This window comes from Mytilus galloprovincialis, chromosome 6 (genome assembly GCF_965363235.1).
Source record: "Mytilus galloprovincialis chromosome 6, xbMytGall1.hap1.1, whole genome shotgun sequence".
In the NCBI taxonomy this organism is placed as follows: Eukaryota; Metazoa; Mollusca; class Bivalvia; order Mytilida; family Mytilidae; genus Mytilus; species Mytilus galloprovincialis.
In genome coordinates, this window is record NC_134843.1 from 10,988,829 (window position 1) to 11,277,186 (window position 288,358).

A 288,358-nucleotide genomic window follows, 5' to 3' on the forward strand; every position below is an offset into this window, starting at 1 on the left:
TATGGTTACAGTAACAGGATAGACAATTATAGACAAAAACGTCGTTAATTTTTTTATCTTAACATGTAGGTGGAAAACGAATGAAATATTTCATTGTTTGAACCCATCCTAAGGTTATAACGTCTTAATCTTCCCAATTAAGCGTTTGCAGGTGCAATACTGATATCGGTAACAGGATAGACAAAAAGGTAACAGGATAGACTTTTATATAGTGATATATCAGAAACGTACGTTCCTGTTACCAACGAAATAAAGAGAAAAGTAAGTTAACTTATGAGGGATTTACTTGATGTTGGGTTTATTTGAAAGGGTGAAAAAAGGCCGAACAATATAAATTGCTATCGTAGACTTGCATTACTGGTGGTAATTTTTTCAACCTTTGAAAACCAATTTTTAGAGCCATTTTTCAGTACAACCTAGAAAATTGGCAAATAATCTATTATTTTACAGAATGAATATATATAGAAGTTTATTCTCTTGAAAACCATCTAATTGGTAGCGTAAAACAAGCTTAACATTTTATCTAAACCTTTTCTTAATAACCCAAAATTTCTTTTGAAAATGGTAACAGGATAGACAAAATATTGTACCACCGATCAAAAAATGTTTCAAGATATTCTTGTATGACATCATTAAGATTGCATCTTTTAATATGTTGTTCTTAAAGTACTGTTCATACCCGTAGCCAGGGGGGGTTCGGGGGGTTCGGACGAACCCCCCCTTGAAAACTATTAAGCACTGTTAAAGTCGATGTTCTGTTCGAATTGTGACTGTTAAAGTCGAGTTTGTGAGTCAAACGAACCCCCCTTTGGAAATTCCTGGCTACGGGCCTGCTGTTTGTTTTGATTTGCTTATGTAGAGGATTGTTTGAATAAGTAACTTTTAATAAATTTTTCAATTTCAAAATTCAACATTTTTTGAAAATGACCCATATTTGTTTTACGTCGTTATCATCAGCGTCGTCCTAAGACGGATGGTTTCCGGATAATAACTTTAGTATAAGTCAATAGAAATCAATCTTTTAACACAAGGTTTATAACCACAAAAAGAAGGTTGGAATTGATTTTGGGGTTTAATATGGTCCTAGCAGTTTAGGAATAAGGGGTCGAAAAGAGGCTTAAAAAAGGCATGTTCCTATTTTCCAGACAAAGTTAACTTGAAAACGAGTTCATGGACCCCTCTTTTTTTAAAATGCCATTTGGTTGTGCAATTTTTTTTTAATTTGATAAATATACAGCAACAAATTATGTTTTTTTTCTACATTCGTAAACATTTGATAAATATGAGTTATTTGAAAAAACAAATTGCACAAATTTAAAGGACGATTATATAAATCAGAATTTACAAATAATTAAACAAAACACAGCTTGTGTTTATCTTTTAAAACAAAAAAAATATGTGTTTCTGTCGAAAAGAAAAATACGTCAACAAATCTGAATTTTGAGCAAATATATAAAAATTTCGACCGCATTTTACTCAAAAAGTAGCACATGAAGGTATATTTTTTATTTCACATTTGATTTAATCAGGCAAAAAATAGCCTATATCCAAATTTTCAGCAAAATTTCAATATAGGATCAAAACTGTATCGTATGCCCTTAAGTGTAGGGATCTCTCTGAAATAATATCACAAGTTTCCATACCACAAGGGGATGGTTAGAATTGGCTTCGGGCTTTTTTGCTCGTACCTTTTTGGAATTGAGTGAGGAAAAAAAGCGGGGAAAACAAAGGCTTCTTGGTTAATTAAAGCAGTGTAAGGGAGGTAATCTAATTACAAAATGATACCTTAAGTACAATGTTGGATTACCTCCCTTACACCGCTTTTAAATTATGTATTGAGAAATGATGATTGTCTTGAAATGATTAGCTGTCAATTTATTTTTAGTATTTATTATTAATGAATATTAATTTTAGCCATGACTATGTATGTCATTCTATATTTTAAAACTTTTATGATGTATTTAAATGGGTATTTATGGTTGCAAACTTCATTAGAAATTTGAATTGAGATACTAACCATATCTTGAGGGAAATAATTTGTTTTGGGGAATGTGGGAAAGGGGGAGCTGCAAAAAAATGAAAAAAAAAATTTCTTTAAATAGTTTTTTTTTTTTTTTTTTTTGGGGGGGGGGGGGGGGGGTGATATTCAACAGCTTAGTGTATTGCACAAAAGCAAAATTCCGGGGTGAAATATTTTCTTTTTTTTGGGGGGTGGGGGGTGGGGGGTAATTCGCAACAGCATAGTGTATTGCACAAAAGCAAAAAAAATGAATATAAATTCAAATCAAATAAACAATTTGAAGTTCTTTGACTACAGTTATTCTATGTCAGAAACCTGTCTGTGTCAAAAATTTAGTTACAATCCAAATTCAGACCTGTATCAAGCGTGAATTTTGTGTCCATTTTGGCCTCAACTTTTTAGGGTTGGACATCTGCGGTCGTATCCAGCTGCGCTTAGAGAAGCAATTTTTTTGGTTTTAGAACATTTCATTCAAGCAGTAAGACAAATATGCTTTGTTTAGGAATAATTCGGGGGGTGGGATTCGATTTAGGTAAAAAAAAAACGAAAAAAAACCGACAAGTATATGTAATCGAAATATCATAGTAAGGCTATTGTCTATACACCACAATGTTTGACCTGATCAGAGCCATGAAATATACTATATCATACATAGATATTTATGTTTCTGATCTGATTTGATTTCTGAAGGTCTGAATTATGTCGACCCTTTTTTTAACACTATCATAATACAACTGTTTGACTTAAATTTGTCAGAAAAAAGACATTTAGTTGTATACGTTTTTTTACGACAATGATGGGGAATAAAGCAGATGTTACAAGTCCCTGTTCCATGATAAACAATATATCAATGAAATGTACGTGTATATGTGTTTCAATAACCTGAATCATGTTATTTGTTTAAGGCGATTGATATTTATAGTGCTTCAGGTTATTGTGTTTACAGGTCAGGAGGAGCTAATAAATCTTTATACTTTAACTTGTTCTCGACGTTTATACAATGTGAATCTATGTATTGCATATTTCCCAAATATATTTAGAAAATTCACAACTTGAAGTGTCTTCCATGAATGAAAAAAAAAGTACTGACGCAATAGCGAGAATTTGTACTATTCTGATATTAAAAGTTTTTTTTTAGCATAACTCTTTTCTGAGTTTAGGTTTTTCTAATTTAATGTACATATTTGTATTTAAATCTATTATATCATGTATATTGTGGTCATTCGGCTAATCGGCTTCCAAACCCAACTCGAGCACCAAAATCACGGTTCACGTCCTTCCCATGCCGATTTTGCCCTGCACGGTAATGGTTGACTGGTGTTCTTTAATCTGTAGTTTTATGTATATCGTTTTGTAGACTGTCAAAAGTGCTATAATTGTGTTATCTGTAGGTTTTCGAATGATTTTTTTTTGTCTTCCATACGATATTTTCCTACCTTCATCACGGATGCACTCCTAGCATGGTTATCAAATGGCAAACTATTTTATCTACTGTGCGGGTCATCCGAATATTGCCTATGTGTTGATCCGATTCGGCTGCACTGTTACTGATATACTCTCACAGAACTTTTCATTGTTACCCAACAAGTAATGTTGCTCATTATATTATGGTATATAGGAGCCATTTACTTTAAAAACCAACATTTAATGAAACCGAGGGGGTGATTCAATGTATGTTTTTCTGCATTTCTTAACTGCTATCCTGAATGAGAGGATCCCGCCGTTCCTCTCTACCTTAGGAAAAAATAAATCCAATGCACGACTTAAACTGTATTATATAAGAGATCTTTTATTTGGCTATCACGACCAGAGTTGCGGACTCCAACGTTGTCTTAACAAACTAATTTCCTCTGTATTAGATGGAAATTACAAAAACAAAACTTTAAAAATTAAAGCAAGTTATTGATTTTTAGCACAGGCAAAACAGTTTTTTTAAAACATATTTTTTTAATAACAAAAAATCATTATGGGAAGATAAAAATCGTAAATATGCCTCAGATGATCTCTTAACAGCTATAGCTGACCGTACGGCCTCTAACAATGAGCAAAGTCATGATACCGCACAGTTAGCTAAAAAAAGGCCCTCTTTTTCTGTTAAAGATAGATTTAATAACTTCCAAGAGGTACCACTGAAAACCTGTTTTTTTAGTCTAATTAAACCTGTTTTGACATAAGGTAGTGAACTATGGTTATCAGATTATAACATAAATTTAAATCAGTAATTTTGACAATCTACTAATTGATAAATTACAACACAAGATGTTGAAATCTATCCTTGGGGTCAAAAGACAGTCATCACATATGAGAATAAGTGCCGGATTCCGTCTCTGGGATCATTTCTTCTGGACTGGATTATTTAAAAGAATGTTATAAGCCCACTAATATAAACTAATTAACAGGTCCATTTATATATGTTTTACGTATTGACTGACGGAAAGTCCTTAACGGGCTTATATTTTATAAATATGTATGTATGTAAAAAGTGTGAGTTTGAAAATTATATTAACTCCATTTTTCTTTTTTTGAAATTGATATTGACTCGCACTATTTTTAGTAACATGGAGTTAATTTCATTTCTAAAAATCATGATTAACGTCACGTCCAAATGCCAAGTTAAAATAGTGAAAATTACAAAATATATAATTGGAAAATATGTGACTCATTAATGAGAAATAAGGAAATAATCTATTAATTTATATAAATATTATATATGTTGTTTTTTTTTTACAGACAATTTAGTTTTCTGTGCTTTTTATTACGCATGCAGCAATAGTGCTATATAGTGATACATTCTGGTTTCGTGACTGTTTACGACAATTTGAAAACAGGATTGTTGTATTTGATACTATATAACTTCATTTCCTCTATTATAGAGATTTGGTGTACATGAAAATATATGAATCAGAAAATTACAAAAAACAAAGAATCAAAGTCACTGTTTAAAGTTAATATGAGAAAGAAAAAAAAAAAAATTAGCACTGTCTATAATATTGATAACGGACACATCTTCTATCGATTGTAGAAATCTCTGCAGATCTTTTCAACGTGACGAACACAAGTCTTAGAGAAAAAAGTTAATTCATCATTTTCTAATTCATATGACGTATTGCAAGAGAGAATTGTTGTTGTGAATTCATGTGCCGAAAGACTGTCCATAAAAACACTGAACTGAATGGGATTAATGTTAATAATGTCTTGCCATAGATCATCTCTTTTGTCTTGTATAAAATCACAGGATACCAGTAAGTGTTCAACGATATTCAAGAAGAACTTTCCACATTTGTCGCAAAGTAAATGTTCATCTTCATAACGTACTATAGAACATAAGTCAATAACATACTTGGCGGAGACACGAAGTTCGGGAAACTGTTTCGCAATTGTCCATGCTTTATGCGGTTTTATTGCAGGATGAATATGTCTAAACATATAAAAGTCATTATCGCATGAAATTCGGTAAGACCACCATGTTTCTTCACTTGCATTTATATTCTGACTTACAATAACTGACCAAAGTTTTTTTGATGGGAAAGAACCAGTATTTGCAAAATTAACAATATAATCTGTAATGTTATATTTTTCGGCTGCTTTATAGATGTCAGGTATAAAACCAAGTTGTTCTGGGACACATTTATGTTTGAATTCCATAAGTCTGCTTATCATTATTCGTTTTGGTAACGCAGAAGACTTTAACCTACATAGTCTACCAAAAAATAAAAGTTTACATCTGTTGATAATGCTTTCAACTGAAAACCAACCTAGAAGACTAGTACACTTGTCAGAACGGGTTCGTTTTGGAAGCCCTTGAATAATTTTACACACAAATCTGTGAGATCTTTCTAACATCGTAAGTTCTGTTTGAGTCAAATTGTTCCATAACTCACAACCATATAGAGCTTTGCTGTAACATATTTGAAGTATTATCTTGGAACACGTCAAAGGGTTTAAAATTGATGGATGAATTCCAGAATTTAGAATAGAAAGAGCAGTTGATCGCAACACTCTACAAGCATTCAACTTCTGGTCCATTGATCTAAATTTACAGTTCAGAAGAATACCGACATGTTTGGCAGACGTCACGAGTGGTATGATGTCATCATACAAAGTAAGATTGCTTGTAACATTCTTGTTCTTCTTTGAATAACGTAAAACGTTGCTTTTAGTCGGAGAAAACTTGAATGCCCACTTCTCGCTATATGTCTGACAAATGTTAATAAGGTGTTGCATTCCTTTTTCTGTTGTTGAGAGTAACGCAGTGTCGTCGGCTTGGACAGAGCTGCTTACACTGATATCTAGAAGAACGCATCCCAATTTAGAGTCTTTAATGTCGCACAAAAGATCGTTTATGTATACTAAATATAACAGAGCTGATAAGATGCCACCTTGGCGAACGCCTCGTTTCAGTTCAAACCAACGAGATAGCCTACCATTGAACAGTACAGAACTGCGCATGTCACTGTATATTTCATCTATGAGCAGCCATAAATCACCGGTTACTCCATATTTATGCAGTTTGTATAACAATGCATCATGCCATACGGTGTCGAAAGCTTTCGTGCTATCTAAAAGCACAACAATAACATCACTGTTACGTTCAATATAATGACGAATCGGTTCTTGTAAGTTAAATGAAGCGTGAATACTTGATAATTCCTTTTGGTATGCCATCTGAGATTGATGTGGAAACTTTATGTGCAAGGAGTCGAATCGAGGATAAAGAGACTTTTCGAATATCTTGGCGATACAACTTGTTAACGATATACCGCGGTACGAATTGGGATCAGTTTTGTTTTTATTTCCACCTTTGAATAACGGTATAATTACACTTGTTTTCCAATCTAGAGGAGTATAACGTGTTTGTATTATTAGGTTGAATAGATTGCATAAGTGTTTTTGCAATGTTTTACCACCATATTTTATATGCTCATATGAAGCGTTGTCTAAACCTGTAGATTTGTTGTTACATAAACTTTTACAAATGTTTGAAATTTCTTCAAACTCAAATGGGTTGATTGGAGCTTTGATTTCCTTCTGCGTTAGTTGTATTTTATTCACTTCATGTTTTACCAAATTTATGTTTGCTGAATTTGTTAACTTGCTATCAAACTGAAAAATGGATTCAAAATGGTCCGCCCATGCTTCGCATATTTCACTTTCGTTTGTATGAGTTATTCCATTTAAATTTAGTTCACGACAAAAAGTTTTCAGTTTACGTCTGCTTTTTAAGACCGACCATACATATCTTTGATCATTGTCGATAGACTCTTCCATTCTGTTGGCAATGTTCATAATATGTTCGTTGTAAGCTTTATCCATTTCATTTCTGAAAGTCCGTTTTGCATGTTTGTAATCAGCAAAGAACTGATCGCTTCTACCGTGAACTTTTCCGTTCAGTATCCATAAACTGCGCTTATTTAGCATTGTTTTGTGTGATAGATCTACGACTTTCGTCCAATAAGGCTTTATATGTTTCACAAATTGCTTATGTGGGAGTGTTTCCTTGTCAGCTTTTTGAACAGCAACTATAATAGTCTTATAGTAGAGCTCGATATCTTCTTTGGTCGCTGGTAGTGACGGCATTTGAACAGACCATAAAAATTGTGAGACTGCAAATGAATAGTCATTAACTGAATTCATTTCTAACGCTTTGGTCCACGATACTTTGTCAGCCATAACACTTTCGTATAAGTTGTCACTATCAGCATGACATTGTTCAATTAGTAAAGTACACGCGATAGGCTTGTGATCAGAAACGTTAAATATGCTTTCGTCTGGGACAAACACATTGTAAATATCACGCGTATTTTCGTTATTTGTGAAATAATATCACAAGTTTCCATACCACAAGGGGATGGTTAGAATTGGCTTCGGGCTTTTTTGCTCGTACCTTTTTGGAATTGAGGGAGAAAAAAAGCGGGGAAAACAAAGGCTTCTTGGTTAATTAAAGCAGTGTAAGGGAGGTAATCTATTTACAAAATGATACCTTAAGTACAATGTTGGATTACCTCCCTTACACCGCTTTTAAATTATGTATTGAGAAATGATGATTGTCTTGAAATGATTAGCTGTCAATTTATTTTTAGTATTTATTATTAATGAATATTAATTTTAGCCATGACTATGTATGTCATTCTATATTTTAAAACTTTTATGATGTATTTAAATGGGTATTTATGGTTGCAAACTTCATTAGAAATTTGAATTGAGATACTAACCATATCTTGAGGGAAATAATTTGTTTTGGGGAATGTGGGAAAGGGGGAGCTGCAAAAAAATGAAAAAAAAGAAAATTTCTTTAAATAGTTTTTTTTTGTGGGGGGGGGGGGAGAGAGGGGGGGTGATATTCAACAGCTTAGTGTATTACACAAAAGCAAAATTCCGGGGTGAAATATTTTCTTTTTTTTGGGGGGTGGGGGGTGGGGGGTAATTCGCAACAGCATAGTGTATTGCGCAAAAGCAAAAAAATGAATATAAATTCAAATCATATAAACAATTTGAAGTTCTTTGACTACAGTTATTCTATGTCAGAAACCTGTCTGTGACAAAAATTTAGTTACAATCCAAATTCAGACCTGTATCAAGCGTGAATTTTGTGTCCATTTTGGCCTCAACTTTTTAGGGTTGGACATCTGCGGTCGTATCCAGCTGCGCTTAGAGAAGCAATTTTTTTGGTTTTAGAACATTTCATTCAAGCAGTAAGACAAATATGTTTTGTTTAGGAATAATTCGGGGGGGGGGGGATTCGATTTAGGTAAAAAAAAAAACGAAAAGAACCGACAAGTATATGTAATCGAAATATCATAGTAAGGCTATTGTCTATACACCACAATGTTTGACCTGATCAGAGCCATGAAATATACTATATCATACATAGATATTTATGTTTCTGATCTGATTTGATTTCTGAAGGTCTGAATTATGTCGACCCTTTTTTTAACACTATCATAATACAACTGTTTGACTTAAATTTGTCAGAAAAAAAGACATTTAGTTGTATACGTTTTTTTACGACAATGATGGGGAATAAAGCAGATGTTACAAGTCCCTGTTCCATGAAAAACAATATATCAATGAAATGTACGTGTATATGTGTTTCAGTAACCTGAATCATGTTATTTGTTTAAGGCGATTGATATTTATAGTGCTTCAGGTTATTGTGTTTACAGGTCAGGAGGAGCTAATAAATCTTCATACTTTAACTTGTTCTCGACGTTTATACAATGTGAATCTATGTATTGCATATTTCCCAAATATATTTAGAAAATTCACAACTTGAAGTGTCTTCCATGAATGAAAAAAAGTACTGACGCAATAGCGAGAATTTGTACTATTCTGATATTAAAAGTTTTTTTTTTAGCATAACTTTTCTGAGTTTAGGTTTTTCTAATTTAATGTACATATTTGTATTTAAATCTATTATATCATGTATATTGTGGTCATTCGGCTAATCGGCTTCCAAACCCAACTCGAGCACCAAATTCACGGTTCACGTCCTTCCCATGCCGATTTTGCCCTGCACGGTAATGGTTGGCTGGTGTTCTTTAATCTGTAGTTTCATGTATATCGTTTTGTAGACTGTCAAAAGTGCTATAATTGTGTTATCTGTAGGTTATCGAATGATTTTTTTTTTTGTCTTCCATACGATATTTTCCTACCTTCATCACGGATGCACTCCTAGCATGGTTATCAAATGGCAAACTATTTTATCTACTGTGCGGGTCATCCGAATATTGCCTATGTGTTGATCCGATTCGGCTGCACTGTTACTGATATACTCTCACAGAACTTTTCATTGTTACCCAACAAGTAATGTTGCTCATTATATATGGTATATAGGAGCCATTTACTTTAAAAACCAGCATTTAATGAAACCGAGGGGGTGATTCAATGTATGTTTTTCTGCATTTCTTAACTGCTATCCTGAATGAGAGGATCCCGCCGTTCCTCTCTACCTTAGGAAAAAATAAATCCAATGCACGACTTAAACTGTATTATATAAGAGATCTTTTATTTGGCTATCACGACCAGAGTTACGGACTCCAACGTTGTCTTAACAAACTAATTTCCTCTGTATTAGATGGAAATTACAAAAACAAAACTTTAAAAATTAAAGCAAGTTATTGATTTTTAGCACAGGCAAAACAGTTTTTTTAAAACATATTTTTTTAATAACAAAAAATCATTATGGGAAGATAAAAATCGTAAATATGCCTCAGATGATCTCTTAACAGCTATAGCTGACCGTACGGCCTCTAACAATGAGCAAAGTCATGATACCGCACAGTTAGCTAAAAAAAAGGCCCTCTTTTTCTGTTAAAGATAGATTTAATAACTTCCAAGAGGTACCACTGAAAACCTGTTTTTTTAGTCTAATTAAACCTGTTTTGACATAAGGTAGTGAACTATGGTTATCAGATTATAACATAAATTTAAATCAGTAATTTTGACAATCTACTAATTGATAAATTACAACACAAGATGTTGAAATCTATCCTTGGGGTCAAAAGACAGTCATCACATATGAGAATAAGTGCCGGATTCCGTCTCTGGGATCATTTCTTCTGGACTGGATTCTTTAAAAGAATGTTATAAGCCCACTAATATAAACTAATTAACAGGTCCATTTATATATGTTTTACGTATTGACTGACGGAAAGTCCTTAACGGGCTTATATTTTATAAATATGTATGTATGTAAAAAGTGTGAGTTTGAAAATTATATTAACTCCATTTTTCTTTTTTTGAAACTGATATTGACTCGCACTATTTTTAGTAACATGGAGTCAATTTCATTGCTAAAAATCATGATTAACGTCGAGTCCAAATGCCAAGTTAAAATAGTGAAAATTACAAAATATATAATTGGAAAATATGTGACTCATTAATGAGAAATAAGGAAATAATCTATTAATTTATATAAATATTATATATGTTGTTTTTTTTTACAGACAATTTAGTTTTCTGTGCTTTTTATTACGCATGCAGCAATAGTGCTATATAGTGATACATTCTGGTTTCGCCCGGTGACTGTTTACGACAATTTGAAAACAGGATTGTTGTATTTGATAATGATGTCACCAGATTGATTCATAAATGGGTCATTCGTTTACCTGTTTAAACAATTACCTGTGTAGATCACGTGACCAAATAAGCGACATTTTGAACCAAAGAGTGTTTACCTGTGGCACGAAATAGGAAATAAGTTGATTGAAATTTACTGAATTTAATGTGATCGAAAAGTTTATTAGAAATGATAAATGTGTTAACTACCGTCGTTCTTTCGTCAATATTTTGCTCAGGTTAGTTTTTCAAATACATTTTTCAAATTCCTGAAACAGCGTGACGATACCAAAAGTGTCCAAATTAAGAACAAAACAGAAGAGATCTCTCTCACCCAAAAGTCCTATATCCATATGGTTTATAACCTAAATCTGTGATCAGTATATCTATAAATATATATGTTTCTGTTTGGACCAATAAAATATTCATGTAATTAGTCCCCTATTATGTAACAACTATTTTTTTTTTATAGTCACGAAACATGCCATTATAAATAATGTTTTATATGGATGTATTAAGTAATTAAAGGCATATTTTCTCATTTTTTTGGGGGGAATTCATTTCGAGTACACAATTTGATCTTCAAATAGATTCTAATTAACTGTCTATTATCAGTTACTTTGTCCGTCTTTTTTTCTTTGTTTGGTTACATGTATATTCAGTTTCATGGGAAAACCGATGTTTATTTATCGAATAATCAGGATAAAAGGTTGAATTTGGAATAGGAAATATTAAGAAAACCAGAAAAAAATGTTTCCTGCATGGGTTGGTCTCACAAAACTAATGAATTTCAGGTTTTGTAAAACAAAAACAGTTGTATAAGTATTTTCTTTAGAACAATAAGGGGAGATAATTCAAACCTTGAAAAGAAAATAAAAGGTCTGCATGTCCAGTTGCAAATATTTCATGTATAATTTAGATACAAGAGGGGGGGGGGGGGATTTAGTAAGTGTTAAATAAATGTTGGATATTGTTTTTATGTTTCTACTTTTACCACTAAGTGACCACCATCACTTAGGTTGACTCTCCTGTCATTGTTTGGTGTGCGCTTGCTACTGCATACTTCACAAGTCCAAAATGATTTATACAGAAATGAAAAATGTGTGCTGTACTCACCATATATGCATGTACATTGTGCAAATAAAAACATGGGACTTGAAATTTAATGTGTAATTTTTGTGTATGTAGTAGTCTCAAAAATGAGTCAGGACTTTCTGCAGCATTTACCTAAGGCAGATGATGGAAGTTTTTAACGACCTCGACTGGCTATACAATCTCTTATGGTCATTGATTAGAAGGACTTTTCCTGTTGCAGGTCTTGCAAGATGGTATTTTAAAAGAGTGGACATTTCAATATGTCTTGATATAAATCTGTCTGGTGGAATCAATTTGGTCGCCAGCATCAATCTTTACCCTCATTCGAAACTTTGTAAAAGAGGTTTACATGTAGTCAAGCGGTCTTTCTTCTCGCCTCTTCTGTTGGTCATTGTAGTTTTTGTAGCATATACGTTACATAATGTACTGCCTATGCATTAAAAATATACATGCCATAACATGTTTAACCCCTCCGCATTATTTAAGTATGTGCCTGTCCCAAGTCAGGAGCCTGTAATTCAGTGGTTGTCGTTTGTTTATGTGTTACATATTTGTTTTTCATTTATTTTTTTATATAAATAAGGCCGTTAGTTTTCTCGTTTGAATTGTTTTACATTGTCTTATCGGGGCCTTGAATAGCTGACTATGCAGTATGGGCTTTGCTCATTGTTGAAGGCCGTACGGTGACCTATAGTTGTTAATGTCTGTGTCATTTTGGTCTCTTGTGGACAGTTGTCTCATTGGCAATCATACCACATCTTCTGTTTTTATATATGATGACATTAATGTACTTAATTAGATCATACCATTGATTTATATTTTTCAGTTTTTGCTGCAAGACCAGAAATAGTAGATGATATTTTACCAGAGGTTAAAAAACAAGGTCAAACAGCATACCTGAATTGTTCTGTCATAAATTTACAGTCTCCTGCACAGGTACAAATATATATATATAATCTCCTAGCAAGAGGACAAAACTTATCACAAAATAAAAATGGGGTTTCTGTTTAGATGCTGATCTTTGTTTTGGTCAGTTGGTAGACAAATAACTAAAAAAACGAAGCTTTTACAAGGTTACAACAACAGTGAAAACTGTCTGTCCTTTTGTCATGTTTGTAGTGCTTGTTTAAAATGACAAAAATATAAAGGAAGGACATTCTGATGTAGGTTTGGTATTGTAATACATGTATTTTTTAGTTCTTTACTATACAGGTTGTATTTATCTCAATGTTCAAGACATTGACCTGTAATCGTCTTTGTCCTTTGGTCATTCATGAATACTAATTATCTTATTTGCAATCATTTTATGTAACCACATTTCCTTATTTAATATAAAAATGAGGACATGTGGTATGAGTGCAAATTTAAACGAGACAGCCTTTAACAATGAGAAAAATACATACTGTATGAAGGAATGTAAAAGGCCCCACTATTAGAAATATGAAACAATTGATTTGAGAAAGCTAAATTTAGCCGAACAATTTATGAAAAACAGAAATATCAGACATGAACCAACCACTGACTGAACAACAGCTAGGCTCTTGACAAGCATACATTGTAACCAGCCTAATCTGACACCTGAGTATTCAAACAACCTGCTTTAACGGACACATGCAATCATCCTAATCTGACACCTGAGTATTCAAACAACCTGCTTTAACCGACATATGCAATCATCCTAATCTGACACCTGAGTATTCAAACAACCTGCTTTAACTGACACCTGCAATCATCCTAATCTGACACCTGAGTATTCAAGCAACCTGCTTTAACGGACACATGCGATCATCCTAATCTGACACCTGAGTATTCAAACAACCTGCTTTAATGGACACATGTAACCAGCCTAATCTGACACCTGAGTATTCAAACAACCTGCTTTAACGGACACATGCGATCATCCTAATCTGACACCTGAGTATTCAAACAACCTGCTTTAACGGACACATGCAATCATCCTAATCTGACACCTGAGTATTCAAACAACCTGCTTTAACGGACACATGCGATCATCCTAATCTGACACCTGAGTATTCAAACAACCTGCTTGAACGGACACATGTAACCAGCCTTATCTGACACCTGAGTATTCAAACAACCTGCTTTAACGGACACATGCGATCAGCCTAATCTGACACCTGAGTATTCAAACAACCTGCTTTAACGGACACATGCAATCATCCTACTCTGACACATGAGTATTCAAACAACCTGCTTTAACGGACACATGCGATCATCCTAATCTGACACCTGAGTATTCAAACAACCTGCTTTAACGGACACATGCGATCAGCCTAATCTGACACCTGAGTATTCAAACAACCTGCTTTAACGGACACATGTAACCAGCCTAATCTGACACCTGAGTATTCAAACAACCTGCTTTAACAGACACATTCAATCATCCTAATCTGACACCTGAGTATTCAAACAACCTGCTTTAACGGACACATGCAATCAGCCTAATCTGACACCTGAGTATTCAAACAACCTGCTTTAACGGACACATGTAACCAGCCTAAACTGACACCTGAGTATTCAAACAACCTGCTTTAACGGACACATGCAATCATCCTAATCTGACACCTGAGTATTCAAACAACCTGCTTTAACGGACACATGTAACCAGCTTAATCTGACACCTGAGTATTCAAACAACCTGCTTTAACAGACACATGCAATCATCCTAATCTGACACCTGAGTATTCAAACAACCTGCTTTAAGGGACACATGCAATCAGCCTAATCTGACACCTGAGTATTCAAACAACCTGCTTTAACGGACACATGTAACCAGCCTAATCTGACACCTGAGTATTCAAACAACCTGCTTTAACGGACACATGCGATCAGCCTAATCTGACACCTGAGTATTCAAACAACCTGCTTTAACGGACACATGTAACCAGCCTAATCTGACACCTGAGCATTCAAACAACCTGCTTTAACGGACACATGCAATCATCCTAATCTGACACCTGAGTATTCAAACAACCTGCTTTAATGGACACATGCGATCATCCTAATCTGACACCTGAGTATTTAAACAACCTGCTTTAACGGACACATGCAATCATCCTAATCTGACACCTGAGTATTCAAACAACCTGCTTTAACGGACACATGTAACCAGCCTAATCTGACACCTGAGTATTCAAACAACCTGCTTTAACTGACACCTGCAATCATCCTAATCTGACACCTGAGTATTCAAACAACCTGCTTTAACGGACACATGCGATCATCCTAATCTGACACCTGAGTATTCAAACAACCTGCTTTAACGGACACATGCGATCAGCCTAATCTGACACCTGAGTATTCAAACAACCTGCTTTAACGGACACATGTAACCAGCCTAATCTGACACCTGAGTATTCAAACAACCTGCTTTAACCGACACATGCAATCAGCCTATTATAAGGGCCTAAATATTATTGTTGGAGAGATTGATCATTTAATTTAAAACTACTGAATAATTTTGATATTGACATTAAAATGCATTTTAATTGATTTTACCTTATGTTTTAAAAGTATTGCTTTATGTTTTAACAGTTACAATGGATTAAAAAGACCACACCAACTGGTGACCCTTTACACATTTCCTCAGATGAAACTGTTCGTATTAACGATTTTGTTGAAGGAAGAAGGAAATATGATGTGGTGAAATATGGAAATACCAATCGTTTAATGTACCAACTGATTGTCCGATCATTAACAGAGACAGATGCAGGGAATTATACATGTCAGATCTATCTACCAAATCAGAATTACAAAGAGTGGCCACAAAAGTTGGGTGTTTTAACTGTGCAAAGTAAGCTATTACAAGTGTTCAAGGTTTATCATGACATTGTTTTACATAATTTTAACACATATAGTGATACATTATGACATACACACATACACTTTGTAGACTAAACAATTGTAATTTTTTTGTCAGTTATGTTATACATGTACCGGTAATGTATGAAGATTTGGTGCAGGTATGATTGGCAATGAGGCAACTGTATAATAGAGTCCAATTGAAGTAAATTCAATGTTTTTATAATAGAAAAATAATAGAAAATTGTCTAGGGACGTACCATACATATTATATACAAAATGTATGTACTATTTCTCAAAAAATAAATGAGAATATTGAACATATTTTCCAGTTGCTCCTACTATAAAAGCTGATAGTGCTGCCAGTATAACTGTACAGGAAAATCAAAATATCACGCTGACATGTGAAGCTAATGGTAATCCTGCACCGAATATTACATGGAAAAGAGGAGATGGATTCCCCCTCCCTAATGGTGGATTCCAGCAAAGGGTAAGGCAAAATAAAAACATGATTGCTTCTCAAGCCAACTGCTTTTACTCTTATCCATTTGTATGTCCATCTGTCCATTCATACCTCCCAAAATTAGTTTCTGTTTGCCTCAACCAAATGTTATGAAACTTATACACAATGTTCATTACCACATAACACAGGTCAAGTTTGAATTTTTTGGGATCACCTTTACCATTCTAGAGTTATGTCCCTTTACAAATGGAAAATTGCTGATTTTTTTGTTTCTGTTCTCTTACTCTTGTTTATCTCAACCAAATTATATGAAACTTATACACAATGCTCATTACCACAAAGCACAGATCAAGTTTGAATTTTGGTGGTGTCACGTTAACTATTTTAGAGTTATGCCCCTTTACAAATGGAAAAAATGCTGAATTTTCATTTCTGTTCTCCAAATGTAACTTGCTTCACCCAAATGTTATGAAACTTGTACACAATGCGTTACCACAAATAAAGATAGAGTTTGAATATTAGTGGCGTCACTTTTACAGTTCAAGAGTTATGCCCCTTTTCAAAAGGAGAAATTGCTCAATTTTTGTTTCTGTTCTCTAACTTTAGTTTCTTTAGTTTGCCTCAACCAAATACAATGTATTGTGAAACTTATACACAATGCTTATTACCACAAAACACAAATCAAGTATGAATTTTAGTAGCATCATTTTGTAGGTAAAGATTGCATGAAATGCAATCAAAACTGTATGATATTGACTTGATATTAAATCTTCCAACTCTGAAGGCTTATCACTACCTTTTTGATAGACAAAATATAATGCATGGATCATAACATTCTATATATCCTATCTGAACTTTTCCAGAAATTTATCAATTTAATATATGCTCAGATGTTCTAGTCATAAAATAATGTTATACTTGTCAAGAGAATAACATAACTTTTGCAATCTGTTCTGAAAATATGAATGATGTCATTGTTAAAGTCATCTTATAGAAATGGACTTATCTTCCTTTGTCCAAAATTAAAGTTGAATTAGCTACAAAAAACAATGCTTTATACATATTTAATTTTACTTCCCACTGATAAATTATAAGCGAAAGCCCCAATGGGTGACTAAATGATTTATTTAGGGGGGGAGGATTTAAAATGAATAACTTGGCCTTGTAAAAACTTTGCACAAAACGGTATGATAATGAGTATTCTGCAACACAAAGAGCAGGATATACCAATGTGTACAACATTGCAAATAAATTTTTGTAAGAAACGAATGAAAATAGATGACCAATCTAGAAACTGTTAATGAATGCATCAAACTAACATTATAAATGTATTACAGGGTGGTGTTTACAAGGTTTACCAAATCAATGCCACAGATCGTGGACAGTTTATTTGTATTGCTGATAACAATGTTAAACCACCAGCATCTTATACAGTACAGCTTGAAGTCAGGTTTGCTCCCTACTGTACGGCTGTTCAGGATACCGTAGGTCAAGCACAAAATCGGAGGTTTCATGCAAAGTTGGAGTGCTTAGTAGCAGGTAAGCTTTTAGAAGTTAATCTGCTGTAGCTATTCATTTGACTAATTTTAATAGTAGGGACAATTATTTATTTTAAGTTTTCTTTTGAGAGACCAGAAACCAGAAGTTGACAATTATCTCCCTTATTTCAGTCAAAAATATATAGAAACATTGATTTATTGAATCAGTATGAAGAAACCTATGCTTGGACACCAAAGTAGCTTCTCATCAATAATTTATAAAATTGATGACGAAAGACCTTGTTTTCTGAACAATTGATTTTTATTCCACAGCGACAATTTAATTATAACCATTAAAGGAAGGTTGGGATTGACTTTGTGGGTTCCAACAGTTTAGATATTACATGTAGGGTCCAAAAAGGGGCACAAATAAGCATTTTTCTTGATTTTCGCACAATAACTTTAGTATAAATAAATAGAAATCTATGAAATTTCAACAAAAGGATTATGACCACAAAAGGAAGGTTGGGATTGATTTTGGGAGTTTTGGTCCCAAAAGTTTAGGAATAGGGGCAAAAAGGGTCAAACTTTTTTTGATTTTGTCAAAAATTGAATTATCATGGTTCTTTAATATGCTGAATCTAACTATGGATTTAGATTCTTAATTTTTGGTCCCGTTTTCCAATGGGTATACATTAAGGTCCAAAGGGTCCAAAATTAAACTTAGTTTGATTTGAACAAAAAATGAATTCTTGGGGTTCCTTGATATGCTGAATCTAAACATGTTCTTAGATTTTTTATTATGGGCCCAGTTTTCAAGTTGGTCCAAATCGGGGTTCAAGATTTAACTTTGTTTGATTTCAACAAACATTAAATATATGGGGTTCTTTGTTATGTTGAATCTAACCATGCATCTAGGTTTTTGATATTTGGGCCCCTTTATTGGTCCACTTTGAGTTTTATAGGGTCAAAAATTTTTTTTTTTAATTTCATCTAAAATTGAATACTTGGGGTTCTTTGATATGCTGAATCTAACCATGTATTTAGATATGGATATTTGACCATAATAGGTAATTGTCCAACTTACATTTTTTGATTTCTTAGACCACATTCATTCTGTGTCAACTATTTAATCACAATCCAAATTCTGAGCTGTATCAAGCTTGAATTTTGTGTACATACTAGCCTCAACTGTTCAGGGTTCAACCTCTGCAGTCGTATCAAGCTGCGCCCTGTGGAGCATCTGGTTGATTTTTAATTGAATTTCTACATACTGTGATCAGGTATTTGAAGGATAATATGTAATTATGATTAATGTATGTGTATTTTGTTTTACTCAGCTAATCCTAGAGCAGAAGTTATATGGTATAAAGAAAACAAAGCAACACAAGAAAAAGAACAAATTCAGGACAATGACAAATACAAATTAGAACAACAAGATGATCAGAGATTGAAAGCTGATGAAAAATGGTACACTCTTGAAATAAAAAATGTACAAGGAAATGATTATGGAGATTATTATTGTACAGGGAAAAATGAACACGGAGAAAATCAAGCTAAATTCCAACTTTTTGGTATGTATATTTATGTATCATAAGCTGTCATGTTGTCATAGTTCTGCTCTAGGTCATTACCTAGGAAATATTGAGTGTGTGTGCTGTGTGCATCATAGATATTTGTTATGCATAATATTAAATATGAAAATAGTGTAGAGGACAGTATTCTATTAAGGCAATGTTTATCAAATTATCCTTGCGTTGAATTTTGGAGAGTAAAGAAATTTATATATGTTAATTTAGAAATGTCCTTATGCAATGATATCTTCCTATGTTGATAGCTACATTTTAAGGCCCTAACATGATAAAAACACCCTAAAGTATGACAAAACAATACATGAAAAACAAGAAGGAAAACCACTTAATTACAAACTCCTGTCTTGGGATAAGCAGAAAAAGAATGTGGCTGAATTAATCATGATTTTGAGCACCCAATCCTTCTCTAACCCTGGACATTAGTGTGACAATACAACAGTAAGATAAAAATGCATGAACTGTCTAAATCATTTGAAAATAGCTCTAATTCAGTTTATTTATGATACTTCTATATGTTGTAAGTTGTTTGTTAGCTATATTTGGTACATGCAATCTGCTTATAAGGTGTATATGTCCGTCAGATATAGTATGATATCATCTGACCATAAGGTGTATATGTCCGTCTGATATATTATGATATCATCTGACCATGACCTTATTTTAGCTGCTCATTGATAAGTGATTACGTTTTTATTCAGAAACTTCAAGTCATAGGATAGCTGTATTCTGTGTATTCAACTTTGATTATTAAGTTCATTATGTCTGTCTGCAAGAATTTTCTTGATCTTGACCTCACTTTAATGTTTCAGTTGTCTTTGATGGAAATATTGTATATTTGGCATTATTTGCATCTAAACTACCTCTATTTATTTTCATCATCAGCTCTTATGAATTATTTATAACTTGAAATTGTAAACATCAAGTTGTCAGTTATACAACAAAATATGGAGAAAAATGTTTCTTTAATGAGGACTTGTGATTTCTTTCATCCTTAAATAAAGTCAATTTGTTTTGGTGATGTTTGTCAATGAGTTGTTGTTGTGGTAAGAGTAATATGACTAAGTTATCTACAATGTATGTTGTGTTTACAAAGGCTGTTTGAAATCTGTCTTTTTTTTACAATCGTTAGTAAGTCTTCATATTTTTTTGTGCAAGAAACTTATAACTAGCCCATCATGACGACAAATTGTATCTCTATTGATCTATTCATTTAATTTGAATTAACTTTGTATAAAGAGGAGCACACATCTTGCAAATTTTGATGTGTCACATTTATTTATTTGATATTAAAATTATTTTGATACAGCTTTGAACTTGTTTTTAAATTTACATTATAGAAACTATGGAATGTCAAGGACAGAACTGTCCATCTGTTGGAGCAGGGAAGGCGCCATCAACTTACCAAGTTTCCATGGTTACATTTATGATTGGACTCATCATTAGCTTCAGTATCAATAAGTGCTTACAAAGGTGAAATTTTGTTGGAGACATACTTCATTAAACATTCTATGTAAAATGAAAAAAAAACCAAGTGTGATAATTACCCAATGTTAAAAAGCAATTAAATTTTCTTGTAAATAATAACATTGAAGTATATTTACACATGTATATATTCATCAAGTTTGTGCCATATATTATTTTTGCAGTTATCTCCCTTTGATTATTGATTAATCTTTAAAGAACCAGTACTATTTTTTGACAACATAATCAATAAAGCCCAAAATTTATGAAAGATATTTGTAAAACACCTTTGGTAAAATTTGACTCTTTCTTTCAGACTTCATAAACACCATAAAATAAGTATTTTTGGGAGTTTTTCTCACTATGTAAAGTAATGCCCATTTGCACTTGCTGCAGCAGTTTCCATTTCTTTAAAATAGGAGTTTTTAATTGGCTGCTATGTTAAAATACAAACTGGTAGATGTTTATTATTTGACTAACCAAATTAGCACATCATAAGTTCAAGCTGATGGAAGATTTGAATGAATTAAACCAAACTTCTAAGTCATTTGGTCTATGGTTGAGAGTTGTCTCATTGGCAATCAAACCACATCTTCTTATTTTCATATTAAACAAATGAAAACAATATTTGTTAGTCTACCAGTCTATAAAACAAGATTTATGAAAAAATGTTTACACATTACTCTCTAAAATGGTTACCAAGGGAAATAACTTTAAATTACAACAATAATGAAAGATTATCATGATAATGGATGTTTGTCCACTAGAAATTAAAACTCGCATTAATACAAAAAGTGGGAAAATATATATAGGTCTTTGTTCTTATTTAAGATATAAATGCATTTGATACACAAACTGTTGAAAACAGAAGCTCCATGTTGCTCCTAAGAAATTTATTAAAATCAATGAAGTATTTTTCCAAAAAAGATGGAAGAAATAACAAAAATTAAGGGCATACTATTGTGATGCAATGGTTCTAAAAAAATCTGAGATGTTTAACATATTGTCAATGAAATTTTTCTATCCTTGAATATTTAAAAAAAAAATGCATTATATGTATGAAAATGTTTTATATTCATAATTTAATGAATTACGTTTGTACTACATTTTATTGATTAATTTGTTATCATATACATTTTTATACTTTTCATGTAATATTTTTGTATATTTGTATACTATGTAATATATGTACAGATTTACTGTAATCATTTTATATTTATTATTATGTATTTGTAATTATTGTGAAGACACAAACTTCTGAAATAATATTTTGAATCTCTAAGCTCTACTTGTTCTATCAGTCTTACATATATATATATATATATTTGAATTTTGAAATTAATGTATTTGTGTCTTTTTCATGTGTTACTTTTTATAAATTTACTGAACGCATAATATACAGTTTTCCAATTGAGATTTGTTTAATAATAGACCCTTTATCCTGTATCTCTACATGTTTTAATGAAATATTACCTGACATGATTTGAAATATCCTTTATTTTGAGGGAAATAATATTCAAAAGAAAGACTAAATATCTCATATATAGTTTATAAAAAGTTTGCCCACCCTGTTTCTTGTTATATGATAATTGTGTTTATTTCAAGTTACCCTTATTGAGTATCAATTCCACTAGGTCAGTTATGTATAAAGTGTAGGTTAGATGTCGTTTTAATATATATAGTCGACTCTGGTAATGTTGAATCACTTGGGAGTAGACAATCATTGTACTATATAGTCAACTCTCGTAATATTGAATCACTTTGGACCAGAGAAAAAAATTTGAATCAAGCAAAAATTAGATTTATAAAGTAGTAGATATGTATACTTATTACTTTTTGGTCCAAACACTCTGTTCGAGTAACCAGAATTTTGACTTAAATGTGTTTGTAATACACTTGATTGACTATATCCCTTATCTGTTTTTGTTTTTAACTGATCATTTCTAACAACTCATGTTCTTGTGCAACTTGCGTCATATACTTGATGAACAGGTTGGCATTTGTTTTGTGCCACCCTTTTACCTTTCTGTATGCTATAATGTTTCTGGTACTATTCAAGAGGGAAAAATCTTATTTGAACAATATTTTAAAGAGAAAGTGAGGTTTTGAAAATGATTTCATTAGGTAGAATATTTGTAAATATTATTGATTTTTGGAGTTTCCAACATAAATAGGGACTTTGCATGATTTCTTTTCAGAAAAAAAGTGAGAATTACAAACATGTTAAAACTCACAACATCTATGAAAATGTGTTTGTTGTTACAAAAAAACTTAAACATAAACTTGTGATCAAGATTTTTACATTTATATTTTGTTTGTAAAACAATTAGAAGATGGGAATTTAAATTTCTAATGTTACTTTTGATTTTTAAGTGTATCCAAGACTTCTAGCAGATATTCTGATTCATGTTTATTTATTTAGAACCTACACAATATTATATTGTTACATGAAAAAGAGTATTTTTATTTCTTTAATTTTGTTTATGTTCACTTTATTCAATGTTAAACTTTTTCACAATTATACTCAAGGAGTGAAAGAACTTCATATCGTTTGAACCTGAATACAAGGGATATGTTTTTTTGATAATGAAAAATTTTATGGTCAGATTTTGAGAAAATATATGAGTGTTATGATTTGGATTGTATTTCATAATCCTAAAACAAGAGATGTTGTATTATAAATCATTTTGGCATTATCTGACATAGAAATAGACAGCAGATAACTAAAATCCTACTTTAGATTTAATTCATTAACCAATTGTTTACTGTCAATAAAATAGATATTAATACTTTTTATTATTTTTTCCACACACTATGAACACCTGCTAACCTTATAACTAAATGAATTCAAGCACTGTTGATGGCATTTAATAATACATATCTTTGCGTTATTTTTAAGCAGTTTCGTCTACAGATATTTTTTGTTGTTTTTACTGGCTCTAATTTAAGTATTTTTGTATTCAATTGGAATTAGTTTAACTAGAGTTGTATTACACAAGCCAGGTTTACAATTAGGTATTGTAGATATAAGCTTTCTTGTTCTTGTTGATTGATTATGACATTACGAATCTGACAGTAAGCTATTGTTGCCTTGAATTATGTCTATGCATTTTGCCCATCTTAATCTAAAGTTGTGATTTTTTTGTCTTCAGGAAACACATATTTTTATAGATTTGAACCATTATTATTCTCAATCTTCTTAAGGATGCCTAGTTAAAAAAGTTTTTAAATTTTTTCTTAAGAATTTTTGTTTCAAAGTTTGTAAAGGAATACCTTTGTGATTTTATAACCAGTAAGAATAATTTTCATAACCTTCACCACTATTTAACATAACCAACACTGTAAATAAGGAAAAAATACTAAATATCTTGCAGCATCCATAAAGGTCTTAAACTATGAATTTGTAATATCTTGAAATACTGGTTGATAATAGAAATAAACAGAAAGCATGAACAGTCTGAAATTAGAATACTTAACATTGTTACTTTTCTATAGATCTTGAGCAAAGCAGGTTCATTTGAATGTCTACTTTATTCTAAAATACTCATTATCTGAGATTTTGTTGTATCAGTCAATTCTCAATTAGACTATTTAGAAATTATGAATGAGATTGTTTCAATTTATATGCAATCGGTTAATATTATGAAATAAAATTTGTATAAATTGAATTGTTTTGTTTATCAATTTAAATTAAATACTTTGATAAAAAGAAGTAATTGAATGCAAAATGGATGAAAAGGAACTAAGTATGTATAAGGTAATGTACAGGTACAGGTTCACCTACATAAGCTCTAAAAAGACATTTGATTATCTATAGCACTAGTTAAAAAGTCATATGCTAGCATAAATATCCGGTTCAATTAGTAAAATTGACCACCAACTTATCGATAGGTTGTGTTGCATCTGCTACCAGACAAGATTATTGTACAGTATGTATATTCTCCTTCCTCAAGCCTGCTCCACCTAACACAAACACTTTGGCATTTCAATCAAAAGGAAACAACTGATATGGCTAACTCACTGCCTGTTAGAAAGAAAGTAAATCCGCAAATACAACGAACTCCAATGAAAATTCAAAATGGAAATTCTCTTAACAAATGGCAAAATCAGAAGCTTAAACACATCAAATGAATGGAAAACAACTCGTATTCCTAGTATAGCCATTTCCTATTGTAGAAAATGTTGGATTAAACCTGGCTTTATAGCTAACTATAAACCTCTCACTTATATGACAGTCACATCAAATTCAATTGTATTGTCAATGATATATGAACAATAGTTATCAAAGGTACCAGGATTATAATTTAGTACACCAGAACAGGGACGTATATAGAGGGATAGGTAACTTCTTAACAATCCTTGTTGCGATAAAAAAAATATATGTAGAGAATCATTGGAGAAACCACACTGTACACCTTAAAACTTTAAAAGTTGTTGATGGATTTTAATGAAATAAAGATTTTCTTAAACTTAAATGATTCCTACATTGATAGAGTTAATTTGGTTAATAATGTTCATGTCCTTCATATAATTTGAATTATTTAAGAAAGGAGAGTAATTATTTTTGGGGCGTTATTCTACATTTGGGTGAAAAACACAGTAGAACGTAGTTCAACCGTTGATCTAAAAACTTAAAAAGTTCTTGATTGATTTTGATGAAATTTATTTCGTCTGAAGTCTTAGTGTTTTTTACATGTACAGAAGAATTTTCATGGTTATCAATAAGGTATAAGATTAAATATAAGCAATTTAAAAATGATAGAAGATATGTTCAAATCCAACGATTCTCTACATATTTTCCAAAAATTATGAGATTCGTATCCTTCTATATAAGTCCTTGACCAGAAACAAACATACATGATAGGCAAAAATGTCTTAATCTTAATCACTATAAAAACAAACACATTTGTCATCAAAGAAAAATCAAAATACCTCATATACAAAAGCACATAAGCAAAAATGAATGACAAGAAGACGAAAAATGACCACAGCACAACATCACAATGGCGGGATGCATATGTATCGAGCCACACCTCTTAAAAGATATAACCAAACATTGACTGAACAGTAAAAGTCAATAACTTTCCAATAAAAATATAAAAACACTTTAATTGTCCGCATCACACTAGCCCAAGAAGATCCCACTTTCATATAGAATCGCAGTGATTGCGGTATGGTTGTCTAGAATATTCACTATTTGTATCGCTTGATAGAGTTAAAAAAACTGAGACATAGATATGGTGTTTTAGGCGGCGGGGACGTCAACAATGTATTAGTTTGTGGTTAGGTATAATTTGTGGTGAACCACAAGTTGTAGGTCAATCATATTTGGTATGCAGTTGTATAAGCATTGGCACATCTCATTTCCATGGAGATACTTTGGCCTTGCTCCCTCACTCAAGGTCTATTATTTTTATTTATTTTACAATAGTAGTTTGTGAATACTGTGGATTCAGAATTATTCGTTGGATACCAATTTTTGTGGGTTCGTGAATACAGGTGAACATCGAATTCAAATTTTCAAAAAATTAGAGAGACATATTTCTGTGATAACAGTTTATTCATATTTGTCAAATGCCACGACTTTGCCATGATCCTGATAATATGCTGCCACCTTTTGGCTACGACAGTAATACGTTCTAGTTACAATTACGCTGTTGCCAAGGTGGGAGAAATTGATAATTTCAAAATTAAAATCGTCTCGTTTGTCATAGGGTGCCACATTTGGAGCAGGATCTGCTTACCCTTCCGGAGCACCTGAGATCACCCCTAGTTTTTGGTGGGGTTCGTGTTGTTTATTAAAGTACACCAAATCAAAATCAAAGTAAATCAAAAACAAACTGACAACGCCATGGCTAAAAATGAAAAAGACAAACAGAAAAACAATAGTACACATGACACAACATAGAAAACTAAAGAATAAACAACACGAACCCCACCAAAAACTAGGGGTGATCTCAGGTGCTCCGGAAGGGTAAGCAGATCCTGCTCCACATGCGGCACCCATCGTGTTGCTTATGTGATTACAAATCCGGTAAATAGTCTAATTCGGTAGGTCAAATTCATGAAAGGGAAGGGGATTGTAGTTACGACGTAAGGAACATATCCGATATCATTTGTGAAACGGTTATTCCATAACGGTCAACCAACTCGTGATGGCGTCCGTAAAATTTACGAAGGGATGATTTCAACTTCACCATTTGGAACTCTTGGTTTAATAGCTTCCTTGTGAGCAGTAACCCTCTATCAAGAAAATCATAATAGGAAATGCAAGCACGGGAATATCGTATCAATTGGGAGATATATACCCCGTATGCAGGTGCTGCTGGAATGTTGCTACTTAGAAATGGAAAGTTCACAATTGGAAAGCTGAAATCATCTCTTTTGTCGTAAAGTTTTGTCTTCAACCGACCCTCATTGTCAATTTCTAGATGTAAGTCAAGATATGAAGCCGACTTAACTGTATCTGTAGTATCCTTTATCTCCAATTCGATGGGATAAATGCGATGCACATAGTCACCAAATTTTGAATTGTTTAGTGAAAGAACGTCATCTATATAGCGGAAAGTAGAGTTAAAGGATATTGCTAACTTCTTATCTTTTTTCCTAAGAAGTTCCTGCATGAAGTCAGCCTCATAATAATAAAGAAACAAGTCAGCAAGTAGAGGGGCACAGTTTGTTCCCATTGGGATGCCGACAGTCTGTTGAAAAACACGTCCTCCGAACGTAACAAATATGTTGTCAATCAAGAAATCAAGCATCTTGATAATATCGGTTTCAGAGAATTTTTTGTTTGAATCAGAATGATTCTTTACAAAGTATGATTTATCCCTCCCTAAGACAAGATACTTGTATCTACGTTGGCCATTCTTTTTTATGAAGCAAAGAAATACCAACTCTTTTAATTTGTCTTTTAGTTTGGAATGTGGAATACTTGTGTAAAGAGTAGAAAAGTCAAATGTTTTAATACTGTTACACGATGAAAGAGAGTTAGATTGTATGTACTTTAAAAGATCTTTGGAATTTTTAAGTATCCACATCTGATTTAGAAAGGGGTTTCGTGGAGCACTTGGAAGACCCAGCAATATACCGTTGTTCGTAAGGACACTTATGTAGTTTAGGTATCCAATACAGTGATGGAAGATCCAGTTCTTCATCTTTGGTTGAAATACCAAAGGAACAAAGAACAGACCTATGATTATCCAGGATTTCCTCTTTGGTAAGTGTCGTGAGGGTATATGTTGGGTTTCCAAGTGAATTGTCTATACCTAATTCGTTTATCAAGCAATTAATGTAATGACTTTTACAGATAAAAACGATGTTATTTGGGGCTTTGTCTGCGGGGACAACAACATATTCATCATGGAGGTCAGATAGGTGTTTAGCAACATTTGGATCTTTGAAGATTGACGTAGCATGGGCATTGATGGACCCATTCAGTTTCTTAATTCTGATTTGTATTAACGACCTCACTACCTTAATCCATTCGGATAGAGTGTCTACGTCTTCCTTCTCGCGCTTAGCCCATTGCCTGGCATAATCCTCGACTGAATCCATCAACATTTTAAAGTTGTGTTTCCAATTGATGGATTTAGGCTCACGATATTTCGGACCTTTCGATAACAAGTTTCGTAGAGAAGTGTTATTAACAATGTTAAGGTCACCGGTAATAACGTGGCCAGCAGGATTATATGTGAATTAGCACAAGTGCAATCAGGAGGTTTAGACTTGAAGTCGTCAATATCGAGATCCTGCAAAACGCGTTTGTAATTGAAAATTTTAGTTGCAATAGGTTTGGTATAGGTATAAGAAATTATTGGTACAGACTGGTCTTTGAAATAAGGAGGCATTTTCGATTGAACTAATTTATGATGAAGGATATTGCCTAGGTTGACGCCATCGAGACCTTTGTTGGCAAAGGAAAGATTTAGAAAAGATCTTTTCTCTTTTTCATCTTTTCCAATGCTAACTGGCTTGAAAAGTCTGTGACTAGCAATATCCGTAATTATAGCTTGTAGTTTGTATTGGTTTGAATGAGGGTTTGTAACAGTGGATTCCAAACATAAATTGAACAGAGAATGAAGTTTTGAAAGGGGTAATGAATAAAGTTTCGTGCGAATGTGATGAATACCTAACGGTTTTTGTATGCATGGCAGCAAGTCGTTAATAGAGACATCATGCAGAGAGGGTGATGTATAATGACGATGGCCATGACTACGTCTACGTCGAGGAGTCGAGTTGAAAATATTCATCACATTCACCGAGTTACACGAAGGACTAGATAGAATACTATACCATCAATTTTGTCATTGCAGCCATACGGTGTTGCAGTTCCCAATTGTCTAATCCAGTAGTCTTCTTTTTGTCTACGGAGAGTCGTTGAAAGATTAGGATTGTTCAAGCTATGGTATATTTTTTCAATAATTCGAACTGTCATAGAAACGATGGAATGATCGGGCTGATTGAAATGCTGGTATAGAATGTCGTTAGCATTGAGGTTAATGTCTGATCTATGACCGCACATACGTTTGTTTAGCCTTCCTTTCGTTTCACCGACGTATACCAAGCCGCAAAGGTTGCACTCTAATCCGTAGACGACATTTATCGATTTACAATTCAGATCATCGTAACTTCTGGTAAAATATGACTTCTTGGTCAAATTGCTAGTGAATTCAGCATCTGTAATTAAAATAGCACAAAGAGGGACAAAAGATACCAAAGAGACAGTCAAACTCGTAAATCTAAAACAAACTGACTACGCCATGGCTTAAAATGAAAAAGACAAACAGAAAAACAATAGTACACATGACACAACATAGAAAACTAAAGAATAAACAACACGAACCCCACTAAAAACTAGGGGTGATCTCAGGTGCTCCGGAAGGGTAAGCAGATCCTGCTCCAATTGCGGCACCCGTCGTGTTGCTTATGTGATTACAAATCCGGTAAATAGTCTAATTCGGTAGGTCAAATTCATAAAAGGGAAGGGGATTGTAGTTACGACGTAAGGAACATATCATTTCCAACTTATTTGGTATGGTCATCAATGACGTCATTTTTTTTAATCATTTTTTACAATTTCAAATATGACGTCACTTGACGTTGAGGTTTGAACTTATTCGAATGTGTCTACTTTTTGTGTTGCAAATGTCTGGTTATGTAATGGATTTCAGTTGTTTCCTGTAATTAGTTAAAATACTTCAGTCTTATCATGTACATCTTTTGTATACTAGTAGTCATTTTATAAAATTTACTGTTTGCAAAAGTATAAATCATTCTAAATAATAGGGATGTTCTGGTATCTAACAGAAAACCCTTGACTTTTTTGGCACAACTTTTTTGATCTTTTGGTCCTCGATGCTGTTCAACTTTGTACTTGTTTCAGCTTTCAAACTTTTGTATCTGGGTGTCACTAGTAGGTCTTGTGTAGACAAAATGCTCTTCTGGCGTATTAGAATTTTGAATTGTTGCCTTTTGTTGGCTGTTGTTCGTGTGTTTCTTTGTCAATTGTGTTCTCCAATTTATTTATATTGTAGTCCTGTGGTGTTGTGTTGTCATTTTGATGTTACATTTCACATGGCCATAAAAGAGGGAGGTTTGGCATGCCGCAAAACCAGGTTCAACCCACCATTTTTTCCTTTAAAAATGTCCTGTACCAAGTCAGGAATATGGCCATTGTTATATTATAGTTCGTTTCTGTGTGTATCAGCGGTATACTACTGTTGCCTTTATTTGTTGATATCTACTTTACGTTACTCTAGTGAGAAGTTGTCAGTCTGTGTCAATATTGAGAAAAAGATCAAAGTATGAAACAGTCCTTCGTTGTTTATATAATTTTAATTCGATGCGACTGTCATACAAATGAGAGGTTTAGCGCTATGTCACCTGGTTCAAGCCACCATTTTCTATATTTGAAAATGCATGTACCAAGTCAGGAATATGACAGTTGTTGTCCATTCGGTTGATGTGTTTTATCATTTAAATTTGCCATTTGATTAGGGACTTTCCGTTTTTAATTTTCCTCGGAGTTCAGTATTTTTGTGAATTTACTTCTTTCTAGTATATTTTTTGATTCACTGAGATGTACGTATTGACTTAAATATTGGCTATTCAGTGTAATGACATCATCAATATATCTGAAGGTAAAATTAAAGAATTTCTCAAGGGTTCTTTTACATTTACAGACAAACAATAGTACACATGACACTACATAGAAAACTATAGAATAAACGACACGAGCCTTTAATGAAATGCGTCTAGAGAAATTTGTTGTTATAACGATTATAAATATTAGACCGATGGTCATTCATTCTAAATTTTTTTTCTCGAGTTTTCCCGTCAGATATCAGTGCACAGAGTGCTTATGCAATACCGTACACAATATTGAAAGCAGTACAATTCAAATGGTGGTCTGTGTGTATTGTAATTTTTGGTGGTCAAGTTACTCTGAAAGCAGTTTTCAGATATTTGTATATCACATGTTCTTCAATTTGTACGGTTAAATTTTGAAATGGAGCAATAAGGTTAGTTAAATCTAAAATATCTTATCAGAGCAGAGCCGAATATAAACAAAGTTGTCTGAATTTTCCTAGGATATTAAGGAATCAGAATGTGTTGTTTTCATTACATTTTTTAAGATGATTCTTGAAACACCTGATATGATCGGTGTTGTAGTGTAATTAACAAATTCCGATCGACATCTTTTTATGTTGGGTGACGTATACTCATGCTGTTTATAGGCTACAAGAATCATTGGGGACAGTACTGAAAAGGAGTAGGGGGCATACAAACCCGGTTTTGACCCAAGAACAAATAAAATGCTAGATAACTGTTGCAAAGTGGCACATAATGTTTGGGAATAAATAGGGTCAAGAAATATAAATGAAAAACATAAATATATTTATCTGATGACATCACAATCAAGTCATTATAAGTACCCTTTTCATAAAGAAAGGCAACAGTAGTATACCGCGGTTCAAAACTCATAAATCTATGGACAAAAAACACAATGGGGGTAACATTCTGAAACTGAAAGGAACGCATTAGATATAAAAGGAGAACAACGACACAACAATAAAATGTAACACTCACAGAAACGGACTAAGCATTAGATAAAATCCTATGAGAACAACAATATAACACCAAAACCAAATACACGAATTAGGGATAGATAAGAACAATGACACGTCTTATAGTAATGTGAATTCACACTCAAAAATAAGAGAAAAAACCCGCAGAATTGATGCAGTTATTCAGCGTTATTTACAGTGTGGAAACATCCTGCGCAGCCACGAAACAACAAAATAATTTCAGGGAAGCTTTATCATAACTATTGACATACTATTACCATATATAAAGTTGTTTCTCTGGTGTGCACATACGTGAATTTGATGAAAAACATGGAAAATCAAGATTTTTTTCAAAATTTGGAAATTTAGTCATGGTTTGTTGCCATGGTAACTTGTTCAATGTGAAATTTGTTTTTAATTTCTGAATACCTTGTACCTTAGTCTAGTTTGGACAAAATTATGAATATGTGTGAAATTTTATTTATTTCGGTAACGTATGGGCCAAATATTTAATTTTTCCGTATTTTACTGATAGATAAACCTATTCTTTATTACTTTTTATTGAAGTAATACACAGTCTTAGATTCAAGTTTAGATTTAGGAAGAATTGGTGTTAGTCCCAATGAGACAACTCTTCATCCAAACAATTTAAAAAAGGTAAACCATTATAGGTCAATGTACGGCCTTCAACACGGAGCCTCGGCTCACACCGAACAACTAGCCATAAAGGGCCCCAATAATTACTAGTTTAAAACCATTTAAACGGGAAAACCAACGGTCTAATCTATATATAAAAAAACGATGAAACGAGAAACACGTATAATTTACATAAACGACAACTACTGTACATCAGATTGTATGTTATAGTTTATATTTTTGTTTACAGTAAACATTTACAGACAGTCTTGGTTTACTCCCCATTTTACCATGCTAAATGTGTTAACAGTCTTAAATAGTATTGAAACATACACAAATGGTAAATCTGGAAGACAAATAAATATATGTAGCAACTTAAGATTTTTTAAAAGATTCTTTTAATTCAATACTATACTTTAACACTGACATCAGTAATCGCAGGCGAGACAAAGGGTTCAGCAGAACCCCTTTCGAATTTCTTCTCTTGTTTTAGTACAACATCTTTTATATAAAAGTATGGATTTCCATAAAATTATACTACAAAGTTCTATACCTGAAAAGGAAGGTTGGATTGGTTTTGGAAGTCATGGCTCAAACCGTTTAGAATAGGGACCAGCAAAATTGTTCGTCCTACTATTTTGAGTCCTTTGTTGACGAAACGTGCAAATGGTATACTTACAACTATGAACCTGGTATCTTTGACAACTTTTCCCCGTTTTAAATGAAATTAAAAAAATAAAATAAAAAGAATAATAATGATGATGATCATCCGATAATATGGTTACTGGCATATCTTAATATTTCTTAAAATCCTAGGATACATTTAAACAGAAAGGGTCTAAATAATATCCAAAAAACTTTTAAATAATTTGTCAAAATGTAGTTATTGTCCTATTTTTTGAAAAATATTAATAAAAAGAGTAAACGTGCTTTTTTGCACTCTACAGATTGTGTTAAATTGTCAGATTTTGTATAGATTATGGACGGAAAACCAAATTTTGTGTAATAAGCAGAAAATTGCACCATTTAATATTTTAAGATACAATCAGGTACGGTAGCTCTTGTAATATGCAACATGAAAAAGTGAAATACAACACATTCTATAAAACAGTAAATTTATCTTAGTTATCCTCCGTTAAATCTGAGTTATCTAGCTAACCTTATGTGACAAAAATGAAAAAAATATGTGAATTAGATAAAGTTGTTAAATACAACAGTAAAGATAATAACACATATATTTTTCTATATCAACAAGAAAATTCTTACCCGATTCAGTGTTATCTGATCTGTCAAAATCCAAGATGGAGGAAGACACCCAGCTGCCTTAAACATGTCCCTGTTCCATGATATTAAAGGTCTTATTTTTTTTTAAAAGTTTTTAGAGTTTGCGGGTTCTAAAACATTATTGAATTTTGTCAAAGTACAGAATGCCACTTTCAATATTGGTTCTGGCTTTCAAATAAAAAAGACATGTTATTAGGAATAGAAATTTCGAACAAACTGATGTTAGCAATAGTTCTAAATATATTATTTCAACTGAACTTGTTTGTCATCATCAGACATTACTGGTGTAAATGTTGGGATTCCATGTGCATTTATGATAGAAATGAGATATACATTGTTTATGTGTTTGCCGTTCATTTTCTTGAACATAAATAAGTCCGTTAGTTTTCTTGTTTGAATTGTTTTACATTGTCATTTCGGGGCCTTTTATAGCTGACTAAACGGTTTGGGCTAAGCTCATTGTTGAAGGCCGTACGATAACTTGTAGTTGTTAATTTCTGTGTCATTTTGGTCTCTTGTGAAGGGTCGTCTGATTGCCAACCATACCACAACTTCTTATTTTCAGATACAGAAGCATTTTTATTTTACCGTTAATGCTATTTCTACCACACAGTACGTGTGCTCGTGTACTTTTATCAGAGATGTTTAGTAACCTATATAGCTGATATATTTTGTAATGGCTGTATCGTTAGGGGAAGATAATATCAGAAAGATTACCGGATGTACGCAGAAAATTGACGAAATGAATTTGAAAATTACAACATAATAATGTGTGAAAATTGAATGTATAACATTTAATGGAGACATAAAGTTTAAAAACTAATATACTGTAAAAAGATAAATAAATAAAAAACTTAGAATATAAGGCAGCAACCATTTGCTTTTTGGGGTGAGGGGCAAGTTTTGCGACAAGTTGAAAACGATTTATCTTTCAATTTTAGCATCACATATAGTGGCAGCTGAGGGTGAAACAAACATTTTTTTCTTCTCAGAATCAAAAACAAATTATTTTTTTTCTCCAAAAAAAAAGGTATAATAAGTATCATGCACTCTGATGATAAATTGCAAATACTGCAATAATTAATGTGAGTAAAATATTCTCAATGTTATTACAGAAACCATAATTGAAAAATGTCTCGTTTATAGCAATGCATTTGATAATTATGAGAAATAAGTTTTGTAGGAGAAGATTTTTATCACTGTAACGGCCGTAACAGGTATATGAGAAAAGTATGCTCTTTTAAAACAATTCATGCGTTAATTAGGTCAAAGTATGGCGACAAAAAAAAAGATAGTATAACGAGGAAAACAACCGTCATGGTTAAATGTATGTAGGATCAAGGTGATTTATACCAATCTTCCATTACTTTCGAAACTTGATAAACTTATAGGTCCTTTGAGGGTACACTGGCAGACGTCTTAGGAAATCGGATCCAAGAAGACAAATTTTGTTAGTAAAGTGCCGCTAATATAATAAACAGTATTCTGGTATTTGTTCACTGTGAAGAGTTATCAATTGGTTTTCATTAGTTAATTAAGTACAAGATATTTTACCAGAGATAAAAAACCAAACGAGACCAGAAAGCAAACATGAAGTGTTCCGTTATAGATTTTCAGATACATAGTTATTCTATTCATTATAACGGGGAGTATCAATTTATGTTTATAACTAGGCTCAACACCGATCAACACAACCTTTTGTTTTCATTATATGGTAGAGATAATATATTTTGGTCAAATATTGCTTAATATCAAAATTCAAGGATTCCTCCAACAATTTCTCCATGTTTGTGCTAAAAATGAGACTTGTATGACTGTCAACTCCCCATTTCATATTGCAATATTCAAACAGCTTTTTTTCGAGGATTAGACACACCAGCAAGCTATCCCAAATTTCATTTCAAATGATGTCCCCTGGAACCTTTCTACGTACTACCCATACCAGAGGGCCTTATGAAGGCACAATTCCATGAAAAAAGGTCTCCAGTTAATCAACAACTCCAAGACATCTTTTTACATCAATAGAAGGTGAACAATTATGATTTTCGATGTATAAGATCATTCTTGTATTGTTCCGGCTTGCTTTCTTTTATTTAACAATTTTATCATTCCTCCAACACTAAATCTATATAGAAGTGGTTTGCTGTCCTTCTGTGGTAAAGCTTACACTAGAGGTTTTATGCATGTAAAACATGAAAAATTTAATGTCTCCAAAGTGAGCTTTGGTTGGTTTAATGAAGATCCTATTTTTTTTTTAAACAAGGGCAATTATGCTGTAAAAATAAAAAAAAAGTAATATTGGATTAAAAACTCATTAAAATATCAAATTTATAATTTGCATTTAATCTTACATTTTGTCTACACAATAATCATGTAGGGTAGATATCATCATTAGAGTGTTCAAGCACTACCGTTTGTACTTTTGAAATCATGTGACTTGCATCGTTCATAAGTGGCTTATATTGACCTGGATAACTGAAACACATCACCAATAGGAAAAGACCAAATGTTGTTTACCTGTTACATCATGTACATGGAGCAGTATTTAAACTGGGATCTAGGCTTGTAACTGAACAGATGATTAAAGATGGTGAATGTGTTATATTTTGTCTTTCTTTCATCACTGCTTTATATAGGTAAGTATATTCTTATTTTCTTACAATTTTTCAAATTATTAGAATCATGGGATAATGTCAAAAGAGTCAAATCTTCATAAACCTAGGAGAAACATTTATGTATGAAAACAAAAAGAGAACGACAGTTTTTTTTTTATCATACATTAAACCCTAAACTTAAATTACTAATCCAATATATAGGATGGAAAGGAACTATATTGTGTATTCCGCCTAGGCTCATTGATATTTAATTGATTGCAAAATGTTTAAGGTCGTATAAATATATGACTTCGTCTTTTTCTGCGTCGTTCTCGTCGTCGTCTTCAGAAAGCATCAAGATTCTAGACAATAACTTGAGGATAAGTGTCTTGATCTTTATGAAATTGAACTTTTAGGTTGGAATTAAATTTAGGGGTTATTGTTTTAATTTTTAAGGAATTAGGGGCCGAAACATGCATTTTCGAAAAAGCAAGACGAAGCGATCTGTGTCAGCGGTGTTAATATCTCGATTCAGTCTGTGATTTGAGTTATTCAGTCATCAATAACTTCGAATATCCTTCATGGAATTTTATGAAATTTCGACAGACGCTTGTCTATGGACAACATATAGCATGCATAGTATCAAGAATAAAATTTTGAAAAATGTATATTTTCATTTTTTGGTATTTAACTGATAAATGGACTTTTTATCACAGGTTAAAAGAATTGTGAGTGTTTTTTCATACGCCAACGACTTTAACAAACGTTCGTACTTGCAGAATTCTTGGTAACGTTTGCATATGCTTTTTATGATTAGGAAATCATGTTTGAAGCAAAATTTTGAATATATATATATATATATATATTTGTTCATTTTGCAGTATTTGTCTGAAATTTGGACTAAGTTTTGTTCATAGTTTAAAGTTTTACAGAAAATCTGGGTATTAAATTTATTGCTCATGGTAAATTTGTAAACCGTCTTGAATTGTTTTGAAACTTACCAGGTTTAATTCACCATTTTCTACATAAGAAGTTCCTGTACCAAGGCAGGAATTTGACAGTTGTTTTTCATTCGTTTCATTTGAGCTTATGATTTTGCCATTTGATTAGGGACTTTCCTTTTTTTGAATTTTCCAAGGAGTTCAGTATTTTTTGTAATTTTACATTTGTAACAGACGCTAAATCTTCAAGACATAAAATAGCATTTAACGATTTTTTTTTATAATTCTGTGTTTTACTTTAGAATGATTTTAATATTTTCAGTCGTTAAGAAAATAACATCAATAATGTGGTGCACACTGAATAACTGTCGTAGCGTGTTATTTTAAAGTGTGCACAACGTGGGTTTTTGTTATTTCATTTTGAATAGACAAAATATATGACAGTCATTTCTTTAATTTCTAAATTCCATTTTAAACCGGAGTAAACCATAAAAAACGCCGATGACGTCAGAGTTACATGACAAAATTATGTCTTTGGGCTGATAAAGATAAAAACGTCAGCCAATCAGAAGAAGCGTTACTTCCAAAATTTATTTATCTATAAAAGTACCCAACATTAAAATCCCCATTAAACTTGAACACTAAAATCATTGATCGCAGACGAAGCACATGGTTTAGCGGAAGCCCTTACGAATTTTCGTTCTTGTTTTTAGTCAATAGCTTATATACAGGAGTATGGATCTCCACTTACATTTACTACAAAGTTCTTTACCTCCAAATGAAGCTTGGATGGCATTTTTCCGACGTAGTCGGTATAGTTTCGGTTTGTGCACTTTGAACGTAAGGACGCTTCACTATGGCAACAGACTACACTACGCATGCTCGAAAATCCTTTCAATGATTGGACAAAATGCTGTCATGGTGGGTGATTTGGTTGTGTTTGAAAAAAACGTCTCGAAATGTATATTGTGATGAAAAGCAACTGAAAAACTACAAAGATTTATATTTCTATCAAAATAATTGTTTCTCCTACGATAGCTTTTTGCATCCACGACAGCTGTTTATTCGGGACAATTATATAATTTTTAATGTAAACTTTGTTGTACGAACGTACATGACTTTTAGAACGCACCTACGCATGTGAGATTTCCGCAGGGTTTTGGTGAATGTAAACAGAAAGATACTACTTATACTTTCAATAGTTTCTAGCTTTGTTAACCATGAATTAAGTTTAAAGTAAACAGTAGTAAATGTATATTTGTTTCTTTTTATTTGCACTATATTTTTTGACAAATAAAAATTTTAGTTGTCATCACAATATTCTTATATATTATTGCCTTAATATAACCAGACTTAGTAAAGAATTACCTGTAGTTACATTCAGATGGAGATTTCATTAAAGAGGTCCTGCATCATTAAGCCATTGTGCTTCTGAAGGTTATCGAAATGATAGTTTGAAACATATACTCAAATTTTAATACGTCGGATATCTTTTTTTAAAGATAGTTCTTGTTTGGGCTATGGCTCAGCTAGTTTAGCTAGCTATAAAACCAGGTTCAATCCACAATTTTCTAAATACGAAAATGCATGTACCAAGTCAGGAATATGACAGTTGTTATCCATTCGTTTGATGTGTTTGAACGTTTGATTTTGCCATTTGATTGGGGACTTTCATTTTTAAATTTTCCTCGGAGTTCATTTTTTTTTATTTTACTTTTTTCAAACCGTTTAGAATAGTGAACAATAAGTTCATTCGTCCTTCTGTTTTTTTTTCTTTCGTGCACCGCACCAGAATCAGTCCGTTGTGTTGATGATGCGTGAATATGATGTACTTTATTGTCTTTATTCTAAACCTGGTATCTTTGACAACTTTTTACACGTTTTTGAACGAAATTCAAAAGATGAAACACATAGAAAGCATAACGATGAAGCCTCCGTTAAAATGTTTAATTGCATATATGAATATGTTTTAAATAAGAATAGACATAAAGGTGGATAAGGGGAGGGCATGTTTCTTAATTCAAATCTTTAAAACATTTTAATATTTTGTCAAACTGTAGTTACTGACATACTTTTAAAGAAATATAGATAAAACGTATGGGTTTCCCGGCTTTTTGCAATCTACAGGTTTTTGCAAAATTGTAAAATTTTGTATATATTATGGTGAACAACTATGAAGTTTAAATCATCCCTCCATCGCGAGTTGGTTGACCGTTATAGATTAACCATTTCATAGATGATATCGGATATATTCCTTATATCGTGACTACAATCCTCTTTCTTTTTCACGAATGTGACCTGCTAAATGAGACTATTTACCGGGTTTGGAAAACATGAGCAAAATAAAGGATGCCACATGTCGAGTAGGATCTGGTTACCCTTATGGAATACCCTTATGGATCACTTCCAGTTTATGATGGGGTTTGTGCTATTTATTCTTCAGTTTTCTAAGTTGTATTTTGTGTCTTTTTTCGATTCGTGTGTTTGACTGTTCCTATGGTATCTTTCGCTCATCTTTTATGCTGGGAAAAATTTTGTGTGATAAAAATAAAACTGCACCAAAGAATTTTTAGCTTGTCTTTGAATATTTTTTGGGGTCATAAAAGGTATAATTTCGTCCATATTCATAATGCTACTTCATAAATTGGCTCTGGCTTTTAACGTTAAAGAATTGTTATCAGGGACAGCAAACTCGCACATGTTGGGATTCCGCGTACATTTATTATAAGTGAATATGTAAATTATAATATCGCAATGTGTGAAAATAAGATATATAACAATAAATGGAGATGTGAAGATTTTATCAGAAAGACAACCGGATGTATTTAATAAAATGACTATACCAATATGTAAATAACATCATAGCAACTTGCAGCAATCAGATGTATTAAATGGAGACATGAAATTTAAATAGAAAATTTAAGTTGAAATTGGTTAAGTATAGGTATAAGAAATAATAGGTACAACCTTTAAAATAGGGAGGTTTTTCGATTGAACTGATTTTTTATGAAGGATATTGTCCAAGTTGAAAGCATCTATAGCATTCGTGTGCGATTGAAAGTTTTAGAAAGAATGTATTTTTCCTTTTGCAAGATTCCAATGCAAACCGTTTTGAAGGAACTGTAATTTGCGATATCTGCGATGTTAACTGTAAACTTGTATTATCTGTAGGGAGCTTCTAAAGGTGGTCCCCAATCATGAGTTGTATAGTGTATGAAGTTTTTTAAGGGGTTATGAATTTAGCTTCTTGCGAATGTGGTAAACATCTAAAGGCTGTGTATGGATAGTAGCAGGTGGTGGATAGAACCATCATGGAGAGTATGTGATGTACAAAGAGGAACGAAAGATACAAGAGGGATAGTCAAACTCAGAAAACAAACTGACAAATAAAGCCAACAGTAGTATACCGCTGTTCAAAACTCATAAATCCATGGACAGAAAACCAAAGATTTCGCAACACGAACCCCACCAAAACTGGGAGTGATCTCAGGTGTTCCGAAAGGGTAAGCAGATCCTGCTCCTCATGTGACAATGGTGAAACCCATGACTACATATAGTCCATGTCTGCCTTGAATTGCCGTCATTGATCCAGGGGCAGTAAAAAAAAATCTGTCTATTCTTCTGGTCTGCCTGCATTTGAAAATTTTCTATTGTTACAGTATTGAATTAAATTGAGAATGGAAATTCGGAACATGTCTATAAAAACAACAACCCGACCATAGGGCAAATAGCAGCCGAACTTCACCAATGTAACTGGAAAATCCTGCACCGGAAGTGGTCCTAAGCTAGTCCCTAAATAAAAATGTGTACTAGTCTAGTAAAAATGGAAGTCATATTAAACTTCAAAACAATTATATCAATTTACTTAAAAACAAACAAAAATTACAAAGGCAAGAGACTAGTGACTTAAGATAGGCACAATAATGCGGCTTGGTTAAACATGTTATGTGAGATTTTGGTTTTGTTCTAATCCTGAATTTCATGAAATACATTCAACGTTAAGCAAGCAACAAACAAACAAACAATTATAATATTCTATTTTATTCTTGTGTGAGTTATTCCAAACACTTGTGTTTTCCTTAAGTCATGTATGGAATTATGGTCTCGGAGAGTAAGGAAAGTTTGTTTTTCAATTAAAAAAAACCACAGAATGTTAAAAAAAATCATCTTCAACTTTTTTTGCAAATACAGTATTTTTTTTATTAGTAAATTCCGTCGTCGCTCTTGTTCAACATTTGAATTACCAAAACCAGAGACATACATTATACACATTATAGTAGTTGTCTCTACATTTATTTAGTGGTAAATCAAAGTAAATGTTTTTTTTTGAGTCAAGTACCTGTGCTTGTTCTAGTTTTCTATGATAATTTTACAATTTAGAAAAAAAAAGGATTGATGTATTGGTAATTATACCAATAGGCGGATCCTTGTTTTTTTTTAGTAATTACTAATTGTACTTATCAAAGGTAGTAGCATTTTTTTAGTTGTCTCTTCGGTGTTCATGTGACTTATGTTTGTCTAACAATATCTATTACAGTTGATTACACCATTCTATTGCATCAGCCGAGGAAAGGAAATTCAATGAGGATATATAGTATTTATTAAAATGATTTCCCCTAAGAACCATTGTTTAATATTTTTCAGTTTTTGCTGAAAGACCAGAAATCGTGGATGATATTTTACCACAGGTGATAATACAAGATGAAACTGCATACCTGAATTGTTCTGTCATAAATTTACAGTCACCAAGCCAGGTAAATAATCTCGAAGGCAAAACTGATATTTTTACCTAGACATTTTATAGCTTTAGCAACTGTTATGGGTCAATTGGTTTGCGAATAGTTGTTAAAATGAAAATTTTACCTAGTTACAACAAAGAGTCTGTCTATAACAATGCATGTTAAAAAGGACAAGATATATATGGGGAAGTGCTAATCTTAGGAGAGATTTGTAGTGTTATACATATATTCTTTCAAAGCTTTAACCTCACAAGATGATTTTGCATCATTGTTGTTTGATGGTTGAGAAAAAAGTAAAATCACAAAAATACTAAACTCAGAGGAAAATCAAATCGTAAAGTTCTTACTCACATGGCAAAATCAAATGACAAAACTCATAAAAAACAAATAGACAACAACTCTCATATTCCAGACTTGTGACAGGCATTTTTAAATGCAAAAAAAATGGTGGATTAAACCTGGTTTTAATGCGCCAAATCTCTTACTTTGTACGACAGTCTCATAAAAGGAGAATATAACTTTATTATGACAAAAAATACTTAAGATTTTTTTAGTTTTGATATGAACTTTTATATAAGCACCATTTCAACAGAACCTGTATATTTTGTAAACTTCACCCTATATATTTATTTTCCTATTTCATATTGGAATTTATAGTTACAAAGGTTGCTGCTTGTTTCATTTTTTGCTTATCAAGCTAGATGTTTAAACTAAAAAAATAAGATAGTGTAATTTCAACAAAACTTTTCAAATTATGGCAACATGAAATTTTATGGGAGAGATTTGTCATTTACATAGATTTTTTTAAAGGTTTTTAATATTGATGTTTACATTTATCTTTATCGATTTTAACAGTATTATTTTATATTAAAACCGCTGCTTTGGTTTAAACAGACGGAATCAGTTGATTTCCAATTCCTTTCCTCAGGTGAAACTGTTTATACTGATGTTGAATATAATCCAGTAGAGTTAAGAGAAAAATATGATGTGGCGAAGTACATATCAAATAATCGTGAAATTTACCAACTGATTATTCGATCCTTAGGGCAGTATGATACAGGGAATTATACATGCCTAATCTCTCTACCAAATAAGAGTATAAAGGAATGGCCTCAGACGTCGGGGAGTTTAACTGTGCTAAGTAAGTTATAACACGGGATTTAAGTTTTTCATGACTTTGAGTACATCATTTCAAGAACATACATACATACATACATACATACATACATACATACATACATACATACATACATACATACATACATACATACATTCATACATACATACATACATACATACATACATACATACATACAAAAACGTATCCTTCGTAAACTGAACAATTATAATTATCTTTTACGAATTGCATGTAATATTTAAAATGATATTAAAGAAAATGGGGTACACGGATGATTGACTAGAAGACAACTATATAACAGAGCCCAAATAATGTGGATTTAAGCAAATCATTATGTTCTTATGATATAGTTAGCAAAGGTACCAGGACTATAGTTCAGTACGCCAGACGCGCGTTTTTTCTAAGGTAATCTATACATAAAATTACTTTAAAAGTGACAGAAAATTGTGCAACTCCCAATTTTATGATTAAGAATGATACAATTTGTTCTAACTTATTTTCAAATTTCTCCATTAATTGAAGTAAAAATGGATTACTGAACTGAGCAATTAGCTGTCAGTCCTGTAATGTAGACATAAATGAAAATGAATTCTATTTAACTGTTTACAAAATATATATATATATATGTTGAAAAGGAGTTGGTCCGGTTAGGACCGATTTTGGCCTCAAATTTCAGGTTTATCTGACGCAAGATTTTTACCACTTTTTAAACACTTTAGTGTATATTTTATTTCATTCAAATAGTTTTTGTGAAAGATTTTAACTGATTAAGTAATTACAAACGACCCGATTCAAGCTCAAATTTGAAAAATCTACCAAATATGCCGAAAAATGTAACTTTTCAGATGGTTTTTGTCAAAAATGAAAGTGGTCGCTTCCGTGTTCATCCTCAACCTTTACAAATGTTATGTATTATCATCAAATACAACTTACATTTCAATATCAAGGATAAACACGAATGTGACCGCTTTCGTTTTACACGGAAACCGTCAAAAATTTAACTAAAATGCTAGAATTGTGAAGATTTCAGTAATTTAGCACGACTTAATGGTGCTAGTTCCCGATATATGTGGATATAATTATCAAAAAACAGCTCATATTTATGTAGCAGTAGCATTCCACTGTCCAATCAATAACTAATAGTTTACATTTTAACAACTTTGTAAAACTGCTATATGTTGGGGCCAAAAAGGGGTCTTACTGAACCTATTCCTTTGTTTGTTTAACTTGAAAAAAGTAAATCACAAAAAAAAAGAACGGTTTACATAGAAACTTCAGACGACACATTCTTTTTACTGTAAAACAAAAACTGTACGGAACATAATTTCAATTTTAATTTATATCTTATTTAACACATTTTACAGCCGCTCCTGTTGTATGGCCTTTCATCGACCAATATGAAGATCCCCAAGAAGGAAAAAATGTCACACTGTTGTGTGAGGCTGACGGAAATCCAGCACCAAATATTACATGGAAAAGAAGAGATGGATCACCACTGGCTAATAGTAGATTCAAACAACGGGTAACACAAAACAAAAAAAAATATATTTGCTTCTCATGAAAGCTACTCTTAATGTTTTTGGCAAGGTTAGATAAAGTAAAAACAACAACTATTTGTATCGTGACGTCAGATAAAAATGATTTACTTTTGACACATTTTCCATTTCTATTCTCAATTTCATTTTTGAGCCTAATTAACAAACAAAGGTATCAGTTTAATGTTATCTTCAGTTTTGGATACTGTTGTGTGTTTTTAAAAGTTTTTCATGTTGATGATGTTTTTTTTAATGATTTTACTCTTTATATCTCCTACTTCTATACTAAAGTATCTGCTACAACTATTACAAGTCGAAATAATGGCAAAGTTTACAATAAATTATGTGAATGTTCAAGACCTTACAAGGATTTGACCTAATAATTTTACTTATATAATTTAGTTCGAATAGGACCAGATATGTATTTAGATTATATGGGCTATTTAAGAAAACATTTGTCACAATCTTTTATTTGGATTTTCAAATTAATATAATAACAGCGATATGAATAAAGTGGATAAATGAACATTATTCCATTGAAATTGAATATTTACCTGTATTATCTATCTGAATCATATTTTGGCACTCTCATCTAGGGTGATGTTTGCTGCCACAAGGAACGTTCATGTTTTGTTCATGTATATCTTGCTACCATTAGAAAAGCTTGCTTGTTTTGCAACAGCCGATCTTATGAAAATCCTTCTGGTTTCCATTGTGAAAGTTCAATAAGGGTCAAAAGTTCTATGTAACAAATACTATAGCAATTGTTTAATATGTATAATTCACACATAATTGCACAAATTTGCATCTTTACCAATTATATCACCAATCCTACATATTATTCGATGAAGATCCTATCAGCAACTGATATTCTAACAGTAAAAAAAGCTGCATTCTCCTATCTTTCGTTGGTTTTGGACGTTTTTCTTATATTTTCTTCGACGGATTTTGAAGTCAAGTTCCTAAATATTCCCCCCAAAAATTTCCCCAACATTATGTTATTTCGATTTCAGTGAGCATACTTGAATAACTCGGGTGTGTTCATTTTTTGTGTTAGATTTTGTTGGTTTATGTAATGTATCCGGTTTGTTCTCTTTATCCTGTAAATAGTTAATACCTTAATTTTATTAGGCATATCTTTTACATATCTTTTTGTCAAATTATAAAATTTACTGTTTGTATAAATTATTCTAAATAATAAGGATGTTCGTATCCCAAGCAGAAAACCCTTACCGTATTTAGATCAATTTTTTTTTAACTTGTTCAACTTTGTACTTGTTTTGACTTTCAAACTTTTGTATCAGGGCGTCACTAGTATGTCTTGTGTGGACGTAACGCACTCCTGGTGTGTTAAATTTTAAATCTGGTGTCTTTAGTTAGCTATTATTCGATTGTTTTTGTGTCCAATATATTCTCCTATTTATTTGTACTGTAGTCCTGTTATATTGTGTTGTCATTTTGATGTTACATCTAACATTGCCATTAAAGCGGGAGGTTTGGCATGCCATAAAAAAAGGTTTAACTCACCATTTTTTTTCTTTTAAAAATTGTCCTGTACCAAGTATATGGCCATTGTTATATTATAGTTCGTTTCTGTGTGTGTGACATTTAAAGTTGTGTTTCTTTCGTGTATTTCCTCTAATATTTAAGTGTGCATTTCACTTTATAATAAGACGAGTCACGGTACTTTTCCATCATAAATTCGTGAATTTGTTTTGATGTTATATTTGTTATTTTCATCAGATTTTGTCTTATGATTAGTTTGTTTTTGTGTGTGTTACATTTTGATGTTGTGTCGTTATTATCTTATATTTTATGCGCTTCCCTGAGTTTTAGTTTGTAACACGGATTTGTTTTTTCTGTCGATGTTATGAGTTTTGAACAGCGGTATACTACTGTTCCCTTTATTAAAGGTCATATATTACTGACAAGCCAAATTCAGGAGATTAACAGATTAAATCAAAATGACGTTTTGAATAGTTAAAATAGTACGTTTTCGTTTCAATTACAACTTTTTATATTAACTCGAGATTTCATTTATGCAGCTATATACGTTTGTATCTAAAACCAATTGATCAACTCCTTAGAATAAGGCAGCCATTACGCGCACAGTCCGACTGTATGAGTATTTTGAAAAAGTTCGAATACGGTCCGGACAGTACGCGTATGGTCCAAATACTCATATGGTCTGGAACAAAAAAATACCCTACACACAATACAAATTTGACTTTTACGAGTTTCTATTATTATGATTATAATGAGTCGCGTTCTGCTTTAATAAAGTAAGACACAGCATTATTCAATTATTGGGTAGTATTTTTTTCTCATGTTAATAACGGGAAAGTCCGCAGCATTATTATCCGATTTGGTACAACACAGGAACATTATTTGTTTATTCACCAACTACAGTAAAGTACTGTGTTCTTAAAACTCCCCCACCAACTCTTTACCCTTTTCAAATTGTATCCTGATTCTAATGTTGGCAAACATATGCCGCTTCCCATGCAAACATGATTACTTGAAAAAGAGATCTTCTCAATTTGATACATACATATTGTTATCAATCTTTAATGCAAAATACCTATAAAAACAAAAACCGAAAGTTTAAATCTTAACAAGAGAGCTTTAATGTCAAAAGTTATGAAAACATAAAGATTACAGACCATTACGCGTAGATAAATGAATTTGTCAATTTAAGTTGTTTTCCTCTTGTAGAAACAACTGATCATAATTTAAATCTATTCAAAGGATCAAGTCAGGTGTCTACATGGGGACTTTTGGTGTGTTTCCCTTGACATTTACCAAGTAGAAGCCACAGATCGTGGAGAGTATATTTGCATCGCTGATAACAATATTGATCCACCAGGTTCCGTCACATATCAAATCGAAGTCAGAATTCCTCTTCACTTTACAGCTATCCATGATAGAGTGGGCCAGGGACAAAATAGGATGTTTGATGCAAAGCTAGAATGCTTAGTAGACGGTAAATTTTAAAAAGCTAACCTACCGTAACAATTCTTTGTTACATATTTAATTGTTTTTTTTTTTGTGATTAAGAATATAACACAATGAAGACTGTTGTAAATTTGACGTTTTGACCTATTAAAGATGTCTGTTTTGTTCGCACATCTTTGTAAATATAATGAAATTTGATGCGACTGTCATAGAATTGAGAGGTTTAGCTAGCTATAAAACCAGGTTTAATCCACAATTTTCTACATAAGACAATGTCTGTACCAAGTCAGAAATATGACAGCTGTTATCCTTTCGTTTAATGAGTTTGAGCGTTTTAATTTTGGAATTTGATTAATGACTTTCTGTTTTGAAATTAAATAATAAATAATATATTTGTAAATGTTCCGAATAATAGTAAAAAAATTGATTTGGATCATTTGATATTGTTAAGAAAATAGGCTTGTTATAATACTTAATAGTCCAGTCGATTTGTGAAAAAAAATGTTCAGATTGTGGTAAAAGCTTCACACTTTGCAGAATTTTAGTAAAGGGCATAGTTAACGTTTATAGCCATGAACCCTATTCAGAAAATAACAACGGCCGCTCTGGGTGGAAATTTCAAAATGGACGCCATAAAATCAATATTTTTTTAGTAATTTTTTTTATACAAAATTAATTGCTTAACCAATAATAATAATCTTTAGTATATGAATCACTAATAACAAAGACTATCATCTTAGAACCCCAAATATTCAAGTGATGGTGGCCATCTAAAAGTTGGCCATTTTGAAAACGAATTTTCAATATATCATTATTTTCCGTTTTTGAAAATTTGCTATTTGCAAATATATTGATGTTTTGATGCATTTCACAACTTGTTTTTTAATCTTTGTTATCTGACTGTTAAAATATAGAACTTTGTACTTATTATCATTTATATGATGTCATATTGAGTCAAATGAAATCCGAGTGCTATATTCTAATTAGATTGTGAAATTACCGGAGCGGCAAAATCTAATGTACAAATATACTTGACAGAGTTGTAAAATGCCAAGAGCTGACACGTGGGGATTTTCAATTCTCGGCAAATACAAAAAAGAACAAGCAACAGTCAGTCTTACAAGCATACAAATATGTTGCCCATTACATTTGTAACTTTCATAGCTCAATTTTGAACAGTTGAATGAAGGCTATGGATTTGCAAAATACTCTAGAATCACAAGCCAAAATGGCACAAATCCTTTCAAAACAAATTTGCAGATCTTAAAAATCGGGAAAACTGAATCATACTTCTGAAATTGAAGATAAGTCGCTGATTGAAACTAGAGGCTCCAAAGAGCCTGTGTCTCCCACTTTGGTCTATGTGAATATTCAACGAAGGACACAGATGGATTCATGACAAAAATGTGTTTGAGTGATAGTGATGTGTCCAGATATATTAATGTTTGCCTTGACCCACATCTTCAACTCGGCAAAATATGAGGTTATTACCATTACTGAATAATGGTTTGACAAAACGTCTGGACTATATGGGAACCCTTCTAGACATCACTACAGCAAGCGCATGAGTGCTGTGCTCAAATAATAATTATGATTATAAAAGTTTAAATGGTTGCAGTGGAAAATGGAAAGATTTAAAAGCAGTAATAATATGTTCTACTCTGTGTGAATGTAGATAGGATATAAAAGACACAGATGGTTGTTGTGTGGTTTGACAAAATGTTCACTTCATTTATTGTGTGATATCTTTACTGTTAATTGAGAACAGTTTCCTTATGATATTACTTGCATGATATGACACTCATTATGTATGTCATAGATTTTTTTTGTTTTTATATAAACATTATCAACCAAATGATTTTTTTTCATCGAATTCTAAATTTGGAGATCTACTTATTTGGCTTTACTTTGAACTTCACGTTTTTTAAAGATTGCCTCTATTCAATAAAGGCACCATCTCAATAAATTTTGTTTACCAAGGCAATTGGTATAAGCACTGCCACTTTTCTCCCGAGTTTCATGTCAATATAGTTACTAATATAATATTTATGAATTTTTAATAGAATTTCCACTTTTATAATGGGCCTGTAGCTAAATGATTTCCATGACCTATTCTACTGTTATCATCAATTAAATGCTTTGACCACAATATTAGCAATTATGCTCACAATCTGCACAATTCGACCGAACTAACTGGCTTCGTTCTCCTAAAACATATCAGTTGCATTATTAGAAATTAATCAATAATTAACCTATTTAATAATACAAATGATCAATTGAATGCAATGTATGTCGTGATCAATTTTATTTAAATTATTCTCTGATTTATTTTCAAAATTTTTATATGAATATTAAAAAGCTAATAATCAAAAATACAAACTAAAGCAATTTTAAGAAGGGGTTAATATCTATTTAAAAAAACCCATGAGTTACCTATCATGGACAGTTTTAATGAAACATACACGCTGAAATGTTCAACCCTGATTAATTTCAACAGGAAAAGTAATAAGATTAAACATCAACCTATGTTTTTTTTACTCTAATAAATGGCCCCCATCTCAAGATGTAATACCCCAAATAAATGGTAACCATTTGAAGTTGACCATACAAGAGGGTGGACATAATTAAGAGAATGTCACAGGTTGTACTGTATAAGTACCGAAACACGTCAGATGAATCTCCAAACTATAAAATAAACATTAAAATATTATTCAAAAAGACAATTGAAAGAATAATATAACACGTTATTAGGATGATAAACAACGTCAGTACCCAGAATCAAGACCAACAACAGACGCATCACTGAGGGGCAAGAACAAAAACTGGTCGGTTCGGAGGTAGAATAATGTGTCCGCATAAAAGAGGGACCAAAGATACCAAAGGGACAGTCAAACTCGTAAATCTAAAATAAACTGACAACGCCATGGCTCAAAATGAAAAAGACAAACAGAAAAACAATAGTGCACATGACACAACATAAGGTATGAGATGGGAGACAGTTACCAGAAGGACAATAAAACTCATAGATCAAAATTGAACTGATAACGCCATGGCTCAAAAGTAAAAGGACAACCAGATAAATAATAGTACACAAGACAGAACATAGAAAACTAAAGACTAAGCAACAAAAACCCTACTAAAAAACTTGGGGTGATATCATGTTCTCCATAAGGGTATCCTGCTCCACATGTAGCACACGTCGGGTTGCTCATGTTATTACAAACCCGGTCAGTAGAATAATTCGGTAAGTCATATTCGTGAAAACGGAACGGGATTGTAGTTAGAACATTAGGAACTTATGCGATATCATCAGTGAAACTGATATTCCATAACGGTAAAAAAACTTACGTAAAACAATTTGGTGAAAATCTCCATGGAAGTTACTGTCAGAAAATAATTTTACGAATGTTGAAGTAATGTTTGAATTGCTAATCATTGTCCTTTGATCTATAGTAAATAGAATTATCTCAGTAGTAAGCATTCCACTCAATATTTATAAATACTTTAAAAATTGTAGGGCTTAAATATATATATATTTTATATTTACGAGTAGATAAATAATAGTACACAAGACAGAACATAGAAAACTAAAGACTAAGCAACAAAAACCCTACCAAAAAACTTGGGGTGATATCATGTTCTCCATAAGGGTATCCTGCTCCACATGTAGCACACGTCGGGTTGCTCATGTTATTACAAACCCGGTCAGTAGAATAATTCGGTAAGTCATATTCGTGAAAACGGAACGGGATTGTAGTTACAACATTAGGAACTTATGCGATATCATCAGTGAAACTGATATTCCATAACGGTAAAAAAACTTACGTAAAACAATTTGGTGAAAATCTCCATGGAAGTTACTGTCAGAAAATAATTTTACGAATGTTGAAGTAATGTTTGAATTGCTAATCATTGTCCTTTGATCTATAGTAAATAGTATTATCTCAGTAGTAAGCATTCCACTCAATATTTATAAATACTTTAAAAATTGTAGGGCTTAAATATATATATATTTTATATTTACGAGTATATAAATTGACCATTATTGAAAATTGGCTTTTCTGATGTCGTCGGGATTTTCAAGGATACTTTGTAGTTACGATAGATATATATATATATGTCCTGTGGTCTAGCGGGACGGCTGCAGTGCAGGCGATTTGGTGTCACGATATCACAGTAGCATGGGTTCGAATCCCGGCGAGGGAAGAACCAAAAATTTGCGAAAGCAAATTTACAGATCTAACATTGTTGGGTTGATGTTTAGACGAGTTGTATATATATATATATATATATATACTTATGAATATAATTATTTTCTGTGACTGTATATTACATTAATTTGTAGGATCCTTTACTATAGATAATTTAGCTGATTTGTAACAATAACATCTTCATGCCTTATATATCATGTACTGTAGTACGCCGCTAGATTAAAACTGACGTGGAAAGGTAACACATGTCCACCGAAAGCTCTTTTTTTGAGAGCCCAGGTGGTCGTGTGGTCTAGCGGGACGGCTGCAGTGCAGGCGATTTGGTGTCACGATATCACAGTAGCATGGGTTCGAATCCCGGCGAGGGAAGCACCAAAAATTTGCGAAAGCAAATTTACAGATCTAACATTGTTGGGTTGATGTTTAGACGAGTTGTATATATATCATGAATATGAATATATTATATTCCTAGCGTATCCAAGAGCTAGAATTATATGGTACAAAGACAGCCAATACACACAAGAAAAAGTGCAGATTCAGGACAGTGAGAGATACGGATTAAAACAACAAGATGATCAGAGATTGAACCCATATGGGAAATTGTATACTCTTACAATACGCAATGTACAGGGAAATGATTATGGATATTATTACTGTACAGGGAGAAATAAATATGAAGAAGATCAAGTTAAATTTTTACTTTTTGGTATGTATGTCATATGAATCACAATTTGCCATGTAATCATCTATATAAAAAAAATGATGTGGATATGATTGCCAATGAGACAACTCTCCACAATGTTACACAGAGGTCACCGTACAGCCATCATCGATTAGTAAATCCCAGACTACATAGTAAACTACAAAAGGCCCCGATATGACAAATGTAAAATAATTAAAACGAGAAAACCCAACAGCATAATTAATGTATAAAAACTATGTTCGAAAAACAAATATACAACACCGCTACAAATTACTACCACCTACAAGGCTCCTAAATTTGGGGACTCTTAATAAAAAAAAATTAGCAAAAATTCAGTTTAACATTATTTGTAGGTAGCAGAAATTAACCTAATAAGGAGGTTTGATGAGGTCTGGATTGCACGATATTTACCATAGACAATCGTATAACCGTGCTTAATTATTCTTTAAGTTACATTTTGATATTTCCAGCCTTTTCTGCTGTGAACTTTTTTCAACGAGAGACAATTATGGAATATTTAATACAGACTTAAGAGTAGATTAATTTGTTAATTTATTTATCACTTTCAACTAGACTATGTTGGCCTTCGGCTGTGGTCTGCTCTATGGTCGGATTGCTGTCTCTTTGACACATTCCTCATTTCCATTCTAAGTTTCATACTACTCACCAGAAAAAAATATCAGCAATTTTGACATTTTCAAATCAAAGGTTTCATTTAATAGAATTTTTAATAAATATTGTTTTACTTGTTGGTAGTTGTAAATAATTTTTCTTAACCTTAAGAATACATAATAATATCGATTACATCAATGTAAACAATGACTTTTAGCTGTTCCTTTAAAATTGATGCTCTTGCATATATCAAGTTTTTGTGGGGCTAGTGTTGCTTAATCTTTAGTTTTCTATGTTGTGTCTGTGTACTATTATTTGTCTGATTGTCTTTTTTAGCCATGACGTAGTCAGTTTATTTTTTATCTACGCATTGGAATGTCCCTCTATTATATTTCGCTCCTCTTTTATTGTTAAGAAATACACGATAGGAAAACAGACGAAGAGAAAGGGAAAATATACGTGAATACGACAATTTAACAGAAATATGAATAGTCACAACTTAAAAGGAGTAACATATTATCGGGAAAAGATGATTTTTTGGACTGATTTTTATCATTCAAACTGTTTAATTTGAAAACGAGTGCATGGACCCCTATTTTTCAAACGGTAATTTGTTTCATTTTGCAATGAGATTATGTGACCAAAATTTTATAAAACTGTAAAGAGCGCATTTATTTTAATTTGGATAAACATGCAGCCAAAAAATACGTTTTTTCCTCTATTCATGAACATTTGATAAATATGAGTTATTTTTTAATAAAAGATGCATAATTTTTAATGACACGTATAAAAACAGAAATTACCGATTATTTAACAAAAAACAATTTGTGTTTATCTTTTAAAACAAAAAAGTTATGTCTTTCTTCTAAAAAAGAAAATACGGCCACAAATTTGAATTTTGAGGAAATCTACAAAAATTCAACCTCATTTTACTCAAAAAGTAGCACATGGAGGTATATTTTTTATTACATATTTGATTTAATCAAGTAAAAAATAGCCTATATGCAAATTTCATCAACTTGTAAAAACAGGTTCAAAACTGTATCGTATGCCCTTAAAACTAAAAGAGATCTCAAGTGCTTCGGAAGGGTAAGCAGATCCTGTTCCACATGTATTATATAAAGTGTATGAAGAATATAACAACTGTACACTCTTTATAGCCTGATTGTGAGGTTTAGATATATGTCTGACAGAATCTATTTGACCTTGACATAGATTTGGTGTTCGAGCTGTTGGATGGAAAGTTGTTTTTTGGCAACTAAACCACATCTATATTATATGTTTTGCCTGAAATTGCCAACACAAGTGGTCAATTATTACAATAAAATATGGAGACAAAGTTTTAATGAGAACTAAAGTTTTCTTTCATTCCTACATAATGTCAGTTTCATTTGATGATATTTGTATTAATGAGTTGTTGTAGCCATTTATGTACATGGCAATAAAAAATAAACAAAGACTGCTTGAAAACTGCTTGTAATAGAATTTTTGATAGTCTTGCTTTTTCCTTATGATTCAATATTATAACTCGCTCTGACATGACAAGTTGGAGCTATCTATCATTTACCTTAATTTAACTTTGTATAAAAGAACACATCATGCAAAAATTGTCTGTTACATTTTTCATAGCTTTAAAAGGTAATAAATCATTCAATAAAATATTTACCAGAAAAATGAAATATTTTACACTTTAATTGTACTTTTACATTTCAGAAACTGACGAATGCCAAGGACCAGACTGTCCATCTTGGATGATAGGAGCAAACAACTAATTTCCTATCATGTTTCCGTATTTTCCGTTTTGTTTTGACTCATTATTAGCTTCAATATCAAAGAATGCTTTCACAGTTTACATTTTATTGCAAATCTACTACACTAAACATAAGATGAAAAAAAAGTGTTTTCTTTGAATAATTATCAAATGTAAAAAAACCAAACACTTTGTTTTTCGTTTAAATAATTACAATGACGTGTGTTAACAATACATATATGAATTATCACATTTTTGCCATATATTTTTTTTCAGTTATTTCACTCGATTTGTATCTAATCTTTAAAGAATCAGTATTATGCATAACAATATAATCAATAAAACTCAACATTTAAGATAAATATATAAAGCATGCCTCTCCTTGTCACACGTTAGCTTTGGTGGATAGTTAAATCATTTGAAGTCATACCACATCTCCTTATTTTTATTTCAATAAACAATATAACATTAGAATATATTTTTAACGATTTGAAAATTGCATTAGCAGTTTTCATAATATAGTGCAAATTAGAGCATTTTTTTTATTGGCTTCCATGTTTAAAACTTAACTGGTAAATGTTTATCTTTTGAACCTATTTTGAACATAAGTATAAGCAAATCTTAAGAACGATCTTTTCCTAGATCATAGTGATGAACTTAAAAAGTCTTTAACAAAAGAAACAACATATTCCAATCTATTAGTCAGAAAGACAAGTAGAATTTGGTGGATTTATGAACAAGATTTCAAACATCACTCTCTAGTATGACATCAAAGGGAATAACTCTTCTGTAAATAAAATAAGGAACATTATTCTACTATAATTAAAATGAGGAATATAACTCTACTATAATTAATAATAAGGGAAATAACCCACCTATAATTTAAATAAGGGAAAGAACACAACTTTAGTTAAAAAAGGGAAATAACTCTACTATAATTAATAATAAAGGGGACGAAAAACTCTACTTTAATTAAAAAAAGGGAAATAACTCTACTATAATTAATAATAAAGGGGACGAAAAACTCTACTTCAATTAAAAAAGGGAAATAACTCTACTATAATTAAAAAAGGAAAAATACTCTACTATAATAAAAATAAGGGCAATAACTCCACTATAATAAAAATAAGGGCAATAACTCCACTATTATAAAAATAAGGGAAATAACTCCACTTTAAATAAAATAAGGGAAATAACTCTACTATAATTAAAATAAGGGAAATAACTCTACTATAATGAAAGTAAGGGAAATAACTCTACTTCAAATTACAGTCAGGGAAATTGTCTTAAATTGTACATATACTGGAAGGATGGTTGTTTGCTGAACATATAAAATAACAAGTATAATAAATGTATAATTTTAATATGAATAATGCATTAATAAAAATAATCGAAATCGCATATACAGGTTTTTGTCCTTTTACAGATATACATGTATTTTGACTTTGACGAAAGAAAAAATTTCTTTGGTTTAAGAAGTTTTCAAAATAAATAAATATTTGTTTACGGGAAAATGGTCGAAATAACAGAATAAAAGGCAAACTATTTTGATCCATTGTCTCACAGAAAACTATAGGGGAATAACAAAATATTAGCAAAAAGATTTGTTTCTTAATCAAGTAGATAAATTTAAAAAGAATTGTAATGTACTGGATTTTTTTTCTTTGAAAACGAAATTGAATTTGTATTACATTTTGATGATTAATTTGTAATTATTGCATTTATTCACTTTTTAAGTAACATTTGAACATAAAATGTTATGAATGTACATATTTACTCGGAAGCAGTTCATCTACTTGTGTCTTTTCATGTGTTATTTTTTAAAGGCTAAATATCAGGTATAATTAAGGCATACAATGTCGATCCATTGCTGAACAGAAAATTAGCGGAGAATAACAAAATATTAACAAAACAGTTGTGATTCTTAACCAAGCAGATAAAGCAAAACATGTTAATTTGTATTTATTGTACTTTACACTCTAAAAGTAAAATTTTGCACATACAATGTTATGTATGTATATATTTACCCGGAATCATTACATATTTATTATTATGTATTTGTAGTTATTTTGAAGACGCAAACGTCTGAAATATCTTTTGAATCTCTAAGGTCTACTTGTTCTATTAGTTTTATATAGGCGTGATATCAGGTTTTCGCGGTGAGATTACGTAATTAATGGGTTCTTGTATACTGTTTCTCTATCTGTTTTGATAAATATTCAAAGACATAATTTGATTTATCCTTCATCCAAGAAAATAGTGTTAAAATCACAGATTAAATATGCTTTATCAAGTTTTAAAAAAGTGTTCAAACTCTATATACTGTTACTGTATAATTGATAATTAATTAATATAGTTACACTTATTTAGTATCAGGATTACTAAGAGATTAGTTTTGTGTATGTTAAATATCATTGTGTTATGAACAGTCGGCTTTCGTAATGTCGAATCGCTTGGGACCGGATAAATCAATTCGGATTAAGATAAATATATATATTATTATTACTGTTTGGTCCAAACACTTGATTGAGTTTTCTAGAATTTTGACTTAAATATTTTCGTTATAAGGTGTAATATCACCATTAATTTCCCCCTTATTAGATTTTGTAAAATTTGCACTCTTATTGGCAGTATGCTAGACATAGGTACATGTATTTCCATCGAACAGTGACGGTATCATACACTATTTGTACAATTATAACAAGAGGCTCCCAAAAGTCTTTGTCGCTCACCTGATTCTACTTTAGTTTTGGAAATCATTTAAAAATAGATTAAAAATCAAAACAAATACTCTTATACTGAATAAGGTCAATTTTGGTTTGATATCGACCCCTTAATTAGGTCATAAGCAGAAGACTTTTGTAACGTTTACAGACATTACCAATAAATTCATTGAAATTTTAGAAAAAATATTTTATAAGGACTATGGTATATAAGCTAAAAAATAACAACACTTGGTCACGTTTTAAAAGAATCATTCATTCCATGTTTGGTTTCGAAAATGGGGTCCTTTATTAAACCAAATCCTCTGTTTGGAGCCATCTCTTTGATGGATCTCCTACAAAGTAACAACACTTGGTTAGCACCTCACAAGGAACATTCATGTCATGTTTTGGTTTGGTTTCATTAATTGTTTCTTCAAAAGAAGACTTATTTATGTATTTCACATAGGGTCCTTTTTTAAACTAAGTTTCCCGCTTGCAGTTGTCTTGAATTGTTGATTGGCTACAAAGTAACACTACTTAGCCAGCATCTCATAAAGAACATTCATGTCATGTTTGGTTGCATTCCATTCAGTTGTTCTTCAAATTATATGTATTTCCCATAAGGTCCTATTTTTAATCGAAGTCCCCATGCTAGTGGCTATCTTGGATGATAGATCGCCTACAAAGTAACAATACTCCTTTTTATGGTGTAATAAAGTTTCCTGTTGGTAGCCATCATTGATGATTGATTAGCTACAAAGTTACAACACTTGGTCAGGATCTGATAAGAACCATTTATGCCATTTTTGGTTTCATTCCATTTAGGGGTTCCTCAAGAGAAAACAATAAAAGGCATTTCCCAAAGGGTCCTATGTTTTGCAAAGTCTCCCGCTGGTGGCCATTTTGAAATATGGACCGATTTCAAAGTTACAATACGTGATTAGCACATCATACCACACATTCATGTCAAGTTTTATATCATTCCTTTAAGTAGTTCCCTACAAAAAGACATTTGGTGTATAGAATGATCGCAAGGGGTACATGTCAGGTTGGCAGTACTATAAGCAATAGATCAATTTTATTTGGTGTACGCAATAATTGCAATGTTGTTCGACCGGTATCATCTGACATTGATTTTACTTTTATGTTCCATTGGTCAATGCTTAAATGTTATGTTTTGGTCTATTTTTAAAGTACTGATATCTATATGGCATCTATATTTGGCACCAAAATTGATTGTATAATGTACATGTTTAGTCGGTATCATATGACCCTGGTCTTATTCGCATAGTCCATTGGTCAATGATAAGTAATTTTTGTGTTGGTCTTTTTTTAATTACATTAAGCAATAGATCAACTATATTTGGCGTATAAAAAAAGTAAAAACACAAAAATACTAAACTCCGAGGAAAATTCAAAAAAGAAAATCAAAAGGCAAAATCAAAAGTCCAAACACATCAAACGAATGGATAACACATGTCATATTCCTGACTTGGTACAGGCATTTTCTAATGTAGAAAATAGTGTATCTGGTTTTATAGCTAGCTAAACCTCTCACTTTTATGACAGTCGCATCAAATTCCATTACATTGTCAACGATGAATGAACAAAACAAACATACTCAAAGAGTAAAAATGTCAAAAATACGGGTACAGCAGTCAATAATATGTTATCATCTTAAGATCACTGTAAAATCAACAAATGTAACGAAGAAGCACAAAAAGGGATACATCAAATTAAACATACTAATTTTGTTTTTCTTATACGACTTAATTTATGTACGTAAAGTCTTCCCGTAAAGGATAGAAGGTTTTCAGTACTGGTGTAAAATTGCGCGTTTGAAATTCGCACAGGTAGACATACAAATAATTTTGTCGTTCAAAGTATGACGAAAGTGAGGCTTGAGTGACAGACGTGTGAAAAAGAAGAGAGAAGATTTCGAGCATAATTTTTCTATTTTCAGCACTTTGTATAGTGAACACTTGCACAATTTTTATTTATAGTCCGCGTTGTACATATTTAAACCCAAACAGGCAGTTCCCAATCAACATCAACTTCCAGTCAACCTTTTTCTACCTGGCTTGGCATTTGTCGTCCTTCCATTGACCGCCATTTTTGAAAACTTTTCATCATAAACAATCTCCATTTAGTGAATTTTTCCAGTAGACATTTACATTTATATCTGTGTTGTCATACATCTGAACCAGAGACATTATTCTTACTTAATATCTCGCACAAATATAGTCTTCATAAATTCATATAAACTCATCCTTTGGAGGGGGGGCTGTGTACCCAGTGTGATTGTCATCTTGAAAGTGTTATTATTCATCCTAAAGTTTGGAAATATATATATAACTTGAACTAACCATCTACAACAGGTGAACCTCTTTAGATAATCTCTACTTATTGACATATAACTAGAACTTGTTAATCAAAATTGGTCAGTCGTGGGCTTTCCACGCAAAACCTCATATATCAACTACATAAAACTAAGTTACTTATGTCAACATCAAAACTAGAGAGATTTTTAGAGTCTGAAACTCCTAATTAACATGGTATCAAACAATATACTCCAATACTACTAGCAGATAGAAAGGGATACCAATTATATAACCAAAGAAATTATAACACCGTTGAAAAAGAAATCCAGTGGTGGGGTGATTCTGGTTACTCTACAGCTGATGGTCTTCAATACATTAAAAGCAATATCAATAGAGCAATAAGAAAATTTGGAAATATTTGGATTTACATCTGACTCGGAACTTGTGATTTAACCGTCAAAGAGAGAGATCATAAAATTAACATTCGGTCAACTTCAGATTCTTCCATTATCCACCTCAGTGAAAAATTTCAAGAAATTGGGCTCTTCCTATCAGGCTTCCCAGAAGTTAGGTATACTATTCTGAAAATTCCACACTACTCAATTGAAGTTTACAATAAATCAAAAGGTCATCAAAATTACACAGAATATAAAGACAACGATAGCATACTTTGGAACCAAATTGATACCATAAATCAAGAAATTGACAGTATAAACTCTGCTATAGGAAGCCATTCTCCATTCTTCTCACTGGACCTATATAGAAACTCAAAATATAAGAAAGGCAAGCACAGAGATAGTTCTCAAAGGCACATATACAATTTCAACTTCTACACTGACGGCATTCATCCTAATCATCTCTTATCAAAAGTTTGGCTAAAACGAACGACAAATCAAATTTCACGAGACTGTTGGTACTGAAATACACCTTTGGAGTATGTGTGAACTTTCTACGCTAAACTCCTCGCAACAACCTATTAACTAGTCATCAAAACAACTAATCATCAATTTTTGGTCAGTCGTGGGCTTTCCACGCTAAACCACTCACTGAAAAATCAATTCATAAAGATAAACAACACAGATGGCGACGGGAGGTTCTCCAAATATTTCACAGACCATGGTACCATCCTCTACTTCAACTCTACGTAGAAGCAATAGATCAAAGTCAAACATATCTCTGATCCAAAAGTCAAAAAATTATGAACTTAATAAACAAAAGGCCATTGACAAAAAGAGAAATGATTGTAACTCACCACATATAAGATATGAAATGAAACCGAGAAACAATTTATGTATAAGTTTTAGTACTGCAGCATATGAATTGTTTAAAGAATTTCTACATAAATATTTTGACAAACAACAATGTCAAGAGGAGTATGCAATAGCAGTCGAAAATGGTTTAGACAAATCCAACGCCATTGTTGAGACAAGATTAAGGTTATACAACAAAAAGAGAGACGGTTCAATCGGCAATCAACACAAGCATACAGTAAATTGCTATAATACAACATCTAGAGTCTTGGTCAATGGGGTCAAAACGGATAAATTTGTTGACAATGTTCTACCAATCATAATAGAACTAATTACAAGTAATGAATCAGAACTAGACTCTGTAAACAATGACATTCAAAGAACACTACAACCAATCGAGGTAAACCACTGGAGTAATATCTCACAAAATAAAGATATTCCATATACAACTGAGCAAAGCAGTATAGAGTATACCCGAATCTCTCAAACCGAGGACCAACAGAATGTCACAATTTACTTCTGTCCTATGTGCAACGAAAGAGCAGGCGAACGTACTGTTGGTTGTGAGCAATGTGATGAATGGATACATTTATACTGTGCTGGACTAAAAGACAGGGATATTGATAAGATCAAGGATAATCCATTTGTATGTCGACTATGTATTGAAAACAACCTATATAGTACTGAAATTGTCCATAACAACACTTCTGTAAACAACGCAGTCATTGATATACTTCATTTAGATCAACAAGAACCAGCAACTGAACTCTCAAAAGACAAAGACCAATCCACGCAACCAATAGAAGATGAGACGTAAATAATCCAACAAAATATCCAGATTGTTGAAACAAACAGTAGCATAGTTATAACAGAAGAAACGCAACCTAAAGACCAAAATATGCTAACAACTTCCAATTCTGTACAGACATTGGCGCAAAATAAAACGGCGATAGAATTAGAACAAAGACCAACTGTAAAGGAGAAAAAGACCAACAATCCAAATAGTCTACACCAGAGTAAAGGCCAACAAAGAAAATCTAAAGATGATGAAGGGTTAAAAAAATACATATATGAGCTGGAAAACAGACTTAATGATAGAGACCAGACAATAAACCTTTTGGAACGAAAATTGGCACTATTAGAAGGTAACATACTAATAGCAAATCAACAGATAAGAAATAGTGAACAGACTTATCACATGTTCAATCAACAACCAAACAACCAAGCAAATCAAAGTGGATGCCAATCTCAATGTCAATATCAGCACCTCTCCAACAACATGCGTGCATTAGAACAACAGATGTCTCAGCATATGTGTGTTACTACTGCCCTGACAACACAGCTTGCAATACAATTGCAACAGTCTCTTTCATCATCAAGGAACCAAATACCACCAGTAAATATCAATATGGTACCACAACCAGCTCCGTACATACAAGGACAACCGCATCTTTACCACCAATATCCGATGTATAATCATGCTTCGCAACCAAATATGCATAAAAAACAGACTTATCAGAAAAAGTAGTATTATTGAATAAAATAGTTTTGTCATTCATAGTATTCAAGATCCATACGTCAAAGTAATATTAGTAAATGAAATAATTTTGTCGTTCAAAGTATGATGTTTTATAAGTAAAATATTTGTGAGAATTTATCTGACATTGACCACGGTTTCATGGATCTTTAAAATTCTAAATTCATCTGATGCTTGTAGTTAAACCTTTATCGCTAATAAGTTCAACATAGAATCAATGGTAAGTAAAGCAGGTGAGACCTGTCAGCGTGTGATTCTTGTTCCATAAATAAAGTCAACAGTAGTTTACCGCTGTTCAAAACTTATAAATCCATGGACAAAAAACAAAATCGGGATAACAAACTAAAACTGAGGGAAACGCAATAAATATAAGAGAAAAACAATGACACAACATTAAAATGTAACACACACAGAAACGGACTAAGCATCAGACAGAATCCTATGAGAATAACAAATATAACATCAAAACCAAATACATGAATTTGGGATAGATAATTACCGTGACACGTCTTATTGTAATGGGAATTTACACTAAAAAATAACTGTTACAGTTTTAAATAATGGGATAATACCAAAAATGTAGAGGTATATGACAACAGAGTCGCGTTTATGTACGCCAACAGACATACATGAACATCATATTGATTTATTACATAATTACAATAAATTTAAATTCAAACCACAATAGATAAGGTGGTAAGAAGACAGCCTTTGCTATTCCAGTTAGGTTCATTTTCTCATTAGTTAAATATAACAAGTCGTTTAAAAAAATTAGAAGCGTGTAAATGACAATATAAACTTATTTTTTGAGTGTAAGTATCCGGTTATGTTTGTCCTTTCACTTGCAAAAGTGTATCCCTTGTCTTAAACACTAGTAAGCTATTCCTACACATTATGCCAATTTCAATAGCCATGATGTCTTCTGGGGGGTTATTTGTGATCATAACTAAATGACTTGCATTGTCCAATCTGGTTCTAAACATAAACAGAAAAAAACATAATAAAGTTAATCAACTGGAAGGCAAATTCAAATAGGGGTTGTCTATGAAATAAAATTGAGAATGGAAATGGGGAAAGTGCCAAAGAGACAACAACCCGACCATAGAAAAAACAACAGTAGAAGGTCACCAACAGGTCTTCAACGTAGCGAGAAACTCCCGCACCCGGAGGCGTCCTTCAGCTAAACAAATATATACTAGTTCAGTGATAATGAGAACTGACACTTTCAACCAAAGTATCAACTGATAAACCACTGCCAAATTTGGAACATGCATTTTCAGAAAAAAATAATAGGTGAAACTTGGGTGTATAGCCAGCTGAATTAATATGTTTGTTTTCATGTGTATCTGGTAGTTGTGGTGATTCGTTTGATACACCCGAATCATTAATCGAATTCGACTTTACAGTTAGATTCGCCAAAAGCAAAACAAATAGTGTTGTCATGACATTATGACTATTGTCTATCAATTATAGATGCTGGATGATATCCACTCCGTTCAAAAGATAATAGCGTGTCTTTGCGTATTAAATTGTAATAACATTAACGGTACCAATTTTCCTGCACCAGATGCGCATTTCGACAATACATGTCTCACTGTAAATCAGCTGATATATTTGATTTTTTTTCCAATGACTTGACAAATGGTATTACGTAGGAAAATTGCGTTTTCTCAGATTTACTAATAGTCAGCACATCTTGGCTGGCGTCAAATATCATTAAAATTGTTATATTGGATAAATTTACTATGATTAAAATTTTAAATAAATAAAACACTGAACGTTTTGTTCCTCACCTTTTTTTTTTTTATATATATTTCATCGCCAATAAGTACCGATTATCAGGTTTGTGCATGTTGATATAGTAACATATCAACTGCTTGACACAATATAAAGCTTTTTGTCGAGTAAGCGGAACAAAGTTCAAAATGCCTTCAATTTGTGTTGAGCAGCTAAAATTTTACAATACCAATCTGCATAACATGATAACTGATTTATTGTCTGAATTAAGTTTACAAGAGACTACAAGAAACCAGAAGGTTACTTGATAACGTCTGGTCAAACTTATCAACGTCGGTTCAAACATTATGACGTCGCTGATATGTCCGGGTCAAAGTTATAAAGACCGGGTTTACGTTTATGACGTTACAAAGCCGTGATATGCGAGATATATTTGTTTATAATAATTTTTGGAAACTCGGTGTAGTCTTTGAAAAATCTCTTTTAAACAGACTTATTCAGGAGTAACAATACTGCTGTCAAGTGATGAAAGATTACATAATTTGAATTTGATATTGATTCAATCATAAGTTCTTTGCGTCTGAAATAAACAGAGTTAGTCTGAAACCAGTTGTTAGCATGGTACAGGTTATGTTTTATTCGTATATTTACTGATGATGTGATATATAAAACATAATAGGAGGAATAGTGCTTGATTTGTAATTGATGAAGACAAAATCTTTCAGTTATTTTAGTTGAGGTTAGGAGCTGGTATGTCAGTTACTGCTGGCAGTCCTTTATTAGTTTATGTATCATTTTCGTTTAGCTTAGTTTCTTCCGTTACCAGTTCTGATATATATTGGATGTTTTTAACTAAGTTTTACTGTTCGTATTTCTGTGTTTTTGTTTGTTCTTCTTTGACTAAAGATATTGGGGGAGTATTGGGATATCACAAAACATTTTCAACCTTGCACCTCCTAAGTCAGTAGCCTACGGCCTTTGATAGTCTTGTTTAATTTGTTAATTCGATTCATTTTTATGTTAAGGAGTGTAGTGTGACGTCCATTTTCAATAAGAACGATTGCAGACCTTGCCTGTGATTTTTGGTGGAGTTTTTTTTTACACAATCTCAATTTGCATTATCAATGTTATTATCACTTTTTCTATGCGTTTTTAAAATTTATCTTGGAATCTTCAATTTACTAGAAATAAAATAAAATATATACTAGTATATACATAACATAACATTTACGTGTTCAGCCGAAAGATTTGTCATTACAATTTTAAAATATTTTCTTCGTATATTATCTTTATCTATTAGTTCCGTTGCGCAAATTTTCATACTTTGATATATTTTCCTTTGTCTGTACAGTATCATATATTCGGGACGATTTGGAACATATTTAACAAGCTCCAAAAGTTCAATCAGTTTAGTACACAAAAGGAGAACATAATGCTAGAAAAAATTAGAAAATTATTTTCAATTTTTTTGTCAGTCCTAATGCGGCCTCTAGTCTGTGTCTGAAGTCCCAACCATTCCGGGTTGATAGCAAACCGAATCAAATACACCGATATCAAAGCAACAAAATATCACATGATGCAAATTCTAGAACATATCTATTACTTTTTAGGAACACAATTTGTATAAATAAGCCAATTTTTTTTTATCTTTTGAGTGAATGTTTTGTGTTTCTGAATAAATATAACACTTTTTATGAATATTCATTCAACTTTTATGAAATTTTTAAAAACTTTTATGAACATTTATTTTGAACTTTTAAGTAAGGATCCTGTATAATTCAGTGGTTGGTTTTTTTGATGTGTTAAACAAATGTTTTCGATAATTTTTGTGCATAAAGTAGGCCGTTAGTTTTCTTGTTTGGCCAATAATTTTAATTGCTGTGTCATTTGGTCTCGAGTGGCGAGTTGTCTCATTGGAAATCACACCACATCTTCTCTTAAAAAAAAATATATATGACAATAACTATTAAAACCAAGGAGTAAACAAAGACTCACAAAACCAAAAGACATTTACATCAACAGTTATGAATAATAATTAAGAAACTCCACTAAAAACCGGGGGTGGAATCAGGTACTCCGGAAGGGTAAGCATTTCCTGCACCGTATACGGCACCCGTCGTGTTATTTCTTTGTTCAGTTCGGTAACGATGGAAGGTTATTATGACTGAAGAAGAATATCAGATATGATTTCTGACACCCTTTTGTCATAATGGCCAATCAGCTCATTATGGCGACCGTAAAATTTCTTGAGTGATGACTTTAATTTGATTGCTTCATATCCCTGTCTTAGCAACTTTTGAGAAAGCAGTATTCCTCGTTCAACAAACAAAATTAACGTACTTTGAGCTAGCCCTAGAGTACGTATCAACGGAGACACATATACAACATATGCTGGTGTCGATAAGATTTTGCTACACAGAAATGAAAAGTTGACTATAGGAAAATTAAAATCATCGCATTTTTCATAGATTTTGGTATTCCACCTACCATCAGTAGTCATTTCGAGAACAAGGTCTAAATATGAAACAAATTTATCTGTGATGGTAGTATCTTTAATTTCAAGTTCACTTTGATATATCACATGGAAGTGATCACTGAATCTATTATTATTATTAAGAGACAGTAAATCATCAATATACCGAAAAGTGAAATGAAAAGACTGGGCTAGTTTCTTTTCTCCTTTCTGTACAAGCCTTTGATTAAATTCTGCTTCATAGGAATATATAAAAACAAATCTGCAAGTAGATGAGCGAAATTGGTACCCATTGGGACTCCAATAGTCTGTTTGAAGACAAAACCTCCAAATTCAACAAATATGTTGTCAATTGAAAAGTCCAACATGGCAGTGTTATCCTCGTCGGTGTTTTTTTCCATGACTGTATGACTTTTCACAAAGTAAGCTGCATTCCAGCCCGAAACTAGATATTTTTAACGTGTAGTTACCTTTTGTTGAAGAAAAATAACCTTACGACTTCTTTCAGTCGAGCTTTAAGTTTAGTTTGTGGAATAGTGGTATAAAGAGTTGAAAAATCAAAGGTTTTAATGTTGGTATAATGTTTTAATGATTGAGATTGTAAATTCACCAATAACTCTTTTGCATTTATCAGTATCTATATCTGATTAACACCAATCCTTGACTATGTCGTTTTGGAATATTTCTGAAGTCCTTCTTTGACTGCAGATAGTATGGCAGAAAAAAACTTTAGAAAGGGGTTTAGTGGAACACTTGGAAGAGCTTCCAATATACCTTTATATATAAGGATTATTGTGAAGCTAAGAATCCAATATAAGGATGGAAGATCCTGGTCTTCATCCTTTGGATCCCTTGTGGTTTTCTAGGATCTGCTGCTTCGTAAGCCTACTTAGTGTAAAATTGAGATGTAAATGGGGAATGTGTCAAAGAGACAACAACTCGACCAAATAAAAAAACAACAGCAGAAGGTCACCAACAGGTCTTCAATGTAGCGAGAAATTCCCGCACACGGAGGCGTCCTTCAGCTGGCCCCTAAACAAATATATACTAGTTCAGTGATAATGAACGCCATACTAATTTCCAAATTGTACACAAGAAACTAATATAAAAATAATACAAGACTAACAAAGGCCAGAGGCTCCTGACTTGGAACAGGCGCAAAAATGCGGCGGGGTTAAACATGTTTGTGAGATCTCAACCCTCCCCCTATACCTCTAACCAATGTAGAAAAATAAACGCATAACAATACGCACATTAAAATTCAGTTCAAGAGAAGTCCGAGTCTGATGTCAGAAGATGTAACTAAAGAAAATAAACAAAATGACAATAATACATAAATAACAACAGACTACTAGCAGTTAACTGACATGCCAGCTCCAAATGTGTATGAAACAGTAACTTCAAATAAAATGTGGCATTTTTTTAGGAAACAGCCAAAAGTGTCGCAAATAAACAAAATAATTATATTTATTATACTTCACGTAAAAATGCCAGCTTTTGATTGGCTTATACGAGGGTGTCAATTTAGTCTATCACATAGCTGAGCGGGTGACAATTTTTTTGAATGTTACCCTCTCGTCTAGACCAATCAAATTCGATAGTTTAAAGGACGATGCATTTAATTTACATCAAGTAACTAAATACAATGCTTAAGTTCTACAATTTGGCTCTGATTTTTTTATTTGACTCTCAAAATAAAATAATAAAACATGTTGCGTTACTGTTGTTGTTTTTTTCAAATACCCGTAACGTTGTTATGTACATGACGTCATAATAAATATTTAAAATTGAAATAGTATTAATCGGTAAAAGACTAAAATGATAGGACATTCAGTATAATAAATTAAATAACACATAGCTGAGAGGGTGATAGAGCAGATTGGTACCCCTCGAAAATTGGCATATATTTTATTTACAGGACTGGAAGTTTATAACAAGGTTCTGTTTTCTAGCAAGGAAAGGTATGCTCAGATACAGCTTTGAATATCCCGTAGTAAGTAACATTCTGTAGTACTTGTATATTGTAGTACTGACGTCCAAATGTTTCGTCAAAAGTCATCTATAAAAGTTCTAAATTTTCTTTTTTCATATGTTTTTATCTGTTTGATTTTAAAGGTCCTTATTATTGGATGAAAATATAAATGAATTTCATTCTCAACAAAGTAACCAGTAAGTTACCTATATGGGTTACGCATAACCCTTCTCCTTCTTGTCACTTTGTCAAATACCACAGAGCTCTCAAGGTGTGGATTGCCCATAATATCTTTAGAATGTAATGGTAAATTCTATTCAAGAGTATATTTATGACCGATCACGACTACAGATATAAACACTGTACTTAATCTTTGGTCTTTGTGGCACATAATTGTAATAGTTATACATAGCATTTTAATAAATATTTCTTTGTGTAACAAAAACATAATAAAATAGAGCTTAGTATGTAAAAGTTGTTTGGTCTTTTTATCCTTAATCTTCGCTTAAAACGGTTACACATGGTCAGTGTGCTAATTTACATAAGCCATTTAACTATTAAATATAGTTTATATACTGTAGATATCAATCCGCACTTGCTAGTGTGTGATATAAGGACAACATAAAACTATATTTTCTATTAACGAAGTGTAACGTAATATAGCTTTTTTAAGATTGTTGACGAAATCAAACGTTAGGGATTTAGTATCATACCATCATAACATATATGAGGAGAACATAACCCGTGTCATGCCAAGAACTGTTTTTAGAATAAATGTGTTTAGTTCCGACGCAAAGACCTTATCAGTGACTCAATAAGACCTTATAAGTGACTCAATATGTAGGATTTCCAAATATGTTATTTATCCCCAGTTTCTTAATCAGGCAGTCAATGTAATGTTTCTTACAAAAATAAACGATATTGTTTGAGGCTTTGTCAGCTGGAACGACAACATATTTGTCATGGAGGCAAGACAACTCCTCTATTACATGAGAGTATCTTAAGATGGAAAGAACTTTGGTGCTCATTGACCCTTTAAGCTTACTTACTCTTATCTTTATCAAATATCTAACTAATTTTACCTTCCCCGAAAGAGTGTCAACCTCAACCTTTTCTCTTTTTGCCAAGTCTTTTGCATAACCCTCAACAGAATCCATTAGTAGTTTGAAGTTCTTCTTCTAATATCGTCAGAGTATTTCGGACCTTTGGACAAAAGTTGTCTCAACTTGTAGTTGTTGACTATGTTTAGGTCTCCAGAAATTACATGGCCAGCAGGATTATACACGAAATGGGAATGTGAACATTGTAACCCTGTAAGTATAATGTTTTTTTATAATTTATGGTGCATAGGGGACGTTTACTCATACCAGGATTTGTTGAAACTGACGGAATGACTCAATAGAATTGAGATGGAAATCGGGATGTGTCAATCCGACCAAAAAGCGAAATGTGTAAGCAATTCCTTACCTACTATTCTAGATTTACAATATCATTTCTTCTTTAACCCCTCACTTCCTTATAAAAATCCGATGCACGAGTTTGGTCAATTGACGTATCATAAACATATGGACCACGTGTAAATCAAGAATTATAAAAAAGATCACGGTTAGACAAAATTGTTTTAGGCATTTGTTGTCATTTTTTTTTATATTATTCAGAAAACAAAAAGAGGGGAGGGGAGGATCGAGGTCCTCGTTATCTGCCTCTCTTTAAAAAAAACAACAATTCGACAAAAAACCATTGCAATAACTGTTTTATTGATCAACATATGTCTGGAAGAAGCTAAATTTCTGCCCAGAGCCGGCAAACCCGTATTGTTCCATTGAATTTTAAAATATCCCCCCATTCCTTCTTGGAGGCCAGCTTTGTCATTTTTTTTTATTGCATTGAATGTTGATATGTTCTTGAATTCCATAACAATGATTTGCTACTGGACGTTGAGCAATTAACTATAAAACAATATCTTTTTTTCGCTTGTTGTTATTCTGTCACGATCCATTAATTTATGTGAGACATTAAAAAAACCATGTGTATTCTATTTAAGTAATGCTTTGAATCATGGACTAGGGCAGTAAGTTAGTTTTTTTTTATAAAAGTTACAGTGCTATAACATAAATTCAAGAAATACGGATTCAAATTTGATGCGAATGTCAAACAAGTGACATATATTTTATCATATTTGACGAATTCCGATATCGCTGGCTGTTTCTTTTGTGAAATATTTGAATTCTTAGAACAGTGACATGTAATGCAAATTACATTGAATTATCTGTCTCTGCTTTGGTATGATCTACTTTTATGATATGATCCGCTCTTATTAAGGATGAAACGGATGGTGAGTCCTTAATTTTTTTATTTTTTTTTGCTATTTTCTTTTTTTTTCCATATTTTAGCACATCATTATTCTCTATGACTTTATGGTTTTGGTTTACTTTTCTCTATTTATTACATTTTTTTATCCATTATTCTTTATTCTGTTGAAGGGGCACTAGCTGTCAGAATCATGTTCACCGATTTATATAAAAATTCTCATATTTGATTTATGACTATGTAAATTGTTATCAAAGGTACCAGGATTATAATTTAGTACGCCAGACACGCGTTTCGTCTACATAAGACTCATCAGTGACGCTCATATCAAAATAGTAATAAACCAAACAAATACAAAGTTGAAGAGCATTGAGGATCCAAAATTCCCAAAAGTTGTGCCAAATACGGCTAAGGTAATCTATGCCTGGGATAAGAAAATCCTTAGTTTTTCGAAAAATGCAAAGTTTTGTAAACAGGAAATTTATAAAAATGACCACATAATTGATATTCATGTCAACACCGAAGTGCTAACTACTGGGCTGGTGATACCCTCGGGGACGAAACGTCCACCAGCAGAGGCATCCACCCAGTGGTGTAAATTGTTATCAAAGGTACCAGGATTATAATTTAGTACGCCAGACACACGTTTCGTCTACATAAGACTCATCAGTGACGCTCAATGTAAAACATTTATCCAAACTATCAAACGTTAAAAATTAACAACAAACAGGGCACTGGCATGAAAATACGTAGCTTCGTTTTGTGTGTATTGTAGTCTAGACGCCATCTAAATAACCATCGAGTTGAGCTTCAAAGTCACCCAATGACCATACAAGCGATGTAAACATAAATATAGATAAAAACAGATTAAACAAACTGGTGCTGTTTGATTTTTCTAGGTCTATTTAATTTCATATTGTAGATAAAAAATACATGTTTATCATCGTGTTTACGTTATAAGAATGATTTATTGTTGTTTCACTTTAAATGTTTCCATTCTTTTTCTGTAAATAACTTTACACATACAATTCATGTGTTGTCCATCTGAAGCAACGGGTTAGATTGAAGTTCACATGAATATCAATTCCATGAGGTCGAATTATCCCCTTGCAAGTGAATAATTCATAATCATGTTGTTAACTTATTTTGTCAAAATTAAACCATACTGGCTGCAAGCCAATTATTATTTCATTATTTGCATTTCATTAATGGTTGAACAAAATAAATAATATAATAGATTTTTATATATCTCGTAACCAGTGCCTCTTTAACCTAATCCAGCGCCTCAATTTGTGTTGTTAAAAATATATAGTTTTCCTCAGACCAGACTTAAAAGGCCTGTGCTTTTTACGCAGTTATAGTCCTAGTGCTGTTGTACTTCCTGGTTCAACAATACAAAAAAAGGTTATTGTGCTTTTTACGCAGCAATAGTGATCTCGGTCATCCTGGCCTTTTACCTGTGTTAGGATCAAGTTACCAAAATGTTACATTTTAACCACAGAGTGTTTACCACTGACACGAAATAGGAAATACGTTGGAATTGATGTTTCACTGAATTTAATGTGTCAGAAAAGTTTATTACAAATGATGAATATGTTAACTACAGTAGTTCTTTCGTCAATTATTTGCTCAGGTTAGTATTTGTCAGTTACATTTTCCAAAATCCTAAAACATCGTAACGATAATAAATGTGTTATATTTTAAAGGCAAATAAAACAGGTGGTATTATATTATAGTAACTACAGCCGATATATTTTTTTGTAAAATGAACTAACAAATGCTAACCCATATATTTATTTACACGATCTATTACTAACATTAACGAGGCCGGGATAAGGTACCGGTATTCGATGTTTTCATTTCTAAAAATGTACATATTTGAATAAAAAATGAAAAAAAAAGTGTCAAAATAGGATCAAAATAGTAAATGCATCTCACACAAAGTCCCATTTTTTATGTTATGTTTTGTGTACAATAATTTATCTGTTCGTATTTTTTTCTTTTTTAACCATGAAGTTGTCAGTTTATTTTCGATCTATGAGTTTGAATATCCCTCCGGTATTGTTTTACCCTTTTTTCCTACCAATATGGGTTATATCTTGAAACAAGAATATATTCACGTATTAGTCTCTAATTATTCAACATCCATATGGATTACTACTGACCTGTGATAGGTTGAACTTAAATAAAACATATCAAACTTACCGGATTAAAACGTTTCAGACATGTCTCACACCAAAAGCTATGCTTTTCAGATTGCGTAAAAAATAATTTCGAGAAATAAAAGGGGAGATTATTCAAACCGTTAAAAAAACTTTACCTTTTTATTACTTTTACACACATTTTACACCTTTAGGTATAGGTATTTAGAAATTATTCATATAAGTATATCCTGGTTTAAATCTATGATTTATTGGTTTATTTATGCTTGACGAATGCCCTGTTGCAAATACCTCATGCATAATGGAGGTTTTAGATACAATTGGTTCTAAAAAGGAAGCTCAGTTATTATTTTATTCTGATATTGTAACATTTTTTGGAAAGACGTTTGATCTAAAACTACATACTAAACTAGTATACACATTGATTTAAAGATAATGAGGCAAAAGAAATGATGATTAACTGAAATATATAAATATTGTAGTTCAAAAGAGATTTAGTTGGTGTTTAATGTTGGATAATGTTATTATGTTAGAGGGTGTGGATGAGGGTTTACAGAACGGAGCAAAACGAATAACAAAACAAGACTAGAGAAGAATGAGGTGCTCAAATATCATGAATATAAGATAAGGGTAAAGTATATAGTATTAAGGAAGAGAACAAAAGCCTTAAAACTGAATAAAAAAATGAAGGACATCCTATCCGAACCGTCATGTAGCATGTATATTATTCTCTCTGAAGTAGATAACGTTGATGCCTTTACATTAAGAACATATCATGCAGTTTTTTCAAATGTGTAGTACATGGGTAGTTTAAAGCACAAGAGGTCCGTATCATCCAAAAAGATAATAGAATATCGACAAACTAATGCCAGTTTTTATCTTGTTACACTGGTCATCAATTTATTACCGTTGTCAAAATGAACCTCCTGTATTTGTGTATAAATCACAGCATGGCAAGGCTCATACAATGTAACAACATTCTAACAAATTAGACAATACAAACCCAACAGATGCCTCACTTCAAGCTTCAAGGAGAGGCGTTTTGACAATGCCGGGCTCGCACTCAAGAACAGTTGACCGCCGTCCTTATGGCATATGAATTCGAACTGATGTCTAGTAGATTTAAATGATTTTTAATAAATCAATGAAAGCATTAATCTTCGACTGTTTTATTTATTTGAGGGTACACTTGTTTTTTTTTATGTTTTTGTTTGGTGCGTATTAGTTGGTGCTTTGAGTATATATATATTTTTTTTAAAGTGAAACGTTGTTATTATGTTATACTAGTTATTTAAAGAAGTAACGCGTCTGCTGATTAACTGCGTATTGTGTTTATCAGCTCATAGACATAGTTTTGTCATATTACCGTGACATCATCAACGTTTTTCATGATTTACCCACGCTTAAAATGGAATTAAGAATTACAGTATACGGAATGACTGTGATACTTCTCTGTCTATTTGAAATAACATTAAATGTTATGCGGTTTATTCAGTGTGCCCCACATATTTTATGCTATTTCGAATAGTCGTAATATATTACAGTCATTTGCGCTCTTCAAATATTGCATTATTTATTTTTTCATTTTTTTATTATACATATAAATATCATTTGTGTACTTTATTAGAACATACCATTGTTTAATATTTTTCAGTTTTTGCTGCGAGACCAGAAATAGTAGATGATATTTTACCAGAAGTGAAAAAACTTGGTCAAACAGCATACCTGAATTGTTCTGTCATAAATTTACAGTCTCCAGCACAGGTAAATTGTAATATTCTCTGAGGCCGAATATATATGGCGATAATAATAATGACAAAGAAGCAGGTGTTCATTTGTATTCCACACGAATAATATATAAAATAAATATGGGGTTTACATAAATCATATCAGACTGATACCAAAGGGAATTAACTCAACAAACGTAAATCAAAGTACGTAAAGTACTTTATAAGAATAATGTTACATCTCCTTTCTCAGCACAAATAAAAAAATAAAATAAAATGTACAACCTATACAAATACAATAGACAAATTCAAATTAATGTTCCAATGTAAAGTCAGTGTTCAATAATTGTCCTAGCATAATAAAGTTCATAACACAAGCATAAAAAGACTCAAAATGCATGTATACACCATATATGAATTCGAAAAAATATAAGTATATACAGGAAGTTACATTGACTCAATAATTTAGGCTTTACTATACGTCCAGATCTTGTAATGTATAAACCATCAGAATGACTTTGTTGGGTTTCTGTAGTTTCTGTATCGCTCGTAATTTGGGGCGAGTTATTTATGTTCAAAGTAGGTTCGGCTAATTCAGGGGGAGTTAAGTTGCACTGCGGTTCGTAACGAACAGGGGGTACAATTGTGTCATTTTCAACAGTAGTAAGGGGTACGTCCTCTCTGGTTCCTATTATATGACGTCTATTGCATCTATAAATACCACCATCTTGACTTTCTACGATGTAAGACCTACTAGCAGGATGTTGGCTAGAGATAATGGCAGGTTTCCAGAGTCCATTATTTCCCCTTATTCTGACAGAATCTCCGGAATTTAAAGATTTTAGTGATTTTGAGCCCTTGTCATAAGACTTTTTACAATCAATTTTATTCTGAACTTCGTTATAAATAGGTGTTTTTGGTATAAGTCCCTCTAGATTGACTGGGTAGAACTGATCTGAGTTTTCTGCACATCAGTAACTGTGAAGGGGAATATCTGATATCCAAAGGAGTTGTGCGATACTCCAAGAGAGCTACATATGGGTCTTTACCATCCTTTTTACATTTATTAAACATATTTTTTACAGTTTGTACCGTTTTCTCTGCCAACCCATTAGATTGAGGGTAATGGGGACTGGATGTAACATGTTTAAAATCCCATTTTTCACTAAACTCTTGGGACGAATACTGAGGACCATTGTCAGAAACAACGGTCTCAGGGATACCAAGTCTAGAAAATGTACCCTTCAACTTATTAATAACAGTTGTACTTGTAGTATCATGAAGTTTATTGACCTCTAAATAGAGACTATAATAATCAACTATTACAATGTAATCAACATTATTCCAATAAAAAAAGATCAGTTGCTACAACTTGCCAAGGATATTGAGGAATTTTGTGCGGTTCTAATGGTTCTTTAGCATTAGAATTTCTACGTTCCAAACAAACTGAACACTTTAACACCATGTCCGAGATATGCAATGACATTTTAGGCCAAAAGAGAACATCACGAGCTCTGTGAATACATTCCACTACTCCCATGTGCCCTGTATGAATTTTGTCTAACATGAGGGCCCTCAAACTAGTTGGAATAACAATTTTGTGTCCCTTGAAAATAATACCACTATTCACAGAAAGTTTATCTCTATGGTTCCAAAATTCTACAATTTGTGCTGGGCATTCACTACGACATTGTGGCCAACCTTCAAGAATAACAGATTTCAAAATATCAAACTGGGGGTCTGACAACGTGGCCTTTTCGATTTCCTCTATCTTTCTATCACTAATCGGTAAACTAGAAAAAATCATGTGAACTTGTGCCTCAAAACTATCAGAAAGACCTGGGTAAGTGTCCGATAGAAATTTGCGCGACATTTTCCGGGCAAATGTACAACATCGAGTTCATAACGCTCGTCAAGACTTATGGTCCAATAACCTGATCAGACATCAAGTTTAGTAAAATAATGAGCGTTCGATAATCGAGGCAGAATATCCTCTAATGTTCGCATCGGATAGTGCGGACGCTGAATCGCAGAGTTCAGATCTTTTGGGTCTAGGAATACCCTTAGCTTACCATTAGGTTTTTCGACAACGACAAGGGAATTAACCCAAGGTGTGGGACCGTTTACTTTACAAATGATGTCTGCGTTCTCCATGCGGTTTAATTCGGACTTTAAACGACCACGTAACCCTACAGGAACGCGCCGTGGGGATGTACAACTGGGACTACCTCAGAATCAATGTGTATTGTTGCTTTGCCTGAAACAAGACCGACACCTTTGAAAATATCTGAATAATTTTTAACACTGACGACTTACTCATTGGGTCAGAGTCAGAAGTACACGTAGTTTCAGTGCTGTATACCAATTTTATCAATTAATAATCCAAGCAAGACTGCATGCCTAATATTGGTGGGGAATTAGTATCTAGACAGTAGAATTCTCATTTACTATCAACAGAACCATGTTCACAAGGGAGACAACAGACGCCAAGTGAGGGCAGGGCATTACCATTATAAGCAGTCAAGATACGAGGGGACTTTTTGAGAGTGCCATTGAATTTGAGACTTTCAAATATATGTTTAGGCAAACTATTTACTTGAGAACCAGTGTCAAGCTTAAACTTAATTGGTTTTGAACAAACATTAATTGTAGCAAAAGCTTGATCTCGCTTTACCTTATTCTTATCATTAATGAAGGTATTATGTTCATTTATACACTCAATAAAAAAACTCTTGGTCACTGTCACTATCTGTGTCTAGCACTACTTCGTCTACCCTTTGTTTGGATCTGCATACTTGGGCAAAATGATTCCACTTTTGGCAACTGTTGCACTTCTTTCCCTTCGCAGGACATTCTTCGTGTTTGGAGTGTCTTCTCCCACAATTTCCACATCCTTGCTGTGAAGAATAACGATTGGGTTCGACTTTAACACGATCTTGGTTGACTGGACCCGTCCTAGTTCGGTCAGACGTCTTGTAGTTTTTTTTAGATGAGGCACTGTTATACTGCGAGTGACTCGGAAGATTTAATTCGTGTACGACTGTAGACGGTTCTAAATTTTTCATCTCCTTTAGTTGTACTTGACTATACTCAAATGCCTGCGCGATCTGAATGACTTTTTCCAATGTCAATGTGTCACCTTCGTTTAAAAGTTTCTCCTTCACTTTAGGCGAACTTGTCCCGAAAATAAGACTGTCTCTGATCATCTCGTCAGTGTCCTTAAAATTACAGTCTTTAGCAATGAGATTCAGTCGAGTAATAAACTGCTCAACGGTGTCACTACTTTGTGTTTCATGTCTAAATTTACACCTTGCAAGTAAAGAGTTCTGCTTTGGTTGAACATATGTAAGAAACTTGTCAAAATGGACAGAAAGTTTCTTTGCATCGTCTTCGCTTAATTGCCATGTGTTATAAATATCTCTTCCTTTTTCACCAACCCACAATAGTAGATAAGTAATTTTTACCTTCTCGTCTTTTTCGGCGAGCGGTCCATCGAGGATAAGTCCCACGTGTTGTTTGAATTTTTTCCAAGTATCAACTAGATTTGTTGAATCCCAGTTCATCTGAGGCTGTGGTACTCCGTTAAGATCCATTTCCAATAATTATCTGGCACCATGTAATATTCTCTGAGGCCGAATATATATGGCGATAACAAGAATGACAAAGAAGCAGGTGTTCATTTGTATTCCACACGAATAATATATAAAATAAATATGGGGTTTACATAAATCATATCAGACTGATACCAAAGGGAAGTAACTCAACAAACGTAAATCAAAGCACGTAAAGTACTTTATAAGAATAATGTTACATAAATCTATATATAATCTCCTAAAGTTCTGTCATAAATTTACATGATAATGTAATGTCTCTTCATAATAATAGATTCAGTGATTATGTACATTTAATATATCCTAGTGTACTTGAAATTAAAGAAACTACCGACACAGATAAATGTGCTTCATATTTAGACCCTTTTCCCGAAATGACTACTGATGGTAGGTTGAATACCAAATTTAATGACAAACGCGATGATTTTAATTTTCCTATAGACAACGTTCCATTTCATCCACCGGCACCAGCATATGGAGTATATGTGTCACAATTAATACGTTACTCTAGAGCTAGCTCAAAGTATGTTGATTTTATTGAACGAGGAATGCTGCTTTCTCAAAAGTTGCAAAGACAGGGCTATGAATCAATCAAATTAAGGTAATCACTAAAGAAATTATATGGTTGCCATCATGAGCTGATTGGCCATTATGACAAAAGTGTGTCAGAAATCGTATCTGATATTCTTCCTCAGTCATAATAACCTTCCATCATTACCGAACTGAACAAAGCAATACCACGACGCGTGCAGTATACAGGGCAGGAAATGCTTACCCTTCCGGAGCACTTTATTCAGTCCCGGTTTTTAGTGGAGTTCATGTTGTTTCTTATTCATTATTTGTAACTGTCGATGTAAATCTGTTTTGGTTTTATCAGTCTTTGTTTACTCCTTGATTTAGATTGTTATTGTCTTACAGTATCCAGCACGGGTATATATATTGTTTTGCAAGAAGGCAAAGCTTATCCCAAAAGAAGAATGGGATTTCCCGTTTAAAAAGATACTAAATATAATTGGGGGTCAGTTCGGAAACAAATAACTAGATAAAAAGAAGATTTCACATGGTAACAATAGAAAAATTTGTCCTTTAATACTGTTCGTTTAAAATGACAAAAATTAATATAGGAAGGAATAGGAAAAAATCTAGGAAGGAACTAATTTATAGTATGTTTGGTATTGGAACACATGTATTTTTAATGTCTTTACAATTCAGGATGGGTTTATCTCAATATTGAAGACACCAACCATTAACTGTTAATTTTGCGGTTTAAAATGTCACTGAAATATAACATATATAGAAAAACAATCAATTTTATAAACATGGTACATGCAGTCAGTGCCAAAGAAATGTGGTTTGAAGATTTATCAATGATTTTTAAACTTTTGAATAATTTTCATAATGACTTTACCGTGCACTTAAACTATATAACATTTTATATTTTAACAGTTGCAATGGATTAAAAAGATCACACCAACTGGTGACCCTTTACACATCTCCTCAGATGAGACCATTCGTATTAACGAAGTTGTTGAAGGACAAAGGAAATATGATGTAGTCAAATACGGAAACACCAATCGTTTAATGTACCAACTGATTGTTCGAGATTAACGGAGACTGATGCAGGGAACTATACATGTCAGATATATCTACCAAATCAGAATTACAAAGAGTGGCCACAAAAGTTGGGTGTTTTAACTGTACACGGTAAGCTATAACAAGTGTTTAAGGTTTATCATGTCATTGTTTAACATTATTTTAACCCATGAAGTAATACATTCAGATAATTACACTGTGTAGACTAAACAATTGTAATTTTTTCGTCAGTAATATGTTATAAAATGAACGGTATCAATTTTTCTTGCACCAGATGCGCATTTCGACAATACATGTCTCTTCAGTGATGCTCGTGGCCAAAATGTTTGAAATCTAAAGCTTATATAAAATATGAAGAGCTGTAATCCAAAAGGTCCAAAAAGTATAGCCAAATCCGTGAAAGGAATCAGAGCTTTGCATGAGGGAGATACATTCTTTTATTTACAATAATTTTTAATATTTTGTAACAGCAAATTTTAATAACACAAAAAAATCCGTATTTTCATGCCAGTACCGAAATACTGGCTTCTGGGCTGTAACTTGTAAAAGATTTGGTACAGCAGGTATGACTGACAAGGAGACAACTATATAAAAAAAGTCCACTTCAACTGGGTGGATTCAATGTTTGTATAACAGATACTTACTAAAAAATTGTATATGGACATACCATACATATTATGTACAGAATAAATGTACACCTGTACAAACAATTCCTACGGGAATATACACAGAATGAAGTAGGTATAATGCGAGAATGTGTCGGGAATAACGTCCTTTTCCTAACTGTTCAAGTTAAAAAAAAATGATTAGTGGAAAGAAAACCATTAGTACATAAGATTAAGTTAGAACGACAAAATAAAATATTTCATATTTAGTGCAGATATATAATTCCTAATATGATGTATTAAGGTTGGAACACAATAAATGCTAATGGATTTTCCCCAAAATTTCTAAAAAATCACAATAGTAGGGGCACAAAATAATCAATTCTATAACACACCAAAAGAAATTGTATATGTAAACTGCAAAATTCTACGTAATGTAATAATCAACGTCATAAACAAGGCTTTATATATATCGTTAGTGAATATGAGAACCAAAGTTTATACTCATATAGCACAGTTGCATTAAAGATTAAAATACATAAATATGTATTGAACTTCATATTTTTTTCTAAGTATCTGATAAATGTAAAAAATTATTACATGCTAGATCCATACCTGATGTTTATGGAAAGTCGCAAAAAATAAAGGGTTCCAAACAAAAAACGGGTACACCCCATCAACGGTGTCTTCTGGCTATTCCAACATTTTGTATTTTACTATTCTGGCTATTCCTACATGAGGGATTAGTGGAAGAACAATACATGTTGTTATTGCAAAATATGTTGTTTTAGTCATTAGTGTCTAATTTGGTCAAAGGTACATTTACCTGTGGAAATAAGATAAAAATCATTATTTATATGTAAAAAAATACACTTTTTTGTTTGTAAACATGCAAAAAAGTAATAATTTTAAGTATTTTAATAACATGGAATTTCTAAAAAAAAAAATTAATTGAAAGAAAAGGAAGTAAAAGCATTGGGAGAATAAAATAAAATGAAAGAAAAATAGTAAAAGCATTTAAAAGTCTGCAAAGTCCTGAAAAAAAATGTATTTAAAAAGAAAATTAATAGCTACCCACACTTTCAACTTCAGCCTCAAATATAAAAAAAGGAGATGTGGTATGATTGCCAATGATACAACTGTCCACAAGTGACCAAAATGACACAGACTTTACAACTATAGGTCACCGTATCACGTTCAACAATGAACAAAGCCCATACCGCATAGTTAGCTATAAAAGGCCACGATATGACAATGTAAAACGATTCAAACAAGAAAACTAACGACCTTATTTATATATAAAAAAATGAACGAAAACAAATATGTAATACATAAACAAACGACAACCACTGAATTTTCGGCTCCTGACTTATGACAGGCACAAAGAATTTATTAATTTCATTACCTTTACAAATTATGATTTTTCAAAATGAATATAATATCAAAAGTAATTAATTATCATAGATTATAATAGAAAATAATGTTAAAGAATGATGAACTTACTCCAGTCGAGTATGGAGATGCTGCTTCTCATCTCCTGCACATTGATTAAAGCTAAAAGTCTTTGTATTCTCATATATGTTCAATCAATTTTCAATGTATTTCTATGTGAGTGCTATAAATAATGTCAATTTAGTATACTGTTGGTGCTTTGTTTAGTGTAACTCAAAATTTAGTGCTTTGATTAAATGAATGATTTAACATTGATTATTTACTTGTATAAATTAATGAAAATAATTAGAATTACTGGTGCATTTATGCCATTATCAATTCATATTGTGCATATGGATATTATTTACATACACTTAAATTTATGAAATTATTAAATGAAGTAAAAGATTGTGATATAGATTATTCTTTTTCTTTATTTTCTACAAGAATTACCTGCATTTACCTTGATTCATTAGATCTCATTAGTTAAGTGTTGTTACAAGATAATCCTACAGTATCCCATTGTTAACACAAAAATCCTGGGAACTCCTACATACAATTTTACTATTTTACCTATACAATTCAAAATGTAGGAATAGCCAGAATGAGCCCCCATCAACACCAACAGGTAGTCCACGGAACAACAGAAACATTGAACGACAGCAAGCGCCAATAAACATATGGCCTGTTTATGACTATTCATAACAACAATAAATGTAGTTTTTAATTGCTGACGATGCTGTATGGACTTTGGTCATCGTTGAAGGCCGTACGGTGAACTATAGTTGTTAATTTCTATGTCATTTTGGTGTCTTGAGGAGAGTTGTCTCATTAGCAATAATACCACGTCTTCTTTTTAATATATATAGTTGAAATCTGAAAAATATTTTGTTTATGCAAAATAACCGATAAAATTTAGCAAAACAAAAATGCATCGTTAGAAAAAAGTCGCTGAAGAAGAAAAAATAATTATCCAAAGAAAACTACAGAAAGGTGTAAAGACCTATGATGTCAGGAAGATGTACTTCAGCGGTTTTCGTTTGTTTATGTCTGTCGTGTATGTTTTTCGTAAATTGTGTTTGTTTTTTTAAATAAGGTCATTTGCATTATCTGTCTGCTTTCTATACATTGTTGTAGATCATATGGTTAACATTAATGCGCACATCTATTTCATTTGAGCGTGGGTTGATTCATTTCCAATCATACCACATCTCTTTATGTTTACACACAAAAAATAGTTTATACAGTTTGAGTAATTTTTGTTTATTCTTCGTTGTATGTGAATACTAAAAGTCATGTGATATAGCCGGACACAAAAAAGTTTTACGATAAATGCTGTTGTTTAACCTTGCAATGTTTTTACATTTACTCCATTGTATCAAGATGGTTATACTATAAACTATTCACATTAATATAAGACGTGTCACGGTACTTTTCTATCCCAAATTCATTTTAGTTTTGATGTTATATTTGGTATTCTCATCGAATTTTGTCTAATGCTTAGTTCGTTTCTGTGTGTGTTACATTTTAAAGTTGTGTCGTCGTCTCTTATATTAGATGCGTTTCCCTCAGTTTTGGTTTATGACCCGGATTTTTTTCCTATCGATTTAAGAGTTTTGAACATCGGTAAACTACTGTTGCTTTTACATAATTGTAAAATGCACATCACTGATTAGTACTTTTTAGAAGAAACACAGCTTATACAACTTTATTCTTTCACTTATGGTTTATTGCACATTTTTAGCTTGCGTCTTTGAAAAATAACTGTGTAAAGATATATAAAGGTATAGTATGAGTGCAAATGGGACAACTCTCCATCCAAGTAACATTTTGTAAAAAGTAAAAGTATATATGTCTGATTTTTTAGGTCAATTTGTTGTATATTTTTGTGTTTGATCGCAATTATTGTAACAATTGCCTGTTGTCTTTGCAAAATCATTTCTGTTTCATGATACTTTTTTTTATTGACTTCTCCTTTTTTTTCTATATGTACATTTAAGGTGGTATGGGTGTCTTTCGCCATCTTGGATTGTAAAAAACAGAGAATCTAAGGTCCATATTTTCTATCAAGTTAGCAAAATTTGATGCAGGAATGCAATATTTAATGTGAATTTTCATTTAAAAGAACCAATTTATAAGAATATAACTTAGAAATATTAAATTTTTACAAGTGTAGATTATTTTTGGTTGTTTTTTTAATATTTTCAAATTGGCATTTTAAGGGGAGGTAACTCTAAAACAGTGCATTTTCTGAAGGACTCTACATGAAATTTTCCTATTTTGTCTTTTAGCCGGAAAAAACGTACGGTGACCCTATCTTTTCTTTTGATATTCTAAAAGCATTGTCTGAAAGCTATCTTTTTCTAATGTATTATACAATTCTATCATTTTGTTTAGTTTCTATTCACAAAATGGTGCTTTTTCCTGTATAATCCATACAAAATTTGTCATTTTGTCACAACCTGTAGCTTGAGAAAATGCACGGTGACCTATCATTTTTATAACATTTTTGAACATGTATCAATAGATACTACATTTTGACAAAGTATGAACAAATTCTATCATTTTTATTTTAGACTCCCATACCACCTTAAATGACCATTTAAGCTATTACGCTGTATGGTAAATACATGTATTGTTAGTAGCTGTTTGTAGTCATTTTCCGGCGCAGATATCATATCCGTTCCGTTCAATAATTCTTATTATTCATAGCAATATAATATTTCCTACAGAAAGTAACCAAAAGTAAGAGTGCAATAAATTCAAATACTGCACTATTGCAAGTAATCTTCAAAATTCATGACGTCATCAACAACAAAATCTTATGAACGTGAATTTAAAAAAAAGTATGATATCAATACTAATTTTGTAGAATTTTATAGTATTTTAAGTGCGATTCCAAAGATATTGGAAAGTATAACAGAAGGTAATTAAAAACTGGAAACTGTTTTTTTTTCTCAATAAATTACTAGATAAAGTAAAAAAAAGTACCAACATCTTGTAAATTGTTCTAAACATTATTTTCGGAGGATAATAAAATATTATCTTTATCTTCCCGTGAAAAATGGGAAAGAGATTTAAATATGCAGATTGAGGATTGGAATGCTATTTTTCCCATGCCCTTCAATATAACCAGAAACTCTTTTTTTCGCAAAACTTTCAATTTAAAATTGTTTATAGGATTCTACCATGTAATTAATTTTTGTTGAAATGTTAATTAAAAGAAACTAAACTTTGTACTTTTTGTTCTGAAATGAAATATTTTTTACAATTTTTGGGAATGTTATGCATCACAAAACTTCTGCCTATCTGTTATAGATTGGATTAAAAATTATGACATTCTCCTGCCTTTCAGTGCAAGAGAAGTCATTTTAGGTGTGTCTGAGGATTTTGTTAACAGTAAAACAGTTAATAATATTTTGTTGTTATTCAAATATTATATATACTAATGTAGATGTAAGAACATATCCCTCATAAAATATTGTGGGGTAGAATATTTAAAATATAAGATTGATATAGAAAAATAAACTGTATGTTTCTTAACCCTTGTACAAAAATGGATAAGAAATTGCATTTGTTAGTAGCAGCTTTTATTTAATTTATTGATTAATTAACAAAATCGTTTTGTTATATTTATATCTTTATCTTCTTAAAATCCATATGAATTAATTGATTTATCCAGTATTACTTTATTTTTAAAATGTGTATCGAATACTGAAGTATGTAATTTCATATGTTTCATCATTAAAAATAAAATAATAACAAAAATAACAACAAAATCTTATTTTAAACCTATTTCTGATATCAAATATTATATTTTTCTATACAATAAAAGGGTTATTGCATGAATATTTGGGAATATTGTCCCTCGTGGAATATATATAACACTCGCAAGCTCGTGCAATATAAAATTCTACTCGGGACAATATTTTCAAATATTCATGCAATAATCGTTAACACTACACTCAATATCAAATTCAGTATTACGGAGCATGTATTGAACGGATATGAACTCAACATCGAAATTTGGTTTGTTGTATGTAACAGTGTTTTCATTAAAACTTCAAAGCACCTGATTTAAAAGTCATTTATTTTTGTTATTGAATTGATAGTACATTTTCAGCTTTAATAAACATGTTATACAACACAATTTTCAGTTGCTCCTACTATAAAAGATGACAATGTTACCAGTATAACTGTCCAGGAAGGACAAAATATCACACTGACTTGTGAAGCTAATGGAAATCCTGCACCAAATATAACATGGAAAAGAGGAGATGGATTCCCCCTCCCTAATGGTGGATTCCAGCAAAGGGTAAGGAAAAACAAAAATATAATTGGTTATCATGCCAGCTGCCCTACAGTTTTTGGCAAGTGTAGACAAAGAAAAAAAAGACGTATTTTATGGTGATATCAGAAAGATAAAACGATTAAGGATAAAGTGGTACAAAAAATACAACAGGCTTCACGTATGTTGTGTGCCTAAATTTATAGAATTATTTTAGGATTTTTTCCCGTTTTGTTCAAATTTATGATCAAATTTTAGCAAAATTACCAAACAATTTTACAGTTTTATGTTATGATCTGTTTTATAGACTGTTGTTTGGTTTTCACATGTTGTTTTGTTGGACATGCAATTTTCCAAGAATTTCCTATAGATATCATCAACTTCTATACTACAGTAGCTTTTAAAGCTGTTACACTCAAAATAATGACAGAGTATACAATATTATATGTATTCTATTACAAATTAATGTCGTACATACAATGTTTATCCTAATTTTGTATGTTTCCATTTATTTTATCATTATGAGTTGTGTTCTGCTTTAAAGACAATATCTTAACTTAGAAATAATTAAGACATAGCACTTTAAATTGCAATCAGCCGTCAATTTTTTAATCATTCATTGTCCGTAACGGGAAAATACGCAGCGTTGATATCCGATGTGACACCATACAGGACCATTATTATCACTCTAGTTTATTTTACCAACTACAGTCTAGTACTTACAACCTACAACTACCGTTAACGCCATGTGTCGCATAGGGCGCGAATGATTTCGCGTTTCTGTAACTTTTAAGTTTTTTTTTTATAAGGATAGGTTGTTGACCTATAACTCAATCCCCAAACTGGAAAACCAGAGAATCTTTACTCGAGGTTCCTGTCCTATAGATTCATTGCCGACCAAGGCTGACGAGTCAAATCTACCCGGAATTTTATATCAGAGTTTTCTTCTCCTATATGAATTGCCCTCTAAGGCTGTAGACGTTCATCTAGCCGGCTATTCACCCATAGCTGGTGTTGGAAGGTTGATGAGTTCTAGGATGTATCCACACGCCGGTGGGCCTTCACACTTCATCTCTAGGGCCCTTGCTACTCTGAGATCCTCTTCAGTTAGGCATTGGACACAAGATCCTAGTAAAGATATATTTGGTATTTTTAAAAACGATAATTCGAGCGTCACGGTTGATGTGCCTTTAAAATACGAACGTGCCGATTTAAAATTTCACACAAAAGCACTCAAAGTATAAATTTGGACAGTTAGTTGCTTACCGTTCTACATTATCTACGTAAAATTGCTTAGGTTGATCTGGATTTTTGTGTCATAAGACACATTCGTGTTTTATTTATATCATAAGACACATTCGTGTTTTATTTATATCATAAGACACATTCGTGTTTTATTTATATCATAAGACACATTCGTGTTTTATTTATATCATAAGACAATAGTGATTTGGACAATGTATAGAACTAAACAGCAATAACAACAGGATAATAGAACAGTAATCTGCTTCGAAAATATGAAATAAAGCCACATGTCATTCTATTATAACAGGGTGGTATTTACAAGATTTACCTTATCAATGCCACAGATCGTGGACAGTTTATTTGTATCGCTGACAATAATGTTAAACCTCCAGCATCCTACACAGTACAGCTTGAAGTCAGGTTCTCTCCTTACTGTACAGCTGTCCAGGATACTGTAGGTCAGGCACAGAATCGGAGGTTTCATGCAAAACTAGAGTGCTTAGTAGCTGGTAAGCTGTTAGAATTAAATCTACCGTAAGACGTTCATTTTTTCTACATAAGACTCATCAGTGACGCTCATATAAAAATATTTTTAAAGCCAAACAAGAACGAAGTTGAAGAGTTTTGAGGATCCATAATTCCCAAAAATTGTGCCAAATACAGCTATGGTAATCTATTCCTGGGATAATAAAATCCTTAGTTCATCGACAATTCAAAGTTTAGTATACAGGTAATTTATAAAAATGACCACATTATTGATATTCATGTCAACATCGAAGTGCTGACTACTGAGCTGGTGATACCTTCGGGGACGAAACGTCAACCAGCAGTGGCAATGAACCAGTGGTGTAAATAGTTATCAAAAGTACCAGGATTATAATTTAGTACGCCAGACTCGCGTTCAATTATAAGCCTGGTATATATATCATAATCATAATAGGTTATTTTCCTACTTTTGTATATGAAATTTTTGATGCCTTCTGTTATATAATTGACTCCTTTAAAACACCAACACAAGTGTTCAGAAAATAAGATCTTATTAAATGCATGCTATTCAATTAAATGAAATTCTATGCGGCTGTCTTAAGAGAAAGAGAAAGCTAGTAATACAGCCAAGTCAAATTCATAATTCAAAAACACATACCGAAATGTCAAAACCAAATGAGTGATGTGACAGCTATTTTCCATTTTTGTGATAAGTCAACGCATTTCTTTAGCGTACGGTAGTTTTGTTATTTTACTTTATTTCTATGAGCATAAATGTTTCAATTTAATAAAAAGATAGAAAACTGCCTTTAATGTTGAATCCCTGTCCACCATGTGATGTATGCTTAAACGAAACTAAAATACTATTTTTAATATTTAATAAAAAACCAGAAAGATAAAAGATCATAACAGTTATCAAGGTACCAGGATTATAATTTAATACGCCAGACACCCGTTTCGTTTACATACGTCTCATCAGTGACGCTCAGATCTTAATAGTTTTAAAGCCAAAAAAGTACAAAGTTGAAGATTCCAAAAAAAATGTGATAAATACAGCTAAGGTAGTCTATTCCTGGGATACAACATTCTTGGTTTATAAGCTTCTTTAAAAGAGGGACGAAAGATACCAAAGGGACAGTCAAACTCATCAATCTAAAATAAACGGACAACGCCATGGCTAAAATTGAAAAAGACAAACAGACACACATAAGTAGACATGACACAACATAGAAAACTAAATAATAAACATCACGAAAACAACCAAAAAACTAAGGGTGATATCAGGTGCTCCGGAAGGGTAAGCAGATCCTGCTCCACATGTGGCAACCTATATATTTTTTAAAATAAGCATGCTGCAATATTCAGTTGTTACATGTATAAGCAGCTATCTACTAGTAATTCATTTTGTTTACTTATTTGTTTTTGGATCAAATATTCCTTAGGCCACACATAAAGCTTGCGTCACCTTGAACTAATGTACAAGTTTCAGTTTTGGTTAATGTAAGCGGAGCAACTTTCATAACGTATGTTTGTAATGATGATTTTTTTTATATGTGACATCATGATAACAATCCAAAGAATATGCCGTTTATTTTTCTGGTAACATGTGATATTGAAACCCCCAGTTTTAGGTGGGTTTGTGTTGCTTAGTCTTTAGTGTTATACGTTGTGTCTCCTGAACTATTTTTGTCTTTTTTTTGTAGCAGTGGCATTGTCAGTTTTTTTAAAACTATGACTTTGACTGACCCTCTGCTTTCTTTCGCCTCTTTTAAAATCATTTGATTAAAAATATTTTTCCCTTAAAAATGGAATATTATACAAGATTGACATATCACAAAGCATTGTTTATTGCATAAATATTAATTTAAACTTGTTTTGTATATTTTGATAATTTCTTATAAAAATAAGCGATGAATGAGCACTACAATTGGTTCTCAAGTTGCAAATATCTAAAAGAATATCGAAAGGATTTAAGTACTATATGCCGTTTTGAAAAATAAATGTATAATTTATTTTATTAGCTAATCCTAGAGCAGAAGTTATATGGTATAAAGAAAACAAAGCAACACAACAAAAAGAACAAATTCAGGACAATGACAAATACAGATTAGAACAACAAGATGATCAGAGATTGAAAGCTGATGAGAAATGGTACAATCTTGAAATAAAAAATGTACAAGGAAATGATTATGGAGCTTATTATTGTACAGGGAAAAATGAACACGGAGAAAATCAAGCTCAATTTCAACTTTTTGGTATGTACATAGTATATATCATTAGTTATCGTGTTGACAATTGTCTGCTATATGTCATTGTCTAGGATTTATTTAGTTTTGTGTATCATAGATATTTATGAGGAATATTCTTACAAAGGAAAAAAGTGAAGAGGACGCTGGTATGTTAAGAAATTCGTTCAAAGTGTGTTGGCAATCAAACATGTACCAAAATTCATCAATTTTATAGTATGCTTTTTCCAGTCTCTAACTTTTTAAAACATTTGTAAGCTAAAGCATGACAATACCATAAATGAAGAACAAACCATCAACCCCTGATTTACAGACCCCTTACTTGAGACAGGTTGATAACAAATATGGTTGAATTAAGGCGAGGTGTTCGTTGTTGCGAGCCTCTAGAGATAATCATTTTAATTACATATGCAGTCTATCATGAACACAGACAAGTATTCATGTACTATTTCAAAACTTTAAAGACATAATCAGGACTACTCCAATCAGAAATCTTAGTATCTTATTGTGTGTTAGTCTGCATCTTTGACATTTTTTTGATTTGCCGCTAGTATTTATTCAAATAGAAAGTAAAAAAAAAACTTTAAACCAGTAACAATTCTGCTTCTAGTCGTATTATTTTAATCAAACTAGAATTAACACAATAATTTAGTAAAATCATAGTTTTGAATGAAATTCACAATGTAGTAAACAGTTAACTTGTAAGTAACGATTAATTGTCCGTAAATTTCATGTAAAATTATGTGCTGAACTATAAAGACGGTGGCATGTCCCGTTTCATTTAATGCAAATTAAAGTTTTAGGATGATTTATGTTTGTGTGAAAATAATAACGATTCTAAGGGGTAAATTACCAAGAGTGTAACATCCTATAACATGTATAAGTGGAAGAACAAAGCCAACAGAAAGAGGAAAAACGAACATAAAAAATCAGGTTCCGTCTTTTAAAAATTACACAGAAACTGAGAATTGAGCACCATGACAGTTCTCATGGTGCATAAAATAAACACGTGTCTTCTATTCTGTCCTCAATTGGTTTGGAAAATAAAATTTAAATTTAGAAAAATGGTTGAAACTGAAACTGCACTTAGTTTAAACATATTTTATTGTTAATAAACGACAAATGGATTAAACTTAATTTTTTCACATGTATGATAACAATAGAACATGTTTTTTTCTTGATCAAATTCCAATTTCGCAAGGATAGCGAAATATGTATTTTTTGTTGTGCTATCATTCAGAAAAAGAAAACACAATTTTGAAGTAATTTTTCTTCTCAAGTCTCAAAATTGAATATTATTATAAAATTATTTAGTTCAAGTTGTAAGGACTCCCGGAGAAGGGAGAGGGTGGAAATAATGTGTTTATGTCGGACCATTTATAAATGACTAAACGTTATGGATTTTTCTCATGGTTGTATGCTTTTATGCTGCCTGTTATATTGCTAAAATATATCCACTTCATTCAATAAGCTAGCTCGGGTGTCAAAACGTTTAGGTGATAAATATGCGTAAGCTTCTGTTAAAGATTTCCTGGTCAAAGTAATTTCAAAATTCAATATAATATAACTGATCTTGTTTTTCTGTAATAAAACATTGACATTAACGACATTAAGGGTTTTAATTTTGTGAAGGGAAAGAAACATTTAACGATAGAATTGTCTTATATTCGATGACATAACTGCTTTTCGTTAATTACTTCTAAATAAAATTGAGAAAGGAAATGGTGAATATGTCAAAGCGACAACCACCCGACCATAGTGCGAGAGTTTATGAGATCTCAACCCTCCCCTATACCTCTAGCCAATGTAGAAAAGTAAAAGCATAACAATACGCACATTAAAATTCAGTTCAAGAGAAGTCCGAGTCCGATGTCAAAAGATGTAACAAAAGAAAATAAATAAAATGACAATAATACATAAATAACAACAGACTACTAGCAGTTAACTGACATGCCAGCTCCAGACCTCAATTACACTGATTGAAAGATTATGTCTTCATCATATGAATATCAGGCACAATCCCTCCCGTTAGGGGTTTAGTATCATACTATCATAGAATATATGAGAAGAACATAACCCGTGTCATGCCAACAACTGTTTTTTTTTCAGAAATAAATGTGTTTAGTTCCGATGCAAAGACCCTATCAGTGAATCAATATTAAAGCCAAAATATGCAATTTTTAATGACCTGACAACAGTATCGTAACTATATCCCTTTTTAATAAGTCTATTTAAAGGTTTTATTAGTTTCTTAGGAGAATACTGACATTTTTGTGCTTTATAAAGAATATTTCCATAAAAAATTGGATGTGAAATACCTGAACGTATAAGATGTCTGCATGTTGAGTTATATTTACGAATTATTTTTTTATACCTTATAAAACATTTTTAACTGAAAACGTATTGTTTGCAACATGTCCAAAAAAGACCCTCAGAAAAAGTACACACGCTAGATCTTCCCTGAACTGTGGCATATGGTTGTCCAATCTGCATTCATAGCACATCTCCTTATATTTTATATCGCATTTCAAACTCAATTCATTCACATTAGATACAGGCACACTACGCAATGTATACTAGTATATCATTACATTAATATGAGCAATGTCCTTGTCAACTTCCAAGACAAGGTTGTCAGTTATTCGAACTTTCCCGAAGTCCCGATTGCTGATTTTATGAGCTTCGGTGTTTGCTTGGAAGTAGTCTAGTTACATTACACTGGCAAACTATAATGCAATTACACTAGAAACATTTTTAGCATCATACTGGATTGATACATTCTCATAATATCGCCATTGGTGCATTCTTATATCTTACACCAGTACGTTTATGGCATATAATTATATACAAAGCTTTAGAATTACTAGAATTACACTAGAATACGACAATAGCATTGCAATATTCCCAATGGTAAGGCACAATGATTTATGCAACGGAAAGTTATATATATGAAAAAAATCCGATCTGTTTTTTTGTTGTTGAAATACACAGTCAGGTTCATATAAGTACCTTGTTATAGCCATTCACACGAAAATATGTAATTGCAGAGCTCTCTTTTTTTCGGAGTCGAACATGTGGATATTTAACAATTAATGTTACAAGAAATAATTTCTTTGTTACTGAATCTCCAGTACTTTGTCGTTTAGTTAAAGAAAATAGAAAGCGATCGGAAAGGAATTGTTCATGTAGATTTGTATCAAGTGCACGTGTACGAACTTGACAAGTAGAATATAGGTTTTGTATGCACTACCTCGAATAGCGCCGAAAAAGGTGGTCATGGAAAAACGCGATCCGAATATTATAACCGAATGATTTAATATCATTAGAATCGTTATGACAGTGTGCTGATATGGAAAACTCGATATGTGATTAACGATCATTAGGACAAATTATGCATGTTAACATTTATAAAAAAAAGTGGAACCCTGGTCAAAACAATAGAATTTCATTGCTTTTGAGTGATACCGTTTTAGAAACTGTAACGAAAATCGGTCATAGCTTATTTATTTTTATGTGAAATACCAGTTGTCTTTCTCTATTAATTGTGTTTCTATATGTTTGTAAGTTTCTCCATAGTTGGAGCACCATCTTTTACTTAAAACACCCCTAAAGTTGGTATAATCTTGATTTTCACCCCTTCGAGTATAATGGACCGTTCCATATGGTAGTATATAAGCCAGCTCAAGACAGAGAAACTTGGTCGTGTTTGAAGTATTCGTACTGATCATAGCTAAAAACAACTCACTAACTTCGTGGACAAACATAATGGAAATTCCAGATGATTTGAATGCCTTACTAGCAGCCATTAAGCTAACTGGAAAAGAACCTACCAGGTGTCAGTACAGCTCATGTGGAACAAGACAAAGGCTAAGGAACCAGAGGCACCCTCTAGTAAATCCGAGCAGGCCCTGAAGAGTAAGCCACCCTCCACCAGGAGAAGAGACGCAAAGCGCTTTGACCAGTGGAAGGCAACAAAAACAGCCGAGGTACCTGTTGACAAAGTCCAACAAACCACCACCACACAAACAGAGACAAGAGACAGCGTTGTTGGGCCTGTACTAACACCAACGAAGTACAAGGTTGAACCAGTTGGGGTTGTAGTCAATAGGGATATTTTCACCAGTCCCTACAACCCCAACAAGGCCTGCCACCGCCTGGTATGTTATACCTCCACCAATGACAGAGGCAAGCGCAGTAGGATCGACTTTGAAGATGGGTTCGACATCGACCACCCAGACCTACTGCTCACACCACCACACACATCGCCCGTCATCACTGATCAATCCAAAGAGGCAATTCAATCAGCCATACAAGCAGCAAGACCCGATACTCCGTACCAGCAACACCAACGCAGTCAGAGTAAAATGAAGGCAAAAAGACCGACAGACTCCAGTCTTTAGAATAGGTTTCTACAGTCCGCGATATCCATACAGGATAGTCGGACTCTAAACACCCACACATCATCATCAGAAACTTGGTCAGTTATATGTGGACTGTTGAAGTGAAAAAATCAGGATTAAATATTCCAACTGGTAAGTAGAGTGAATTAATTGATTCCAAAGGATATATCAATAGTGTTCGGATTTATATGTGGATATTGCAATAGTGATTGTGATACAATGTATAAAGTGAATCTGATATAAATATATAAGTGGTTATTGTATTAATGAGAATACAAGGTGTATACTTGCTGGTGTTGCAAGTTGTACTATGAGGAAGTGTGAATACTTCATAGATTTGACTTAGTGAGAATACAAGGTGTTTACTTGCTGGTGTTGCAAGTTGTAATATCGTGGAGGTGTATAAGTGAAAGTGCACTGTGTTAAACCTCACCAGTTGGATAATATTTATTGTGTGAGAACTCAAAAGGATAGATAGTGCGTGAGTTCAGCTGTGTGTATATATATACATTCCTTGTGAGTTGAAACGTTGTGCAAGTGTAATTGTGTCATTGTGTTATTGTGGTTAGTTGCAGACTAACAAGGTGATACTACATATTGTTGGACGTTGTAAATAGAAGTTGAATATATGTAATTTTGTGTTCATACGTTTTGTGTAATACTAACTTGATGCATGTTGCAAAGTAATCTGTTGGTGACATGGTGTAATAAAGGGCCGTATGCATGTTGCATAATAATCTGTTAGTGACATTGTGAATAAATCGGTCTGATACATGTTGTATAGTGAATGCATAGTGACATTGTATATATATATATTCTGTTATGAAACATTGTGTTTGTGCATTGTGATTGAGGTACTTCACCCGGCATTTTGATTTATGTGCATTGTGCTGTGTATATAGTTTTTGTTATGAATCAATGTAAGGATGTGTTAATTGTTTTGAATAGGACAACTGGTTGTGGACAAAAATTGAGTTGAACACTTGAAATCCTGATTTATTCGGTTACACGTTACAAAACTATTGACATAAATTTTCTTTGTCATCAAATAAAAAAATGGGTGTCTTTCGCCTCAATTTTTCGTAAAAATAATTAAGAACTTGGAATAAATCATTCCAATAATTGCCGGACCAATGTATGGTATGGATATGCAAATGCAGACTATCATACAGAAAATAGCCTATATTACGTACATTAAAAAAAATCTTGATGTTCATTTATCCCAAATATGAAGGCTATTTCAATCCTTAGCTATACAGAAATGCATTTAATTGCACACTAGCTCTCATACTTGAAAAAATCTACAGGGGCCAAAATGCGAAACTACACACCAAACTGTGAAGTGCTACCTCACGATTTGTGTTACGATACTGTACGGCACTGTGCAATGGGGATTATAGAGTAACATTTCAGTAGAAATCAATAACCTCGTCGAATATTTTCTAATTTTGCGCTAAAACTTCAACTTAAAGAGGATATAGATTGAAACTAGCACGGTTGCCAAGGACTTTCTTTGCACCAATTGATTCGTCTTTTTTGTCCTGCTTTTCGATTTTTGAAAAAATTCTGTGGACCAACGAATTAGAAAAGCACGATATTTAAAGTAAAAAAATCTGCCATTTTTTTTATGATTATCACCAATATATCCTTTGTATTTTGACGTATCGTGCTATTTGTTTGAACAGCTTGTATCTGCAAAACAAAAACGGTTACTCCCTTTTTTATTTCATAAGCTGATGTTGTTTACAAGTAGAATCCAAATGTACATTTAAAAATAAAATCTATGGAGTAGCTGATTACGTACAGTTATCCTAAATTATGCAAGATTTTAAAAGCTTGACAATTCCTTAACCATAGTTAGATGCATTAGAGCACAACATGGAAGCAAACGGCACGAACTGTAAAAATAAGTAGGAAACTACTGTTCTGTTAGTTTATAATAATTGAGTAAGCTACATTTTGTGTATTGAATAATCGGTCTGATAGTCTAGTTTCATCTGACATGGACCTCATTTTAACCAATCATTGATCAGGGTGTGAATTTCATGATTATTTTTTTTCGGACATTTTACATAATGACAGATACATTCAGTTTATAGTATGATTGTTTTACATATCTGTAAAAAAATTACCAGAAAAACGAAATATGTTTATACAGCTTTAAACGTACTATTTTACATTTCAGAAACTATGGAATGCCAAGGACAAAACTGTCCATCTGTTGGAGCTAGTAGGTAAATATACAATATTAGGTTAATATCAGAAAAATATCCACCTTTTTGTATAAGGCTGAGAAACTGGGGAAGGGCGAGGTTCTACATAAAAGTTGATATTTGGTCCTGTACCAAGTCAGAAATATGGCCATTTTTGTATTATAGTTCGTTTCTGTGTGTGTTACATTTTAACGTTGCGTCGTTTGTTTTCTCTTATTTTTGAGTGTAAGTTCACATTGCGATAAGACGTGTAACGGTACTTGTCTATCCCAAATGCATGTATTTGGTTTTGATGTTATATTTGTTATTCTCGTGGGATTTTATCTGATGCTTGGTCCGTTTCTGTGTGTGTAACATTTTAGTGTTGTGTCGTTGTTCTCCTCTTAAATTTAATGCGTTTCCCTCAGTTTTAGTTTATTACCCCGATTTTGTTTTTTGTCCATGGATTTATGAGTTTTGAACAGCGTTATACTACTGTTGCCTTTATTTATTGCTAACATTGACCTAATACTGTTTTCTTTAATGCAACTTAAACAAACAACTGCATTACTAACTTAATTGTAACACCAATTTCAAGCTTATTTGCATTCCTTAATGAACCAATGAGAGTGAAAAAGTGTTCCATGATGAAAATGACATTGCACAAAATAAAGCTGTGTTACTATATTTAGAAAATAAACACTATTAGTTGCAGTATAAAAACCATCTCCTTAAATGTTTCCATGTTTTCATTTTATTTTAACTCATCATAAGCTATGAACTCATGGAATGCTTTCAATAATTATCAAAGGCAGCAGGATTATAATTTAGTAACCAAGACGCGCGTTTCGTCTGCATAAAAGAGGGACGGAAGATACCAAAGGGACAGTCAAACTCATAAATCTAAAACAAACTAACAACGCTATGGCTAAAAATGAAAAAGACAAACAGAAAAATAATAGTACACATGACACAACATAGAAAACTAAAGAAAAAACAACACGAACCCCACCAAAAACAAGGGGTGATCTCAGGTGCTCCGGAAGGGTAAGCATATCCTGCTCCACATGCGGCACCCGTCGTGTTGCTTATGTGATTACAAATCCGGGAAATAGTCTAATTCGGTAGGTCAAATTCATGAAAGGGAAGGGGATTGTAGTTACGACGTAAGGAACATATCCGATATCATTTGTGAAACGGTTATTCCATAACGGTCAACCAACTCGTGATGGCGTCCGTAAAATTTACGAAGAGATGCTTTCAACTTCACCATTTGGAACTCTTGGTTTAAAAGCTTCCTTGTGAGCAGTAACCCTCTATCAAGAAAATCATGATAGGAAATGCAAGCACGGGAATATCGTATCAATTGGGAGATATATACTCCGTATGCAGGTGCTGCTGGAATGTTGCTACTTAGAAATGGAAAGTTCACAATTGGAAAGCTGAAATCATCTCTTTTGTCGTAAAGTTTTGTCTTCAACCGACCATCATTATCAATTTCTAGATGTAAGTCAAGATATGAAACAGACTTATCTGTATCTGTAGTATCCTTTATCTCCAATTCGATGGGATAGATGCGATCCACATAGTCACCAAATTTTGAATTGTTTAGTGAAAGAACGTCATCTATATAGCGGAAAGTAGAGTTAAAGGATATTGCTAACTTCTTATCTTTCTTCCTAAGAAGTTCCTGCATGAAGTCAGCCTCATAATTATAAAGAAACAAGTCAGCAAGTAGAGGGGCACAGTTTGTTCCCATTGGGATGCCAACAGTCTGTTGAAAAACACGTCCTCCGAACGTAACAAATATGTTATCAATCAAGAAATCAAGCATCTTGCTAAAATCGGCTTCAGAGAATTTTTTGATTGAATCAGAGTGATTCTTAACAAAGTAGGATTTATCCCTCCCTAAGGCAAGATACTTGTATCTACGTTGGCCATTCTTTTTTATGAAGCCTAGTAATACCAACTCTTTCAATTTGTCTTTTAGTTTGGAATATGGAATACTTATGTAAAGAGTAGAAAAGTCAAATGTTCTAATACTGTTACAAGACTCATCAGTGACGTTTATATCAAAATATTTATAAAGCCAAACAAGTGCATAGTTGAAGAGCATTGAGGATCCGAAATTCCAAAACGTTGTGCCAAATACAGCTGAGGTAATCTATGCCTGGAATAGGAAAATCTTTAGTTTTTCGAAAAATTCAAAGTTTTGTTAACAGGAAATTTGTAAAAATGACCACATTATTGATATTCATGTCAACACCGAAGTGTTGACTACTGGGCTGATGATACCGTCGGGGACGAAACTGGATGTTACAATATAACTTCCACGTTAATCAATATATATTGTAACCTTTTTGTAATCGCTTTGTCGTTTTTTTTTGTATTAGAAATTGCAATTTAAGAAAGACAAAAGAATATTTATTCTTATTCGGATACAAAACAAAAAGAATTAATACACAAAAGCTCGGAGAAAAATCAACAAAATCAAAATGAAATAAAATTCCTCGAAAGTCTATCAATGTTATGGCGCATTCGACTCATTTCAAAACATGACGTCATACAAATGAAAACGCTAGAGTTGAAGGTTTTCCGTAACGTTAATCATCGAAATTCGCATGGCATATTATTGAATTGGAATTATGGGGTAGGTATTGATTCGTTTTCTGTTCTATTGCATTATATGCATATTCATTGATTTCAGCAGGAAAAACATGGCGTCTCGTCAGTTACGAAATGTCTATTTTGGATATGACGATGGCTCACAAAACATTTAAATTAAAAATGGCAAATGGGTTTCAAGTTAAAAGAATTAAACAGATTTTTTTGTAACGGTTATTCATGAAATAAATAATACAAGTTACAGATTTATTAGAATGAGGAGCTTTATCTAACACGGAGTAAACAAAGCAGCCACACACACGGCATTCCAACCCTTGCTTCAACTGTTTCTTAACGACGATATTTGTCCAATAATAAACTAAATAACTCATGGAAGCCATCGATTTGTTGAATATTTACACATGGCCTAACGCTGAGGATAAACTTCGAATAAAATGTGAATATTACGACCATGTGTAGATTTCTAACAAATCTATGGCTTCCATAAAAAGTAAAATCACAAAAATACTGAACTTAGAGGAAAATCAACTCGGAAAGTCCATAATCACATGGCAAAATCAAATAACAAATAATCATTTCATAATTAGTCTCTAACAATTTAACCAGCCGTCATGAATAAAAGTCTTTTTTATGACTATATGATAACAAGGAACAGTAAGTCAGGTCTCTTACAATGTATCTAAGAACACATTAGGTCATACAACCCAACACATTCTTCAATTCAAGCTTCAACGGGAAGAGTTTTGGCAAAATTTACAACCGTACTTATTATAGAATGAAAATTGATACTGCTTTGTAAATATTTCTTGTAGATTTATTTTTGTTTTTTTTATTACATTATACATACAATTGTATTATACTTTTCATTTACTTGCAAGACCAGAAATAGTGGATGATATTTTATCAATGGTGAAAAAAATAGGCCAAACAGCATACCTGAATTGTTCCACCATAAATTTACTGCCTTTCAGAGCAAAGGTACATCTAAATATAATCTCCTATATAAACTTTTTCTTTTTTCCTTAAAATGACCTGTAACGAGTCGGGAAAATGGCAGGTGTTATTTTATACAAAATAGAAGATGTGGTATAATTGTCAATGAGACATCTCTACTCAATTAGGGGCACAAATGACAAAGAAATTAACAATACAGTTCGTTTATGTGTGCGTTTATTGTTTCTGTTGTTTCGATGTTTTTTCTTATAATGGATGTGTTTCCCTCGCGTTTGGTGTGTAACCCAAATTTGTTTTTGTCTCAATCGATATTTTAAATTCGACCAATGATAAACTATTGTTACCTTCTTTATTTATCCCAAAATAAAAATCAAAAGTAAGTTGTCCGTTAAGTTACAAAAAGGACGACAGGTACGATAAGGCCCATTTTTCGCCCCACTATTTTCTCAATTATTAAATTTTGATTTGGAAAGCTACTTATCACGTTAAAATATCCCCTTAGTTTGATGTTTGTTTTGATGAACTTCACAACCACTAATTTGAAAATGGGTGAGGTGAGGGGGTGAGGGTGGTCATAAAAAACGTTAAAAGAAGGAAAAATTACGTTTTCTGGCCAGTTTCTTAAAATTTAATACCGTATGCATATGTGACCCTGAACACATTATGTCGAGTTAGACAGCAGAAATTATTCTCATGGCATTGGAATAAAAAAAAATCCTGGGTCCGGTTGGCGCTGGCACTCAAAAACTAAAAAAAATGTTTTAAAATCCCCTGTAAAATGAATAATAATTACAATATGTGAAAAATAACAGAAGGTTTACCCCTGTCATCTCAACTAGTTCCTAAAATTAGTGGTTTTGAAGTTCACCAAAACAAAGTTCAAATCTCTGCGAATATTTAACATAATAAGTAGCTTTCCAAAACAGAATTTAAAAAATAAGAACATAGGGGGTCCAAAAAAGGGCCTTTTCGTACCTTGTCCTTTGTCTTGGTCAGTTTGTAAACAATAACTTTAAAAAAAAATATCATTTCACATGATTACAACAGCAACAACTATCTTCCCTTTATAAAAGCTTCTTTATAATGACAAAACTATTACAGAAAGATACGAAACTAAAGGAAGTAGTGGTTTTTTACCAAATGAAATTGAGAATGGAAATGGGGAATGTGTCAAAGAGACAACAACCCGACCATATAAAAAAAACCAGCAGAATGTCACCAACAGGTCTTCAATGTAACGAGAAATTCCCGCACCTGGAGGCGTCCTTCAGCTGGCCCCTAAACAAATATACACTAGTTCAGTGATTATGAACGCCATACTTATTTCCAAATTGTACACAAGAAACTAAAATTTAAAAAAAACAAGACTAACAAAGGCCAGAGGCTCCTGACTTGGAACAGGCGCAAAAATGCGGCGGGGTTACACATGTTTATGAGATCTCAACCCTCCCCTATACCTCTAGCCAATGAAGAAAAGTAAATGCATAACAATACGCACAAGAAGAAGTCCGAGTCTGATGTCAGAAGATGTAAAAAAATGTATTTTTCTTGTCTTTACTATACCGAACTGGTTTATCTCAATGAACAAAACATTGACCTGCAGTGGTCCTTGTTCTTTGTTCGTGGTTCATTTGTTTATGATAGAGATTTATTTCCAATCATTTTAAGAAACCTTTTGTCCTTATTCTCCTAATCGATGCGAAATAGACGGATTCCGATAAAAAGAATAAAACATGAGTTTTCTATATTGTTTTTAAACTATAATATTTATTATATTACATTTATTACATAGTAACATATGTTTGACGGTCAAGGACCATAATGTTTTGTTTATCTTTAAGAACTTATGAAAATTAAACTCATCATAGATACCAGGATTAAAATTAAAACACATGTACCACAATTCAAGCTTACCAGTCCTGTTTGATATCTTGATTTTCAGCTGAAATCAACAAGTGCATTGGAAGAAACTATTGTCATTAAAACTATCTTATTTTTGTTGCGAATTTTATTTAAATGTAAGACAAGTCTTTGCAACCTTGTTTATTGAATAATGTGACGGTAGGGTAACTCGATGTACAGCCATGTATCTATTTTGAGAGATTAATCATTAAATTTCAAACTTTTAAATGATTTGGAAATGGACTGTAAAATGCATATCAATTGATTTGGAGGAAGATGGGGTGTTTCAATTAGAATCCATAGAACTTAGTATTTAATTTTCAAAATGTAGTTTACATCATGCTTTTCAAAAAAGTATAATGAAAATATATAGGTCACAAGGAATATTCTTACGCTTCAGGTTGTGCAAAATTTACAGATTTTGTAAAGTTTATGCATGGAATACCCGATTTTCGAAAACTTTACCATAGAATTTTGAGATAAATCATGAGAAGATAGTTCTAATACTAGGCTTTCGATAAGAAAAAAAAGGGGCTATGGGACTTGTTTTATTGACACATTATAAATAAGTAACATTCCATTGTAAAAGTAACTTTATCTGAATTATCTGACCTTTTATTTGAGTTATATCCCCTTTCGTGTTTAGGTTTGAAAAAATTGAATTTAACAAACGTATTCTGTTTTTTTGGTGTTGTAAAATACAACTATTAATTTGATAAAACATGTAATTTTCTATTTTGAAATAAAAACTCTTAGACATTAGTTTTTTTTCTGCTTTCAAAATTTACAAATTTTATTAAAGATCAAGACGACTGTTTTCTGGTGTATCAAAATCCAAGATGGAGGAAGACACCATAATATTATTAAAAAAAATAAATTATATTGTAACAGATGCATTGGATTAAACAGACCACGCCAACTAGTCCCCAAAAAAACTTATCCTCTGATGAAACTGTTCATATTGATGAAGTTGTTGAAGGGCAAATGAAATATAAGGTGGTGAAATATATATCAAACTATGGTGAAATTTATCAACTCATTATTCGATCATTAACGGAGACTGATGCAGGGAATTATACATGTCAGATCTATCAGCCAAATTGGTATCACGAGAAGTGGCCAAAAACGACCGGTGTTTTAACTGTGCAAAGTAAGTTATAACAAGTAATCAAGGTTTATCATTGTGCTGTTGACAAAATTTAAAGTCATGTCGTGAAAAATTATAATATACTCATCAAATTGAGAAATGAAATGGGGAAATAGACAATAACCCGACAAAGAGAAGCAATTGTCGAAAGCCAACGATTGTTCTTCAACGGGCCACTACACAAATTATGTACTAGTGCAGTAAAAATACACTTATCTCCAAAAACATTGATTAACAGGTCGAAAAACTGATGATCTTAGATACTGTTGACTGCCATTAACGATTGCCAAATAAATTGATAACAAAGATGTAACGAAATGAATCTTTATATTAATAGAATACAAACACTAATCTTGCGGCGAAGATGGTAAACCACAAACATGAGGTGCTTAAAATTCTTTTTTTCACCATATCTGAAATTCGACAATTAATGTCTCTTCAGTGAAGTTAAGGATCTAAAAAGTATTTGGAAGGACATATAATTTACCTCAAGTTAGGATATAGACTCTTGAATTTTGTTTTGAGTCAAAATATGATGAACTGATAATATAAGCCATACGGTAGATATAATACGAGCCTAAACGAAAATAATAGAAACACATCTAAATTGAAAACAACGTTCAAACCTATGATTGCGTAGGATGAAAAACGCAGTATTTATACGTGTGCATGTTATAATCTTCCAAATATTATCTCCGTGTTTTATGCCTCAAAAAGGAAGCATGGGAAGTAAATTACCCTGGATCATGAATTTTAAAGTAAAGAAGAATTTATAAAAAAGAAGATGTGGTATGATTGCCAATGAGACAACTATCCACAAAAGACCAAAAATGACAAAAAATTTAGTACAGCTGAAAAGGTTGATAATTAGCTCATCAAAAGCTGACGGAAAGATTTCAAAACCCCTTAACATAAAATTGTCCATATTTTGAGATAGATAGAGCTGATGAAGTTTTCTATAATTTTGATATGATTTGTCCCAATAATAGTACAACACACTGTGAATATATTTTTGAGAAGGCGCATGATCATTTTACTAAAACTTTCTGTTCTGAATACTTAATGTTTGGATACTTAAAGTGACCAATAGTTCACATTCTACTTGTTTAATCATTGATCAAGGTCATTGTTTGTCCTGTTTTTACGGCACTATAATCAGTTCATTAAAAGTAAAATCACAAAAATACTGACCTGTTCTGTAAATTTAATTTGCTTCCACCATGTTATATGAAACGTAGCACATTGCTAATTAATACAAAACTCAGATAAAGTAAGAAGTAGGGTAGAATCACTAACAAAGTTTTTTTTAGTTTATATTTCAGAAACTCCGAAATGTGAAGGACAGAACTGTCCAACTGGGAAGGCGCCATCTTCTTATCAACTTTCCATAGTTACGTTTATGTTCGGACTCACCATTATTTTCAGTATCAGAAATTGCTTTAAAAGGTGAATTAACTTGATCATACACTTTACTTACAACTCATAGAAATAAGAATATAAATATAATGATGTACTTTTGTTTGTTTCATAATGATAATTTTTATCAACACTTGCTCTTGTAATGATTGCATCATATAGTTGGTAAATATGCACCAGAATCATGATCTGCAGGGTAATGTGCGAAACGAAAGAAAGTATTTGAGCAATATTTTTTCTAAAAGAAAAGACATTTTGCACATTTACAACAGGTAAAATGTATAAAGAATGACTGTTATATTATTGTTGTGAAAAAAATGGAAAAACTGTTGTTAATTCTCTGATATTTTTTTTATAACACTTTATTTATTATTTTGTTATAATTTGTATTTTTATACTTTTTATGTTATATTTTTGTACATGTACATTGTAGACAATGCTAAACATGTACATATTTATCATAATGCATTTGGAGTGATTCTTTGGACATAAATTTCTGAAATATTTTGAAACAATTTTGAGGTGTATTTGTTCTATCTGTCTTACATTCAAATATTTTTTTCCTCAATTTATCAAAAACTCCTAAGCAAAATTTGATAATCCTTTATCCAGAAAAATAGCACTCAATCAAATAATTGTCTAATTTTGGATGAAACGCAGCTTATAATTGGCTGACGTTCTAATATTGTTAGCTCTGAGACATAATGTTGTCGTGTGACTGTGACATCATTGACGTTTAACTTTTTTACATGGTTAAATCCGGTTAAAAATGGAATTTAAATAAGATTGTTAGAAATAACTGTTATATCTATCTGTCTATTAGAAATAACATCCAAAATGTGATGCACACTTTCAAATAATGGGTTATGTACTGTACACCACATTTCTGATGCTATTTCTTTATAAAAAAGTATTAGGTACAGTCATTCCTTACCTAAATATCCCATATCCGTAACTTTGCGTATCCAATAGTATGTTACTGGATACTTGTGTTTAATCAATCTATTCTTTGCATTATCATTGCCTCTAGGAGGTCAACAATGTATAAAATATCAAATCAAATCAAATATCATAATTTAATAGTTTTTTGTTTGTTTGAATTTTTACCAACGCTTGATCTTGTGTTGCTTGAACAATAACTTTATAGTTGATAAATAAGTGTAATTTTCAGTTTTATGAAGGGTGCTTTTAATAATTGATATAATTTATTTGAACAATTTCTAGAGAAATAAAAGGCCGTGAACATTATTTTAAGACGCAAATTACTTGTAAAAACTTTTGAATTTTGAAATTTTTATCATAGATAGGACTTTTACATGATGTCTTTAAAACACATGATTACTTTAATTTCGTATTTAAATGCTGTCTAATTGAAACTTATTATTGTATGCTGCTTTTGATTATTGAGTTTATGTAAAATTACCAGGAGATATTAATAAAGAATACTTCATTTTTATCCAGAACATAAGACGTTTTTATTGATACTTGAAATAGAGGATTTTTGAAGGTTTTTTAATCTTTCATCAGTTTACAATTTATGTTATACTCTTTCACTGATATACTCATTGATGTTAACTACATCCTATCCTTTAATCCTGGTTGTTTATGTATTGTTTATTTTTCTACAATGAACATATTTAGGTTAGGATTTGGAAAAATATGTGTTGAGGGTTCAGATTACATCTTTTGATCCTTTGATGACGGGATAATTTTTTCTTTATTATATGACAAAGGAAGAGTAGACGACCGATATATAGAACAAGTCATCCGGAACTTATTGATTAGCCAATTATTTACTAAACATTTATTGCAAAATGAATATCAGAACCTTGAAAATAATTTTACATCTGACATATCTTTTTTATACGTGAAAAATATCTAATAACCTTGAAAAAACACGAAAAAAAGATGCTGATGTTGATTTGAAGCAGCTTACTCTAATTTAGAAAATAGTGTTGGTTATTCTTACTGGTTACAACTACTTTTGTGTTCTTGTATTCGGTTGGGATAACACAGGCACTTGTCTCAAAAAAAATAATTCCTATATACCTTAATATAACACAAGGTACTTAACTAATTTTTTTGAAAAATGACACCTAGTCCCGAAATCCTGTTATTTTTTTTCATTTCTCGGTTGTCAAACTTACTTAAACTTAATATGCCGTAAATCTAAATTGATTTATCTACACAATGGTACATGAGACGACTATCATTGTTGTCGGGATCATTAGTAGCAGGCCTCATAAGTCAGTCAACGGGATTTTTTTTGGAATTCGTCTCAAGCTTTGGCAACACCCAGCCCAAAGTAGGTTTGTGTTATTTTAAGGTATATAGGATTTATTTTTGAGTGCCTGTGTGGGATAAGCTGAAACAGAGTTGTATTGTACAAGCGCGGTTTACAATTATGTAATCTACAGATATGATATTTCTGTTGTTTTGATTTGTTAATAATGATTGATTTCTGAGACTACAACCCAGTAAAGCATTGTTGGCTATACATTTAGCTTATCTGTCATTTAAATCAGATGTTATTTTCATGGATAAAAGGTATATAGATAAAAGTTATTATTAGTTGTCTGTTCATTTAACAAATATCGCCTTATTGTCTTCAGAAATCTACATGAAACACAAATTTTAATCAATTTGAAACCGAATCAAACACATTTTCGTATAAGATGTTTAACATATTCTTGAAATGTCTAAAAGAATCCTCCTTTTTGAACTTTGCACTTTAATGCCCTTGTAATATGAGTAATAGTGAATGTTGATAATTCTACCTCTAATTAACATTACAAGTACTATCAATAAAAGAGAAAAGACTAAACAATTTGCAACTTCTAAAAAAACTTCCTGAAGGAAAACAATCATAGTTTAAAACATACGGGATTTATAATCCTTCAGCGATATATATATTCTTTTTAAAATGTATTTTATTTAAAAGGACTCATTTTCTGAGACAAAGTTATAAAAGTCAATTATCGATGAGACTTTTATAGAAAAATGTGAGTGATATTATTTCAATTTATATGTACTAAGTTAAGATTATTAAATAAAATTTGTGTAACTCAAATTGTTCTGTTGTTTTCTCTTCAAATGAGATACTTTAACTTGACATATTTAAATACCAATGGGTGATTTTTTTTAAGTACCCGAGTCTGAATCATGCCATCTCTGGAATAGATAGTTTCACAATAATATTGAAGCCATGTTTTGATAGCTAAGAAAATTGATGGCAATAATTTAGAAAGAGGTTTTGTAGAGCACTCTGACAAACTACAATAATAAATATAAAAAACAAAATGTGGTATGACTGCCAGAGAGACAACTCTCTACAAGCGACCAAAACGACAGAGAAATTAGCACATATAGGTCACCGTACGGTATTCAGCAAAATTAAGGAAAAACAAATATGTTTAACCACGCCGCATTTTTGCGCCTGTCCCAAGCAGGAGCCTCTGGCCTTTGTAAGTCTTGTATCATTTTAATTTTAGTTTCTTGTGTACAATTTGAAAATTAGTATGGCGTTTATCATCACTGAACTAGTATATACTTGTTTAGGGGCCAGCTGAAGGACGCCTCCGGGTGCGGGAATTCTCGCTACTTTGTTGGACACCTTCTGCTGTTGTTTTTTCTATGGTCGGGTTGTTGTCTCTTTGACACATTCCCCATTTCCATTCTAAATTTTATGTTACACATAAACGACCGAAAACCACTGAAGTACAGGCTCCTGACTTGGGATAGGCACATACATACATAAGGTGGCAGGGTAAACATGTTAGCGGATTTGAAAACTTATGCAGTTCAGGTATTCAATACAGTGATCAGGCAAGATCTATGTCTTCATTTTCGATTGAAATTTCTTAAGAAATATAGAACACACCTGGAATGTATGTTGAGTTCCAAGGAAATGTCAATATCTTATTATTTTTTTAAGCAGTCTTTGTAATGTGATTTACGCAAAGAAACGTTGTTATTTGGGGCTTTATCAGAGGGGACAACACAATATTTGTTATGGATGTAGAAAAAAGAGGGACGAAAGATACCAAAAGGCACAGTCAAACTCATAAATCTAAAACATACTGACAATGCCATGGCTAAAAAAGAAAAGACAAACAGACAAACAATAGTACACATGACGGAACATAGAAAAACAAAGAATAAACAACACGAACCCCACCAAAAACTAGGGATGATCTCGGGTGCTCCGGGAGGGTAAGCAAATCTTCTCCACATGTGGCACCCGTCGTGTGGCTAATGTGATATCAAATCCGGTAAATATTTTATAATAGCTTCCTTGTGAGCAGCAACTCTCTATCAGGAAAATCATGATAGGAAATGCTAGCACGGAAATATCGTATCGGGAGATATATACCCCGTATGCAGGTGCTGCTGGAATGTTTCCACTTAGAAATGGAAAGTTCGACATGTTTTTGCAGTATTAGGGTCTGAAAAGATTGATGTAGCATAGGTATTCATAGATTCAGTAAAGGTTTTAATTCATAATTGTAACAACAACATCACAGCCTTTAGAGTATCTACGTCTTTTTTCTTTTTTTTTAATTCATTTTTTTGCATATTCCTCGAATGAACTCATTGATATGTTTAAGTTATGTTTCAAGTGTAATGGATAACGGATCACGCTATTTCTAGCCTTTTGATACCACATTTTGCAGAGAGTGTTATTGACATAATAGTAATAAAGTGGCCAACCGAATTATATATGAATGGTGAACTAGTACAAGTGCAATTAGGAGCTTTAGACTCGTAGTAACAAGTATCTGTAATTGAAAAGGTAAGTTGCGGTAGGTTTGGTATAGGTATAAGAAATAACAGGTGTAGACTTATTTTTAGAATCAGGAGGTATTTGTGATAGAATTGATTTGTGATGAAGGTTATTGCTAAATTTGATGGCATGAATGCCTTTTTGGGCAATTTATAATTTTAGAGAGATCCCTTTTGTTAGATGATATAAGTTTGCCAGAATGTGCACATGTATAATTTCATCCACGACTTCTTTTCTCACATATAATATTTTTAAGTGCTCAATTCCAATTATCTCTGATTGGCCGCTTTGTTCGACGTTTGAATTATTAGAAACGGGGACATATCATAGTAATAACAAATTTTATTATATAACTCTGTAATTGTTTATTACAATTTTCAAACATTAAAGTTTTGATTCAGACAAAAAACAATTTCACAAAAATACTGATATCCACAGAAAATTCAAAACGGAAAGTCCCTAATCAAATGACAAAATCAAAAGCTTAAACACATTAAATGAATAACAATTGTGATATTTCTGACTTGAAACAGGTATTTTCTTATTTAGAAAATAGTGTGTTGCACCTAGTTGATAGCTGACTAAACCTCTCACGTGTATGCCAGTCGCATAAAATTCCATTATAATGGCAACGATGCGTGAACAAAACATACAGACATAATAGGTAAAAATGTCAAACATAGGGATACATCAGTCAATATTGTGTTATAATCTTAATCACTATAAAAGCAAACATATATGTAACAAGGAAGTACAAAAAGGCATATATCAAATTTAACAAACAATAGTGCTCTGATACATTATACTTTTACATTATTTAAAAAACTAATTGCTGTATTGGTAGGTAATGGTGTAACCAGATATATTTATACATGCGTAGTTCATTTACTTAACCAGTTAAAATAAGTACCTGTGCACTGATCACGTTACCATATAAACGACATTTTCAACTAAAGAGTGTTTACTTGTGGCACGAAAAAGGACATAAATTTAGATTTAAAAGTGACTGAATTTAATGTAACCAAAAAGTTGATTAGAAATGAAATATTTGTTCTCTACCGTCGTTCTGTCATCCATACTTTGTTCAGGTAAGTATTTATTATTTCATTTTTCAACTTCCTGAAACAGCGTGATGGTACTTACGTGTTGAAAAACTTCAAAATAAATGACTTGACATCTGAAATAAGTTGAAATCAAAGTTTTACTAAACTGAACGTGACCGAAAAGTTTATACAAATTACTGAAACAATGTCAAGTTACAAAAATTATAAAATAATAACAAAGGAGAGGTGATCCCTCACTATATGTTTTATTACTTTGACCAATGAAATATTCATGTTGTCTGGTCTTTTGTCGGGTTGTTGTCTCTTTGACACATTCCCCATTTCAATTCTCAATTGTATTAGTCCCCGACTATGAAATCATCCGTCATAATTAAACTTTTTGTATATGATTACACAAATACTAAGAAGAGTTTGTCAAGTCTTCTTCAATGCAGCTATCTGCATGAACAACTTAGGCCGTACAACTAACCAGATTCATCAGTTCAAACTACGACAGGAGACGTTTTGACAAAGTTTACAACCAACTTACGCACTGATATTTTGGACTGCTTTCTAGCTATATTCAATTGGCGATTAAATTTTGACGTACTGTATATTTCACTTAAATAGCATCTCAGTTTAAAAGATGAGATTGAATACAGGTCAAAGGTGCATGGGCAGCTTCCAATTATAGGAGTAGTACTACCATTGTTTCCCCAAATAAACTTTGTAAAACACTTTTCGAAAATATAGGTAGAATTGATCTTTGTTTCATTTAATGAAACACTTGGCATGCGTAAATCTTTATCTATTATTTGGTGGTAATACACATGAAAAAGAGTTTTGTTGTGAACTAGAATGAAAATAAGTTTTTCCTTTTCATACTAATAATTTTAAGCATCAAGTCTTGCTATAATCAGTTCAATAATTTAAAAAAACAATAATATAAAATTAAAAACCAATTGTTCAGAGAACAATTGTAGGTCTTTCCACTAGTAAAGATCTATTTTGATATTGGAATATGAAAAATCAGTTTAAAATGTTAGTTCCTATGGTTTTATGATGTATTTATATGAATTTAAAGCAAAGGTCAAAATCTAGAACGTCATATTAACCTATCACCTTGACCTCAATTTCAAGTTCACAAACCAAGGACCTTAAATCAAAAGACCCTAGGTCTTTAATATGTTTGGTTTATTAGTAATATCACTTTACGCGTAATTCTAAATGTAAGATGGGCAAAAACTCCCATTTATTGTCTGCGCACCCTTTCAACCAAAATATACAAGTAAGGACATGTCGCAACTAACAATTTATGAAAAATTATTTGTCGATATGTCATAAGGTATTTGAAAATAAATGAAAATAAGCCAAAATCAAAATTTAGAATATGACCTTGACCTTTGACCTTGACCTCATTTTTATTTTTTTGGACCAAGGACCTCGAATCTAAAGACCCTAGGCCTATATCACTGATGGTTTACCAGTAAGAAACGCATATCACTTATATCAAATGCATAAGGGGAAATAACTCTCATATGGAGTCTCCTGATAGCTTCTGTCCAAATGAATATTCTAATCCTGAAGACGTAACGAGCAATTTGGTAAAACAAATTTGTCGTAATCTTTTAAAGTTGCGAAGAAGTAGTGGCCACAAGAATAACAGTGTTTGGGGAGATAACTCTTACAACGTAAAGTATTTTGTTACGCAGTTGTAAATTTTAAAGGCGTATAAACTATACGACATCATATTCCAAATATCTAAGCGACATCTTTTGAAACATCAATACTACGCAAGAACAAAATTTAGGCGGAAGAAAAAAAAAATAATAATTAAAAACCAATTGTTCAGAGAACAATTGTAGGTCTTTCCACTAGTAAAGATCTATTTTGATATTGAAATATGAAAAATCAGTTTAAAATGTTAGTTCCTATGGTTTTATGATGTATTTATATCAATTTAAAGCAAAGGTCAAAATCTAGAACGTCATATTAACCTATGACCTTGACCTCAATTTCAAGTTAACAAACCAAGGACCTTAAATCAAAAGACCCTAGGTCTTAAATATGTTTGGTTTATTAGTAATATCACTTTACGCGTAATTCTAAATGTCAGATGGGCAAAAACTCCCATTTATTGTCTGCGCACCCTTTCAACCAAAATATTCAAGTAAGGACATGTCGCAACTAACAATTTACGAAAAATTATTTGTCGATATGTCATAAGGTATTTGAAAATAAATGAAAATAAGCAAAAATAAAAAAAAATAAAAATTTAGAATATGACCTTGACCTTTGACCTTGACCTCATTTTTATTTTTTGGGACCAAGGACCTCGAATCTAAAGACCCTATGTCTTTATCACTTATGGTTTACAATTTAGAAATGCATATCACTTAATTAAATGGAAAAGGGGGAATAACTCTCATATGGAGTCTCCGTAAAGCTTCGGTCCAAATTAATATTCTAATCCTGAAGTTGTAACGAGCAATTTGGTAAACTAAATTTGTCGTTATCTTTAACGGTTGCGAAGGAGTAGTGGCCACAAGAATAACAGTGTTTGGGGAGATAACTCTTACAACGTAAAGTATTTTGTTACGCAGTTGTAAATTTTAAAGCGTATAAACTATACGATACCATATTCCAAATATCTAAGCGACATCTTTTGAAACATCAATATTGCGCAAGAAAAGAATTTAGGCGGAAGAAAAAAAATAAAAATAATAATAATAATTAAAAACCAATTGTTCAGAGAACAATTGTAGGTCTTTCCACTAGTAAAGATCTATTTTGATATTGAAATATTAAAAATCAGTTTAAAATGTTAGTTCCTATGGCTTTATGATGTATTTATATGAATTTAAAGCAAAGGTCAAAATCTAGAACGTCATATCAACCTATGACCTTGACCTCAATTTCAAGTTCACAAACCAAGGACCTTAAATCAAAAGACCCAAGGTCTTTAATATGTTTGGTTTATTAGTAATATCACTTTACGCGTAATTCTAAATGTAAGATGGGCAAAAACTCCCATTTATTGTCTGCGCACCCTTTCAATCAAAATATACAAGTAAGGACATGTCGCAACTAACAATTTATGAAAAATTATTTGTCGATATGTCATAAGGTATTTGAAAATAAATGAAAATAAGCCAAAATCAAAATTTAGAATATGACCTTGACCTTTGACCTTGACCTCATTTTTATTATTTTCGACCAAGGACCCCAAATCTAAAGACCCTATGTCTTTATCACTTATGGTTTACCATTTAGAAATGCATATCACTTAATTAAATGGAAAAGGGGGAATAACTCTCATATGGAGTCTCCATAAAGCTTCGGTCCAAATGAATATCCTAATCCTGAAGATGTAACTAGCAATTTGGTAAAATAAATTTGTCGTAATCTTTAACGGTTGCGAAGAAGTAGTGGCCACAAGAAAAACAGTGTTTGGGGAGATAACTCTTATAAGGTAAAGTATTTTATTACGCAGTTGTAAATTTTTAAAGCGTATAAACTATACGATACCATATTCCAAATATCTAAGCGACATCTTTTGAAACATCAATAATACGCAAGTAAAAAAATTAGGCGGAAGAAAAAAAAAAAAAAAATAATAATAATAATAATAATCAGAACAAATTCAATAGGTCTTTCCACGGAAAGGTGGAAAGACCTAATTAAAAACCAATTGTTCAAAGAACAATTGAAGGTCTTTCAACCAATAAGGATGTATTTTGATATGAAAATATAAAGATTCAGTTGAAAATGTCAGTTCCTATGGCTTTATGATGTATAAAAATGAATTTCGACCAAAGGTCAAAATCTAGAACGTCCAATTTACCTATGACCTTGACCTCAATTTCAAGGTCATAAACATAGGATCCCAAATCAAAAGACCCTAGGTCTGTATTATGTATGGTTCATGAGTAATATCACTTTACGCATAATTCTAAATATAAGAGGGGCGAAAACTCCCATTTATTGTCTACGCACCCTTGTAACCAAAATTTATAAGTAACGACATGTCGCAACTAACAATTTAGTAAAAATAATTTGTCGAAATCTTATTAAGTAATTGAAAATAAGTGAAAATAAGCAAAAATCAAAATTTTAAATTTGACCTTGACCTTTGACCTTGACCTAATTTTCATTTTTTTGGACCAAGGATCTAAAATCAAAAGACCCTAGGTCTCTATCACTTATGGTTTACCAGTTAGAAATGCATATCACTTATATCATATATAAAAGGGGGGATAACTCTCATATGGAGTCTCCGGATAGCTTCGGTCAAAATGAAACAGAACATCCTGAGGATATAACGAGCAATTTGGAAAAATAAATTTGTTGGTTTCTTATACGGTTGCGAAGCCTTAGTGGCCACAAGAAAAACAGTGTTCGGGGAGATAACTCTTACAAGGTCAAGGTTTTTGTTACGCGGTGTCAGTTTCAGAAGCGCATTAACTGTTCGATATAATATACCAAATATCTAAGCGACATCTTGTGAAACAAAAAAACAGCGAAGAAAAAAAAAGTTGGCGGAAGAAAAAAAAAAAAATTAAAAACCAATTGTTCAAAGAACAATTGAAGGTCTTTCAACCAATAAGGATCTATTTAGACATGTTAGATATGAAAATATTAAAATTCAGTTGAAAATGTCAGTTCCTATGGCTTAATGATGTATAAATATGAATTTTAAGCAAAGGTCAAAATCTAGAACGTCCAATTTACCTATGACCTTGACCTCAATTTCAAGGTCATAGACTAAACATCTCAAATAAAAAGACACTAGTTCCTTAATATGTATGGTTCATGAGTAAAATCACTTTACGCATAATTCTTAATATAAGAGGGGCGAAAACTCCCTTTTATTGTTTACGCACCCTCGCAACCAAAATTTATAAGTTACGACATGTCGCAACTAACAATTTAGTAAAAAGAAATTGTCGATATCTTATAAGGTTAATGAAAAAAGGTGAAAATAAGCCAAAATCAAAATTAAGAATTTGACCTTGACCTTTGACCTTGACCTAATTTTCATTTTTTTGGACCATGGATCTTAAATCAAAAGACCCTAGGTCTCTATCACTTATAGTTTACCAGTTAGAAATGCATATCACTGATATCATATATAAAAGGGGGGATAACTCTCATATGGAGTCTCCGGATAGCTTCTGTTGAAATGAAACAGAACATCCTAAGGATATAACGAGCAATTTGGAAAAATAAATTTGTGGGTTTCTTATACGGTTGCGAAGTAGTAGTGGCCACAAGAAAAACAGTGTTTGGGGAGATAACTCTTACAAGGTAAAGGTTTTTGTTACGCGGTGTCAGTTTCAGAAGCGCATTAACTGTTCGATATCGTATACCAAATATCTAAGCGACATCTTGTGAAACAAAAAAACAGCGAAGGAAAAAAAGTTGGCGGAAGAAAAAAAAAAAAAAAATAATAATAATTAAAAACCAATTGTTCAAAGAACAATTGAAGGTCTTTCAACCAATAAGGATATATTTAGATATGAAAATATTAAAATTCAGTTGAAAATGTCAGTTCCTATGGCTTAATGATGTATAACTATGAATTTTAAGCAAAGGTCAAAATCTAGAACGTCCAATTAACCTATGACCTTGACCTCAATTTCAAGGTCATAGACTAAACATCTCAAATAAAAAGACACTAGTTCCTTAATATGTATGGTTCATGAGTAAAATCACTTTACGCATAATTCTTAATATAAGAGGGGCGAAAACTCCCTTTTTTGGTTTACGCACCCTTGCAACCAAAATTTATAAGTTACGACATGTCGCAACTAACAATTAAGTAAAAAAAAAATGTCGATATCTTATAAGGTTAATGAAAAAAGGTGAAAATAAGGTAAAATCAAAATTTTGAATTTGACCTTGACCTTTGACCTTGACCTAATTTTCATTTTTTTGGACCAAGGATCTTAAATCAAAAGACCCTAGGTCTCTATCACTTATAGTTTACCAGTTAGAAATGCATATCACTGATATCATATATAAAAGGGGGGATTACTCTCATATGGAGTCTCCGGATAGCTTCGGTTGAAATGAAACAGAACATCCTAAGGATATAACGAGCAATTTGGAAAAATAAATTTGTCGGTTTCTTATACGGTTGCGAAGGAGTAGAGGCCACAAGAAAAACAGTGTTCGGGGAGATAACTCTTACAAGGTACAGTTTTTTGTTACGCGGTGTCAGTTTCAGAAGCGTATTAACTGGTCGATATCATTTACCTTATATCTAAGCGATATCTTGTGAAACAAAAAAACAGCGAAGGAAACAAAAGTTGGCGGAAGAAAAAAAAAAAAAATGATAATAATTAAAAACCAATTGTTCAGAGAACAATTGAAGGTCTTTCAACCAATAAGGATCTATTTAGATATGAAAATATTAAAATTCAGTTGAAAATGTCTGTTCCTATGGCTTAATGATGTATAAATATGAATTTTAAGCAAAGGTCAAAATCTAGAACGTCCAATTAACCTATGACCTTGACCTCAATTTCAAGGTCATAGACTAAACATCTCAAATAAAAAGACACTAGTTCCTTAATATGTATGGTTCATGAGTAAAATCACTTTACGCATAATTCTTAATATAAGAGGGGCGAAAACTCGCTTTTATTGTTTACGCACCCTCGCAACCAAAATTGATAAGTTACGACATGTCGCAACTAACAATTTAGTAAAAAAAAATTGTCGATATCTTCTAAGGTTAATGAAAAAAGGTGAAAAAAAGCCAAAATCAAAATTAAGAATTTGACCTTGACCTTTGACCTTGACCTAATTTTCATTTTTTTGGACCAAGGATCTTAAATCAAAAGACCCTAGGTCTCTATCACTTATAGTTTACCAGTTAGAAATGCATATCACTGATATCATATATAAAAGGGGGGATAACTCTCATATGGAGTCTCCGGATAGCTTCCGTTGAAATGAAACAGAACATCCTAAGGATATAACGAGCAATTTGGAAAAATAAATTTGTCGGTTTCTTATACGGTTGCGAAGTAGTAGTGGCCACAAGAAAAACAGTGTTTGGGGAGATAACTCTTACAAGGTAAAGGTTTTGGTTACGCGGTGTCAGTTTCAGAAGCGCATTAACTGTTCGATATCATATACCAAATATCTAAGCGACATCTTGTGAAACAAAAAAACAGCGAGGAAAAAAAAGTTGGCGGAAGAAAAAAAAAAAAAAAAAAAATAATAATAATAATAATTAAAAACCAATTGTTCAAAGAACAATTGAAGGTCTTTCAACTAATAAAGATCTATTTTGATATGAAAATATTAAAATTCAGTTGAAAATGTCAGTTCCTATGGCTTAATGATGTATAAATACGAATTTCAAGCAAAGGTCAAAATCTAGAACGTCCAATTAACCTATGACCTTGACCTCAATTTCAAGGTCATAGACTAAACATCTCAAACAAAAAGACACTAGTTCCTTAATATGTATGGTTCATGAGTAAAATCACTTTACGCATAATTCTTAATATATGAGGGGCGAAAACTCCCTTTTATTGTTTACGCACCCTCGCAACCAAAATTTATAAGTTACGACATGTCGCAACTAACAATTTAGTCAAAAAAAATTGTCGATATCTTATAAGGCTAATGAAAAAAGGTGAAAAGAAGCCAAAATCAAAATTAAGAATTTGACCTTGACCTTTGACCTTGACCTAATTTTCATTTTTTTGGACCAAGGATCTTAAATCAAAAGACCCTAGGTCTCTATCACTTATAGTTTACCAGTTAGAAATGCATATCACTGATATCATATATAAAAGGGGGGATAACTCTCATATGGAGTCTCCGGATAGCTTCCGTTGAAATGAAACAGAACATCCTAAGGATATAACGAGCAATTTGGAAAAATAAATTTGTCGGTTTATTATACGGTTGCGAAGTAGTAGTGGCCACAAGAAAAACAGTGTTCGGGGAGATAACTCTTACAAGGTAAAGGTTTTTGTTACGCGGTGTCAGTTTCAGAAGCGCATTAACTGTTCGATATCATATTCCAAATATCTAAGCGACATCTTGTGAAACAAAAAAACAGCGAAGGAAAAAAAAGTTGGCGGAAGAAAAAAAAAAAAAAAAGAAATAATAATAATAATAATAATTAAAAACCAATTGTTCAAAGAACAATTGAAGGTCTTTCAACCAATAAGGATCTATTTAGATATGAAAATATTAAAATTCAGTTGAAAATGTCAGTTCCTATGGCTTAATGATGTATAACTATGAATTTTAAGCAAAGGTCAAAATCTAGAACGTCCAATTAACCCATGACCTTGACCTCAATTTCAAGGTCATAGACTAAACATCTCAAATAAAAAGACACTAGTTCCTTAATATGTATGGTTCATGAGTAAAATCACTTTACACATAATTCTTAATATAAGAGGGGCGAAAACTCCCTTTTTTGGTTTACGCACCCTTGCAACCAAAATTTATAAGTTACGACATGTCGCAACTAACAATTAAGTAAAAAAAAAATGTTGATATCTTATAAGGTTAATGAAAAAAGGTGAAAATAAGCCAAAATCAAAATTTAGAATTTGACCTTGACCTTTGACCTTGACCTAATTTTCATTTTTTTGGACCAAGGATCTTAAATCAAAAGACCCTAGGTCTCTATCACTTATAGTTTACCAGTTAGAAATGCATATCACTGATATCATATATAAAAGGGGGGATTACTCTCATATGGAGTCTCCGGATAGCTTCGGTTGAAATGAAACAGAACATCCTAAGGATATAACGAGCAATTTGGAAAAATAAATTTGTCGGTTTCTTATACGGTTGCGAAGGAGTAGTGGCCACAAGAAAAACAGTGTTCGGGGAGATAACTCTTACAAGGTACAGTTTTTTGTTACGCGGTGTCAGTTTCAGAAGCGTATTAACTGGTCAATATCATTTACCATATATCTAAGCGATATCTTGTGAAACAAAAAAACAGCGAAGGAAAAAAAAGTTGGCGGAAGAAAAAAAAAAAAAAAAATAATAATAATAATCAGAACAAACCCTATAGGTCTTTCAACTGAAAGGTTGAAAGACCTAATAATCAGAACGAATTCAATAGGTCTTTCAACAGAAAGGTTGAAAGACCTAATAATAATAATCAGAACAAACCCTATAGGTCTTTCAACTGAAAGGTTGAAAGACCTAATAATCAGAACGAATTCAATAGGTCTTTCAACAGAAAGGTTGAAGGACCTAATAATAATAATAATTAAAAACCAATTGTTCAAAGAACAATTGAAGGTCTTTCAACCAATAAGGATCTATTTTGATATGAAAATATTAAGATTCAGTTGAAAATGTCAGTTGCTATGGCTTTATGATATGAAAATATGAATTTCGAGCAAAGGTCAAAATCTAGAACGTCCAATTAACCTATGACCTTGACTCCAATTTCAAGGTCATAAACCAAGGATCCCAAATCAAAAGACCCTAGGTCAGTAGTATGTATGGTTCATGAGTAATATCACTTTACGCATAATTCTAAATATAAGAGGGGCGAAAACTCCCGTTTATTGTCTACGCACCTTTCCAATCAAAAATTTTAAGTTACGATATGTCGCAACTAACAATTTAGTAAAAAGAATTTGTCGAAATCTTATAAAGTTAATGAGAATAAGTGAAAATAAGCCAAAATCAAAATTTAGAATTTGACCTTGACCTTTGACCTTGACCTATTTTTCATTTTTTTGGACCAAGGTTCTTAAATCAAAAGACCCTAGGTCTCTATCACTTATAGTTTACCAGTTAGAAATGCATATCACTGATATCATATATAAAAGGGGGGATAACTATCATATGGAGTCTCCGGATAGCTTCGGTTGAAATGAAACAGAACATCCTAAGGATATAACGAGCAATTTGGAAAAAAAATTTTGTCGGTTTCTTATACGGTTGCGAAGGAGTAGTGGCCACAAGAAAAACAGCGTTCGGGGAGATAACTCTTACAAGGTACAGTTTTTTGTTACGCGGTGTCAGTTTCAGAAGCGTATTAACTGTTCGATATCATTTACCTTATATCTAAGCGATATCTTGTGAAACAAAAAAACAGCGAAGGAAAAAAAAGTTGGCGGAAGAAAAAAAAAAAAAATAATAATTAAAAACCAATTGTTCAAAGAACAATTGAAGGTCTTTCAACCAATAAGGATCTATTTAGATATGAAAATATTAAAATTCAGTTGAAAATGTCAGTTCCTATGGCTTAATGATGTATAAATATGAATTTTAAGCAAAGGTCAAAATCTAGAACGTCCAATTAACCTATGACCTTGACCTCAATTTCAAGGTCATAGACTAAACATCTCAAATAAAAAGACACTAGTTCCTTAATATGTATGGTTCATGAGTAAAATCACTTTATGCATAATTCTACATATAAGAGGGGCAAAAACTCCCGTTTATTGTCTACGCACCCTTCCAATCAAAAATTTTAAATTACGACATGTCGCAACTAACAATTTAGTAAAAATAATTTGTCGATATCTTATAAGGTTAATGAAAATAAGTGAAAATAAGCCAAAATCAAAATTTAGAATTTGACCTTGACCTTTGACCTTGACCTAATTTTCATTTTTTTGGACCAAGGATCTTAAATCAAAAGACCCTAGGTCTCTATCACTTATAGTTGACAAGTTAGAAATGCATATCACTGATATCATATATAAAAGGGGGGATAACTCTCATATGGAGTCTCCGGATAGCTTCGGTTGAAATGAAACAGAACATCCTAAAGAAATAACGAGCAATTTGGAAAAATAAATTTGTCGGTTTCTTATACGGTTGCGAAGGAGTAGTGGCCACAAGAAAAACAGTGTTCGGGGAGATAACTCTTACAAGGTAAAGATTTTTGTTACGCGGTGTCAGTTTCAGAAGCGTATTAACTGTTCGATATCATTTACCTTATATCTAAGCGATATCTTGTGAAACAAAAAAACAGCGAAGGAAAAAAAAGTTGGCGGAAGAAAAAAAAAAAAAAAAATAATAATAATAATAATCAGAACAAACCCTATAGGTCTTTCACCTGAAAGGTTGAAAGACCTAATAATTAAAAACCAATTGTTCAAAGAACAATTGAAGGTCTTTCAACCAATAAGGATCTATTTAGATATGAAAATATTAAAATTCAGTTGAAAATGTCAGTTCTTATGGCTTAATGATGTATAAATATGAATTTTAAGCAAAGGTCAAAATATAGAACGTCCAATTAACCTATGACCTTGACCTCAATTTCAAGGTCATAGACTAAACATCTCAAATAAAAAGACACTAGTTCCTTAATATGTATGGTTCATGAGTAAAATCACTTTACGCATAATTCTTAATATAAGAGGGGCGAAAACTCCCTTTTATTGATTACGCACCCTCGCAACCAAAATTTATAAGTTACGACATGTCGCAACTAACAATTTAGTAAAAAAAAATTGTCGATATCTTATAAGGTTAATGAAAAAAGGTGAAAATAAGCCAAAATCAAAATTCAGAATTTGACCTTGACCTTTGACCTTGACCTAATTTTCATTTTTTTGGACCAAGGATCTTCAATCAAAAGACCCTAGGTCTCTATCACTTATAGTTTACCAGTTAGAAATGCATATCACTGATATCATATATAAAAGGGGGGATAACTCTCATATGGAGTCTCCGGATAGCTTCCATTGAAATGAAACAGAACATCCTAAGGATATATCGAGCAATTTGGAAAAATAAATTTGTCGGTTTCTTATACGGTTGCGAAGTAGTAGTGGCCACAAGAAAAACAGTGTTTGGGGAGATAACTCTTACAAGGTAAAGGTTTTTGTTACGCGGTGTCAGTTTCAGAAGCGCATTAACTGTTCGATATTATATCCCAAATATCTAAGCGACATCTTGTGAAACAAAAAAACAGAGAAGGAAAAAAAAGTTGGCGGAAGAAAAAAAAAAAAAAAAATAATAATAATAATAATTAAAAACCAATTGTTCAAAGAACAATTGAAGGTCTTTCAACCAATAAGGATCTATTTAGATATGAAAATATTAAAATTCAGTTGAAAATGTCAGTTCCTATGGCTTAATGATGTATAAATATGAATTTTAAGCAAAGGTCAAAATCTAGAACGTCTAATTAACCTATGACCTTGACCTCAATTTCAAGGTCATAGACTAAACATCTCAAATAAAAAGACACTAGTTCCTTAATATGTATGGTTCATGAGTAAAATCACTTTACGCATAATTCTTAAAATAAGAGGGGCGAAAACTCCCTTTTATTGTTTACGCACCCTTGCAACCAAAATTTATAAGTTACGACATGTCGCAACTAACAATTAATTTAAAAAAAAATGTCGATATCTTATAAGGTTAATGAAAAAAGGTGAAAATAAGCCAAAATCAAAATTTAGAATTTGACCTTGACCTTTGACCTTGACCTAATTTTCATTTTTTTGGACCAAGGATCTTAAATCAAAAGACCCTAGGTCTCTATCACTTATAGTTTACCAGTTAGAAATGCACATCACTGATATCATATATAAAAGGGGGGATTACTCTCATATGGAGTCTCCGGATAGCTTCGGTTGAAATGAAACAGAACATCCTAAGGATATAACGAGCAATTTGGAAAAATAAATTTGTCGGTTTCTTATACGGTTGCGAAGGAGTAGTGGCCACAAGAAAAACAGTGTTCGGGGAGATAACTCTTACAAGGTACAGTTTTTTGTTACGCGGTGTCAGTTTCAGAAGCGTATTAACTGGTCAATATCATTTATTTTATATCTAAGCGATATCTTGTGAAACAAAAAAACAGCGAAGGAAAAAAAAGTTGGCGGAAGAAAAAAAAAAAAAATAATAATTAAAAACCAATTGTTCAGAGAACAATTGAAGGTCTTTCAACCAATAAGGATCTATTTAGTTATGAAAATATTAAAATTCAGTTGAAAATGTCAGTTCCTATGGCTTAATGATGTATAAATATGAATTTTAAGCAAAGGTCAAAATCTAGAACGTCCAATTAACCTATGACCTTGACCTCAATTTCAAGGTCATAGACTAAACATCTCAAATAAAAAGACACTAGTTCCTTAATATGTATGGTTCATGAGTAAAATCACTTTACGCATAATTCTTAATATAAGAGGGGCGAAAACTCCCTTTTATTGTTTACGCACCCTCGCAACCAAAATTTATAAGTTACGACATGTCGCAACTAACAATTTAGTAAAAAAAAATTGTCGATATCTTATAAGGTTAATGAAAAAAGGTGAAAAAAAGCCAAAATCAAAATTAAGAATTTGACCTTGACCTTTGACCTTGACCTAATTTTCATTTTTTTGGACCAAGGATCTTAAATCAAAAGACCCTAGGTCTCTATCACTTATAGTTTACCAGTTAGAAATGCATATCACTGATATCATATATAAAAGGGGGGATAACTCTCATATGGAGTCTCCGGATAGCTTCCGTTGAAATAAAACAGAACATCCTAAGGATATAACGAGCAATTTGGAAAAATAAATTTGTCGGTTTCTTATACGGTTGCGAAGTAGTAGTGGCCACAAGAAAAACAGTGTTTGGGGAGATAACTCTTACAAAGTAAAGGTTTTGGTTACGCGGTGTCAGTTTCAGAAGCGCATTAACTGTTCGATATCATATACCAAATATCTAAGCGACATCTTGTGAAACAAAAAAACAGCGAAGGAAAAAAAAGTTGGCGGAAGAAAAAAAAAAAAAAAAATAATAATAATAATTAAAAACCAATTGTTCAGAGAACAATTGAAGGTCTTTCCTCCAGTAAATATCTATTTTGATATTAAAATATTAAAATTCAGTCTAAAATGTCAGTTCCTATGGCTTTATGATGTATAGATATGAATTTTAATCAAAGGTCATAATCTAGAACGTCAAATTTACCTCTGACCTTGACTTCAATTTCAAGGTCACAAACTGAGGATCTCAAATCAAAAGACCCTAGGTCTCTAATATGTATGGTAATTAAGTTATATCACTTTACACATAATTTTAGATATGATAGGGGCTAAAACTCCTGTTTATTGACTACGCACCCTTTCAACCAAAATTATTAAGTAACGACATGTCGCAACTAACAATTTAGTAAAAATAATTTGTTGATATCTTATAAGGTTAATGAAAATTAGTGAAAATAAGCCAAAATCAAAAAATTTAGAATATGACCTTGACCTTTGACCTTGATATTATTTTCATTTTTTTGGACCAAGGATCTCAAATCAAAAGACCCTAGGTCTCTAATATGTATGGTTAATAAGTAATATCACTTTACGCATAATTTTAGATGTGATAGGGGCTAAAACTCCCATTTATTGTCTACGCACCCTTTCAGCCAAAATTATTATGTTACGACATGTCGCAACTAACAATTTAGTAAAAATAATTTGTCGATATCTTATAAGGTTAATGAAAATGAGAGAAAATAAGCCAAAATCAAAATTTAGAATATGACCTTGACCTTTGACCTTGACCTAATTTTCATTTTTTTGGACCAAGGATCTCAAATCAAAAGACCCTAGGTCTCTATCACTTATGGTTTTCCAGTTTAAAATACATTTCAAAATTTCAAATACAAAAGGGGAACTAACTCTCATATGGAATCTCTATACGGCTTCAGTCAAAATGAAACAGAACATCCTGAGGATATAACGAGCAATTTGGCAAAATAAATTTGTCGTAATCTTTTACGGTTGCGAAGGAGAAGTGGCCACAAGAAAAACAGTGTTTGGGGAGATAACTCTTACAACGTAAAGTATTTGGTTACGCAGTGGTCAGTTTTAAAAGTGCATACGCTTTACGATATCATATTCCAAATATCTAAGCGACATCTTTTGAAACATCAATACTACGCAAGAAAAGAATTAGGCGGAAGAATAAAAAAAAAAATTAAAAACCAATTGTTCAAAGAACAATTGAAGGTCTTTCAACCAATAAGGATCTATTTAGATATGAAAATATTAAAATTCAGTTGAAAATGTCAGTTCCTATGGCTTAATGATGTATAAATATGAATTTTAAGCAAAGGTCAAAATCTAGAACGTCCAATTAACCTATGACCTTGACCTCAATTTCAAGGTCATAGACTAAACATCTCAAATAAAAATACACTAGTTCCTTAATATGTATGGTTCATGAGTAAAATCACTTTACGCATAATTCTTAATATAAGAGGGGCGAAAACTCCCTTTTATTATTTACGCACCCTCGCAACCAAAATTTATAAGTTATGACATGTCGCAACTAACAATTTAGTAAAAAAAAATTGTCGATATCTTATAAGGTTAATGAAAAAAGGTGAAAATAAGCCAAAATCAAAATTCAGAATTTGACCTTGACCTTTGACCTTGACCTAATTTTCATTTTTTTGGACCAAGGATCTTAAATCAAAAGACCCTAGGTCTCTATCACTTATAGTTTACCAGTTAGAAATGCATATCACTGATATCATTTATAAAAGGGGGGATAACTCTCATATGGAGTCTCCGGATAGCTTCCGTTGAAATGAAACAGAACATCCTAAGGATATAACGAGCAATTTGGAAAAATAAATTTGTCGGTTTCTTATACGGTTGCGAAGTAGTAGTGGCCACAAGAAAAACAGTGTTTGGGGAGATAACTCTTACAAGGTAAAGGTTTTTGTTACGCGGTGTCAGTTTCAGAAGCGCATTAACTGTTCGATATCATATACCAAATATCTAAGCGACATCTTGTGAAACAAAAAAACAGCGAAGGAAAAAAAAGTTGGCGGAAGAAAAAAAAAAAAAAAAAAAATAATAATTAAAAACCAATTGTTCAAAGAACAATTGAAGGTCTTTCAACCAATAAGGATCTATTTTGATATGAAAATATTAAGATTCAGTTGAAAATGTCAGTTGCTATGGCTTTATGATATAAAAATATGAATTTGGAGCAAAGGTCAAAATCTAGAACATCCAATTAACCTATGACCTTGACCTCAATTTCAAGGTCATAATCCAAGGATCCCAAAACAACAGACCCTAGGTTTGTTTTATGTATGGTTCATGAGTAATATCACTTTACGCATAATTCTAAATATAAGAGGGGCAAAAACTCCCATTTTTTGTCTACGCACCCTTCCAATCAAAATTTATAAGTTACGACATGTCGCAACTAACAATTTAGTAAAAATAATTTATCAAAATCTTATAAAGTTAATGAACATAAGTGAAAATAAGCCAAAATCAAAATTTAGAATTTGACCTTGACCTTTGACCTTGACCTTATTTTCATTTTTTTGGACCAAGGATCTTAAATCAAAAGACCCTAGGTCTCTATCACTTATGGTTTACCAGCTAGAAATGCATATCACATATATCATATATAAAAGGGGGGATAACTCTCATATAGAGTCTCCGGATAGCTTCGGTCAAAATGAAACAGAACATCCTGAGGATATAACGACCAATTTTGAAAAATAAATTTGTCGGTTTCTTATACGGTTGCGAAGCCTTAGAGGACACAAGAAAAACAGTGTTCGGGGAGATAACTCTTACAAGGTTAAGTTTTTTGTTACGCGGTGTCAGTTTCAGAAGCGTATTAACTGTTCGATATCATATACCTTATATCTAAGCGACATCTTGTGAAACAAAAAAACAGCGAAGGAAAAAAAAGTTGGCGGAAGAAAAAAAATAAAAATAATAATAATAATTAAAAACCAATTGTTCAGAGAACAATTGTAGGTCTTTCCACCCCCAAAAAAATCCCATAAAATGTCTATGTACCTTTTCAGCTTAAATTTAAAAAACCTGTCACAACTAACAATTCTCTTAAAACACCTGATTCACATTTTTATTCTTTGCTGACTCATGGCATTTGCACTTTTATATATAAAACAATGCACAAGAGCTAAAACAATGGAGATTTAAATCTCTCACCTCACTGCTAAGAAAAACTGTCTTAGAAATGTTGATTTTTATTCTGAAAAAAAATATGATATTCATTAAAACTTTTTTCCACTTTTAAAAAAAATGATATGCTGATGCTTATTATCATTATTGAAAGTTCAACATTTTTTGATTCCTCAAATTTGAGTGATTGATTGAAAAGGTGAGACTAAAGCACAGCATTATGAAAAAGCATTGAATTTATAAATAGAACACCTACACTGAGTGTCTGCTAAACATGCTGTTGCAAATATTTCATGCACATTCAGCAATACCAAACTGTTCACTGCCAGGGCCCTGTTTGTTATCAGCACTAAATTATGCGTTAGTGCTGATATCCGCCTCCTACGACGGGGACGAAGGGTTGGACTTTAGGAGGCATTATTTTTATATTTTTTCTGTGTTTGAAATCAAAATTAAAACATTTTTTTTAAATATTTGAAATCGAAATTAAAACAAACTGTTTTTCTTTAAACATTTTCATGTTCAAATCTTTGTTGGGTCTTCAACTTTTAAGTACTATTCTAAGTGCCTCATGGTAGCTGTAATATGTGGGAATTATTGCAACTGATATATCAGGACATCCTCTGACATACACATGATCAATTAGTGTACCACCCTCTGTTGTTGGACTATTGACAAGCTGGTTGAAACCTTTTGATTGCATGAAATTTAATACTGTATAAAATCCTTTTAAAATATCTTGATTAAAATCACCAATAATTACAATTTTTTCTGATAATTCTTGCATCTTACAGATTAATGTCTCCAAGTTCTCCAAAAATTTTCCGACATTATACTTCTGAGTTCTGTAGATCGTAGCAACTAAAATATTTTCAGTTTTTATCTTGAAAATTATACATTCCAAGTTTGAGGCCAAGTTGCATAGTTCAGTTTCTGATGAATGCTTATAAAATACACACACACCACCATGCTGCATTTCCTTTAAAGATGAATAGTAAGAGTTGTCATTTTCAAAAGCTTGAGATCGCGGCAAATGAAAACCATCATATCCAATCATTTCAAAGCAAGCAAATTCCTGATTAGCCCAGCTTTCAGTAAGACAAATGAAATCGACACCAATAAAGTCTGGATTTTGTTTAAGATCTTCTGCATGAGCCTGCAAACCTTGAATATTGTGATACATTATCTGGACAATATCTTTCTGTTCCTCTCTTTCATCCTCAACTTCAGGTAAAAATCTAGTCATTTCTGCAACACCCTTTACAATATCAGGATCACAGAAAATTTTCTTGTCAAGTTTTTCAGATTCTATGCTTTTAATATGAAGACCTGATTTTGAGGTAACTCTGCTTAGGGCAACGTATGCTTGACCATAAGTGAAACATTTATTTAAATCAACAACACATTCTTCAACTGTCAATCCTTGAACTTTATGAATAGTGCAAGCCCAGGCTAGTTTCAATGGGAACTGTTTACGTACACAGGTGCTTAAGGGAATGTCTTCACTTGAAGGCTTTAAACCAACACAGCGTTTTCCACAGATGATTTTTTGTAACTTTGCATTTTTTCCAACTCTTTCATTGTCAAAGAAAACAAATATGGCACTTGGGAGTGAATTAACTGAGTAGTCTTTTACAGAAATTACTGTTCCCATTACTCCATTTACTAAACCATCTGTTGTGTCTTCATTCTTGATAAGCATTACTCTTGCTCCCTCAGCTAAAAGAATAGATATTGGAAGACAGACGTCTGACTTTGTACAATGGACTTTTTTCAGGGTCAATTTTCCTGATGTTTTGTTTTTTTCATAGTCTTCTGCTTCAATTAGTTTTGGTTCTGAACATAATTTCAATATCATCTCCTTGTTAAAAGTATCAACCTCTGCATTTGTAGAGTATATGTGCAAGGCTTCATCGTGTCCATCATCTAAGCATCTTATTAAAGTTCTCATATCAAAAGAAGTCAATTTTTCATTTTTTTGTTTAACACGTAACCTGTTTAAAAGTTCTGCAAACAAGCTATCCTCGCGTTGACGCATAATTTCATCCAACTCAGCAATTTCAAATAAATCATTCCAAAGGTGATTTGAGGGATTAGAGGGGTCGTTTACATATAATTTGTCTACCCTTTTTGTTCTTACTGGTGGCAGCTGATAAAAATCGCCAACAGCAATTATTGAAACACCTCCAAATAAACAATTATCTGGTCTTTTTTTCACTTGTCTAAGCCGCTCATGAATGAAAAACAACAATTTCTTGTTGACCATTGAAATTTCATCGATGATCAGGATTTGCAAATTTTCTAACTTTGTTCTGAGTGAATTTATTTTGTCTTCACTTAGAGTTGCATGATCAGCTGAAAGTGATTTGAAAATTCCAAGAGCACTGTGAATCGTCAATCCATGAATATTAAATGCAGCTGTACCAGTTGGAGCTGTTAACAATACTGTTAGATCATCTGGATTATCTGAAGTTTGTGCTAATACTCGAGTTGCTTCATATTGTATACACTTGATCAAGTGACTTTTACCCGTTCCAGCTCCTCCTGTTATGAATACATGTAAAGGCTTTGGTATTTTTCCAGTTGCTTTCTGAATGCACCAATCTCTCACTTTATAGAGAATTCGTCTCTGTTTCACATTCAAACTTCTGAGTCTTGGAATAATTTCATTTTTTGAGAGGGAAACTGACACCAGATTAGTTCCAACAGATGATGAGCTTTTTGCATTATTCAAATCTGGTATTGTTGCTTCTGACAAATCTTCTTCAATTACACTTGTTTCTTTCCCTTCATCAATACATTCTCTTCTGTTCAGTTCTGATTCTGGACATAATTCACACCATGCATCTTCTTTTGGATCTGTTTCATGCAATTGATTTTCTGCATCCTCTAACTCTTGACCAGTTTTCACAAAATCTGCCATGTTTTTGATAACAATTTCCTTTACAGAAGTCAAAGTATTATCCCCTGTAAACTTAACTCTACCACAAGTGAAGAAATTTTCATATGTATTAAATAGTGGAGGTTTTAACTGTTCATCATGCCTGTATGGTAAAAATAGTTGCAATATGCTTTGGAAGTATTTCTCAGGAGAAGTTTCCTGTGAGAAACGTGGATATTTGATAACTGCAGGTGAGGTTCTTGTGCGCTTTCTAATATGTCCAAGGTTGCCATCAAGTTTGAAGGTTGTTTCTTCATTAATTTTCTGGGGTAACTGTGACTCTAGTAACACACTGTATTCTGAACCAAAACTTGCAAGGCACATTTTGATAAACATAGCAATGTGTGGTCTACCTTTATACCTATCAACTAAATTGTTCATCCAAATTTTATTTTCATCATCATTTTCATCTTCACTGTCATTGTTACTCCTTTTCCTGTTGGAAGATTTATAACTTTGTTGTTTCTCAAGGTCTTTTAGAGGAATGCTCATTCTACATGGGTTTTCACCAACAGGTATAAATTCTACTTTCCGAGAACATTCTCTTAACCTTAATCCAATAACTCTAAAAACAGCTTCTTGTGCACTAACCTCTCTATGATGAAGGTATGAAGTTCCAATTTTTTTCATAGTCTGTTGTGCATTTAAATTTCCTTCTTCAGCTTCATTTTTGGTTTGTTGGAGGAGTAATCCTAGCTCTCGCTCAGATTTACTTATGTAACTTATAATGTATACAACACAGGAAAATGCATCCAAAATATATTGTATGTCCATGTTTGCATTCCAAGCCCTTAATAGATGTGGATTATACTGATTGGTGTAAATTTCATTTGGCTCACGTTTAAGAACTACTGTGTTTCGATTGGTGATGAAACGAAAATACTTTTCAAAGCTTTCTTGAGTAAGACCTGACTTATTGAAAATTTCAGATACATCTAAGTTTTCATTTTCATGCTCTTTTATAACTTTCCACAATCCAGACAATATTTCTTTTGCTTCTTTTTCGTCTTTTTTAGAATCCTTATCTGGTTTACTTGGTTCAGAGATGAATGTTTTAGTCGAAGGAGGTCTTGGGAAATTAAAACGACATACTGTTCCTTTTTTCTTACAGGTTTTTGAATGATTTTTGCTGTGTTGGTGTACTGCCATTACAATGTCATGTAATTCTTTATCTACCTTTTCATCTGGTATCTCGCATGTAACATACTTGTCAATAAAACTCATAACTTCTTCATTGTCATCTTCACCATATTTTGGAGCATTTTCAACCCAAAACAAACAATGGGTGTGAGGAGAACCTCTTTGTTGAAATTCAACTCTGTAAAAATAGTCAATTATTTTCCCGATTGGTTCAGCTTCTGACATGATAACATCCTTTAGAAATGTATTGAATCTATTATTAAACATTCTTGCTGCTGTAACAGGATTGCTACAAAGAACTTTACATTTTTCATCCCATGTCATATTTTCAGTATTTCTCATGTCACCCTGTTGTTTTAAAATTGTATTAACAATTTCAGACCATCTGAAGTCTGCTGAAGAAAAAGAACAGAAGAATGTTGGCACACCTAACTGTCTGATCATTGCAAATATATCTTTCTGTGAGCTTTGCCAGTATGGGGGAGTTCCTCGAATAGGTTTTAAATATTTAATGGCTTCATCTTTTTTAAACAACTCTTTCAAGGTTTCCTTATTGCACAGCATTTCTCCAGTAATTTTATTTCCCTCTTTAGAAAAAGGGCATTCTTTTCTGAGAGATATCTGTACATTTGAAATCACACTGTTGAGTTCCGTTAAATATTGACTGAAAAATATGTAGGATGTATCCCTTGCAAATCTATTTTCAACACTCATCAATCGAAGATTAAAGTACCTTCCAATTGTCAGTTTTTCATCACGGATTTCATCAAATGTATTTTTACCGGTTGGAAAATGTACAGGAAAAGTTTTAGCTTCAATTCCTGATTCTTGGAGAACACTAAGAGGACTGTTATTTTCAGCTGGAGCAATGTTAAAAACTTGGTCAAAGCATAAATCTAAAGCCTCTTGTCCAATATCAGCAGGTTGTAAACAAGTATCTAACTGAACACCACGTAATCTATCGTCAATGTAGCTAACAGGTTCGCTTTCAATATCTTTTTCATTGCCTGTTGTAGAGGACGTTGTTTTAGTTTTTTCTTCCTCTTTTTTGTTTTCACTCACTAGCTCAGTATCATCAGATTCTGATTCATCATTTACTACTTGATCATCATTTACTTCAGGAATTGGATTCATCCATTCTTTGTTGATAGCCACTTCTTTATACCATATGTTTTGATCCTTTAAATACAAAAGTGCTTGCTCTAAATGGTTTGGTCTTACAAATTGATATTTGTCATATCCTTTGTAGCTAAGCTTTCTCTTTAACTTAACTTTCAGTAATAGACTTTCATTTTCAGATCGGGGTAATATAGAAGTTACTTTTTTCAAATCAGATGGCACACACACTACAGGTCCGTGAACCCCTTTTTGTCCTCCTTTTGGTAAAGCCATTATTTTCATAAAAGGAATGTTCTGGGCGATAAGTTGTTGCTCGATTGAATTAAGCTGTTTTAACTCTACTGGAACATCTTCTAGTAATAGACTATTTGAAAAGGAGTCTGCAGGTATTTTACCTTTCAACATTTTACGATGACAAGTATAACAGATCCATAGACTTGTTCTACATGTTCCTTCAAAAGCACAATTTGTCTTACAATCATCTGTACATTTGTGTTGGTATTTATCTGTTGTAACTAAATCAAATATGGAATTATCATAATTCTCTTTCTTGCAGATCTGAACTTGTTTTTCAAAAAACAACCTCAAACAACAAGCACAAACACATTCTGGACCTTTGGTAACTTCAACTTTAAATTTTCTTATAACCTCATTTATTTGCTTGTTTTCTATCTGAAGATTTTCACGACGTACTGATGTTTGTTGTTTAATCTTAATTCTGTGTGCATCATCATTTGCATACTTGTGTATACTTGCTTGTTTCACATGTTTCTTGTGCTTTTCATCCGTTTTATACTTGTGTATACTTTCTTGTTTGACATGTTCCTTGTGCTTTTCATCTGTTTTATACCTGTGTATACTTTCTTGTTTGACATGTTCCTTGTGCTTTTCATCCGTTTTGTACTTGTGTATACTTTCTTGTTTGACATGTTCCTTGTGCTTTTCATCTGTTTTATACTTGTGTATACTTTCTTGTATTACATGTTCCTTGTGCTTTTCATTTGCTTTATACTTGTGTATACTAGCTTGTTTCAGCTTTTCCCTGTACTCATTGTCATCTTTATATTTCTCAATTCCTGCTTGTATTAAGATATTTCTGTAATCTTCATCTTCATATTTCTGAATACTTGCTTGTATCAAATTCTCTCTGTATGTTTCATCTTCTTTATATTTCTGAATACCTGCTTGTATCAAATTCTCTCTGTATGTTTCATTTTCTTCATATTTTTTAATACCTGAACATATTTTTTTTGAACGTATTCCTTCATTCTCCTGATATTTTCTTTTAGAATTGTCTATCTTTCTCGCTCTAAATTTATTATCTGTCATGTACCTGATCCTTTCTTTTTCATTTTTTAAGATTTTTGATTCAGTATCGTTGAGAAAGTCATCTTTTTGATTTTCGTCAATTTTCATTTTCTTTGTTGATACCTCAGATTTCCTTGATATGTCATATTCATGTTCTTGTCTAGATTGTAATCCATTTGGTGATACAGTCTTTTGTTTTACAGCTGTGACAACTTCATAATGATTGACATCACCATTATGTTGAAGATAAATTGCTTGATCATTGACACAATTATTGCTGTTTATTTGAGATGAAGAATATTTAATCCATGTACCATTAAAAAAAGTATAAATGTCTGTTTTAAGGAGGTCAGCACAAGCTACTATTTCCAGTTCAGTTCCCCATACATTATTTTCTTTCATTCTGAGAGTTTGTATATGCTCTTCTACAGTTTTAAATCTTGGCTGTAAAAATGACTTGAAAACTTCTGCATTTCTTAACAAATGATCAACTATTGCCCTTCGTATGTCTACAAAATATTCTTGTCTATTAGAGAGTGAATATGAAATGGCTCGAAATAAGCAATTTCCATCACCTGTGATAGTCTTGCAAGCAGTTGGTTGGCCGATGTTATAAAAATTTGTAGATTTCTGTTTGGATATTTTCTTGATTGGTATATTAACAAATTTACAAAGCTTCCTCTTTAAAAGTGTATTCAAGGGTATGAAATCATAAAAACATTCTGCTGTAGATAATATCTCAATGTCAGATTCATCATCATTAATAACCTCATTAATGTGTACTTCGTTAATGTCATTACTGCTAATGTTAAACTGGAGTATTTCTGGTGATATATTGCTGATCTGAGTAATATATTCTTGACTTTTAGGAATCTCATCTTTGTTTACAGTTTCTAAAATTTCAGACAATCTAAATTCACTGGTGATTAATGGTTTATGCCTTTCCGAAAGTTCATCGTTAGTTTTGATCTTAGGTTCTTGTCCTAAAATACAAATACTGACTCCTGTCACTTCAAACCATTGATTATGACTTGCACCAGCAATCATGTTGCAACAATACTGGTATAGATGATCCAGACTGTTTAACTTTAAAAGTAAACTTTTACCATCGCTGTCCTTTAAGCCAAGCTTATTTCGTGCATGAGAATCAAACAAAAATAAATCTTGATTATGTTTCAAGGCTAAAAAAGTAGTGTCATATGCACATATGAAGCAAGCATCATAGTCTATGAGAGACTCTTGTAAAGCTTGGTCTAAAGGTAAAGAATTTCCAAATTCACTAAAATCTATAGTCCCAGAAGTATCTACAACAGCTGTAATTGATTCTTTTCTTAATATTTTCAGTAATGTTCCTGACATGTCAATCATGTCTGGTAGGTCTGTTACAAGTAAATGAATATTATCACCATGAATACGGCTATATATTTTGTTTCCATCTATCAAAACATTGTCTAAATAAATCTGGTTCCAATCATTTAGATCTTTAAATTTACTATGGGCCAGAGCTGATAAACAGTTTGCAACACATTGTTTCCCACTGTTAATTCCAAATCTGATATCTCCTTGATGAAAACTACCTTGAACTACCAAATTATCAAAAAGTGATCTACGAGCCTCTATACTGTTTTCAGGTATTGTTCTTTTGTTCCTTTGACTATACAGTTTCAGCAAATTGTCATCTTGGTCAAATTCTAAACAATCGTTAAAATCCATCTGTATATTTTCTTTTTCATTAATTATGGTCCCAATCTTCTTTAAGAATTCAAGTCTATTTGTGTGTTCATTTTTTGCATCACTTGATTTTTTTTCCAAGTTAGTACCCAATTGGATTGTATCATTTAAATTTGAAACCATTTTTTCTTTTAAATTGTATGTGCTTTTAGAACTCTGTTTTGATTTCCTTGATTCATAGCCCGGATTTGTTTTAACCTTCTCATTATCCAGAGTTCTATTAACCGCTTCATATTCCACATTTGTTCCATTTGATTCAAAAGCATAATTTGTTTCAACAGATTCAAAATCCAGATTTATTCTAACTGATTCGTTATCCAGATTATTTTTAATTGATTCATACTCCAGATTTTTTTCAACTGATTCATTATCTAGTTTTGGTGTAAATGATTCAGGATCTACTTTTGATTTCATTGATTTATTAAGTTTGATTGATTTAGCTTTTTGGTTTAAATTTATTGATATAGTTGATTCAGATTTGATTGATTGATTTGAATCTGATTTGATTGATGGATTTAAATTGATTGTTTCAGTATCATAAGGACAGTTTATAGAGTTGACACTCTGATCATTGTTTGTAGAACAGTTTATAGAGTTGACGCTCTGATCATTGTTTGTAGGACAGTTTATAGAGTTGATGCTCTGATCTTGTTCTATAGGACAGTTTATAGAGTTGACACTCTGATCTTGTTCTATAGGACAGTTTGTAGAGTTGACGCTCTGATCTTGTTCTATAGGACAGTTTATAGAGTTGACGCTCTGATCTTGTTCTATAGGACAGTTTATAGAGTTGACGCTCTGATTATTGTTTTTAGAACAGTTTATAGAGTTGAAGCTCTGATCTTGTTCTATAGGACAGTTTATAGAGTTGACGCTCTGATCTTGTTCTATAGGACAGTTTATAGAGTTGACGCTCTGATTATTGTTTTTAGAACAGTTTATAGAGTTGAAGCTCTGATCTTGTTCTATAGGACAGTTTATAGAGTTGACACTCTGATCTTGTTCTATAGGACAGTTTATAGAGTTGACGCTCTGATCTTGTTCTATAGGACAGTTTATAGAGTTGACGCTCTGATCTTGTTCTATAGGACAGTTTATAGAGTTGACGCTCTGATCATGTACTATAAGACAGTTTATAGAGTTGATGCTCTGATCATTGTTTTTAGAACAGTTTATAGAGTTGATGCTCTGATCAATATTTATATGACAGTTTATAGAGTTGACGCTCTGATCTTGTTGTATAGGACAGTTTAAAGAGTTGACGCTCTGATCATTATTGATAGGACAGTTTTGAGAGATGACGCTCTGATCATTATGTATCGGACAGTTTAGAGAGGTGCTGCTCTGATTGACCGTGGAGATGAGGTTCTTGTCATCAGTCTGCTTTTCTCTTCTCTCTCTCATTCTATCTCTTTTCTCTCTCCTTTTTGTCAAATCACTTTTGTTTTTACCTCTACGTGGCATTGTCTAAAAAATAAAACAAAAACCAAAGTCAAAAACCTTGACATCAACTATAAGAGAATTAGAATGAATAAAATAGAGTAAAATTCCTGGAATATCAATTCATTGTATAATCTAACAAGCAAAAAAATAATGCCATAGGAAATTTCACCAAGCATACCTTTGTAACAATCATAGCCAAGGTTTTGTGTTAAAGGAACACTTTTACCTGTAATTGTTTAATTTTTAGACATTGTAACTTGGATGTAGAGTTGTCTAATTGGCAATAGTACAAAATTTTCATATTTCTATGAGCTATGGGATATAGAGTACAGACAGGAGAAAGGAACCTTTATTAAACATACAAAAATTCTGTATTTGGTATTAAGCATGTGATAAAATAACATCAATATTCAGTGTGAATTTCAGATATTATTTGATTGATGGATTTAGCTTTATTGTTTCAATAGAAATTATTAATTCAGTATTATTTGGACACTTTATTATCATTAGTATCATCTCCCTAAATGCAACTTTTTAACAACAGAAAGAAATAAATACTTAGATAAAAAATTCACGAACCATTGTAATATTCTTAAGTTCAGGGAACTTATGAGTACATCTAAACAACCTAAGCTATGAAAATTTGTGCAATTTTATTAGAGTTATGAATGATCAAGCGGTTTATCAGAATAAAGTATATATAAATAGAATAGACACCATAGAAGTAACTTCAAGACTATCTTCAAAGAATTGTATAGCAAATACATCAAGATGTAAACATAAATATCAATTCACATGATACACAAGCAAGCAGATGCAATGGTGTAAGTAAATTGACAATTTTTCTAGGTTTGATTTCATGTCATAATATTAATAAATAAAAATGTATATAATGTTTTTTTTTATGTTTTTAAGATTATTTACAAATTAATATCAAAACTGACTGCTCACAATGAGTATTTCACAATTTCACTTTTAGAAAGTTTTGAAACAAACAGATAATTGTATTTGAATTTTTTTCAACTATATTACTAAATCAAATGTTCCTTCAACATCTGAAAAATCTGTATTAACTTACCACAACTATATCAGTTCTTGATACAAATAATCTTTTATAGTTGGATTCAAATGTAAGCAAAAACCTCTGTCACTCCAACAAGTTAGAACTGAAGAAATACCTGTAAAAAGAGGTGTTATCAGTACACGGCACTTTACTTTATCATGTTTTATCTTTTTTTCGAATTTTATTATTTTCAACCAAGATTTTTAATCAAAGAGCTGATAGCTCTGAAGTGGAAGAAGGTGAATAAAAGGTAACTTGAATTACCATAAAAGCAGCCCCACTAACCCAGGCTGCTTTGTTCCATTATCGTTATAATGTATTTTTTTTCTTCAAACAAGAAAAGGTCATAAGTACATGGATTTCCCATCCGTACAATCATTTTCTATGTTCAGTTGACTATGAAAATTAGGTAAAATCTTTAATTTGGCAGTAAAATTAAGAAGATCATATCATAAGGAACACATGTGTACTAAGTTTCAAGTTGATTGGATTTCAACTTCATCAAAAACTACCTCGTAATAAACTTTATAACCAGAAGCAGGACGGACGGACAGACTAGAAAACATATTGCCCACAAATGGAGCTTAAAAAAGTGAGGCGTTACATACCCGCCAACTTTTGAAAGTTCCCAATTCCCATATGGGTTTTTCCTGCACAAATTTTTTTTTAAAGGTTACAATTTTTAGCGATGTATTTTGCACGATCTGGATTGTCTAGAAAAAGTGTCATATTTGTATGATTAACTTACATGCCTTTTTCTTAAGTCTGTTAGCATGGTTCTAGTTTTAATTCGGTAGAAAAAATATACATGAAGCTAGCAGACCAGGGTTTATTTTCCAGAGTAAGAATATTAGATGCTTGTTGAAATTTCCAATTTTAAATTATGCACAAAGATTGACCTTTAACAGGTTGGGAACAACACTCCAAATGAGATTAACCTACCTGGAAGATCAGTATAACCCACTGTAAAAAATGAGCACCAAAAAAGTCATTTATATTCATATTATTTGATGAAACTTTTCCCCAAGAACTATGCATCTATTAAGTACTGAATAGTCAAAACATGTCAAAAGAATTTTCTGTTGTTTCTAAACTTATATCTTTTTTAATAATTTGACCCCTCATTTAGAAAAGTTGTTCCAAATATGAATTTTCCCACTTTTGAGTTTAATAAAAATTTTCAAAATGTACTTTATTTTTTTTCAACAGTAAAATGACCCCTTGTTTTATGGACAGTCCCTCATTTAAGGGACACCACTCATAATTGGGGTGGGGGTGGGGTGGGGGGTCCAAACCTAAATACAAAAATAAAATATGTTACAACCAGTATTATGTCAATAAATTGTCAATAAATTAGTGAAAAAATACTATTTACTATCTTTATCATGTTTTTGGTAGTACAGTAGACTCCAGCCAATGGGATACCCAGATTGTCAGCTAAAAATATCTGATTACACGATATATACACGATATATTTTATGATGTGACTCTGTACCTATGTATCTTGTCATACTTTGAATGACAAAATTATTTTATTCATTAATATTACTTTTACTGTTAACCAACTTTTTTTGTGATATACATTTTACGTGACTCTGTACTTATGTATCACGTCATACTTTGAACCACACTATTATTTTATTTATTATTATTACTTTAACTGTTAAGTCAGTGTTTGTTATATCTATTTTGCGTGACTGTATTTATGCATCCCGTCATACTTTGAACGACAAAATTATTTCATGTCTATCTGTGCGAATTTCAAACGCGCAATTTTACACCAGTACCCATACCCTCCTTCCTTGATGGGTGCATTTTACATAGACAAATATAATCGTATAATATAATCAAAATGAGGATGTTAATTTGATGTATGCCTTTTTGTGCTTCTTCGTTACATTTGTTGTTTTTATAGTGATTAAGATGATAACACAATGTTGACTGCTGTACCCCTATTTTTGACATTTTTACCTATTATGTCTGTTTGTTTTGTTCGCGCATCGGTGACTATATAATGGAATTTGATGCGACTGTCATACAAGTGAGAGGTTTAGCTAGCTATAAAACCAGGTTCAATCCACCATTTTCTACATTTGAAAATGCCTGTACCAAGTCAGGAATATGACAGTTCTTGTCCATTCGTTTTTGATGCGTTTTGTTATTTGATTTTGCCATGTGATTATGGACTTTCCGAATTGATTTTCCTCCGAGTTCAGTATTTTTGTGATTTTACTTTTCAATAAGACGATGAATGTATATTCATTAAATATTCTACAATAATAAGTAGATCTATTGCTTAATATGTGAAAGGGCTGGAGGATTGATGGAGTGATTTTTATCAATAACATCACCACGATGTTTGTGAAATAAAATTATCAGCTGATTATGTAGCTAATGAATAAATTTGTTTCCACTTGCAGTTTTTAAATCCTATATTTATTAAAATCAATTAAATGTCCTGAAGTATTTATGTAAATTATTATCTTCCATCCATAGTTTGTCTTTACTTGTTTAGTAAACAAATTATTTACATTTTCACACAGGTAAATTAATTTGACTATAAATAGATTAAAGCATGTCTGTGTAGAATCTCTTATCAAAAATCGTAATTTTTATAATTTTATTTCTTTAAATAATCAAATTTAAATTTATGAAAATATTCATGATTGATAAAATAGTATTGCTTGAAGTTTACGCTTTCAGAGACTATTTATGTTTAGGTCATGGTTCTTCACATAGTTGTAAACAAACCAATATGGGTGACACACGTGATTACCTTTGCACATGTGAAAAAAATATTTCTGACAAAAGTCAGATTTCTCTTGTCAAAAGGAATTTATATTTATATTGCAATACATTCTTCAGAAGGAGGTACATTGGGTTTCAATTATATTTCTTTTTCTATGAGCTTAGATTTTAATCACATTCTCCAAACAGCAACGTATTGCTCTTGTCAACTGAGTCTTGAATAATTTTATAAATAGATTCAAACCATTTGGAGTAGAAGGGCATCTAATTCACATGACAAAGGAAAACAATGAATTAAGACAACAATTTAATAAGAAATATATCCTTTTTATTTACAAAAAAACAAAATCTTCTTGTCTGCAGGATTGCAAATTCGTAACTTCAAGGGCGAACTTGTAAACAGGGCGAGTTGTCCCGATACCAAATTCAAGCATGCGTAATACAAATATCTATAGTTAAAACATCCTGTATCAAGTAAACAAATAACGTTCATGTGGATGAGATGAAATCTGATAATTTACATAAATAAAAGGGTCATATTTACGATAGTGATTGTTTTTCAATCCTAATTTACAAATTAAATGATTCAGATGCCTAATCATGTGTAAAAATCGATGTCAAAAATCTTAAGTTGTTATGAGATTGTAATACACGAAACGAATGCGGCATACGGAGGCTCAATGCCAAAGGTCAGCCCCTTAAGTCTTCAGAAGACTTGACGTCTTCTTCCACTAAAAAATCAATTTACTTTTATTTGAATTTTTCTTTTTTTTAACATCTATAACAATTACTGTTTAAAACATGAAACTCACTAGTACTTGAACCTGTACCACACACCTAAAAATAAAATCTGCTAATGAGGACCTTTAAATTAAATTTCTGGGTTGCTTGTACTTACATGACACATGGTGAGTTTATGCACCCATGTTTTTTATAACCAATTTTCAAATTATAAGGATGAAATTTCTTTAGTTAACATGGTCATGGACCAGATATGGGGGTTAAGTGCATTGAAATCTTAATAAGCTTACCACAATGTTAACTATATGTTACAAAATGAAGGTAACCAGCTTTACTTTCAGCTTCAAATGTAGTCAAAATATAGTCAAGAGCCTTTGCCACTCCAACAACACAAACTGATGAAATACCTGTAAATAGTATTAAAACATGTAGCAGTGTTAACAACAACATAACATGTTTATAATTTTTTTTAACACAAAATCATAACAATTACTGTATAAAACAAGAGCACACACGCTGGTGTATCTCGCCTGCATTACTCAATGTAATTTCAAATTTTTCAGGACAAAATTATGGTCCTTAAATATTTGCTAAGATAATCAGTTTTTCACCTTTTTTTTTTGTTATGCTTAAAGATATTGATTTGATAATTGGTTTAAAGTTTTATCATGACAAGTTGAAGATTTTTTTCTAGTTTTTGTGCAGAGTTAGGTGCTTGGACTAAAGAAAATATACTGAAATAATCAGTTTTCACTATTTTTTTTCGTCTTGCTAGAAGATATTGATTTGATATTTGTTTAATATAGTGTACATATATAGTTGTCAGTTTATTTTTCAATTTATGAGTTCATCTGGTATCTTTTGCCCCTCTTTTACATCATGTTTGATGTTTTAGCTCAAATTAAAATTTTGTTCCAAAAATTGAATTTTTAACCAGAAGAGGACTACAATGTATGTATTGCCATGCAATACTCACACATTGTTTGTTATATCAAATCCTATTCTGCTATTTTACAATCCAAAAAGGCAGAAGATCTACCTTGAGTGTTTTCATATCTGAAAAAATATATTTACTTACCAATGCTTACTATATATGTTCCAAAATCAAATAAACCAGCTTTAACGGTCAGCGTCAAATTTAATTGAAAACTGATGTCACTCAAAGTATTGCCTGCAAATAGAATTGTTATCATTACAGTCAGTTGCCTGTATTTGGTTGAGGAGAACTAAAAAATATACAATTTTTCAATTTATAAAGGGACTGAACTCTAGAACAGTTTAAGTGACGCCACCAAAATTCATACTAGATTTGTGTTTTGTGGTAATATGCATCATGTATAAGTTTTATAACATTTGGTTGAGGCAAACTCAGTGTTACAGCAAGATTTAACTTAAGTTAGAAAACAGAAACTTAAAATTTTGTAATTTTTACATTAATAAAGGGGCATAACTCTAAAACAGCTAATGTGACGCCACCAAAATTCAAACTTAGTCAAGCTTTTGCAAGGTGGCATAAAAATATACTTGTATTTTGACTCACAATGACTAATTTTACGGTCCCAAGTTTAACAAAACATTTAAAATTCATTATCTATCTTGAACTATATATGTGTACACATACAATGTATGTCATGCATGTCAAAACATGACCTTTGGATTTACAAAATGTAAATGGATTGCAGAGTCATGAGAGATGGTCAGATTATACATGTAGACATGTAACTAAATTTCCAGTAGCTGACTACTGTATTGATGTATGACATTATCTTTCAAAGAGCCTACAGGTTGCTCACCTTGGTCAATGTGAATATTAAACAAAGGAAACAGATGGATTCATGACAAAATTGTGTGTTGTTGGTGTGTTTGTACATCTTACTTTACTGAACATTCTTGCTGCTTACAATTATCTCTATCTATAATGAACTTGGCCCAGTAGTTTATGTGGAAAATGTTAGTAAAAATTTACAAATTTAATGAAAATTGACTATAAAGGACAATAACTTTTTAGGGGGTCAATTGACTATTTTGGTTATGTTGACTTATTTTTAGGTCTTACTTTGCTGTACATTATTGCTGTTTACAGTTTATCTCTATCTATAATAATATTCAAGATAAAAACAAAAATGGCCAAATTTCTTTAAAATTACCAATGTAGGGGCAGCAACCTAACAACAGGTTGTCAGATCAATCTTAAAATTTCAGGGCAGATAGATCTTGGTCTGATAAATAATTAAACCCAGTCAGATTTGCTATAAATGCTTTGGTCTTTGAGTTATAAGCAAAAAAATGCATTTTACCCCTATGTTCTATTTTTAGCTGTGGCCGTCTTCTGGGTTGGATTGCCGGATCACCAGACACATTTTTTAAACTATATACCCCAAAGATGATTGTGGCCAAGTTTGGATTAATTTGGCCCAGTAGTTTTAGAGGAGAAGATTTTTATAAAAGATTACTAAGATTTATGACATGTATGAAAAACATGAAAAATGGTAAAAAATTTACTATAAAGGGCAATGACTCCTAAAGGGGTCAACTGACCATTTTTGGTCATGTTAACTTATTTGTAAATCTTACTTTGCTGAATATTATTGCTGTTTACAGTTTATCTCTATCTATAATAGTATATATTCAAGATAATAACCAAGCAAAATCCCTCTTGTAATGAAAAAATAAGTTACAATTCCATCCGAGGCCGACGATTCAATGTTTCCTGCTATTTTAAAAACATTTATATCCATCATTTCCATGTCATCTGATTTATTTTTAGGAGAACATAAAAATAAATGTTTGCAACAAACTCTGATTTGACAGACCCAAACTAAACATGCCAAATTTTGCAGAATGTCCCTTTTATTTTATTTGGAAAGTTCCGTCAAATTTTACTGAGTTTAATGCAAATAAAGAACCTTAGTGAGCACCCTCACATACCCCACGTCCCCACATTGTCATTGGAGATATGCACAACTACATAGTATGTCCTTATTATCTGAAAAGATTTCGTGAAATTCTGATGTGTGGTTTCAGAGGAGTTGCGATGACAAACTGTTGCGGTAGTACATTAAAGTAAATGAGTTCAAAGGGGCGTAACTCCTAGATAAAAAATTGAATCGTAATTTCCCATTGATATGCACAACTACATAGTATGTCCTTATTATCTGAAAAGGTTTCGTGAAATTCTGTTGTGTGGTTGAAGAGGAGTTGCGATGACAAACTGTTGCAGTAGTACATTAAAGTAAATAAGTTCAAAGGGGCGTAGCTCCTAGAAAAAAAATTGAATCGCAATTTCAAATCGATATGCACAACTACATAGTATGTCCTTATTATCTGAAAAGGTTTAGTGAAATTCTGTTGTGTGGTTTGAGAGGAGTTGCGATGACAAATTGTTGCAGTAGTACATTAAAGTAAATAAGTTCAAAGGGCCGTAACTCCTAGAAAAAAAAATGAATCGCAATTTCCCGTCGAAATGCACAACTACATAGTATGTCCTTATTATCTGAAAAGGTTTCGTGAAATTCTGTTGTGTGGTTTGAGAGGAGTTGAGATGACAAACTATTGCGGTAGTACATGTACATTAAAGTAAATAAGTTCAAAGGGGCTTAACTCCTAGAAAAAAAAATGAATCGCAATTTCCCGTCGATATGCACAACTACATAGTATGTCCTTATTATCTGAAAAGGTTTCGTGGAATTCTGTTGTGTGGTTTGAGAGGAGTTGAGATGACAAACTATTGCGGTAGTACATTAAAGTAAATAAGTTCAAAGGGGCGTAACTCCTAGAAAAAAAATTGAAACGCAATTTCCCGTCGATATGCACAACTACATAGTATGTCCTTATTATCTGAAAAGGTTTCGTGAAATTCTGTTGTGTGCTTTAAGAGGAGTTGCGATGACAAGAAACAGGACTGAGAAACGGACGGACGGACTGACGGACGGACTGACAGACGGACGGACGGGTCAAAAACATTATACCCTCCGCAACTCGTTGCGTGGGGTATAAAAATATATTTTATATTGCTATAAGAGGGTGGTTACAAATTAAAGATTAATTCCTTAACGTGTTTTGTCATTTTTATTTCATGTGCAGCAGTACTAGTTCATAAACGTTTTTACACTTTTGGTATTTAGATGTATTTTGCCTCTGAATGACCTTATATCACCTCCGAACAACCTTTTGACGTCAAGCAACGATCACTTTTTAGTTATGACGTCAAATGTTTTGAATTATGATGTCAAAGTTTACGGGAACCTGTGTGATTATGCGTAATGGCGGATAAATTTGCATACAAGTGTAAATACGTCTATTATTCACTGTCATGACTGTATTTTTGTGAAATCCGTATAAATTTCTACGTGCAAGACATGTTTAATTGTTAATTCATTGTGAAATGGCAATTTTATTTCATGTTCTTTTGTACAGATACCCCCTTACTGCGCCTCCTTACAGGAGACATATTATAGAGAAATCAGCTAAACATTTTAATAAACATAATGATACAGCTGTAAATTCACCCTGAAATTCCAACTGAAAATATGAGATTGGTGTTTTGACGTCAATTTAAGGTAGGCGTCAAGGAAAAAAAGTATAAATATTAATAGCCTTTCTAGACGTCATAATGATTTGCATTGATTCGGACAATCAAGTTCAAGCCAAGTTAAAAATAATCAAAAATCTATTATGTACTAACAGTAACCTGGTAACAGAAATGAAAACAAACATAATTGTGTGATCATGTTTGTACAACTGTACAGGGATCAAATCAGGTAATAATAGTTTTGACTGACTCAGACATACATGTACAGACCTAGGGCAACTATAAAAGGTAAATTATAATTTCAGTGGCGGTGACCAGAAATAATTTATGAAATATCTGGTCAAATAATTTAGCCTCACAGAGGGTCTCATTTGGGTCTAAGCGTGATGCGGGATAGTCGATTTTTTGTAAGTGTGACACGTGAAAGTCAAATTATTATGTTGTGAAATTGGTAAAGCAAGTCTATTGGGACACGGGAAATAACAAAACAATGAGAATTGCTTATGTAGTACATCATGTACATAGTGTACATGGTGTAAGCTGGATACAGGAATCTGACAAAACAGCAACTGGGTTTCTGGATCAAAACTCACAATGAGACCCCCGCACAGACTCACACCAGGGACAGGCACTTTTTTTCAATACACTGATAGTTCGACCTCCCAAATTAACATGTTTAACCCGGCCGCATTTTTGCACCTGTACCAAGTCAGGAGCCTCTGGCCCTTGTTAGTCTTGTATTATTTTAACTTTTAGTTTCTTGTGTACAATTTGGAGTTTAGTATGGCGTTCATTATCACTGAACTAGTATACATTTGTTTGAGGGCCCGACTCCAGGTACGGGAAATTATTTCTCGTTGCATTGAAGACCTGTCGGTGACCTGCTGCTGTTGTCTGCTCTATGGTCGGCTTGTTGTCTCTTCGGCACATTCCCCATTTCCATTCTCAAATTTATTGTGTTTATCCTTCTCTAGTGAAGTCATGTATACAAATTATTTTGTCAAATTATGGCAAATTATGTGTACATGTATGTTTACCTGGTCAGTGTCACTGTTGAACGACAAATGACGATACTCTCAGTCTGTTTTTTTTTTTAAATACGTGGTATATACCAGAAAATTCTATTCAAAACAGCTCGAAGTCTACTATCCAACACTTTTCAATAATAAATATCAATATCATGAACGAAGAGGTATAATATAAAAGCAGTATACCATCTATCAACCTTGTTATCAACCTCACATTCATTGGCTGATACAACCTCAATTTGATTGGTTGATACAACCTCTATCTGATTGGTTGGTTTACACAAGCTGAATTTTATAACAATGATTCTGATTGGTTAATAGAAAAAATGTAAACAAATAATATATAAATAACTAACACGTGGATGAGTCAAGGTATATATTTTGTTTATGTTATGTTAGATATTTTGTTTATATTATTTCTGTTGTATTAAATGTTTTGTTTATTTATTTTTATTTATGTTAAGTTAGAACCTGTCGATGTGATCAAGAAATTTTAAAGAAAGGTTTTCTATCGATTGCTACAAGGATTTGTATAGTTTGATTGCTATAATTAAAATTTACGTTGTTATAAATATTTTTTTCTAAATTTCAGTTTTATCATCTCATTACTTTTATGAAATGAGGGGTTGGAATCAGCAGCTGTTTGTCCTTGTTTGTTGCAATAACTTTAATCTATACAGGCTATTTATATCTAACAACCTCAGTCTATACAGACCATTCCCATCTTTCAACCTCAGTTTATACAGATCATCACCACTTTTCAACCTCAGTTTATACAGATCATTCCCATCTAACAACCTCAGTCTATACAGACTATTCCTATCTAACAACCTCAGTCTATACAGATTATTCCTATCTTACAACCTCAGTCTATACAGACTATTCCTATCTAACAACCTCAGTCTATACAGACTATTCCTATCTAACAACCTCAGTCTATACAGACCATACATGTACCTATCTAACAACCTCAGTCTCTACAGATTATTCCTATCTTACAACCTCAGTCTATACAGACTATTCCTATCTAACAACCTCAGTCTATACAGACTATTCCTATCTAACAACCTCAGTCTATATAGACCATACCTACCTAACTACCTCAGTCTATACAGATTATTCCTATCTAACAACCTCAGTCTATACAGACCATACCTATCTAACAACCTCAGTCTATACAGACCATTCCTATCTAACAACCTCAGTCTATACAGACCGTTCCTATCTAACATTCTCAGTCTATACAGACCTTTCCCATTTAACAACCTCAGTCTATACAGACCATTCCCATTTAACAACCTCAGTCTATACAGACCATACCTACCTAACAACCTCAGTCTATTTACAGCCCATTCCCTTATAAAAACCTCAGTTTATACAGCCCATTCCCTGATAAGAACCTCAGTCTATACAGACTATTCCAATCTAACAACCTCAGTCTACACAGACACTACCAAACTAACAACCTCAGTCTATACAGACCATACCTATCTAACAACCTCAGTCTATATAGATCATACCTATCTAACAACCTCAGTCTATACAGATCATAAATATCTAACAACCTCAGTCTTTACAGACCATTCCAAAAAAATATTGAAGTGCAACCCCCCCCCCCCCCAAAAAAAATATTGAAGTGCAACCCCCCCCCACCCCCCCACCCCCCAGACCATACATGTACCTATTTAATATATTCAGTCTACACAGACCATTCTTATCTAACAATCTCTATCTATACAGATTTTGCATCTAATTATCTTTATATGAAAGGATGTTCTGGAGAATGGAATATGCACCTGCTGTGACAAGTCTGGAGAAGATTAGGAGATTGATGTATGTCCAGAAGATAACCAGCATGACAAATGTTTCTTCTGGTAAAGATCAAAGGAACTATGTTCAGAAGCCACCCAATATAACAATAGTTGTTTGTAGTTAAGTATTAAATATTTGTGTCCCAGTTTCATCACCACACTACACCCTAAGATTTTCAAGGATAAACATTGATTATTATAGAGATTCAGACTTTTTAAAGGTAAACATTTTTCAGCTTATTATTTCAAATACTTCATTCATTAGAGTGTATTCCTATGTTTTTTGTTTATTGGTACAGGTATATTTCTTTCTTTTATTGATTTTTATTTAATTTTTATTTTCATATAATTAATTAGTGTTTTCCCTAAGATTCTTTTTAACCTTGTGATACACAGCAGCAATCATTTGATTTTCTGGTAGGAGCTGTACATTTGTTGTGAAAAAAAGTTTATTTCCAGTTTTTTTTAGCCAAAACTTATTTGTTTTTGCGCTTCTGAGAAAAAAAATGGTTTCACCCTCAGCTGCCACTATATTTAATGCTAGAATTGAAAGAAAGAATTGTTTTCTTCTTGTCCCAAAAATATTATGTTTGTCTGGGAAAAATTCCATAGTGCCCTAGAAAATGAAATGGTTGCTGTATTAGTTATTTTGACATAGTGCACATTTTTGTTTGGTATATTTCCCTTTGCAGGAGAGAACTTCACCAATTGTTATTCTTTTATCAATTTTTTTAAACTATATAGAATACAGTTAATATGATAGCAAACTTGTAGGGTCCAGATTAGAGAGAATTGACCTGCAAAATATTTTTGAAATATTTGAAATGTAATATAAAAAACATTGTAAAATAACTTTTGTTTAGACTTTCCCATTATATATTATTTTTTGTTAATGTCATAATTGGTGATTTTTTTTAATTTTATGTTCTATGTTTATAAGATTAGATAGGATATTTGTAATTTAATTAAAGGGCACATGAAGTAATTTATTACAATACTTTTTAAATTGATTCAATTATGTTGACATAAAAAATAGATGAATATGAATATAACATCTCAATTCTAAGATTTATTATTTTAGATGTCTTCGTTTGCAAAGAAAGATAGATGGACTAAGATACAAGAAATGGTATGTAATCTTATTTCTGTTATGTGGCCTCTTGCACTTTAGTTGGATACTTCAAATTGGAATGTAAAATTCAATTGTCTTATTACTATCAAATTAAAACGATTATAGAAATGAATGAAAAGACACAGTTTTAAAATTTAATCACCTGAACACAGGCACTTGGGTATATGGTACTGTTATTTTTAAGTAATGAATTATCTCCCTTATTTAATTTTTTTTAATATAAACCCTATATTTTTGGAATCAGCATACATGAAGCTGACTTTTGAAGCTGGAATTAACATGTCTTAAAACCTAATTTTAATATTTTTCATTTCAAAATAGATCCTTACTGGTGGAAAGGTCTTCAATTTGAACAATTGGTTTTTAATTAAAGTGACATTTATGTGGATGTTTTGAAAAACACTTAAATATGTTTTTAATTTTAAAGACTAAAGAATGGGCTGGCAAAGATGAAGTTGTTGTTTGCCTTAAACTAGATTTAAAGAGTAAGAAAGTGAAATATGCAGGTAACTTCAATATTTTACTCTGTACTCTTAAAATAATTTTTTTTTTTTTTAAATTTTAACATTGATCAGTCCTTATCATGCTTATTGGAATTAGAAGTTATGCAGGTTTTTTTAGTACACTTTGTTAAAAAATAATTAAAATTAGCATTATTTAAAATATAGTATTTTATGGATGCATATGATTGAATGAAATGTTACATGGAGTGGCTTTAAAACATTTTGTTTACAAAAATTCCTGCCAAGATTTTTTTTCCTGAATTTCAGTCATAAATATTTCAGAGTAAAACATGTAAGGAACATCATCATCTGTGAAATATTGGACTTTTTATATAATGAATACATTATATTGAAAAACAAGGTGGAAAATCTACTTACTTTTACTTTTAGTTCAACAATATATTAATGAAAAATTTTAGGTCCTTCATTCATGAAACCATTTGGTTCAGATGTGGACGTGATAAACAAATTTTTGAAATATGCTGAAAGGGATGGCATTTCTAATGGAGAGGAAATGGCAGTAGTACCTATTGGTATGTTAATTTTTTATATAATGTAATAATTTGCACATTGTTTGTTATGTTATGTATAAAACTAAGGACCAAATAAAGGAAATTGTGTGCTTATCAACAAAACATAATGCTACCAGACTTGTTATTTTTGTAGTGCTTTAAAAAAACATTGATGTTTAAAGTTTGATTATGAAATGTGATAAAAATATATGAAATTTTCCACATTTTTGTTTAATCTGAAAGAGCTTCCTGTAATATTTTAATATAGATAGATGATATCTTTTTAATCCTTTGCTTTTTTCATTTAATTTTATGATATTTTTTTTTAGGATTGCCAACTATGGAAATTGAAGACATTAACTTGGCAAACTTGAGGAAGATTATTCCTAATATTGTTGCATCAGATGGTAAAGTTATTTTTTATTATTGAAGATTTATTTAAAAATGCACATCAATTACACAAGCATGAAATCTCTATTCCAAAAGCTATTTGATATTAGGCCACTTATATACATTGACTTTTTATTCTTTTGATTTTCTAAGACAAAGAATGGTTGAAAGTAAAATTTTGATTTTATTATTATCATTTTCTGAAATCAGTTTTTGAAGGTGTGGGGAAAAACATGCAACTGTATATTTTATTCACATTTATTGTGACATAATGAAATCATTTATACTTATTTGTTTAGTTTTTTCTTAAACTTTTATTAAATCAATTGCAAAACTTATATTTATTATAATATTATTTTTTAACAGTGTACAAAAGAAAAAAGGTTTTGAAAGGTTTCTGGGGAATTGAGTGTTTCAGACCAGTATGGTACCCTCAAGAAGTAGAGTTCAAGTCCCCAAATAACACGGACAACCAAGGTAAGAAACAATGTTTTTTTTATTTATATCTATTTCTATTATACCCCAAAATAAACAAGTTTTGGGGTATATAGGTATCACTTTGTCTATCTGTATGTCCTTATGCCATGTAAGAATAAGTCCTCCTTAAAGGATAGATTAATATTGTTAAAACTTTACACAATTGTAGTACACAACCTGAAGATGTACATGAAGGAAAATATTTCCCCATTCAGGGAGAATAGCAAATATGAACCTCACTACAGCTGTGATGCACTTGAAAATTATATTTTCCAAACAAAACATGAGTTGTCGTCAATGCAGCCTCGGAGATTTAGAGACAATCTGAAACCTGGTGAGAGGTCAAGCATTTCTTCACTTTTGCGAGACAAATCAATTCTTATTAAGAAAGCTGATAAAAGCAACAATGTTGTTGTTCTTGATAAGAGTATTTACTTATCCGAAGCTTATCGGCAATTACAATCGCATCACTACACAAGTCTTGACGGTTTTGACTTCAAGGTTCTCAGAAATAATATCAATGATTATGTCACAAGAATGCACATTCATAATGAAATTGACGAAATTTCATTTAAATACATGATAAATGGCAATCAGAAAAATTACGGACCGGGACAAATGCATATATTACCGAAAATACACAAAATAAATTTTGTAGATTATGACAATGTCATGAGAATAGGATTTAATATTGATTTAATAGTTCCTCCAGGGAGACCTATCATTTCCCAGATTGGTACGATCACTGAATACATAGGTCGTTATGTTGATTATTTTCTTGTGCCAATAGTTAAGAAACACCATACTTTCATCAGAGATTCATCTGATTTTATACAAAAAATAGAAACAATCAAACCATTAGACAATTGCCTATTATGTAGTTTTGACATAAGTCAGATGTTTACCAACTGTCCAATTGAAGAAATTCTTTTAGCAGTAAGAGCAGCATATGATGCATTTGATAAATCGCATTACACTATAAAATATCCCTCTACAGATGATTTAGTTTCCCTCTTGGGATATGTTCTGCAACATAATATCTTTGAATTTAATGATCAATTATATCAACAATGTCTAGGTTCTGCAATTGGGGCCTGCTGTGCACCGGAATGTTGTAATATTTTATTATATCAAATAATGAAAGAAATTATTTCGTCATTTCCTTACAAGACAAACATATTTTATTATGCCAGATACATGGATGATGGAATAATAATACACCACGGTAAAAGACATGAACTTGAAGAATTTTTTAAATTGGCTAATAGCCATCACAAATTTCTCAAATTCACATATGAAATTTCAGAATCTGACACAACATTTCTAGACGTTCATTTATTCAAGGGCAGAAGATTTATAGCAGATAATATATTAGACATGAAAACCCATTTCAAACCTACGAATTCTTTTCTATATTTGCACAGAAATAGCTCTCATACGGAGCACGTGTTTAAAGCATTTATCCGGGGAGAAGTAATTCGTTACAGAAGATCAACAAACAATGATAATGACCTTAGAGAAATTCTCTTAAAGTTCAAACAGAATTTGATAAATAGGGGTTACACTGACACTGAAATCATGTCTAGCTTCAATGAAGCCTTAACCAAAGAGAGAAAAAATTTGTTTTCAACTAAGGAAGGGAAACGTAAAGATGAAATTCCTCTTGTAATGGCTACTAAATATAATCCTTGCATAAGCAAATTACGAAAACACCTTTTAAAACATTGGCATCTCATAAGAGATAATGTGGTTTGCAATGAAGTATTCACAAAAACACCGATAATTGCTTATAAAAGGCACAGAAATTTATCAGATATTCTGACATCGACCAAGGTAAAGAAACCATAATTTTTGAAACATATAGGACAATCCCTGATGATGGCGGACCTATATAACAATATTTTATTTATCATAAAAAAATACCGCCGAAACGCTATATTAGTGTAGGATTGATTGCAAACATATAAAATTTATAAATAGCATATATAATACAAACCTGATAATTTCTTATCAGAAGGAATCTATCTCTTTATAAACATAATTATAGATTATGTGATATAATTATTGCAAAACATTAGTGAAACCAATATATTTCGATTTGGTTCCGAACATGAACTTTGCAATGTTCTATGAAAACAATGATAGTAATTGTGTGAAGATGAAGAGGGAAGCCGTGGACGTTGGGTTTCGCTTTTTCTTAATTGTTTTGGATTGATTGCAAACATATAAAATTTATAAATAGCATATATAATACAAACCTGATAATTTCTTATCAGAAGGAATCTATCTCTTTATAAACATAATTATAGATTATGTGATATAATTATTGCAAAACATTAGTGAAACCAATATATTTCGATTTGGTTCCGAACATGAACTTTGCAATGTTCTATGAAAACAATGATAGTAATTGTGTGAAGATGAAGAGGGAAGCCGTGGACGTTGGGTTTCGCTTTTTCTTAATTATATAGGAAAGGTCTGTATAGACTGAGGTTGTTCGATAGGAATGGTCTGTATAGAGTGAGGTTGTTAGATAGGTTTGGTCTGTATAGACTGAGGTTGTTTGATATGAATGATCTGTATAGGCTGAGGTTGTTATATAAGTACGGTCTGTATAGACTGAGATCGTTAGATAGGAAAGGTTTGTATAGACTGAGGTTGTTTGATGGGAATGGTCTGTAAATACTGATGTTGTTATATTGAAATGGTCTGTATAGACTGAGGTTGTTAGATAGGTTTGGTCTTTATAAACTGAGGTTGTTAAATAGGTTTGGTCTGTATAGACTGAGGTTGTTAGATTTGTATAGTCTGTATAGACTGAGATTGTTAAATAGGTATGGTCTGTATAGACTGAGGTTGTTAGATAGGAATGGTCTGTATAGACTGAGGTTGTTAGATAGGAATGGTCTGTATAGACTGAGGTTGTTAGATAGGAATGGTCTGTATAGGCTGAGGTTGTTAGATTGGAATGGTCTGTATAGACTGAGGTTGTTAAATAGGAATGGTCTGTATAGACTGAGGTTGTTATATAGGAAAGGTCTGTATAGACTGAGGTTGTTAGATTGGAATGGTCTGTATAGACTGAGGTAGTTAGATATGAATAGTCCGTATAGACTGAGGTTGTTAGATAGGAATGGTCTGTATAGACTGAGGTTGTTAGATATGAATAGTCCGTATAGACTGAGGTTGTTAGATTGGGATGGTCTGTATAGACTGAGGTTGTTAGATAGGAATGGTCTGTATAGACTGAGGTTGTAAGATTGGTATGAGCTGTATAGACTGAGGTTGTAAGATAGATATGAGCTGTATAGACTGAGGTTGTTAGATAGAAATGGTCTGTTAAGACTGAGGTTGTTAGATTCTGATATGTACGGTCTGTAAAGACTACGGTTGTTAGATAAGTTTGTTAGGCAAGGCAAATATAACCAACTGAAAAAGCTATGGTAAAAAACTTACAACAAACAAGGAAAAACAACATCTGCTGAATAGACCCCCCTTTTTTCATAATGAGAAAAAAAACCGGGATCTAGAAAAAAAATTATATTTAACAATGTTAAAAAGCAACCGATAGAAAACCTTTCTTTAAATTTCTCAACAACATCGGCAGTGTTAGCTTATAAGTTATAATAAATACCTTTCTTGGCATCACTCATACGCGTGTAGAATTATTATTTATTTGTTTACATTTTTCTCATTAACCAATCAGAAACAAGGTTATAAAATTCAGCTTGTTGTGAATCAACCAATCAGATTGAGGTTAAATCAACCAATGAATGTGAGGTTGATAACAAGGTTAATAGATGGTAGACTGCTCTAGTATTATACCTCGAACGAAAGAGCAAACAACATGCACCGGAAATGGTAGGAGGTGAGTTCGTACCTTGTCTGGGTATGAGGTCCGTTCGTACCTCTTCTATTTCGTACCTTATATTAATGTCCTTTTGTCCTTTGTCTATCTTTATTGATGTCATAATTGCTGTTCCAGCTGAACAAATATTGTATAGCTATAAGGGAGTGGATGTAGGTTAACATTATAAAGAAAAAATTATCATCAAACAAAGAGTAGAGAATGATGACATGATAAAATATATGGTTAATGAGTAATATCACTTTACGCATAATTCTGAAAATAAGAGGGGCGAAAACTCCAATTTTTGTTTATGCATCCTTTTAACCAAAATGTATAAGTAACCACAAGTCGCAACTTACAATTAAGTAAAAATAATTTGTTGATATCTTATAAGGTTATTGAAAAAGAGTGAAAATAAGCCAAAATCAAAATTTAGATTTTGACCTTGACCTTTGACCTTGACCTAATTTTCATTTTTTTGGACCAAGGATCTTAAATCAAAAGACCCTAGGTCTCTATCACTTATAGTTTACCAGTTAGAAATGCATATCAATGATATCATATATAAAAGGGGGGATAACTCTCATATGGAGTCTCCGGATAGCTTCGGTTGAAATGAAACAGAACATCCTAAGGATATAACGAGCAATTTGGAAAAATAAATTTGTCTGTTTCTTATACGGTTGCGAAGGAGTAGTGGCCACAAGAAAAACAGTGTTCGGGGAGATAACTCTTACAAGGTAAAGTTTTTTGTTACGCGGTGTCAGTTTCAGAAGCGTATTAACTGTTCGATATCATTTACCTTATATCTAAGCGATATCTTGTGAAACAAAAAAACAGTGAAGGAAAAAAAAGTTGGCGGAAGAAAAAAAATAAAAATAATAATAATAATAATAATCAGAACAAACCCTATAGGTCTTTCAACTGAAAGGTTGAAAGACCTAATAATAATAATAATCAGAACGAATACAATAGGTCTTTCACCTGAAAGGTTGAAAGACCTAATAATAATAATAATAATAATAATAATCAGAACGAATACAATAGGTCTTTCAACAGAAAGGTTGAAAGACCTAATAATCAGAACAAACCCTATAGGTCTTTCAACTGAAAAGTTGAAAGACCTAATAATAATAATCAGAACGAATACAATAGGTCTTTCAACAGAAAGGTTGAAAGACCTAATTAAAAACCAATTGTTCAAAGAACAATTGAAGGTCTTTCAACCAATAAGGATCTATTTAGATATGAAAATATTAAAATTCAGTTGAAAATGTCAGTTCCTATGGCTTAATGATGTATAAATATGAATTTTAAGCAAAGGTCAAAATCTAGAACGTCCAATTTACCTATGACCTTGACCTCAATTTCAAGGTCATAGACTAAACATCTCAAATAAAAAGACACTAGTTCCTTAATATGTATGGTTCATGAGTAAAATCACTTTACGCATAATTCTTAATATAAGAGGGGCGAAAACTCGCTTTTATTGTTTACGCACCCTCGCAACCAAAATTGATAAGTTACGACATGTCGCAACTAACAATTTAGTAAAAAAAAATTGTCGATATCTTATAAGGTTAATGAAAAAAGGTGAAAAAAAGCCAAAATCAAAATTAAGAATTTGACCTTGACCTTTGACCTTGACCTAATTTTCATTTTTTTGGACCAAGGATCTTAAATCAAAAGACCCTAGGTCTCTATCACTTATAGTTTACCAGTTAGAAATGCATATCACTGATATCATATATAAAAGGGGGGATAACTCTCATATGGAGTCTCCGGATAGCTTCGGTTGAAATGAAACAGAACATCCTAAGGATATAACGAGCAATTTGGAAAAATAAATTTGTCGGTTTCTTATACGGTTGCGAAGTAGTAGTGGCCACAAGAAAAACAGTGTTTGGGGAGATAACTCTTACAAGGTAAAGGTTTTGGTTACGCGGTGTCAGTTTCAGAAGCGCATTAACTGTTCGATATCATATACCAAATATCTAAGCGACATCTTGTGAAACAAAAAAACAGCGAAGGAAAAAAAAGTTGGCGGAAGAAAAAAAAAAAAAAAAAATAATAATAATAATTAAAAACCAATTGTTCAAAGAACAATTGAAGGTCTTTCAACCAAAAAGGATCTATTTTGATATGAAAATATAAAGATTCAGTTTAAAATGTCAGTTCCTATGGCTTAATGATGTAAAAATATGAATTTCAAGCAAAGGTCAAAATCAAGAACGTAAAATTAACCTATGACCTTGACCTCAATTTCAAGGTCATAAACCAAGGAACCTAAATCAACAGATCCTAGGTCTGTATTATGTATGGTTCATGAGCAATATCACTTTACGCTAAACTCTAAATATAAGAGGGGCATAAACTCCCATTTATTGTATACGCACCCTTCCAATCTAAATTTATAAGTTACGACATGTTGCAACTAACAATTTAGTAAAGATAATTTGTCGAAAACTTATAAAGTTAATGAAAATAAGTGAAAATAAGCCGAAATCAAAATTTAGAAATTTGACCTTGACCTTTGACCCTGACCTAATTTTCATTTTTTTGGACCAAGGATCTTAAATCAAAAGACCCTAGGTCTCTATCCTTTATAGTTTACCAGTTAGAAATGCATATCACTTATATCATATATAAAAGGGGGGATAACTCTCATATGGAGTCTCCGGATAGCTTCGGTCAAAATGAAACAGAACATCCTTAGGATGTAACGAGCAATTTGGTAAAATAAATTTGTCGTAATCTTTTACGGTTACGAAGGAGTAGTGGCCACAAGAAAAACAGTGTTCGGGGAGATAACTCTTACAGGGTAAAGTTTTTTGTTACGCGGTGTCAGTTTCAGAAGCGTATTAACTGTTCGATATCATATACCATATATCTTAGCGACATCTTACGAAACAAAAAAACAGCGAAGGAAATAAAAGTTGGCGGAAGAAAAAAAAAAAAAATAATAATAATAATAATAATAATAATCAGAACGAATTCAATAGGTCTTTCAACAGAAAGGTTGAAAGACCTAATAATAATAATCAGAACAAATACAATAGGTCTTTCAACAGAAAGGTTGAAAGACCTAATAATAATCAGAACAAATACAATAGGTCTTTCAACAGAAAGGTTGAAAGACCTAATAATCAGAACAAACCCTATAGGTCTTTCAACTGAAAGGTTGAAAGACCTAATAATAATAATCAGAACGAATACAATAGGTCTTTCAACAGAAAGGTTGAAAGACCTAATAATAATTAAAAACCAATTGTTCAGAGAACAATTGTAGGTCTTTCCACTAGTAAAGATCTATTTTGATATTGAAATATGAAAAATCAGTTTAAAATGTTAGTTCCTATGGTTTTATGATGTATTTATATGAATTTAAGGCAAAGGTCAAAATCTAGAACGTCATATTAACCTATGACCTTGACCTCAATTTCAAGTTCACAAACCAAGGACCTTAAATCAAAAGACCCTAGGTCTTAAATATGTTTGGTTTATTAGTAATATCACTTTACGCGTAATTCTAAATGTCAGATGGGCAAAAACTCACATTTATTGTCTGCGCACCCTTTCAACCAAAATATACAAGTAAGGACATGTCGCAACTAACAATTTATGAAAAATTATTTGTCGATATGTCATAAGGTATTTGAAAATAAATGAAAATAAGCAAAAATAAAAAAAAAATAAAAATTTAGAATATGACCTTGACCTTTGACCTTGACCTCATTTTTATTTTTTGGGACCAAGGACCTCGAATCTAAAGACCCTATGTCTTTATCACTTATGGTTTACCATTTAGAAATGCATATCACTTAATTAAATGGAAAAGGGGAAATAACTCTCATATGGAGTCTTCGTAAAGCTTCGGTCCAAATGAATATCCTAATCCTGAAGTTGTAACGAGCAATTTGGTAAACTAAATTTGTCGTTATCTTTAACGGTTGCGAAGGAGTAATGGCCACAAGAAAAACAGTGTTTGGGGAGATAACTCTTACAACGTAAAGTATTTTGTTACGCAGTTGTAAATTTTAAAGCGTATAAACTATACGATACCATATTCCAAATATCTAAGCGACATCTTTTGAAACATCAATACTACGCAAGAAAAAAAATTAGGCGGAAGAAAAAAAAAAAATAATAATAATAATAATAATCAGAACAAATTCAATAGGTCTTTCCACGGAAAGGTGGAAAGACCTAATTAAAAACCAATTGTTCAGAGAACAATTGTAGGTCTTTCCACTAGTAAAGATCTATTTTGATATTGAAATATGAAAAATCAGTTTAAAATGTTAGTTCCTATGGTTTGATGATGTATTTATATGAATTTAAAGCAAAGGTCAAAATGTAGAACGTCATATTAACCTATGACCTTGACCTCAATTTTAAGTTCACAAACCAAGGACCTTAAAACAAAAGACCCTAGGTCTTTAATATGTTTGGTTTATTAGTAATATCACTTTACGCGTAATTCTAAATGTAAGATGGGCAAAAACTCCCATTTATTGTCTGCGCACCCTTTCAACCCAAATATACAAGTAAGGACATGTCGAGACTAACAATTTATGAAAAATTATTTGTCGATATGTCATAAGGTATTTAAAAATCAATGAAAATAAGCCAAAATCAAAATTTAGAATATGACCTTGACCTTTAACCTTGACCTCATTTTTATTTTTTTGGACCAAGGACCTCAAATCTAAAGACCCTATGTCTTTATCACTTATGGTTTACCATTTAGAAATGCATATCACTTAATTAAATGGAAAAGGGGGAATAACTCTCATATGGAGTCTCCATAAAGCTTCGGTCCAAATGAATATCCCAATCCTGAAGATGTAACTAGCAATTTGGTAAAATAAATTTGTCGTAATCTTTAACGGTTGCGAAGGAGTAGTGGCCACAAGAAAAACAGTGTTTGGGGAGATAACTCTTATAGCGTAAAGTATTTTGTTACGCAGTTGTAAATTTTTAAAGCGTATAAACTATACGATACCATATTCCAAATATCTAAGCGACATCTTTTGAAACATCAATAATACGCAAGTAAAAAAATTAGGCGGAAGAAAAAAAAAAAAATAAATAATAATAATAATAATCAGAACAAATTCAATAGGTCTTTCCACGGAAAGGTGGAAAGACCTAATAATAATCAGAACAAATACAATAGGTCTTTCAACAGAAAGGTTGAAAGACCTAAATAATAATAATTAAAAACCAATTGTTCAAAGAACAATTGAAGGTCTTTCAACCAAAATGGATCTATTTTGATATGAAAACATTAAAATTCAGTAGAAAATGTCAGTTCCTATGGCTTTATGGTGTTAAAATATGAATTTCAAGCAAATGTCAAAATCTAGAACGTAAAATTAACCTATGACCTTGAACTCAATTTCAAGGTCATAAACCAAGGAACCTAAATCAAAAGACCCTAGGTTTGTATTATGTATGGTTCATGAGCAATATCACTTTACGCTAAACTCTAAATATAAGAGGGGCATAAACTCCCATTTATTGTCTGCGCACCCTTCCAATCTAAATTTATAAGTTACGACATGTCCCAACTAACAATTTAGTATAGATAATTTGTCGAAAACTTAAAAAGTTAATGAAAATAAGTGAAAATAAGCCGAAATCAAAATTTAGAATTTGACCTTGACCTTTGACCTTGACCTAATTTTCATTTTTTTGGACCAAGAATCTTAAATCCAAAGACCCTAGGTCTCTATCACTTATAGTTTACCAGTTAGAAATGCATATCACTTATATCATATATAAAAGGGGGGATAACTCTCATATGGAGTCTCCGGATAGCTTCGGTCAAAATGAAACAGAACATCCTTAGGATGTAACGAGCAATTTGGTAAAATAAATTTGTCGGTTTCTTTTACGGTTGCGAAGGAGTAGTGGCCACAAGAAAAACAGTGTTCGGGGAGATAACTCTTACAAGGTAAAGTTTTTTGTTACGCGGTGTCAGTTTCAGAAGCGTATTAACTGTTCGATATCATATACCATATATCTTAGCCACATCTTACAAAACAAAAAAACAGCGAAGGAAAAAAAAGTTGGCGGAAGAAAAAAAAAAAATAATAATAATCAGAACAAACCCTATAGGTCTTTCACCTGAAAGGTTGAAAGACCTAATAATCAGAACAAATTCAATAGGTCTTTCCACGGAAAGGTGGAAAGACCTAATATTAATCAGAACAAATTCAATAGGTCTTTCCACGGAAAGGTGGAAAGACCTAATTAGACAACATCAAAAACGATTCCGGCCATTCTTAAGGGTCAATCAATAAAATAACCATACGTTAAAACGAGTGAATTCTTTAAAACAAAATACAAATAAAAAAAATAATGCACAATCTATCTGTTCATGTGTTCATGAAATAAAATATATATGCATCAACCATAAAGATATGTTCATGCAATATTTGTGTATGGAACTAGATAATTTGTACATTAAATATTTTTTTTATATATATATATTATTTCTTGTGAATTATCACAACCACATTTGCGGATCAAGAATTTCAAAAATTTCACTTCGAAGGAGGAGTTCAAGTCCTACGTTGTCAGTTTAATATGTTATTTAGAAAATCTAAAAAGGGAATGACTCATCGATCTGCGTATATTTAAAAATAGTTTCGATGAAAAAAAAACCTTGTGACAACTTTAATATTTTGTTAGACATATATCTCTAGTGTCTGCAATTATAGGGAGGATATGGATGGCAGATCCTTTTTCCGTTTTCTATAATTTTAACGCCATTGTCTGTTATTTCTATATTCGAGCACCTCATTTTCTCTTACAATATTCTATCTGAATGGTCCGTTTGTTTTTCAGCGACTACATTACCTCTTCTTTACACATCAATACTGCTTTGGTACATTTCATTCTTACAACATTCAAAAGAATTATTGTATTAGTATAACTGTAACCGATGTATCCATAAACGGGTCATTCATTTACCTGGTTAAATAATTACTAGTGTAAAGAGCAAGTTACCTCACAAGAAACATTTTGAACAAAAGAGTTTTACCTGTGGCATGATATAGGAAATAAGTTGAGATAGAAAATTTACTAAATTTTATAATGTAACTAAAAAGTAGATTAGAAATGAAATATGTGTTCTCTACCGTCGTTCTGTCATCGATATTTTGTTCAGGTAAGTATTGACTATTACATTTTTCAACTTCCTGAAACAGCGTAATTGTACTAATGTGTTCCAATAAGTTCAATTTGAGAATAAATGATCTGAAATAGGAATCTTTAAGATAAGTTGAAATCAAAGTTAAAGGAATTTAATGTGGCAGAAAAGTTAAAAATGATGACAATGTAAACTGAATTCTGAAATAGCGTGCCGTTACAAACATTTAAAAAATAATAACGAAGGAGAATATATAGTTATCAAAGGTATAAAGATTACAATCCTGAGAAGAGATCTCTCACTTAAAGTACAAAACGTATGTCTTATTACTTGGACCAATCAAATATTAATGTTGTCTGGTCGTTGGTCAGGTGGTTGTCTCTTTTGCACATTCCCCAATTCCATTTTCAATCTTATCAGTCCCTTACTTTTTAACCTTCCGTCATGGATAAACTTCTCTTATATGATTAAATGATTACAAAGAACAGCATTTCAAGTCTCCTAGAATGTATCTATCTTTAAGAACAATTTTTGCCATACAACTGTATAGATTTAAGTACAGTTAAAGTTTCGACAGGAGACAACTGTTCTTATGGACTGATATTTGGAACTACTTTTAAGGGTTTCTAAAAAAAATTTCTTTTGTAATACCATTTTATATTTTTAACAGACAAAATTAAGTTTAGACTGTATTGCATATTTTTAGTCTGCTTGCTTGATTTTTTACTATTTAATGTTTCTTTTTGTGTTTTTGATTTAAAGTGACGCGCTTTAAGCAATTGTTGTTATTTTATCACGTGCTCTATAAAAATCTTTGTTTTTGTTTATCTATTTAAGATTACGGATAACCATGTCATTTGTGTATTGATTAAGAATAAACCATTGTTTAATTTGTTCCAGTGTTTGCTGCAAGACCAGAAATAGTGGGTGATATTTTACCAGAGTTGAAAAAACTGGGTCAAACAGCATACCTGAATTGTTCCGTTATAAATTTACAGTCTCCAGCACAGGTACCTCTACATATAATTCAAAGTTCTGTCATAAATTTACATACATCAGCAAAGGTACAGACGAGTGCCGTCCTAACCTGTACAGTAATTTAACTTGATAACAAGTCATTAAGTAAACCAACGACAGGATTAAGGACTGCAATCTTGTGAACTTGAAAAGTGGACTTGATCCTAGGACTATTGTTATGTCTGCCGATATAGTTAATTTGGAAACAGGTCCACTACTGATATAATTTATCTTTAAACAAGTCCTGCCATAATTAAGCATCATATAATTTTGATTGTGATGAATTCGAACGAACATGTTTTCAAGCTAACTTTTGAAGCAGAAAAGCCTAAGTTTTTCAAAAATTTTGAGTTTTGTTAACAGTTAATTTTAATTATGAACGTACCAATGATAGCTGAAGTCAAAACAGAAGTGCTGACTGCTAGGCTTTTGATACCCTTTGGGAAATAAATCTCCAACAGCAGTGGCATCGACCAAGTGGTTGCAAATACACTCATCAAAGATACCAGGATCAAAATTTATATTTACGTCAGACGCGCATTTCGTCTAAAAAAAGACTCATCAGTGATGCTTGAATCAAATAAATGTTTAAAAGACCAGATAGAGTAAAAAGTTGAAGAGCATTGAGGACCAAATATTTCTTAAAGTTTTGACAAATACAGCTAAAATGCTTGTACCTGTAATATGACAGTTTTTGTCCATTCGTTTGCTTTGTTGTAACCTTTGACTTTCCAATTTTGATTTTTTCTCGGACTTTTTTGTGATTTTACTTTTTTCGACGATTGAATGGTATTATAATATGGACTAAACCAGTCAAATCATGCAATACTGCCATTCATGACTAGGTCGTTTAAAGTCTGACAAAACGTAAAGCAAGTAATTTACTAGTCTGTTTCCCGGCTGTTATTGAAATTCTAGATATTTGTATATTCAGAAGGCATACTGAATGTTTTTACGGAGGGCACCAACCTAGTAATTTACACCCTTGGTCTCTTGCTGTTTCACAAAATAATGTTGATTTTCATATCACGCAAAATGACTTACGCCCTCACGATCCTAGTTCCATTGCATTGTAGCAAGACCGGTCTGAAATCTTGATTTACACCTAAAAATCAACAAGTGGTTGGGAAGAACACTTTTTCATGACAATAAAGATGTCTTCAGTTTTCTGGTGGGAAAATTTCACTTTTTTTAAACACATTTTCTGTATCACCTGTTAATGGATTATCCGTTGTAATAATTGTTATGTTTATACGCTAATTTTGAGAATATCTTGATAACAAGGTTGATCGCCATTAAATGTATCATTATCTGACAATGTGGCTTCCTAAACTGAAAATAGTTTCAAGCATGGCATACCTAGTCAGGGCCATATTATTATGATAGGAGATGATTTATCATTTGATTTTAAACTTTTGAATTATTTTGATATTGGCTTTAAAATTCAGTTTAATTGATTTCATCTTACTTGGTAACAGTTACAATGGATTAGAAAGACCCCACCATCTGGAGAACCTTTGCATATTTCCTCCGATGAAACTATTCGTATTGATGAAATTGTTAAAGGACAAAAGAAATATGATGTGGTGAAATACGGAAATACCAATCGTTTAATGTACCAACTGATTATTCGATCTTTAACGGAGACAGATGCAGGAAATTATACATGTCAGATCTATCTACCAAATCAGAATTACCATGAATGGCCACAAAAGTTTGGTGTTTTAACTGTGAAAAGTAAGTATTCTATGTGATTAAGGTTTGCCATGATAATGATGGGAACTTTTTTCAACCAATACAATGAAACATAAACACAAATCTATCTAGCTATATACATATATACTTAATAGACTAAACATTGTAATATTTTATCAAATAAAAAAGTAATGAAACATTTATGAAGCGACATGTGGTGCATGTATGATTGGCAACAATGCAACTTTATAACAGAGTCCAAATGATATGGATTTAAAGAAATTTTTATGGTTTTCATTCTTTAAAAAATATAAGTTTAAAGAGAAACCGAAATTTGCACATTTCGGTGGTTATTTCAACTTTAAATTGTTTGAATGTTTGAAAGTGATGGAAAATAATGTTTCAACAAAATATGAGAAGACAAAAGATTCTTCGGTTACATGTAAATGTATCAGTATATTTTATTGTTTTATCTGCCAAACGTATGATAAAGATAAAGCTTTTCAAGACTTTTTTGATCGTTTTGTTGTGTCTTTGACACATTCCCTATTTCCATTCGCATTTTATTTGAATTTCTCTAACAATTTAATACCAAATAGATTACTGAATGAGGAATTAATTTGTCTTTACTGCATTAACATTTTTGCAATTATAACACGAGCTTTGTCTGTAAGCATACTGATTTTATGCTCTGCCAAGACATTTATAATTCGCCCTTACACGACAACAATTTGGATCTTTATATGTCTATTTATTTTATTTGATTAAACAATGTACAAAAACACTCATCTTGCAAAGTTTGTACGTCACAATTTTCAGAAATTATTCAATGATATAATGACAAGAAAAATGAAACAATTAGATTCAGCTTCAAACTTAATTCTCATTTTTCATTTTAGGACACTGTTGATGATGGGAAAGCGCCATCTACATACCAAGTTTCCAAGGTCACATCGATGTTTGGACTCATCATTAGCTTCATCATCAACAAGTTTCTTTTAAAGATGAACGTTTGTTTAAAATCTTCTTCACTAATTATTCCATGTAAAAAATAACAACATTGAAGTTTTTTAAAAGAAATGTATATATTCATTAAATGTGTGCCATATATTATTTGTTTAGCTATCTCCCTTTGATTATTTATTATAATCTTTTTACAGAACCAGTACTATTTTTGACAGCATATAACAAAAAAAGGGAAAATTTCAGAACGAGATTTGGAACAGGACTCTTGTGAATGTTTTACTCTTTTGTCAGCCACCATAAAATAAGTAATTTTTTTGAAAAAGGCAACATAATTTTAAAGTAATTTCCATGCAATATCAGTTTTTATTGACATAATTAGAATTAGAGGTAGTCAAGTTGGCGGCTATGTTGGAATACAAACTGGAAGATTTTACTTCATTCAGTGACCATATCACTAGAACAAGCTATTCTGATTTTAGATAGTCTAGGAAGCAGTGAAAAAGAAATTTATAAAACGATTTGTTTATCATTACTCGCAAACATGGCATTAAAGGGGAATAACTCTTGCTCTAATTACAACAATATTGAAAAGTAACCATTATGGTACAAATGTTAAATTATTTTTTTCTGTTGAAAATTATGAAACAGATGTTATAAATAAGAAAAAAAAAACGGGGATGGCTTTTTCAATATGAATAACACATTCATCAAAATATTAGAAACAGTACCGACTGATATGTGTTCTTATAGAGAAAAATGCATTTTATATGTAATCTGGGGATATAAAAGGATATCTTGTGCAATTTTGAAGAAATCTAATAAAAAAATTGATAAACTTTCTAAAGGTAAATGAAGTAATACAAATTAAGGGCAGACTGTTTTGATGTAATACTACAGAAAAAACTACAAGCATAACAAGATATCAATGAAAGTTTAATGACCGTTAAGGAAGCACCTTATTATATTTCTAAAAAAATGATTTTATGTTTATAATTTTCCTTTGCATTTTTTATTGATTAATTTTTACATGTTGTAATCATCTGTATTATTATACTGTTATGTTATATATGGACAGATTAACTTTGAGCATTTATTAATTATCATGAAGTATTTGTAGTTATTTAGAAGACACATACTGCTAATGTCTCGAATCTCCAAGATGAGATTGGTTTATCCATCTCATATCTTTTTTTCAGTTTAATATATTTGTGTCTTTTTCATGTGTTATGTGTATAAATTTAATTAGTAAGTAGTTTTTTCCATTGAATTTTGGCTATTAGAAGGCCCTTTATCCTGAACCCCGATGATAGTCCGTCGGACGGGGACGATAAATGGCTGACCCGTGTTAAGAGAGAGTCATATCTCTTGCACGTTAAAGACACCCTTGTCGATTTCGAAAAAGAGTAGGCTTATGCCGCTACAAGGCAGTACTCACACCCGCAAAGTGGAAAGGGATTAATATAAGTTGCAAAACTTGTTTCCCAATCCACTATAGATAAATATGTTTAAACATAAACATATCCTGAATTTCTGCATGTTAAAATTAATTATTCCCTGACATAATTTGATATATCCTCTATCCAGTAAAATCATATTTAAAACAAAGACTAAATATCTCATATCCAGTTTATAAACAAGTGTGCTCATCCTTTATTCTGTAACTGGATAATTGTGTTTTATTTAAGGTACCCTATAGCTAGCTTATAAAGAATCAGTTCCAAAGTTCTAAATAAACTGAAAAAGCCATAGCGTAAAATGAAAAAAGACAAACAGTGAAACAATAGTACACAGTGTTGGTATAAATAACTTTGACAATTTCGGAAAAAAAAAACGTTCTGACTATATAAAGCTCACATCAAGTGGAATCTTATGGGATTTGTCAAAGTTTTCCAGTCAGGAATATTTCTCCGCTCTATAATCTGATGCACTTTGATGGAAGCTGCATGTAGTCTCTGCGCGGTGTTCCCTTTCGGTAGACTTTATAGAGTTGTTCGTGTCGTAGCGATCAAAACATTTGCTTCTATGTGCGCCATATAAATTCATTGGGACATATTTTTTAATAGTAAGCTGCAAATTCGCCGTATGTTTTACCTTTTTTAGCATTAATAAATTGAACCATGCCATACCATCTCTTATGTAAGTTGTGAGTGATGGTAAAAAGGAAGATAGGGAAAGTGCACAAGAGACTTAAGATTCGAATTGCTTCACAAAATCCGATTTGCATGATTTTCTCATGGTGCCGTCATTTTTAAAAGGGGATAATGGAATGGGTTCGACAACACATGTTCTATGATAACATCATCTCTACATTTTGCCAAAATCAGTGCACGTTTAATGACAAGTTATGGATGTATGCGACCTGAAAGTATTTCCCCCGATTTATATTTAAGGTTGAGTGTTTGACTTTGATATTGGACTATACAAACTCCTTTTGATCTTAAGAAAGAGCACTAGTAATAAAATGTTTAGACATGTTCACGCCTTCCTCGACAACTGTGAGCAAAGAACCTCGATTATGTCTTGAAGCATGCATTTAAGAAGAGATATTGATAAGACACTGAGGGTGGGATTCCACACCAAAGGGATCAGTCATGGATCATTTAGATGGTTCACATTGGCAAGAACATGTTCTTCATCTCTTTTCATTGCTGTTGACTTTGTTTCTTCTTGTAAATTTGCATAATTTGCAGCAATTCCATCCCTTTTCAGCATTACACGACTAATGGATTTTATGAAATGTCTAGTAAGGGTTTATCTAACAAGCAGAGACTTTTGATTTGCTATGCCTACAGTGCCACCTAATCCCCTTGAGGCTTTTATAACGGTCTTTTCTGTTGCCATTTCATAGTACTGTCAAAATGTCCAAAAATCTGTCTAAAAAGCAAAGTAGCCATCTATAAAAGGTGATCGCATGTTCTCGGAAAATTGAATCATATCGAGTATCCATCTTCGTGCGGTACGGTTGGTTACAAAAACATAATGTTACATTTGTGATTACGATCTCAAGGAAGAGACCAAATTCCCTCTCGTTCTGCTCTTACATTTGACAGCTAAATGTCTACTGTTTCAAGGAACATATCCTAGTATGTAAATGTAGTAATACATCAAATCCCAATTGCTTATATGTATCTATAAGAGGCTGTATATGATCCTCGAATAGCTCCGTCATATGAGCGTTATGAATTTTGTCTTGTTTGAATTGCTGCAATAGTGCTTCAGAGACAAATGAATTTGATATTATTGATTAATAAAGGTACAAATGTTTGAAATATCATATAAATGTTAATTTATTTACATTCTGCGTTAAAAGAATTATGAAATTAAATTGGAACGTACTCTTTCAAATGCAAAGTATTCGTAGTGTAAAACTTTTACAAAAACTCTTTAATAACGAATTAATTTTGCTCAAATTTATTCGAAATCGTTAAAATAACATTAATAAGGTGTAACAACAATGTATATGTAACACTCCCAAACGTGTCCTTCCCCCCAAACGTGTCCGATTCCCCCAAACGTGTCTTTTCTCCCTAAACGTGTCCAAAATGTACAATATTCCCCAAACGTGTCCGATAATTGTTTTTCGCCAAAACGTGTCCAATATTTAACGCCGAAACGTCACAAGTCTTTTAGCGCTTATACATGTATCTCCTAAACAAAATCGCTGATAATGTTTACGGCAATTCTATGATGGGAGACACAGGTGGTGCAGTTGTCATTTATCAGATCTAGTTAGTTCAATGTAGGATTTTAATGATTATAATAATTGCAAAATTAATCTGTTATTATTAAATAACTTTGACTGAAATCGCTTATTGTTCAGTTGCAAGTATTTCATATTCATTTAGAGCGATCATACACATAATTCTGAAGTTGAATTAATTGTTAACTTTGTTAATTATTTTGTACTTATAAACTCCGATGATGCCGTTTATATTATCCGAATATTGCATAGCGGGCTTTTAACAGTATTTTTTTCTCTCACTTTTGTCAATAGTTTGAGTGTATTTCAAAAGCCCATCAAATTATAAACTTGTTATCCGGGTTTTTAATAAATTTCAGGTTTCCACCATCACTAAAGACACACGATAAGAAACATAACGTCCAGTGCCAAATATTTCATGCATAAGTTTTATAGATTCTTATTTTATGAATATGACTGTTATGTGATCAATGCCGGGTTTAAATGCAAATTTATTTTGTAGTGTATGAATAAACTTTAGACTGTTGTCCAGTTGCAAGTACTTTATGCATATTTAGAGTGCACACTAGTTTTGCAAGTTTTAATGTTTTTACAGTTGTACTGTACACATTAACTTTAAACTGATGATTTTAAACTGATGATCGCGTATTGTCCAGTTGCAAGAACATGTATTTCATGCATATTTAGAGAGAACATACAAGTTTTGTTTTTGGTTTTTTTTAGATGTTTTTGCAGTTCTATTTAGAGAGAACATAGGCTACCTGATTTTATTTATTTTTTGACATTTGAACATACATGTTTTAATGTTTTTACTGTTCTATTGTTAAGATAAACTTTAGACTGCTGGTTGCGTATTGTCTAGTTGCAAGTATTGCATGCAAATTAGAGAAAACATACAAGTTTTAATGTGTTTTCAGTTCTACTGAATAAATTAACTTTAGACTGTAGATTACGAATTGTCCATTTGTCAGTATTTCATGCATAGTTAGAGAGAACATTAAAGTTTTAATGTGCAGAGAAACGGACACTTTGACCCGTTAACTGTACAGTTCAACTCAACATGTTTGCTTACAATTTACATACGATATAGCCGAAATGACGCCCCCACTTTAACCCTGTTTAATTCTTCCGGTTAGAAAAAGTACTAACATGCCTTATGTATATTTATAATGAAATGGTAAAATTAGTATACGTTAATGTAATATATAGCAATAACCAAATAACGCTGGATATGGACACGTTCGGGGGTTCGTTGAGAAATAGACACGTTTGGGCGTTTAATGAAATCTCGGGATTGAAATGACACTCTTTGGCGCTGTTTTCAACTAGACATGTTTGGGGGAATCGGACACGTTTGGGGGGAAGGACACGTTTCTGAGTGTTACATATATAATAACAGAAATCATGTCACGGATGTTATTATATGTTGACCTCAAAACTTTTCTCAGTCGATTTTTTGTTTAAGTAAACTAACGTACTTCAAAGCCCATTTTACGAAAATAGCTCCGTACGATTTTTTGACGACAAGTTAAAATCTTAAGTTTAACATTTGAACTACCAATACTATAATTTATAGCCGTATAGTTCGGATGACAATTAAACTTCTTAAATAAGCGACTTACTCGGTCACCGTACTAAATTGAATTCATTAGTTTATGTGAAATATTTTGACTAATTAAGTCATTAAAAACGATTCGTTTCAAGTTTAAATATGAAAAATCTATCAAATATGAAAAAATCGTCATTTTTGTCAAAGTGGCCGTATCCGTGTCCATCCTCAACCTTTATGTATATCTGTTATGTATAATCAACGAATACAACTAATATTTCATATCATCAATTAACACGAATGCGGTCACTGTCATTTGAGACTGAAACCGTATAAATTTCACTAAAATGCTAAAATGGTAAAGATTTCACTAATTTTGCATGACTTAATGATGCTAGTACCCGATATATGTGCACTGTATTGTCTTAAACAGTCCATATTTGTGTATCTGAAGCATTTTACTTACCAATAAAAAGCTTAAAGATAACATTTTCACAATTTCGTAAAACTGCTATATTTTTGGGCAAAAAGGGTTCTTGCTGAATCTACTCCTTCAAAAAAAGCGAATTGGCCATCAAAATTATAAATTTGCAATTGGTAAAGAACTGTTATTTTAGAGCTATTTGTAAATTACGTATATCTGCTGATATACTTTACAATAAGTTGATCGTTTTTTTTATATTCCACAAAATGAAAGAATTTGCAACAAATGCTCCACAGGCAGTGTTGAAAAAATGAAATAAATTGTTTGACTCCATGTGTAAATACCTTACTTTTCTCTTTTAAACAATCATCAAACAATTAGGTATTTATCAAGCTGTGAAGACAATCAAGTTTTTAATGCTCTTGGAAAATTTAATCAAGTCAATATAATAAAAATAAAATTAACGGTACCAATTTTCTTGTCCCAGATGCGCATTAGTTAGCTTTTTTTTAATTTTTCGTATAGATAGATCATATACTATCAACCAAGTATTTTCTTTACAGTGTAATTGTTTTTTAATGAAGTATTTGAAAATATATATGTATTATATACGCTGATCAATGTTTCCCCCGGATGCACATAGTGTTAAATCAAGCAAAACTTCTCACTAATATGAAAGTTGCATCAAATTATATTATATTGAAATCGATATGTGAACAAGAATACACAAGTTTGCAGAAAAACATTAGCCTTTGCTAGGTAGATTAAGCAAAAAGAATTACTGATGGGCATAATTTTATTTTATATTATGATTCCGGAAATACCACACCGATAGATCTATCCTGTAGTTTAACCTAGAAAGTTGAAAAGAATTAGATAGTTATGAAATATAATGACTACTATGATTCACGGATGGGTTACTCACCTGGATTGGGAAAACCGGACCACATTGATTGCTCATAAGAATGAATCGAAAATATCTATGTTTACCAAAATAGAGTACCAGGAGTGCATACAACACAAAATAACTTTTCTGGTTTGGAACGCATATTAACGAAACAATCGCCTGTGTGGTAAAGATCAATTTATACATTAAAATCATTGAAGCCAAACCGTGTTTACATTCATGTCGTATTATTATTGTTCAACTTTGACATTTGAACCAAATGTTGTTTACCTGTTACATGAAACAGGATTTAACTAAATTTGAAGTTTGTTACTTAAAGTATTGATGACAAAGATGACGAATGTGAGATATTTCGCCGTTTATTCATCGATGGTATGTATCGGTAAGCATTCATTATTTACAATTTTACATACATTTTCAAATTGTTATAATAGCGGTAAAATACCAAAACAATTCTAAATCGTAATATCATTTTTAAACAACTGTGTCTAAAACTATTTTGTAAAAAGAGGCAGACGATACAAAAAGAGAATCAAAAGTTTGAAAACAGTGAAGTAAAAGACCAACCGATACACAATTGGAGAAAATTATCCCACCTAAAAACGCCGATAAGACAAAATGTAAGGACTAGATCAATGCCATTGCTGTGAAAATTACTTTGTTTGGATATTACCAATAGTCAGCACTTCTCGGTTTACTTAATAATGTTATTTTTTTTCTAAATTTACTATTAATATAATTTTACTGTTTGCAAAAGTATAAATTAAAAGGATGTTCTTATCCCAGGCAGGAAACCGTAGCCACATTTATCACAACCTTTTGGAACTTTTGTTCCTTAGTGTTCTTCAACTTTGTACATGTTTTGGCTTTCGACCTTTTTTCATCTGAGGGCCACTAGTTAGTCTTATCTGGACAAAACACAAGTCTGGCGTATTTAATTCTAAACCTGGTACCTTTTGTTAGCTATTATTCGTGAGTTTCTCTGTCTTATATATTCTCCAATTTATTTGTATTGTAGTCATGTCGTGTTCTGTTGTCATTTTGATGTCATATGTAACACTGCCATTAAAATAGGGATTTGGCACGCCATAAAACAAGATTCAACCCATCAACATTTATTCTTATTTTTTTCTGTACTAAGTTAGGAAAATGGCCGTTGTTATATTATAGTTCGTTTCTGTGTTTTTTACATTTCACGGTTGTGTTTTTGTTGTGTCCTTGTTCTCCAATTGTATTTGATGTGTTTCCCTTAGTTTTAGTTTTGTAACCCGGATGTGTTTTTTCGCAATCGATTTATGCGTTTCAAACATCGGTATGCTACTGCTGCCTTTATTTAAAGATAATTTTAAACACTTACTGTTTTGTATCCCCTTCGTATTTTTAACTAGTTTCTGCAGGAATTTTCAAGAGATTAACCTTTTAATGCTCTCATCTTAATTTTGATATTAGTGCCATAAAGTAGTATTACTGTAGTATTAATGTATAGAACTTTCAATCTTGACCATGTAACATGAACATGGTATTAATAATGGCCAAGTTTAGTTGTTATAACCCTGAGGCAGACAATCAAAGGCCATTTCAACTATCTTATTCTACTTTTAATACCAAGGGCATGTAACAGGGCCAATATGTCAATATATTGATACTTTTATTAACCAACTAAGGCAACTTCGTTCAAATACATTCTTTGAGTCTCGGATGAATTTTTTTTAAAGAAATTGTCACTTATTTAAAGAGATAAACAATATTTCGATTTAATCGATCTCCCGTTTCATCTGTTCATGAATCATGACTGTTATTTCGTAATGTACGGGTACGATTTCGTAATGACTGTCTACGAAAATTTCTACAGTTGACCAGTTGTTGAAATTATCCTTTTATAAAGCATGGGCATATCTAAACATATTGTAGTAGTTTGGTTAATAATGACGATTAAATTATTTTTGCTGGTACCAATATTCGCGGATTAAGAAAAACTTGCATTTTCGAAGAACTTTTAATTTCGTGGCTTTACCGAAGTTTACGTACAAGTAAAGGGAAAATAAAGGATTCATAAACATTTAATTTCGTGGTTCACTTGTTCCCACATTCATGAAAATTGCAATTCAACTCAAAGTTACGAATCTATAGAACTGTTTTAGATAGTGAGTGTGCAGGAGTTTTTATTTGTTGCCTCTCGGTATTTGAATAAATTACTCTAGTTCCAATATATGATACGACATTAAAGATCATTTCTGAACCTCAAATTTTCTCATGGATAAAAAATGATAGTGTCAGTATACGCTGACGATGTTATAAAAGCATAGTTAATCATAACTTTGAGTGATCAGTAGCAGATGTTCGAATTACTCTTTGATATCTATACTTTTAATAAAAAACATTTTTTTAGAAGAACCTTTTTATAACTGGTACATCCCTGACAATGGTTCAGTAAAGTTATAACAGAAAATTAAGATTACCGAATACTATTCCTCCATATGTAAAATCAATGTTTAGCAGCTAAAAGAGTTTTTTAAATAATACTACTGACTTTTTTATTATGTTAAGTCTAAGAATTTTGGTGTGGATCTAGTTGATATTTGACCATCTCCACTCTTTTTTGTGTTTTTAGTACTATTATCACGCTTGCTGGAGCTGTAGCGTACTCGTCATGTGACAAAATCCAAATTAGTATACAATGACAAAATAAATGCAATTGCCACTAAAAACAACTGTTCGGGTGCTCTATTAAATATTTGATCATTGTAAAAAGAAAGTCTTTCAGTCTTTATTTTTATTTACCTTTTTCAGTTTTTGGTGTCGGACTTGAAAAGGTAGATAATAGTTTACCAACTGTGAAAAAAGAAGACCAGACAGCATACATGAATTGTTCTGTCATAAATTTACATAATAAAGAACAGGTATATACTTATCAGTTTTTTTCTATATAATATAAAGTATTTTTTTAGAATAATGGCTCATAATCAGATTTTGACCCAAAGTAACTTTATCAATGATGAGTACTTTGTAGTTGAAATGCGACTATTTTGATTGAAAAAGCGTACAAGTAAAATCAAGTTTTCAATGAACAGTTTTTCTTTCATTTGTTTGGTTAAGTGTGACAATTGAAGAGGAGATATGAAAATGTAACTCAATTGTGCCACACATGTTCTTTAAATTGTAAATTATAATTTCTTGTTTTTATCTTCCCTTCCAGTTTGCTATATTAAAACTCATTCTGAATATTCGATTAATACAAAACATTGATAATAGTTTACAGTGTATAAATGCTGATGATTATTGACGATTATCCTGAAAATAAATATATATATTTACATTAAAATATCTAATACCGTATAGCGGGTTATTTTCGCGGGTGTAAAATTTCGCGATTTTCATTGAATAAGGTATACGAAAAATTTTGGCGGTTTTTATTTTGGCGGATTCAACATTTTTAACATTACCTTTGCATGTGCACTTTTAAATTGGCGGAATTTATTTTGGCGATTTTGTTCTATCCGCGAAAATAAGCGAAAATTTACACCCCGCGAAAATAACCCGCTATACGGTAATATGTATAGATCAAGGTAGCAAGTCAGAGTTTTATTACAATGTAGTACGATATGATCCTTTCGTATTCAGCAACAAGGATTCATGAATGTGCATTTTTTAACAACTAAGTGTTCTTATCATTTACCGAGAACAGATAGCTTATTCAATACCGAATCTAATTACGAAATATAGGTTAAGAGTTCATGCAGGCAAAATTTACTTGTGGTGTTTAAAGCTTTTTAAGAATCATTTAAATCAAATATATATAAAAAAAAAAATCAAGTATCTTTACATCATTGGATTAAAATGTTTGGGTTTGAGCATTGCTGCTAAAGGTAGATAAAGAAGAGTGTTCTCCACTTCCAAATTTATAAAGTTATATATACATATTTACGAAATAATTCATAGGGGCTTGAATTTATCGTGATTTTACCACGGGTTGGTCTATATGCTAAATATTTAACCCCTGAGCGAAGGCGAGGAGTAAAATATAGACATAAAGGGACAACCCGTGGTAAAATCAGGATATATTCAAGCCCCTCTGGATTATTTCGATTCTAATATGACAAATACGGCAATTCATTTGGATCGAAGCTTCCTAGGTGAAGGCATTATTTGCCGTTCCCATAAATATACCCACTTTTAAATTGACGTGAAAGAACAGAGCAAACTTAATAAATGACATGCTTTAATCATTTTCAATAACGTATTTAGATAGGTTTTGGTGATAGTAATTTATAACTTTACTTTTTTGTTTTATATGGATACAAACAATGGTTTAGAGAGCACATTTTTTGCATCGTTGTTTACGTGTCATTGTTGTGATGATTTTCGCTTTCACAAGCGTATATTTTCTCGTAAAATACTTATATTCTGACGTTATCGTTCTATTACGCCGGTAAGCTTATTCATAAAAAAGCAAAACACGTGGGAGTACGATTGGAACAGCCCATGCAATAAATTCATATTTAACTACGGGTGTGTACTCACAGCGTATGAAGGACGTCATGTTTGAATTGTAAATAAAACATTGACTTTAAATAAAATCATTTTTCCATTGAGCCAATTTTGACAAAATAAAATTTGAGTAGCAACATCATATATTGATATTATTTTCTTATTTATTCATTTAACACATCTGAAAGGCAAAAACATATCCTTACGTTGGACATTTGATTAATAAAACAACACATTGTTATGATTGACAGTCACAATGGAATACAAAGACCCACTCAACTGATGATCCGTCATATATTTCATCGGAGGGCATTGCTCGATTTGATCTATTTGTTGAAGAGAGAAATAAATATAGTGTAGTGAAATACAGAACACACAACAGTCAAACGTACCAACTGATTATAGAGTCACTTACAGAGATTGAAGCAGGGAACTACACATGTCAGATATATCTCCCAAATCAAAATTATGAGGAATTACCTAGAATGTTAAGGAGTGTAACTATACAAAGTAAGTTATAACAATTGTTATGTTTATCATAGATATAGAAAGATGTGGTTTGAGTGCCAATGGGACAACTATCCATCCAAATAACAATTTAAAAAAACCCAACATTATAGGTCAATGAACGACCTTCAACACGGAGCCTTGGCTCACACCGTACAACAAACTATAAATGGACCAATAAATTACGACTGTAAAACCATTCAAACAGGAAAACCATCGGTCTAATAATATTTAATACCATTTTGCTTTTTTTATTTGATAAATGGACACGACGGTTTTGCAATAACATTTTAAAATGCTGTATGGGAATAAATTTTTAGTCATCATCAAGTTTCATAGCCTATATTTGGACTCTAAGATATATTAATGGTGTCGTTTAACTTGAAACTCTACATGTCAATGCTTGCTTTCGTCTCATAAAGGCACCGTACGGTCATCAACAATTAGCAAAGCCCATACAACATATGCATTTATTTCAAAATTCTGTCGAATCCCAGAAATGCAATCCCGATTGAAAATTATCATTTTAAAGTATCAAAAACAGGGTTGCTGTCTCAATACCACTGCACAATGCTGGAAGAGGTTTTAAAAATAGAATTTTGAATTTTGTTCTGTATAAATTTTGCAAACATATACGATAAGGTTTAAAAACAAAAATCAGTAACTTTTATTAAATAATATCATATAAAACGTATTTACAGTTGCTCCGTACATAACAACTGTCAGTGCTGCAACTGTTACTGTACAGGAAGGAGAAAATGTCACACTAGTTTGCGAAGCTTATGGTTATCCATTACCAAATATAACATGGAAAAGGGGAGATGGATCTCCTCTCCCTCATGGTGGATTACATCTTAACGTGAGTTTAAGAAAATAAAGATGATAAAGTTCTCATTAACAGTGCTACAAATCAAAAAAATAAAAATAAAATGAATATCAATAAACAATTACTTGTAAAACTAAACCACCCAATCTACGGCTCAACTTTTATCACTTATCAAACTAAGTCACACATCAATTATAATTATGACCTCTGATATACCCCCTTTCGTGGAATTGATTTCGTATAAGTAACTTATATGCATCTCATTTAAATTCATGTTAATTATTCCTTTAATTGAAATATGTATTTATAAGAAATAACAAAATCAAAGATTTATTCGACTGTTGTCTGCTCATTTGTCGGGTTCTTGTCTTATTGACATATTCCCCATTTATATTTTCGGTCTTGTCGTAAAATAAAAATTTCAATACCAAATAGTTATTATTGTGATTTTTCATTTATGATAAATCAGTTATTGTCTGCAATTACATGAGCATCTTTTGGACTTTTTAACTTTTACACAAATAAAGATCAATCAAAAATTTCGTGTTTTTTTTTCTTATAGAACGCATTCATAACAAGAATCCGAAATTCAAAAATTCCAATTCTGAATTTACAAAGCATTTTACTTGACATTCCATTTTGTCAAAACGTTTTGACACTGTGTGAATTTGTCTTTGATAAGTATCTATATTGTAGATATTGCTCTTTACTATCTGTGTGATTTCTTTAATTTACTCGACATATGAACAATGAAAAAAAATAAATTTCTCAACACTCTGAAAATGTCTTTATTAGTCATAACAAATTGTCGCATGTCTTAACTTTGTTTTGATAAGTCTTGACCTATTTTTGATATTCGTAATGGTATCTGATTCTGTCTCGGCACACTCTTGACAGTCTTAATATGTCTGAATTTATATTGACACATTTTTGAAAGCCTGAAAGATGTCTTAATATGTCTCTACACTATCTCGACAGTATAAATTATGACTGATTTTTGTATCGACATACTTTCTTGTGCTTTTGTCTAATGCCGTCGAAATGATTGTTGAAAAATTAGAATACACTGAAACAGATCTTATCAACACAAGAATGTGTCCATAGTACACGGATGCCCCACTCGCACCAATATTTTTTATGTTCATCAGACCATGAAATTGGGATCAAATTGTAATTTGGCATTGAAATAAGAAAGATCATACCATAGTTAACATGTGTAATAAGTTCCATGTTGATTGGACTTCAAGTTCTTGAAAAAACTACTTTGACCGAAAACTTCAGCGTTTAGTCATTTATCTGTATATCTGAATTCAACTGTCTTCATACATGTACATGGTTTTAACGCAGTATTTTTGTTATTTTACTTTTTTCATAGAAATATACTGTGAAAACTGTATTGAATTTTCAAAGAAAACAGTGCATTTGTAATAGATATTAAGCATTCAAGTTATTCTACTATCAAGTCTGAAGTTACAAATCGCTGAAATATAAATGGTGCAAATTACACCTCATTTTCATCTGTTTATAGTTAATAAAACTTAATTAATTTCTTATGGATTCAATATTTGACGTATGGCATATTTTATTATAAACTTAATTGAGAGAGAAAATAAAATTGTTGTTATGAACAGCAATAAGTGACTTAGTATCCCTTGTCGTGTTTTAGTTGACTGACAGTGAATACATTCAGAAATATATGAGAGATAGCTGTAAATGTAATTTTAGTATAACAAATAAAACACATTTTTTTAACCCAAATACAACATCTATTTCAACCAGTTACACTGGTTTTACTCATTTGCTTATAACAGTTCAGACCAACAGCGCGATTTCGCTTAAGGGTTATACATGTATAAGATAAACTTTATGACCTCAAACTGAGAAAGTAAAATAAAAATGATCATTTGTACACATGATTGCCTCTCAGTGGGTTGTATGCAATATTTAATGTCCCATTCACATATCAATTTAAGTAAACTAAATTCACCCTTATTCCAATCTCGTCAATATATCTTGAAGATACAAATCGAGATAAGAAACAAATTGTTAACGTCATGTTAAGCGTTGTATCATTGACAATCATAGCGCATCTTCTTGTTGTAAGATTCTAAAGGAACCCCATAAGAGCGACAAGGGGTGAGGACATACAATAGAATACTGTCGAGGTAATTGCCATTTAAGTATGAAAATAAATATAAAAAGTACAATAACACAAGCACCGAACTCTTAAGAAATTTCTAAATGGCAAGTTCCGAAGTCACTTGTTTGGTGTACAGAAAAACAATAGTAAGATGGGGAGGATGCAGTTGACCTTCAGGCATAAAAATGATGCGTTGCATAAAAGGTACTAGTATTTACAAAACACCTATCTCATGTTAAATTGAAAGGGAATAGTCCATATAACCTGACAAAACGCTTGTCTCTATCAACCAAACACTGTGTGGCTATTATGAAAAACGTCATATTTCAATTTTACCAACAATATCGTTTAAAATGGCGAAGAAAGAGTATTTACTTTATTACTAATTGAAAACGAATACGGATAAAAAGTCAAACAATGCCATTTTTACCTCAAAGTTAAAGTTTATTTGAAATGGCACAATGTGCTCTACTTGCACGCATATCAAATAAGAATAGAATGAGGTATTCTAAATTGTCTAAAACAACACCAACTCTGATTATTGGTTGATACCATTTTAAAGAATCGATGATTAATTTAATTTAAATGTCTCTTATCAAACAACACCGACTCTGATGATTGGTTGATACCATTTTAGAGAATCGATGATTAATTTCTAAGTAGAATGGTATTCTGAATGTCACGTATCAAACAACAACCATATAAATAAATAGTTAACATGAGTGTCAAATGTGGAACAGGATCTGTTCACTATGCTGGTGAACCTGAGATCACCCCAAACTTTTGTTGGGTTCTTGTTGCTTAGTCTTTTAGTTTTCTATGTTGTATACTATTATTTGTCAGTTTGTCTGTTCATGTTTTAACCATGACGTTGTTCAGTTTTTTTATCTATGAGTTTGAATATCCTTTTTTTCTTTTTTTAACAATTATATTATTTGTAGTGTTTCTGATGTTCCGTTGTTGTCCTCTTACAACTGATTTGTTTCTTTCGGTTTTGCTTGTTTTCTCCCTATCGATTTATGAATTTTGAACAGTGGTACCAGCTATTGCCTTTATTTATTTTACTTTCAGAATGGACTATACAGAATTAACAATATCAATGCCACAGATCGTGGATTATTCATATGTACTGCTGATAACAATATAAAGCCACATGCATTTTACTCAGTACAGCTTAAAGTCTTATTTGCTCCTTACTGTACAGCTATCCAGGATACAGTCGGACAAGAACCAGATCGAAAGTATCAGGCCATCTTAGAATGCTTAGTGTCTGGTAAACATATGAATATACAAAATTGCAATTGTTTCAATCAATATAAGAGTTTTGGTTAAATAAGTTATATTAATAAAAAAAAAGTCAATATGAGAAATCACGGTTTTAATAATTAGAAACTAGACAAAGTGATGCCCGTTCACTTCCCTCTGAGGTATCTGTACTATAACGAAGTCAATATTGGACATCTTTGAGATATTATTGTGTCTGAGAGACACAAGTGATAACCCTGCAGATGCAAAATGTTATTTTAAAATAAATATTACACCAAGTCGCTTATAAAATAAAAAAAGTTCAACTATCTCCCAAAGTATCAAAATTCTATTAAAAATCATAACCCTCACCAATTTCAATAAATATAGAACAGACGGCAAAGTGAACACTTCATAGAATTCAAACTGTTAGACATCAGGTAAATAACTTTGTAATCATAATGGGGGGGGGGCAGAAGGACGGACGGACGGACGGACAGACAGATGATCAACTAACATGACCCCTTTCTCTCTGTTTCGGGGACATAAAACAACAAATAACGTTATCTTCTGTATTGAAATACACAAATTAAATTGTACTGAGGATATTTATGCGTCCAAAGCGAATTTCTAGATCTACCTTATTTATAAACGCCCTTACCTGAATATTGAATATCAATAATGTATAAGAACTTAAACTTTGTGTCTAGCTATATGATAAGAAAGGACATATAACATGCAGCCAAAACGACACAATGTTCATTTCAAGTAAGGAGTTGAAACTTTACCTTCTTAGAAAAAACCCAGCCTATATCAATTGTCAATAATGCAAACATTTGTTATGAATCATCCATAAGTCTACTGTACAAATATATCTGTGAAAATGTTGAAATATCATTAATAAAAAAAGTAAAATCACAAAAATACTGAACTCCGAGCAAAATAGACGGTTACTCAAGATTTTAAATATTCAGACCGAAATAATTATTCTATAATGCGTTATTGAAAATGGAAATAAATCTAAACTAATGTATTGATTAACATGAAAATAGAGTCGGAAATTCAAACATATATTATTTTTATTATTCCTAAACATTTTTACTATGAAGATATTTATCTTAAGACTTTGGTTTTAGTTGCAACATAAAATACCAATGCCATCACCGAGACCAACTGTATGGTTTATTTTTAGCTGAGCCTAGAGCAGAAGTTGTATGGTATAAAGAAAACAAAACAACCTTAATTGATGAACAAATTCTGGATAGTGATAAATACACATTACAAGAACAATATGATGAGAGGTTGAGAGATGGCGAGAAATGGTACACATTAAAAATAAACAATGTAGTAAGAAGCGATTATAGAGAGTATTACTGTACAGCTCAAAATGAACTTGGAAAACATCAAGCTAAATTTTATCTTTTTGGTATGTATTTGTCATTTCGGGCCCTTTTATAGCTGACTATGCGGTATGAGCTTTTATCATTGTTGGAAGCCGTACGCTGACCTATAGTTGTTAATTTCAGTTAACAAAAAAAAAATTACGTCGTCTTAATATTAGAAGACCTAATGTAAAGCAAATTAAATGTTGAATATCGTTTAAAGATGCTCGATGAGCTTATTAAATCAACGACGATAATCGCTTCACTTTTCTTTTCACAATCCGTGCAGTGGGATACGAGATATACATTTTCATGCAAGAAATAGATAACATACCGAAACTATTAGAAAATTAAGATACATGAACTGGCATATTTATTCGAATATGCTCGAACAATAAGAATAAAAAAAGCTAGTAAGATCGTTGCACCACTGTTGCCAACATATCCTGAACATTTATTAAATACATATATGTTTAACATATAAAATTACAAAAAATGAGATAAGAAATCTCCACCGACGACAAAATAAAATAGAAGTTAGCAACTATCTTTTTTACCAATAAAAAATAAATCATACACCACAGCTATTATGAACATTCGACAAACTGATGAGAATCTAGATAATAAAATGCAAAACTACTTTTTTGGAATACATGTGGTGTACCTATTATTAATCTAATTTTAGCTTTTCAACCTTTAATTTCAGAACTGGTTGATTGCAGATTTTATGTGTATACAAACGGGAAAGAACCATCCAACCATCAGGCTTCAGTAGTTACCTATATGATTGGATTCCTCGTTAGCTTCATATTTTTATGAAGTACATTCAAAGTTGAATTTCCGACTAGAAAAATGTTGCTGGTCCTTGGTATACAACTTGGAAATACTGGCATAAGGCTCAATATAAATGATGTATTGGCCTTTTCATTGTTTTTCATGCTTTCCTTAATCTTTATTTCAACAAGTGTTATGATACATATGTATACAATGCATCCTCTTGACATATGATAACTCTTTTAGAAACCTGAGTACCATTATTAACAAATCAATTAGTAAACCGCCAGGTCTTTTACACAAAGAACTGCCTGTGACGATTCAGAAATATTACAGTTATTTTCCATTCGTTTGTGTGTATCAGTATTTAAATTGATAACGGACTATGTGGTTTGAATTTTCCATGGATTTCTTTAATCTTGTTTTTCACCTGTTTTGCACAGTATAAATACCTTGTGACTCGAGGTATATATTATTACATTGTATTTGAATCGCTTCAGCGTGTTGTTCCCATCAGCCTAAAATTTAAAAAAAATGTATGTCTTTGATTCATTTAATTATTGTGTTTCCAAATATAAATACATTGATCCAGTTTCCCTTTTCAGTCTTGTTAATTAAAGGAGATATTATCCTTTATATTGAAATTTATATCCACAATAAAGCGAACAAGTAAATGATATGCAAATTTCGAAAAAAAAATACTGTCACTTACTAGGCATACTATTTTATTCAACTGCTGATTGTTACATACTACCTCGAAGAAACACACTTTTATAACTCACACTGTGACAGAGATTTGTGTTCGTAACAGTCGACAAAGCAGCCAACAATGTAATGTTAGTAAGACAGCAATTAAACACGAAGGGGTTTATGCTTCTACATTCAGGTCTGTGTGCTCCACAGACAGTCACTAGAAACAATTCACTGAAAACTGTTCTATACACGTTTTTAATATTTCATGAACATCTAATTATGTGATAAAGCGATAAATTGTCCTTATAACGTTATATTAAAACGTTTTATTTTGATTTGTTATTTGTTTTCCGTTATACTTTGTTCAAATGAATAAAAGCAAGTTTGGCTTGATATGATTGTGAGTTGTTTTGTACAACTTTACAGTAGCTTTAAGTATAAATGTATTTATTAGTTTTGCTTACATTAAAATGACATTTATATTAATTGGGGTTTATCATGAACTTGTCATCTCACTTTATTGGGTGGTTTACTATCTTTGCCCACAGACAATGACGTCACAGTGCATATCCCATTCTTATCTTATTTGGCTACGTCATTACTTCACATGATGTTTGCGTCTAATGTATGTCGAGGTGCAAATAATACATAAAATTCTATTGTTTTGGTCAGCTTTTTTCCACCATTCCCCCGCAACTCTTGTTGTTAGTGTTATTTTTATTTTTAATTATAAAATATCTTTTTTTTATTTTTAGTTAATTTGAAATTGATGTTATGCTTGCTGTTTATAATTAGAGAGCCGTGGTGTAGTGGTTAGTGCATCGGACTACTAACACAAAGGTTCCTGGTTCGATTCCCGTTTGGGATGAAAATTTCAGGAACTCAATATTCGGCTCTCCCTTGACACCATTTGCGAGTATGGTCTTGAGGAAACGATGATAGTCCGTCGGACGGGGACGATAAATGGCTGGCCCGTGTTAAGAGAGAGCCACGTCTCTTGCACGTTAAAGACACCCTTGTAGATTTCGAAAAAGAGTAGGCTAATGCCGCTACAAGGCAACACTCGCGCCCGCAAAGTGGAAAGGGATTAATATAAGTTGTAAAACTTGTTTCCCAATCCACTATAAATAAATATGTTTAAACTAAACTAAACTAAACTAGTTTATCATTAGTTTTTTTTCTCACTTACTTGCCATTATTTTTTATTCGATTAAGTACAAAAAAAAATGTATTTTTATTACTTTGTTTTATATGGCATAAACTCTATTAACCATTGACCTCAGTTTTTTAATACAATACTGAAGTAAGGTATAAGTACTGCATTGTAAAACGATATTGATGTATGCTCTGAGTCTCTCATTTTGACACCATACTGACGTATGTTCCTTAATACATTTTGTAATGCTATACAAGTCAGACCTATGGTCAGGTTGCTTCATTTGTTAATACTTTGCTACTGCTGGTACGATTTTTATCTATTAACTTATTATATTTTCTTTGTTAAAACATTTTTTTTTTCATTATTTGATGAATGGCTTCGATTCAAAAGTTTAAGTCCATCGATAAAACATTTCTTCAAGATTTGGCTAGAGTTATCTCACTTTGCGATTGGAGATAAGCGGATTATACATGATTGGTTTTAATTTTGTTGTTGTATAAGTTCCTAGCTGCTATATTGTAAAAAAAGACATTATTTTATATTATTGATTAAACAATAGTTTACTTCAAAGTCTTTGTATATAGTAGTATTTTTCTCATCACACGTAGTTGATTACAAACGGCAGAACTGTGTTGAATGGGAATTGAGGTTATGGTTTATACATGTAAGAATTATCATTTCTGTGTTTAAAAATTGATATATGGTAAATTAAAAGACATTAATTTTGTATTAGATATAATTATGCTAAATAATTGGTCTAGTACAAGTGAAGTTGTAGTTATCAAAGATACCAGGATTATAGTTAAGTACGCCAGACGCGCGTTTCGTCTACATGAGACTCATACCTGACGCTCATATCAAAGTATTTATAAAGCCAAACAAATTCAAAGTACTAATTTCAAATAGAAATTGTCTATTGAGGATAAATAATATGTGTTTATGATTAATCTCCTTGTGTCTCTTCATTCATACGTTTGAAAATTTTCAATCTACATATAACGCATCTAACCTATCAAAACGAAGCTCAAAAGATATAACGAATCGCCTTGTCTATTTGATAACCTAGTATCTAAATATAAAGCCTATCTCAATAGGAAAATAGTGTACGTGGACTGTCATTGGTATTGATACTTTCGCTCACATGATTAATAATTTCATATCTAAATATAAACAAACGATGAATTTAGCTGTAAATATCTTGTTATCAATTAGTTTATTTGCTGGGAGGCAATTTATCTTATACCGAATACTTCCTTGATAACCTGGTAAATTCTAGTAATCGTGTCTATCTGTGTTGCATTATATACAGTAAAGATAACTGATAGGGTGATAGAGCAGATAATTAACCCGATAGATCAATGTAATTCTTTTTTAGGGGTAGATATGTGCTGTTTCTTCCTCTCAAATGTGTTTTTTATTTATTCAATATTCTGAATGTTTATCGAACGATTGGAAAAAACTCACTATACCTGGATGTTTACAGGCATTTTGTTATGTATATGATGGTGGATTAAACCTGGTTCTATACCTAGCAAAACCTTTCACTTGTATGACAGTCATATAAACTTCCATATATTGACAACAATGTGCGAAACTAAACAAATAACATACATACGAGGTTAAAGAGTCAAAAAAGGGTACAGCAGTCAACATTGTGTTATATTATTGATCACTATAAAAGCAAACAAATATGTCAACAAACAAAGACAAACGCGCATATAACCAAGGCATATTAACCAAAAACGAAAGACAAGAACACGAAATATACAAAGCACAATTACAGAATGACGAAACGTATAAGTACCGCGCCACGTCAAAGGGCTGCTTCCAAAACTCGACTAGGCATTAAAAATCCATATTTCCAAGAACAAATAAAAGAACACTATAACACGCAATTGAGCTGATGACAACGCCAGTATCTAGAAGCGATACTTCAAGAACATTATGTATTAAATAAAGGCAACAGTAGTAAACCACTGTTCGAAACTCAATAATAGATAGAAAATAAAAACAAATCCGGGTTACAACTAAAACTGAGGGAAACGCATTAAACACAAGGGAAGAACAACGACATAACATTTAGATGCAAAAACACACAAAAACAAACTCGCATTAGACAAAATCCGACGAGATTGCCAATATATAACATCAAAACTAAATACACGAATATGGGATAGAAAATTACCGTGACACATGTGAATTCACACTCAAATATAAGAGTAACCCAACGACACAACATAAACTTTAAAACGTAACACACACAAAAACAAACTATAATATAACAATGACCATATTCCTAACTTGGTACTGGACATTTAAAAAAAAAAGTGGGTTGAGCCTTGTTTGGTGGCATGTCATACCTCCCGTTCTAATGGCAAGGTTAAATATAACATTAAAATGGCAACATTACATTACAGAACTACAATAAAAATATAATAAAAATAAATAAGAAAACATATTTTAATTGTGAAATTGATATGGATTATCTACCAACAAGGTTTTATGTATTTTACAAAGAACAGATTTAGAAAAAAAAACGTTTTATTGTGACGTATATATAATCTTGAAATTCATACTATAATAAAGCCAAAGGTCCATAAAAGGTAAAAAAAAAAAAAAAAAAAAAATAGAATGACAAAACAAACAGAAAGTACAGGATACTAAAAATACTATCGATAACTGAAGACAAAGCAAATAATCCAAACCAGAAATCATGAATGGTTTTCTTGTAAATTAAATAAGGTAAGAAAAAAAAATGTTCTATAGACCGCCTTTCAAATTCATTGAGTACGAACGCTGTAATTTATTGAAGTTCGCTAGAAACACTAAATCGCAACGTTTCGTGTTTATTGTGACGACAACAAAATTGGGGATCAGGTATATGCTCTCTCTGGGAAATGACAAAGCGACAGTTGAATACATTAATCGTTCTATTCTTTTGGTTGAAACAAAGATTTTATTCAGCTGTATATCAAAGCTGTGATCTTGTGCATTCAAACCCAGCATGCAATTTTAAAGCCCCGAGATTTTTTTTCTTCAAAAGTGGATAGTTCACTCAAATATTTAAGTTTGATGGTATATTACAAACTCTCTACTTTTACCAAATGATATCATATATACATATAATATCATATCTGACATAACTGATAATGAATTGACACTTTGTTTAAGGGTTACAGAATACATTGATATACAATTAAGTAGTCGTAAACGTTGTTGTTTTATACGTCTGGCCAGGTTCCACTCACTTCTACTGGTAAGTTATAAGAAGAAATTGATAGTTAATTAGTTCGTATTGTTTATTCATCAATAGATATAGGAAGATGTGGTATGAGTGCCAATTAGACAATTCGCCATCTAAGTCACAATTGATAACAATAAACAATTATAGATCAATGTACGGCCTTCAACACGGAGCCTTGGCTCACACCGAACAAAAATCTGTAAAGGACCCCCGAAAATACTAATGTAAAACCATTCAAATGGGAAAACCAACGGTTTAATCTTTATAAAAAAAACAAGAATCGAGAAATATTTATGAACCACATAAACAGAAGACAACCCCTGAATATCAGATTCCTGAATTAGGACAGGTTCACTCAATGCAGCGGCATTAACGTTTAATAATACCAAACCATTTGATTTTTCTGAAACAATAGTATTACATCCCACAATAGAAAGACACACTATAAAATGTTTTCATCAAATCGAGATTAAAAATCAACTATTTACTTAATAAGATTTAATCATTTCTGAATACCGTGATTATTAATTTTGAACATTATGATTAGCTATAATAAACAGGTAAATCAAGTAAAGAAATGTCCATTGAATATTACTCAGCTGACTCGAAATTAAATCAGAAACAAGACAGACAAACTGTACAAAGCTGAGGAAAGACGTGACAGTATACTTTATACTAGATAAGATTATCGAACTATAAGACAAATCCAAAAAGGGAAACTGATTAATAAACAGTCATCTATTAACGGAAAAGGTGACAAAAAACTACCTTATTCCTGACTCAATACATGTATTTGTCGAAATAATAGTGGATTAAATCTAGTTTTATAGCCATCCAAACCTACTACTGGCAAGACAGTTGTTTAGTTATCTGGAATATTGACAAAATATCTTTTTTACGATTTAAGCGGACATATTTGATGTTTGACCCTTATATTTTATTAACTGTGCATTTGCATTCAGATATCGCAGATTAAATTTATTGGTTCATAGTGTATTGATTTACTTTTTTTGATTTAATTTAGCCAGCCAATTGATATTTTACCGTGTGTTTCACCATGTTGTAATGTTATGCTATTGTTTCAGAAAAGGGAGAAGGTTTGGATCCATTAAAACGTTTAATCCCGCTGCAAATGTTTGCACCTGTCCTTAGTCAGGTATCTGATGTATAGTAGTTGTTGTTTGATTATGTAATTTATACGTCTTTCTCGTTTCTCGTTTTTTTATATAGATTAGTCCGTTGGTTTTCCCGTTTGAATGGTTTTACACTAGTAATTGTGGGGCCCTTTATAGCTTGTTGTTCGGTGTGAGCCAAGGCTCCGTGTTGAAGGCCGTACATTGACCTATATTACGGTTTTAACATTTTGAAATTTGAGAGGACTATCCGTGAAAATTAGCTATAATGTCAGGAATATGACAGTTGTTTTACATTTGTTTGATGTGTTTGAGCATTTGCTTTTGCTATTTGATTAGTGATTTTCCATTTGAACCTTTTTCGAAGTTCAGTACTTTTGTGATTTTACTTTTTATCCGACAATAAAATCCTTACTTGGATTAACAATAAAACACCGAAATCATATTATTGATAAATATGAGAGAACACTACTTCTTGCAATGGACATTTAACTTGTAACGGCAGGCAAATTGTCAGATATGTATAAAACTTTTGGAGTCCGTGGCAATATTTTAATAAAATATTACACTAATAATATATGTGTGTTTCATACCCTAACTGAAAACATTTCTGCCTTCTGACAAAACAAAAAAAAATGACACACTTTCAATGATAAAGTTTACGCTTACATTCGAACTAGCTTATTTGGCTATACTTTTTGGACCTCTTGGATGATAGCTCTTCATCTTTTATATAAGCTTTGGATTTCAAAAATTTTGGCCACGAGTATCACTGAAGAGACCTGTATTGTCGAATGCGCATATGGTTCAAGAAAATTGGTACCGTTAATGTTATTAAAAGAGGGGCGAAGGAACCGAAGAGAATGTCAAACTCATAAATTAAAAATAAACTGGCAACGCCACAGCTAAAAAAGAAAGAAACAAACAGACAAATAATAGTACACAAGATACAACATTAAAAAACTTAAGACTAAGCAACACAAACCCCACCAAATACTGGGAGTGATCTTAGGTGCTCCGGATGTATAAGCAGATATTGCTCCACATGTTATTACAAATTCGATAGATAGTCTAATTTTCAGGTTACAATCGTAATGAGGGGAATGGACTTTAGTTACGACATAAGGAACTGATATGCTAAAAAATTAAATGACGAACAGACAAATAAGGAAAATATCCGCTATCATCTGTTAAACTGTTATTCCATAACAGTCAACCAACTCGTGATGGCGTATGCTAAATGTACGAAGGGATGATTTGAACTTGAAACTCTTGGTTGTATAGCTTCCTTGTGAGCAGCAACCCTCTATCAAGGAAATCATGGTAACCTGCTTGAAAAACATCCGTCTTCGTCAATGGAATATTTGCTAATACCAAGTATTTCAGTACAGTGACAAAAAAGATGAAAGTATACCGTGAAAAGATCCAAATCTCAATAGTCAAAGAGAAACTGACAACGCTACATGCAGAAACCGCAAAATCTTACAATATAAAATAAAAACAAATTATATGATTGTCAATGAGACAACTATCCACAAGAGGTCTAATGACTCATAACTTAACTATGGGTTACTGTACAGCCTTCAACAATGAATAAAACTCATATTGTAAAGTCAGTTCTAAATGACTTTCTATGATATGAAGATACCCTATTATTTAATGTGAGGGTGAAGATGATTGTCTATTAAAACGAGCTATATCTGTTCACATCTTTCCAAAGTTATAAACCTGTTGTTCAGTGGGTGTCGTTTGTTGATGGGGTTCATTAGTGTTTCTCGTTCCTCGTTGTGTTGTTTATATATATATTAGGCTGTTGGTTTCTCTGTTATTTCACTTGTTGTTTTTTGCCCTTTATATGTTGCTTTTTGGTGTGATCTAATGTTCCATGTTAAAGGCCGTTCTTTGGCCTAAAGGGATTTACTTTTATTAATGGTAACTTGTACCACATCTTCATAAATCTATCAAAATGGCAAATGTAAAACAATTCAAACAAGAAAATAAACGGCCTGATTTATGTTAAAAATAATAAACGAAAACAGATATGATATACAGCAACAAACATGACTTTAAACAGGCAAATACATAATATAGTAGGGCTTACCTAGCGTTTTTCTCTCATTCGATTTATGAATTTTGAACAGCGGTATACTACTGTTGTCTTTCTTTGAAGGAGCCGACTCTATACATAAACTAAGACAATGATATTACTGCACAACATCATAGTAAAAACCACTACATAGGAAATCGAAAATTATAATTCCAAGATCTCTTCAGTAATGTCTGGTTACATCAATATTAATTCTTCTAAAAAGTTTTTAGGTAACACGGTTCTTCTATTGTTCTAAATCAAAAGGACACTATAGTCAAAATGTCTTTTGATTCCATAATGACAGGTTCTATATTTTAAATAAAACAATACAAGAGAAGCACATAAATAAGAAATTCAACAGGGATTTTTGATTTTAATAGACATGGTAAAATGTTTCATCTTTTACCGAAATATGGATGTTAACTAGATCCCCCAAAACGTTAAATTACAATTATACTTACATTTCCTTTCCTGACACTTCTATTATAAACATCGGTATACTACTGTTGCCTTGATATACATATATTTCACATGCAGTTGCTATTTGTTTTAACCGTTTATTTTTTCATAAGTTGTGAGCCTTTTTAAACCTTAGCGTCGGTCATGATTCATAGTATGGTTAAGTTGGTACAGTTGAATTGAAAAGTTTTTGTAAGCAGTCCGTACTCAATTTGCATCTCATGGTATTTTTTATAATAAATGTCTGCAAATACATATCCAAAAGTAAAATAGATTCAGCCTAAACTAACGGTTTGGCTTGATCAAAGAAACAAAAGGGTTCAGTAATAATATTTAACAATTTATGTCTTCTCCTTGCATGCTTTCAACAGTAAAATCACATAAAAACTGAAAAATTCAAAACGGAAAGTCCCTTATCAAATGAAAAAAAATCAAAAGCTCAAATACATCAAACAAATTGATTCCTGGCTTGATAATTCTTATTTAGAAAATGGTAGATTTGACCTGGTTTTATAGCTAGCTACACCTCTCACTTGTATGGCAATGGCATTAAATTATATTATCATGACTAAACGTAACAAACAGACATAAATAGTGAAAATGTCAAAACACCTTGTTTATCAAATATACATTTAACTATCATACGAGTAGCGATACATAAAGATATCGAACACAATGTCAGAGGAAAGCAAACAATAACAACTAGTTTCTTAGAAAACAGGTAATCATTTTATCTTTTCTTTTTTTATTGTGTTTTAAAGGAACAGCTGACGTCATGGATTTAGAAAAGGATCAGGTTAATTATGTACGGTTAATATACCTTTTAAATGTTGTATCGTTGAAAGCTGTCAGGTTTGTCTTCAATAGAGAAATACATCCAAAAAAGTTGAAGGAACACCTGAATAAAAGTAGAAGAAAACTTCAGGGCAAGAAACAATTCATCAGTACACCCCAATGGAATCTGATATACCCATCATATGGTATGATCCATTTTGTTTTATTTTAATGCTTTATCAAATAGTTTGTACATTCATTCTATTCATCCGATCGATGACAAACATAATAACTACCTAAAATATTGAAAACAACACGTTATTAATTTCTTGCGTCCGAAGCGCTTTTCTGGATTTACCTTCATCAGGAACGCTCAAAGCCAAACATTTGAAATCCGAAGATGTATAAGTACCGAAACCGTTGAAGACCTGTATGTCAAAAATACCTAAAATAAATAGCCAAATTCATCTAAAGCCAACTTTGCCTGAGGGAGTTGAAACCTTAGTTTCTTAATAATTTATAAATTTATAAACGGACAATTTTAGTAAAGTTTGTTTAATCATGTCAGTACCGAAATACTGACTACTGAGCTGATGATACCCTCGGGGATTGATAGTCCACCAGCAGAGGTATCGACCCAGTGATGTAAAATATTGAAAACAACACGTTATTAATTTCTTGCGTCCGAACTGATTCAAATAAGTGAATTTGGACTTTGATATAATCTGAGCATGTTTGCAACTAATTATGCCATCAATAAGAATCCTCAGTTTTTATCATTGATTCTTTATCATTTGCAGCTACGTGATTCCTAAAATGTAATACCATAAGTATGTTAATATCATCTTAAATATTTTGGCATTACAATATTTACCTATGATTGTTTGGTGCATATGGCCGGATTTCCACATACAAACAATAACAAATACGCGTTATAAAATTGTTATCTGTTTTTGTTCATTCTGAGATGCAATAATATTTCTCTCAAAAATAATAGAACACATGTTAGTCCACCATATACCTTTCCACGCTCGTTAACGTAAATTGTATTATCATGTCATTAAATAGGCCTGGTGCACGAATAAATTTGTTGGTTAACGCCAAAATATGTACACAATGAAATTTGCTATTTGATAAAAATACTTTGCAAAAACTCTTAATATCATTCAAACGAATGTTTTTGTGTGTATTATTCTATTTTATGATTAACGTGCAGTGAAAATAAATTTTGTTAACGTCACTGTTATTATTGCCGCCATATTGTTTACATTGGTAAAGAAAAAAGTTCGGTCAACGTCGTCTATCGTAAAATAACCAACGTCAAGAACAACTACCGGAAGTCCCCTTGGCCAATCATATCAACGTATTCCCTTATATGCAAATCATATAGAATTATCATCTTATTTACAGTTAATTTAAATCATCGTGTTAGTTCCATCCATATTTTTGTTTTTGATTTTAATGAAAATGCATTATAAAATATATTGTGATATTAATAAATAAAAGCCATTTTACAAAAACATTCCCGAATCTCAAGATAATAGTAGTTAAAAAAATAACGGGGAAAATAAATCTGGACTTTAGGATATCAAGTTTTAAGATTGCAAAACAAGGGAGAGGTTCACTACCTAAAATAATAAAATTTTTATAAATTTAACTGTGAAATTTGCGCGGCAAGTTATATATGGAAATCAATTTTCTTTGCTCATTTGCAGGTGAGCCGGATCCTGATTCTGAAAAGTTTGATATTACATTAATGGTGTTCCTCCTGCGTCATTTGACTGATATTGGGATATGTGACGAATTGCCCTTACATCGTGATAAAAGTGAAGGCGAAGCTATTTCCATATTAAAGTTCTACAGAAATAAATATTCACACACGAGTAATGGTTCTGTGGCAGAGGAAGTATATTCAAATCTCGTGCAAGACATTGTGGAGGTATTAAGTAAAGCAGTTAATTAATTTAATATTTTTTATTTGCCACTCATTAGAAATAAAGAATTGACATGTTAATTCAACCTTATTTTCTTTAAGAAAAGTCATTATTATTTAAAAAAATGGAATTAAGGTATAATAAACCTTAAATATCAGTATAAGTTTCAACCTTTTTAAGTAAAATATGAATAAAAAGGATTGTGTAAAGATCTCTTTACAGCTGTCCAAATATCAGTTTCTTAACAAAACTATTACAGTAACCTAAAACATATTTCAGATATATGCAGATAATAACATTAAGGGAAATGAATGCACGACGAAAAGGATAAACTAGTTTCTTCTTTATTTCAGAATATATGTGTGTTAGAACCCAGTTTGAAATCTGACTGCGACGAGTTTTCTGAACTTCGTAGAACTGATCCAACTCTATATGAACAATTGCAAAAACAAGTTATGTCAATGATGTTCATTAAACAAATGTCAGAAGGTAATGTTCATTATAGTTGTACTTGTAAAATATGTGGTATATTAAAACCGAAAAAAAGTTCAATCGAAAGAAGAAAATCGACCATAACCGAAAACAAGTTAATTGATGTACGAAAATCGCAATTAATATCAATAAGAACACTAATGACATGAGGTTAAACCTCTCACCTCAGAATACAGTGCTTATAGTTACATTGTAGGTTACCTACTAACACCGAATGCCGTTTAGTAAGTTGCTACATACATGTATATAAATGTAAATAGAAAAACCAAATCGGGAAAATTCAAAAGAGAAAAACAACACTAATCAGGAATAAAGAAAGGCAAAATCAACAGTAGTATACCACTGTTACAAATTCATGAATCGAAAGAGAAAAAACAAACCCGGGTATCAACATAAAACTGAGGGAAACGTATCAAATATTAGAGAACTACGACACAACAGAGACACAACACCGTAATGAAATCACAGCAACGAACTATAATATAACTAGGTTCATTTTCCTGACTTGGTTCAGGGCATTTCATGTTTTGAACCTGGTTTGTGAAAACTGAACATAATTACAAACACAGTTATTGAAGACAATAACCAACAATATCCAAAATATTTTGTATGAATATGTCGGTGTTTTATCAACCATTTTCCAAAATGTTGGACAGTATTGAAGTAGCTCACAAGGAAAGAGCTTGACTCATCGGATCGGCTTAACATAAAAACAACAAACATAATAATGGAAAGTTTAGTCTTAGATGCATGTTTTTTATTGGCTGTTAGCGGCTTTGAACTAGCTATCAGATAACTGCGAGTACTCTCAGATCTGTTCATTTTGTCTTTTTGTCTCGGGATGTATAAGTACCCGGACACTTCCACTTGTATTTTTGTCCATCTGATGAGTTCTTTCTTTTTCAAATGATTTTTATAGTTCGTTCCTATGTTGTACTGTTATACCACTGTCCCAGGTTAGGGAGAGGGTTGGGATCCCGCCCTATGTTGTACTGTTATACCACTGTCCCAGGTTAGGGAGAGGGTTGGGATCCCGCTTACATGTTTATTAACCCCGCCACATTATTTATGTATGTGCCTGTCCCAAGTTAGGAGCCTGTAAATCAGTGTTTGTTACATATTTGGTTTTTTTTCATTTTTTTTTACATAAACAGGGCCGTTAGTTTTCTCGTTTAAATTGTTTTATATGTTCTTTTCTGGCATTTAATAGTTGACTATGCGATATTGGCTTTGCTGTGTCATTTAGGTTGCTTGTGAAGAGTTGGCTCATTGGCAATATAACCATATCTTTTATTTTTATATTAACAATTATGGACACAGACGCAAATTGTCAGTGGGGTTAAAGGTCGTTACAAATTTATTGAAAGCTAGACTGGAAATGTGTATTAACAAATTGAGTTGATGTGTACATGTCTTCATTCAAATGCATTGACTGATAAAAAAGGTGGCTTCAACTTCCACCCCTCTCTATGAATTAGTTGTTCGAGTGTTTGAATATTGAGTTTGTTAATAAATAGCTGCACTCTAAGCACATGATATGTCTTGATGCCTTTAAAGCTTGCATAAAGGTTGAACTATTTTGTTTTGTACAATTATTAGTCTATTTGTTTTCTCATTTCATTTGTTTTTAAATGTCATTTTAAGGTCTTTTATAGCTGACTGTGCTGTATGAGCTTTCGTCATTGTTGAAGGCTATTTGGGGACCTGTAGTCAACAGACATAGACAATTCGCCCAAGTTTTATAAAATGATGTGAAAGTGTTTATGTGAATAATTAAGATGGGAAATAAGGAAAGTGTCAAAGTAACAACAGCTGAAGACCTCCAATGGGTTTTCAATGTAGCCAGAAACTCCTGCACTTATAGGTGTCCAAAAACTATAAAATCCCTTTTTTTTTTTAGCATATATAAAAATTCATAACACAGAAATGTATAATCTGAAATTTATTACAATCAAAAGGGACCTTAGGTCAATAGTGTAAACAATTCCCCAAAGTTTAATTAAAGGTGATGGATGCATTTTTGTGTTATTGTTCAAAATTGGAAAATTCTCTCTTTTTTAAGGATAAAATCTCTCTTCATAACATGGAAATGAAAATTCTAAAATTTATAAAATCGATGTGGAGCTAATGTCAATAGATATAAACATTTCAACAAAGTTTCTTGAGAGTAGGGGGAAGTGTTTTCTAGTTATTGTCTGAAGTGTGGATGATGGACTGATAGACAACAGTATACTATAATATGTTGTGTGTGAGGCATTGGTATAATAAAATGGTTTTGAATGAATAATGATTAGAAACTGTTTAATGCAGTTATTGAGGGAACGACAGTGAAGAAATTGCTGAGATCAATGCGTTTAAATCCTAAGAATTCAATTTTTGTTGAAATGAAACAAAGTTCAATTTTTGGCCCTTTGGATCTTAATGTAGACCAATTTGAAAACGGGACAATCCTGTGCAATTGAATATTCCTGGCTATTGGCAATACTGTGCAATTGAAAATTTCTTGCTATTGCGCAATATTGTGCAATTAGATATTTCTTGCTATTGTGCAATACTGTGCAATTAAAAATTTCTTGATATTGCACAATACTGTGCAATTGGAGATTTCTTGCTAGTGTGCAATACTGTGCAATTGAACATTTCTTGCTATTGAACAATACTGTGCAATTGAAGATTTCTTGCTATTGCAGAATACTGCGCAATTGAAAATTTCTTGCTATTGCACAATACTTAGTATAATAATTTTTGACCCGATTTGGACCAACTTGAAAACTGGGCCCATAATCAAAAATCTAAGTACATGTTAAGACTCACCATATCAAAGAACCCCAAGAATTCAATTTTTATTAAAATCAAGCTTATTTTAATTTTGGACCCTTTGGACTTTAATGTAGACCAATTAGAAAACAGGACCTAAAATTAAGAATTTGGACATGGTTAGATTTGGCATATCAAAGAAGCACAATACCGTAATTCATTTTTTTTGCAACAGTAATTATTCAACTACTCATTTTAATACATCATAAAGTATTAAAGTGTAAATGTCATACAGTCATGGTGATGATGCCTCCGCTAGCATATAACGTTATAAAGGTATATAAATCAAGAACTGTTAAAGTGAAGCTGCTAAAAATTGAACTTAAACCGAGTTTAGAGGTACCGGTAATAAGCATTGTATACACATTTCACTAAATTTAGTTGAGACAAACTTGAGAAATTTTTCCATTTGTGAAAGGGGATAATCCTAGAATGATAATCAAAGTGCTTGTAATCACTGAATGGCTATTAAAGACTGCTTAAATTTATCAGTTGGTAGTAAAGTGAATTTTGCATTGTATATTGTATATATAGCATTATTTTAAGTCGATTCAACTTCTATTCTGGACAGAGAAAGATAACTCCAATTTTCAAAGAAGATTTCATAAAGCAATGGTTTTAGGTAATATTAATTCAACAACCATTCTGGACAAAGAAAGATAACTCCAATTTATTGTCTTGAATCTACAAAAATGTTTATTTTGGTCCTCTACTGTTTGCCCCATAACCCACAAAATAGACCCCAAACATCTACTTATGGTATTAAATATTATGGTACAGTTTCAGAACAATTGAAATACTTATACACAACTTTTTGTACTGACACAAGATTAATGTGTGTATTAGGCACCTTTGGAACACTTATTCATAAACCTTAGGGACTATATATATATAACCGCCCCAAAACAATCCCAAGCTTCCTTTTATGATTATAGATATTATGTTATAATTTAATGGCTTCCTTTTTACTTATACTGAAGTTATTATCTGGAAACCATCCGTCTTGGGAAGACGACGACAGGATACCTACATGTATTACAACTGCAAAAATTTCTGTGGTTGTATAAAAATTTCAAATATGTACAATGAAATATAGTTTTAGAAATTGATAAGCCTAGATAGGCCTTATAATTTTTTCCCCACATAGTTGAAGGACCATTTACACTCAGGACCGAGTCATAAGTAGACAGTACAGTCTACAGATGTATTAAAACAACCTAACATCATATTGCTAGTAGTGGGAGTAGCATTCTTGGGTAATTTTTTTTTTTTTTTTATAATATGTTTGGTTCAAATCAAAATTGAATGCTTTTATCTCCCTAATACTTACATTGTAAATAGAGGTGGTACTACTTTGACAAATCCTTGTACATGAGAGTTTTCTGTCAAATCTTTATTTCACAAAGAATGAATTGCATAACAATGAACTGAGCTCAAAGCAAAGTACTTTAATAATACACTTAGACAAAGAGCTAAATCCAGTGATATACTTTGTACTACAGGTCCTTCATTAACATCCATTGACCAAAACCATATCTCAACAACATTCCATACTACATGGTTGGATTTGGAAGTCCTGAAAAAGACATGATTTTTTTTAACATATTTTAAGTACATATATACACAGGTTAAAACTTTCTTGTTGTATAATCATTCCGTATCTATATATATATAGCTATAAACTATCAATTTGCTTAATGCACATATTGATAATCATATATGTTGAGTGTACCTCTGTTGGAAATAAGAACACACAAACCTCCACCTAGTTTTAGTCAATGGACAAAACATTCATAACTATAAAATATTATAGATCTAAGACTTGTCAGTGTCTATTTACCATTGCCACTGAATCAGTGATATATGTATTGTACACATAATTATATACATGCAAGACTAAAATTATAAAGTACATACATGTTTGTATATAAGACTAAAACTGACATTCAGTCTTTACAACATCTTCATTCCCAAAGTCAATTTCAAATCTGACTTCATGGTGAAATAAGATTCCATATCTACAACCAATTAAAAGGAAAAATCCCTCTGATAGACTAGCATTTAAATCCGATTTCTAAAATGGAAGCTAGGACACCTTGGAACTTAGAACTAAAAAATATCGAACAATATATCTGATATATTTCAAATGCATGTACACTTGTACATGAAATAATATAAATATAAATTCACCATATTGTTCCCTATTTCATCTTCTGTTAGATACTGTATATCCAGTGGGGGATCCAGAAATTTTCTTAAGTGGGGGTCCACTGACTGTCCTAAGAGGGGGCTTGCTCAAGTTATGATTCAGTGATTCCCTATATAAGCAACAAATTTTTTTCCCAAAAAGCAGCCCCCCCCTAAATTCGCCTCTGATATCAACCTCTAGATGTCTTTCAATTACATTCAGTTTAGTGTGGTTTGATCTTTGATTGTTGTACATGTTACAACCAGATTCCCAGCAGGGAGCAACTTTGTAAGACCACAGAGGTTCAAGCTTAGATTTTGAAATAAGGAGGAAAATGTAACCTTTTCAATTTATAAAACAGGCTCAACATCATTTCTATACATATATAAACATATTCTAAGTTGTGGACACACCTTCATTAAATATTCTACTTCAATTAGTGGAGGAGATCAAATTTTTTGGGTCTATATATTGTCCTTGATATTGAGGTTATTTTGACACAGCAAAATATAAAGAAAATGTAAACTATGATCTGGAAATTGACTTCGTTTTCACAAAATAAGCCCACTTAAACTGAACTTTAAATGCAAAAGACCTCTAAATGGCTAACAGATATTGCTATATAAAAGAATAGTCCATGATTATACATGTACATGACATTAAAGAATTCATGAAATTTACACTGATTCTGTCAGTTGAATGGACTAGAATGAGATAAGTTATATACATGATAGACATAAAGGTTTTTTCCAACAGTTGTGTTGTAAATTAAATTAGTTGTATTTTATGGTTGATATATTTATGTATATACATGTATGTAAATCATTGGCTCATCAACCAATGATATTTTACAATATCGATTATTTGTTTATTTTTCTATTGTTGGTATTTTTCAGCATACTAATAATGTTTTAACACAACACGAGCGCAAGCTTGTCACACCGGGTTTTCGCTGGCGGTCGCCATTTTCCCAATTAGCGAAAAAATAATACTTGTGGCGATAAAAATTCGTCATTTGCTAAAGAATTTGGTGAAAGAAATATATAGAAAGATTTATTTTCCTCCTTCTTGTTTATTTACTTTTTTTTTCGAGTTTCTCGGACTTTAACTTATCACACAGTACTCAGAATTCACCTTGAATGACCTTATTAAGATTTTGACAGAAAATCCATTATCAGCTGATTGCAATTTACAGCTATCAACAACAAAGGACTAATTAATAAAGGTGTTGATTGAATTATTTGACAAAATGATATGTTGAATGCAGGGCTTCCAAAACGGTCATATATTCCGGTCATTTGTATAATGTCCGGTAAAAGACCGGCTGGGAAAAGCATGAAACGGTCATAATTTTTTTAGTTTTCAAGGCTTTTTCGGTCATTTTAATATAATTCACGATCTTTTTGACCAAACATTTTGCCTTTAACAGCCATACATTTCCGGTCATAAAAGTGACATGTTGATTAATTACTATCAAAACAACCCTTACTTCAATACTTTCTAATTTTAATCAAGGCTAATTAGTTGTTGGACAGCTGAAAACTATACCTGTTCAGGTGACAGGTAAACTAATTTCAGTACCGGACATCGTATAAATTTAATCGTTCCATTCACAATTACTTTCGTACATTTCAGCGGTTTGTATCTAATTGATTTAGTCCAAAAAATCAAATTTATAATAAATACATTTATAAACTTGATTTGATGAAACATTTAAAAAGGTTTTACATGAAAAAATCGTCAGAACTACGTTGTTTGAAGAAGAACACGTGTGCGCATGTGCACAGGTGGGAAATTCAATACAAAATACTTGAAATGAACGTTAGGTACAGGTATCAATGATAGTTTTAGAATTTTGAAGAAATGTATGCATCCTACATTTCTTCAAAATTCTAAAACTATCATTGATACCTGTACCTAACGTTCATTTCAAGTATTTTGTTGAAGAAATAACGTGGAAAGAGCTTCTTCGCTCAGTCGTGCTATGTAAACGTACACGGATTTTACGTATCCGTTTATGGTCCATGTTTTACCATTGTCAAGTCAACATCCGGTTTTGAAAAATGTGACTTTAAAAAGGAAAATAAAGTTCTAGACAACGTCAATTTGCACAAATAAAAAGTCTTATGCAGATATGACCACGCTGATGTGCACACTTTGAATGATGCAATGCCAATTTTAACAGTTTATGACAGAACATCAAATTTTTATCAAAGTAAAGTTTAATATCGTTTTTAATCTAATGTCAATCATTGTGATGGCCATCTGATTACCATAATTGCCTTTTGTGACTTAGTCTTGGGGATTAAAATTCGGATCAGATATAAAATGTCCGGCTGGCTCAGAAAAATTTTGGAAGCCCTGAATGGCTTCCACTAAATGTCACATACAGGAGTTATTTACCACTTTTCGACTCGCGTGTTTTAAGAACTCTTTTGCCATCTCCTCTCCATGTAAAGATAGTTTAGAAAAGAAAGCTGTTGTTGTGACAATAAATGTTAAAGGGCAGAGATGCAACTAATCGTCGGACCCGTCGGACCTAAGGGGCAGAATTTATGCAGGTCCGGCAAAACTCGTAGCTGTGCTGATGGCCGGCAATATTTAAGTCCGCTTGGGTCCGCCAAAACTGAAATCCCCGTCGGCCCCGGCAGAGTATTTTGTTTATAAAATTGCGATCATCTTTAATAAAAGTAAATGTCCTGTTCCCCCGCATTTTCTAACTCCGGGAACCAGTATTTCCGCTCAGTAATAGTCTTTTGTACCTTTTACATCTCGCCCCAAGCAATTCTCCGTATTTCCGTCATGTTTTTTGTTTTAGAAATTCGCTCTCTAGGAAGGAGGTCTATTAAGCATAGTTGATAAGTTCAGGAAATATGTCATGGCCGATAAAACTACAATTGTTATGAATCACAGGTTATTTTAAAATAATAATAATATCAACAAAATCAAAATTAACGTTTGTTCAATAGCATAATTTCATTTGATTTTGGAGTGAAAATATGGGTCTGGCAGAAATTTGATGGGTCTGGCAAAACTTGGTACCCTGTAGGCCCCATTGTCTGACAGGAAAAAAAAGGTGGAATGCATTTTGGCGTCACAATTTCAAATGACATAGGATAACATATGATCTGTCCATATACATGTATGACGGTAGAAATGGGGGTATCTTATTGAAGTATTCTTGCCAAATGAAGATTAAACAGTAATTCTTAGACATGACCATAAAAGAGGGGGGATAGGACCTTTATTGGGACTCCAGGATCGGGTGTTTTTAAGCTCGGGATTATCCCCCCTCATAAAATGTACACTTTTTTCCAGAAGATTAAAAAATCAGCTGAATTTGACAAATCACACTATTTGTTTTCCAAAAATAACCGTAATTGGATGGGGGTTGTGTGTATTCACATTATTTGAACAATTCTCCTTGGGCCGAGAAAAAAAAAGATCCGTGTTTCAGGTAACCCGACCGACCCTGGTTTTTAGCACCGACCTTAACTTTTATATTGGATCTTTCAAAAAAAAATTAAAAAAAATTATCAACCGACCCTGTTTTTGACACAGGCTTCTGATAAATGATATCATATTTTTTCTCTCTTGCTTCCTCTTGCATAGAAAGCCAGTAAAACATTTTATTAATGTCAAAAGGTATTCCAAACAGGTTAAAATCCAAGAAATTTGCACAGCAGGTGCTTCAAAAACATTGCAAATGGCCCAAGACCACAATTAATGACCCCACTGTTCGTTGTTCATGAACGTAGTTCCTTTTAATTAGTCATTAGAGTGTATTTTTCCTGAATTTTTGTTCTTTCCCTTCCCCACTCATTTCTTAAGATTTTATTGGGTGGAAATGAAAGATCAGAGGTGAAATAATTTTTTGGATGTTGTATTTAAACTGATTTTGATATGGAATGAGTGATTAGGCCAAGTGCAAAAAGGTCATATTTACAGTTTTCGGAACATCTCTTGACTTGTCCATAGGGGTATGGATGTATATTGGCTAAATTTGTAAAAGTGATTGCTTCAATCTTTCTGAATTTTGGATATATTTTTGGACTAGTGCTATACATAAGACACACAAAAAATTTGACAAAAGTGCATGGTGCAATTTTTTTAATGATACAAAATGTTCAAAAGAAATGATAGAGAAATTAATTGTGGTCTGTGGCCAAATGGCACACTTCCGGTTTTTGAAACTAATTAAGGATCCGGACTTGGAAAAAACATGATAAATACTCAATAACTCAAATATGAAATTTTGAATCATCACCAAAAAGTACAGATCATGTGACCATCATAAGAAACAACTATATTAAGTTTCATGAAATTTGGATAAGTCGTTCTCAAGTTACGGTGCCACATGTTTACGCTGGACAGACAGACGGACACCTGACATTTGTATACCTTTATACGTCCCGTCTTTGACGGACGTATAAAAAGCAGTACTAAGCGTGCATGTTACGCTAGAAACATATTCAAAGAATAAAGTTTTATAACTTCTTAATGTCATATCCAATATTTATCAAAACCTAAAGGGGAGTTACATGTATCTTACTTCCTATATTTTTTCATGGATGTCAATACACCTAATCGCTATTTATTCCATACCGGATAAATTCTCGGCTATCTGGGGGCCGTTGAAACAATTCACCATGCATAATACTTTTTAATGAGACCCGTTTTAACTTATTGTAAATACTTTAAACAAAATAATTTTTTACTTCAATTTTAATTTAGAAAAAAAGTGGATCATACTCTATTAAAGTTTCTTGATGATCGCTTTCTTAAGTTTTTCCTCCCTCAGCTCTCTACTAAAAAACCTTTATTTTCGGCCGCATGACCCAAACAGGAAGTTGTACATACAATGTATGACTATTTTTCCCAGATTGGACTAAATAGCGATAATTAAATAAGGTGTAATTTCCGGGATTGTTGAAAACTTGCATATTCATCACTATCTGATTTTGTGGTTTAAACGATCCAGACAGACAAATAGCAATGAGATGTTTAGGAAAACATGACCTAAAACCTCCTTCATATAAGACAAAAATCATGGGAACTCATACTGAATGGTCAAATGTGTACAATATGAAAATTTGAGGTAAGATGGTGAAATCACAAATCAGCCGTTAATGTAAATGGACCATAAGTATGACTGTTGAGCAAATTTAATGGGAAATGACGGGGAAGGGGCAAATTAGCGTTCAAGGGGAGCAAATGCTGTTTAAATTGGTAAGCGGGTTTTAAATATAGAGGGAAAGTGGAGTCATCTTTTTAGACTTTAGTTACATGTAAATATAACTTATGTAGACTTACCTTCTAATTCTACAGACTATTAAAAAAAACACACACACAACTCGGAACTATTTCTAATTCACTTGCACTACTGATATGCAAACCTAAAAACAAAAAGGAAAATATCTTAAAATAGTGATTGAAAGATTCATAACACTTTGAAAGGATAATTCAGACACGTGTTACATGGGGAGCATGTTTGTTTACAAATAATAATGTCACGTGATCGCGCACTGACCTCGCATGCTGCATCGCCTTTACATTTCACTAATACATGTACATAACCATTTTCATGCAAACATGCAACGTGAATGTGATTGGTTATCAAATAATACGAAAATAATGCATGAACCGTTGAAGAAGAAATTATTTCATCAAATAGATTGGATTTTCACTTTCGACACGAATAGGTCGAGTTGACATTCCTGTCATCGGAGATAGTATTGAGATAAATGGGATAAAACGGACCGCCAAAAAGGTCTAGAGAAGCACATCAGTAGAACCTTAACATAAATAAGTAATACTTACCAAAATTTCTCTAATTGATAACCTATAGAACTGAAATTTCACAAAAATACCGGTAAATAATTTTGCTGATTGATATGATCCTGGTTAAGTTGGCGCGAAATAAATATTCTTACTCCTATTGCTTCTTGTAATTTTTTTTTTATAAAATTGAATTCGACTACAGTTCAGCATAAAAAAAACGTGAATATGCAAAAGCCAGGTAATATGTTAACGATAAAGTGTGTATAAGTTTTCTTAAACGAAGTTACCCGTATAATTACCAAGAATTACATTTGAGCGCAAAGTTCTGTATGTGGTTTGGTTGGTTTATGTAACATTTATAATTTAGACTGGGATTCTGGCTAATCTTGACCTTACGACGCGCAGCTAGTTTGGACCGGATCCCAGGCTAATGTAACATCGTAAAACTCAGGGTAACGGAATTTTTTGCGTTGCTATAAGATCATTGAGGCCATCTATTTTTGGTAGCAATAAACAGTTAGGAAAAAATATTAAAATTCGCCCTCATAAATTTTACCATCCCCTTTTCATTGCTTTCTTGCAATACTAAGCTTACTGTTTGTGTCATATATGTGCATATGTATGTAATCAGAATCTTCCATAGATTTTATATCCAGTATATAAAATGGTAAAATATAATTTCTTTTGGGTGTATCCATGGCAACAATCTGCACTTATTTGCTATAAAATATTGCAAAAAGGGGGAAAAAGATGTCACATATTTCCCCAAAATTTGGCTGAAAGTAGAATTTCAATCGCTTGAAGTAATACCTTTTCTGAAACTGTGTACATATATCATTCAGTAGATCCAATGAAAATCATATGTCTTTCGTCTCATTTTTTTGTAAAATTGCGTCAAAAACTTCGTGTAGAAAAAAAGTGTTTGTAAACATTACATTAATTTCTGGACCGATGGCCGGTCAAGCTATGAAAATACGGATTGTCAAACAGAAAATAGCCCATAAAACATGTTAAAAACAATCTTGATGCTCTTATAAACCATCTTTGAAGGCTAAATTAGTAGTCAGCTGTCTAAAAATGAATTTTATTACACACTAACTTTCCTATTTGAAAAATCCACAGGGGCCAAAATGCGAAACTAAACTCCTAACTGTGTATTGCTACCTTTATTGCGGGTTCCACATATTAAAATCGGAATTATAGAAAAAATGGAATGTTGTGAGCAGAATCAAAACAGAAATGATGAATACTGCAACATTTCCAGCAAAATATAAATAGGATGGAGGATCTGTGTACTCACATTATTTGTAAAACTCTCCTTATTCATGTGAAGCGTGTGCTTTACATCGAGGCTTATTCTTTACATCGAGGCTTATTATGCTAATCATCGACGCTACAGTACTTCAACCAATCAGACAATGTTTATTTGGGGCATTCGATTGATTTTAACTCAGATTTTGGAATATTTCAATCGAAATTATAGAAAAATGGAATGTTGTTAGTACATATAAAATAGAAAATGATGAATACTTTTAGCTACAGATAATTTGGATGGGGGTTCTGTGTATTCACATTATTTGCACAACTCTCCTTACTGATGCCATATTTTGGAATTTCCGTGACCTAAATGGTTCGCGAAAATTAATATTTTTATATATAGTATAGTAAACATAGAATCATTCAGTCTTACAAATATTGTATTGCATTCCAAAACCTGTCATCAATGACTATTATACTTCTCAAAATCTTACACGATTTAGCCTTACCTGACCTGTTGAACATTTCTATTCTAAACGTGTTTCGTTTGATTAATTTTTTCATTAGTAAAAATTCGATAATAACATCAAATTGTGCTGTTTTAATCGATATTTTTATTGTTACGTCAAGAAAAAAGGCGACCATGCCTGATGTCGTCACACAAATAACACACCTTTTTGTAGATCATCCAGAAAAAGGTATTGTTTTTGTCTGCAAATCGTTGGAAAATCATTAGAGAAACAGATTACACTAACAAGTCTTGTGCAATACGAATTTTATCCACTCGGCGTGACTTGTATTTTAAATTAAAAATTAAGTGTCGCAAGTGGGTGAATATCGAATCACCGTCGATACAGTGGTAGATTCTATATGTATACGACTGCCAGTGTATCTTTAGTATCATAAAGGGTATAACTGGTAGAGATTCGAGCCATACATTTGACAGACAATGATGAAGTTAACAAGTGCAACAATATCATAACCTGACCTTCATGGTCGACAAAGAATGATATACCATGATAATGCTTCACTTATCTTTCAATTAGCAAGGTTGATCTTCTATTTCAAAATTGAATGATCTTATATAAAAGTAAACTTATCATTCTGTAAAATAATGAAAATGCTCTATTTTCAGAAAAGGGAAGACCTAAAAAAAATGAATGGAAAAAAAAGTTGACGAAATTTTACTACTCCGAGAATACTAAAGCTGTTGAACAACTCGTGTCAAGTAATCAAATTATATTGATATCTGGACTGTCTGGGTCAGGAAAATCAGCTATAGCATTTTACATTGCGTTGAATTTGGAAGAAAAGCAAGGATACAATCTCACTGCGGTCTCCACGTGTGCTGACATAACGGCTCTTATTAACCCTTTTCAAAAGCAGGTATTCGTCTTAGATGACGTTTTTGGAATATCTTCTTTTGATTCTTATCGCATTAACTGTTGGCAAAATTGTATGAACAATATATATGATACATTTGTAGAGAAAACGAAGACAAAGATTTTTTTGACCTGCAGGTCAGATATTTATAAAAGTGTCAAAGGAAGAGGTTTAGAAGGAATAATTTCAAACTGCAGTGTTTATGAAATGCAAGATTTATCTTTGAATGAGAAAAAAGAAATGGCTAAACTTTATTTTCCAATGGAAAGGTTACCAGACGATGCAACAATTGAAAAATACAAAAGTTTCCCTTTACTGTGCTCTCTGCAGTTGGACCAGACGTCACAATCAGTTCCATTTGGAGAGATTGATTTAATGAAGGAATCAGATGGATCTTATTTAGCTCTTGCATTTCTAATATTATTCAATAATACACTAGATGTATCCTTGACATACCGTAAATATAAAATAATAATGCAGGATTTATACCACAATCGCATGCGCTATCGTCCATCACAAAAGAAAATTTGGGAAATACTAAGCAATCACTGTTACATTAAAAAGAATTCGTGCTTTTCATTCATTCACGACAAAATTTTTGATGTAGCTTCACAACAGATAGGAATGAAATTTATCAAATGTATCATAGAACATGGAAATTCTTCTTTTATTAGCAGCAAACTACGTTTAGAATCCCTCAAAACAGTTCATAGCAATGACATCTTATCAATTCCAGTAGAATTTGAGGACGCATTTTTCACCAGAACTTTAAGGGACCTAAGAGAGGGGATGAACTGGGATGTACTAGGCAGCAACCAAACACAAATAAAGAATTACAGAGTAAAATTAATTACTCAGTTGAAGAATAGTGAGTTAAGTCTTCAAAAGACTTTAAAAGATGGATCCACAGCATTGCATGTTGTTTCAGCGCATGGTTATTACGACATGACACAGTTTTTTCTTGAAATAGAAGCTTCGATGATAGAAGCAGTAGATAATACAGGGAGAACCCCATTGCACTATGCAGCTAGTTATGGTAAAAATCTAATAGTAAAACTACTCTTAAAGAATGATAGTTCAATCAATGCAAAAGACTGTAATAATGTAACTCCTCTTATGCTGAGTTGTTACAACGAACATATGGATGTAAGTAAGATATTGCTGGACAAGGACGCCGATATCAACTGTGCAAATGATTATGGGTGGAGCGCATTACACATTGCTTCTTTTAAAGGACTAACTGTCATAGTTGAGTTGATACTGAAAAGAAATTGTAAAACTTTAGACAGCAAAATAAGCACTGGAGCAACACCTCTTTATCTTGCATGTGAAATAGGCAACGATGTGATAGCTTTAACATTACTGCAAAATAATGCAGAAGTTAACTGCGGGACTGGTACAGGGAGTACGCCTTTGTACATAGCAAGCCAGAAAGGTCATAAAGGTTTGGTCAAATTATTACTAAAGTTTGGCGCTTCTGTCCATATAAACACAATAAATGGATTTACACCTCTTCATGCAGCCGTATTAGCTCAGAACACAGATATTGTTCAATTGTTATTGAATCATGACGCCCTAGTTAATACAGTTGGAGGAGAAAGAATTATTTCTTTACATTTAGCCTGCGAAAATGGCGACCAAGCGATGATTGATTTCCTTATACAAAATGCTGCAGAAATCGAAACAGCAGATATGTTTGGAGAAACAGCACTTTTTAAAGCATGCACAAACGGTTTTGAAAATATATTGGAATATCTAACGTCCAAAGGAGCGTCTGTGAATCAAGGTAATAAGCAAGGTCGTACTCCTTTACATGTTTCATGTGTTGGTGATAATAAAAGCATGTGCTATCTCCTACTGAAGAAAGGTGCACTGATAAACCAAGTAGACATAGAAGGTCAGACACCCCTATACGAAACGTGCAAGATGGGACTTGAAAGTATATGTAAGATATTGATAGAAAATGACGCGATTGTTAATCAAGGGAATATTCAAAATTTGACGCCATTGCAAGTTTCATGTCTGCATAGACATTATGGGATCGTCGAGCTTCTGTTAGAATCCAATGCAACGATAAATCAATGTGACACAAACGGAAACAATCCATTTCATTATGTATGTGAGCATGGTCTTATCGAACTTGCCAAATGTTTCTGTGAACGCCATGCTGCAATTAACCAGTGCAATTACAGAGGAGAAACTCCGTTACATTTAGCTTGTCGCGGAGGACAGTTGCATATCGTGAACTTTTTACTGGAACAAAATTGCGCAGTTTATCATTACGATATAGATGGTACAACACCTTTACATAAAGCTTGTCATAACAATCATAAAAAAATAACAAAGGCGAAACGTGTTTATTAATGGTCTGCAAGTCGGAAAATATTCACATAGCTAAGTTATTGATCAAATGTAACGCCAACGTAAATATTGAGGACAAATTAAAAAAAACTCCTTTATCTGTAGCACTCAAAAGCCATAATGCAAATCTTATTAACCTGTTACAGCGTCACAATGCAAAAGACTACAGAATACAGGAAAAGGAAGACGAAGTTCATAAGGCCTGTAGAGAAGGAAACGAAGAAAAAGTTGTTAGTATATTAGAAATAACATCCGACTACGAATTTATTAACAAAGATGATATACATGGATGGACTCTCCTTCACGTCGCCTGCATGATGCAAAATACAAATATGGTCAATTTATTACTTACAAAACACGCGGATATTAATAAAATTACAAACACAGGAGCAACTCCGTTATATATAGCTTCCTTCTATGGGAGAAATGAAATAGTAGAAATTTTAATTTCTAATCGGGCAGACATCAATAAATGTAATCTGAATGGGTTTTCGCCTCTCCATATTTCTTGTTATTTTGGGTACAAAGCAATCTGTACAACTCTACTGCATACTGGCAGTGATAAAAATGGTGAAGACAATGATCACGAAACACCTCTGTCTATTGCATGTGAAATGGGACACTGTGAACTTGTAGACTTGCTTCTTGAAAATGAAGTACGGCTTAAAAAGAAAAATCGCGATGGCAATGCACCAATTCACATAGCCTGTATAAAAGGACATTCCAAAATAGTAGAACGAATGATCTCAATCAATCAGAGCATTGTTAACCTACCTAATATTAAAGGCTCAACGCCTCTACATCTAAGTTGTCAAAAGGGGCCATTAGAACTTGTCAAAGTTTTACTTAAAAATAATGCGTTGCTAAGTTTAACTGACGAAGATAATTGCGTTCCTTTTTTCATAGCTTGTCTTAATGGAAGAACAGAGATAGTCGAAGAAATTTTGAATTTGCAAAATGGTCCAAGAGTTAATGAATATTTTCAAAACGAGTTGGTTCCGCTTCACGTAGCCTGTTCTTATGAACATCAGGAGCTTACTGAAGCCTTATTAAACTGGAAGGATATTGAAGTTGAAATTCGTGATATAAATGGCATGACTGCACTTTATATGGCATGTCAGAGTAATAATATAAAAAACTAACAAATTTATTACTTGATCACAAGGCCATAAGCACTCAAAGTGACAACAGAGGCATTACTCCCCTCCATTTAGCATGCATTCACTCTAATGCTGATATGGTCGATCTACTCCTAAAATTTGATGGTTTAATCAAGAAAAAAATTAAAGGACAAGCAACTCCACTGTACCATGCCTGCCAAAAACGTAACATAGAAATAGCTCAACTTTTGCTTGAAAAGGGTGTAGATGTTGATGATGGGGACAACACTTGTACGCCTTTACAAATGGCATGTTTGAACGGCAATTATCAGCTTGTACAAATCCTTGTAAAATATAAAGCGAACTTGAACAAAAGTGACGATAAGGGTAGAACTCCACTATATCTAGCATGTTCAGAGGGTCATAAACAAGTAGCCAAATTATTACTAAGCAATAATGCTAATGTCAATAAATGGAATACATCAATGCAAACGCCAATATTCATCTCATCGAAAGAAGGACATTCAGACGTTATTGATGTTTTGACAAAATACAATGCAGATATTAATCAACCAAATAAAGATGGCACAAGACCCCTCCATGCTGCATGTGAGAATAATGATACTGAAGTTTTAGAAGTGTTATTGAAAAACAACGCTGCAATCAATAATATCAATGTTCAAAATGAAACTCCCCTCCATATTGCATCTGACAAAGGATATGTAGAAATCGTCCAGGCATTATTGAAAAAAAGATTCGATCGATGTCAATATCCGAAATATTTCTGGTAATACACCGTTGCACAATGCCTGCATGATTGCGAATATAAAAGTGGTTGAACTACTTCTTCAAGCTAAACCCGAAGTTGGTTTGGCAAACAATGATAACAATACAGCGTTGTTCATTGCTTGTCAAAGAAATTTATATCCCATCGTTTCATTACTGCTCAAATATACAGGATCCGTAAATGTAGAAACACGATCATCAACATCAATGCTTACTCCTTTACACGTAGTATGCATACAAGGCAGTATTGATATAGTAAGACTTATACTAGAATATGTAAATGATGTCAAAAGTATGGACATTTTATGCTTAGAAGGATACAACCCATTGCACTATGCTATAATAAACAGGAAAATTGAAATTGTAAATTTGCTAACAAAAAAAGGGGAGGAACTTCTGCAAAAGACCAAGTCTTAGGCACAGTGCCATTTGTTTTTATTAACTTCGTGTTTATCGTCAAATTGACAAAGCTCCATACTTAAATCATTTACTGTTTAAATACAGACACAAGACAAGCCAGCGAAAGAATGACTATGGTCTTTTCGATAATTCACTACCATACAAATCAAATGGAATCATTCGACATTGTAGAAAGTCATTTGAAGAAACCTGTGATTAAAAGATTTTGATCAGGTACAGCAGAAGGCTACCGTAAAGACATAAAACATAAAAGAATAATGTTACAAAGTAGTATCCTCTTCTATATATGTTGATGTGACAATTTGTATCTCTTGAAAAAATAAAATGCATATTGTTTTTAACGAATCTGCAAGAAATATATACTATCGAAATCATTACGTGCAAGAGAAAAATATGTTCAAAGGCCCACCTTTTAACAGCTTAAAGTGTGCGAATAAAAGCGATGAAACCTGCGAATAGTTCCGATGAAACCTGCGTCAATATTTGCGAAAAGTCAGCTTTCATATCCAGCAAATCTTTTAAAGACGAACGAAACGTACATACGACGTTCACAGTTTTAATATTGATATCCATCATGAGTTCATCCTTGAATTTATTAACATTCAGATCATTCATATTTACTGTTTGTATACCACCATGGTACATATATTTGTATCGATAAGTGTTTGACTAACCAAATAATACTGGTTTGATCTTTTATCACCAAAGATCTCATATGTTTACTTATCTGTCGTCCCACTGTCTATATCACTCTGTTCAGCTCTTAATATTAGTCCATATCATGTCTTTGTGACGTCAAATACAATGACCCGTCCTTAATAACTTTTACCCGGACATATCAGCGACGTCATAATGTTTGAACTGACGTTAATAACTTTGACCTGAACTTTTCAAGTCATCTTTTGTGTGCTGGTGAAACAAAGAAAATACTTCCGAAACACGCAAATATAGCCCGATAAATCTATTATCAGATTATCTGCATATTGATATTGTAAAATATCAGCTGCTTAACATTATATGAAGACTTTTTGATCTCGTTCGCTACGCTCACTCGACAAAACGCTTCATATTATGTCTCGCCGCAGATATTTTACGATATCAACATGCAGATAATCTGATAATCGGTACTTATTATACCCTGGACATATTTATCCGTTTAAATTGATTACTGTTGTTTAGCTTATATATTATGTTATGACCATTACGATTGAAAAGAAAAGGTAAAATAAAAATAAATACTGAACTCCGAGGAAAATTCCAAAAGGAGTCCCTAATCAAATGGAAAAATCGAAAGCTGAACATATCAATCGAATTTATAATAACTGTCATATTCCTGACTGGGTACAGTCATTTTCGTATGTAGCTATCAGGGTTAATCTTTCAATTCTACTTAAGAATAACCTGTACCAAGTCAGAAATATAATAATTGTTATCCATTCGCTTTCGATTTTGCCATTTGATTAGGAATTTTCCGTTTTATATTTTCCTCGGATTTTTTTTTGTGATTTTGCTTTTGAACCTGGTTTTATAGCTGGTTAATAAATAGGAATTTGAACATGAGTAGACTACCACGGACCTTCTCAAAAAAAGTTGCTGCAAGAGTGCATTAACATACAAATAGCAAAACATCTTTTCTAATGGAGCTTCTCATTATTGATCAGTGGGTTTGTTTAATCTTTCTACATAGTCAAAGTGGTATCCACACATCATGAGTTCTATACTGTAGTTTATTTTCCAATAATTTTCCAAAGACTTCTGACTTTACATTAATTGTTCAGACATCCTTTTTATCGTCATATTCAACAACGTGAACAAAATAATTTCCAGGTTCTTTATACTGAGACATCCCCCAATGATTATAATGTGGGGCAACTGGGGCTAAATAAAAAGTAAAAACACAAAAATACTAAACTACGAGGGAAGTTCAAAAAGGAAAGTCCAAATCAAATGGGAAAATCAAAAGTCCAAACACATCAAACGAATGCCATAGACCTTTTTTTTCTTGTAGTGCAGCAACATACAACTCCACGTCAAAGGTTTGTACGGCATGTTGCTGGACATATCTTCACTTTATTTCATAGTACACATATCTTCAAATTTTAAATATGATTTTTTGTAAAAGCCGGCAAGATTTGCAACAGTTATTTCACGATTTTCTGTAAACATGGGAGTTTGATATAAGATTTATTTTCAAAATAAATCGAAGAAAATATGACAGATGTATGTATATTTTTTTTTAAACAACAAAATATCCCTTTAGACAAGGAGATAACAAGGACAATTTTGTTTTATCTTGTCGATTGGTCAGCATGCCGAAAGTATTGTATAAGAGTCATCAAGCGTCACAGGTCATTTTAGTAAAAATTAGGACAGAAATTATGGAAAAGAAAGGACAGGACAATGGATTTTGGTCCACAAACATGCGGAAGTCTTCATCGATGAACCTATTCAGACACGATAATAAAACACGATCAAAACCTTTTTTTACAAAAGAAAACAAAACACCTTTCAAAAACATTGTTCAATAGTCAGGTGATAGAAAAACAACCATATTATTATATTTAATAGGCACACACACGAACTATGGGATGATACATTCGACTATAATGTAAACTTCCTATCGGTTGTACCAATAAATTCGGAATTCACTGAATAATATTATCAATAAAAATTCGTTAAAAAACGCAAAATGATTTTAAGAACCGAACCCAAAGTGGTGTCATAACTTAGCAAAACGATGTTTTATTACTTTTATCTAGAACGTTTTAAAGATATCGATGTAATGTAGAATTACAAATGTTGTAACCACTTCTTTGTAATAAAACATACTACATCTTTTTTAAAGGTGTTTGCAAATGACCATCATATGTCTAAATCGAGGTAATCACAGTAAATAAACTGTTTTACAATATGACTTAGAACTTAAACTCTTCATAAAATGTTTAAGCTATAGTTTAAGATCTATTTAAACGACACAAAAGTAAACTTTTTGTCGAGGAGCATCTTGAATGAAAAAAAATCACTATGACTTTTCAGGCTTCAATTTTATGAAAAACAGTACTGCACACTGGTATCTTTCTTCCCTCTTCTACACCTACGAATAGATTAACTAGCCTGTGTTTAAACAAATATTTTTGTAATGTTTGCGCCTTTAATGCTCTTTATCTGCGTATTCAATTTGGCCTTTTATTTGAGCGCGACTAATAAGTCATCTGTAGAAGAAAGAAAAAACGTCACTCTGGCAATTAAAAATAGAGGTTTGGTAACTTTATAGAAAATCATTGATAAGAACACAAATTACACAATTTACATATTTCGTATAATGATGATAAATTTAGTAAGGTTATATTATTAAAGCGATAAAAACTCAATTAAATACATTTCCCAGACAATTATTATCATAACTGATGAGTTCGAAATGCCAAACACGTGTTTATCTGCTTAAATCAATCCATTTGAATATAAACTACTTATAAACTTGAATTCAGTCGTGCATTGTTATTATTATTGGATGTTTTAAAAAAAGACCGTAAGTAAAAATGCCTAAAGTAACAATACTTTATGTATGTGAAGTTATTCGATATTCGATTTTTAATATCCAAACGGCTGATAGCAGTCGGTTGGATATTCAAAATTTAGTTGAAAATCATCAAAAAAGATCCGAAATACTTAAAAACATTAAAGCCTGATTTTCATAGTTAAGAGGACTGATAAGATACGTACTAGGAAATAGTTTCATGACCTCTTCTAAACTGCCGTAAATTCTCGTTGTTCTCGAATATAAACCCTTTTCTAACATTCTAACTTGCATAACTGTCTTAATGTAATATAGATTTTTGTCAATAAAAGAACTTCACGCTAGAAAGATCTAGAAACATTTTGTAATATAAATAGAAGTATTTACGGAAAGCACAAAAAAGAAATATATAGTGAAAATCTACCTGAGACCGCTTAAATAAAGATGAGACCCCCCTGGTTTTTCAATGTCCATAAAATTCAACTAAATCATAGACTCTGTATATATAAAGGTTGTATCAGAAGGATTTCACAGAATGATGTCATCTTCGATATCTACGGAGGGCTTAGATTGTCACTTTTTAGCTAAAAATTGTCAAAATTTTAGGACATAGGGCACAGAGCAATGATGAGAGCCCCTGATCTTTCAATCTTTCTAATATTATGCATACATTTAGTTAATAGGTAGATACAAACGTGACTAAAAGGAATTTGGGTACACTTCTGTGACCGCTTATATTCGAGAACAACGAGAATTTACTATAGCTTGAAGAGCTTATGAGACGATTTCCTACGTATCTTATCAGTCATATTATCTATGAGAATCATGCTTTTAATGTTATCTTATAAAAGTGTTTTTTTATGATTTTTAACTTAATTTTGAATATCCAACCGACGGCTATGAATATCGAATAACCAACCGGCTGCTAACTTCACATACAAACAAATGGCTGTATGAGTTATCTAGTGGATTTTAAAAAACTATTTGCAAGCAACCAGGGCATATTGAACTGCATTTGAATAAATTAAATATATTAAGGTATCGTATATACTTCTTATGTTGAAGCATACTATATATTCAACAAGTATATAGTATTCATTTTTTATCATATCATTATATTTCCTTTGTAATATTTTGACATTCCTATACAGTTCCGTGTACGTACATTGCTTACAAAAGTTCCTCAAATATTTTGAGGTAACCAATTCGCAAACCTTACACTTTAATATATTTAAAAAGCAAATCTTTTCATTATCACAGTTTTGACTCTGTCTATTAATTTAATCAAATTTTGGAAAATATAGTAGAAATGATTCTGGGTAATTATTTATATATAACAACAGAATTGAGATTCCTCGAAGCTTTTGAATTTCGAACTTTATATTGCTTATTTAATTTTATAAACTCCAGTGACACTGATATATGAGACTTTTGTATACAAAACACACACCTGATGTGCAAGATGTTTAGCCTGGTATATGTTTATTGTCAGACATTTAATTGTGCAGGTTGACATGTTTAACGTATTGCCATGCCTCATGTTTGTGTTCTTTTTGATATTTGTGAAATCAGGTAATTATCCAATTTTTATAAGGTATGATATTGATACATATAAATAAACCATTCAATTATCACAGCATTTATAACCACTTTGCTAATTACATTACATCTTACAAATAAGTAATATTTCTATATATTTTTCAAGATTGAATTTTAAAGAGATAAATAAATGTTTCTTATTCTTACTCGATTTATCTTGTTCCTGACCTGTTGATTATCTTTATTTAATTAACGTGTGGACCGTGCGTGTGCTCATCAAGCGTCTAAATGATCGTCATTGGTCAGGATATAAAACTAGAAATAAAGTTTCTATTGTAAGAACTTAATCACAATCCCCTGATGACAGCATGCAGTGCTGATTTTCAATTATGAGAATTGTATTTGCCGAATAATTGGTGTAATATAGCATTATAGTTTTCCCACAACTCGCTCAATATTGTAACGGAAATGACGATGCCCCTAAACGCACGAATGATGTTCACTAAAACCAGAGTTTTTGACGGAAATGCGTCGAACTTGAAAGTTATCTATTGGTAGAGGTTATTCATCGCTATATAACCGATGAGGATTTAAATATAAAGTTACCTTTAAATGTTTCATGTGTTCTTAACTCGTATCCAGAGTAAAAAGATTTTCCTTAATCACCTGATTATGGTAAATATGGTAACAAATTTTATTTCGTTAATGATTTAATTGAATGTAATCTTTACTTAATGTATAACAAAAATCTCCAAATTTAGATATTTCGTTCAAACATCAACGCAGAGGTTTTTTTAATTTTATTTTGCCATCGTATCGTACGTATAAAATGCTTCAATAAGCAAATAACTGTTCCTGTCAACAGTTTTAAACCAAATGCCATCAATATATGACTATATTCATTGATATTGAATATAAAACAGACAAAAGACTAATGGTTGTTCAAATCGTAGTGTTGGACACATGTATACCATGATATTTAAAATCATTAAACATGCCATTAAATATTCAATGGCAATGATGGAATGATTTTATAATTTTCTCATAATTTGCAATATATTGAATTGATTTTTTTCAGGCCTGTCTTATAAAAATTATCCTCCTGAGTGTCTTGCCGTAGATGATACTGTCGGACAGGCAAAAGACCAGCAGTTTAATGCAATATTAGAGTGCTTAGTGTTTGGTAAGACCTTTAAAGTTAATCAGTAGTAGGTATTGTTATTCTGTTTGGTGGTGAGACAAAGAACTTTCTGCCATATACTTAATATTGTTATTTTCCTGTAGTTATATAAAAAGTAGAATAGCAAAAATTACCGATCTCCGTCAGAAATATAAGCCGAAAAGTCCTGTACAAAATGGCAAAATCAAAAGCTCAAAAGCAACTAACTATAATTGTTAATTTCTGTTTCATTTTGGTCTCTTGTGGAGAGTTGTCTCATAGGGGCAATCATACCACATCTTCTTTTTTATATATATATATAACAGATGGGTTTCAATTATCATACTTCTGACTTGGAAAAGGCATTTCTTTATATAGAAAATGCTGGGTTAAAACTAGTTTTATATTTAACTCAACCAAACACTTGCAGTTCAATTCGAGATAAGCTTAAGAAAGGGAACAGGTAACAATGATAACGATGTTTTGAAGTTCTTATATCGTTTAACGATGACTAATCCTGCTACACCTTGGTATTTATGTATTGTTTCTATTTCTATAAACATACCCATGAAAATAAATCTTCTTATTTTTATTTAGAATTAGATTTATCTACAGTCGATGTCATATGGTACAAAGAAAACAGAAGAACATTAGAAAAAGAAAAAATCAAAGAAAATTACAAATTTGCATTAAAACACAAAGACGAATTGTACACACTGACAATAAAAAATGTACGAGGAAATGATTATGGAGACTATTATTGTACAGTGAAGAATACATATGGAAAGAATCAAATTAAGATTACACTTTTTGGTATGTGTATAAGTACAACACATAGACGTTTAATATGATTCTGTTTATATTTTGATTGATTGCAGCATTGAAAAACAAACATCTATTTCAGCATTTTTTTAGCATCTAGAAATGCAAGATCTCTACCTGACAACGTAAAAACAATGCATAGAAAATCAAACAAAATGATTACTTTAACTCGTGATTTCTTGATTATATATCATCAAAATAGATTGCTGCTTTCTGCAATATTATAAGGTTGGAACAGAGACGAATTAAAAATGAGCAAATATTCAATTTAATATTACAAAAGGAAACATTTAATGCTTTTAAATTTTAAATATTGTAAGTTGTTCAATTTTTATTCAATTGTTGATTCTGTGACGAGAATTGTTTGCGTCATCTGATGACCTCGCAATAACTTTGAGATGCACAGTATGTCCGTCTTTTCAGTAAATTGTGGTCTCACTTATATTCGTTTGATATGTTTGAGCTTTAAATTTGATAAGGGACTATCCGTTTTGAATCTTTAGTCCGGCTTTTATTTTTTTTTAATTTTAAGCAATCCAAAAGACAACGTACTAATGATTATGTGTCACTGGTTTTATAATTTTATAATCTGATGCAAATGAAATTGACTAAAGTTTAACATAAAACGCATACTTCGAATATTATTCAAACATGTATCAATTTGAACTTGTAACAAATATAATTCGGCTTTGAGCGTTATCAATGAAGATTAATCCAGAATAGTACTTCAAACGCATCAACTTCACAAAGAGTTTTGTTACTTTTTTATAGCTCATTTCAATTTTCACTTTTATTTTTTCAGAAACCATGGAATGTCAGGGGACAGACTGTTCAAATTACTAGTAGCATTTGGAGATTAGAAAGGGACATTTACCAATGATGTGTTTATTATTAAATGAAGATTTGGTTCATTAATACACTAGAAACTAAATGTATTGCTGATAAATGAGTTAAAAAGTATTGATGAAAAATTGCATAAGTCTCTTTTTTGTATCATGGAATAAATTGCATTTATTAAATATCACAAATATTAAAATGGCCTCATAGTTTGCATAGCAGACCTATCTTTGTCCTGACTTTAATAGAGATGGAATGTTACATGTTTTGTTTTCAATATTTGAGTGCAATCATATTTGTTTTAAAGACATGGCTACTTTAGTGTGGTTTGATCATTTGAAATCAATTGAGTCAAGCTGTATTGCTGGAAGCAGTTTACATGCATCTGCTACATTAACGGCGTTTTCATTACCAGAACTTTCACTCAAATAATCCAAAGAGCTGATATAATTCACAACTTTTCATTGAATGATCACTTATAACGTATCTTCAAATATTTGTCTTAGTTCCTTAAAGACTCGAAAGGAGACACAAAAATTAAAACAACACGTTATAGATGTCATGGGTCTAATGCACTATTCTGAATTTACCATATCAAGAACGCTCAAAGCTGAATACTTACAATCAAAGGATGACATTGTATAAAAACCTAAACAGCCAAAGAGCCATATGACCAAATAGGACATAAAAATAGTTAATTCAAACAAATAAAAATGAATCAAAATATTAAAATTGTATACAGACCAGATAAAAGTCCTAAAGTAAATCAGTAGTCAGCACGTCTGTGTTGACATGAATATTCACTGATATTGTCATAATCATCAATAAAAGGTTACCTGAATCATATATGATGAGTTTATGAGACATAACTTCGTCATCTGGAATCTATTACTCATGGCCGTCTTATATTATGCGTGTTGTTGACCCAGAATGACACAACATAGAAAACTAAAGAACAAGCAACACACGAACCCCACAAAAAACTAGGGGTGATCTCAGGTGCTCCGGAAGGGTAAGCAGATCCTGCTCCACATGTGGCACCTGTCGATAACAAATCCGGTAAATAGTCTAATTCGGTAGGTCACATTTATGAAAGGGAAGGGGACTGTAGTTACGACGTAATTAAGGAAATATCCGATATCATTTGTGAAACGGTTATTCCATAACGGTCAACCAACTCGTGATGGCGTCTGTAAAATTTACGAAGAAATGATTTCAACTTCACCATTTGGAACTCTTGATTTAATAGCTTCCTTGTGAGCAACAATCCTCTATCAAGAAAATCATGATAAAAAAAGCAAGCACGGGAATATCGTATCAATTGGGAGATATATACACCGTAGGCAGGTTCTGCTGGAAAGTTGCTACTTAGGAATGGAAAGTTCACAATTGGAAAGTTGAAATAATCTCTTTTGTCGTAAAGTTTTGTTTTCAATCGACCCTCATTGTCAATTTCTAGATGTAAGTCAAGATATGAGGCCGACTTAACTGTATCTGTTGTATCCTTTATCTGTAGTTCGATGGGATAGATGCATTCGACAGTCACCACATTTTGAATTATTTAGTGAAAGAACATCATCTATATAGCGGAAAGTAGAGTTAAAGGATATTGCTAACTTCTTATCTTTCTTCCTAAGAAGTTCCTGTATGAAGTCATATAATAATAAAGAAACAAGTCGACAAGAAGAGGGGCACTATAATCACTATAATCTTCTTGATTGTAGTGACGTAACTTGAACACTTTTTCTCGAGTGAGGCATATGATTTGCAGCTCAGGATGTATCATAGACCGCGACGCTGAGCATGGTTGAGATTTATTGAGTTAAAGGTTGAAACTAAAGTTACAAAAGTTTTTTTTTATATTTCAAGAATGCAGAAGGGTAGTTTTATAAAATATGTATTATTTTAATTTTAGTTTCTTGTGTACAATTTGGAAATTAGTATGGCGTTCATTATCACTGGACTAGTATATATTTGTTTAGGGGCCAGCTGAAGGACGCCTCCGGGTGCGGGAATTTCTCGCTACATTGGAGACCTGTTGGTGATCCTTTGCTGTTGTTTTTTATTTGGTCGGGTTGTTGTCTCTTTGACACATTCCCCATTTCCATTCTCAATTTTATTTATTGTTTTTTTGTTTGCCCTACGTTAAATGCTATTAACTATTAATGCATAGTCAGCATTAGACAAAATAAAAACGTCCATTAAGCATAATTCTGCTAGGTTCATAGCGAGACATGTAAACTGACACTGGGCAAAGCAATAGGATATAGGAGACATATATGGCCTGCAACTTGTCGCTTAACTTCTACCGATTTATGAGTTTCGAACAGCGGTGTACTACTGTAGCCTTTATTTAACTTAGCTTTGATAGAGTTGTTCAATTATTTTTTTTCGCGTGATGAAAGCATGCCTCACTCCTACAGAAACAATAGCTGATGTAATGTTCATTTCCATTACAAACGAGAGGTGAAGCTAGCTATGAAACCAAGTGTAATCCATCATTGTCTACACAAGAAAATACCTGTACCAATTCAGGAATATGACAGTTGTTAACCATTAGTTTGATATGTTTGAGTTTTGAATTTGGCATTTGATTAGGGACTTTCAGTTTTGAATTTTTCTAGGAGTTCGGTATCTTTATTATTTTCCTTTTAACATCCGAACTTGTGTATACATTTAGGTAAATACTACGCAGCTAAGAAATTTTAGCACAACCATTGCTTTTAACATAAAATCAAACGAGACAAGTTGACTTTATTTATATGACCTAATCCAGCCTTGTTATTACAAGATAAAAAAAAATAAAACAGTTTAAGAATACATCTAGCAGACTATAAAATCAAAGAGCAGATTGCTCTGAGGGATACGATTGCCATTGTTTTCATTGACACATATAGCTGGATAATATTATTTTCAAAACTAATTCAACTGCACATGTAAATGTAATTTACGTCATCTGAATAGTTACAAAATAGCCAAAGCCCGGTTAAAGGTGTGTGACAATGTACTTAGGCCTATTGTGTTTTATTTTTGTACTATCAATTCCAAGTTTACTTTCCACAGCAGTCACTGAGACTCAGAGTGAGAGAAGTATTTCACTTCGTATCTTATCACCAATTTTCCTACGTTAATTCTAGGAGGAACCCCATTCCTATCTCTTTAAATATTTAATTTCCTTTGGGTCAGTGATCATGACTCCTTTCCGTACACATTCCTCAGTTTAAATTGCGATCGTTTTTAATATAATACGACGTTTATCGACAGAAGGAGTTAATTTTTCTAAACGTTTCGATTCAGAATTCACGAAATGACTTCCGGAAGGGAGACAACTCGAAACGATAATATGGAAGACTCCATTTCGCCTGAAGGGGTGTTGAAAATAAACCTGAACGATTTGGACTAATTTATTTTAACTTAAATGATGCATATGATTTAAAATTATGCAACAACAATAACCCTCAATAGCAGACATTCATAGAAAGGATTCCATGAGTTATAAATTAATCAATCGATTGGGGAATCCAGAGCAACCATTTAACCTAGTACCCCTTGAAGTCAAGAAAACTATACGCATGCGCATAATTACCTAAACAAGCACTGTAGTAAGAACGTATATTAAACCTAAATAGTTCTCTATTTTTTTTATGGAAGTACAATATCAAATATCAGTTTAATAACGGTGGCATATAAGTAAACTCCACTTCAGTTCTTATATGACAAATAGATTGATGGGAATGCACAGAACTCTCGCATTTTTATCACAACTGGGGAATTCCCTCTGACGTGTTTCTAAATTTATTAGAACACTAAATATAAATACTGCTTGATTCTGATTTTCCGTGTCGTTAAAAACACGCATATAAGGCAAGGGAAATATCAAACATGAAGATTATGAAAAGAACATTATAGGAAAGTTGATTAAGTTCAATCCCTTTGTTTGTTTTTACCTTTTAAACCAGGACAATCATAAGAATCTGAGATGGTCCTTAATGTTTAGAATAAAACGGTTGACGTGAGGGCATTGTCCTGAGCCACTGGTATACGTCTACAGATTGCTTGAAAGCAATCGTATCCCAAAAACAATAAGAAAAAGCAAAGTCAGACATATGCCAGGAGTCTTTCAAACAATACCTAGAATGGTATACTAATTGAGCAATACTATCAACAGGGATAAAATAAAGGGAGCTTGATGGGTAAATACTCATCGAAGATACAAACCTAATAGTTTAGTCAACTTAAAACGCAACAATTGTTCCTGTACAGTAGTTCAGGAGGAGCAGGAAGTACACATAAGTTGACCTTAAGTATATCAAAAGCAGGACAAATAATCAAATCTTTATTGAGAGTGGTATGAAAATACGATCATTGTATAGATTTGCTGATACAATTTTTAGTAATCATCTTTAATATAAAGAATATGTTTCTGTAGTACAAAGCTCTGATTTCAAGTCCAGATTTATCTTTTTGTTTTGTTTCAAGTTTAGTAGAAGTTTTGGTTTTTCAAATAGTTCGACCTCAAACAACACTGAAGAGACATACATGGTCGAAATGTAAATTTGGTCGGTAAAAATTGGTGCCTTTAATTCTATTACATGAGATATATATTTTAATGTAAGTATCTGGGACGTATAGCGCAGCAGAAAGGTATCAACTCAGTGGTAATACTTTCAATTTAATTCTGAAAGACATTTATGTCTCTGCGGTGATACTCAATATCCAATGTTTAAAAATCTAAAATTTGACTGCAGTACCCCTATTTTCGACATTTTCACCTATCATGTCTGTATGTTTAATCACACATCAAAGTCAATATAATGGAATTGTATGCAACTGTCATACGAGGGAGAGGTTTAGCTAGCTAGGTTCAATCCACCATTTTCAACATAAGAAAATACCTGTACCAAGTCAGGAATATGACAGTTGTTATCCATTCTTTGATCTGTTTGAGCTTTTTGAGCAATGTTTCTTGGAGTTCAGTTTTTTGTGATTTTACTTTTTATGTAAAGGAGTTGATTGACAAAATTATAATTTTGGCCCCCAAAATCAAAAAAAAAATCTCTTCAAAATTGTAGTGAAAATTTTATAAAAATATACGCTAAATTTTTCTCAGCTAAAATAAATTTCGCCAATTCCTTCATTAATGACTCATTTGTGACATCATAATGTAGGTTAATTTGATAAAATTGAAATTTTTGGCAAATTTTACAAGATTTCTGAAAAATTAACAGTGTGCCACTCTTCACCCACAAATATCTTAACATACCATATTCTTTACATTTCAACATAAAACTCAATTGGTCACATATAAAATAATGAAAAAAAGGTGAAATAAATTACAACAATGAAAAAATTTCCTGTATCGGGCTATATCTTGATAAATATAAAGCAAATATACAGTGTTTTTTATTATACTTTTAAATGTCATACATTCAGTAATATATACACAACCAATTTACTGTAATAATTGAAGTTTAAAAAAGAAACACCTTTGCAGGGTTGTTTATTGGGGTTTCTGGGTCTTCTCCTTTGAAAGATTGCTTAGTTCACTTAAAAAGAGCTATTTATAAACTTCTTTCTATTATGCCAGCACAAATACTACTGGTAAACTTGATATAAATATGAATATGTGGAATGATTGGCAATGATCAAACTCACACCCAAATATATTTGTCTCTCAGAAACATATTCAAACAAGTTGATGTTTATATATTCATTTATTTCACAGCATATCACAGAAACCATATGACAACCAATAAAAAATGTAATTTAAACAATAAAAAACAACATAGGTAAACAAACTATAATTATATGATAAAACAACATAAGTAAATATAGGTAATTCCTACAAAAGGATCACATAATGTAAAGTCATCAAGTATAATTATGGGACTACCATATACACATGTAAAAGTATATATCAACAAAATGAGTCAATTATATATTGTTAACAATCTACATTGATATCAAACAATTTGTAGAGAATTTCTTCCAGGCATATTTTTGTGGGAATGTTGCCAATAATTTTTTCCTTCGTTTTTATAAAGAGTTCTTCTTTTCGATGGATCTGTTCTTAACTTTCTTTTTTTGCATAAAGATGATTAATCCTGTCAGAATTGGACTTTGTCTGACAGTATATCTACCGAGCTACGGAATTATTTTACGAGGGTCAGGATGGGTTTCTTTCATTACTGCATTCTTTTATCCTTGGAAGCATATTTTTTCATTTTTAAAAACAATGATTATTCTGTAAAATGCCCATGGAAATTATTAATATACTATTAGATACATATAAATATTTATTATTACATGATTTCTTGTACCTATACAGGCTTCATTTCTGTAATTAATATTTTATTACATTTTCCATAGTTATTCTTTATTCTTTTGCATCCCATTATTCTCTGTGCATTATCTTTTTTACTTTTTTTAAAACCATTATTCTCTAGTCTGTAAACCTCATCTCGACCCCCTTGTATAATTTTCATTTCAGGAAAATGGCTGGAACTAAGGAAATATCAAAACATTATAACATTTTGAAGCTACAAAATAAAATGTCTTATGTCAGCTGTTCAGCGAGATCCATGAATTAAACAAAATAAATGTACAAAAAAGGTGTATTAATAATACATTGTACAATATTTCTTAGCTGTTTTATTGCACATTTTTAATACATAAGTTTATTGTTGGACATCTGATTTTAAACTTAAACAGTTTAATAGATTAAGTAAACAGTCTTCATTAAAACATAATACAGAGAAGAAAATTCTATTTTTTTTCAAAGAGCTAACTCAACAATAAAAGAGAACACATCATTAAATTACAAAACAAGAAAATAAACTTGAGAGTTTTTTTCTTCAGCTGCTTATAAGGCAAAAATAATGCAAAAATCATCTTTATTTCAGAGTACAGCATTTGTGAATGAGGATACATTACAAAAAGCTTAAATATCAAAGGTTGATGAACCTAAAATTCTACCACTTCTAAAAATGTATCAAGCTTTAAAACATATCCTCCCAAAATGGACCAATATATAAATTGTTGGATCAGTTTTTGCTGGTAAGTCTTGGTACATTAATTTTTATCAAATTTTGAATACTTTTTAACTCCAGAAATTGTCATTGAATATTAAATATTTTCCATAAAAATACTTATATCTTAAACAAAATATTTAAAAATGTATTTACTTTCAATACATAATACCGGTATGTAAGTATATAATACTGCAATTAAGGTACACCAATACCCCATTAAAACATGTGACAGTTTTATATATAAGGATGATCCATCAAAACTTACTGATGACCCCCAAAAACCTACATCGCAAATTAAGCTGAAACATACTTCACAAAACACAGAGAACAGAAAATCAGAATATCAAATGAAAAACTATTCAAAACCAAGCAAATATGTCTTAAGGAAGCATGGGAATATAAAACTTTTAAATTATATCTTGGATTTCAAATGATCAGTCTAGGTTTTTTTTTTACAGAAACTGCTTAAAAATGTATGTATTTATTTACATGAAACTCACATTCAGATCCATAGAGAACAGCAAATCAATAGATGTTACTTGCATTCAGCAACATTGTGGATTAATATCTTGGTGAAGGTTTGGCACAAAAAATAAGGAGATGTAGTATGATTGCCAATAAGACAACCACCACCTAGATGCCAAAGTAAGAGAACATAATCAACTCTAACATGTTCATTTGATCTTTGCGTAGTTTAACATTTTTATATGATATTTTTCAAGTTCATACTGAGTGATGCTAAAGTAGATTGGATAGGTAAATTAACCAAATGCGATTGACATGGGGCTTTGGAAATGATACATATGAATAAAATCTTAAAATATTAAGTCATGACTGATGGAAAATCTGAATTAAACAAATACAGAAAAAACTTCTTTCACTAACAAAAACTAGATCTCAGCCAGACAATCAAAAACTAAAAAAAGACTACATCAGGAAATATATGGTACAAATACTAATAAACAAAGGCTTTCTAAATCTAATAGAATATGAAAAAAATCATTTTCTATAATAACTTGATTTATAGTATAAAATTATTTTATATTGTATAAATTACAAATAAAAATTAATTAATAAAGTTAAAGTTAAGCTTGTTTAAGGGGATTTTTTTTCTTAAAAATCATCTTATAAACGTTTCAATAAAAATGAAAAATAAAAATAATATCATTGTCATAACCGAATCTACTCTAAACTATGCAGGGATTAATGAGTCCTTATTGTGAATGTGTATGTAGGAATTATTGGAACATTTCAGTATATTTGGAATGCTTTACGTCAAAATAATGTATCAGTATATGGGAAAATACCCCACGTCATTTAATGCCATAATGTAAAAATATATTTTTTAATAATATCAGTTTATTCCTTAACATGATTTTTATCTCATTAACTTTTATCCCATATTTTAGATGATCATAAAGATATAGCCATCCATTCATGACGGCAACTTTAACAGTCTTGTAATAAAATCTCTACGATTTATCGTTAAATTATACATTTACAAATGCAAAAGCAAAAGCACTTGCTTTCCAACTTAGAATTCTTAGATAATTTGGAAAACATTCTTGATTTATCATCATTCCGAAAAGGCCTCTTTGTTTACCCCTAATGGTAACCTCATTAATGCCTTATCAATATATGGATTAATATATATAGTATACATATACACTTAATTACAATTTTCAAATACTACACACAGTTTTTCACACATCTATGATATTCACAATATAATACATTTATGACTTCTTCTGTTCGGAAGTTCTTGGACTCCAAACAGTTCATGATGTAAGACACATAGTTGAGTCATGAAGCCGTCATTTGGACAGATGCATCGTTTTTCTCTGACCGACTTGATAGCTTCACGGAATGTCATTCTTCGTTTCAACATTAAGAAGGCAATAACTATAGTAGAAGACCTACTAACACCTGACACACAGTGAACTAATACTTTACCTACAAAATAAAGGTATAATGTATTTTTATCAAATAGTCTACTAATAGCAGAAAACAATCAAACTGGTACACTGTCAATGATAGAGAGATCTAATTATTAAATGAAAAAAATGATAGTTAAGCACTATGACATTTGACATTGTCTCCAGATCTTGAAATGTGCATAGTGATTTTACTATAATTTTATGAATAAATGAAGGGTTTTATGAATCAACAAGAGCAACTTGACCTCTAAGAAAAGAAATATGAATTAAATAACTTTCCACATCTTCCTATATCTATTAAACAACCATATAAGGTATAATTCAGTCAAATTTTCAATATTAAATCAATAACTGACATGTTTCAATATTTTGATGAAACGTTTTAAGAAAGAAATCAATGGTATAAAAAATGCACTTTCTCACTCAGCCTGGAACTTTTTTTGATAAATCAAACAGTTGTCCCTTTAAACACAAAAAAAACATTTACATATGAACATTTTTCAGCTGTCTAAGTTAATGTATTCCATAAGAAAAATACAGAGGATTTTTAGAATGATAGAGCTAAGACAAGGAATCAGTTTTATCTGCTCAAAATTTGACTTGATCGATCTGACGTCACAAAGATGGCTATGCATGAAAGCAATTGCTTTAAAAACACCAAAATTTTTTTAACTGTTCCTACCTCCCTTTTCCAGTGCTTGATGTATAATATTTGCAGTAGGCCTGAAAAACTTTGATATATCAAAGGACTCTGTGTCGGATGCTTTAATACCATAAAATTTGATTCCCATGTCTTTGTAATACTTGGCATCTGTATTAACAAATATTGATCTTTGACCCTGAGCGCAATTAATTACATGTGTGATTCCAAGTTCTTTTAAGCTGTTTTTGTCCATGGCTATTTTCCTAAAACAAAATATAAATGTCATGCATAATAAAGTCAATACTGTAAATTTTCTTTACTTTACTTATCCTTTTCATCCCCTATTGGACATAAGGCCACGACTGTAATTATTATTTTTTTTTTTTGGTAAATTTTCACTGTTGAAATATTTTTGATTAATGAGTTCTAGATTATTTTTCACCTTCTCCTTAATATCAAACAAGCATCTCTTCTAACAGAGACTCACAAGTAAATGTGTAAATAAAATATCATTTTGGTTTCCATTGATGAAGTTAAGTTGTAAAAATAACTAAACATTACCCATTGTTGAACATTTTGTCAATTCTGAATGTAAAACCCAATCCATACTGTCATATTTCATGGCAAAGATCCATGCAAAATTCTTACATTTATAAAGTCTCATAAAAATACCCAAATCAGCCTCATACAATCACAAGTCAATAATGGTTGGTGAGTAAGAAATAAAATTTCATTGCATTTGTGTATGCATTCTGAGAAAAAAATAATATTTCACTGTGCGGAATGGGCTTTGCTCATTGTTGAAGGTCAAACAGTAACTTATAGTTTTTAATTTCTGTATCATTTGGTCAATTGTGAATACTTGTCTCATTGGAAATCATACCACATCTTCTTTTTTATAAGTATTAAAAGAATAAATATATACCTATCTCCAAGGAATAATCCAGGATATATTTCATTGTAATTATTCTCATTTCCCCCAGCAGTAGGTACAGCACACTTACTGCCCCGGTTTTGTGAGTTTGGATCCAACACATACTGCTTTGCCCAGTTTTGTAGATTCACTATTTTATAGGTCATCAAGGTACATCAACCTGAAATCAATAACAGTTACTGTTAAATAAACAAATTATGATTAGGTCTAGGGTGAAAATAACTAAATCTTGAATAGAGGTGGACATTTATTGCATTTTAAATTAATTTTTTTTTCACCAACACTAAACAAAATCTTAATGATCAATCCTAACAAAAAAGGTTATACCCCTGCATACATCATGTACATTGTATATAAAATTCACAGCACTTGTAAGACTTAAAATTTAAATAGTGTTTTACATTTTTTGGGTCAATTTGACAAAATGTCTTGCCAACTACAAGTAATTCTTGTTACTAAACATGCTAAATACATCCCCAATTTCGCTTTGACATTACCAGACTATCTCATAAAATTTGTCTGTCTCTTATTACATGTATTAAATGTTTTGGTAAGAATAATACATATATAACAACATAATCCTGCAATACTTTTTAAAGAAATTAAATTATTAGATTTCTTTGTTTTGTTAAATATATATATATATATGTAAGCCTCAAATCTATGTCCGGCCTCAAATCTATGTCCTTTCCGCAAAACTATGTCCTTTTTAATATTGCGTCATAGACGTTCCAAATCTATGTCCTTTATTGACTCAAATCTATGTCCTGTATTGTCTCACATCTATGTCCTTTATTTACTCAAATCTATGGCCATTTTTGGCTCAAATCAATGTCCTTTCATCGACGTAAAACATAACAAAACGTCATCAAGTAAACAATGAAAAGCTAACAATAACAGGTGTAAGTACGGCCTTCAACACGGAGCATTAACTCACACCGAACAAACATAGTACAAGTGGTTTATATGACAAAAGCAAGGTTAACATTTTAACTATTACTACACATGATTTAAAATTGCTTTATGATTTGTCTTTAAAACTGGAGGAAAATCTGTTATGAATAGTGGACTGATGAGAAATTTTCAAAAATTTGTCTTTAAAACTGTCCAAGGAAAATCTGTTATGAATAGTGGACTGATGAAATATTTTCAAAAACATCAACTATAGAGATTTATCCTCTTGAAATGTTTTCTGACAATTATCAGGATATCTTTACTCCTACTATTGTGGAATATTTACAATTCAAAACAAATCCAGCCATGAACAAAGGGACTGCGGTGTTGACATCTAGTTTCTGGAGAGAAGGGATATGCCAAAACATAAAGAATAATTCTTCTCGGGGAAATATTTTCGTTATTAAAGACATTATTACAAGTTTTACATTTAAACTAAATAGATATCAGCTAAGACCAAACAATTGAAATATGTTCTTTTGTGATCCACAAATATTTCAATTAAAAATATAAAAAACGTTTTATTTTTAGCATTTTAAAATGATTTTTTGATACTAGTATTCAAGAAAAAACATAGATAAAGTGGTATAAATGTCAATGAAACAGCGATATGAACAAATTCAAAGGCAAAACGAAGTAAGTTGAAGTTGCAATCAAATATTCATTCTTTACTGTCTTTTTAGTAAAATTAATATGGTTTTGTGGTTTCATTCTTCAAGACGGCATACATACCACATCTTCTTTTTTATATACAATAATAACACACGCATCATATGTAAAGATTTTAACCACACACATGAAAAAAGACTTAATAAAACAAAAGCATATAAGACTGTACTTGAAACAATATCATAAATACCAGCTAAATAATTTAGCTGGATTTTCTTAAACGTATACTATACTTCGGCTCTTGCACATACATGGATAACACATACCAACTTAATATTGAATTATGGGAAATTACTTAATAAAATAAAAAAACCTATCAGGCCGAACTTATTAGACGGGCATAAATTTGCGTATGGCGAAACAAATTGGAAAAAAAAAATTAAAACATAACACAGATTTGAGACCTTATCTTTCTTATAACGGACACAGATTTGCAAATGACGTCACGATTAAAAATCGGACACAGATTTGAGGTAGAATCAATTTTATATATATTCTATATGTCTAAATTACAACATTGTACAAGATGAACAATATAATGTTTAGTTTTACCCCTTCTTTTTAAAATAAGAATGATTCATTGATGTAAAATATGTTGTTTGTGACAGAAATTATCGCTAAAATGAATATCTATCTGAGAAACTAGAATTTTTGTTGTAAATAAATGTTCCAAATAAAAAAATGTAAGAAATATCATTAGTGAACTAAATTAATATCATAGACATAGGATAAGTTTAGAATTGTCTCCCCTTTTTATACAACCTGGGTTAAAAATTCATATCTTACGTGTAAATTACTTTAAATATATTACATCTAACGACTACTATACAAACAAAAGTGTACCCTTTGCAAACAAACTATAGAGATATTAAGTGATCAATAGAATTGTGCCAAAAAAGACAAAAATCGAAAACACAGCTCCGTTGATAGTTGGTCCGGTATTGTTCCGTAATATAGTTTTCAAAAATGGCTTCCGGGTTTACAGAAGAAATTGTAAAAGATTTTATCATTAAAAATGGATGTAAAGTGACAAATCACGAACTTGTTACAAAGTTTAAAACGTTTTTGAATGATCAAGAATACAAAGGTATGAAAGGCTGCAGTAGATTTAGTGCCATGAGTGTAAATTGGGCGCGTTTGAATAATCTTCATCTGACACTAGCAAAATAACAATGGATAGTCAATGTACATTTTGAACCTTTTCACCAGACAAGAGTCATATAATACAATGTCTCTGACATTTTGAATGTTGATTTTCTTTGAAAAATGCTTTCCTCCTTATTCTGATTGGTGAAAATGTAGTCTGTCTGTCTATCTTCGTACTTCCAGTTCCACATTTAGCTGCGAAAACATAGCTCTTAAGGTCCTTTTGGTGATTTTTGATATTTACGGACCATCTATGGCAAAAAAAAAAAAAATCAAAGAACAATAGAGCTACATTTTCGCAGCTAGTTCCACATTTAGTCACAACTATTACAACCAATATAAAAAAGAACATCTATGTGGTATGATTGCCAATGAGACAACTATCCACAAAAGGCCAAAATGACACAGACATTAACAACTATAGGTCACCGTACGACTAGTTTTTCAAGAACTATTATGTTTATTTCATTGAGAAACCATGTTTTAGAAAATTCTCATAGATTCAAAACGCCTAAAGCGAACTCGAGTTGTTGTACGATTTCTATGGCAAAGAGTGAAGACAAGTCATAGTAATACTGCCATTCATTTTAGTGCAACTTTTCAGTATATAAATACTTAATCAAGTTCTCTTTAATTTTATAATTAACAAAAAATATAATAATCAATTCAACAACTTAAACATGTTAAATATAATATTAAAGACAGGAACATGTTTTATAAAAGGTACATCTATCTAAACAGAGAAACCATGCCCCATCGGTCATTAACAGAGAAACCACGCCCCAATGGTCATTATCAAACGGAAACCACGCCCCAACGGTCATTATCAGACGGAAACCATGGCCCATGTAAAAGTTCGTTAACGACCGGTTTTCTGGTCCGTTTTGTTCTGTTAATGACCGATGGAATTTATTACTGAAGATTAATGAATGTCATGTGACCCTTTCTATCCAATAAGAGAATCTTATTCTCAACCGATATGAAATAATTCATGTAATTTGAGATAACATGTATAATCATGATATAAATAAGCTAAATGCACATGTATGCATGTATTAATTAGCTGTATTGAGCTGAATCCAGGTCCAGTTGTGCCCATTCACGTTCTCACCCACTCATGTTCACCCCCTTTCACTTTCGCACCCTACATGTTCGCACCCAAAGTCTGTTCGCACCCAAAGTCTGTTCGCACCCTACATGTTCGCGCCCAATTTTAATTGGTTTTGTCTTTAATAACTATAGCTTTGTAATCAAGTTTTGGCAAGTGTATTCTTATATTTGTTGTCATTGTCTCAATTAAAATAAAGTGAGGCAGCTTTTTTTTTTGTGTTGAATAAATCTTTATCATGTTCTGGATAGTGCATTGTTAAAAAAAAAATCCTTTCTAAATAAAGTGGGATTATGTCAATGTTTTATTTTGTGTTGAATAACTCTTAATCATGTTTTGGTTAGTGTATTGCTATGACTTTGTTTCATTGACTTGTTTCAAAATAAAGTGAGATTCTGACTACAATTTTTTTTGTGTGTTGAATAAATTTTATCATGTTTTGGTTATAATAGTGTTTTGCTATATTTTGTTGTTTCAGATCAAAGGGACCAAGCTGTTAAAAACAATTATCTTTTGTGTTTTTCATTTAAAATCTTGAATGTTTTACTTACACCTAAGCAATTTATAACAACAATCATGATTTTCCAATTATTCAACTGGAATTTGAATTAAAATTGGGCGTGAACGTGTAGAGTGCGAACGGACCTTGGGTTCGAACGTGTGAGGTACAAACGTGTAGGGTGCGAAAGTGTATTGGGCACGAACGAACCTGATACCTATTGAGCTACAAAACATGCATCTAGATTGTCTCCCCTTGGCAATTTTAATGTGTGTGTAAATAGTCAGGCATCACTTAAATTAATAGTATCTTCTATTCTAAATTCTATGACATATACATGATATATTTAAAGTTTATAAACTATTATTTCATATATAACTTCAGAAGAAATATGTACATAAAAACTTCTGTTTATAAAAATAATTAGAAGATTAGATTTGTTTCTGGGATTCAGAAATATTATGGTGTAATTCATCTTTTGATAGAAAAACAGCTGATATTTAATGGTGTAATATATACATGTATATTTGATAATACTAATTACATACACATGACATACTTTATTATGCATATCAGTCTGCTCAATTAAATTGTGTTTACTACTGACTGAGTTTGCATTTGTATATCTTTATTTTTTAGTTCAGAACAGAGAGAAATTCAAAGATTATGTCAACACACTAGCAACAATTAAAGTAGATGAGGTAATTTGAAAAGTCAATTTTCAAGAATTCAGACAGTCATGACAGTTGTACTGGTATTCATAGAAAAATGTTGTTGAATACTCTTCTAGGAACATTGATCATTTGATATACATTGTATTATATAAAATATTGTTCAGATACTACATGTACTACAGTAAATTTCTAGCGGTTTTTATTTAGTAGATGAAATGATTTTTGCATTTTAAACATGATAAAGTTGTAGTTTTCCATAAAAAAAATGTGTACGGGTTTTGTGGAACCAAGTGTTTTGCCTGCTTCTGCTGTTAATCACAGGCTAAAAAAAAATTAGAAAAAAATTAATAAAAATATTCCTTTCAATACTATCTTTTGATTGTAAGAAGCTTCTCTCCAAGTTTGGTAAAAATCCTAGATAGTTTATGAATCAAATAAATGTTTTAAATCTTTAAGTTTAACTGCAGACTATGTAATGTTAATATAACTGGAAGAAAATCTAAGTCCATTCAGTAAAATATGGATAAAAAGGTACAAAATTTCCTACTAGATACTAGCTTTTGATTATCAAATTTGGTACAAATCCAGGATAGTTTAAGAAAGTTACTAAAATTTTAAAAACTTTAACCACCTGACCACAGATCTAGAGTGAATGTCCATTTATCATGTTTATAAGTAAAATACGGAAAAAAATGTTTTTTTATTTTTTACCAATTTACTTCTGGATACTATCTTATGACCATACACAAGCTTCTGTCCAAGTTTGGTAGAAATCCAGGATAGTTCAAGAAAGTTATTAAAATTTAAAAAACTTAAACAACAGAGTGAATATTAGTGGACGCCGCCGCTGGAATGTAGGATTGCTATGTCTTGCTTTTTCGACAAAAGTGGAAAGCTTGACAAAAATGAAGAAGCATAGAGCAATACTATATATGCTATATAGGCAGAGGGGTTAGCAGAAAGTGCTGGGGGGGGGGGACACAAAAAGGACAGTTGAGTTGGAATACATGTATATATATCATGTCCTTTAAGAACTGCTACATTAATATTGCTGATTGACAAATATACACTATCCCCAGTGCTGTATTGTCTTGAAGTGATTAGCTGTCAATTTATTTTAAGAAGTTTCTACTTTCAAAATGCTGATAAAGGATATCAATTTTAGCCATGATAATGTATGTCATTTTCTATTTCAAGACTTTTATGATGTATTTAAAGTGGGTTATTATGGTTGCAAACTCCATTGGAAATTTGAATTGAGGTTATGACCATACTCTCATGTATCTCGAGGGAAAGACTTTTTTTAGGAAAAAAAGGGGAGGAAGGTTTAAAAAAATTGAGCGGTGGGGACAATTTATTTTCAAGATTTCAGAAATTAAAAAGAAAATTTCATCAAATATATTTGTTTTGGCCAAAAAAAAGGGGGGAGTAATTTTTTTTTTTGGGTGATGGGGATGGGGGTCTATTGGCAACAGCATAGTTTATTGCACAAAAGCAAAAAATGTATATATAAATTCAAATCACATACTAGTAACCAATTCAAATTCTTTGACTACAGTTATTCTGTGTCAGAAACCTATTATCATGTGTCAAATATTTAATTAAAATACACCTTATCGCTATTTGTCCGCCATTACTGGATATCACACAGGTTCTCGTATAATTTTGACGTCATAAAACAAAATATTTGACGCCACAATAGAAAAGGGATTGTTGTATGCATCAAATGTTCAAGCGGCCGGGTTGTATCCAACTGCACTCGGCGAATCAATTTATTTGTTATTTGATTTCATTTTGCAGAAAGGAGAGAAAGTTCTTGTTTTGAAGAAGAGATATAGACCTGACAATGAGAATCAGACTGATAGAGCTATGTCTGAACCTCCAGACAAACCTTCTGGAGATGACTTTGATGGTGGTGGGATGTCAAAGGTCAAAAGTGATGGTCATCTAAGTGTTAAGGACAGTAATTCTGAGACATCATCTTTGAGAGGAAGTATGGACACACTCTCTGCTTCATCTCTAGCATCTTCTACAGTAAGTATGGGCATCAATCATAGTGTCTAGTAATGTGTAATCATGTAGATATAGCATCAAACTCTTTTACTTCAGTTCATACATTTTAGCTGTATAGCTATATATAGGGATTTTGAATTTACAGAGTCTACGTGTTCATGATATTCATATCATACATTTTATATATGCATTTTCTATGATTTGAAATTTTTTTTAATGTATGTGTCATTAAACTTTGGTAGCTATATATGCTATATGCCTATGATATGAAACTTTCTTTAATTAAAAATGATTTCACTGAAGAGCATGCATTTTTTTTTTAAAAGAAAAAGAAAAAGATGACAAACTTTTGAAATAGCATTAAATTCTGAAGAGGCAGCTTTAACTGCATAGTTTAAGATTAAAGAAGAAAAATGCTCATTATCAATCAATACAATAAAATATGAAAAATAGTAATAATAAAAAAATCAGTTATTGAGGTAATAAACACATCCATCATTCACCATATGTATGAAGGTAAAGTAAATCAATTACCTGAGAAACTGCATCCATTTGTTACTAAGTCTTATCTAGCATGTTTAGTAAGATCCTGACAAATATAAAAAAAAATGTTACCTACTATAACTACTATAAGATTGTAAACAGTGTACTCCCGTGTCCCTTTATATCACTAAAAATAGATTATCAATGTATGATCAATAATGAGAAATATACTTTTATATGGTGTATACGTATTGACCAGAATTTACAATTGTAACAGCTGTGATTCAACATAGAATTCATTAAAATCATATTGTAACATATATATATGTTATATTTTATTAATTACTAATAAAATGTGGCAATCATTGGCTACAAGGGTAAAAGACTGCTTAAAAGTAAGTTTGTTTTTAAAATACAAATGTAGAAATTTTGTAAAAATGATAGAAATAAGATCTTTTAAATTGCATATTGCCATGATTGCAGAAACATTTTATATAATTTGAAAATTTGTCTGTTTGGATTGATTTGAGTTTCACTGTGTGTATCTTGTGAAATATATTCAAATACTTGCATGTTTCTGTTTTTAATACTGGGGTAACGGTACATACATTATATATAAATAAATGCATGCTTCCCATGTATATATACTGTTTTTTTAATGTGGTACAGATAAGTAATTACTGAGGATTCCATTCTTTGTGGGAACCAATTTCCTGGATTCAGGAAAACAATGTATTTTTCTGGATATTCGATTTGGTAATTTTGCAATTTACAGCAAATAAGAAAATTAAAATACTTTCAATTTATGTCAATAAACATAGGTTTGGTTATATACCTCTGAAAAGAATCTAAGATGATATAATTTATTTCATTGCGATTATCTTCTCTTTACACGGTTACATATGTTACATGAAGTATTAATTTAAATACAATGTAGGTGTACAGTTTACAGCTAAAATATGTCTAAATATGCTGCATGTAAACATTTGTTTCAATGCTCCAACATAGTAGATTAACTACGGTACATCTATTTACTTTACTTTTGTGTAATGTTTATGTACATGTTTATGTAATGCATGGTTTTGTACTAACAATTGTTACTTTCAGACTTCCCAGAATTCTTCAGATCCTCAGCAAATGTCCAAATCAAAAGAGGATGTCAATGATTCTGTCATCAGTGTCAAAGATTGGGCCAAACGTTTGAACAAAATACAGTCCGAAAGTGAACTACAGCTTACTAGTGAACCAAACTTAAGACGAAAGGATATCACCAGACATGTAAACATTTTTCTTCCAGTTAAGCTTCCTATATTATTTTTTGTAGTAAATACATGTATATACCTATACTTAAAATATAATGTGTAAAAATAGCGAACATTTACGAATAATGCTTGACAAAGTTATTACCTAGTAGAGCTAGATTGAACAATGGCAACTATATATATATATAGAAGGCCAGTAATGACATACAAAATAGATAAGTTCACAGTATAGCCCAAATGAAAATAGACATGTCATGAAGCACAGTCAGTATATATATATATATATACTACCATTTTAACAACATTCTTTTATGAACTTTTTGATAGTTATCTGGAAATGATTTAAGAAGGAGCTTAAAATCTAGAAAAAAAAACCAATTAACCTTAACAGTTGAATTCATTGAGTTCTTTTGATATGCTGTATCTAAACATGTATTTCGATTATTGATTTTGGGCTCAGTTTTCAAGTTGGTCCAAAATGGGGGTCTAAAACTAAAACTCTATTTGATTTCATTAAAAGTTGAATTCTAGGGATTCTTTGATATGCTAAATTAAACCTAACAATGTATTTAGATTTCTTATATTGGACACTGATAGGTAAATTTCCAATTTCAAAGTTTTAAGTTCTTAGACCACATCCATACCGTGTCAGAATCCTATGCTGCTTCAACTATTTAATCACAATCCAAAATTGAGACCTGTTTTGTTCATCATGTTCATATTTGTCCCAACTGTTCAGGGTTTGACTTGTGTGGCCTTATCAAGCTGCATTTTATTATATTGTGTTGCTATCTCATTGATGTACACTTTAAATCTCCTTTTGTTCTTCTCTACACATTATGAACATGTTGAAAAAATTCATTGTCTTATGTCCAGACTGCTTTTTCTTATATGTTTAAAGAGTCATTTAATTCATTGTTTATCATTATATCTGCTAGACTTATATCAATGCATTGCTTATCATATAAATCTAATTGGAATAAAATGAATGTATTTAACCTTTAGATAATATGAACTACAACTTATAAAAGTGGTCATTATGACATTTTCATAGATATAGATAAATTGTCTATTAGATGTGCCATGGCATGATTCCCAACAATCACATCTCTCCGTCAATGTCTATACAACTTAGATGTAAGCAATTATAGGAAACCCTTTAGTCTTCAATAATGATCAAAACCTATCTATGCATTGGCTAACTCACAAAAAAGAGTTAAAAAGCATGAACATTCAGTCTGTGTATATTTGCTGCAAATTTGCATGCTTCTATAAAATGATAGATTTCTTAACATTTCAAAATTTGTTCTCATTGTTCATTGTTGTTTTAAACATAAAATCTCTACGATTACTACCCGAATAAAATGCAGTACAAAATTTAAATGCAAAGACCACAGCTAATTGTGTGTTCAAATTTTTTTTTTTAGAGATTATATGATAATTGCATTTATTTGCATGACACATTTTAACATACATGTAAAATGTGAATTGGCTAGTGCATCTTGTTGATTTTCTCATTCTTTACAGTATTTAATAGCAACGTCTTATTGCCATTTTAGAATTTTTGTCTTGACAATATTTTGTGACCTTTTGACTGCTTCAATTTCAAAGAGTCACTGTTGTTTTGTGACAAAAAAACTTTTGTCTTGAGTCTCATCCTCATTCTTATAAGCACCTCAAGAAATATGTAACCAATTATCCATGCATTTTTGTTTTAAGTTCTAAATCTTGTGATTTCAGCAAGTGTTTTTACTGGTTAAAATGAGTCATTTATTGTTTTGTATAGCCCTTTTATGTTGTTTTTTCATCATTGATAAACAGGTTTTTCAGTGTTTAACATAAAAAAAATTGTTAATCTTAAAAAGGTAGTTAAAATAGTCCTGATTTGTTCTACATGTGTACATGTATTACCATAATAACTGAAAAACAACATTTTAGTTCTCCCATTCAAGTTTATGATAACTCATCAGAATGTACAAATGCAGTTACTGATCTATCATTACATATGTATTGGCTGTGTCAATTTGTCTCAGCATCTAACCTCTACAGAGAATTTATTGGACATTTTGAACTTACACAAGTCCTGTAATTAGTCTGTTGTAAACTTCAATTTGAGATCAAGTGAGACATATATACTGTTTATATAAACAATGAGACAACTATCTAGAGAATAAAGGAAAAGAGTGCACTATACAACAGTAAGGATAGGTGATATGATTGCCAATGAGAAAAGTCTCTAAATGTCTTGTTAAATCTGTCCATTCGTCAGTTCATCCGTCCCATGGATATTTTTCAATGCATCTTTCGTGTGTCTTTGTCAGGAACTACATTACAAGGATTTCTGAAATTTGTTTTCAGGGTTGATATGAGACAGCAATACCTTGTGGTTTTTTTTTACAATGCATCACTCAATAACTTCCTGTTTAGCTTATACTTTAAGCGTGGCCAGGGTATCATAAGTGAGAAGAAGCTCACAAATTTACGTGTTTAATGGCAACTGTTCCTGGACAACAGTAGAGTAGAGTTTATTATTATCCTGTTCTATTTGTTTCAAACTCAGATTTCTTAAATGAGTATATGTTTAATTAGCTTTTGTGAGGTTAACTGCCATGTACACAGATAAATGTAGCTATATTGCACAAAAGGTTAGATGAACAAATTCTTTAATGCTCTAGACATTCAACAAGTTATGAATATCTACCTTCAATGTTTGTAATGAGTACAGTCTGATAACTAATCACTATTAATCCAAAATTAATGGGTGTGCAGTGTTAAAAGGTCCTTTTTTCTAAGACTTCTACCGATTCTGTTATGATATGAAATTAAAACCAAGGACATTTGAGAAGTTGCTACTAACCCTATAACACCTATATAATTATAATTTTATGATTTTAACCCAACCCTTACAGTTAATTCATGAACAACCCTGTCTATTAAATAAAATGCAAAATACACAACTTTTAATAATCCACAAAACTTATACTGCTTAACAGGATATTTAATTACCAGAGCAGCGTACATTATCATGATTAGATCTTTTTTAGCAGTTTACTAGATGCTTTTGGAAATGAAGGAGTATTACAATTACATACTTGTCTATAACATAATAAATGACAATGATTATAATATATTTCAGACAAGAGATAATAAAGAGAATGATGTTGATGATGATTCACATTCCTCTGGTGGAGGCTATACTTCAGTAAGTCATTTATTGTGGCCATACTAAGATTTTATATACTGTAAATTCAGAAATTATCTTATGTTTTATAATTGTGAAAATGCAACAGGGTCATCATCACAATAACTAAAACTCTCATTTTGATTTTTATGCCCCACCTACGATAGTAAAGGGGCATTATGTTTTCTGGTCTGTGTGTCCGTTCGTCCCACTTCAGGTTAAAGTTTTTGGTCAAGGTAGTTTTTGATGAAGTTGAAGTCAAATCAACTTTAAACTTAGTACACATGTTCCCTATGATATGATTTTTCTAATTTTAATGCCAAATTAAAGTATTGACCCCAATTTCAAGGTCCACTGAACATGTAAAATGATAGTGCGAGTGGGGCATCCGTGTACTATGTACACATTCTTGTTTTTATATGAATTAAACTAATTTACTGATAGCAAAATCAATTGTTTATCAAACATGCTAACTATTTATATATATTATTAAATCACATACAAGCCTTTTCAAGAATTTTAATCAAAATGAAAAAAAAATCATTTCATTTATGTTACAGTAGTCAGTAGACATGGTAAACTGTATGAATTTTTATGTGATAAATTTGTATTATCACTCAGGAAGTAAAAGAACCAATAATGTTTAAACTATTATTGTAATACATGTTTTTATTTTGTTTACAGTATACACCAGAGCAAAAAGAATGGCTGGTTACGTGTTCTTCTGGTGAATATCATGAAATTCACAGAGTGTTAACTAAACATCCATTCATAGCAAAAACTAGGGTAAGATATTTAAAACTTAGAAATAATCTAAGTTATATCATGAATACATATTTTCGAATATTGAAAAAACTTATTTTTGGATATTCAATTTCCAGAATTTTCCAATGTCTGTACACTAGACTTAAATCATCTGGTTGATACCAAACAGGTACAAATCTGACACAGACCAGATTTCCTGAAGGGTATTTGTACATCACTTACAACAAAAAAGACAATAAGAACTGATCTGAGAGTACAGTTACCGACAGCTAGATAGCTCAAAGCTAATAACAACTAATAAAACTATCATGTATCTAAGAGTAAAATATCAATTAATATGCATTTAACTTTATATAGTTTTAATGCTTAACCTAATGTATATTTGACATTCACTTTCAGGAAATGCAGTGAGTTTTCCAGGAGGGGGTCAATTTACCACTCTGGAGAATTGACCCCAGATTAATTTTGCCATGTATGTTATTTTGACCCTGAGCTCAATTTGCAATGAATGGTAATTTGAGCCTGGGTTCAATTTGCCATATATAGTAATTTGAGCCTGGGTTCAATTTTCCTATAAACATGGTATTTTTAACCAAGGTTAAATTATAAGTTCAAATGATAATTTCCTACCAGCCAAATTTCTTTTTTTACTTATACCAAACAGAATTTCCTACCATCCCAAAGGAATTTCATACAAACCAATGTTCTATTTTGCTTTATATTCCAACAGGAATATTCTATCTTTCCTATTATATTTTGTCAATGCCACTTTCTTGAATGTGTTAGAACTGTAAGTAATGTTGATGGTATTATAAAGATTTATTACAGCTTGTAAAAGTCTTCTTACAAGTATTTATGACATAGAGCATCAGCTATTCTGACTTATATCAGGATATTTACAATACAGGTGTGAATCTGATAAATAAATAATAACAATCATGACCATAATGTAATTATCATTATTGTTATATTAGGTTTTATTGACAACTTATTAGGCCTATACAAATTATTGATTAGTATGCAAAATAAAACCTTCATATTCCTTTGCTTCATATTGTATAAGTGTCTTTTTATTTCCATTTCTTTTTTTAATTTGTATTTTTTTTTCAAATTATTGTTAAAAAAGAATATTGTTCATACTTACCTTACCCTATGCTGTACTTTAGCTGTTTCCTTGTTTTAATAGTGAACTTTTATAACAGTATGTACAATGATATTTAAGAAATCCTTGAAAATACATAAAAAAAATTTTTTTTTTGCAAATATCCAATATTAAGATAAGTGCCTAATGTTAAAGATTATAGTAGTGAAATTTGTATTGATTTGTTAAAAAAAAAAATGATGTTTCCGTATCTAATAATATTTTATTACCATTATATTCATTATATTCTGCTAATATCCGATAATAAGTTTAACAACTAAGAATATTTTTTATGAAATTATATTCTTAATTTGAAAAAAATGCAGGAATCAAGGATAAGAATTATAAAATGAGTTCTGATTAAAAGTGCAAAATGATTTAATAGTAGTCTTATTTGTCATGAACTCATAACCATAGAGTTTCATTCTTATGTTTAAAACCTCGATTAAATTAAGTGTTTTAGTTGGTTCTGGGTGGACATATTATATAGAATTTTATAAAAATATGTCTAACAATTCTATGGAAGATGCCTGCTATATCTGAATATGAAGATCTGCAATGGAACGCTTTCAATATATTCTCAAAAGTTCAGTCCTACAGTCATCAAATTTAGTTTGTATAAAATGATAAAACCATCCTTTTTTAAGCCGCCAACCTAGTGTAGGGGGCATTAAGTTTTACCCTTGTCACTCTGTATGTCTGTACGTCTCTCCATCCTGAATTTGGCTTCCTTTCTCTAACTTTAGTTGGGCTACACCAAATAATATGAATCTTCTACATAATGCTTAATACAACAAAACACAGACCAAGTTTAAATTTGAGTGGCTTCATTAATGTTATTTTTATAGAGTCTGCTCATTTACAAATAGACAAATGTTGAATTTTATGTTTCCGATGCCTCAACCATACGTTATGAATTTTATACCTATAATTTTTATTACCACGATAAAAGTCCAGTTAATTTTGGGGGCGACACTTTCAAGTTCTACAGTTATGCCCCTTTACAAATGGAAAATTGCTGAATTTTTCTTTTCCAATCTCTAACTTAAGTTTGCCTTAACCAAATTTAATGACACTTATACACAATTTTTATCGACACAAAACTCAGAATAAGTCTGAATTTTGTTAGCTTCACTTTTACAATATTGAGTTTTCTTTAAATGTTATATATTCAAGCTGGGTATCATCTGTGTCCAATGAACATATTCTCTTTTTTATTATTTTATTCATTTTAAGATGTTTTTGCAATTTCTGTTATTAATCATTGAGTCTTGTTTGAAGGGAAGACTGGCATTAATTCAAAAACAATATTGTGTAATGATAAGATAAAAAATTAAGCAGGACAACAGATAAAAAATTGAAATGAATATGAACATAAATTATAACTGCATTCACCTTTATTTTTCAGGACTTCACAAATGTAAGTACAGCATGAAATATTTACAACTTTAGCTTATTAAAAAAAAAAAAACCTTTTATGAATTCATGTTAAATTGTAATGAATATAGTCACATAAATAGCACTGAGTTTTTGAGACAACTCTCCACCCAGTACCAAATGACAGTGAAGTGAACAATCTGTTCGTTGAAGACCCATTGGTGGCCTTTTACTCTTGGTTAGGTTGTTGTCTATTTGACATATTCCCCATTTCTATTCTCAATTTTAATGATAGTCATCATATATATATGGCCTTCAACAATGAGCATAACCTGTACTGCATAGAAAGCTATTTTTAAAATCATTATAACACAAGCTTAACTGAATAATTCTCAGCTATTGCATTTAATTTGAACAGACCAATTGTAAGAACATTGATTCACACACGTATGGTTTTGAGGGTGAAAAAAGTTCATGCTTCAAACAAAATAAAGTATTATGAATCAATTATGTTTATGACTTACTGGGACCAGATGATTTAAATAGAATTTATAGCATTTGTTTACTGGGACCTGTTAAACTAAAGCATTTTCATAAAAAAAAATTGATACACAAAGTAATATTATTTACTGATTAATGAAAAAATAGATTGATTGATTGGAAATTACTTTCCACCGCATCAGCACAAAAAGGGGATATCGCTGCAAGAGCTACTGTGGATTCATTATTGTTCGTTGGATACCAATTTTCATGGATTTTGTGGTTACGAGTAAACCACAAAATTCAGTTTTCAACAAATGACGAATTTTCTAAAGGTTTGTATACAGACTTCAGCAAAACCACGAAATTGAATATCCACGAATATGCAAATTTTCCTTATTGGTACCAACAAAAATTAAAAAATTAATGAATTCACAGTATTTCAAATACTATATCAAGACTGAAAAATAAAAATGTAATCTGTAAATATATTTTTGACTGATGTTTTTTGTATATTATTTTTCATGACCTTGACCTTGGATGATACAGGGTGTAAGTATTACTACATTCAATGTTAGAATTTCTACTTAAATTACTTTTGATAAAAAGATATTGATGATAAATCATTAAAATACAGATCATTTGTCAAAGCTTTAGTTCATCCTGAACATGCTTGAAATATTTGCCACTAGAGGTTAAGCAACCAACAATCAATCAATCAATCAATCATAGATTTAATTATTTTCAAGAAACCTACAACACTCAGTTTAGCTTTTTTTATTATAATTATTATGCCAACCAAATTTGTAAAGATGTCTATATATTAATGACAAAAAAGAGGATACTTTGAACAATAAGATATCAAATGAAAAACATTAATTCATGTAGTTGTTTCTTTTCATGTTACTTCATTATTTTAACTGCTTTGTGTTTCCTGACACATTAGTATGTAAGTATATTAAAATCATATGTAGTTTCTTGGGATTAGTAATAGTGTGGGCAAGGAGGGATCTCAGCATAGTAATTTAGATATATTTATGTTAGGCTAGAGTTTAAGAAATACCATTCATTTATTTATTGGGTTACGCAAATTCTCCATTCTATACTGTGGATTCATTATTATTCGTGGGATACCAATTTTCGTGGCTTTCGTGGGTACTGGTGAACCATGAAATTAAATGTTCAACGAATAACAAATTGTCTATAGGCTTGTATGTAGACTTAGGCAAAACCACGAAATTAAATATCCACGAACTTGCAAGTTTTCCATAATCCACGAAAATTGGTACCCACGAAAATAAATGAATCCACAGTATTTCATGGGAAAATCACAATATGAAGGATTTTATATTTTCCAGATTTTTTTTACATCTAATTGAGACGTTATCAACATGGATTCATTCAAATTATTATATTAAAAGATCAGAATACAGCTTATACTGATGTTTTATATAAAATGAACATTTAATGACCCATTATATGCAAATTCCTACCAATTGATGTAAAACCTCTGTGAAATTGATATTTTTGATAGTGCAAAAAGTTACCCATACCAGCAATTGATTTGTAAAAATTTTATAAACCAAGGTATATTTGAATCTTCTAACATCCATTTATCCAGATCACTCATGATAATAAAAGAAAGTTGTCCTATGTACAGATTTTAAGTTTTCATTTCTTATTCTAAAGCAATGTTTTGTACATTTATAGACAGCATTGCATTGGGCAGCTAAGCATGGTAAACCAGAAGTATGTAAATTATTGTTATCCAGGCCTGGTGTAGAAACTGACACTAGATCTGTAAGTATGAAAAATTATCAGGTCAACAAATATTTTATGGGTAAAAGATCTACAATATATAAGGAGTGTCTGAATTGGTCAAAGTAAAATTATGTGATATGATCCATATTGTATGATCACCAGATTTTTTTTGGATTGTAATATTCCATGGTCTGTCGACATTGAATATATATATAGGATGTATAAGAAGATGTGGTATGTATGAGTGCCAATAAGACAACTCTCCATCTAAGTCACAATTTATAAAAGTAAACCATTAAAGGTCAAAGAAGAGTCTTAAACACACCGAACAGCAAGCTAAAAAATGGTTTGGAATAAACAACTGAGGAGTCAGCCCTATGTAATTCTATCAATACAAAACTCATAATATTGACCACAATAAGTGGTTGCTGTCAGGAATAGAATGTTTAAATAGATATTTATGACATCACAGCAGATAATCAATTTATGATTTAAAAAATAATTTTACAATTATTAAAGAAATAGCCTTTTAAATTTTGCAGTAAATAGGGAAATATTAAATTTAATTACAGTCACAAAAGAGTGATGAATGAATGTTTCATCAGGCTTTGTATAAATCACAGCAAATTGGCAAAAGGACCATTGCACTTCAACAACATTTACGTTTTATTAAATATTCATGAATACAATATATAGATAATAACTGAAATGTAAACTGTCGAATTTCATACAGGGGAGATAATCTTGTTGTTTGGAAAATTTCATACAGGGGAGATAATTTTGTTATTTGAATCTTGCTTACTATAGAATAAAAGAAAAATTCAAAATTTGATGATATGTCTTTATTTTTTAATATTTTTTTATTTTCATTTCATGTTATTTCTGACACAACAGAATGTAAGTATGAATTAGTTTATTGACTCAAATTGTACAGCACACCAATGAGACAACTCTCCATCCAGCTCACAATTTATAAAAGTAAATCATAATAGGTCAAGTACAGTCTTCAGCACCGGAGCCTTGGCTCACAACGAATAGCAAGCTATAAAGGGTCCCAAAAATCGTTACCGTTAGTGTAAAACCATTCAAATGGGAGAAACCAAAAGTCTAGTCTATATATAAAACTGAGAAACGAGAAATATAAATGTTTACAACATTGGCAGTAATAAGATAACAATATGTATTTCACATAATACACTGAAGATACAATGTCAGAAGATAAATAAATAAATTTCAGAAGTTACAGAAATATTATCTAGACAAAGAGTATAAAATAGGAAGATGTTGTATATAGGCAATCAAATTAGCCAATCAATATCTCTTCACCAGAGACCAAATTACATAGAAGTTAACCATTAAAGGTCACTGTTGCCTTCAACAATGAGCAAAACCAATACTGCTCAGTAAGCTATAAAAGGCCTGAAATGACAAATTTAAACCATTTAAATGAGAAAAATAAAGGCAGGATTTTTATACAAAACAATGAAGGAAATACAAATATTATATACAGTAACATTTAACAACCACTGACTTACACTCTCCTGACTTGGGACATGCATAGACAATGAGCATTTTATTAAAGACTCATAAATACAATATATGATGCGCATTGTTTTTGGTGATTCTTTTTATGAATATATTTGTTTATTTTAATGTCATTGACATTATTGTTTGATAATACAATCTGTGAAGTTTAGATTTTGATGAAGAAATAATATCTTAAATGTATTTGTTTTCTTTTCTTTCATACTTGGTACCATCCTGTTCACAGGGGGTAAGTTTTATTAAATCAATTTTGGTTACCTTTTAAATATTTAATTTAGATTTAAAAAAACTTAATCTGTATGAAATATACATAGTAAATGTAACAAAAGACCAAAACTTTTAAAAAACACAAAATATGAACCAAACATAGACATAAAAAAATAACAAAACTAGACATTATTTAATTTAGAATAACAATTTTTTTTGAGATCTTTGTAAACATAGAGAGATATATATTTCCAATATACCATGTACACTGGATCTACATATAAAAACTTCAGTTGAAATAAATTTTAGAATAAACTATTTACTTTTAAGAATTTTCTTCCAAGAGGCCAATTTTATTAAACTGACAAAAATTTAGACTTTGAACCAAAATGGCTCAGTTGTTCATGTTAGTGTTTACCAGTAGATCACATAAATCATTGTCTTACTTGAATATGTAGCTGTTATAAATGTCAAGTTATTACATGTGTTTCTTTACAGGGTTATACAGCATTACATTTAGCTGCTATGCATGGTCATGAGAACATTATAGAACTTCTAGTCCAAACTTACAGTAAGTCATTGTATAGATTATAGAACTTCTAGTCCAAACGTACAGTAAGTCATTGTATAGATTATAGAACTTCTAGTCCAAACTTACAGTAAGTCATTGTATAGATTATAGAACTTCTAGTCCAAACTTACAGTAAGTCATTGTATAGATTATAGAACTTCTAGTCCAAACTTACAGTAAGTCATTGTATAGATTATAGAACTTCTAGTCCAAACTTACAGTAAGTCATTGTATAGATTATAGAACTTCTAGTCCAAACTTACAGTAAGTCATTGTATAGATTATAGAACTCCTAGTCCAAACTTACAGTAAGTCATTGTATAGATTATAGAACTCCTAGTCCAAACGTACAGTAAGTCATTGTATAGATTATAGAACTTCTAGTCCAAACTTACAGTAAGTCATTGTATAGATTATAGAACTTCTAGTCCAAACTTACAGTAAGTCATTGTATTGATTATAGAACTTCTAGTCCAAACTTACAGTAAGTCATTGTGTAGATTTTAGAACTTCTAGTCCAAACGTACAGTAAGTCATTGTATAGATTATAGAACTTCTAGTCCAAACTTACAGTAAGTCATTGTATAGTATGTTAAATTATCAAAATTTACAAGTAAAGTAAAAGAATCAGATGAATAAGTAAGGGCAGAAAATAAATTTGAAAAAAAAATTCTTCGATTTGTCAAGTTTGTTTAAATTTAGATCTGCATGGAAGAATGCAGAGAGTAAATTGGAAAAACATTTTTATATAACTTAGACTTGGTTTTTCTGTTTGAATGGTTTTACACTTGTAATTTTTGGGGCCCTGTATAGCTTGCAGTTCATCCTGAACCAAGGCTCTGTGTTGAAGGCCGTTCTTTGACCTATAATGGTTTACTTTTTACAAATTGTGGAAAAGTTGTCTCATACAACATCTTCTTATATCTATCATAAACTAAAGGATATGTGGGGAATATCAATAAGACAGCAACCAAACAAATCATGATAATTAAGTAAACAGCTCTCTTTGATGGAAAGACCTTATCACTATTTTGGGAATCTTCTATACTTGATCCAAGATTTTTCCACATTTGAATTATTGATGTCATTCCCTTTTTAAAATATTCAAAAATATGTTTTTCTCTAGTTTTCTCTTACTGGGATGACTGCAAAAAATATGGACCAATACTTGATTAAATAATCTGTATCAATTAAAGCTAACAAAATTATGAAAAGTAATGAAATATTGAATAAGTTGAATACATAGAGTAGCTGTGATAAGCTGATAAAAATATATCTTTTTTGGTAAGTAATGTAGCAAAAGCTCCTTCAATTTCTTATCCTTGGTACTCATTAAGGATGTACCTAGGTGAGGGTTTGGAATTTGTGTCAGATGTTCAGACTAATAGTTTTTTTTTCTCCCTATGATACAAGAATATTTTGCCCCATAACACCCATTTATCTTCTCACATAAAACTTAACAGCTTATAAATGGTCATTTACCAAAATTTAAGCAGATTCTTAATTTCTTTTCTTTTGATTTGAGACCTAAATAATACCAACGAAATATAAGGTAGAGGTTTGAGTCAGCCTTTTTCCGCCATATTGTAAAAATTAAATATCATGAAAAAGGAGCTCTATAACATTCCAATATTTTTAGCTTATTATGTTCCTGAAATAATTGCGGTTCCAACTTAGAGTATCTTGATTTTTTTAATTTCACTTAAGTACATCCTTAAATGTTGTAATTACAGAAGCTGATTCTAACATTAGAGACTACAGTGGGAAGAAAGCCAAGCAGTATCTTAGAAATTCAGCCTCTACAAAAGCCCAACGTAAGACTTTTGATTTATCTTGCTCTATAAAATCAGATGGGGTTGACACGGGCAGTATAACCATTGCTGGTCCTGATTTACCACCGAATACTAAGGTCCAGTTACGGAGCTCTGTTAGACCCGAGCCTCCCCCTGAGAGACGGTCAAGGAGCTCTATAACTATACAACATCTATGTCTACAGGATCAAACTATTAATAGTAGTACATCATAATGTTTTGTTCGTTTGTCCTTGTGTTGGTCAGTTTTACGTGTGATACTTGTATAAGTACAGTTTATATTTATCTTGGAGAATGGTTGTGGCAATATAGGATTTTTTATATAAATGTGATAGCTGCATATCGTTCATGATGAGAATTGAGATTTCAGGAATATGTAATGCATTGGACTCTAGTCTCTTAAATTTTTTATTTAAATTTTTATTTTTAAACTTGTATTTCTTTTTGTGCCATGAGATTTATGTCTTATATATCTTCTTTATATTTTCTTATAAGTATGTTCTGTGTTTAAATAAGGCCATGGATATATTTACCTAATCTAAAAGTCACTTCATTAAAATGGTTTTGTTGTCTTTATGAGAAATTTACCAATTGTACTTTGGTTCAGAAATTCACAAAGCTGTAAGAAAAAAAGATAGAATTATTAACATGATCAGTTTGAGGCAATGGAGCTAAGAGAAATCAGTGCTTCTTGTTGATGTTTTTGGGGTTTTATTTTTGCCTTTGTAATTGTCCGCTATCTAAAAGACAGTTAATGACAGGTTTAGATGTTTATAAAATCTGGTTATTTGAACTGAAAATTTTAAGTAAGAAAGGAATTTGGACAAATATATGAAAGGAGACTCTATTGAAAGTTAACACAATGGCTAGGTTCACTACATTGATTAATGAAATAGAAGAATTGTTTTATATAATTATGGATATTTTATTCATTGGAAATTTTATATGATATATTAAAGTGTTTTAAAATTCTTATGAAATGGAAATTTTAAGCCTGTTATAACAACATTAATGGGATTAAAGACATAATAAATATTTGATAAGTTTTTGTGCCTGGAGCATGTCGGTCGTCAGGGTATTAACAAATAGTTACATGCTCAGGAAATTGACAATAAATATTTCTTTTAATAAATACTAAAAAGATTAATCAATGGTTGATATTTATCTGCACGAAAGTATCATTTAAAAATTGTCAGTTACATGATTTTAATTTTTTACGGGTACCTGATTCATTCCATGCTAAAATTACATCATATCTATTTATAGTATAGACAAAATTTAACATGACCTAAATTTCATTTATTATCAATTTTATTATATATGAGTATATATTTATTTAATCAAATAATTTAATTTTACTAATATTGTAATTTATGAATTTTACTGCATTTTTATAATATATCTGCTAAACCTTTGTCATAATTCTTAACTTGTTCTCTCGACTTTTATCTATTGCTTGTTGTAATGTATATTTATATTTTATTATGCCTACAAATGAATATTGATCAAAATCAAATGACTTGTTTTGTCTTCTATAGTAGAAAAAGGCCTTCATAAATGAAAACAAAAAATTTGCAGACATTTCCGGGATCCTGGCCTGCACTTTCTATTAAAAATCATTGATCAGATCAATGCAACTGCATGCCAATCTTTATTCATTGGAGACAATTTCACAGCTGTAATCCTAATGCTAGCAAGTTAAAGATGATTACTTGATTGCTTTGTTTGTATATATTCAAGTATGCTCAAGCATTTTTTTAGATTGACATCTGCAAACAATATAAGTAGGCAGAGTTAAACCTGTATATAGGTCAACTTGATTATTTGATAATGTCCAATCAAATTTAACTAAAATGTATACAAGATCAACTCTACCTTTTTATATTGTTTTCAGATGTCAATCTTTATAATCACAATGCTTGAACAAACATTATACTAATAAAACATACAAGCTAACAAAACCTTTAACTTGCTAACATTGAGATAACAGCTGTAAAGTGAAAATCATTTATAGATAATAGAGATTTAAAAGTAAAAAGAAAAATTCATGTTTGGGATTGTGTTTACCATGACATTCCTTAGCCCTGATGTTTAGTTACTAACCTTGCATTTATTCCCAAAAGCATGCAATAAATGTTTAAAATGTTTGCTTTGGTCTTACAGCCTGAGCCTGGCATAACATGTATGTATAAGGCACATTTAGAGTTGTCTCTCCTTGTATGGCTTCACTTGCTAGAAAACAATTTTGACAAAGGTTTCAATTTGTTACAGTATGAAGTGAATTTTTGTGAAAATTTTGAAACAAAGTTCTGTAAAAATATTAACAGTTTGATTTACTATGATATAATTTTTTATTCAGATTTACAATCATTAACTTTTGATCTAACAGTGATCGGTGATAACTTTTGATCTAACAGTGATCGGTGATAACTTTTAAATTTAACTTTGATTGATAATGAATATATAACTTTTGATCTAATGGTGATTTATCAACGATAACTTTTAAGATATCAGTTACATTATTATATTAGGCTTACACTTAAACGCTTATTGTTTCTTCTTACTTATATATTTCACTCTAGTAATATACAGATTAACAGATTTAAAGGTGAAACTATTAGTAAACAAATAAACAAATGAGTTCAAGATTAAATAAAAGTATGTTGTTTGATTTTAGGTGCTTTCAAAAGAGGGTCAATCCGACACAACTCAAATCAGAGTGAGGTCTTTCTTTATTCCTTAAATCTTGGGCTGACTGAGGAGCCAATATTTGATCAGTGATAAACTGCATGAGCTTATTTACGTGCTTTTTACTATAGACAATATAATGATCCTGAATTAACCAAACATATTTCATGCAATTCAGCTAGCTAACATTTTATTTTATTATTGTACAATTAAATTTTTTTTAAAGTATAATTAGACTTTTTATGAAAAAAATTATAGCACATCAAAACTCAATTATTTGGATGAACTTATGTTATTTAAAGCTTTTGGTACAAGTGGAACTAGTATGAAAGAACAATTATTGATACAATTTCAAATACTTTTGTGTCCTTCTATCTGCTAATGTTTTGTAAAGTTCATTGATACAATATACATTAAATGAAAAACAAAAAAATTCTATGACATTACTTATTAATGCTTATTTTTTTACAATAAAAGTAATGATTTTTTATGTAATAAAATTAACGGTACCAATTTTGTTGCACCAGATGCGCATTTCGACAATAAATGTCTCTTCAGTGATGCTCGTGGCCAAAATATTTGAAATCCAAAGCTTATATAAAAGATGAAGAGCTTTAATCCAAAAGGTCCAAAAAGTATAGCCAAATCCGTGAAAGGAATCAGAGCTTTGCATGAGGGAGATACATTCCTTAATTTATAATAATTTCCATCATTTTGTAACAGCAACTTTTAATAACACAACAAATCCGTATTTTCATGCCAGCACCAAAGTACTGGCTACTGGGCTGGTGATACCCTCGGGGACTAATAGTCCACCAGCAGAGGCATCGACCCAGTGGTAGTAATAAAATTAACGGTACCAATTTTGTTGCACCAGATGCGCATTTCGACAATAAATGTCTCTTCAGTGATGCTCGTGGCCAAAATATGTAAATTATTCAAAGGTGTGTTTGGAAAAAAAAGTAAAACATTAAACTCAATACTATAAATTTACACATTAAAACATACTTATTTGAAAGACTTGTTATGAAGGTAACTTGGACATCTAGATTTTACTTTGTTTGTCTGTGTTGATGCCAATAAATTTGGTGACTGTTGCTTAATAACATATGAAGGTCAATCAATGACACTTCTGTTTACTACATCATGTTCATTGTTCATAAACATTGCACAGTGAAATGCTATATGGAACACAAAGAACAATTTTCCCCCTTAATAGTTCATTTCTTAGAGTTTGAGATAACCTTTTCATGAATAAAAAGACTTTTATCTGTAACTTATTGACCATTGTGACTTATATTTTCTTTGCTAAGACATTTCATTTGATCAGATACTGCTGGTGGTATGTTAGACATACATTGATGCAGTCAAACAATTTTTGTTAGTAATTGACCTTGTTGACATCTTTTTCATCGATTTAAAACTTTTGTATCTATTGTTGAAAGCCATAGTTGTTAACATCTTTGTACCCACAGCAAAAATGTCACATCTTAGTTTCCTATTATTGATTGATTGAATTTCATGGCTGTCAGTTTGTTTTGGTAGAGGAAGCTTGAGTGCCTGAAAGAATCACTGGCCTTTAGTAGAAACACTGACAATCCAAGCATAGTAAACTATAAAAAGCCATAAGACAAAATGAAAAGAAATCCAAAAGAAAAGGCTTGATTATTCTAAAAATACAAACCAAACAAACAAGATAGAAAGTGGAAATCAATCAAAGACTATGTTTTAATTACAGGCTCCTAACTTAGGACAGACATGACATGCACAGAAAAATGTTGCAGGATTCAAAATGTTCGCAACATTGCTCTCTTAATACCTAAAACAGCAATGTAACAACTCAATATAAAAACAAATTTTTGATTTTTCTTGAAAAAGTTGACTGATCGAATCAGCACTAAGCATATGAAAAAGACATTATAGCAAAAACAACACTAGATATTGAGATCTAAGTACTGGTAGTTTGTGAAAGCTAGTATTGAGATCTGAGTACTGGTAGTTTGTGAAAGCTAGTATTGAGATCTGAGTACTGGTAGTTTGTGAAAGCTAGTATTGAGATCTGAGTACTAGTAGTTTGTGAAAGCTAGTATTGAGATCTGAGTACTAGTAGTTTGTGAAAGCTAGATATTGAGATCTGAGTACTGGTAGTTTGTGAAAGCTAGTATTGAGATCTGAGTACTGGTAGTTTGTGAAAGCTAGTATTGAGATCTGAGTACTGGTAGTTTGTGAAAGCTAGTATTGAGATCTGAATACTAGTAGTTTGTGAAAGCTAGATATTGAGATCTGAGTACTGGTAGTTTGTGAAAGCTAGTATTGAGATCTGAGTACTGGTAGTTTGTGAAAGCTAGTATTGAGATCTGAGTACTAGTAGTTTGTGAAAGCTAGTATTGAGATCTGAGTACTAGTAGTTTGTGAAAGCTAGATATTGAGGTCTGAGTACTGGTAGTTTGTAAAAGCTAGATATTGAGATCTGAGTACTAGTAGTTTCTGAAAGCTAGATATTGAGATCTGAGTACTGTTAGTTTCTGAAAGCTAATATTGAGATCTGAGTACTGGTAGTTTCTGAAATCTAGTACAAAGCCAATTCTGATTACTGTTGATTCTTCAGTTTTTGGTGGAAACTTATTTTCATGGATTTCATGGGTAAAGATGAATCAAGAATTTCGATTCTGAACTCAGTAAAAAATTTCGATAGGCTTGATATGCAGACATCTAATATCACAGGGAAAGTACAAGTGTTCCGTTATCACCAATAATTGGTACACAAAAATGATTGAATCCTAAGTAATAAGATGAATAAATAAACCCTGTTTGCCCTTTTAAAAATATCAATATGTACACATCCAATGAATTAAGTTTAAAATTTATAACCTTTCAAAATTAGTTTATTTAAAGAATCATATCTAAATTTATCAGCTCTTTATCCACATTGTTATAAAGGTACATTAAAACTGCATTATCATGTTTTGTTAAAGATTTAAGTTAAGATGTTTAGTTATTCGTTGTAAAGATAGCCCTGTCTTTTACTAGTTCTGCATATCTTACTTTCATGGAAAGGGGAAACAATCATACAATAAGAAGGGGCCAAAACAGACATCACCAAAAAAAGAAAATTTACAGTAAGATCATGTAGTAAAAATTGAAAAAAAGCAGGATTTTCTTTGTGAAAAATCTCCTAAGAAGAATCAATCTGGAAGACAGCATACACATTTTGATAGGATGACCTTATGACCTCATGAACTACGTGTAATTGTCTAAAATGTAAGTAGCAAATTTAATGATATTAATTTGAAAAAACTTGGATTCAGGATAGAGATTTAATATTTTAAAGTTTCAAAACAATAGTTCTACTATAAAAAATCAAAGCAGAGTTTTGTGGTAAATGAAAAAAAAAAAATTACTAGGAACAAAGCTGAAGATAGTTTGTCATTTTATCAGAAAAAAAAGATACTCAAATTAGTAGAAGTATATTTTAGAAGTAGCCAAACCTTATTAATAACTAACACACATTTTTAAATGCTGCATGAGTGGATTAGAAGAGAAATATATGTGTAAGTACACGTTTTAGTACCCCTAGATGTGTGTATATATAACTCAATGCATGTGTACCATTTCTTGTTTTAATCCTTTTCTTTTGGTATACATAGTAATCTTGGAATGAAAGAAATTTGATTTCAGTTTGAATGAATTTTGTTTTATGTCTAACTGTCTACTATGTTATAGTTACATACTTAGTAGAATAATAGATGCCATACACAATCTGCAAACTTTTGTAAACAGAGATTTTGACCTTGTTTAGTATTCACCTTGTCATTGAAAATGTACTTTTACACAAATTGATATACAAGATTTGAAATAGTAATAATGAAGAATATGTTTGCCAACACCAGGGATTCTTTCACTGCACATGAGTTGAGATCAATTTTAGTACCCATCTTCTTTTCTTTTTTCTATTTTGTATTACATGACATTGAGTTAATTGTTTGTTTAATGCACCAGTACAAGACATTGGGTTTGTTGTAAGATCATTGTATGCAAATTTGTCTATGAACAGATGACTAAGGTCCTTTTAGTTTTTCAACAGTATAAGCCTTTTAAGTTTTTAAAATTGAAACATCTAGTGTAGTATGGCTTTGACATCTGCTTTTTTTATTGATATTTACATTAAACTTGAACTTAAATATATATTGAACCCTAACATACTAAATGGCCTAATATTTATGCTAAAGTGCATATGGATGGATTATGTTACTGTATTCATGTAATTGGAGTTTTCCCTGGGAATGCACATTTGTACCAGGTAAATTAGTCTGAGATTACTCTGACGTCCAGTAGCTGTTTTGCCGGGTAAGCCGGGGCCATGGGACCTACAGCCCCGGCTTGCCTGGCAAAACAGCCGTTGGATGTCAGAGTAAACTCGGACTACAGATAAATCAGACCTATTTTAGAACCGAACTTGTTGAAAATTTTGTCACATTGTCTATTGAAAGAAGGTAAAACATTGTATTGTCATAGTGTAACAATGGTTGTACTTGTACTAGACAACCAAGTTTTTTTAAGCAGCTAGCAGTTGTACTTGCTTTTATCTTGACAAAAACTTGTTGTGGCAAATTTTTCGATACCTATCCATTAAATTTTCCTGTAAATACAGAGCAGCAAAGGAAATGATACACCTTTATAATAAAGTATAGAAAGTAGTCATTAGACTAAGTATATATTTCTTAGTTTTGAATAATCAATGTTTCAAGGAAAGATGTTTCTATGTTGTTCACAATGTTTACAGAATTGTTACAGCTTATTTGGTATGTTCAAAATTATCTTTAAGGTTCTACTAGTTTATATCTACAAATTTAGTTTAATAACTTTAGAAAGTTTTAATTTGAGATATAAGATATTTTGGCATAAGATGTTGAGATTTTGTGTGAACAGTAACAAAGTGAATAGCATACAGAGATCTCCTTTAATTCATGATTTAGAAATTTTCAGTTTTTTGTTGAAATTTCTGGATTAGGTGATAGCTGTAGGATTATATTTAATTTTTATAGTATAAGTGACTTTTCAGATGCATTCATCAATGATATATATGTACCTTCAATATTTCCTTAATGTTATTATTTGAAAAGTTTCCTTTATTATTATATAGATGACAGTTTCAGCAAAGTTTAGCTTAGTTTATTTCTCTGTGTGTACTTTATGCTTCATAATTTTTGCAATGGAATGAATCTCCATCTTTCTTTTTTCTTTTCATTTCTTGCATTTTCTTGACTTTTTTACATTACTGATCGCTTCATACCTAACAATGTTTGGGTTGTGGAAAAAGAAATTACAGGAAGAAATAATACAATTTTTTATCATTATTGCAGCCTACCACTACATGCAAAGCTAAATAGCTGGGGTTTTTATTTTTGTTTACATTGCAGATAAAACATTAAAAAAAAAATTACAACAAATAATCCAGACCTGAGCAAACCAGTTACAAAACCAAAATGTCTTTAGAATTTACTGTTTCAAGTTCTAATGAACTTTGTAATATTTTCAGAGCATGCATTCCTACCATATATTTTGCTCATTATTTCCTGAAGAAGTACAAATTCAAAATGTTCAACCATTTAAATTATGTTAATTTTCTTTTGGGATACAGAAATAAAATAACCCATAATCAATTTGGTTTGTAAATGATGATTTGTGACCAAAAAGAACAGAATTAACACAATCATATCTTTTCTATGAATAATTATGGCCCCTTTATTAATTTTCCTGTTATGTAATATAGTTTTTAAACATGAGACTTTATAATCACATATCCTTGTCCTTGTTTGAAGTGTCTACTGCATGATATGTACCAGCTACTTGTACTGTGGATTCAGTCATTTTCGTTGGATACCAAAGGATTTTGTTGGTACAGGTTAACCCTGAATTTAAGTATTCAACGAATTGCAGATTTATCATTGACTTGTATGCAGACTTTGGCAAATCCATGAAATAAAATATCCATGAAGGTGTATGTTTTCCTAAATCCACGAAAATTGATATCCATGAAAATAAATAAATCCACAGTAACTGGTTGTTCATGATTTATACATATATTTCATCAACTCGATCTGATTTGATCTTCTCTGTCATGATTTATACATACATTTCATCAACTCGATCTGATTTAATCTACTCTGTTTCTTCACATAGACAGTTTATTTAAATATATATATTTTTAGCTCACCTGTCCTTAAAAGCTGTGTCATTTGAAAACAAGTAATTTATTTCTAAAATTGATCTTTGATTGTAAAAAAGTTAAAATATATACTATAAATTCATAAATTGTTCTGAGGTTTAATTTTATTAATGCAAATAATATGACTAGGTGAGTATCACAATAGTAAGAATTCACATTCTGATATCTTAAACATGAATCTTTAGATTTTTCTGAAGTTGCAATGATTAAACTTGCTTTTTGTACATTCTTCAAAAATTGCAATGATAAATGCACACAATGATATCTGATTTCACAATTTAAAAATGCCATATTTGTGCCAGGTCAGTTATTCAGGCTCTTATAAGCCTTCTATAAGTTATTTTAGTTTATTATATACTTAGTAGTATAAAGATGTAAATTTTATGTGTAATACAATCAATTGCTATCAGTCTATGATGAAAAGAAAGTTTGATGAAAACTAACCAAACTGAAAAGAATTAACTATGCAATACATGACAAGGGATGGAAAAACTCATGCTAACATATCAATGAGAGTAACCAAACCTTTCCCATGCTTGCCTATCTAAACCTAGTTAGTCAGGTTCATTTTCATCATACAACCCAAGTTTCCAGAATTCAAAATTATTTTAGATTCAAATATTTCCTTGTTTAATAATTTCTCAGTATTATTTAAAGACCAGAGGTATGTAAATATTGAAAATTAATCACCAGGGTAGTAACCAAGTTTTAGGATTGTAATCCGAGAGTATATACTTCATATAAGGATGGGAATTCTCAGGAACCAAGAAGAACATGGCCCCTAAAAATTTGAGCTAGGTCTCTTATTTGATGCATATTTTTGCTTGGTCATATATAAACACATGATCACCAAAATAATGGTTTGGGATACCATTTTGAATCCCTGACATTAATTATTTTGACATTAATATCAACAATTTTTTTCTATTCTGGTTTATAAATTCTATTGAAAGTCATAATGGCAATCTATATTTCTCAACAAGATAAAAAGTTGTGTGAGTTTAACCACAGTAATGTATTACCATAATCATGATAATGTTACAAATGGTTATATCTTCCTTATTGCTTACATGCCTTCTGACATTTAAAGCAACATTTGACACTGCCTAAACCAACATTCATAGAATGCAGACTTTTGACATTTAAAAAATACCATAAAACGTATTGGAAAGTGGAATCGTGTTATATAATGTTTCAAGATTAACTTTTATAGCTTTTTGACAAATTAACAATTAGTCTTAACAATTAAATTATAGTCAATGAAAGGATAATATAGCTATAAGTGAATAACAACACAATTGAAATGGGACTATATCCTATTGTTTACGCATGATTTTTTTTATAGATTTGGTTTTGTTATAAACTATTGGTTGGCTAATAATTATGTGATGTTTGTTTTAGCGTTTCAGTGCAGAAAAGTATTTTTTATTAAATGTCAGACATTTTTTATAAAAAAGATAAAGAACTAATTTGTCATGATACTGTTTTTATTTTTAATTGGATTTTTGTTTTTTTCATATTATATAAAAGATACTTTTAAATTCAGGAAGTTCTATTCATATTTATGAAATATGAAAATATTGTTCATTGTATATCAATTCCTTTAACAGAATATTTTTACTTTCCATTATATGATTATTTGAAATTTGGTATTTTAGTATGAATTATGCATTTATTTTAATCACTGTTGACACAATGTAAATTTAAATTCTGTTGAGTTCATCTTGATGTTAAGAATTGCCTTTACTTATCCTGCAATTTACCCAGTGTACATTATTTTTTTCATTTGAAGTTTGTGAATTTAAAAAAAAAACCACTGAACTATAACCCCTTTAAGAAGTAAATATAGGTTTCAAAGTTGCAAAATTTCATCATTGGCTGTTTCCCCTAGATAAACAAGAAGATGACATTCATTTTCAGTTGTATGATAAAATAGTCTAATTCTAGATCTAGAATGAAATGTTTATATAAAAAAAGTATAAACATATTTTCTTTAAGAACTGAACATGAACAATAGTAAATTAACATAGTGCTAACCTTGCTGCATTATTTAGACTTAAGAATTTACCAAATTGTTTATTCCAGGGCTGTTAATAAGTTTGGAGGATAACCAATTCAATGATATTAGTTTCTTTGAACTTTCATTTAAAATAAGTTTCTGTCAATCCTGTTTAACATTTTAAATCTCTTTTCCAGAACTTTTGTTAACAAGAAGGCTTGGATCCACATCTGCTGCAGGTAATAGAATCACACAAACAAATAAAATATAAAGTTATATGTAGGGCAGTTTAGTAAACAAACTATTAAATTAAAAAATGAAATTGTTCACATTTGAGCTGACCTAAATGAATGATGAGAGTATGCGCTTATTCCAACACTAGCTGCCTGAATGAGTATGTATGGTATTCAATTAAATCACTAAACCAGTCTCAACAAAACTTTGTTAGAACTATATGTAAAATTCCATCTTTGTAGCTTGAACTTTTATAGGATCACATCCACTTGATAGTATGACCAAATAGTATTACTGGTACTTTGTACCAGACATTTCTAATGTCACCAATCATTTTAAACCCGTTTAAAGAAGTGTGACATAAAAATGGGTGATCAAAAATGTAAGTCATAGAATAGTAGGATTAATAATTGATTGGTTGTTAGTGATTGAAGCCACTTTCAGCAATAGTGGCATCCAGTTTTTGTTAGTAGAGGAATCTTGGCAATTGATAATTCTGTTCTGCTGTCCATTATGTTTTTGGTCATTTTTGTTATCCTGTTTATGAATACCACAAACCATGGCAAATAATGATGAAAAAGACAACAGCAGTCCACAAAGCAAAACACAGAAAAATAATTAAAAATCAATGTACTAGAATTACATGACAAAATCTAATAAAGGTACATCAACAATAATCTTTGTAATAAGTGGCAATACCGTGTTGTACTTTTCTTATTTTAAGGTGAAAGGAAGTTAATGTTTAGGTATATGATCTGAGTGATGTAAGTAATGTCTGTGATTCAGAATTGTCACCAGTAAATCAATGTGGTTAATGTGGTCAATATATATCAACAAATATTCTATTGGTGGTAGTATGTTCCTAATATATTCCAGTTTAGGTTTTTAGGTTTAAAGTTACTTTCAAAACCACAATCCTTTCCTGTTTTCCTGTATTGTGTCATTACTGAATTTCACTCTTTTGTCGTGTCAGCGACATTTATGTTGCTATTTTAAAGCGAAACAGAGTGATCAAAAACTCTGCCATTAGTGTTGTTGATATAAAGGTTCAGTTTGTGGAAATGTTTTTTTTTAAGACATCAATAACTTTGTCAAACCTTTATAGAATTTTTACAATTTGGACAGATGCTTTTTTCTGATCAAAAGAAGTAATATTTTTAAAATGTTTTCTTTTTCATATATTTTTGATAATCAGATTAAGTATATTTCAAAATTCACATGTGGACAGTCTAAGTCTTAATTCTAAATTTTTTTGGACATAATAAACTTTAAAACTTTTATAGATTGATATGAAACTGAGCTGGGACTCTAATTTGATGCACATGTTTGATTGGTCATAAAAAGACTTGATCACCAAAATTATTGTTTGTGTTACTATTTTGAAATTTTGAATTTAAATATTAGCAGTAGGGAAATGTTAAGCAAATATCTCATTGTATTTACAGTGTCCGGTAGATCTCTTGATGATTCCTTTACACGAACAGCATCATTTAGGAAAAGTAACCGTGCAAGAGCACTTAGTAGTCTAATCTTGTCTAAATCATCAAATATGAAGAATGCCATGTTTAGGTCTACATGGACTGGATCTGCAGACAACATAGAGGACTATAGGTCTAGAAGCCCAAGTAGAACACCACCTAATGCCTCACCTAGCCTTAGCAGAAGACAGTCGGTAAGTAAAATACTGAATAGCATTGTTGTCCAAATTTATTTATATAGGTAGGTGGCATACCAATACTTGTATCTGGTAGATATTTCTTTGTTCTTAAATAATTATTGCCCTTCAAGGAAATTTTAGCTAAAAACATCATCTTGTTTAAAAGACCTTTGATGATATATAAATACCCCTGTCAAAGTTAAAGTTATGTAATCTGATTACTGACTTACTTATATAGATTGATGAGAAGTTTGCCAATTTCTTGTAATTACTTTAGAAATAACAAATGTGACATGATTGCTATTGTGACAACTATTCACGAAAGACCCTTACAAATAAGGTGTGGATTTAATTAAGAGTCCTTGCTGACTTACTGAACGCAAGTTCAAATCCAATTCCAAATAAAAAATAAACCATGTTTTCCCAGAGTAAAATTTGAATCAGACTCATCCAATGGATTAAGTGTTAAATCATCATAAATAATCTAAGTAAAACTTAGTCATGTGCAATGCCAAAAGATGAGATTTGACATGATAGGCTGTTAAATCACTGGGTTATGTATTTTGGTTCGTGATTTGCCAATATTTGGACAATTATGCCAATCAATACACAGTTTTATGAATAAAACCAGTTGGTTCACCAAGATCTAGTTCATATTTTTGTTTACACCTGACAAATGCTATATTATATTTTGGTATGCCTCAATATTTAGTAAATATGCTTTCAAAATAAAAAAAGTATGATGTAAATTTGTTCATAGATTATTCTCGTAAATTCCAAGAATATTATATATAGACCCCAACTTTGCTTTGGTCTTCATATAAATACTTTACAGTATAAGTATTGAATGATAAATGTTTCATATCTTTTTTTGTTAAATGGCAGAAGCCAGAATACTTAAAAATGTCCTCTTAGTCTTTGCCTGTTCCAACACTTTAACATTTCGAATGAAGTAATATATGATTCATGTTACTTTTGGAAGAGAACTATCTGCCATTAAAAATCTAAACATGCAGATTGCTGCTTTAACCTTTCATAACTGAGTTAAAGTATAGATTATAGAAGATCTTTCCATGTTACTGTTGTTTTAACCTTCAATAACTGAGTTAAAGTATAGAAATCTTTTCATGTTTTGTCACATGACACGCATGTGCTACTAATGTTCAGTGATCATAATACAATTATACCATAAAGCAAGATCAGTTGTCATAGTTTTTTCATGAGGTTTTAGTCTAGTGTATATTGTCACATTAAATATAATCAAAATAAATGGGTATTAGTTATCAAGTATCAATATGAAATCGATTCCCACAAGTTCATGTAGAAATTGATTCATGATAGAAAAAATCTACTCAATATTTTTTTTAATTTTCTGTTTTATTGAATGTAACAGTACCAAAAATTAATTGTTGATCTTTTACAATGCCTGTTTTGCTACAACTGTAGAACATACACATTTTCCTATGCATTAAATGAATGAGTAATAATAATAATAAATAAAGTTCTTTTTCTAATGAAGGCAACTCATTTAACAATTATATGTTAATCTTCCATAGGCCTTCAAATGAAGACATTGTTCTCATCAAATGCATTAAAATATTATGACAATTAATAAATGTCAATGGCATAATATACCCCATACAAATTTTTGTGGTAAAAAAAAATGTGGTTATTAATTTTAAGATATGCTGTTGGTGACAGGGTGGTCGCAGCTATTTAATTGTAATTAGAAATTTGGGTTTTGTACTTTGTTCAAAGTTGTTGATGATCTCAAGTTGCCATCATCAATGTCTGTTGGTCTGTGTTGGATATTTGGTAATCATACAACATTTTCTTTTTTGCTGGACTAGAAGAAACTCAGAATTGTATGTTGAAAGTTTTGATTAGATAATATATTTAACAAAATCCACAGAGAAATTTAAAAATTAGAAGACATGTCATTTACTTTTAGAAGGCAAATAAAAAAGGTGGATCAAAAAATGTTGAAAAAGAGGCAAGTATGATAACTAACAAGAAATACATTATATTAAGGCTATTCTGGTAATGGTTTTATTTTTTTTCTATCTTATCAAAATATACCAATGGCAAGTATTTTATATCTGTCAACTAGTTAAAAATAACAAGTCTAAATAAAGTATTATCAAATGCAACCTACATGTATTTTTATCTTTCTTTGTTACGGTATTTGAATGGCTGTTTGATATTTAGAACTTATTTTATTGTTAAAAAAGAAAATAAGAATATAATATTTTAAATAGAACCATATATGTATATCATATTTTACATCCAATATACTCAAGATATAACATAATATTATTTCAAAAAATGCTTGATGTTTTTAGGAAGTTCAGATATCCATTTTACACTTACCAATTATATGAGTTATTTTTGAGATTTGTATGTCATTTGGAAAGGAAGTATAATTTTCTGTTTCCAGTTTGTTCACTGAAATTGAAGTCATTGATTCAAAAGAGAAATAATAGTATAATTTTGTTCCGCTGGTTTAAAAAAAAAATGAATTTCTACTGTAAAATATGTAAAAATAAGTTGGTATTAGATATATGACATGGCAAATTTCAATTTAAAACATTCAGTATATTTGTGGAAATTCTTGATTCGTAATCTTACATAAATACTACCTAAGATCAGGAATAGAATGAAGTCAATTTAAAACGTCATCATTTTTTTGTCAATACAGGTGTAAATACTGTTTGTGATATAAAGCAATTAAACAACCAATTCCATGCAAAAAACCACTAGATTTAATATCAGTGCAAGGTGTTAGAGTATGTTGGTCCTTTAACGTGGAATATTTGTTTTGATTTTTTGGGGATGGGGGATGGTCTACCTGAGCTAGTTAATGACAGGAATGTTAACGTTGAAGATCTGCATTTTACTTTAGGTTTTTTTTTTATTAGTCAAGAATAAATAAAATCTTTCTTCAACAAGGAGTGATCATGAATTGAACTGTTTTATTGGATATCATATAAAACCCTTGGAATTATAGAATGTGTAAAGCACCTATGAACATTATTTAAAAAAATTATTAACACAATGCAATATTTGAAAAAAAGTCTTATGATACATGCAAATGCAGATAATCATAAGTTTTCAATTTTTGATCATTCTTGAAAAATAACGGTGAACATTTGGCATACAAATATTTTTGAAATAACTGGCCACAATGCATCCATCTTATAAAAAAGACCAATATGGATGGTAATTTAAAATAAAGGAGGTGCTTATATTGCAATTTGATAGAAACAACACAAATTTAATACCACATTATTGATAATAATTGTATGGTGGATGACGTGTAGATATACAGAAGTACAAATTATCTGCCTACTAAATTTTGAACAAAATCATATTTAACCACATACTTTTTTGGAAATAGTAGTTTAGATTGTCAATATATTAATTATTGTGGTGGTTGGTATCCAGTCAGTTTTTTGCAGCTAGTTTATTGGTTTTATTGGTATTATCAAATTTATTTAATTAGGTTTTTTTATGTAACTATTTTGATAATGTGTATGCTTAGCAACTAAATGCCAGCTGGTTTCTGCATCACAATTGATCTAAATACAAAACTATATTTCTTGTAATGCTATTAGATAATAAAATAATGTTTTAATACAAACTAAATGCATATCAGACTTTTAATAAATCAAATTTTGACAAATTATAGTGTCTTATAATTATATATATTATATATATCCTTGAAGTTTTCAGGATTTTTAAATATCCATTTTAATCTTTACAATTATATGTTGAGCTATTCTATGTCATTTGGAAAGGAATTATCATTTTCCAAATCAAACTATTTCACTGAAATAAAAGTTATTCATTATTACAAATACTATAATCAGGTACCTCTTATATTACTCATAAATGAATTGTACTAAATAACTTTCATATAAGATATAAAAAATTAGTAGGTTAATTCTGTATGTTCACATTGTAACATGAAAAAAGTCACTGAAAATTATATAGTATATTTATGGAAATTCTTGATACATCTGTCATCAGCCATAAAAATAATCCTAAATAAGGAATACAATACAATCAATTTGACGTCATACATTTCTATTTAGAAATATCTTTATTAAAAGTAAACATAATCATAGATGAATATAATATAAAAACATTGAAATGATGGAATATTTTAATCAAAGATAAATATTATATAATTATGCATCACAGAAATGGAATGAAAGAATATATTAAGGGATCTGCCCACACTTTCAAACCCTTGAGAACGCCCCCAGTCTTTTGTAGGTTTTTTATTTCTTTATCTTCATTTTCAATGTTATGTTTTGTAGATTTTTTTTATCGTTGCTGTTTTTTTTTCTTTTTTGCCATTATTTTGTTATTTTATCTTTGACTTGTGAGTGAATATTGTTGGTAGTTTCTGCCTTTTTTTAAACTGAAAATCTTATGATACATGCAAATGCAGAGAAGTGTTCACCTTTTATAATATTAAAAAATATGGTGAACACTTGGTTTATAAATTCTTAGAAATTACTTGCTGGAAGTGGATATCAACCTCAAATTACAGACCATGGATTTTATTGTATATTAAAAGAGGTGTTTGTTTAGATAATAATGAAACATATTACACCTTACTCTTTTAATAACTTTGAGTTGTGTATGGTTGATGATGTTTTAATATATAGGTTAATCACATATCAATACACTGTAACTATACAAACGAACATATTATCTGTCTACTAAACTTTTACAAAAATAGTTTAACCACACATTAAGTTGAGGTTAAAGTTTATTTACTGCCAATGTATTAATTATTATAGACAAGGGGATAGTTCATTATTTATAGGGAGAAATTTTATTCAGGTTTATGAATGAGATCCGATATGACCGTTAAATATATTACTCATTATGTTCATGGTAAATGTTTCAATTTCAAGTAGATGTCCTTAGATCAGCTAGATTTTATAGAACCATTTTGTGAGGTTGTTATAAATGGAGTTCCAAAAGATATTTTGTGATCTTGTTTCAACCATTTTAAACTTAAACTTAAAGCAATAATTGTAAATAGGTTTCACTGCTGCACACCAGGTTTCAAACTCCTTCAAGACAACCTATTTGGTGAAATACTAAGGTTAAATAAAGGCAACAGTAGTATACCGCTGTTCGAAACTCGTAAATCGATTGAGAAAAAAACAAATCCTGGTTACAAACTAAAACTGAGGGAAACGCATCAAATATTAGAATTAAAATGTAACACACACAGAAACGAACTATAATATAACAATAGGCATTTTTCTGACTTGGTACAGGGTATTTTAAGAAAAAAAATATTAAAATGGTGGGTTGAACTTGGTTTTGTGGCATGCCAAACCTCCCGCTTTTATGGCAATGTTAAATATAACATTAAAATGACATCATTACATGACAGGACTAGAATACAAATAAATGAAAGAACATATAGGACAGAGAAACACACCAATAATAGCTAACAAAAGGTACCAGGTTTAAAATGTAATACGCTAGACGTGTGTTTCGTCCACACAAGACTAACCAGTGACCCTCAGATAAAAAAAAGTTCAAAAGCCAAAGCAAGTACAAAGTTGAAGAGCACTGAGGATCAAAAGTTCCAAAAAGTTGTGCCCAATACGGCTAGGGTTTTCTGCCTGGGATAAGAACATCCTTATTATTTAGAATAATTCATACTTTTGCAAACAGTAAATTTTATAAAATGACTATATAATATATATAAATGATAAAACTGAAGTGGTGACTAACTACAGAATAAAAACGGATACATTACATAAAACAACCTAATCCAGCACTCAAAAATACACAGCCGAGTTAGCCAAAGCCTCAATGCACAAAGTGATGTCACATTTGAAATTCTAAAGAAACACACAAAGTGACGTCACATTTAAATTTCTAAAAACATTTCTCAAAAATAAGATCGAATTAGGATTCATATAAGATTAGATTATATTGAAAGCCATTTTGAAAAATATTTTAATGAGGGGTATCCTTTATAAAATACAAATGAAAGAAATATACTAACATATAAACAATTCCTAACTTAATGTGCAGTAGGTACCAATTTTGTGGAATACTTGGTCTTGCCAGTGAAATTATTGGCAACAGTAGTTTACCAATGTTCAAATCACAGTTAAATGATTATAAGAATAAAAAAAACCTGTAAATTTAGTGTTCCCTGGAACTCCTTCCAATCTCTAATTTTCTCCCCCCTTTTAAGTTAAAAAGATGTAAGCTTGATCTAATTGTGCATGGAAATATAAATAATGACAAAGCTTTTTTTGTTTTTTCTGCTTTCGTATTTTTACATATTGTCTCATGTACCTCTACCCATTGGCATTTTAGTTGGAACCAATTTTGATTATTTTGATTGATTTTATTTGTAGTATGCTGACAAAGAAAGAATGCCACCACCATCAGGTTTATTCAGGAAAAGTAGGAAAGGGAGCGCTGTACATTCTAGTAAAGATAGTGTCCATAGTGATGATGGGGTTTTCTCAAGGTATTTATATAATTTCTGTTAATTGTTAAAACAGAGGGACGAAAGATACCAAATGGACATTTAAACTCATAGATGGAAAAAAAGAAACTGACAACGCCATTGCTAAAGATCCTGCTCCTCATGTTTACTCTCTTGAAAATTCTGTTTAAACCTTTTAAAAACAAAAATAATAGGTTAAGTCTTTACTAAGTCTGGAGCCATATCTATGGATAAACCTCCTCAATGAGGATATGGATGTTGATATATTGAAATTGCCTGTTTTGAATAATTTTGGAATCGTTTGAAGGACTATGTGTTACTCATTTGTAGTTCTGATTCTTTTGTTTCTTGTTTGGTATACTTTTGTTCCTTGTTTGGTATACTTTTGGTTAATTTTAGTTTTATTCAGCTCATTAATGATTATACAAGGTTTGGAGTTATAATTTATTTTGACCTCGACCATGTTTTGAGAATGAGGAAACCAAATCTTTAGGAAGCTTGCTACTCTAGAATTTATGTTTTATCTGCTTGAAAATTTGTGCAATAGTTTTATTAAGTGATCAATTCTGGATATCTAGAAACATTCTTGTTCAGTGTTCGTAGCCTTTTTTTTATGGTGTTATTTCTGACATAAAAAATAAAAAAAGTGAAGTTTATGCTTCAATTAATCTAATATCCCTATATACAGTAGTATACCACTGTTCTAAAGTCATTAATCGATCATAAACCTGACTTGTAACATGCTACTTCTAATGAAGTTGTAAGTTGTTATTCAAGTAAGTTATTTTTATTAAGTTATTCAATATTTCAAATTAATTATTTTATATTTCAAGAAATGCATTTTTATTTCAGTAACACTGTAACACGGTCTGAATCTGAACCAAGTTTACAGACTCCTAGGAGCAATAATCATACATATGTGTAATTTCGGGAGCAATAATCATACATATGTGTAATTTCGGGAGCAATAATCATACATATGTGTAATATCGGGAAGGATTCTGACCATTGACACTGCATAAGCATACTGATCAAATATTCCAGATTTCCATACTATTTTTGTAACATTGTATGCTATCTGTTTTCATCTTTCACATTGTAACTTTCAGTCAATTTTACATCATCATTTCGTAGTCAAGCCAAGCAATTTGTAATATTCAGATAAACGTAATGTGAATAAAAAAAAATTATAATGTTTTAAATCTGTAAGATAGCATATTATACATTTATTTTGATTGTTTAGTTTACATGTAGTTGTTATATTATTTGTTTGATATTAAATATGTTAAATGAAATTAATCTTCATATATTTATACAAAAAAGGAGATGTGGTATGATTGCCAATGAGACAACTCTTCACAAGAGACCAAAATGACACAGAAATTAACAACTATAGGTCACTGTACGGCTTCAACAAAATGTTTAGCACAACAAACTTTAACAATGTTTAAGCAAAGAAAAATCAAATTATAACTGTATTTCCCAATTACTTCAGAAGCTTCATCGAAGAACCTTTTATCTACTGGCGGTATTCTGTGATTTTATCTACTGAGTTGGCGGTATTCTGTGATTTTTTTTTCACAGAAGTCCGAAGTGTTTTTAAATTAAATGAAATGTTTTCACTTGAACTCTTCCTATGCAGCAATTTAAGCATTGATCTTTTGAATATACGAATACACAGACACACCTGGACACTCAGAACTTTTGAGTTTAATACATTGAGAAGGGCAAGCACATATCTCTCAGGACAAATAAAAACCTCGTCTAGTCAAGGCAATAATGACACCCTTATTCAAAACAGTTTACATTGAAAGTTATAAACTCTTCATCCAATGCCTTTCAGCAGTGCGCCTACTTAGCAGAAACTACATATTAGCACAACAAACTTTAACAATGTTTAAGCAAAGAAAAATCAACTAATAACTTTATTTCCCCATTACTTTAGAAGCTTCATCGAAGAATTAACCTTTAATCTACTGAGTTAGTGGTATTCTGTGAAAGTGGAGGTATCGATGGACAATGCTTTTATACCCCACGCAACGAAGTTGCGAAGGGTATAATGTTTTTGACCCGTCCGTCCGTCCGTCCGTCCGTCCGTCCGTCTGTCCGTCAGTCCTGTTTCTTGTCATCGCAACTCCTCTCAAACCACACAACAGAATTTCACGAAACCTTTTCAGATAATAAGGACATACTATGTAGTTGTGCATATCGACGGGAAATTGCCATTCAATTTTTTTTCTAGGAGTTACGCCCCTTTGAACTTATTTACTTTAATGTACTACTGCAACAGTTTGTCATCGCAACTCCTCTCAAACCACACAACAGAATTTCACGAAACCTTTTCAGATAATAAGGACATACTATGCAGTTGTGCATATCGACGGGAAATTGCGATTCAATTTTTTTTCTAGGAGTTACGCCCCTTTGAACTTATTTACTTTAATGTACTACTGCAACAGTTTGTCATCGCAACTCCTCTCAAACCACACAACAGAATTTCATGAAACCTTTTCAGATAATAAGGACATACTATGTAGTTGTGCATATCGACGGGAAATTGCCATTCAATTTTTTTTCTAGGAGTTACGCCCCTTTGAACTTATTTACTTTAATGTACTACTGCAACAGTTTGTCATCGCAACTCCTCTCAAACCACACAACAGAATTTCACGAAACCTTTTCAGATAATAAGGACATACTATGTAGTTGTGCATATCGACGGGAAATTGCCATTCAATTTTTTTTCTAGGAGTTACGCCCCTTTGAACTTATTTACTTTAATGTACTACTGCAACAGTTTGTCATCGCAACTCCTCTCAAACCACACAACAGAATTTCACGAAACCTTTTCAGATAATAAGGACACTATGCAGTTGTGCATATCGACGGGAAATTGCGATTCAATTTTTTTTCTAGGAGTTACGCCCCTTTGAACTTATTTACTTTAATGTACTACTGCAACAGTTTGTCATCGCAACTCCTCTCAAACCACACAACAGAATTTCATGAAACCTTTTCAGATAATAAGGACATACTATGTAGTTGTGCATATCGACGGGAAATTGCCATTCAATTTTTTTTCTAGGAGTTACGCCCCTTTGAACTTATTTACTTTAATGTACTACTGCAACAGTTTGTCATCGCAACTCCTCTCAAACCACACAACAGAATTTCACGAAACCTTTTCAGATAATAAGGACATACTATGTAGTTGTGCATATCGACGGGAAATTGCCATTCAATTTTTTTTCTAGGAGTTACGCCCCTTTGAACTTATTTACTTTAATGTACTACTGCAACAGTTTGTCATCGCAACTCCTCTCAAACCACACGACAGAATTTCACGAAACTTTGTAGATAATAAGGACATACTATGTATATTGACAGGAAATTATTATTCAATATTTTTTCTTATACAATTTTTTTTTCTTATACTTATTTAATTTCTCCAATGACAATGTGGGGACGTGGGGTATGTGAGCGTGCTCACTAAGGTTCTTTAATTAAAATTGTTTTTTGTCCTCACATCATTAGGTCCGAGTACACAGTTATCGTCCTTTGATTTTCGTAGTCCGTTGTCCACGAATATAGTCCTTAATGTGGAGAGTGCATTACTTGCCATTTTTTTAATACCCCTTCCAAATTTTTTTCCCATGTTTTATGCCTTAAATAGCAAGTAGGGGAAAGGGGGGGGGGGAATGACACTGAAATTTGGGTCATGAATTTTAAAGTACAGTAGTGATTTGGTCCAGCCGAAAAATGTTTAAAATTAGCACTTTGGAAGCTGTCAAAAGATTTAAAGACCCCCTTAACATAAAATTGTCCATATTTTGAGTGAATCCGATGAAGTTTTCTATAAAATTTATATAATTTATCCCAAAAGTAGTACAACACGCTAAAAGTATCATTGAGAAAGCGCAGGTAGGATTCTTTAAATTTTCACTTATTGTCTTAATTAAAGAAATGCACTACGAAATAACTGTACTCGGACCATTATTACGTTGCAGTTCACATACAAGCACTGGGTGATTGTCTGTCTGTTCGCCCTGTAAGTGTTCTCAACGCTACAATTCTTTACGAGGTTTTTACGAAATTTATATCTGATTTATATTTTAGTGAACATATGTTCCTTCAAATATGATTTAAACTTATTTGGTAAACAATATCACATCTGCGTGTCTATACACATGGAAAAAGTATTGCAACACCTTGATTTTTTAAAACTTGAAAAACTAGTCTCTTATTTTGGATGGAATGTGATAAAATATTTGTAAAATAATATTGAAACGTAGTTAATGATAACATTGGCATTAAAATGAACATTGTATGAAAAAAAATTGTTTTATCTAACCAAAATTTTTATAATAAAAGAAAAACAAAAACAAAAAAATGCATTTTAAAACTTTAACTGTAGTCAAACTTTACAATGTCAGATATTTCAAAATTAATCTTTAGATGATTGTTCACATCATAGTTGATCGTTATACGCCAACGAATTAGTACTTTGTGCGCAGCCTCCATTCAAACGGATAACCGCCTCTTAACGTCTTCTGATTCCTGCCATAAGTCGACTAATTTGTTGCTAAGGTAGCTGCAACCATTCCTGACGAAGGGTATTGTTTATTTCATGACTTGTTTGAACTGGGGTGTCCGTTCGTGCACTTTACACCCAATCCGGGCTACGATTGGGCCAAGGAAGATAAACCGAATTCAATTTGAACAATGGATCTTCCTCCACGATGCTAATTTCCATTTTTGCGAGCTCTGCACTACATTGGATACCGGCAACAGTGTGTCTGTTCGTTGACAAAGGTCCCCGAAATGGTCTTATCGCACGATAAGCAGTAGCGATGAGCCGATCTCGAACATTTCTTGTTTAAAGGCTCCTGTATGGTCATCATTCTCTTTTTAGGATTGTATTGTTTGCAAAAGGGTTTCCTTCTGACCAACCTTCATTATGCTTGATTTTCCCTAGCAGGGGGTCTTCTTGATCTCGGAAGGTCTGTAACATCGTTTGTTGCCTGATTTTTATTCTCAAAACGACTTATAATGGAATGGTGATGACCAACAATACGTGCAATTGTCACAGCAACATACCTGCTTCTGGATCTCATGCTTATTATTTGCCATCTTGCTGCAGTTATGAGTTGTGGATGACCAATTACAAGGTGTCAATCACATAACTTTATAAACTTGGTTATTTAAAGTGTTGAAAACAATGAGGATAAAAACATCTGTATTATTGTTTAAGAGTACAGTAGCTGCATGTGCAGATTAGAACTTATCGAGTCAATATTTATTGATTAAACTCAGGTGATATTTAAATAATGTTTAAATAGTTCTATTTCAACAAATTATTTCACAAAAGAATAAAGAGTCTTTTTTATTTGAATTTCAATTTCCCCTTCCTTTTTAGACATTTCCCCTTCCTTATTAGACATTTCTCCTTCTATATTAGACATTTCCCCTTCCTTATTAGATATTTCCCCTTCCTTTTTAGACATTTCCCCCCTTCCTTTTAGACATTTCCCCTTCCTTTCTAGACATTTCCCCTTCCTTATTAGACATTTCCCCTTCCTCTTTAGACAATTCCCCTTCCTTATTAGACATTTCCCCTTCCTTATTAGACATTTCCCCTTCCTTATTAGACATTTCCTCTTCCTTATTAGACATTTCCCCTTCCTTATTAGACATTTCCCCTTCCTTATTAGACATAACCCCTTCCTTGTTAGACATTTCCCCTTCCTTATAAGACATTTCCACTTCCTTATTAGACATTTCCCCTTCCTTATTAGACATTTCCCCTTCCTTGTTAGACATTTCCCCTTCCTTACTAGACATTTCCCCTTCCTTAGACATTTCCCCTTCCTTATTAGACATTTCCCCTTCCTTGTTAGACATTTCCCCTTCCTTGTTAGACATTTCCCCTTCCTTATTAGACATTTCCCCTTCCTTGTTAGACATTTCCCCTTCCTTATTAGACATTTCCACTTCCTTATTAGACATTTCCCCTTCCTTATTAGACATTTCTCCTTCCTTACTAGACATTTCCCCTTCCTTAGACATTTCCCCTTCCTTATTAGACATTTCCCCTTCCTTATTAGGCATTTCCCCTTCCTTATTAGACATTTCTCCTTCCTTATTAGACATTTCCCCTTCCTTACTAGACATTTCCACTTCCTTGTTAGACATTTCTCCTTCCTTGTTAGACATTTCCCCTTCCTTATTAGACATTTCCCCTTCCTTATTTTCCCCTTCCTTATTTTCCCCTTCCTTATTAGACATTTCCCCTTCCTTGTTAAACATTTCCCCTTCCTTATTAAACATTTCCCCTTCCTTATTTTCCCCTTCCTTATTTTCCCCTTCCTTATTAGACATTTCCCCTTCCTTGTTAAACATTTCCCCTTCCTTATTAGGCATTTCCCCTTCCTTATTAGACATTTCCCCTTCCTTATTAGACATTTCCCCTTCCTCGTTAGACATTTCCCCTTCCTTATTAGACATTTCCCCTTCCTTGTTAGACATTTTCCCTTCCTTGTTAGACATTTCCCCTTCCTTATTAGACATTTCCTCTTCCTTATTAGACATTTCCCCTTCCTTATTAGACATTTCCCCTTCCTTGTTAGACATTTCCCCTTCCTTGTTAGACATTTCCCCTTCCTTGTTAGACATTTCCCCTTCCTTATTAGACATTTCCCCTTCCTTACTAATTATTTCCCCTTCCTTGTTAGACATTTCCCCTTCCTTGTTAGACATTTCCCCTTCCTTATTAGACATTTCTCCTTCCTTGTTAGACATTTCCCCTTCCTTATTAGACATTTCCCCTTCCTTGTTAGACATTTTCCCTTCCTTGTTAGACATTTCCCTTTCCTTATTAGATATTTCCCCTTCATTGTTAGACATTTCCTCTTCCTTATTAGACATTTCCCCTTCCTTATTAGACATTTCCTCTTCCTTATTAGACATTTCCCCTTCCTTATTAGACATTTCCTCTTCCTTATTAGACATTTCCTCTTCCTTATTAGACATTTCCCCTTCCTTATTAGACATTTCCCCTTCCTTGTTAGACATTTCCCCTTCCTTACTAGACATTTCCCCTTCCTTGTTAGACATTTCCCCTTCCTTATTAGACATTTCCCCTTCCTTATTAGACATTTTCCCTTCCTTACTAGACATTTCTCCTTCCTTGTTAGACATTTCCCCTTCCTTATTAGACATTTCCCCTTCCTTGTTAGACAATTCCCCTTCCTTGTTAGACATTTCTCCTTCCTTATTAGACATTTCCCTTCCTTGTTAGACATTTCCCCTTCCTTATTAGACATTTCCCCTTTCTTATTAGACATTTCCCCTTCCTTATTAGACATTTCCCCTTCCTTATTAGACATGTCCCTTTCCTTACCAGACATTTCCCCTTCCTTGTTAGACATTTCCCCTTCCTTGTTAGACATTTCTCCTTCCTTGTTAGACATTTCCCCTTCCTTATTAGACATTTCCCCTTCCTTGTTAGACATTTCCCCTTCCTAATTAGACATTTCCCCTTCCTTGTTAGACATTTTCCCTTCGTTGTTAGACATTTCCCCTTCCTTATTAGACATTTCCCCTTCCTTATTAGACTTATCAACGAGTTTAATTCCATGATGCTGGTATTATTATATCAAATTATGTTAACTGGAGACCAATTGCATGTATCCGTTTAAGCTATAAAATAGTATTGTATTTTTTGTTTAATTATTGCTCGTCGCAAATATCAATGTAAAATAGTCACGTATGCAACAGTTAAAAAATCAACATCACGTTTAATTGATGGATTAACAGTGTCCAAATGAGGAAAAAACAAATATATCTATACTAGTTATGAAAAGTCCTTCCCACTCATCCCACTCTTAGTTACTTGATTTTGTATATATACCTGGAAGTTACGAAGAATATATAACATTTATTAAGGAATCTACGCCGTGAATTATGACGTAGATAAAGTCACGTTTCACGTTATATATTTTTTGTGCATCGTAATTTTATGGACGCTTATGGAATTGTTTGACCATTATCAAATAATATTCTGGTAATGGTTTTATTTTTTTTTCTCTATCTTATCAAAATATACCAATGGCAAGTATTTTATATCTGTCGACTAGTTAAAAATAACAAGTCTAAATAAAGTATTATCAAATGCAACCTACATGTATTTTCTCTTTCCTTGTTACTGTATTTGAATGGCTGTTTCATATTTAGAACTCATTTTATTGTTAAAAAAGAAAATTAGAATATAATATTTTAAATAGAACTATATATGTATATCAGATTTAACATCCAATATACTCAAGATATAACATAATATTATTTCAAAAAATGCTTGATGTTTTTAGGAAGTTCAGATATCCATTTTACACTTAACAATTACAAATGAATTATATGAGATTTTTATGTCATTTGGAAAGGAAGTATAATTTTCTGTTTCCAGTTTGTTCACTGAAATTAAAGTTATTAATTCAAAAGAGAAATAATAATATAATTTTGTTCGTCTGGTTTTTTAAAGAAATGAATTTCTACTGTAAAATTATATATTAAAATGTAAAAATAAGTTGGTATTAGATATATTTGAATGACAAATTTCAATTTAAAACATTTAGTTTATTTGTGGAAATTCTTGATTCGTAGTCTTACATAAATACGACCTAAGATCAGGAATAGAATGAAGTCAATTTAAAACGTCATCATTTTTTTGTTAATACAGGTGTAAATACTTTGTGATATATAGCAATTAAACAACCATTTCCATGCATAAAACCACTAGATTTGATATCAGTGCAAGGTGTTACAATAATGTATGTTGGTCCTTTAACGTGGATTCTTTGTTTTGATTTTTTGTGGATGGGAGATGGTCTACCTAAGCTAGTTATGACAGGAATGTTAACGTAGAAGACCTGCATTTAACTTTAGGTTTTCTTTATTAGTCCAGAATAAATAAAATCTTTCTTCAACAAGGAGTGATCATGAATTGAACTGTTTTATTGGATATCATATAAAACCCTTGGAATTATAGAATGTTTAAAGCACCTATCAACATTATTTAAAAAACTTATGAACAGAATGCAATATTTGAAACAAAAGTCTTATGATACATGCAAATGCAGATAATCATAAGTTTTCAATTTTTGATCATTCTTAAAAAATAATGGTGAACATTTGGCATACAAATATTTTGAAATAACTGGTCACAATGCATCCATCTTATAAAAAAGACCAATATGGATGGTAATTTGAAATAAAGGAGGTGCTTATATTGCAATTATATAGTAACAACACAAATTTAATGCCACACTCTTGATAATAATTGTGTGTGGTGAATGACGTTTAGATATACAGAAGTACAAATTATCTGCCTACTAAAGTTTTAACAAAAACATATTTAACCACGTACTTTTTTGGAAATAGTAGTTTAGATTGTCAATATATTAATTATTGTGGTGGTTGGTATCCAGTCAGTTTTTTGCAGCTATTTAATTGGTTTTATTGGTATTATCAAATTTATTTAATTATGTTTTTTTTATGGTACTATTTTGATAATGTGTATGCTTAGCAACTTAATGCCATGCTGGTTTCTCCATCACAATTGATCCTAAATATAAAACTATATTTCTTGTAATGCTATTAGATAATACAATAATGTTTTAATACAAACTAAATGCATATCAGACTTTTAATAAATCAATTTTTCACAAATTATAGTGTATTATAATTATATATATTATATGTATCCTTGAAGTTTTCAGGATTTTTAAATATCCATTTTAAACTTTACAATTATATGTTGAGTTTTTTGTCTATGTCATTTGAAAAGGAATTATCATTTTCCATATCAAAATATTTCACTGAAATAAAAGTTATTCATTATAAATACTATAATCAGGTACCTCTTATATTACTCATAAATGAATTGTACTAAATTACTTTCATATAAGAAATAAAAAAATAGTTGGTTAATTCTGTATGTTCACATTGTAACATGAAAAAAGTCACTTAAAATTATATAGTATATTTATGGAAATTCTTGATACATCAGCCATAAAAATAATCCTAAATAAGGAAACAAATTCAATCAATTTGACGTCAGAAATTTCTATTTAGAAATATCTTTATTTAAAGTAAACATAATCATAGATGAATATAATATAAAAACATTGCAATGATGGAATATTTTAATCAAAAATAAATATTATATAATTATGCATCACAGGAATGGAATGAAAGAATATATTAAGGGATCTGCCCACACTTTCAAACCCTTGAGAACACCCCCGGTCTTTAGTTGGTTTTGAATTTCTTTATCTTCATTTTCAATGTTGTGTTTTGTAGATTTGTAGATTTGTTTATTGTTGGTGTTTTTTTTTTCTTTTTTGCCACTATTTTGTTATTTTGTCTTTGACTTGTGAGTTTGAATATTGTTGGTAGTTTTTGCCTTTTTTTAACAGAAAATCTAATGATAAATGCAAATGCAGAGTATAAGAAGTGTTCACCTTTTATAATATTAAAAAATATGGTGAACACTTGGTTTATAAATTCTTAGAAATTACTTGCTGGAAGTGGACATCAACCTCAAATTACAGACCATGGATTTTATTGTATAATAATAATAATAATAATAAATTCTTTATTTAAAGAGGGTAAACACAGTTAATTACAATTACTAATCTTCCCTGTGGCCCTCATATACATGTATACAATACAAGTAAAAAAAAATTGAAATAATAATAAGAAGAGAAAAAAGCAGACATACAACATATAACACAATTGTATAGACATAATTTTATCTTTTAGTTTCTTGTGTACAATTTGGAGTTTAGTATGGGTTCATTATGACTGAACCAGTATATTTGGTTTAGGGACCAGCTGAAGGACGCCTCCGGGTGCGAGAATTTCTTGTTGCATTGAAGACCTGTTGGTGACCTTCTGCTGTTGTCTGCTCTATGATCGGGTTGTTGTCTCTTTGGCACATTCCCCATTTCCATTCACAATTTTATAATAGTTCAATGTACATGTATCATGATTAAAAGCTATAAAACAGTTGCAGATTGCATGTAGTAAATAGATATAACATACAAATCATTAAAATCATACATTCTAAGAGTAATAGTTGCATTAATTTCAGACTGAATATTGGGACTGTCTCAAGTATTGTTTTATAATTTGTTTAAAAGAATCAGTGTTTTGCACTTTACGCATTTCATATGGTAGTCCGTTCCATAAAACGGATCCAGAATAAGCAAAAGATTTTTTAAACAGTTCAGTTTTGGCTTTGAAACTTAAAAAAAATATTAAAAGAGGTGTTTGTTTAGATAATAATAAAACATATTATTATATACTTAGTAGTAAATACAGATAAATTGTATGTGTAATACAATCAATGGCAAGCGTGCTGTATCAGCCACCCGCGATGATATCGATATCAGCACGGTTGCAAAAGCTTTATCACACCTTTAATCTGTATGACGTCACGTCATCGATTGCAGTCACTGTTGCAAAGGCTTTATCAAAACCCTAATCTGTATGAAGTCATGTCAAACCTATAATCTGTATGACTTCATTTCAATCCTCCTTATCTGTATGACGTCATGTCACATAAAAACATCTACTTAAGATATATGTATATAATAAAGTGTATATGATATGGCGTTTTCAATATCACACACCGTATCAACCCTCAACAGACAGTAACGCAGAGCTCTTGGAATTATATTGGTGTCTCGGGTTGATACGGATGCGATATTGAAAAAGCCATATGATATTCTCTATTTATACCTTACTCTTTTAATAACTTTGAAATGTGTATGGTGGATGATGTATTAATATACAGAAATAGGTTAATCACATATCAATTACTGTAACTATACACACAAACATATTATCTGCCTACTAAACTTTTACAAAAATGTTCTAACCACACATAAAGTTGAGGTTATAGTTTATTTTACTGCCAATGTATTAATCTTTATAGAAAAGGGAATAATTCATTATTGATAGGGAGAACTTTTATTCAGTTTTTATGTATTTTTGTTAAACGTAACGCAATAAATGTAAATACAATTTACTGCTGCACACCAGGTTTCAAACTCCTTCAAGACAACCTATTTGGCTAAATACTAATTTTAGAATATATTGAAAGCCATTTTGAAAAATGTTTTAATGAGGGGTATCCTTACTTGGTGTTGTCAATGAAATTATTAGCAACAGTAGTTAACCAATGTTCAAATCATAGTTTAATCATGATAAGAATTACACAAACCGTAAATTAAGTGTCCCCTATAGTAAAAAAGTATAAAATAATATTTGAAGCTGTCCTTGGTGATTAAACAATATGTAACTTTATGTTTGTCGAAAATAAACAAACTATAAAAAGAACTCCTTCCAATCTCTAATTTTCTCTCCCTGTTTAAGGTAAAAAGATGTAAGCTTGATCTAATTGTGCATGGAAATTAAAAATAATGATTTTATTTATTTTTTTTTTTTTGCTCTTCTCATATTTTTACATATTGTCTCATGTATCTCTATCCAAAGGCATTTTAATAAGAACTAATTTGAATTATTTTGAATTAATTTTATTTGTAGTATGCAGACAAAAAAAGAATGCCACCACCATCAGGATTATTCAGGAAGAGCAGGAAAGGAAGCGCTGTGCATTCTAGTAAAGATAGTGTCCATAGTGATGATGTGGTTTTCTCAAGGTATTTATATAATTTCCGTTAATTGTTAAAATAGATACCAAATGAACATTTAAACTCATAGATGGAAAAAAAGAAACTGACAACACCATTGCTAAAGATTTCGATCCTATCTGTTGTGGATATAAGGTCTTCTCACAATGTTTTTCAAGTTAATAGAAAAGAAAGGATATGATGTATCCATTCATTACACAAAATCAGTACATGACACCAGAACATGAACGAAAAGGAATATCAAAGTCCCTCTCTGTTATAAGTTGTATAGCTGCAATTACATTTAAAGTTGTTACTGATTGAAGATTTGAAAGATGGACATTTACATAAGTCGAAAATAAACTCACAATGCCATGGCAAGAAAAGACAAAACAGACAAACAATAATACACAACACACAACAAAGAAAAATTAAGACTAACAACAGGAACCCCACCAGATACTGGGGGTGATCTCAGGTACTCCAGAAGGATAACCAAATCCTGCTCCCCATGTTTACTCTCTTGAAAATTCTGTTTAAACCTTTTAAAAACAAAAATAACAGGTTAAATCTTTACTAAGTCAGGAACCTGTTACGGCCAGAAATCGCCTTTAAATTGTAGCCAACAAAAGACACAAATCAATACTAAAATTTAACAATATTTATTATACAAAAGTTTACAAGAAATATCACACAAATATTACTGTCAACTTAACTGTCAAAATATGAGTCCAATCTTTTATCT

The 288,358-nt window shown here is 31.7% G+C and overlaps 9 protein-coding genes, 2 long non-coding RNA genes and 1 pseudogene across 16 annotated transcripts; 10 read left to right on the plus strand and 2 right to left on the minus strand.

Moving 5' to 3' along the window:
• Positions 1 to 11,157: 11,157 nt before the first annotated feature.
• On the plus strand, positions 11,158 to 21,683 carry LOC143078921 (lachesin-like). The gene is made up of 7 exons (XM_076253986.1): positions 11,158 to 11,316; positions 12,999 to 13,108; positions 15,728 to 15,986; positions 16,327 to 16,484; positions 17,795 to 17,996; positions 19,276 to 19,509; positions 20,865 to 21,683. Exons 1-7 carry the CDS (start codon positions 11,268 to 11,270, stop codon positions 20,999 to 21,001), a joined length of 1,149 nt encoding a protein of 382 aa, XP_076110101.1. The 5' UTR covers positions 11,158 to 11,267; the 3' UTR covers positions 21,002 to 21,683.
• A 21,449-nt stretch (positions 21,684 to 43,132) lies between these two features.
• LOC143077981 (lachesin-like) lies at positions 43,133 to 55,844 on the plus strand. Its single transcript, XM_076253022.1, has 5 exons — positions 43,133 to 43,392; positions 44,754 to 44,911; positions 47,673 to 47,907; positions 52,563 to 52,796; positions 55,119 to 55,844. The coding sequence occupies exons 3-5, from the start codon at positions 47,874 to 47,876 to the stop codon at positions 55,175 to 55,177; spliced, it is 327 nt and encodes a 108-aa protein (XP_076109137.1). The 5' UTR covers positions 43,133 to 43,392; positions 44,754 to 44,911; positions 47,673 to 47,873; the 3' UTR covers positions 55,178 to 55,844.
• A 6,866-nt stretch (positions 55,845 to 62,710) lies between these two features.
• LOC143078511 (lachesin-like) lies at positions 62,711 to 97,492 on the plus strand (annotated as a pseudogene).
• A 3,467-nt stretch (positions 97,493 to 100,959) lies between these two features.
• LOC143078925 (uncharacterized) lies at positions 100,960 to 108,061 on the plus strand. The gene is made up of 3 exons (XR_012979305.1): positions 100,960 to 101,049; positions 103,819 to 104,077; positions 105,385 to 108,061. It is a non-coding gene; the product is annotated as an uncharacterized LOC143078925 (long non-coding RNA).
• Positions 108,062 to 111,186: 3,125 nt separating this feature from the next.
• LOC143078923 (uncharacterized) lies at positions 111,187 to 168,786 on the plus strand. The gene is made up of 4 exons (XM_076253988.1): positions 111,187 to 111,361; positions 164,760 to 164,869; positions 166,355 to 166,613; positions 167,471 to 168,786. Exons 1-4 carry the CDS (start codon positions 111,313 to 111,315, stop codon positions 167,479 to 167,481), a joined length of 429 nt encoding a protein of 142 aa, XP_076110103.1. The 5' UTR covers positions 111,187 to 111,312; the 3' UTR covers positions 167,482 to 168,786.
• On the minus strand, positions 142,755 to 148,180 carry LOC143078924 (uncharacterized). The gene is made up of 3 exons (XR_012979304.1): positions 148,035 to 148,180; positions 143,545 to 143,637; positions 142,755 to 142,873 (listed from the first exon to the last, which is right to left on the minus strand). It is a non-coding gene; the product is annotated as an uncharacterized LOC143078924 (long non-coding RNA).
• Positions 168,787 to 172,195: 3,409 nt separating the features above from the next.
• Positions 172,196 to 187,901, plus strand: LOC143078922 (lachesin-like). The gene is made up of 7 exons (XM_076253987.1): positions 172,196 to 174,499; positions 176,908 to 177,017; positions 178,857 to 179,115; positions 179,814 to 179,971; positions 183,150 to 183,351; positions 184,516 to 184,749; positions 185,412 to 187,901. Exons 1-7 carry the CDS (start codon positions 174,442 to 174,444, stop codon positions 185,522 to 185,524), a joined length of 1,134 nt encoding a protein of 377 aa, XP_076110102.1. The 5' UTR covers positions 172,196 to 174,441; the 3' UTR covers positions 185,525 to 187,901.
• Positions 187,902 to 190,558: 2,657 nt separating this feature from the next.
• LOC143078512 (uncharacterized) lies at positions 190,559 to 214,418 on the plus strand. Its single transcript, XM_076253374.1, has 7 exons — positions 190,559 to 190,587; positions 191,661 to 191,731; positions 195,018 to 195,236; positions 196,746 to 196,969; positions 197,318 to 197,458; positions 210,809 to 210,842; positions 213,436 to 214,418. Exons 3-7 carry the CDS (start codon positions 195,032 to 195,034, stop codon positions 214,383 to 214,385), a joined length of 1,554 nt encoding a protein of 517 aa, XP_076109489.1. The 5' UTR covers positions 190,559 to 190,587; positions 191,661 to 191,731; positions 195,018 to 195,031; the 3' UTR covers positions 214,386 to 214,418.
• Positions 214,419 to 220,586: 6,168 nt separating this feature from the next.
• LOC143077982 (uncharacterized) lies at positions 220,587 to 223,622 on the plus strand. The gene is made up of 4 exons (XM_076253023.1): positions 220,587 to 220,638; positions 221,684 to 221,788; positions 222,362 to 222,577; positions 223,389 to 223,622. The coding sequence occupies exons 1-4, from the start codon at positions 220,605 to 220,607 to the stop codon at positions 223,427 to 223,429; spliced, it is 396 nt and encodes a 131-aa protein (XP_076109138.1). The 5' UTR covers positions 220,587 to 220,604; the 3' UTR covers positions 223,430 to 223,622.
• Positions 223,623 to 229,118: 5,496 nt separating this feature from the next.
• On the minus strand, positions 229,119 to 247,514 carry LOC143078927 (dual specificity protein phosphatase 3-like). Of its 6 annotated transcripts, none has more exons than XM_076253995.1 (4): positions 247,422 to 247,514; positions 233,960 to 234,128; positions 233,074 to 233,297; positions 229,119 to 232,407 (listed from the first exon to the last, which is right to left on the minus strand). In XM_076253995.1, exons 2-4 carry the CDS (start codon positions 234,112 to 234,114, stop codon positions 232,175 to 232,177), a joined length of 612 nt encoding a protein of 203 aa, XP_076110110.1. In that variant the 5' UTR covers positions 234,115 to 234,128; positions 247,422 to 247,514; the 3' UTR covers positions 229,119 to 232,174. The 6 variants fall into 6 exon arrangements, with proteins under 6 accessions (XP_076110110.1, XP_076110109.1, XP_076110107.1 ...); XM_076253994.1 differs by lacking the exon at positions 247,422 to 247,514 and adding an exon at positions 241,651 to 241,689; XM_076253992.1 differs by lacking the exon at positions 247,422 to 247,514 and adding an exon at positions 241,566 to 241,662.
• LOC143078926 (uncharacterized) lies at positions 236,528 to 249,415 on the plus strand. The gene is made up of 7 exons (XM_076253989.1): positions 236,528 to 236,678; positions 238,984 to 239,045; positions 240,819 to 241,052; positions 242,622 to 242,792; positions 245,913 to 245,978; positions 246,642 to 246,743; positions 249,272 to 249,415. Exons 1-7 carry the CDS (start codon positions 236,558 to 236,560, stop codon positions 249,296 to 249,298), a joined length of 783 nt encoding a protein of 260 aa, XP_076110104.1. The 5' UTR covers positions 236,528 to 236,557; the 3' UTR covers positions 249,299 to 249,415.
• A 622-nt stretch (positions 249,416 to 250,037) lies between these two features.
• On the plus strand, positions 250,038 to 276,213 carry LOC143078514 (uncharacterized). The gene is made up of 9 exons (XM_076253375.1): positions 250,038 to 250,055; positions 251,431 to 251,603; positions 253,692 to 253,804; positions 255,538 to 255,618; positions 266,729 to 266,770; positions 268,211 to 268,437; positions 270,374 to 270,415; positions 274,827 to 274,942; positions 275,774 to 276,213. The coding sequence occupies exons 1-9, from the start codon at positions 250,038 to 250,040 to the stop codon at positions 275,844 to 275,846; spliced, it is 885 nt and encodes a 294-aa protein (XP_076109490.1). The 3' UTR covers positions 275,847 to 276,213.
• The last annotated feature ends 12,145 nt before the right edge of the window (positions 276,214 to 288,358 follow it).

What these genes read in the sequence shown, in the direction of transcription:
- LOC143078921 (XM_076253986.1), top strand. Translation starts at nt 11,268, where the DNA reads ATGATAAATGTGTTAACTACCGTCGTTCTTTCGTCAATATTTTGCTCA. An exon ending in TTCGTCAATATTTTGCTCAG is followed by an intron (nt 11,317 to 12,998) that starts GTTAGTTTTTCA and finishes TATATTTTTCAG; the next exon opens with TTTTTGCTGCAAGACCAGAA. An exon ending in GTTGGAGTGCTTAGTAGCAG is followed by an intron (nt 17,997 to 19,275) that starts GTAAGCTTTTAG and finishes TGTTTTACTCAG; the next exon opens with CTAATCCTAGAGCAGAAGTT.
- LOC143077981 (XM_076253022.1), top strand. Translation starts at nt 47,874, where the DNA reads ATGTTTGATGCAAAGCTAGAATGCTTAGTAGACG. An exon ending in GCTAGAATGCTTAGTAGACG is followed by an intron (nt 47,908 to 52,562) that starts GTAAATTTTAAA and finishes TTATATTCCTAG; the next exon opens with CGTATCCAAGAGCTAGAATT. An exon ending in AGTTAAATTTTTACTTTTTG is followed by an intron (nt 52,797 to 55,118) that starts GTATGTATGTCA and finishes TTTACATTTCAG; the next exon opens with AAACTGACGAATGCCAAGGA.
- LOC143078923 (XM_076253988.1), top strand. Translation starts at nt 111,313, where the DNA reads ATGAAATATTTGTTCTCTACCGTCGTTCTGTCATCCATACTTTGTTCA. An exon ending in GTCATCCATACTTTGTTCAG is followed by an intron (nt 111,362 to 164,759) that starts GTAAGTATTTAT and finishes AATTTGTTCCAG; the next exon opens with TGTTTGCTGCAAGACCAGAA. An exon ending in ATTTACAGTCTCCAGCACAG is followed by an intron (nt 164,870 to 166,354) that starts GTACCTCTACAT and finishes ACTTGGTAACAG; the next exon opens with TTACAATGGATTAGAAAGAC.
- LOC143078922 (XM_076253987.1), top strand. Translation starts at nt 174,442, where the DNA reads ATGACAAAGATGACGAATGTGAGATATTTCGCCGTTTATTCATCGATG. An exon ending in TTCATCGATGGTATGTATCG is followed by an intron (nt 174,500 to 176,907) that starts GTAAGCATTCAT and finishes TACCTTTTTCAG; the next exon opens with TTTTTGGTGTCGGACTTGAA. An exon ending in ATGGTGGATTACATCTTAAC is followed by an intron (nt 179,972 to 183,149) that starts GTGAGTTTAAGA and finishes TTTTACTTTCAG; the next exon opens with AATGGACTATACAGAATTAA.
- LOC143078512 (XM_076253374.1), top strand. Translation starts at nt 195,032, where the DNA reads ATGGATTTAGAAAAGGATCAGGTTAATTATGTACGGTTAATATACCTT. An exon ending in TCTGATATACCCATCATATG is followed by an intron (nt 195,237 to 196,745) that starts GTATGATCCATT and finishes GCTCATTTGCAG; the next exon opens with GTGAGCCGGATCCTGATTCT. An exon ending in AATCTCACTGCGGTCTCCAC is followed by an intron (nt 210,843 to 213,435) that starts GTGTGCTGACAT and finishes AGGAAGACGAAG; the next exon opens with TTCATAAGGCCTGTAGAGAA.
- LOC143077982 (XM_076253023.1), top strand. Translation starts at nt 220,605, where the DNA reads ATGTTTGTGTTCTTTTTGATATTTGTGAAATCAG. An exon ending in TTTGATATTTGTGAAATCAG is followed by an intron (nt 220,639 to 221,683) that starts GTAATTATCCAA and finishes GATTTTTTTCAG; the next exon opens with GCCTGTCTTATAAAAATTAT. An exon ending in AATTAAGATTACACTTTTTG is followed by an intron (nt 222,578 to 223,388) that starts GTATGTGTATAA and finishes TTATTTTTTCAG; the next exon opens with AAACCATGGAATGTCAGGGG.
- LOC143078927 (XM_076253995.1), bottom strand. Translation starts at nt 234,114, where the DNA reads ATGACCTATAAAATAGTGAATCTACAAAACTGGGCAAAGCAGTATGTG. An exon ending in GGATTATTCCTTGGAGATAG is followed by an intron (nt 233,298 to 233,959) that starts GTATATATTTAT and finishes ATTTTGTTTTAG; the next exon opens with GAAAATAGCCATGGACAAAA. An exon ending in TCAAGCACTGGAAAAGGGAG is followed by an intron (nt 232,408 to 233,073) that starts GTAGGAACAGTT and finishes TTTATTTTGTAG; the next exon opens with GTAAAGTATTAGTTCACTGT.
- LOC143078926 (XM_076253989.1), top strand. Translation starts at nt 236,558, where the DNA reads ATGGCTTCCGGGTTTACAGAAGAAATTGTAAAAGATTTTATCATTAAA. An exon ending in CAACAATTAAAGTAGATGAG is followed by an intron (nt 239,046 to 240,818) that starts GTAATTTGAAAA and finishes TTCATTTTGCAG; the next exon opens with AAAGGAGAGAAAGTTCTTGT. An exon ending in CATCTCTAGCATCTTCTACA is followed by an intron (nt 241,053 to 242,621) that starts GTAAGTATGGGC and finishes TGTTACTTTCAG; the next exon opens with ACTTCCCAGAATTCTTCAGA.
- LOC143078514 (XM_076253375.1), top strand. An exon ending in ACTTCTAGTCCAAACTTACA is followed by an intron (nt 253,805 to 255,537) that starts GTAAGTCATTGT and finishes TTGTAATTACAG; the next exon opens with AAGCTGATTCTAACATTAGA. An exon ending in AGCCTCTACAAAAGCCCAAC is followed by an intron (nt 255,619 to 266,728) that starts GTAAGACTTTTG and finishes TCTCTTTTCCAG; the next exon opens with AACTTTTGTTAACAAGAAGG.